The sequence below is a fragment of the Hoplias malabaricus genome, chromosome 18 (genome assembly GCF_029633855.1).
Source record: "Hoplias malabaricus isolate fHopMal1 chromosome 18, fHopMal1.hap1, whole genome shotgun sequence".
NCBI classification, from domain to species: Eukaryota; Metazoa; Chordata; class Actinopteri; order Characiformes; family Erythrinidae; genus Hoplias; species Hoplias malabaricus.
Window position 1 is genome coordinate 17,454,532 of NC_089817.1, and position 288,358 is coordinate 17,742,889.

The 288,358-nt window shown below is 39.3% G+C and overlaps 5 protein-coding genes across 13 annotated transcripts; 3 read left to right on the forward strand and 2 right to left on the reverse strand.

Annotated features, from left to right (window-relative positions):
- The first annotated feature begins 41,149 nt into the window (after positions 1-41,149).
- rxfp2a (relaxin family peptide receptor 2a) lies at positions 41,150-155,371 on the forward strand. Its single transcript, XM_066650913.1, has 19 exons — positions 41,150-41,356; positions 102,628-102,774; positions 107,219-107,299; positions 108,792-108,897; positions 109,303-109,374; positions 113,903-113,974; positions 115,222-115,293; positions 119,217-119,288; positions 122,099-122,173; positions 134,856-134,927; positions 137,813-137,884; positions 138,074-138,145; positions 142,786-142,857; positions 142,966-143,037; positions 143,333-143,562; positions 147,162-147,572; positions 149,290-149,508; positions 153,708-153,963; positions 154,190-155,371. Exons 1-19 carry the CDS (start codon positions 41,260-41,262, stop codon positions 154,230-154,232), a joined length of 2,313 nt encoding a protein of 770 aa, XP_066507010.1. The 5' UTR covers positions 41,150-41,259; the 3' UTR covers positions 154,233-155,371.
- Positions 155,372-159,819: 4,448 nt separating this feature from the next.
- fryb (furry homolog b (Drosophila)) lies at positions 159,820-234,450 on the forward strand. Of its 9 annotated transcripts, none has more exons than XM_066650261.1 (62): positions 159,820-159,955; positions 184,614-184,804; positions 191,259-191,312; positions 192,788-192,927; positions 193,133-193,223; positions 193,359-193,438; positions 193,566-193,646; positions 196,144-196,312; positions 196,495-196,587; positions 196,743-196,841; positions 198,378-198,479; positions 199,952-200,055; positions 200,249-200,357; positions 200,619-200,705; positions 201,587-201,758; positions 202,042-202,174; positions 202,688-202,795; positions 203,245-203,479; positions 204,392-204,559; positions 204,699-204,785; positions 204,988-205,247; positions 205,470-205,659; positions 205,882-206,009; positions 207,123-207,180; positions 207,275-207,366; positions 207,680-207,852; positions 208,298-208,458; positions 209,571-209,681; positions 209,790-209,944; positions 210,675-210,774; positions 210,950-211,121; positions 211,349-211,605; positions 211,941-212,087; positions 212,618-212,786; positions 213,007-213,097; positions 213,304-213,386; positions 214,360-214,510; positions 215,020-215,123; positions 215,848-216,033; positions 217,384-217,585; positions 218,208-218,359; positions 218,683-218,870; positions 218,980-219,074; positions 219,989-220,605; positions 220,923-221,020; positions 221,154-221,330; positions 221,796-221,936; positions 222,046-222,228; positions 223,928-224,092; positions 225,063-225,137; positions 225,862-226,029; positions 227,064-227,261; positions 227,560-227,706; positions 227,814-227,974; positions 228,303-228,513; positions 228,956-229,105; positions 229,973-230,071; positions 230,167-230,250; positions 230,741-230,758; positions 230,977-231,087; positions 231,346-231,548; positions 232,798-234,450. In XM_066650261.1, exons 2-62 carry the CDS (start codon positions 184,688-184,690, stop codon positions 233,054-233,056), a joined length of 8,919 nt encoding a protein of 2,972 aa, XP_066506358.1. In that variant the 5' UTR covers positions 159,820-159,955; positions 184,614-184,687; the 3' UTR covers positions 233,057-234,450. The 9 variants fall into 9 exon arrangements, with proteins under 9 accessions (XP_066506358.1, XP_066506351.1, XP_066506354.1 ...); XM_066650254.1 differs by lacking the exon at positions 159,820-159,955 and adding an exon at positions 166,591-167,102; XM_066650257.1 differs by lacking the exon at positions 159,820-159,955 and adding an exon at positions 166,591-167,102 and having other exon boundaries at positions 218,238-218,359.
- Positions 234,451-235,312: 862 nt separating this feature from the next.
- Positions 235,313-237,239, reverse strand: zar1l (zygote arrest 1-like). Its single transcript, XM_066651467.1, has 4 exons — positions 236,596-237,239; positions 235,884-235,976; positions 235,735-235,809; positions 235,313-235,581 (listed from the first exon to the last, which is right to left on the reverse strand). The coding sequence occupies exons 1-4, from the start codon at positions 237,208-237,210 to the stop codon at positions 235,438-235,440; spliced, it is 927 nt and encodes a 308-aa protein (XP_066507564.1). The 5' UTR covers positions 237,211-237,239; the 3' UTR covers positions 235,313-235,437.
- A 10,008-nt stretch (positions 237,240-247,247) lies between these two features.
- Positions 247,248-257,816, forward strand: kl (klotho). The gene is made up of 6 exons (XM_066650982.1): positions 247,248-247,973; positions 248,684-248,907; positions 249,833-250,119; positions 251,152-251,420; positions 254,619-255,741; positions 257,095-257,816. Exons 1-6 carry the CDS (start codon positions 247,248-247,250, stop codon positions 257,418-257,420), a joined length of 2,955 nt encoding a protein of 984 aa, XP_066507079.1. The 3' UTR covers positions 257,421-257,816.
- Positions 257,817-258,074: 258 nt separating this feature from the next.
- On the reverse strand, positions 258,075-263,395 carry rfc3 (replication factor C (activator 1) 3). The gene is made up of 9 exons (XM_066651296.1): positions 263,151-263,395; positions 262,282-262,419; positions 262,077-262,144; positions 261,878-261,975; positions 261,042-261,223; positions 260,765-260,901; positions 260,240-260,338; positions 259,128-259,197; positions 258,075-258,990 (listed from the first exon to the last, which is right to left on the reverse strand). Exons 1-9 carry the CDS (start codon positions 263,235-263,237, stop codon positions 258,799-258,801), a joined length of 1,071 nt encoding a protein of 356 aa, XP_066507393.1. The 5' UTR covers positions 263,238-263,395; the 3' UTR covers positions 258,075-258,798.
- Positions 263,396-288,358: the final 24,963 nt, after the last annotated feature.

Here is a 288,358-nt window from a genome sequence, read left to right on the forward strand (position 1 = left end):
TCGACTGACGCAAAGTGGAAAAGTGTCCTGTGGTCTGATGAGTACACATTTCAAATTGTTTCTGGAAATCATGGATGTCGTGTCCTCCGGGCCAAAGAGGAAATGGACTGACCCGGTTGTTATCAGTGCTAAGTTTAAAAGCCAGCATCTCTGATGGTAAGGGGGTGTGTTAGTGCCCATGGCATGGGTAACTCGCACATCTGTGAAGGCACCATTATTGCTGAAAGGTACATACAGGTTTTGGAGCAACATATGCTGCCATCCAAGCAACGTCTTTTTCAGGGATGTCCCTGCTTATGTCAGCAAGACAATGCCAGGCCACATTCTGCGTGTGTTACATCAGTGTGGCTTCATAGTAAAAGAGTGCAGGTACTAGACTGGCCTCTCTGCAGTCCAGACCTGTCTCCCATTGAAAATGTGTGGCACATTATGAAGTGCAAAATTTGACAACAAAGACCCCGGACTGTTGAGCAACTGAAGTTGTACATCAAGCAAGAATGGGAAAGAATTCCACCTACAAAACTTCAACAATTAGTGTCTTAGTGAGTGTTGTTAAAAGGAAAGGTGATGTAACACAGTAGTAAACATGCCCCTGTCCCATATTTTTTGGAACATGCTGCAGGCCTCAAATTCAAAATGAATGAATATTATTCTAAAAAAACCAAGTTATCTCTTTGAACATGAAATATCTTGACTTTGTAGTGTATTCAATTGAATATATGTTGAAAAGGATTTGCAAATCATTGTTTTCTTTTTTATTTATGTTTTACACAATGTCCCAACTTCATTGGAATTTGTGTGGAAATTCTGAACAGATTATTTTGCAGTGCATGTGCAAATTGTATAATGTCCATAAAGGCAGGTATGCAGCAGCTACATGTACATGTTTGGTAACCATGCTCAATGCCTAACATTGACTAGGGTTTAAAAAGCCTCCCATTCTTGGGCTATGGAACTGTGGAGTGATGGACTCTCTGGAGTGATGAAGCACCATCCATCACTTTTGGAATGAGGTAGAATGGCTTTTGTGTTCCAGATATAACAATTCAGGTTCGATTCCAGCTCCGGGTGACTGTCTGTGAGGAGTTGGTGTGTTCTCCCCGTGTCCGCGTGGGTTTCCTCTGGGCGCTCCGGTTTCCTCCCACAGTCCAAAAACACACGTTGCAGGTGGATTGGTGACTCGAAAGTGTCCGTAGGTGTGAGTGTGTGAGTGAATGTGTGTGTGTGTGTGTGTGTATGTGTTGCCCTGTGAAGGACTGGCCTCCCCTCCAGGGTGTATTCCCGCCTTGCGCCTGATGATTCCAGGTAGGCTCTGGACCCCCCCGTGACCCTAAATTGGATAAGCGGTTACAGATAATGGATGGATGGATATAACAATTCAATATCACCCATAGCAAAATGGTCTCAAATTCTATCCAAAATATTCCATATGTATAATCCCCAGAGGTACTAAATGATCCTACTCTTTCCCAGGGTGGACCTCAAAGGCCATTTTTATAATCTTGCCTGAGGTTATTGTGTCAGGCCAAACTAAGTTCATGCGCTAGGTGTCATCACAAGCTTTGCCTGCTGTGGCCAGTTGGAGAAGCTAAACTTTGAGCAAGGTTGGCACCTACAGCTGCATGCAAATGTATTGTCCTCTCTATTTCCACTACAGGGAATAAATTGTATATCTCATTTTTCAAATCACGAGAGATCATATTTTGACCAGATTTACCTGAACATCTTTTTGTACAGCTTCCCTCCATCCTTCTGTTTTCTCTTCTGTCCTTAGATTCATGATAATTTGCTTCTTGTCTCCTTGCCCTTCAGTGTTATGGTATCTATTGTTAGGGCTAGTGTATTTTCTCCCATTGGGTCAACTTGAAACTAGAACTCACTCGATTAGAAGTATTTAGTAGACACTCTTATCCAGTGGGATTTGCAGGAGCTCTACTTGAAAAAACAGTGTCTTATCTTTTAATCCTCAGTGTTCTCTAAGATTTAACTTCAGATTTAGAGAGAGAACTCTCAAAAAGTGGAGGCGGTTCTCAAACGTAAATGTTTGGAAAGATAGTATATGTTTTAAGTGGAAGATTTGTATTCATAGAAAGTGCAACATTAGTTTTAATTAAAATGCCAGTCAAAAAAAATGAATCTTCAGCCTGTGTTTAAAGATTCATAGAGGATTCTATGTTTTGTGGTGCAGGTTAACTTGGCAAGCTGCAGGAAGTGGAATGACAGAAGGGAAGAGACCTCTGATCTCAGAGAGACTGAAGGCAAGTGTTACTGCAGCATTCTGGGGCAGGTAGACGTCCACTGAGCCAAAACCACATTTTGAGGATTGGCTTAGGAAAAGACAGTGGTTATCCATTTTAATACCTAATAAATAGGGAATATTTGTTAATTTGGATAACCATTCCATTTACTTAGTGTCAAGATTTATCTGCATTATTCTTAGTCTGTTTCATTGAGTAATGCTGTTGGGGGCTGTCTTATCTCATTTTTCTGCAAGAATGCCCTCTCATGCTTTTCTCTTTTTAAATATTGGTACATAAAATATAAAATGTCGCATAAGTGTGATATTCTGCACTCATTTGTCACGCCTACTTGCTGTTCCTCTAATCAAAGATCAGCTTTTCCAGAATACTAGACCTGACACCTCCCAGGGACACACACACCTAGACTTCACCTTCCAATTATCAAGCCCTTGATAATATATATTTATATATATATATATATATATATATATATACACACCTGCCTCTTTGCTAGGTATTGCCACTCTCTAGCTCTGTCATTTGTGTATTCATTCCAGTTTCTTGTCCTCGTTCTTCACCTAATTTTGTTCATGAACTGGAATGTAAAATATGGCTGAACTAACAACAGACTATGTAGTAGTGCCACCTTAAATTCTCTCTGTGAAATATGGCTGAACTAGCAGTTCCAACTTGTGCATGCGTGTTTCAACATTAGGAGTCATTTGGTCAGTCAGTAAGCGAAAATGTCTCTAGGCTGGCCCAGGAGGTGGACAAGCAAAAAAAAAATAAATAAATAAAAATAAAAAAACCAATGGTTTTTGATAAAATAAAAATAATAGACTATGAATTATTTAAAAATGTGCCATGAAAATGCCTTTTATAAACAATGCAAAAATAGCATATGGACAGATTCATATATTTAATTCAGTCCCATTGTCACAGGTGGCAAAATCATGCACCTAGTCAAAATGTCTGTGTTTACAAATACTTGTGAATGGGTCATTCAAGAGCTTACTGAAATAGAGTGGTACTGTAACAGGATGCAACTGATGACAAATTCATTTGTTAAATTCCTTTCCTTCTAGATTTTAATATGATAAATATGAGAGATGAGTAATATTGAAATGTGGAAGCATTTTGACACCATAGTCACTCAGCCACAAAGTGGCAGGCCAGACTTTACAGAATGGAGTAACTAAGTACTGAGGCATACAATGCGTAAAAGTCAACACTCTGCTGACAGAAAGATCCAAACCTTCTCTGGCATTAACATCAGCACAAAAACTGCAGTGGGAGCTTTTTCCATGGCGGGCAGCTATATGCAAGCTTTACATCAGTCAATGAAATCTTAATGCTTCAGCACACCAAGACATTTTGGACAAGTCTACACTTCCAAGATTGTGGGAACATTTTGGGGAAGGCCCATTTCTGTTCCAGAATGACTATGTCCCTGTACACAAAGCAAGGTCCATAAATGCATGGTTGGGTGAGTTTTGTGTGGAAGAAGCTGAATAGCCTGCACCGTGCTCTGGCTTTAACCTCATCAAATGCCTTTGGGATGAATTAGAATGGAGACTGTAAGCCAGGCCCTCTCATCCAATATCAGTGACCTCACAAATGCCCTTGGATGAATGGGCCAATATTCTCACAGATACACTCCAAAATCTTGTAGAAAGCCTTCTCGGAATTGTGGAAACTGTTATAGTTGCAGAGTTATAAAAATGTCCTGTATTTTTTCCAAGTAGCTAATATTACACTAAGTGTGTATCAGACACAGCAGTGCAGCAAGAGTTTGTAAAAATCTTAGTGTCACTACTGGATTGAAAATAGTCCACCAACCAAAATATCCAGCTGATGATGAAGGACAAGAGGAAAACTAACACAAACTGTGCACAAAACATTAGTCTCCAATTTTGCTTTTTCAAAGTGCACCTACAAGGAATGTGCAGAGTTAGTATTTCAGAATTGCCATTGAATTTGGCTTTGATTTTCAAAGCTGAATCAATATTGATACTTGTTTAAAAGTTGAAACAACCACTAACATTATTTCAACCAAATTTAAAATATTGATGGTTGGTCAGATGCCAGGAGGTCATGTCTAATGAAGAAGACACTGAGTGAGTGTTTGTCTAAAGAAAATTATTGTAGAAGGAAAGATGTTGTTTTAATGGCTTGACTAATATGTATGTATGTACGGTGACCATATTTAGGTTTTCAAAAAAGGGGACACATAGGGCAGGTTCACAGCACAAATGCTTCCATAACAATGCAGCTACACTGCTGAACTTTAATACATGAACAGATACTCTCTAACAAGATAAATAACAAATGCCTTTTGGACAGATTCCTTTCTATTCAACATCCTCCCTAAACAAAAATAATAAAATAATATTTTTGTCATTTCTTGACAGTTTATTATTATAGAAAGCCTGTTGTTTTCTGTTCATACCAAACTATAAAACTGAAGCCCTGTATTAAAGCATGACAGACACTGACGACTTTTTACCAATGTTTATTAAACGTTACTAAAAGGAACCAGCAAATTTTATCCACCAGAAGTAATATAGACTTGGTAAATGATCAGAGCATCACCGCGATCCTGACATTTATGTAAAAATACTTCTATTTCATATTTCATAAGGCCTGGCTGATAAAACGTGCTGTATGTGATATAGCACTAATTCAGTCTCGCCCCCGTTGTGGCTTTAATAATCTGGAGATTTGGTCTGTTTTCGTGTTAAGTTAATGATAAACAGAAAAGCTGCGCAGATGTAACTTTATTGTGTAGCTAGCTGTCAGGATCACGGGGCGGACTGACGGTTAAGGACGCATACGCTAAAACACAGAAACTTCATTTACAAAAAGGAATAACTAAACAGAGACTGGGACTGGGGCAAAAACTAAAATGAGGGAAAGTAGAAACAGACAGACGCGAGACTCAGTGACGACAGGGAAACAAAACAATGACAGGAAACGAAGCGAGGCACGGACGAGACAAAACGAAGAACAGACAAACTGGCGGGAGCGATATGACTTAGAAATGAAACAACTGGGTACGAGACACAACCAAGGTGAAATGTCCGACAAGAGGAAGAGAGGGAAGGGGACTTAAATACAAAACACAGACGAGACTCACCTGAGACAGATAACGAGGGGGCAGGGTAACAAATGAGACACAACAAAGGCGGGACTAGGGCAATAACAAACAGAGCCATGTGCTGAGAGCGAGCACATGGCCGGGAAAACAGACATAACAGGACGAGGGCGTGACACTAGCTCGTCAGAATGTCAGTAACGGTCAGGTCTGTCCGTTTATTCGAGTCGTTATAGGGACATAAGAGACGACTTTCAGTTTTGTAAAATATAGAGCAGAAAGTGAAAGGGTCGTGACACAGAAATGCATCAAAAAAATAAATAAATAAAAAACCAACACGAGACTACCTTAACTTTCAGCACATTACTGTTTGAGGCTCGAGTAAAACATTGATGTTGAGTGGAGCTCAACTGCTTTTAAATCGTAGTGATGTAAACAAAAGAAGGGGCGCGCGGAGATGTGTCCCATTTCTGCTCTCAGCTCCGACCCCTTGTGCCCCTTTTATTCCCCTAAAACAAAATGTTGGGCTTATTGTAGGAGTTGGGACAGGGGAAAGACTGTGGACGGCAAAATCCCGGACATATTTGGCGATTTCCCGGACGTATATCTGCCAGACCGCCTACTGGGCCAGCCTAGAAGAGGCATTTGCGCTTATTGACTGACTGACTGACTATAACTCCTACTGTTGAATCGCGCATGCGAGAGAAGGAACTTTTAATTCAGCCGTATTTCACAGAGAGAACGTCAGGTGGCGCTACTACACCGTCTGTTGTTATTTAAGCCATATTTCCCATTCCAGTTCGTGAACTAAATTTGGAACAGTTCGGCAGTGACCAGAGGTCCTCTTTTCCCTGGACAAGTACTCTTTTTGAGACCTAAAAACGCGTCTTCAAGGGGTCAGAGAGTTGAGAGCTGAATTGTGACACTCAACAGAAATGTGTTTAACATTGTTGAGGTAATATTTAGCATAGTCTCTTCTTTATGTTTGGAGAATGTTTGTGACCTAGCTTTTGTTTTCTACTATATATTTAACAAACACAAAGTCGTCTTGTCTGTGCCTATAACGACACGCTCAAGGTTTTTCAGGTTAATTGGTTGAGACTTGAGGAATGCTGTTTTCAAACAGTGGCACGGATTCTTAAATGGTTTGAGAAGTAGACTTTGATTAGCTTTTGTGGAACATTCACCCTTTTTTGCTGTGCTCAAATTCTGTGTTGTATTAGTCTTGCACCTGAGAAAAGGGAAGTTCCTTTAAGGTTAATCTTTAACAGACTGAAGGATCTTGAAGTATCACAGTAAATTTTGCACCATTCCTGTTGATATAAAGCATCACTACAATGATGCCCCCTTATACAGGCCATTCGTATACTGAGCTTATACACTGACTGTTGCACGTCCACCCATCCATTGAGCTCTGTACCTCCTCTAAACTGATTGCCTTTCTATGACTTTCCTGACCATATCTAGGCAGTGCTTTGCCATTTTCTACATTCTACTGTTTACTGCTAAATTCTCAGCTCCGCTTAGCTATCACTAATGCTTCGGTTGTCACATTTTGGTCAAAATCCCATGAGCATGCAGGCATTTTTAATAGCCAGATGAGTTCCTGTGTCTGGATGCTTCAAGTCAGGTATCATTTACCTTCAAAGGTAAAAAAAAGTAATAATAATAATAAAAAACCTAATAATATTTTGAAAATAATCAAAATTTGCCACCTGTCGCTACTGGGGACTTAATTTATTTTACTTGCAAATTAATTTTTGTGGACACAATTATGACCATTTTAGTCACAGACTGGAGCCCTGCATGGTAGCAGAATATATTTGCATGACTATGTATGGTTATGTGTATGTACGGAAATATTGACTGGATCTAAACACTTTGCTGATGAATGGCGATATGATTCTGGTACTCTTATGTATATCTATTTTAATGTGAAGCTACATTCTTACACTGTTGCTCATATGTGATGTTTCATTTCAGATATGCACATCTGAGCCAGAGTGACCAGTTTTGCCTGGATTAGTTATTAATCCTTTGACATTTTTGAGGTATAGATTTGTATTATTAAGATTTTCAAAGCTCTAAAATTCTCCTAAGTCAGTGCTTATAACTGTAATAATAAAGCTGATGCTCTGGAGTGATATAGAGCTAAACTGTAAATGTGCATATTGTTTATGTAAGTGATTTCCATTCCCAATATCAAGGGCTGGCTAGAGGGGTATAAAGTGCATGCTTTGGAATGCCTTCTATGGAAGTAGCAAAGTCTCCACTACCTTTGGGACCTTACCATCCAACATCAGTGCCTGACCTCTATAATGTTCTTTTGGTTAAACGCTATTAAATATTATATGCACAAAAAATGTTCCAATGTCTAATCTAACTTCTTCCTCGTAGAGTATATATTATTTCTGTACAGTAATATGTATTATTACTATTACTGTACAGGAACAATCTACTTTTTAATACCCTTGATTTAATAGGAAATATTTTCCCATTGTCTGCTGACTGGAAAGCAGGCCATTTAGATGCTGGTTTTAGTTGTACTTTTTAGTGTATAACTTGTAGTTCTGGATTTATTTTATTTATTTATTTATTTATTTATTTATTTATTTTTTTTTTTATTTTTTTTTTGAGAATGTTTCCTCTTCCCCCTGTGGTCTGGCTTTTTTTATTGGACTTGACCAGATTTAGGGCTGGTCCAGAGTTGGAGTCCTGCTGCTCTGCCTGTTTATTATCAGCCCTGCAGTTGGCAGTCAGGGGCTTCTCGCAGCGGGTGTGTTTTGAGTCATACTTTGTCACACAGAATATGCAAAATATTCAGCTGCCAATTAAGCAGAAATTACTTTGGCTGCCTCCTCTGTTCCATTCCTGTCAATCTGACAGTCCAAATCTCCCCTGCACAGTTCAGCTTCTGCATTTGCTAAACATGAAATTTGCAAATCATTGTTGTATAAAATAAGAAAAAAAGACAAAAAACATTATTTATGTTTAGCAGGGGTGTTTCCAAAAAGCAGGATTTCTCAGTTACCCAGATAAGCCCAAGTTTGAGGACTGTCCTAAAGAAATGTCCCTCAGCTCTTTTCAAATTGGGCAGGCTTGATTTTGCTTATTTTATTGGGCAAAACTGAGAATTCCTGTTTTGTGGAATACACCAGCACTCTTTTACATTGTAAAATTTCATATAAATCTGACCAAAAGAAATGGCCTCAAAGTCAGATGAAATTAAAGTAAAATGTAAAACACTTACCCTTTAATTATAAAGTGATGATTGTGGAGATGCAACACTGCTTTTGTCCAAAACCCATTCAAAACCCATTTTGTCCAAATTCCATTCTTAATGATTTTTATGGTTTGGACATTCATTTGGAACAAATATCTGCTGAAGCATGAGCAACATTTATAATCTGCCAATTTGTCAATTTTAGGAAATGCTGGGAGAAATGTAGTCCACTATTTGGTTTTACTTATGCTTGTACAGAGTCTATGCTGTCTTTGTTTCTTCTCCCACTGAGAAAGAAGAATAGGCAATTCAACAGGACCGGGCAATGTTCAGCACAGTACCATGAGCAGGCAAGTGTACCTATTAGAGTTTGTGGTGGTATTGTTTGCAGCCTTCCCAATTAGCCGCAATTAGGCAAAGTCTATGATTTTGGGCAACTGCAGTTCTCTCTGGTTTGTTTATGTTCAGAAGCTCCAAGTTTTTTAAGGCTGAATGGTATGTTTTACTTATTTTTTATGTAGATGAAACTTCATTAAACTTCAGCCACGTACAAACAACCCTTTAAAACATACTGTTTCACCTTAAAAAGACATGGAGCTTCTGAACATAAACAAACCAGAGAATGTTTCCCCACAGTTGTAGACATTCCCTTTAAATCATGAATGCTTGCAGAATAGCATTGACAGAATTGGGCTACTCTGAAGCAGCTGCACATGAGCTTAAGGCCAACATGCTCTGTTCCAAGTAGCAGCTAAAAGGGACATGTTCTTTGCAGTGATGGAAATGTCCTTTGCAGTACATTTGGGATGAGTTGGACATATTTACTGTCTCAATTTTAAATGTTGTCGAATTTTTTTCTGTGCTTGATTGTTGTCAGTTCTCAACATCCTCACACTACATGATCCACCTTCAATGAAACACCACATACTTTCAGATTGCTCATGCCTGACAGACAAGTCTTCAGAAACATGTGAGAGCTTCTCGTTCAGCTTCATCATTCAGCTCTCATTGGTTTACAGTGTTTTAAGCATGGCATGTATATCACAGTTCGCACCTGAGACTTGCCATCCACCCCACATTACAGGATTGTAAGTCATAAATATTCCTTTTTTTCCAAAAGTATACCTTTTATACTAAACATTCACAACTGGTGTAGCCCCGACTGCACTGAGATCAGAGGAGTAAAGATTGGATTATGGACTCCCCACACTGCAATCTGGGAAGATAATTGTTTGAGATCACCGTAAAATCGGAGGACGTTATGCTGCAATCAAGAGCAAATCAACTTCAAAATCTGCCCGATTATATTGTAATGTGGGCCAGGCAGAAGAAACACTCTACTCAGGAGAAATGTTAGATGTGCATGTGGTACAATGTTTTTATTAAAAAAAAAAAAATCAAGTTAACAGTTACTGAGTAATTCATTGTAGTTTGACAGTCAGTCATTAATTTTGGCAACAGTAAATAACATCACCTAGTTTTTTTTTTTTTAATGTATATTAGGAATCTTTGAATATAATATTTGACTTGAAACATATTTAAGAAGCAGTCTGGAATAAAGGCCTTTTTGGAAAAACTCCTCTTTTGGGGATTATTAAATGGCATAAGTTTAAAAAAAAAAAAAAAAAAAAAAACACATTCTCAGAACTGCATTGGCACTAAAAGTTTGTGTTGCACTGGTATACACACTAGCTGGTTAACTGCCAGTTCATTCATTCATTGTCTGTAGCCTCTTGTGCAGTTCAGGGTCAGAATCACTGGAAGCAAGGTGGGAACACACCCTGGAAGGGGCGCCAGTCCTTCACAGGGTGACACACATTCACTTACACACTTGCACCTAGGGACACTTAAGTCAGCAGTCCACCAACGTGTGTTTTTGGACCCTGGGAGGAAACCAACACAGACACAGGGAGAACACACAAAACTCCTCACAGACAGTCGCTTAGAGTGGGATTTGAACCAACAACCTCTAGGTCCCTGGAGCTGTGTGACAGTGCCACCATGCCACCTCTTAATACCACACAAGCTAATTAATCTGTAGCTTTCTACTTTAGCTTAACTACAAGACTTTATATTATCCAATTACTGAGTTTTCCTACCAGTGGTTTGTGTCCATTTGTCCTCTTCAGAAATTTTTTTTTTTTTGCTTTTCAGCACTTGACCTGAATGTGCCCTTCAGCATCGTTATTCATGGAAACATTTTGCTTCCTTCATGCTTCTCAAGCACCAGAATGCCCCCAAAAACCTGATTAATGGTAACTGCCATGGCCATGGGCTCATCCTCCTACAGCCATATAAATTGATGGGATTAAAAAAAAAAAAAGTTTTCTTATAAGGCTCCTTGGTTGCTCAGAGGACCTAAGCAGCTGCTTGTAACTAGAAACGGCAATGATTGTTTCCATTCTTGCTGACTTTTACTAGCAGATTAATGGCACTTTAAAATGAAAGCAGTCTTGATAGGCTTATTGGAATTTATCATGATGAAAGAGTATTCTCTCTTCTCTCTGCAAAATTGAAAACTGAATTGAATATGAATGAGTTAGCTGAATAGAGCCCAGAAATACAGCGAATGGTTTGGGCAGTAAGAGATAAAACCCAATCTAACAGAAGCTGCACAGTCCAGACTCTTAAAAAGGTCCAGATAACTATCATTTCCTCAATGGCCAAAAATGTTGCAGGTGTTAGTAGAATATTGCAGTACTGCTTCCTGACCGAATCATAAGAGACCATTCCAAGTCATTAATTTCCATTATCTTGTGGGAACCATGTACACATTCCACTGAACCTAAATCTCCCAGAGCAATGTACATTCTTATTCATTATTCATGCATTTTGAGAAACTTACTATGAACACACTGAAGTATTTATGATATAAAGTTTCCATTTTTTTTGTTCCACCAGAAATTTGCTTATAAATATTCAGTGGTTGTCTATTCTGTTTGTATTACATTATTCTTCAATAAAGTGTGCAGTAACATTTAAAAATATATATTCCATTTTTCCTTGCGCATTTTGAAACTTGTTTTTCACCATTAATTAATCACACAGTGCCACAAATGGCAGAGCAAGGGACAGGAAGACTAATAACACACTGTCGCAGAATATTTCAGCATGCTTACAGTATGCTGTTACCAAATTTCTTATAGAAAGTTATCTATATTTATAATGCTGCCAGGCAGTAACTTCTGCTCATTCTAGACTAGACTCTTATCTATTACATGGAGAAAGACCTAAATAGTCAAATCTAAAAAGTCATAGTATCCATATTTTCAATCACTGGTAAAACTGGACAAACATCGTATTCATGTTTTGTACCATTTGCAAAATAATAATAAAAAAAATTTCAACTCTATTTGCTACTGTGCACATGCATGTCTTCACAAAAAACTATGCCAGCTTGCTCTTTTCATTGGATGGAAATTCTCCCAAAATGTGCCATGCTGAGCTTTCAGTTTCATTTTTCAACTAGTTAGCTTGCTTCTCCCTTACAATTTCTGTACTCTTATGTCAGCTAGCACACCCACATTGGCTGAGTGATGGGTAAGGGAACATCCAACCCACGCAGAGAACGCAAGGCATACTTGGACTCCCAGCAGCGGATGTCTGTGTTATCACAAGGGATGACAAAGGCAGAAAGAGCCTGACCTCTACTGTGTGTATGTGTGTGTGTAGACTGTTCTGAAACAGCATGAGAATGAAAAAATAAGTTAAAACTAAAAGAAGGCATTTAAGGACATAAATTATCTTAAGCAATGAAGGTGCCATTTATTGTCATATCATCCACAATCAAAGTACTTATTACTACAGAGTCCTCAAATTTTCAGATGAAAACCTTCACAAGCAGAATTTACAGTATTCCAATTGATTTTTAAATACAAGTACAAAAACACAAACTTTATAAAGTGTTCTTGTGGTTACTTAGGACACTCCGATCTCATCATCCAAACAGATGTACTAATGATGCTGAGCCTCAACAGTTACCTTTTATGTTAGGACCTTGTTTACCAGTTTTTGATGAAACCAAGAAGCATGAAGGAACAGCATACTGTATTAACAGGTATAGAATAATTGATATGAATTAAGTTAAGTTTGCTAAACTCATGATTAAGTGCAAACTCATGATTGAACATGTTTTAAAGGACAGTTGTCATTTATCAAATTATTTTAAAAATCTCAAAAATGGAGGTACAAGAAAAACAGTAGGGTAGATGTACATTATTGGTCACTAAATGTAACTAAAATCTGGAAAGGCTTAATACTAGATGCTTAAACATTTAAGTTTGGATTTGGTGATATTCAGCCATGAGAATCTTAGTGAGGTCATGTGCAGATGTTGGATGATTAGGGTTGGATCACAAATGCCTTTCCAACTCCAAAAGTACTGAATGGTGCTTAACCACTGCATGTTTATCACGACATTATTTTTTTTTGTGTTATATATTAGGGTTCAAGTGAAATGTTACCAAACAATCTTAGACGCACTGCAGAAAATCCAATTAAAGACACACTTTGAAGTTTCACAGCCTTCACATATTTGGTCATAATTCCTAAGATTTGAGATGGAAATATCTGATTTAAGGTAGTCGGCTGGGAACCCATTTCCTCAATTCTTATTCTTAGTTTAACAATTCTTGTTTTTACTTAATATGCTTCTAGTGCATATACCCATTTCAAATGAACTTCAGTATCCACTTCAAATGTTCAAGCAGAAACAAAGTTGTGTTTAAGACACAAAACTGTACGCAGACAATACAATTATATTGCATTCGTATTTTTGGTCACACTTTCTATGAAGCCCATATTGATAAGCCTAAAAGTGCAGTTAATGAGTAATGGGATGGCAATAATGTTTTATAATCTTACTTATTTGGAATCTTACACTCCAATAATGCCATGTACTGCTCTTATGAGCTATAATGGATTATATTGTAACTTATAAACATATACATATGTCACTATTCATTATAATGCCTTCTAAATGGATAATAACTTTGCATTATTATAGTATTATAAGGCATATTATAAAGCAATATAATATATACTGAGGATTTCAAAACACTATAGTATGGCTCATTTTTATTTATAATAAATAATGTAAACCATCACCCAGTTTATTTTAATCAGTTAGTGAAAGCATTTTAAACATTTATAATATAATCCAATGAGGGTTTTTTTTTTTTTTGTTAGTAGAGTTATTAGTAGAGTCAGCCTTATAAACCACTTCAGAATGTGACTTGATTCTTCATGACATGTAGTACTTTGGAAGCTAAACTCACAATAACTTGATAAATATCAGCTAAAATATACAACCTAATTGTAATGTGGCAGCTCACCCAGGGGTGGATTGAAATAGGGCAAGCCACCAACAGAGCACTAGAGAAATAGGCCTCAAGTGCAAAGACACACAAACAACCCCTCTGGAAGTTAGGAACACCGAGACAAAATGAAACACGAGAGGAAAACTTAAGATGTCAGGGGAAAACTGATCAGCTCAAAATTGAGCAAAACAAGACAAAAGGCAAGAGAGCTTCCCAAAACAAAAGGGAGGGAAAACATGAGACAAAAGAAATTAAAGATAGAACACAACTTATTTCTAATTATTTTTTTATACTAAAAAATGGTAAAGAAAAGAAAATATTGAATCCCAAGAGAAAAACCAGAGGGAAAGCTCTGGTGGAGAAGAAGAAAGAGTGACCCAGGAGAAAACTCAAGAGCCTTTACTAAATTACTGGCCAGACTTGCACGGCACTCTGAAAAGAGAAACCCAAGATTGAGCACTGAGGTGTGTGTTGGCTTCCCATAAGTAGGAGTAGCCCAGGTGGAACCAATTGCCCCAAATTAAGAGTGTCTCTGTCTCCCGCTAGTGACTGGGGGTGGCTTAGCAGGCAGCCTCGCCTCAGCCCCAGGCAGACCTCTTACAGGACCCCCTCTCCTAGGAACGGCACCTTACATTCCCAAACCTGCAGCACGATCATGTCTGAAGTCCCGGATGAGCTCGGGGTCCAGGATGTGACGAGCCAGAACCCACGAGCGTTCTTCCGGTCCATATCCCTCCCAGTCCACAAGGTACTGGGTGGAGCCTTGGACCCGACGCGAATCCAGAATGCGTCGGACAGTGTACGCCGGTGAATCAGCTACCAGGCGTGGAGCCGGGGGATTAGAGGTAGAGGCAAGGGTACTGCAAAGTACAGGCTTCAAGCGTGAAACATGGAATGTGGGGTTGATACGCATGGAACGAGGGAGGAGCAAACGATAAGAGACTGGGTTCACTCTGTGGAGGATCTTGAAAGGACCCACATAACGCGGAGCCAGCTTCCGGGATTCAACACGGAGGGGTAAATCTTTGGTGGATAACCAGACCTGCTGGCCTGGCCGGAAGGTGGGCCCCAAGTTGTCTTCTCTTGTCTGCTGCTTTCTTTTGGACATGCCCGACGGCATTGTCGAACAAATTACTCAGCAGCTGGGACTCCTGCATCAACCTCCTGCTCTGGAAACATTGGAGAGTCATAACCAAACTGGCACTCAAGGAGACATACGCAGGGAAGATTGCCATAAAGTGTTGGGTGCGTACTCCGCCCAAATCAGGTGATCAGCCCAGGAAGACAGATTGGAGGAGACAATGCACCGGAGGGTATGTTCTAGGTCTTGATTGACCCTTTCTGTTTGGCCATTAGACTGCGGATGAAAACCCGATGATAGACTCACCGAGGCTCCTAGTAGTTGGCAAAATGCCTTCCAAAACCTGCTAGCACACTGGGGGCCCCGATCAGAGACCAAATCAGTGGGGAACCTATGGACCCTGACCACGTGCTGTAGCAGCAGTTTGGCAGTTTCCTTGGCTGATGGGAGCTTGGGGAGTGCCACAAATTTACAGGCCTTAGAGAACTATGACTAATATCACAGTGTTGCCCTGGGATTTGGGCAAACCAGTGATAAAGTCCAAGGAGAGGTGGGACCATGGACGTGACAGTATAGGAAGTGGGTGGAGTAAGCCTGTTGTCCATCTGGCCTGACGGGAATTCAGACGCTTGGCTTGTTGGATGTAGGCTAAGTTGTGATCTGTCCAGACTAGAAATTGATGCTTTGCTCCCTCCAGCCAATACCTCCATTCCTCCAAGGCCAACTTCACAGCCAAGAGTTCCCTGTCACCCACAGCATAATCCCACTCAGCAGGCATAAGGCGATGAGAAAAGAATGCGCATGGGTGCAGTTTTTGGTCAGCTCCAGAACGCTATGATAACACTGCCCCAACTCCTAGATCAGAAGCATCTACTTCAACCAAAAAAGGGAGTTCAGGATCTGGTAGTTGTAATACTGGAGCAGTGACCAGGCGATGTTTAAGCTCCTCAAAAGCCTTCTGTGCTGCTTCAGTCCATAGATACCTCCCTATGACTTTTCTTGTTAGGAAGGTTAATGGAGCAGCCACAGTGCTAAAATTTCTGATGAAGTGGCGAAAGAAATGAGTGAAGCCCAGAAAGCGATGAACTTGTTTGAGAGAAGTGGGGCGTGGCCATTCAGCAACTGCTTTGATCTTATCTGGCCCATTGGATACAACAAATCCAAGAAGGACACAGATGAAGCATGGAACAGAGACTTCGAGTTTTATGTAGAGATGGTTCTCTAGGAGTAGCTGAAGGACTCTTCTCACATGAAGTATGTGTTTTTCCATAGATTGGCTATAGATGAGAATGTCATCCAGGTACACAAGCATAGTGGTCTAATGCCTCCCTCAAGACCATTGTAGCATTGGAAGACAGCCGGAGCATTCATCAATCCAAACGGCATAACAAGGTACTAGTAGTGGCCTGAGAAAGATGAAAGCCGTTTTCCACTCATCATCTTCTCTAATGCGGATGAGGTTGTAGGCACTGCGCAAATCCAGTTTAGTAAAAACTGAGGCTTGTTGAAGTGCTTCAAAAGCGGAGGTAAAGAGGGGCAAGGGGTAGCGGACTTTCACCGTAATTTTGTTCAGACCCCGGTAGTCTTTACAGGGACAAAGACCCCCATCTTTCTTTGCCACAAAGAAGAACCCAGCCCCTGCTGGGGAGGTGGAAGGCCGGATGAAGCCTAAAGCTAATGCCTCGGATATATTCCTCCATAGCTTTCCGCTCAGGGCCAGAGAGAGAAAACAATCTTCCGAGGAAGAGGTTAACCCCCTGAGGTCGGCTATGCCAGCAGCGGCATATAACTGAAATTCCACCTAAACACGTATATAACTCTGCGAGATTTTATCCTAGAAAAAAAATACAACATACCTCGGAAACCTTGAAGGGTCTACTTTCCAACTATATATATTTATATTCTTGTGAGAGAAGCATAAACAACAACCGGCACATTTTTGAGGCACAAGCTTTTTTGTTCTGTCCATAGACGCGTTCTGCCATTCATATGTTAACACTATGGTAATTCGGCAGCTGCTAGTGGAGGATTATTGGCTGATAATTTGCATGAAAACGCCCATTCGCTTGTTATAAACACAGAGCACATGTAGGGGAATTGTAGTCGTGAAGCTTTGTCATGGCGCACTCACGGAAGCTGCGGAGGCACTTCTACACATCCAGGAGAGCTTTGCTCTGGAAAGTGAAGAGGATTTCCGCTCATCTGACGAAAGCGGGGAGGACAGTGACGATGAAAGACTATTTTGAGAAGCAGATTGATCCCAAGGAGGATTTTTGTGATAGGTAAGTGAAATATTTTCTTTCAAATGAAACAAACCCATGCTTCGCGCTTACTGTGTACACTCCGAATTCCGGGTAAATTAAAATAAAGAATAAATTAAATAAGTATTACTTTGTATATGAAAGCATAAATGAATGTAAACAAAAACATGTAAGATGTATAATTATACAAGAATGAGTTCATTCATGCTTATGTAAATACACTGAATGCTGCTGTTATGTAAACGGCGCATTCAAGTGTAGCCTGTTGCTAATCTGAGTGTGAATGGCATGTTGTACATTAGCATGTGAGGCTCCAGTACCATAAGTGTGGCTTATGTGTAAATGGCTGTATATGTTTAGCCTAGTGTGGTAATGTGTAAATGGCCTGTGTGAATGTAATAGTGTCATCCTATGTAGCTTATGCTATGTACTGCTATACATAGGTCATATGCAAGTACTGCATTTGAAATACAAGTAATTAGTTGTAGTGATTGTTGGCATGTATAGATAATCTTTGTAACTGCCCAGAAGACGGTTGCTCACATTTCTTATTATTTTTCTTTCAGAAATGTGGAAAATATTCCACCTCCAGGCAAAAGACAATGCTGTCGGCCCAGTCTGCAATCACCAACATGTAGGGCAGAAACACATGGTCCTTCCACATCTGCAGTGTAAGTTTAGCATTTTGCTATACATAGGTTGTGTAAATACTGTATTTGAAATATTAGTAAATATTTGTAAGAACTGCTGGAATTTATACTGATATGTAAATCTTTGTTACTGCTCAGATTTCTTATTATTTTTCTTTCAGAAATGTGGAAAATATTCCACCTCCAGGCAAAAGACAATGCTGTCGGCCCAGTCTGCAACCACCAACATGTAGGGCAGAAACACATGGTCTGTGGTGAAGTGGTACAGAAAACTGTTTCTTCACTTCTTGGACATTGCTGCTACCAATGCCTACATTCTCCCCAAACAACTTATGCAACTGGACAGCCTTCATTCATGGAAGAGCTTGTTGAACAGCTGTGTGGTATGGAAAATGAGCCCCCTGCAAAAACAGCCAGTGGTCTTCATTTGCCGATTCCTGGGAGTGATGTCACTAACCAAAGTATGAAAGCTACTGCTGGCCGAAAGACCTGTGCATACTGCAGGAAGCACAGGGAAAAGCAAACAAAAACCTCATGGAATTGTGAACAGTGATGCCTACCTTTGCATGCAGCCAGACAAACTGTTTTAGAGACTGGCATCTTTTGTTGATCTGACTCATACATACACAAAAGGATATACAGTATGACTATCTTTAGTATATTATCACTCTTAACATGTGAACACATGTTTCCATTTATTTTAATTCATGCCAGTTATTTTTTGTTTTTATTGCTTGTTTAGTTCTTTTTTTGCAATAAACTGTGACCATCTGCCTCTGGTCTCTTCTTTTGACAGCTGTGGCGGTGACAGCTAATGGGCCATTCATTAGGCAGTGGGGAGGGGACCTCGCACCTATCTTCATGCATATTCAATGTAGGAACCAGTGACTGAGAAAAACAGTGTCACCTCACATTTGTTATGCCCCAAGTATAAAATTACATACAATTTATGAAAAGTAGAATCAGTGTGTTGCCAAGACCCATGTTCACAAAGTTTTGACCTCAAAAGGTCCCGGCGAGAAATGGTTAGAAATGTGTTTTTTCTCAATATATCAGCACTTCTGAAAATAGGTTTTTGGAAAGTCTAAGTTGAGTAAATTTAATCAAAATATAGATGTATGACACTCTTACTGATTCAACATTGTTGTTGCAGAGATAGTTCTGAAAAATGCATGTGTAACACAAAGACTACACCAGAGTGTCTGAAAACCCCTCAGACTCCAGGGGGTTAATAGCACAATCATACGACAGATGAGCGGGCAGAATCTGGGCCTTTTGTTTGCTAAATACTTCCTTTAAGTTGAGATACTCAAGGAACTCAAGATAGACCTGGAATGTCCGAGAGTGATGAAGTGAATCCAGGACAAGTGGGGTGCTTTTGCAAACAGGACCCCTGGCACTGAGGTCCCCAGGCTGTTACCGACTGAGTTACCCAGTCAATGCGAGGGTTATGACGCTGCAGCCAGGGAAACCCCAGTACCAGCTGCAGATGGGGGGCACTGATTAAGAACAAAGTGATCAGTTCAATGTGTTGGCCAATTTGCAAAGAGAGTGATCGTGACCGCTCATCAATTGCTGAAATGGGTAGAGGATGTTCTAAAGATACCAGTGGCCCCGGAATCTATAAATGCTCTAAGGTGTTTCTCATGGTTCTGTCCCCAGGACACTGTTGCATTAACAAACACCCCAGAGATAACAGGAGAAGGATTTTGGCCCATCACAGATCTCCTGTCCTGAAAGAAACACGAGAGGAAAACTTAAGATGTCAGGGGAAAACTGATCAGCTCAAAATTGAGCAAAAGAAAACAAAAGGCAAGAAAGCTTCCCAAAACAAAAGGGAGGGACAAGATGAGACAAAAGAAATTAAAGATAGAACACAACTTATTTCTAATTATTTATTTATACTAAAAAAATGGTAAAGAAAAGAAAATATTGAATCCTAAGAGAAAAACCCAAGGGAAAGCTCTGGTGGAGAAGGAGAAAACTCAAGAGCCTTTACCAAATTACCGGCCAGACTTGCACAGCATTCTGAAAAGAGAAACCCAAGACTGAGCACTGAGGTGTGTGTTGGCTTCCCATAAGTAGGAGTAGCCCAGGTGGAACCAATTGCCCCAAATTAAGAGTGTCTCTGTCTCCCTCTAGTGACTGGGGGTGGCTTAGCAGGCAGCCTCACCCCAACCCCAGGCAGACCTCTTACACTAATGTTGTCAGGTGCTTCATCTAGGTGCAACATGTCACCTTTCTAGAACAATGAAACCGTAATCCCTTCTCTAATCTATAGAATCAGCCCTGGATCACATTTACATGGTGTCCCTGGAGTAAATTCCTCTAATTTATAATCCTCTGTGATTTTACTGAGTTGCAGCTGAACACTGAAGAGGACACTGTTATGGACTGTTGCTGGTTTATTCAAGCCTTTTTGTGTTCAATTAAGTTGACGGTTTAAAATAACATATTATGTAAAGTACATTTTTGTCTGTAAAACTTTATTTTTGGAAATTTATTTCTACCAACTCTGGTGGCCTTCTAACTACCTGTTGTTGGCAATGTATCACAGTATACCATTGCTCTGAGACTCCTGTATCTGTTCATCACGGTCTCCATGATGTTTTCACCAGGGCAGCATTTCAGGCTCAAACTTTCCTTGTGCAATCTGCCTTGATGCCTGGCCCTGATATTAAGTGTTTCCATAGCTGGGTCGTTACTGCTTACCTTCTGTGTTGGAAGGTTCGCCCTTGTACCTCACATCCAGGGCTAACAAAACGACAGCCCTAACACTCCATGACTGGATGTTGAATTAGTTTATTAATATGCAAACAAGCTGATAACATTTTAAAATTAGACTCCTCCATTGTACATATCAGTTATTAAAAACTTGGACACCTTCAATGGCCTTGAGCTACTAGAGAATGTTTGTGTTTTCCTGGTTTGGTCATGCCATTCCATATTCCTGTTCAGCTGTGTGCAATGCCACTGACCTGGATTTGCCCTTTTACCCCTGCTTGAGTTGACATCCTTTGAATGCTTGGCATTAAATATAAACCTCATTTTCCTGTGACAATCCTTCTCATTTACCCATTTTTCAGCTTTAAGATGTAGAACCCTCTCTCAATGTTTTGTAACACAATACTGGGGTATGAACATCCAGGTCAACATCCACCTCCTTTTAATCTCAAACAACTTGGCGTCCCCACACACACCAGGGGGTAGTGGTCTTTTTTTTGGTCATTACTAACTCCACACTTTTCAGAAATATATTTGTAGGAAACTCAGTGATTTCCGATCATATGGTCGTCTTTATGGAGTATTACGACCCAGTCTAGGGTTGAGCCGTAACAGAATGAGGTGATGTGTTGAAATTAATATATGTGAAGGGAATAACTGTAACAGATGTAAATGGTGAAACAAAAGGACACAAACGGAAACACAGAATGGATAATGAATAGAATATATATTGTGGTTGGGATATTTACAATGAAACCAAACACCAGTGAACTTCAGGATGGCCTTTAGCCGACAAAAACAACAAACAAACACCCGTCCTAACTGACCCACAAACAACTCTAACTTACCTAAGTGTAAAAAAAAAAGGAAACAAAAGACAACACCTTACCTTCCTCCCTGTCTATCCACAAAAACACACACAAAACCCACTCCCAAAACAAACGGCAGCCAACCCTACTCTGGTGAAATATATACACAGTGTTACAATAATTTACAAAAGATAGATCTAGCATCAGTATTCAAAAGGGCAAAAACAAACTCGTAGTCGAAATAGGATTGGATCAAAGTCAAAACCAGGCAAACAGAATTCAATATACACAATACAAATCACAGCACAAAACAAAGCTTTCTAACAGTGTACACAGAGACGTATTTATGATTCCCGCCGGGATGACATAGACGGAAATGGTGACAGACAACACATGGACTGGATGGTGGACCGGACTCAGGACAACAAACAAATACATGAACTGGAATATGGAATGAACTCTAGACGGGCGAACAAACATGGACTGGAACAGATTGCAGAACCTATACATTTACAGAGATAGTGAGAGAGAGAGAAAACACACATATATACAGCGCAGCGTAACACACCCTCCCACAAATACAAACCCATAGTAGGAACAGAACATTAACACCTAGACAGAGCATCTGCAACAACATTACCTAAGAACACGCTGATACGTTTACGAATGCCGAGATGTCCAGAACAGGGATGGTCATGAGCTAGGGACAAAACTTGTGATCTAAAGGGCTGGGGAACAACTATTTGATACACATCAGCACAACCATCCAACGATGAAGGGGGAGACCATTTTCTCATTAAGACATCATTGTCAACATAATAGGGACTAAAGGGTTTATCAGGACAAACATCAAGTGCAGAATCAAAACAGCGTTTAAATGTGGGATCTGATTTCTGAGCAGCAGCAAGCTCCGTACGTGTAATTCGCGTATCGGTGTAATTAATGTTACAAATATCTGTCCCTTTATCACCACTAGTAGGAACAGAAGCATCACAGAATGGGTCATCTTTACTTAAAAATGAGTCTGATAACCCTACTACATCCTCAAACTTTCTCTTTTGAGCCCGAGTGAGAACACAGGATGGAAAAATAGACGAGTTCTCCACAGCAGAGAGGGGTTCAGAAACCACCTCAGGTAGTGCAAACAATTTATCACCAGCTAGGCCATTACCTAAAATAAACGATACTCCTTTTACTGGAAGTTGTGAACGAACTGCAACTTTAACGACACCTGAAAACTCAGGCGTTACTAAATAAACTCTATGGAGCGGCACACGGACAACTCCTAACTCAATCCCTTGGATTAAAACGTCACTACCACAATAACTAGAGCCAGAAAAAGGTAACACGCTGTCTAAAATAAGAGACTGTGCAGCACCAGTGTCTCTTAAAATCCGAATAGACTGTTTATCTCCCGTATCACCAAAAGAAACAAATCCAGAAAATGTAAACGGTTTAAACAGTGCTTCTACTGAGGGTTGTTCAGACGAACTGTCACTATCAATCAATCAATCAATCAAATTTTATTTATATAGCGCTTTTCACAACAAAAAGTCGTCACAAAGCAGCTTTACAGAGATCCGGGTCCAAGCCTCCTATGAGCAAGCCAGGGGCAACAGTGGCAAGGAAAAACTCCCTTAGCACACGAGGAAGAAACCTTGGAAGGAACCAAGACTCATACGGGGAACCCATCCTCCTCGGGTCGACACCGGAGACACAACAGAGAACAGAAGTAAAAGTGAAATGACCGATGAAGGGGTTATAGTAATATAAATGTAGTATATTAGTGATGATGGAGAAGCAGAAATGAAAATGGTGAGGATGATGATATTAGTGATGTATGAGTCTGATGAAGGAGGAGGTGATCAGGGATTCAGTGTGAGTTAAAATTAGGTGCAGAGTTAATCTGAGATAAAACAGCATGGCCAAGCATGATAGTGTAGATGAGACAAGGCCGGGATCTTGTACAGGACACGGGCTGGATCAGGGCAACACCTGGAGAGCAGCAGAACATCTCAAAGCATGAGAGAGAGACGGGAGAAAGAAAGCCAGACAAAGGGAACAAATAAAAATACAGAGGTTAGTAGGGTCATGGTAAAGAACGGGGAAATTTGTCCTGCGAAAAAAGCTTCCACTGGTCAGGCAAGAGAACCCAGCGACAGACAGCGTGTTGGCGGTTACTACAAAGCTAACTAAGAATGCTGTAGCTATGGTGATATGACAGGGTTAACACAGAACAGTGATAATATGAAAACCAGCCCGAACACCAATATAGAAGGAGTAACCTGAAGGTGAGTGATTAACCAAAAGCTTGTTTGAAAAGGTAGGTTTTTAATCTAGATTTAAAAATTGAGAGTGTGTCTGAGCCCCGAACAGTAACCGGAAGGCTATTCCAGAGTTGAGGAGCTTTGTGAGAAAAGGCTCTTCCTCCTGCTGTGTTTTTCTTAATGCGAGGAACAAAGAGTAGATGGGCATCCTGTGAACGAAGTGTACGTGACGGGCGATAAGGTATGAGAAGTTCAGTAAGATACTGCGGGCCTAAACCATTTAGAGATTTATAAGCTAAGAGGAGTATTTTATAGTCAATGCGAAATTTTACAGGTAGCCAGTGTAGGGACGAGAGAACTGGGGTGATATGTTCGAATTTTCTAGCTCTAGTGAGCACCCTGGCTGCTGCATTTTGAACTAACTGAAGCTTGTGTAACGCTTTGCACGAGCTCCCTGCCAGGAGCGCATTGCAGTAGTCTAGACGTGAAGTTATAAAAGCATGCACTAGTTTCTCTGCATCTTTTAATGATAAAATATGCCGAATTTTGGCAATATTGCGTAGGTGGAAGAAGGCGGTTTTGACTGTATTGGATATGTGGGTATCAAATTTGAGAGTCGAATCAAAGGCTACCCCTAAGTTTTTAATGATGGCATTGTGTTTTACTGTTGAATTATCAATAGCAGCATTTCTGAGTGAATGTATCTGAGTATCTTTACCTAGTAACAAGACCTCAGTTTTATCAGAATTTAACATGAGAAAGTTTTGCATCATCCAGTCTTTAATTTCAGTTAGACATTCTGTTATTTTATGTAGACAAGCAACATCATTGGGTTTGGCTGATATATACAGTTGTGTGCCATCAGCATAACAGTGGAATTGAATCCCATGCTTACGGATTAGTCGACCCAGTGGCAGCATGTAGAGTGTGAACAATACAGGGCCAAGCACTGATCCTTGTGGAACACCATATTTAACTAAAGTATGATTAGAGGATTTATTATTCAGATAAACAAATTGGTAACGATCGGATAAATAAGATCTGAACCAAGAGAGGGCAGATCCTTTTATTCCTACCAGATTTTCCAGCCTATCAAGAAGCATCACATGATCTATGGTATCAAATGCTGCACTAAGGTCAAGCAGCACCAGAATAGAGATATAGCCCTTATCATGTGAAAGGAGTAAGTCATTAGTTACTCTTGTTAGAGCCGTTTCTGTGCTGTGATTTGGTCTAAATCCAGACTGAAAAATGTCATGAATGTCATTGTTTTGTAGATAAGAGCACAACTGCTGTGACACGACTTTTTCTAGAATCTTAGCAATAAAAGGGAGGTTTGATATTGGCCTGTAGTTTGCGAGTACGAGAGGGTCAAGATTAGGTTTTTTAATAATTGGTTTGATTACCGCTAGTTTCAGAGGTTTTGGTACATATCCAATGTTGAGGGATGAGTTTATTATTGTGAGCAATGGTCTAATGACTTTAGGTAAAATTTGTTTAAATAATTGTGTTGGTACAGGATCCAGTAAGCATGTAGTTGATTTAGATGAGCTACTTAAACTAAGCAAGTCATTTTCATCGACAGAATTCAAGTAGTCTAAGTGCACCTCAGAGCTGGCGGGGGGTTCATCTACGGGAGCCGATGTGACTTTGGACTGATTTTGGATTTTGAGGCGAATGCAATCAATTTTATCATTAAAAAACATCATAAAGTCATTGCTACAGAAATCAGAGGGAACAATGGGGTTGATTTCCTTTTTGTTTCCAATTAGATTTGATACAGTGCTAAAAAGGAATCTAGGGTTGTCTTTGTTGTTTTCTATAAGGGAAGAGATGTACTGTGGTTTGGCTTTAGATAAGGCATGTTTGTAGTCGGTGAGGCTGTGCTGCCATGCAATTCGGAAACATTCTAGTTTTGTGTGTCTCCATTTACGTTCATGGTTACGAGCAGCCAGTTTTAATGCACGCGTGCTGTCACTGTACCATGGAGCAAGCCTTTTCTCTCTAAATTGTTTGGTCTTGACTGGTGCAACACTATCTAGGTTTGTACACAATAAGTGTTGTAGGTTGTTTGTAATGAGCTCAAGGTCATTTGGGTGAGTTGGAGAAGAAATGGTGGTAAGGTCTGGAAGGTTATTGATAAAATCACTAACTGTTGAGGATGTTATAGTGCGCTTTCTAATATAGCGTGGTTGTGGACAAATATCAAAGTTTAACGCAATTTCATATGTGATTAGATGGTGATCAGAGATGGTCTCATGTAGCGAGAGATTGGATAGATTCTTTATCTCAATGCCCCGTGTTAACACTAGGTCCAATGTGTGTTTGCATTGATGAGTGGGCCCAGTAACATTCTGAGTGAACCCTAGCGCATCCAAAATTGATTCAAATGCAATTTTAAGTGGATCATGGTCCTTCTCAAAGTGAATATTGAAATCACCAACAATTAAGGCCTTTTCTGATACGATAACTACACTTGAGAGAAAATCAGCAAATTCACAAAGAAATTCTGTATAAGGGCCAGGAGGACGATAGATTGTGATGAGCATAAATGAGTGCTGCCTTTTTGATGCAGTGACTTTAAGAGTAAGTACTTCAAAGGATTTAGTATCATAACTAGATTTTTGTGTTGTGTCAATGGTAGGGTCATAGATTGTGGCTACACCACCACCACGACCAGATGTTCGTGGGCAACTGTAATAGCTGAAGCCAGGGGGAGTGGACTCATTTAGGGCAATGTATTCATTGGCTTTAGCCCATGTTTCCCAGAGACATAATGCATTGAGTTTGTTATCAGTAATAATATCACAGACAGTGAGTGCTTTGGATGTGCTTTGGAGATCGTATATTTAAAAGCCCCAATTTAATGCTGGAAGTGCTGAAATATTGCGTTCGCTGCAGTGCCTTGGTGTTAATTCTAATTAGGTTGTTAAAACTGATTTTTGGGCGTTTGTGATAAGCTTTGCGGGGAACAGACACAGTCTCTATCAGGGGTCTTATGCAACGAACTAACAGCGTTAACTTTCTTTGGGGCTAAATTGCGGGCTTCTTTACGTTTTAAAACGTGACAAGCAGCAATTAAATGACCAACAGCTTGGCAATAGAAACATTCTCTATTTTCAGAAACATTAGACTGAGAGGAACTAACAGCAGGTTGTGAAGTGGGGGTGCGGCGAGACATGTCATGCTGAGAACTCGGGACAAAGTTTGTTTTATGTGTGAGAACGAATTCATCAGATAAAGTAGCTGCAACAGACAGATTAGTGACTTTTTGTTCATTTATGTATAATACAATTTTATCTGGGAGATTGTTTTTAAAATCCTCCAGGAGCACCAACTCCTTAAACTGCTCGAATGTCGTGACATTACTAGCCGCACACCATCGATCAAACAGACTTTTCTCTGGCAAATTCCACATACGTCTGGCTGGGGGTTTTTGTAAGACGTCTAAAATTCTGCCTGTAGGCTTTTGGAACTAACTCATACGCCCGAAGAGTAGTACTTTTCACGACATCATAATCCAAGCTCTGCTCCAGCGACAGAGAGGAACAAACCTCCTGAGCCTTGCCCACTAACTTACACTGAAGCAGCAGAGACCACAAGCCTTTAGGCCAACTAAGAGTGGTAGCGATCCGCTCAAAAATCTGAAAATAAGCGTCCACCTCATTTTCCCTGAAAGCAGGAACCAGGCCGGTCTGCCGACTCACATCAAAATCCCGCGCTGTACTTACGGCCGATGAGCGAGCTGGAGAGCGGGGCTTGGGAACCGGTGGCGTGGCCGGTGCCTGAACGCTATCAGGAGTAGGAGAGTGCGCCGTGGGAGAGGCCGGACTGCGAGGGAGAGGGACAGGCTTATAATCCCCCAGACTCATTCTTTTTAATGCAAGCTCCTTCTCAGATTCAACTTGCACTGCCTTAAACCGGAGTAACTCTGCCTCCTGCTCCTGAATCTTTATTTCCAGCTCTAGCTCTTTAAGCCGAATGGCCAAGCGCGGATCTAACACAGGAGAGAGGGAAACACCGGGATCTATGCGCAGCAGAAACTCAGAGTCGTTCACGGCCTCCGCCTCGTCCATACTTCGAGCTGGACTCAAAGCCCTCCTCTCAGGCAAAATTCCCCTTCTAACTAACTGGGTCTCCAAGGGCTCTTTAATCTCTCGTTTTGGAGCAGAGCGAGGGACACAAACAGAAAATAAATCCGCTATCAAAAGCAGATCGACAACACGACATGAATCAAACACTTCCAAAGTGGGGCAAAGAGCAAACGCGGACAAATCAAAACTAGTCATCTTCACCCCCCCACAAAAAAGAAAACCACCAGCCAGAAAAAAATAACAAAAAACAACCAGAAAAATGAAAATAGGACAAGCCCCCAAATTCTGTTACGACCCAGTCTAGGGTTGAGCCGTAACAGAATGAGGGATGGGTTGAAATTAATATATGTGAAGGGAATAACTGTAACAGATGTAAATGGTGAAACAAAAGGACACAAACGGAAACACAGAATGGACAATGAATAGAATATATATTGTGGTTGGGATATTTACAATGAAACCAAACACCAGTGAACTTCAGGATGGCCTTTAGCCGACAAAAACAACAAACAAACACCCCTCCTAACTGACCCACAAACAACTCTAACTTACCTAAGTGTAAACAAAAGGAAACAAAAGACAACACCTTACCTTCCTCCCTGTCTATCCACAAAAACACACACAAAACCCACTCCCAAAACAAACGGCAGCCAACCCTACTCTGGTGAAATATATACACAGTGTTACAATAATTTACAAAAGATAGATCTAGCATCAGTATTCAAAAGGGCAAAAACAAACTCGTAGTCGAAATAGGAATGGATCAAAGTCAAAACCAGGCAAACAGAATTCAATATACACAATACAAATCACAGCACAAAACAAAGCTTTCTAACAGTGTACACAGAGACGTATTTATGATTCCCGCCGGGATGACGTAGACGGAAATGGTGACAGACACAACACATGGACTGGATGGTGGACCGGACTCAGGACGACGAACAAATACACGAACTGGAATATGGAATGAACTCTAGACGGGCGAACAAACATGGACTGGAACAGATTGCAGAACCTATACATTTACAGAGATAGTGAGAGAGAGAGAAAACACACATATATACAGCGCAGCGTAACAGGAGTTAATGTTTGTCTCACCTCATCAAGCCCAAACATCATATGTAAAACATTAAAAAACATGATGGATGACTTATAACTTCTCCTTCATGGAAACTTTTCATCAGTAAATGGTGCAGTGCATTTTTACGATGAAACTTTGAGAAGCGTTTTGGACCTTGCGCCTGTCAAAACCAGAACAAGCACTTTCTCTCACCCAGCCCCCTGGTTCAGTGAGTTACAGAAAATGAAGGCAGCTGAGTGTTCCCTCCAGCATTGTTTCAAATCTTCTGGCCTCACTGTTCATAAATTTAGCTTATCAGGAACACCAAAAGGCCCACTCAAAGTCCCTTAGTGAGGCAATCAAACATATATATAAATAAAACAGTACCGAAAATTAAAAGCTGTTTTTCATTACCATCAAATCATCTCCTTACACCACAAACTCCCTTGCCTCCTGAAACTACAGAAGAGTGCTGTAATAATTTTCTGACCTTTTTCAAAACAAAAATTGACTCATTCTGTCCTTTCTAGTTCCTCCACTCTACCTGTGCACACTATCTCTTCACAGTATGAGGTCTCTTAGACCCTTTACTGTTTCCCAGAAGTCTCACAGCAAGAGGTTGCCGACATCATCGGAAGGATGAAACCCTCCACCTGTGCCATAGACTGCTTCCCTTTGGTCCTAGTGAAATTGAAAATCTTTGCCTTACAGTCTGATCACAACTGTAATAATCCACTCTCTTCAGGCTGGCCATGTTTCATGTGCTATAAAAACAGCTATAATCTGACCACTTTTCAAAAACCTAATTACTTTAACAATTTATCTCTAATTGTCCCTTACCTTCCAAATTATTGGTAAAAATTATTTGATGCCTACCTTCAGGATTTTGAATAAAATAAAATTCTTTGAAAATTTTCAGTCTGGATTCCATTCCACTCACAGCACAGAATCAGTATAGTGTCACAAATTACCTACTGATGACTTTGTCTGCTGCATTCAAAGCCATTAACTATGGTATACTCAAGTGGTTAAATAACACCACTGAACTCACAATCTCCCCCTTTCAACCATGATTTCAACCTTGTCTTACTGACAAAACAGAGTACGTATAAAGTTAGATACATATACAGAACAAAGTTCATGTACAGACAGACACACATGCACTTACCTGTGGAGTTCCTCAGAGAAAAATCTTTGGCTCCATCCTTTTCATTTTACCTTGTAACACTGTTTCAGATGTGAACTGTTCTTCATTCTTATTAATAATAATGCGGTCTGGATCAGATATGTGTGTTTGTGTCTCTATTTCCCTAAATGGCTGAATTGCTACTCTTTTTTCAGAGCTCACCTGTGCAAAGGTTATTTTTGTCATGCGTGGATATACACAATGTCACGGTGGCACAACAGTTCAGTTCAACAGTTCAGTCATATTCACACAGCTCCAGGGTCCTGGGGCTGCACATTTGAGCCCTGCTCTAGGTGACTGTCTGTGAGGAGTTTGGTGTGTTCTCACTGTGTCTGTGTGGGTTTCCTCCAGTTGCTCCAGTTTCCTCCCATGGTCCATGGTAGGTGAATTTGCTGCTCAAATATGTCCATAGGTGTGAATATGTGAGAGTGTGTTGCCCCGCAATGGATTGGCACCCCCTTCAGTGTGTCTTCCTGCCTTGCATCCACTGATTTCGGGTAGGCTCTGGACACATCGTAACACTGAACTGGATAAGTAGTTACACAAAAGGATGAATGGATACACATGTCCATGTTTTTCCAGGCAGAAAAATTGACCACTCTAAAAAATAATTTGTGCAGTCACCTCATTAGGTTTCCTAGCACATATATCTGAGACCATTCCCAGATAAACACTTTCAGAGCTTGTAAAAAAAGATGCATTTATGGAATCGGTCATTTACTTGGCCTGGATGGTACAGCTCTACCTGAAGACACATATAAAAGAGGAGAAAATAAAAAATTTAGAAGAGCAAAATCTCACAGGCTAGGTAAATAAGGAAATATAAAAGCAGCTGCATGTATAAAGCAGATTTTTTTTTTATTTATTGTATAAGACCATGTGATACAATCTTCTGAGATCATAAGTTCCTAGGAACATCAGAGAGATATATGAGGCACTTTTTGTAACTTCGTTTTGACAGGTCATTTGGGCCAATCAGAGCGTGCCACGTCATCAAGCCCCGCCCCCTTCTGGAAGGGAAGTCCCGCCCCCTTGTCCAATCAGAAGCGTGTATTTGACAGGAAGTCCCGCCCTCTCGTCCAATCAGAAGCGTTTATTTGCTCGGAAGTCCCGCCCTGTCATCGACCAATCATAAGCGTGTATTTTCCCGCCCTTGTTCAAAAGTCCCGCCCTCGCTTCGTCCAATCACAAGCGTGTATTTTACCCCCGGATTTCCCGCCCTCCCCTCAACCAATCATAAACGTGTATTTTAACCGTAATTCCCGCCCTTCGCTCTGTTTTATTATAGATATCTACGACCCCCCACGATGAACCCCTTTATCGCGCGCGCACATACGCGAACCCCCCACCCCTTTATCGCGCACACACGCGCGCACAGGCTCTGTTTCATCACAGGTGTCAAGTCACGAGCTACGCTTTATCAGACGCACACTCGCTACCGTAATCGCTAACGATCAACCACCCCACCCCTTTATCGCGCACAGACATTAGCGAACCCCCCAACCCTTTTATCGCGCGCACACACATAAGTGAACCCCACCACTTTATCGCGCACACACATTGGAATTACAGGAATCGTCCAACGGTCTCAACCCCAACCCCGCCCCCTCCCCCCATCAAACGGTTATGACACACGCACGTACCCCCACACACACATACAGGGTATACATAAGTAAATTTTTAATTTCTAACTCCAAGTTCTAAATGATTAATGGTGTTTTAGTGATTAAAGATTGTTTTAAAATCGTTCATCATACTGTTTTCATACGATAAAAATGACATTTGAAGCTGTCTTAACGCTGCCCCTCCTAAACCCTCCTCCTCGCTGTACGTCAGAAAAGTTTACGATAAGTGACTCAGTATATCTAGGAGCTCAAAAATCTACGCATTACACGCTGACATTCAACTTTGGATGATATACTGCTCGGACTGGAACCAAAAGGTAAGAACTGACATTTATAACGTAAAATAAGATTAATTTAAGAATATTACTTTATATTTCATTTTAAAAATGTTATATATTTATTTATTTATTTTATTTTTATTTTTTAGATTAAGAACAAAGAAGAACAGACGTGATGGCTAATATTTTACAAGCTCCAAGAAAGTTACCCTCATCTCTTAGCCGTACATCTTCACGGATCTCTGAATCAGACAAGGTTAAAACATTTCAATTAAGAAATGGATTGTACTTGGGATTTAATTTTGATCATGAGAGAGACAGCGTATCATTTTTCAACAGCTCAACAGAGAGTTGTAAAGATGCCACAGAAGTTTTTACGCTACATCGAAACGATTGGGGCCGTTTCACTAACCATTGCTACGAGCTCAACACTAAACTTATGTCTGGTAATTTGTATTCTCCGCAACAATTCTCCATTATGTAGCACAGCCCGGTGAAAGGATTGATTACTATGATTTCACGTCCCTCTATCCTTATGTAAATAAAACAAAGAGGTACCCCGTGGGTCACCCCACTATCATCTTTCGTGATTTCCAACCGTTGGAAAAATATTTCGGGCTTATTAGAGCAAAAGTTCTCCCCCCTAAGGGCTTGTGGGCCCCTGTTCTCCCTTATAGAGTGAAAAGCAAACTCTTGTTTCCTTTGTGTCGGACATGTGCTGAACAACAAATGCAAAACTGTAAACACTCGGATGAGGAGAGGGCCCTGACAGGTAGTTGGTGTAGCGTTGAGGTGATGAAAGCCATTGAGAAGGGGTACAGAGTGTTGAAGGTGTTTGAAATATGGCACTTCCCTAATCATTCGAAATATTTGTTTACAGAATACATCGACAGGTTTCTGCAGACAAAACAGGAGAGTTCAGGTTATCCCTCCTGGGTGGTGAATGAGGCCGATAAAAAAGAGTACATTCAAAAGTATGAGGAGAATGAAGGGATCAAACTAGAACAATCACGCATTGAAGTTAATCCTGCGCAGAGATCTGTGGCTAAACTGGCTTTGAATTCTTTATGGGGAAAAATGTGTCAGAGAACAGACAGGACAAACACTACACTGATCAAAGACCCTAGTGAGTTTTTACAATTCATATTCTCGGATATGTATAACGTAAGTCATTTCTCCTTTCTGAATCAGGAGGTGGCATTGGTGCAGTGGCGTTACGCAGACGATAGATGTCTCAAACCGGGTAACGCTAATGTATTTATAGGTATTTTCACCACAGCCTATGCTAGACTTGAATTATACAATGTGATAGATCAACTACAGCAGAGATGCTTATACACGGATACTGACAGCGTCATTTTCAAAAGTAAAGAAGGTGACTGGATGCCTCCTCTAAGTGATTACTTAGGAGGCCTTACGAGCGAATTGGACACAGGTGATCAAATAGTAGAATTTGTCAGTGGGGGTCCGAAAACCTATGGTTACCGCACTCTCAAAGGGAAGACTACGATGAAAGTTAAGGGTATTACTCTAAACTACACCAATGTTGAAATTGTTAACTTGAAATCCTTGACAGAACTGGTTAATGAACATGTGAAAAATCCTAATTCTAACGCTGAAATTATGACTACCCACAATCAAATTGTGAGAGATAAAAGAGGCTTTCACTTAAAAAACAAATCACTGATGAAAAGGTTCAGAGTTGTGTACGATAAACGTGTTCTCTTACCCGATTTCACAACATTACCATACGGATATTAAATAACTAACTAAAAATGATGAATCCAAGGGGATTTGATTCTAGACTTCAGCTTCCTTTTTCTTGTATAGTGTGTGGACCAAGCAATAGTGGAAAATCTTTTTTTATCAAAATGTTGTTGGAAAATTGTAAGGATTCCATGTCAAAAACCCCGGATCAAATTGTATGGTGTTATACGTGCTGGCAACCTCTCTATGATGAACTGCTGAACAAAATAAACATACGTTTTGTTCAAGGAATACCCGACTCTTTGTGTGATGATGAACTCTTTCCACCGCACAAAACAAATTTATTGGTAATCGATGATCTGATGGAAACAGCTAGCAAGAACGAGGAGGTAGAGAAGGCTTTTACAAAATATACACACCACAGAAACCTGAGCGTCATCTACTTGGTTCAAAATCTGTTTTTTCAAGGAAAAAGTAGCAGAACCATCAACTTAAACACCAACTATATGGTGCTTTTTAAAAATCCTAGAGATAAACTACAGATAAGCATACTGGCACGTCAAATGTATCCGGGAAACAACAAATACTTTTTAGAATGTTACCAAGAAGCAACTGCTAGACCTTATGGGTATTTATTTGTAGATTTAAAAGCATCAACGCCAGATGAACTTCGTCTCAGGTCAGGATTGTTTGCGTGGGAGAATCCTGCAGTGTATATTCCAAAGAAAAAATTTGTAAAGTACTGAAAAATGTCTGCGCGTCTAAAGAGAAATGTTCAGATGTTGACATCTCTATTTCATGCTACCCCTGGAGAAAGGAAGGTTATATTACGTAAAGCTTCCTCAGATCTCATATTAGCCATCTGCGAATTAGCCCTAAATCTATTGAGAGGAAACATACCTTTAACGTCTCGTCAATATCATCAGTTTAAAAGACAGAAAAAATTAATTCAACTATTTGCTAATAAAAAAACATCTGTGGAGACTAAAAGAAAATCTGTTAACCAATCCGGAGGATTTCTTCTCCCTTTATTAAGTGTCGCAATCCCCTTCATCAGCAGTTTAATAACATCTGGTCAGAGATAACTCATCACTAGCAAAAACACCCTGCAAAGCCATTCCAGCCGGATTTTCAAAACGGGAATGTGGTCCGTGAGTTTCATTCCTTAATTTTAGCTTCAGGAAAACAACTTAAAGATCAGGGGTTGTCTATAAACAGACAAGACTACACCCAAGGTTACACTCTGGTCGCATTCAACCTGACACCCGATGATGACTGTGGGCAGCATCTATCTTTAATAAAGTCGGGTAATATGAGACTGGAACTCAGATTTCGAAACCCTCTTCCGAGGACTGTGAATCTAATTGTGTATGCCAGTTTTGATTCAATTTTGGAAATCAATAGTCGTCGAAACGTTCTCATAGATTATCAATAACCATGGATACCGAAGAACTTACAGAGTTGATGAGAAGTTGTCCGTCTCTAAGAAAAGTCTTTTACGGTGTTTTTGCTAGTGATGAGTTACCCGAGAACAGATTGACGCAGTTTCCTGCTTTGTTCATCGTAAATACCGACCCGAGCCACATGCCAGGGGGTCACTGGCTGGCTTTATATATAATCAATGAAACCACAGGATATTTTTTCGATTCATACGGAAATCGACCAAATTCCCCCATCTTTCCTGAATCTATTTATTATTTTTTAAAAAGGAACTGTCTGGAAATAATACATAACTCTAAACAAGTGCAGAGGTTCGAATCTGTTTGTTGCGGACAACATTGTGTATTCTTTTTATATCATAAAGCTAAAGGTTATACTTTAAATGAAATTATGTCTATGTATAGTGATGATTTAAAAAGAAATGATGATATGGTTGTAGCTTTTGTTAAAAAAATGTACCCTAGAAAAAATAACACACACGTTAAGAATTGTATTCAATGTGTTAACTCTGGTGAAAGATTTACATTGTATTTGAAATAAAATAATAACGATGACACATGTAAAATCATTGAAATTGCATTTTATTTAAATAAAGATAAACATTACATGATTAATTGTTACAAAGATTCATCATTTATGAAATAAAATTACAATATGAATATTAAAAATTCAACCAGTTTGAAGCGGTAAATCTAGGAGATTTAAAAGCAGGTTCAAGATTAGAGGAATCATAACTTGTAGGGGAGGAAGCAGGGGTAGAATACAACGTTTTGGATTTTTTAACATCAGATATTTTTCGTCTAACCCCTGCATTAGGAATGGTTGAAAATGGAATGTTTAAGTTAGCGACAGTTTGTAACAGTTCACCCCAGCCTAAAGGTCTCCGGTCATCAGATACTTTTTGAGGAGCTGTGAGATTTTTAATCAAATCCAACATGTGTGATCCTTTTACTGTTTGACCATTGAAAATAAATTCACCTTCATCATTCCATGAAGCTACATCATCAGACTTTAATATTTTCTCCATGATGTAAGAAGCATTTTTTCTGGTTCTGGCTGGAACATTTGCTATAACCTCTTTAATAATTTCATCTTTGGTTGTTTGTAAATCCTCCGTCAAAGGTTTATTTTCAGTCGCCTCCGTCGACGGCTTATTTTCAGTAGGTAGGGAAAGGGTTATTTGAGACGTTTCCTCTTCCCCCTGTTTGACGATGTTTAAAAATCGTTGCAAGGCTGATGCATAAAGTTTAGCCTTTTCATAAGGAATCAAATCAGATCTGTTCAATATATGACGCATCACATCGTCTATATCATTTTCCACCATTTTTCTAACAGTTTCTTTTCCACTCGTCATGTTTTTAAGTTTATCTAACTGGTGTTGAGGCACCAAATACATCTTATCAGCGGTTTCCATGTTATCTCTGACCAGATGTTATTAAACTGCTGATGAAGGGGATTGCGACACTTAATAAAGGGAGAAGAAATCCTCCGGATTGGTTAACAGATTTTCTTTTAGTCTCCACAGATGTTTTTTTATTAGCAAATAGTTGAATTAATTTTTTCTGTCTTTTAAACTGATGATATTGACGAGACGTTAAAGGTATGTTTCCTCTCAATAGATTTAGGGCTAATTCGCAGATGGCTAATATGAGATCTGAGGAAGCTTTACGTAATATAACCTTCCTTTCTCCAGGGGTAGCATGAAATAGAGATGTCAACATCTGAACATTTCTCTTTAGACGCGCAGACATTTTTCAGTACTTTACAAATTTTTTCTTTGGAATATACACTGCAGGATTCTCCCACGCAAACAATCCTGACCTGAGACGAAGTTCATCTGGCGTTGATGCTTTTAAATCTACAAATAAATACCCATAAGGTCTAGCAGTTGCTTCTTGGTAACATTCTAAAAAGTATTTGTTGTTTCCCGGATACATTTGACGTGCCAGTATGCTTATCTGTAGTTTATCTCTAGGATTTTTAAAAAGCACCATATAGTTGGTGTTTAAGTTGATGGTTCTGCTACTTTTTCCTTGAAAAAACAGATTTTGAACCAAGTAGATGACGCTCAGGTTTCTGTGGTGTGTATATTTTGTAAAAGCCTTCTCTACCTCCTCGTTCTTGCTAGCTGTTTCCATCAGATCATCGATTACCAATAAATTTGTTTTGTGCGGTGGAAAGAGTTCATCATCACACAAAGAGTCGGGTATTCCTTGAACAAAACGTATGTTTATTTTGTTCAGCAGTTCATCATAGAGAGGTTGCCAGCACGTATAACACCATACAATTTGATCCGGGGTTTTTGACATGGAATCCTTACAATTTTCCAACAACATTTTGATAAAAAAAGATTTTCCACTATTGCTTGGTCCACACACTATACAAGAAAAAGGAAGCTGAAGTCTAGAATCAAATCCCCTTGGATTCATCATTTTTAGTTAGTTATTTAATATCCGTATGGTAATGTTGTGAAATCGGGTAAGAGAACACGTTTATCGTACACAACTCTGAACCTTTTCATCAGTGATTTGTTTTTTAAGTGAAAGCCTCTTTTATCTCTCACAATTTGATTGTGGGTAGTCATAATTTCAGCGTTAGAATTAGGATTTTTCACATGTTCATTAACCAGTTCTGTCAAGGATTTCAAGTTAACAATTTCAACATTGGTGTAGTTTAGAGTAATACCCTTAACTTTCATCGTAGTCTTCCCTTTGAGAGTGCGGTAACCATAGGTTTTCGGACCCCCACTGACAAATTCTACTATTTGATCACCTGTGTCCAATTCGCTCGTAAGGCCTCCTAAGTAATCACTTAGAGGAGGCATCCAGTCACCTTCTTTACTTTTGAAAATGACGCTGTCAGTATCCGTGTATAAGCATCTCTGCTGTAGTTGATCTATCACATTGTATAATTCAAGTCTAGCATAGGCTGTGGTGAAAATACCTATAAATACATTAGCGTTACCCGGTTTGAGACATCTATCGTCTGCGTAACGCCACTGCACCAATGCCACCTCCTGATTCAGAAAGGAGAAATGACTTACGTTATACATATCCGAGAATATGAATTGTAAAAACTCACTAGGGTCTTTGATCAGTGTAGTGTTTGTCCTGTCTGTTCTCTGACACATTTTTCCCCATAAAGAATTCAAAGCCAGTTTAGCCACAGATCTCTGCGCAGGATTAACTTCAATGCGTGATTGTTCTAGTTTGATCCCTTCATTCTCCTCATACTTTTGAATGTACTCTTTTTTATCGGCCTCATTCACCACCCAGGAGGGATAACCTGAACTCTCCTGTTTTGTCTGCAGAAACCTGTCGATGTATTCTGTAAACAAATATTTCGAATGATTAGGGAAGTGCCATATTTCAAACACCTTCAACACTCTGTACCCCTTCTCAATGGCTTTCATCACCTCAACGCTACACCAACTACCTGTCAGGGCCCTCTCCTCATCCGAGTGTTTACAGTTTTGCATTTGTTGTTCAGCACATGTCCGACACAAAGGAAACAAGAGTTTGCTTTTCACTCTATAAGGGAGAACAGGGGCCCACAAGCCCTTAGGGGGGAGAACTTTTGCTCTAATAAGCCCGAAATATTTTTCCAACGGTTGGAAATCACGAAAGATGATAGTGGGGTGACCCACGGGGTACCTCTTTGTTTTATTTACATAAGGATAGAGGGACGTGAAATCATAGTAATCAATCCTTTCACCGGGCTGTGCTACATAATGGAGAATTGTTGCGGAGAATACAAATTACCAGACATAAGTTTAGTGTTGAGCTCGTAGCAATGGTTAGTGAAACGGCCCCAATCGTTTCGATGTAGCGTAAAAACTTCTGTGGCATCTTTACAACTCTCTGTTGAGCTGTTGAAAAATGATACGCTGTCTCTCTCATGATCAAAATTAAATCCCAAGTACAATCCATTTCTTAATTGAAATGTTTTAACCTTGTCTGATTCAGAGATCCGTGAAGATGTACGGCTAAGAGATGAGGGTAACTTTCTTGGAGCTTGTAAAATATTAGCCATCACGTCTGTTCTTCTTTGTTCTTAATCTAAAAAATAAAAATAAAATAAATAAATAAATATATAACATTTTTAAAATGAAATATAAAGTAATATTCTTAAATTAATCTTATTTTACGTTATAAATGTCAGTTCTTACCTTTTGGTTCCAGTCCGAGCAGTATATCATCCAAAGTTGAATGTCAGCGTGTAATGCGTAGATTTTTGAGCTCCTAGATATACTGAGTCACTTATCGTAAACTTTTCTGACGTACAGCGAGGAGGAGGGTTTAGGAGGGGCAGCGTTAAGACAGCTTCAAATGTCATTTTTATCGTATGAAAACAGTATGATGAACGATTTTAAAACAATCTTTAATCACTAAAACACCATTAATCATTTAGAACTTGGAGTTAGAAATTAAAAATTTACTTATGTATACCCTGTATGTGTGTGTGGGGGTACGTGCGTGTGTCATAACCGTTTGATGGGGGGAGGGGGCGGGGGCGGGGTTGGGGTTGAGACCGTTGGACGATTCCTGTAATTCCAATGTGTGTGCGCGATAAAGTGGTGGGGTTCACTTATGTGTGTGTGCGCGCGATAAAAGGGGTGGGGGGTTCGCTAATGTCTGTGCGCGATAAAGGGGTGGGGTGGTTGATCGTTAGCGATTACGGTAGCGAGTGTGCGTCTGATAAAGCGTAGCTCGTGACTTGACACCTGTGATGAAACAGAGCCTGTGCGCGCGTGTGTGCGCGATAAAGGGGTGGGGGGTTCGCGTATGTGCGCGCGCGATAAAGGGGTTCATCGTGGGGGGTCGTAGATATCTATAATAAAACAGAGCGAAGGGCGGGAATTACGGTTAAAATACACGTTTATGATTGGTTGAGGGGAGGGCGGGAAATCCGGGGGTAAAATACACGCTTGTGATTGGACGAAGCGAGGGCGGGACTTTTGAACAAGGGCGGGAAAATACACGCTTATGATTGGTCGATGACAGGGCGGGACTTCCGAGCAAATAAACGCTTCTGATTGGACGAGAGGGCGGGACTTCCTGTCAAATACACGCTTCTGATTGGACAAGGGGGCGGGACTTCCCTTCCAAAAGGGGGCGGGGCTTGATGACGTGGCACGCTCTGATTGGCCCAAATGACCTGTCAAAACGAAGTTACAAAAAGTGCCTCATATATCTCTCTAACATCTGTCCTGTGGTAATTAAGTTGTTGCTCACATCCAAGAGTTTTGTCACAGAAGAGACATTTAAAATTGTTTACAGATGTTCTCCTGAAAACATATCTAACCTAAACAGGGCTTTTATGTACAAATGATTTGACTGTATTAAAAGAGGAAGTGTATTACATGAGTGAATAAGCCGAAGGTTGTGGAAATGATGAAGCAAATGTCAACTCTGATTTATTCATTTATTTATATTTAAATGTATTAAATACCCCCTCCAGTGACAATCTAATTTTTAAACTGGATAAAATGTGGTTAACTCTACCTTGGCTATTTATAAACTGTATCATGAAGAAATAAGCAGTCAGTGCTGTGGCTGATGCAGTGTTGGACAGATATTTAGGGAACCAAAGTAATCAATCCTGTCGATTTGTAGGTCAGGGCTTTTGAGTTGAAAGTAACAGGAGTAGGGGTAAGTGGAATAATTAAAAAAATGCTACTTTTTTAAAACAACTTTAAAAAAATAAAGATGAGTTTATAGTGGTTTAGTCGATGGTCAAGATGAAATATTTTAAACTTAAAACGTATAATTAATTTTGAATAGTAATAATAATAAACGAAATCTAAACATATTTAACATTTCAAACCAATTTCAAAATTATTGTCTGATCGTTAGTTTCTTGGCTGATTGTGGCTTAAATATTTTAGCACAATACAGGCAAATTTACTAAACTGTAGGGCTAAGCCACAATCAGCAGAGAGACACACACACCCATATATATATATGTGTGTGAAAGACTGGGTGAGGTAGCTGAGTGTTGTTGTAGGTGACTCTTCCTCTCTCACTCAGTCTGCGGTTTGAGGCGGCGAGAGAGAGACCGAGAAAAGCATGTCCCCGCTGTTTAAACGGAGGAGTGTGCTTTACTGACCACTTCATCGCCTGAGTCCAGTCCGAACCCCGGGGAAATGAGCTTTGAGTTTCCTGAGAGGAGCGCGAAAGCGTGAGGTGACGGAGCGCGCACAATGAGCTACGGGAGCGCGCGGCCACTCACTTCTCCGGACCCGAACCTCACAGTGTTTATGCTTCTCCTTCTTCATCTGTGTGTGACCAACAGCGACGGTAAAATGTTACCTCTTTCCCCTTTTTCTCTAAACAGTACTTTGAGTTCAGAAGGAGGTTTGGTTTTAATTAAGGCGAATTTCTATACAATTCAAACCGCTCCCTCGAAGCAGCGGCTTGACCGTTACACTACACTTCCTCCGTTTTTGGAGAAAGCGTCTATATAATTTAATTCCATATAATATTTTGAAAAACGCACATTTATTCAATGAGAAACGCGCAGACTTACCCCAGGGCCAATTTCTCAAACGGTTCCTCGCCAGTTGCTCGTGTGTGACGGCTTAAAGTGATGGTTGAGTTTTCGGCGACTAGTCAGTCATTAAAGGTCAGACTTATCAGGTACTTATTTTACACAACTGTTTTACAGTAGCCTCTATGTTTACAGCGTTTTTAATGTTTTGTCATGACCTTTGCTCATGTGTGTAGTCATGTAAGTGCGATGGAAAGCTCTGGACTCAGGACGTTCTGTCCTCATTTGAAGCAGCCAAGTCCACATCAAACACATCTTATCAGCCAAAAAACTCAGAGGAGTTTTTTCCTTCACAGCAGTTGTGATCTCCTTCACAGCAAATGAGCAGTCTGCTTATTAAGATTAGAGATCTGAAGCTGCATTCGCAGCTGTTCGCAGGTGTTGCATAGTCAGAAGATATCTGATAGCCATTTGGATTTCTGAGTATATATCTTAAATACCTAAGATATATATCTTGTTCCTGAGCCTTGTTTTTATGCTTTAAAATATTTTGAAAATATGTCATCCACCGGAGCTCCAAAGGTATGAAAACAAGGGTTTGGGGTGAGGGGACAACAATTACCAGCAAAGGTAAATAATGTAAGTCTTTGTTTAGCCTTGGCATGTACGTTAAAGATGTCATAATCATAAACACTTTGATCAAATGCTGATAATTCACCCATTCACCACTTAGATGTATTTCTGTGGAGAGCAGATACATTTGGTTTTAGCAGATGGACACTGAACATAACTGCTGTACAATTTATGTTGGCATGGAAGATTCCTGAAAGAAATTCACTGTTAATAATAAATAGTTCAAGGTTCCTTAGGTGTATGATGTAAGAAATCCTAGCTGTCTGAATCTGCCCATTTGAGGTCCATTTCTTGTTTATTGCAGTTTCAAGGCAGACATCACCAGCCATGTCAATATCTTGCTCATAGCACATAGATGACACGACATGGACATGTTCACAATTTGAAAAACTTGATTTGCCTTGGAGGGCATCTTTTACAGGGACATTAATGACTGTGAAATATTTGCTGATTTACCTTTAAAAAGAAGTTTGAATATGAAGTGTCATGCTAATTCTCATTGGCTAAACAAGATGTGGCTACACAGTGGTGGATTTATCAGACACTTTGTTTCATACTGACTTTAATATAGGGAAAAAAAGCTTTCCCGCTGAAAATAGTAATATTATATTTTTCAGAACTGGAATCTAATCCCACTCGTGTTTTTACTTGTGTAACATTTCCAGCTCATTTCCATCCCTGAGAAAAACTATTAACACTGAACCAAATAAATAAAACAGATTTTTTCAGAGTTTTCAGCCCACCCATTGATATGCTCTATGTGGATTAACAAACAGATTCAGGAGACTTTCAGACTGCTAGAAATATGTATAATGGTACTTTATTGTGTAAAGGTGGTGTACCTTATCTAATATAAAGGCTATACCTTATTCATTATTGCTCATTTGAGCCCATTTGTATTGCTTGGTGTTTATTATTATTATGTACGGTTGTATAAAGAATTAAAACTGGCTACGTATTGGGAAGCCTATAGTAAGGAACATAATTGTACAAGCTCTGTGTTTAAATTCTTTTTTGTAAGAAAAATTATAAAAATGTACACATTTCCTCTGCAAATGTGAATGTGGTGTACCATGTAAACTCAACTGAATTGTTGTAAGTTTGAGGGTACATTCTTTTCCATATATGTTCAAAATATTTTAGACACTTCTTTAAATTGAGTTAAATTTCACACACACTGTAGACCCAGACATTCAGTTGTGCAAATACAGCTAATACAATCTCCACTGAAAAGCACAAAATGAGATGTGACATTTTAGAACAGCTGCACATAAGCTTAACGGGACCATGTCTAATGACACGCTTGGGCTAGAGAGGTATAAAGTTATAAGGCCCCATGGTGCTGTTCTTTAGAGCTGTGGAACTGCATTCTCTAAGGAGTGATGGAGCGCCATGAAATACTGTTAGACTGACAGTGCAGAACTAATCATCCATATCAGTACCTGACTACACTAATGTTCTCATGGCTGAATGGCATTAAATCTTCAGAGTAATGTCCTAACACAAGGTGTAAAGCCTTCCAGGAATAAAATCTTTTACTGCAGCAAAGAGAAACAAACTCCCTCCCAATACCAAAATTTCAGAGGAAATTTTGGATGAGCAGGTGTCCACAAACATTGGGCCAGATAGTGTTGTTTATACTTTGATGAACATAAATGAACTTGTACTGTGCCCTTTTCTCTGACAGTGGATAGTAACAGCCCTAGCAGAGTTAGATGACTACATTAGGGCAGCGCATAGATGCATTATAGCCATCCGGTGACTTCGCTGTAAGAGAACACTGTTATTAACTGTTAATTCTATTGAAGATTTGAAAACTTATTATTTATAGTTTGGGTTTTGATATGTTTCTGTTAACTTTGTATTTGTGCCTGAACAAATCCAAGATTGTTGTGTGTTTATTTGCTTTATAAGGGTGCACATGTCAAAGCCTGGTTGTTTTGGGACATGACTGTGTGACAGATGCTTGTGTTTCCTCTACATTCTGCACACTTGATTTAAGGAGACTGTGTTAACACCCTGGTCCATAGCTGAGGCACAGAGAGACTGATGAGGTTGCAGCAACCCTCTGCTGTTCTTTGATAGAGTGCTGGAGATGCGTCAGATGCTTCAGTTGCTCAGCTGCTGGAAAATGCTGATCAAATGAGCAATTCTCTCACAGAACCATTCATATTCCCTGTGTGCTTTCTCCTCCCGCGTCTGCTCTGTGTGTCCTTGCTTGCCTGCTTTTGGTAGCACTGTTTTTCTTGCCCTTCTGCCAAAGGAATTTGCCATTTATATTCAGCCAAACAACATCTCAAGTCATTTTTGTGTCGGAGACAAACCTTCAGAGTCTGAATGAAATCATCAGAGTTTTGCTAGAGTTTCTGGCATGTTCCTGTCATCTTGGGTGTTTGGGTGTGAGGTGGTCAGGATCTTAAAGTCAGACTTTCCGACATTCTTGTCTTGATGTTCCAATAAAATCAATCTGGTTTTAATATTATTTTTAATTTTCTTCTTGGCTCAGACGTCTCCAGCGCCAGCCCACACTCCAGAACAATTTTTCTTCACTTAAAGTTCTGTGGTAGGGGGAAAAAATCACCTACACTCAAAAGAAAAATGAAATTTATTTGAGTGCTCAGGGTTCTATATAGAACCAATTTCTTTACTAAAGAACCCTTGTAGAACCACCATTTTTATGAGTGTAGGGATACATATTTTGACTTTGCTTTAAACTATTTTTAAATTACGTCAGGGCAGCATGATGGCGCAGCAGGTAGTGTCACGGTCACATAGCCCCAGGTCTTTAAGGAGTTTGGTGTGTTCTAACTGTGTCCGCGTGGGTTTCCACCAGGCGGTCCGTTTTCTTCCCACGGTCCAAAAACGCAGGTTGGTAGATGGATTGGTGACTCAAAACAGATAATGAATGAATGAATAAATTATGTGACTAAAGTTACTGTAAGATTTATTAAACAGACACTTCAAATACAAAGGATGGAAAAACAACCCCACAAACAAAACTGTGTTAAGAAAAAGCAACAAAAAATATGTTGTTGCAGACTTAACTAATTTGCAGGACACTTGAAATTTTAGATATTAAAAAAAATTGTTCTGAGTAACAGAGCAATGATAAGACAAAACTTTGCCCTACACAAAGGAAATAATTTGACGACATGTTTTATTATTCAGAAATAGCCCAGGGAATCTGTAGGTTTTCATGTCAGATGAGTAATGTAGGCTGGCTCTTTAGAAGAACTAATGAGCTGGATGTGAATGAGGACTTGTTGTTTTCTAAACAAAGTCTTCTCTCCTGTTTGAAGTTAGTTTGTCAAATAGATTGATTTGACTGCTCCAGGAGCTCTATAGAGTCTAGACATCCTGTATATACACTCTAGCAGTATAACCCAATAGTTTTTTTTTTTTCCCCCTACCATGTGAGACAGTGGTGCAGGCTAAATTACAAAAGCCATCATACATCGCCACCAAGTTCTTTATTAAGAGTAAAGTAATACTGGTGAATAAAGATCTTGTCCTAATTGCAGCATCTACCAACACATTTAAAGACATATTTGTAATATTTAGTTCACAGTTTCTATGGATTTACTGAATTTATCTTATATTGTTGCTGTCCAAAGTAGAACATGCATCTCCAAAATTAGGAGAAGGAAAAACATTCTTAACAAAAATATTTAATTCCAAGTACATTTGTAGTGGTTTTATTGGTCTGTACATCATAAAAGGACAGCTGTTGTTTTCAAATGATGAAAAAAAATAAACAAAACAAGAAAATAGAGATACACCATATCAGAAAAAAATAATTTGGGATAACATTTGCCTGTGTCACACATTTTATTATTTTTTCCCCAATATGTAAAGCAGTAATTTAGAAATGAAAATGTGCAGAAATCCCTTGGCAAATACATGATATTTCACCATAGGACGTTTTTGCATATTTTCGCTGTTCATTTTCATTTTCTGAATGTTTTGTGTGTTTTTTTTCTATCCATGTGCTCCTCATGTTCTCTTGCCACATCTTTTTCTGTGCCATGTGACAATAGCCCACAGGTGTCTCTGGTTTCCCTGTTAGTTTTAAAGATGATCCCTTTGTCTGAGGGTTTGTTGGTCACTCATGATTTTGCTTGTTTCTGTCTGGGATTTGTACTCTGCCTGTCTCAAGTTATTGTTCCACTTTCTGTCTGTGTTTGATTCTGTCTAGGGCTTGGCGATCTGGCCAAAATGTATATCACAATATACAGGATTTCCTCATTTTGGTTGATAGTATATAATTATGAAATCGATATGAACAATATATAAACCACAGAACAAGTGACAAGAACAAACTAGAAACATGCCATTCACCATCAAGCATAAACCTTCTGGCTTTGTCGATATATTATACACTAAATTAAAAATTAAGTGAAATGAGCTGAGAGCAGCACCCTGTAATGAACATCAGTCAGTGTACAATTATGTACAATATACAATTATGTATATTTGAATATTGAAAATGTGTTTAAAAATCAGCGTTATTGAAATTTTTATATTGTGATTATATATTGAGCAATAGCCTGTCCCTAGGTATAAATTTTTAAAACTTATCTGTACACCTAATACTTTCTTTATATTTGCATTTGCTTTCTTGCACTTGGTCCCTTGAACCCCTTGTTACAACGAGTCTTCGCAGGGCATATTTATTCTGCAAGAATTTGGTTCAAATCTATTTGACACCTGTCCTAGAATTCAACATTTTATGTACAAAATATACAGAAATAACATTTGTAAACACTTTTTTTGTTGCTCAGATATTACTATTAATATTATACTATTAATTATACTATTAATTACTATTAACTGTAATATAATTGTGAACCTTTTGAAATACCAGGTTACTAGTTACAATATTTGCAGTATCACCAAAGATTTCTTAGAAATGCTGAGCAGCTCTGCTTTCTCAGACTCCCACAGTGCCGTTATGCTCTAATCACATATTACAGTGCCTCTTTTTAGTGGATCAGTGTTGCAGACACTGCACACACAGCTACACAAGGAGGGGACGTAGGATGTTTGGGTCTCTCAAAAAGTTGAAATCTGTCATATTTAAGACCTGTTATAATTATTACATAATTTTCTACTATCAAATATTTGAGTATATCACAGCTAATTTCTACATGTCACGTGAGGGACGTGATGAGTGGATATACAGAAGGCGGACACACTCGCTATAACACAGACAGTTTTAATAAAGAGATAACAAAACAAACGAACTTGACAAGAAACACGAAATAGCATGACTAATAAACATAGGGAAGAGCAGGAAACAGGGCAAGCCAGAGATCAAAGGCGAAATGAGAAACGAGAAAACAAGCTAGAGAAACACAAACGAACTCTACGAGAAAGACGAATGGGGCATGAAAGGAGCAAGAGAGACGGGTAAGTGTGAGGACGAAAATATAACATGACAAACGACAAAACATGAACAGCGCAAAACTACAAATGACAAACAACGAAACAAAGAAAACAAAATGACCGATACCAGGAAGTGAGGGAAGAGGGCTTAAATACCAGAACAAACTAGACACACCTGACACGGATAACGAGGGAAAAGAAGGCGGGACAAAGGCGGAGAATGAACATAAACAAAGCCATGTGCGGAGATAGGAAAACAACAAACAGACAGAGCCACATGGAAGGGAAAAACAAACAAGAAAATGTCAAGATGTGACACTACAGCTATTAGCATGTACAAACAGAATGTTTGTGTATTAGTTTGGATGGAATCAAATAAATAAAAGGAAAGCAGAAAACATTTATTCAAAGATAACAGAACTTGAACTGGCAGCTCCATGTGGTTGGAAGAGACCACTACCCATTCTGTTATGTTAGCTGTCTACACAAATGCAGAGTCATCCACCTGTAGAAACTGAGGACAGTTGTGCACTCTTGGACTCATGTTTATGGTTGGCAGAGGTGTCATCAGTGTCAAAGATGCAGTCTTCCAGAAGTTGTGCTAGCATTCAGACCGCTGACCATCTAATATTTATTTTAACTCTAGCTATGTCTTGCTCAGTCTTGGAGACAAAACATCTACGTGTCTACAGTAAGGACACAAGCTTGATCTTAGAGATTTAACCACAGATTTTGCCAGTAGAAATACACAGCAGCAAGTGTGTGGGGACTAGTAGATGAAACAGATTATGCCTTAATAAGAATATTACTGCTGTTTATGGTTTTAGGTGAATGTGTCACTATATTACTGTTTTTTATGGCCTTGCAGTGTCGCTGGCGGTGGGGTTGGTTACCTCTTGTTATTTTTATTTATTTATTGATTTATTTATTTTTAGTGAGTGATGGCCAATGGCAGGGAAAAAAACTGGACAGTGGTCCAGTCCATTGCAGTACTCCTCTTGTACTTAAAAAAATTCTGTGACTTGTGCTACATTCACCTATCTGTCTGGACCAGACCAGAGACTGTGTTGCCTCAGTGAGCATTTGGCACACTGTTACTGGTGGGTGGTTTGTCCCTTCACGGACCATTGTACTTTGCTGACCAGTACCACACCACAAGCCTCACTGATTAGGACCAAATTGTTTAGCCCTTGTGAAAGTAGTTCATATCCTTCTGAAATTGCATTTTTTCAGGCATCAAGACAATGACTATGAGAACTGACTGCCCACTTACTGTCTAATAAATAAATAAATGTTTGCTTAATATGCGAGTGGTTTTAATGTTTTGTTTAATAAGAAATAATATTCTTATTAAGGCATAATCCATTTCATCTACTAGTCCCCACACACTTGCTGCTGGGTATTTCTTCTAACAAAATCTGTGGTTAAATCTTTAAGATCAAGCTTTCTTGCCAGCTGATTGTCAATGGGCTGCATAATTTACTGAAGGCTCTATCTTATTAGAGTAACAGACAATGTACAAAATATGTGTAAAGAAACTCAGTTTTAAAATGTTCTGAAGTTTTAGAATTTGACTTCAAAAGCTCAAGAGTGGGACAAGTTTGTGGGAAAATGGCAGCATATACAGCATCAAAAGGAAATACTGTACTCCTTTTCCTCAGGTTTCACACAGTGTTCTGGGGCCTTAATAAAATGTCTGCAGCATGTTTTGGTCAAACAACACACCACTTTCCTTACACTTAAACTGGAAGAACTGGGTTATTCTTCCTACCTAACTGCTGGGAGAACTGAGTTATGTACAAACTGGATTCCAAAAAAGTTGGGACACTAAACAAATTGTGAATAAAAACTGAATGCAATGATGTGAAGGTGCCAACATCTAATATTTTATTCAGAATAGAACACAAATCACAGATCAAAAGTTTAAACTGAGAGAATGTATCATTTTAAGGGAAAAATGTTTCAAAATTTCATGGCATCAACAAATCCCAAAAAAGTTGGGACAAGGCCATTTTTTACCACTGTGTGGCATCCCCCCTTCTTCTTACAACACTCAACAGACGTCTGGGGACAGAGGAGACCAGTTTCTCAAGTTTAGAAATAGGAATGCTCTCCCATTCATGTCTAATACAGGCCTCTAACTGTTTAATCGTCTTGGGCCTTCTTTGTCGCACCTTCCTCTTTATGATGCACCAAATGTTCTCTATAGGTGAAGATCTGGACTGCAGGCTGGCCATTTCGGTACACGCATCCTTCTCCTACTTAGCCACGATGTTGTGATTGATGCAGAATGTGGTCTGGCATTATCTTGTTGAAAAATGCAGGGACTTTGCTGAAAGAGATTACGTCTAGAGGGAAGCATATGTTGTTCTAGAACCTGAACATAGTTCTCTGCATTAGTGGTGTCTTTCCAGACATGCAAGCTGCCCATGCAACAAGCACTCATGCAACCCCATACCATCAGTGATGCAGGCTTCTGAACGGAGCATTGATAACAACTTGGGTTATCCTTGTCCTCTCTGGTCCGGATGACATGGCGTCCCAGTGTTCCATAAAGAACTTCAAATCGTGACTCATCTGACCACAGAACAGTCTTCCATTTTGCCACACTCCATTTTAAAAAACCCCTGGCCCAGTGCAAACATCTGAGCTTGTGGAGCTTTGCACTGCAGAGTTTCAGCTGGCAACGGCGGATGGCACGGTGAATTGTGTTCATTGACAATGCTTTCTGGAAGTATTCCTGAGCCCATTCTGTTATTTCCTTGACAGTGGCATTCCTGTTTGAGGTGCAGTGACGTTTAAGGGCCTGGAGATCAGGAGCATCCAGTAGAGTTTTACGGCCTTGACCCTTACGCACAGCAATTGTTCCAGATTCTCTGAATCTTTTGATGATGTTATGCACGGTTGATGATGATAACTTAAAAGTCTTAGCTATTTTACTCTGGGTAACACCATTCTGGTATTGCTGTACTATGTTTCTGCGCAACAATAGTGGAATTGGTGATCCTCTTACCATTTTGGCTTCCGAGAGACACTGACACTCTGAGAAGCTCTTTTTATACCCAATCATTTTGTCAGTTGACCTAATTAGTGTTAATTGGTCTTCCTTTTTCCAGCCACTTATTGCTACTTGTCCCAACTTTTTTGGGATTTGTTGACACTGTGAAATTTTGAATCAACATATTTTTCCTTTAAAATGTAACATTTACTCAGGTTAAACTTTTGATCTGTCATCTATGTTCTATTACGGATAAAATATTGACATTTGCCATCTCCACATCATTGCATTCAGTTTTTATTCACAATTTGTTTAGTGTCCCAACTTTTTTGGAATCCGGTTTGTAGGTTTATTTCTTTCTTTCCGTATCTGTACTATTGAGCATGTTGGTTACTTCTGGCTCAGTCCTGCCCTTCATCTCGGTTTTCATTTGAACAGCAGAGGATAGTGGACAGAGTGATTGTGTTCCAGATTTAAGGTGAGTTTTTCTAATTTATTGTGATAAATGAATGTTTATTGAGATATTTTAGAATAACAGTTGTCATAGTCTCTTAACGGTTCATTTTGGTGCTGCACTCTAACCAAACAATCAAATTATAGTGTAAATGCAAGCAATTGTTATTTAGCTCAGCTCACATAACCACATTTATAACTGAAACGTTTATTGGGGATGCAGGGGGAGGTGGTACATGAACCCACAAAACACTAAAAATTGTTCAGTTGTGCTGTCAAAGGTTTAGTCATTAGTAAACTAACGTGTGTGAGAATGAGGAGGGTAGTCGATTTCTAGTGAGGGACATTCGTCCCCCTTTGATGTGCAGTAGTATTAACAAGCCCAAAAAATCATGCAGTTCTTTGTGTCATTGTTGAACCTACTATTAAACTAGGTTTTCTGTCTGATTTTATTAGTCTTTTTGAAATGGTAATTTGACATTCTGTTTTGAGTTTGAACAATGTTATAAAATTGTAAAGTAACTCTCCCGTTAATTATGATTTGTTTACTGTTGCATACATAGACATTGTAGTAGCTTCCCAGGTTATCTTTTAAACTTGAAGATGTATAGTTGACAGGTAAAAAAAAAAAAAAAACTTGCATTAGATTTTAACCAAATCTGTGTCTACATTCAAAACTAAATGCATTAACTGCTTACAGATTAACTACACAGACATAATGGCCACAAATATTTTTCTCTGATATCTGATCTCTATTTCTCTTTTTCATTTTTAATCTAGGACGGTATGGAGTGGTATTTGAGTACAGAGGAAACAGAGGAAGCTCTTCAGCGCTGTACAGGAGTGTGGCACTGTGAACTAGCCTTCTTTCTTTTTTTCCTTTTTATTTATTTGTTTGTTGGTTTAATTACATAACCAGCATTGGAAAGCCAATTGTCATCAAGGCTGCTTAAAGATACATTTAAAAATAATGTTTATGATAGATTTGAAAGCCAAATGTGTATGTTTACCATTGTCTTTACAACTTTTAACGAACAATGTTTTTTGTTGGCTGAGTTTAAGAAAAAATAAAAATAATGACTGTCATAACATTTAAACAGATTAAAAGCTTTTAAAAATATATTTTTATGTGTCATAATCTTCCTTCTCCTTGTGTTTTATCATATGTTGTACTGTGTTTCGTTTGTAATGTTCTCATTGACAGAATATATAAACTGGACCCAGTGATCCTACTGTTTTCGGTGGGGAAACCTGTGGTCAGTCATGTCATTTCCTGATGGGCTTCTTGTGCAGTTAATTTCCCGGAAAGTGAGAGACTGTGCAGGTGCCTGCATGATGCATATCTCCAGCGTGTCATTCATATTTACTGTCTGTAAAAACTACACTGCAAAAAATTGATATAATTTGGCTTTGATGCACAGGCATAAAAATAGACTAAAGTTAGCAAGAGTCTGTTGTGCTCAGTTTGGCATTAGATCACCATTACTGGAGAATATTGCTCTTCTGTTAATTAACTGTCTATATGATATGCATATAATATTAAACTCTATATGTGATAATGCAAGCTATATATTTAATCATAAATTATTATTATCATATTTCATATTTCATATTTCTTATTCTCACAATGGCATTTTCTTCTCACTGCATTTGGCAAGTTTCTTTTATCATTTTCTTAAGCCAGACATTGACTGTCCTTGTTTAAAAATTAATAGTGGGTATGATTTTACACAGGCATGAAATGAAATATTAATAATATATAAAATTATATAATAACAACAAACAAATGGTGTTCAATGAAGAACCAGATGGATTTAAAGGTTTGGATATCACAAGAGGCATGATTACAAGTCAATCAATGATAAGTGTTCTTTGTTTTCCCTGACTATATATGCCTCATTTAACTAGCCATGTTTTGTCAGTCATTCTTATCTTGTCAGTGACTCTTATCTTGGATATGGTTATAATAGTCTGGGGTATTTTTGTAATGGGGTGTTCTGATATATTAATTAAATTACCACTTACGCACATACATCAGATACTTGATATTTACTGAAATTTTTATCTGCCCTGAAAAATGCATATTTTTCAACCCTTAATATACAGTAAAGTTAAGTTATTTTTTTAAAAAAGTAAAATGTTATAAGTATGTTTAAGACACACGAGTTTAAACTTTATCAAACCTATCTACTCGTAATGCAGCATTTAGCCTGTCCCAACTGTAGTGAATGTTGGGTTTTTGATCATACACCGTGATACCTATGTAAATATATATTTGAAATATATATTTATATATTGTGTTTATAGCGTTGACCTTATTCAAACTCTTATAATTACTGATATTTGACTAATAATAGCAATTAAAGTTTATAATTGGCTTAAACAATTAAAACGTTACTAATTAGTTTTAGAATGAATAATAGTCAAGCTAAGTGAGTTCTTCAGGATTTGCAGAGATTTTAATGAACAGACTGTACAATGAGATTACAAATAATGAAGATGTTTATTAACAAAAGAAGAAGGATATTTACTTAACATAGCGTAATCTTGAAATCTCACGGCATCAACGCAGGGGAAGCCGATTCGACTTTAAAGATAGCTAGGCACTATGGCTTGTGATTAAAATGTGGCTAACTGAGGTTTGATTAAGTGTAAATTTATAAAGGGACTTAATTAGGCATCAGCTCATGGAGAATGTGAGAGTTCAGCTTGCTTACTCGTTCGCCGTTTTTCCACCGAGCCGTCGGGTCCCAAGGTTCGATTTCCGTGCTTCGGTTTCGCCTTTCGTCCACGCAGCGCCGTTAAAAGGGAATTCCTCCCGTGGTCAGTTAGAAGCTCTCGGCCTCAGGCGTAATGGCGTCGGACGGGTTGAGTTTTCACGGAGAACCGCGGGCCTGGCTGGTTTCCTTGAGAAAGGGAAGGCGTCTTCCGAGTGGTTGCCTCGTGCTCGTTTCTCCAGAGACTGTGCCCTCAGAAGTCGGTTTATAACGCTAATATATATCCGCTTTCAACTAATCTAAAAGGGTGATATCTTATTCTGACCACGAATAAGTTTCACCTGCTTTGATTGCTCGTGAGATCAAACTTCGATGGGCAATAAAACAAAAACACAATTAAAAGAAAAGAAAGTATTCAAATTATTCGACGTACTCGTAGACTTTCTCACACTAGCTAACTCAAGACGTCTCCTGGGAGCTTAGTGAAATTTCTTCAGAAGTCTTTTGTTCGTCGTTGTGAAGAGGAGAAAACTTCTCGCTTGGAGAGGTTGGAGCTTGAAGAGATGAAACAAAGAGAACGCGTGCAGGCGTTCAGAGCGGAAACGAAGTTAAGAGTCAGAGAGAAAGAGCGGGTTGAGCTGAGTTGAGCTTCTGATCTTCTGAGCTGCTGTTGTGTTTCTTGAGCTGAACCGCTGAACTGCTCTGCACTGGCGAACTGCACTAATGTGCCGAGCTGAACTTCTTTTCGAAGCCAGCGCGGTCACGCCCTATTGGGAGGTGTCTTTTCTTCGATTGGGTGGCGAGTCCGAGGCTCACGTGACTCTCCCGAAAGAGGGAAGAGGGGGAAGGTTTGAATCAGAGATTCACACAGAAGGAGTAGAAATTTCGCGTATCGAAATTTCTTATACATGTTAGTAATATACAACAATGAGCGTCCTGGATTATTAATATCAAACATTTACATAAGATTTCATCTTGGGTACGTTGTGTTTACGTCCCATTTACAATATTGTTTTTAGAAGGTATTAATCCGTTTTTCTAATCAGAGACAGAAACTTCCTTTCATGATAAAAACAGTAATACACATCATTTCATTAGAAGGTGGACGTTCATCTGAGAACACAGAGAGTGACATTTATACATATTGCATAGACATACTTATTAAAATTTCATTAAGTCCATCATGTATTTAGACGGCCTTAGGCGAGATGTGATTTCGCAAACGTCCACCTGGGGTCGCTGTTGGTCCATGCCGGTGGTTCGGTGTGGATGAGTCAACGGGAGTTCAAACCGAGGTCACTCCTGTTAACCATTTGTTGGTCCCTGCAGGCGATAATGACGAGACCCTTAGGGGCCACTGTCGTAAAGAGGAGGCAGTATAACTCCCCTCTCTGTTTGATGTCCTTTTCCTTGAGAGCATCATAAAGTTTGTTATCTTTAAATTTCCGAAGAGAGGAAGGGGTGTCGGGGCCAGGTGTCCTGGTCCATCTTTTGATGTTAGATCTTATGTGCGTGCGTGTGTGTGGGGGGCTGCAGGGTATTTGCACCCCTGCGGTTTGTGGAATGTGGACTCGGTCGCAGACGAAGGTCCTGGTCAGAGTGAAAAAGTTTTAATTCAAAACTTTTCATTTCTTTATTTCTTCTTTTGATTTTTTTCATCTCGTTATCCGGTCCATACTCCACTACACAACTCACTATTTCAACACTCAACCTTAAAATGTAATAAGTAAAATAAAATAATTTCTTTATAAATATGCAAAAATATTTACCTGCTCATGTATGAAACTGCCTTTTACATACCTTACAATATATTACTATACATTTAGTTTTGTTTCTTTTGCTGATTCTGACTAATTCGTTCCTGTGGAACATGAGTTGTTACACTTTTTATATATTCTAACATTCTGAATTTACTGTAGGTAATAGAAGATTTTTTTTTCTCTTTTTGTTTGTTTATTTCCATTGAGGCTGTGATATTAACTTAAAAGCCCACCTCCAAAAAAGGTCAATCCTTAGCCTGATTTTGGATTGAAAGAATAATATTACTTAGTTTATTCTTAAAATGCCCTTTGGTTTTCATGCCATTAGCATAGATGCTATTCACTAAAATGTAAATATTTGCCCATTCCAAAATAAATAAATTAATGAATTAAAATTAAATTAAACCACTGTCAATAAAGAAAACTTTAGATCCACTAACTGAAATATATAAACACATATAAAGTTAATAATTTTGTAGATTTTGTATTAAAGAATTAATTAAATGGGACATATCTTTCACTGGGTGCAACAGTGCCTGTGTCACACAGATCCAGAGTCCTGGGGTCACTGTCTGCAAGGAGTTTGTTGTATTCTCCTTGTGCCTTTGTGGGCAAATTCAATAAGCTCTCTCTTTTCCAAAATCAATTTGAGACTATAACTTTGGTGAAGAAACTAGGGCTGCAACAACTAATCGATTAAAATCGAGTGTTAAAATAGTTTGCAACTAATTTAATAATTAGTTGGGTCTAAGTTATTATACACATAGGTACAGTTGCTACACGTGACGAACTTAAACTTAAACCTTAAATGTCAGCTCGACCAGCAGTTCCAAAACAAGCCATAGTTTTAGTCAAGCTAACGTTAGTGACAAGTTCTATTTTTTCTCTCACTCAATGTCACTAGAGCCTGCTAGAGTAGTTAAACAAGATGTCTCATTTTTAGTAAATCTATATCACTCTTGTATTTAGTGAGTTTTCCGTTCTACCTTAATTGTGGCGGCAGTTACATTCAGAGTTAAAAAAATAAATCCAAACATTTTTTAAAATAATATATTTAAAGCCTTTTTCAAGGTCTTTTCTGACTGGCATTGCATGTTAGTGTTTGAGTATCACAGCCAAGTGTATATTACATTATAAGTGTTTATTACATTACATACACTGTGTTAAATATTGATAAAATAAAATTAATGTAACGGTTGTGTAGTGGATGTTGGTCATACACCCCGACACATATATATATAATTTTATAATTTGTTTTATAGCCTTGACCTTATTCAAACTCCTCCAACCTCTGATATTTGACTTAATGATATTAATTAAGATTTATAATTGGTTTAAGCAATTAAAACATTAATAATTAGTTTGAGAATGAATAATAATCATGCTAAATGAGTTCTTCAGGATTTTCAGAAATTCTAATGAATAAATTGCAAACACTGTGACTTCAAATGAGAGTTTTATTAATAAAAAGAAGATATTTAGTTAACATAGCACAACCTTGTAATCTCACGGTGTCCGGCAGGGGGAACTGATTTTGACCTTAAGGTGAGCTAGGCACTTCTAACTTGTGACTAAGGTTACTAACTAAGGTTTAATTAAATGGTAAATTATAAAGAGGGTTTGTTTAGACATCAGCTACTGAAAAGGTGTTAAATACGCTAGCTTACTCGTTCGCCGTTTCACCGAGCCGTCGCGTCCTGTTGTTTAATCTCCGTGTCCCGGGGTGTTCTCGTCGTTCCCACGTGGTGAGAAGCAGGCCCGCTTATGGAGGATCTCTTTACAGTCGATTTGAAGACCCTCGATTCCGAGCTGAGCTGCGTCGATCGAGATTTCCCTTCTTCGGTTTTTCACAGGCGTGGCTGGTTTTCCACCGTAGTGGAAAGGCTTTTTCAGAGTATTAGCTAGTCTCGTTGTTCAGCTTTCCAGGATTGATGTCTTCAGGAATCAGCTTATAACGTTAATATATCTGTTATCGATTACTCAAACGGTTGATACCTTACTTTGGCCACAAACAAGTTTCACCCGCCTTGATCACTCGTGAGATCACACTTCGATAGGTAATAAACATAAACAAGATTAAAAGAAAAGAAAGATATTCAAATTATTCGACTTATTAGTTAAACTTCATACTCTTAGCTAATTTCGAGACGTCTCTCGTAAGCTTTTCTGAAGTCTCTGAGAGGGTTCCTTTGTTTCGTTGTCGGCGTGGAAGAGACAGCGTTTTTTTGTTGTTTAAGGTTTCTCTAATCTCCTCGTGGTCCTCTCCTTTTTTAGTGGTCCGTTACTTTGTAGAGTCCTCGCGACTCTTCAAACTTCGAACTCCTTGTCTGTCTTGCTGTTTGTCCTTTTCAAGGCTGGCGCGGTCACGCCCTAATGGGAGGCGTCCTCTTTCTGATTGGACGCGAGTCCAGACTCACGTGACTTTCGTGAGGGAGAGAGAGAGAGAGAGAGTAGGAGGAGGGGGTTTTGACTCTGTGATTCATACATAAGGAATATGAGTTTCTCGTATCAAAATTCTTATACCTGTTATCAACCTATAACAATGAGTACATTGGACTATTAATATCAGACATTTACATAAGGTCCCATCTTGAGTACATTGTTCACGTCCAATTCGTGATGATACGCTGAAAAATAAAACATTAATCCATTTTCTCTCATTCAGAGACAAAACTGATCTTTGTAATAGAAACAATCGGCATTATACATCATTTCATTAGAAGGTAGGCATTCATCTGAGGGTACAGAAAGTGACATTCATACGTTCGTTTATACACAAATAACTCAGAGATCGACTATTTTCGCTATTGTCTTGCGGCGACTCCGAGCGAGGTGTAGTTCCGCCAGTGTCCATTTGGTGTCGTTGTTAATCCGTGTTTCGGTTGGTGATTCACGGGAGTTCACTCGAGGTCACTTTGGTTTGAACATCTGTTGATCTCCGTGAAAGATAAGGGATATTGAGGCGCCATTGTCATAAAAACGGGCCGTAAAAGCTCTCTTCTTTGTTTGAGGTTCCTGTCTCTTTAAGTTAGTTATCTCGACAGTTCCTGTTAGTTAAAAGAGAGAAGGGGGGTGTTGGGGCCATGTGTTACTTAAAAGGGTTCTTTTGATGTCTTTAGATTGGGTGTGTGTGTGGGGGCTGCTATGTTGCAGACGAAAAGTCTTCTGCAGACTGGAAAAGTTTTAATTCAAAACTTTTCATTTCTTGATTGTCCGATATTCATATTTGGCTCATACTCCACTACATTCCCCCCTTTCTTTTCAGTTTTATGGTTCGTCAGGGATCATGGAGCTGAAAAGAACTTTTGCTGTGGAGGAAGGTGAGGTCAGCAAGCATATTCAAACACATTTCCAGAGCTGATGTATTCCTATTAGTGTATGGGTGTATATGGAATGTGTATGTTTGCATGCTGAAGGGATCCTAATTATTTAGGGGTAGGTCTTGTTCAAACGCAACCTCGAGAGCTGATTCTTCGACATGGCCTTCGGCTTCATATCTAAAACTTGGGGGTTCACCTCTCTGGGCTCTTTTATGTCTAATGAATTTGACCATTTTATTAGACCAAGTTTCTAACCTGCTCTGGAGGGCTCGAGTGCGTTTGAAATAGAACCAAGCTATACCAAAGGTCAAAAGATATCCTAATCCTACCAGGGTAACTAGTAAGGTGTCCGGGGTGGACCATGCATAGGTGACAGGCTGAACTGGCCATAGGGGTTGAGACGATAGTTCTCTAAGAGTGTTATCTATGGGGGTGAGGTCAATGACTTGGGTTCCCTCATATTCTAGGCGAGTTAGTGTTTTAGTATCTAGCTCGATGGTGTGTTTGGAGAAGAACTCTGAGATTTCTACGTCGCTCTCATATTGGTCAGGGTTTAGGTGATACAGGGCCAGGTCTCCTACATGTAAGATTGCGTTTACGGGGACGTCTACCCAGAAGGTTTGGCTAGGAAGGAGTACCCTTTCTGAGGTGTCATGTTGATCATAGGTTAGTAGGGCCTCTCTAAAGGGGGTGTTAACCAACCAACGATTTCCAACAATTTCAGCTTGAGTACTGGTTACCAAACGTCGGGGCGTGACGACTACCGGGCATTGAGTATTACTCATCATAGGCTTAAGGCCACAGATCCCATTTGCGGTGTCACGAATGAAAGGTTTGCTAGGGCACAAGTAGTGAATGTCTTTAGTGAGTGTGCACATAAGCAAATTGGGTACCAGATATAGGTCAGGGTTATCGTCTTGGTATGCTACAAGAGATGTTGTTTTCACACGAACGTAGGCAGAATCTTGCCAGAAACCAACGTTGACAACATCTTTCAAACGGTATATGTTTTCAGGCGCCATTATGGGAAGGTTAATAATGAATGCTAATTCTCGGTCTTGAGGATTAACATAAATTGGGATGGCGCTACCTAAGGTATAGGCTAGGTGGGCCTGGAGATCAGTAACTACTTCTCGAGTTGCTGTGGATAAAATCTCCTGTACTAAGGATAGGGGCACCAGGTAGGGAGGGATTCTCCCCATGGCTAGGCTATCTACAGAGGAGCTGATTTCTTGTAGCATATCAGACAATAACATATTCACAAGCTGGATGTGGGCAAGGTCAAGTTGTACTACTGAAAGCATGGAGTTAACCGTCTGGAGCGTTTTGTTCAAAGCGACACTGTGAGCGTTGAGCACTACGACGGTGCCACGTAGGGTTTGCCCAATGGTTTGCAGGTGCTGCTGCTGTTTGTCTAATTGGGTTTTAATGTTCGGAATTTCAGCTTGTAATTCCCCTACTTGACGTTTGACAGTGGCTATATTGACGGCATTGACGGCGGACGTTCCGAGACTCAGTAGTGATCCCACAGTTGCAGCTGCCATTAACAATCCGCCTATGAAGCGTTTAGGTCGTTTATTAAAACCATTTAGTTCTGATTGCGTTACGGTAAACTTTTGTAACTGGCGGAGCATGTGAGTTACGTCGGCTTCAGCATGGCTGATAGCTTCCTCAGTCCATCTAACTCCATTCCGGCCAGTCTGCAGCGTGGTTATCGGTAGGTTTTTGCTACACGCTTCGGCGGGATTCAACCGTACAAATACTCTCTGGGTATGGAGGCGGCAATTAGTGATTAGCAGTCCCGGCTGGTCTTTCAGTATTATTCCTGAGTCAGGACCTGGTTCAATCACTTCAGGGAGCACAGCGGTTCCTAGGGAGCCGACGATCAGGAGAATGAGCAGCGGGGCCATCCTACCGGAAGAGATGCTCATGGTTAGATTTAGGGTATTTACGGCGAGTCGTTTAGATAAATTATAAGAAATTTTCACGATACCCCCCTTTTTGATAAAAATTTCCTAGGGTAAGCACTCTACAATAATTGACGATGAGGGACTAGGGTCTTGCACCCTGAGTGTCCTCAGTCTGGTTAGAAGCTCGTTGCCTGCTAAAGAGTGAGAGAAAAAGGGGAAAGGGATAGGAGAACTAAGGTGTGAGTAGAAGGTTATAGTTGTTTGTTAACTAACACCCTTCCTGCCTTTGGTTCTGTCGTTTATGATCTAACACAAGCGTTAGTATCCCCTACAAGTCCCATGGGGGTTGTGTGTGGTCGGATTTGGTTGCGGTGGACCCATTTGAATTCGGTACTGCCCCGAGCTTTGTTTATTTTGATCCTGTAAACAACGGGGGACAGTTTGTCCGTTATCTTATAGGGACCGGACCATCGGGGTAGGAATTTGCGGGCCAAACTCCCCCCTGTTTTTCGCGACCTTCCAACAGGTTGGACAAAGATGTAGTACCATACTTTGTCCCCTATTTGGAGTTCATCGTGGGATGCTTTGTGATCGTAGTACGCTTTGCGACCTTCTGCACTTTTTTCCAGTTTCTGCTGGGCAAAGGCAAAGGTAGCTTTGAGGTGTTTCTGCAGGTCCTCCATATACTGATGAGTGGTGTAGGCTATGGCTATGCTAGCTTCGCCTGGCTGATATAACAGATGTAGAGGCAGAGTCATTTGTCTCCCTGTCATCAACTCAAAGGGTGAGACCCCGACCGCGTCGTGTGGGGTCGCCCGTATGGCCATCAGTACGAGGGGAAGTTTGACATCCCAGTCTCGTTGGTTTGCTGCTGCGTACTTTTTCAGTATGCTAACAACAGTTCGGTTGGCTCGCTCTACCTGACCTGAGCTTTGAGGATGGTAGCTAATGTGAAGGCTGGTTTTTACTCCTAAGAGTTGCCAGAGCTGCTGCATGACCTCAGCTGTGAAATGTGTCCCTCTGTCAGAGTCGACACGGCTGGGTAGGCCAAACCGTGAGAAGACATGGTTCATCAGTAAGTATGCAGTGGTTAACGCTGTGTCATTCGGTGCGGGGAGGCATTCTACCCATTTAGTGAATGCACACGTGACTGTGAGGAAGTACTTGTTACCTCTTACTGTTCGAGTGAGTGGTCCAACCCAGTCTATCTGGAGGTTTGACCAAGGGAAGGATACTCCTTTCTTTTGCAAGGGGGCTCTATGAAGAGGATTCGAGGGTTGAAATTGGCAACATACCAGACAGCCTTTAATGTAGTCAGCCACATCTTTTACCATGTGGGGCCAATATGCCACCTGCCTGAGCGCATGGTGTGTTGCTTTGACCCCTTTGTGTCCCGCAGATGGGGAGTCATGGGCGTGCATCAGCATCACCCCCCTGTGGCACTGAGGAACCACGAACGTAGGTGAAGTGTGCGAGTCAGTGGCATGAACTAGCAAGCCTTTGACGACTTGGAGGGACGCTTTGGCGCCGTATAGGTCTTTAAGGCCTGGTATGGTGTCAAGGTCTTGTGCTGCGATGGGATTAGTAGATGGGTCAGAGACATGGCTAAGCATTTTAGAAATGGATGGGTCTCGAGCTTGGAGAGTAACTAAGTCAGCGTCCGAAAAAGCAGGGTTAATAGAGACAATGGTAGTTTTGGCATTGTCGGGCGACGCCTTTGTTACAGTTCGAGACCGTGTGACAGCTAGGACTTCGATGTCGGGTGGGTTTGGAAAAAGGGAGGGATCGAATGTCCACGATGTGCCTTCGCGGGCCCCTTGCTTGGCTAAGCTATCTGCTTGATCATTGAATTCTTTGTCATCTCCCGGGACTCGGGAGTGACCCTTCACTTTCTTCCAGTAGATCTGCAGGTCATGTGTGTCTACCAAGTGTTCGCATGCCGCGAAAAGCTCTTTGTGTTTAACTGGCTTTTTGTTTGACGTGGTGTAGTTGTTGGTTTTCCACAGTCTCAAGTGGCATGTGAAGCTTAGGCGCGCGTAGTTGGAGTCTGTGCAGATCACCAACGTTTTTATGCTTTTCTGGACTGCAGACTGGATTGTGATAAGAATTCCTGCTATTTCAGCATATTGGGAGGACTGAGCACCCAATTTGAAACTTAGGGGTTCGTGAGGCCATCCGTTTATTCCGATAATACCCACCCCTGCCATCAGGGTGTGTTCTCGGCGGAACGAACAACCATCTACATACGCAGTGACAAGGTCTTTGCATGTGTTAGGATCGAAATAGTGGTGGTTAGCCACGGTGGGTAAGAGGGTTTCTGGAGTTTGTGGCACTTGGGAAGGAATGTTTCCTTCGCATCGCCTGCAGGAAGCAAGGCCTGTGCCTAGGGGGCTCTTGTAGTTTTGCGCGTAACGCACCTCTAAGTCAAAGCTTTGGAGAGCCATTAGCCATGATGCTACTCGAGCGTTAGTTACTACACCCTCTCGAATTCGTTGGCTGTTTAGGAAAGTGACTGGTTGATGATGAGTTTCAACAATCACCTTCTGACCACCTAGGTAGTTGGAGAAATGTTTGACTGCCCACACTGTTGCTAGTAGTGCTTTTTCGCAGTCACTGTATTTGTTTTCGGCAGCCAGCATAGTTTTACTAGCATAGGCTATGACACGTTTGTCTCTATCGTGTAATTGATACAGACCGGAGCTGAGACAGTGGTTCGAGAACCCTACTTCTAGGTAGAATTCTTTGCTACTGTCAGGATGGGCAAGGCATGGGGCCGTGCACAGTTTCGATTTTAGTGCCTGCATGGCGTGTTCCTGGGCTTCGCCCCAGGTGAACGGAGTGTCCTTTTTCAGGAGGTCATAAAGTGGACGAGCTAGGTCCGCATAGTTCTCTATGAATTGTCGTGAGGAGTTGCATACTCCTAAGAAACTGCGGAGTTCCTTAAGATTGGTGGGTGCTGCGAGGTTTGTTACCCCTTGCACTCGACTCACTTGTGGTTCAACACCATCAGTGCTTACGAGCAGACCGACGTAATTCACCTTTGTTCTGCACCACTGACATTTGGAGAGTGATATTTTCGCACCTGCTGTTGTAAGCTGGTCAAGAACATGATCAATCTCGTCAATGTGTGCCTGTAGGGAGTGGTTACGCATGAGTATGTCGTCCACATATATGAGGGTGCCTCGCTCGCGGGCATCAGGGCATGCTTTGTTTAAGAAAATATTAAACTCCGCGGGTGAGTTGGCATATCCAAAAGGGCACCTAGTGAATGTGTACTGTCGGTTTGCGAAAGTGAAAGCGAGCTTGTGTTGGTCTTCTGCTTGCACCGGGATGGTCCAGAAGCCAGAGGCTACATCGATGGTGGAAAAGTATTTAGCGTTTCGGACCGAGGGAAGCTCTTGCTCCAATTGTGTCATCGGCCATCGAGACAAGGGAACCTGTTGATTTAGTTTCCGATAGTCGATGGTTAAGCGCCATTTACCATTTGGTTTTATGACGGGCCATAATGGTGCCGAGTACGTGCTGTTACAGGGTCGAATTATGCCCTTTTCCAGCAAGTCATCAATGATTTCTTGTACCGGTTCCAACGGAATTTTGTATTGGCGGACAAACGTGGGTGGTGCTCCCGGACGAGTGGGAATACGTACTGAATGAATGTCAGTGAGACCACAGTCCGTTGAATCTTTGGAAAAAGATTTTTGATATTTAAGGAGCACTTCACAGAGTTTCTCACGTTCTTCTTTGCTTTGGAGGGCGTCGGCCTCCTTTAGAACTTGTTCGACTTGGATACGAAATTCGGATTCAGATAGTTCTTTCGAAGTACGCGGATTTGAAGTGTTTTCTCCCGCTTCGGGAAGAAGAGATGGTTCCCGGGAGGATTCCGGGGATGAATCTATGGAAAGGACCGTGATCGTCATTTGACTGTCGTCAGCGAGATCTATCCTGCAAATGGCGTCGTTACTCATGTCCAGAGCTGAGAAGAGGGCAACAGCTCGTGTCGGATGAGTGTAGAACACCTTTGATTCTGCCTGGTCAAGAAGCAGGGATTCAGGCATTGGCCCTATGATCGGAATTCGCAACTCGAAGTCATGGAATTTCGTACTGACTAACCAACCCAGAGGGGATGAGTGAGGGATCGTCAAGGGTTGAGTGGTTTCGTTCCGTACGAATAGATAGGTGGATCTTGCTCGCGTCTCCACCAAAGGTGTGGCTTCGAGGGTGAGGCCTAGTTCGAAGAACTGAGGTGACGGTTGGAAAAGTGCATGCGCGTGGCTTAAGTGTTGGCCAGGTCGCATGACTAAGCGGATGGGTACATTTGCTGCGTTCGCAGGTACCACAAGTGAACCTTGGTTAGTGACCTGACATACCTCGGGAATAGTTTGTCCTGAGCCTAGGTTGCTGAGATCGGAGGACCAGGTTTCCGTTGAAACATCAGTCAAAGACCACAGTACACTATTGAGGGTGTCTACGTGGACGTCGAGGCGCACCAAGAAGTCACTACCAATGTAAACGTCGTGCGGCAAGTTAGGGACGACTAAGAAATCATGGGTGATTACCCTTTTGTTCCACTGGACGGTTAAAGCGCAAATTCCATCAGTGGGTGACATTGCTTTTGATGCCAGGTTAAGAGGAAAGCGACAAGGACTGCTCACCAAAGGAATATTTGGTTGAGTGAGGCGCAGAGTGTTAAAGAGGGTTTGGCTTATGGCGGACTGGTCGGCCCATAGAGCCAGAACTGCATTGTCTACACGATAGTCCTGCATTGTGAGACCATTCACGATGGGAAGGCCTGGAGCGTCTGTTGTGGACGGCTGTGTGAAAGTGCACAGGAATGTGTTCCGTTGTTCTAACATGGCACTAGGGGGCCAGGGAGAGACTGCTGTCTCTGGTGTGGCTGCCATGGGCTCAGTTTCCTCTTCCTCGAAGTGAGGGATCTGACTTGGTGGATCTCCTATTGATTCAGGCCGGATTTCGAGGCGGCAACACTGAGCTTCCCGGTGGTATGGGGTGCAGATGGGTAAAGGCTCACGCACTTGTGCCCAGATCTTTGACCTTTTGAAGTCAATCAGTGGTTCGAAGCGATTAAGGAGATCTTTGCCGATGAGGAAGGGAATTGTTTCGAGAGGAGACACATGGACTGGATGCACTAAGGTCATTGGTCCAATGGCTAAGTGTATTAGTGCCATAGACTGGATAGTGAGGCCTGCATGTGAATACGGCTGAATTTTAAGAGAACAGTTTTGGAGCTGTATCTCGCGATTTTCACGCCGCGCAATGGCTCGAACCTGGTGGAATAAGGCGGAAGACATGAGCGTGACATCTGATGCAGTGTCCAATAGGGCCTCATGTACTAGCCTTCTTTCCACAATGGTGGACAAGTAGAATTTGCGTGCAACCCCTTTCTCAGTTAAGTGTCCCATGAATTGTCGGACGGGTGTGTCGCCTTCAATGACTGAAGGGTCATTTGGCGTTAAACCTTCTTTACCGTCTAACTGAACAACTAAAACAGCACTGGAGGGTGGTTGCGAGTCACCCCCCTGTATCATCGGGTTTTCAGTGTTTGTTTGGGTCACGAGGAGATTGCACGGTGCGCTGCAAGACGGAGCTTCGCTTGTCACTTCTCCTACATAACTTTCTAACATTTCTGGGGTGTTAGAGGATGGCTTTGGGTTAGACCGCGAAGAGGTGATAGAAAGAACGTCAGGTTTTTTCTTTTTCTCTTTGCAAATCATTGCAAGCATTCGGCGGATGTCCTCTAACTCCTTAGAGCTGAGTTCCGTGCCTTTAAGCTTGTCTCTAGCGTGATTTCCTTTATTTTGATACCAGTATTTCTCTTTCTTTTCTCTATAGGAATCAGAAAGCTGGTTCGGAGCTGTTCGCTCATATCCCTTATGGGGATGTGATGGTTTTCCACGGCCCGCACCGCGGTTTTCTACAGGGTAATAGTCACGACCATACCCAGCCCTGTCCCGAGGGTTCCAGAAATCTTTGTCGTGATTTCTGTCTGGCCTGCGAGGAGGGTAGCGCTTGTATTGGTGTGAGGGCGGATGAGGTTTCGGGCCCTCACTGGTCCACGGAGTGGAGGAAGGGTCCAGGGCGGATCTTTGTGGATCGGCCTGGGTGGCACCTTCTAACTCTAAATGTGGGGAACTGGAGTCGACATTGAAGACTTGGGGTGTTTCGGACCGCCTGTTGGGAATTTGTTGGGTTTTGAGGAAACCTCTGAGTGCTAAATCACGCAGCTGCCTGCTAGACAGGGTGCGAGGGCAAGCTGAGACTCCCAACTGGTGACTGGTGTGGGGATGGAGGTTTTGGATAAATAGTGATTTGAAATTTAACTCTTCCTCCATTCCGGAGTCATTTCTAGGTCCGAAGTACGCCTGTCTGAGTCGATTATAATATTGCTGAGGGGATTCCTGGCGTTGCTGTTTTATGTTCAAAGCAGCGGCCAGTCCGGTCTGTGACAGGTGATTGGAGAATTCTTCCTCCAATGCTTGGCACAGCACATCATATCGCGCTTTTACATAGTCTGGCTGACGTTCAATGAAATTGCTGACGTCTCGGTTGGAGGTCAGTTTAATCACATATAGTCTGTCATCTATGGTGATCCCGGGGAACCTTTGGAGGTAGAAGTCAATATCTTTTAGGTAGGAAAAGATATCATTAGAACCGTCAGGTTTGGGATCAAAGCGGGTTATATTACGCGCGATTTTATCTAGGTCCTTGTATGAGGGACCATGAGAGGGTAAAGGTTGAGGGGACCAGACACTGGGTTGCAGTGCTCTGGGTCTAGCAGGGCGTTGTAAGGGACGACTGACAGGAGACACAAGGGAAGGGGAAATACCCGTTGATACCAGAGGAGGTGCTGCAGCAGCTCTAAAGGTTACGGTCCCTGAGTCTGGTTCCTGATCCTCACTATCTTCCTGTTGGCCTTGTCTTTCTGTAGCGGCACTAGGTGGCACATCGGGTGTGACCTGGGGCAGCGTGTTCCCTTCAGCTATTTCGCTTTGAAGTCGACTTAGCTCTGCCTCTACCTTTGCCTGCTGTCGCCTTGATACCTCAAGCTCACGTTCGCTGGCTCTGAGCTGTACTACAGCGAGGAGGGCTATCTGACCTAATGCCTCAGTTAGGGGCTTGCCCTTGAGGATGTCGGTTAAGTGGTTCTCTACCCACTTAGCCACCATGTGGTCACGATGCGCCTGTGAGGTTTTCTGCACAGTTTCTGCGAGTCCCGGCATCACATCACTGGTGATGCTGGTCAGAACAGAGAATGCCTCATCCCACAAACCTTCTATATATACTTCCGAGGAAAAAGTCCCTTCTGCCATGTTAGCTGTGTTTTAACCGCGAGGTGTAACTTACTTCTATTTAGTTAGGATTAATTCCGCTAATCCCTTTTCTTAACTAAATCTGAACTAAATTCACCTGTATCGAGTGCTCTAAGAGTAACTGCTAGTATGTATGGTGTTAGAGTTCACTTGTGAATCTCTAAGGGAAGTCTGTTAGTAGGAGAGGGTGGAGTGAAAGTTGCTATGCGCGAGTGAATAAAAGAAGAGAGAAAGAGAAAAAAAAAAATTTTTTTTCAATAATTAAAATTATTAAAAATTTTGAATTAAAGAATTGTCGAAAAATTTGGATGAAGGAATTTTAATATTAAGTGAGTTTTATTATTAGATATAATTTCCAATTAAGGAATTATGAAAGTAAAAGAATTTTCCGAATTAAAGAATTATTAAGGATAGCAAGATTAAAAGACTCTCTCTTTTAACTGCGTTTGTGATCTGGTATCGAGTTAAAGTGTCAATCTCTAATTACTGCACACTGTCTGCTGTAGTTGTATCAACTTATTATGCTTCCAAGCCTTTACTTGTAATTATTCAGATGTGCAGAGTTTAGAGACAGCCACTAGAGCTGTGATACCAGGTCTTATCAGTGTGAACTGGTCGACAATTTCAATTGTGATAGCAAGTTTTCTCCACCAGAGGGTACTGAAGGTAAGTCTGAATGGCAACAGCGAGCTTCAGTATTTAAGTTGAACTTAAATTGTAATACCAGACTAGGACACCGGAGGGCGACAAGCAAGTTACAATGCAATAGCAGCAATGGACACCAGTCGGCGCTGGTGAGAGTCCCAATAGACACGGTACCAGCAGATACACTAACACAAATGGGAATTTCCACTGTAGCGGGAAGTTTCAACACTAGAGGGTGTTATCAGATTAAAATCTAAAATGGAATAAGGATTTTAAACGCTCAGATACTCTATCAAAAAAAATAAAAATTAAAATTTTAAAAGGGGAACAGAGATTTTACACTAAGGTATTTTAAAAGATTTTCATCTGTAATGACAACTTTTAAACACCAGAGGGCTGCTAAACACTTATGTTGTCTCGGCGGACAACCTCCCAACCACTAGAGGGTGTACGGGAATCAAACGTCAAGGGTAGCACCACTTGACCACAAGGAGGAGCAAGGGAGGACACGCTTCAATAGACGCTAGTTTTGAAGTATTTTTCCCTGCAATTACGCACTTATACCACAAGAGGGAATTTGTCTTCCTCTGTTTTGGGGGCGTTTTGAATTTCCCTCCTTAGTTTCAGCTCCGCCCCTTAAAAGGGGTTCGTTCCTTTCTGAATACGCGTTCAGTTTAACTGGAACAGCTGACAAGAGCAGATAGCTCTTCACACAAGCCGTATTTTCGGCTGTCTAATAACCTCCCAATCGCCTAGCGCGCGATCTCGTTATTAACGCTGGTAGCGACCCAGTTTAAAACGAACGGGGGTATTCGGTTCGGTGGTCTCTCGCCGGGATTCGCGGCCAAGGGGTCGAACCGAAGGCAAAGTCTTAAAAGCGGAGTTTCGCGCTATTTAGACGTGCCTAAGGCCTCAATTTAATGCATGCAAAATGGCGCAGAGCCGCGCTCTTTCAAAAACAACCCAGCTTATTTTCTAACCGGTATATATCACAGAACAGTTTTTCAGCAGTAACAAACACAACACGAAATTACCCACATCAAGCTTTGAATCTCAATCGTTATTCATCAACACACACAGTGGAAAGTATTTCATAAACCCAAGCTGATATTCAGTGTTTTGCAGTTTGCTCATTAAAAAGCCTTTTTCCTGCCTCGCGTGGGCGCCAATAAAATATATATATTTTATATGTAGTGGATGTTGGTCATACACCCCGACACATATATATATAATTTTATAATTTGTTTTATAGCCTTGACCTTATTCAAACTCCTCCAACCTCTGATATTTGACTTAATGATATTAATTAAGATTTATAATTGGTTTAAGCAATTAAAACATTAATAATTAGTTTGAGAATGAATAATAATCATGCTAAATGAGTTCTTCAGGATTTTCAGAAATTCTAATGAATAAATTGCAAACACTGTGACTTCAAATAATGAGAGTTTTATTAATAAAAAGAAGATATTTAGTTAACATAGCACAACCTTGTAATCTCACGGTGTCCGGCAGGGGGAACTGATTTTGACCTTAAGGTGAGCTAGGCACTTCTAACTTGTGACTAAGGTTACTAACTAAGGTTTAATTAAATGGTAAATTATAAAGAGGGTTTGTTTAGACATCAGCTACTGAAAAGGTGTTAAATACGCTAGCTTACTCGTTCGCCGTTTCACCGAGCCGTCGCGTCCTGTTGTTTAATCTCCGTGTCCCGGGGTGTTCTCGTCGTTCCCACGTGGTGAGAAGCAGGCCCGCTTATGGAGGATCTCTTTACAGTCGATTTGAAGACCCTCGATTCCGAGCTGAGCTGCGTCGATCGAGATTTCCCTTCTTCGGTTTTTCACAGGCGTGGCTGGTTTTCCACCGTAGTGGAAAGGCTTTTTCAGAGTATTAGCTAGTCTCGTTGTTCAGCTTTCCAGGATTGATGTCTTCAGGAATCAGCTTATAACGTTAATATATCTGTTATCGATTACTCAAACGGTTGATACCTTACTTTGGCCACAAACAAGTTTCACCCGCCTTGATCACTCGTGAGATCACACTTCGATAGGTAATAAACATAAACAAGATTAAAAGAAAAGAAAGATATTCAAATTATTCGACTTATTAGTTAAACTTCATACTCTTAGCTAATTTCGAGACGTCTCTCGTAAGCTTTTCTGAAGTCTCTGAGAGGGTTCCTTTGTTTCGTTGTCGGCGTGGAAGAGACAGCGTTTTTTTGTTGTTTAAGGTTTCTCTAATCTCCTCGTGGTCCTCTCCTTTTTTAGTGGTCCGTTACTTTGTAGAGTCCTCGCGACTCTTCAAACTTCGAACTCCTTGTCTGTCTTGCTGTTTGTCCTTTTCAAGGCTGGCGCGGTCACGCCCTAATGGGAGGCGTCCTCTTTCTGATTGGACGCGAGTCCAGACTCACGTGACTTTCGTGAGGGAGAGAGAGAGAGAGAGAGTAGGAGGAGGGGGTTTTGACTCTGTGATTCATACATAAGGAATATGAGTTTCTCGTATCAAAATTCTTATACCTGTTATCAACCTATAACAATGAGTACATTGGACTATTAATATCAGACATTTACATAAGGTCCCATCTTGAGTACATTGTTCACGTCCAATTCGTGATGATACGCTGAAAAATAAAACATTAATCCATTTTCTCTCATTCAGAGACAAAACTGATCTTTGTAATAGAAACAATCGGCATTATACATCATTTCATTAGAAGGTAGGCATTCATCTGAGGGTACAGAAAGTGACATTCATACGTTCGTTTATACACAAATAACTCAGAGATCGACTATTTTCGCTATTGTCTTGCGGCGACTCCGAGCGAGGTGTAGTTCCGCCAGTGTCCATTTGGTGTCGTTGTTAATCCGTGTTTCGGTTGGTGATTCACGGGAGTTCACTCGAGGTCACTTTGGTTTGAACATCTGTTGATCTCCGTGAAAGATAAGGGATATTGAGGCGCCATTGTCATAAAAACGGGCCGTAAAAGCTCTCTTCTTTGTTTGAGGTTCCTGTCTCTTTAAGTTAGTTATCTCGACAGTTCCTGTTAGTTAAAAGAGAGAAGGGGGGTGTTGGGGCCATGTGTTACTTAAAAGGGTTCTTTTGATGTCTTTAGATTGGGTGTGTGTGTGGGGGCTGCTATGTTGCAGACGAAAAGTCTTCTGCAGACTGGAAAAGTTTTAATTCAAAACTTTTCATTTCTTGATTGTCCGATATTCATATTTGGCTCATACTCCACTACATTCCCCCCTTTCTTTTCAGTTTTATGGTTCGTCAGGGATCATGGAGCTGAAAAGAACTTTTGCTGTGGAGGAAGGTGAGGTCAGCAAGCATATTCAAACACATTTCCAGAGCTGATGTATTCCTATTAGTGTATGGGTGTATATGGAATGTGTATGTTTGCATGCTGAAGGGATCCTAATTATTTAGGGGTAGGTCTTGTTCAAACGCAACCTCGAGAGCTGATTCTTCGACATGGCCTTCGGCTTCATATCTAAAACTTGGGGGTTCACCTCTCTGGGCTCTTTTATGTCTAATGAATTTGACCATTTTATTAGACCAAGTTTCTAACCTGCTCTGGAGGGCTCGAGTGCGTTTGAAATAGAACCAAGCTATACCAAAGGTCAAAAGATATCCTAATCCTACCAGGGTAACTAGTAAGGTGTCCGGGGTGGACCATGCATAGGTGACAGGCTGAACTGGCCATAGGGGTTGAGACGATAGTTCTCTAAGAGTGTTATCTATGGGGGTGAGGTCAATGACTTGGGTTCCCTCATATTCTAGGCGAGTTAGTGTTTTAGTATCTAGCTCGATGGTGTGTTTGGAGAAGAACTCTGAGATTTCTACGTCGCTCTCATATTGGTCAGGGTTTAGGTGATACAGGGCCAGGTCTCCTACATGTAAGATTGCGTTTACGGGGACGTCTACCCAGAAGGTTTGGCTAGGAAGGAGTACCCTTTCTGAGGTGTCATGTTGATCATAGGTTAGTAGGGCCTCTCTAAAGGGGGTGTTAACCAACCAACGATTTCCAACAATTTCAGCTTGAGTACTGGTTACCAAACGTCGGGGCGTGACGACTACCGGGCATTGAGTATTACTCATCATAGGCTTAAGGCCACAGATCCCATTTGCGCTGTCACGAATGAAAGGTTTGCTAGGGCACAAGTAGTGAATGTCTTTAGTGAGTGTGCACATAAGCAAATTGGGTACCAGATATAGGTCAGGGTTATCGTCTTGGTATGCTACAAGAGATGTTGTTTTCACACGAACGTAGGCAGAATCTTGCCAGAAACCAACGTTGACAACATCTTTCAAACGGTATATGTTTTCAGGCGCCATTATGGGAAGGTTAATAATGAATGCTAATTCTCGGTCTTGAGGATTAACATAAATTGGGATGGCGCTACCTAAGGTATAGGCTAGGTGGGCCTGGAGATCAGTAACTACTTCTCGAGTTGCTGTGGATAAAATCTCCTGTACTAAGGATAGGGGCACCAGGTAGGGAGGGATTCTCCCCATGGCTAGGCTATCTACAGAGGAGCTGATTTCTTGTAGCATATCAGACAATAACATATTCACAAGCTGGATGTGGGCAAGGTCAAGTTGTACTACTGAAAGCATGGAGTTAACCGTCTGGAGCGTTTTGTTCAAAGCGACACTGTGAGCGTTGAGCACTACGACGGTGCCACGTAGGGTTTGCCCAATGGTTTGCAGGTGCTGCTGCTGTTTGTCTAATTGGGTTTTAATGTTCGGAATTTCAGCTTGTAATTCCCCTACTTGACGTTTGACAGTGGCTATATTGACGGCATTGACGGCGGACGTTCCGAGACTCAGTAGTGATCCCACAGTTGCAGCTGCCATTAACAATCCGCCTATGAAGCGTTTAGGTCGTTTATTAAAACCATTTAGTTCTGATTGCGTTACGGTAAACTTTTGTAACTGGCGGAGCATGTGAGTTACGTCGGCTTCAGCATGGCTGATAGCTTCCTCAGTCCATCTAACTCCATTCCGGCCAGTCTGCAGCGTGGTTATCGGTAGGTTTTTGCTACACGCTTCGGCGGGATTCAACCGTACAAATACTCTCTGGGTATGGAGGCGGCAATTAGTGATTAGCAGTCCCGGCTGGTCTTTCAGTATTATTCCTGAGTCAGGACCTGGTTCAATCACTTCAGGGAGCACAGCGGTTCCTAGGGAGCCGACGATCAGGAGAATGAGCAGCGGGGCCATCCTACCGGAAGAGATGCTCATGGTTAGATTTAGGGTATTTACGGCGAGTCGTTTAGATAAATTATAAGAAATTTTCACGATACCCCCCTTTTTGATAAAAATTTCCTAGGGTAAGCACTCTACAATAATTGACGATGAGGGACTAGGGTCTTGCACCCTGAGTGTCCTCAGTCTGGTTAGAAGCTCGTTGCCTGCTAAAGAGTGAGAGAAAAAGGGGAAAGGGATAGGAGAACTAAGGTGTGAGTAGAAGGTTATAGTTGTTTGTTAACTAACACCCTTCCTGCCTTTGGTTCTGTCGTTTATGATCTAACACAAGCGTTAGTATCCCCTACAAGTCCCATGGGGGTTGTGTGTGGTCGGATTTGGTTGCGGTGGACCCATTTGAATTCGGTACTGCCCCGAGCTTTGTTTATTTTGATCCTGTAAACAACGGGGGACAGTTTGTCCGTTATCTTATAGGGACCGGACCATCGGGGTAGGAATTTGCGGGCCAAACTCCCCCCTGTTTTTCGCGACCTTCCAACAGGTTGGACAAAGATGTAGTACCATACTTTGTCCCCTATTTGGAGTTCATCGTGGGATGCTTTGTGATCGTAGTACGCTTTGCGACCTTCTGCACTTTTTTCCAGTTTCTGCTGGGCAAAGGCAAAGGTAGCTTTGAGGTGTTTCTGCAGGTCCTCCATATACTGATGAGTGGTGTAGGCTATGGCTATGCTAGCTTCGCCTGGCTGATATAACAGATGTAGAGGCAGAGTCATTTGTCTCCCTGTCATCAACTCAAAGGGTGAGACCCCGACCGCGTCGTGTGGGGTCGCCCGTATGGCCATCAGTACGAGGGGAAGTTTGACATCCCAGTCTCGTTGGTTTGCTGCTGCGTACTTTTTCAGTATGCTAACAACAGTTCGGTTGGCTCGCTCTACCTGACCTGAGCTTTGAGGATGGTAGCTAATGTGAAGGCTGGTTTTTACTCCTAAGAGTTGCCAGAGCTGCTGCATGACCTCAGCTGTGAAATGTGTCCCTCTGTCAGAGTCGACACGGCTGGGTAGGCCAAACCGTGAGAAGACATGGTTCATCAGTAAGTATGCAGTGGTTAACGCTGTGTCATTCGGTGCGGGGAGGCATTCTACCCATTTAGTGAATGCACACGTGACTGTGAGGAAGTACTTGTTACCTCTTACTGTTCGAGTGAGTGGTCCAACCCAGTCTATCTGGAGGTTTGACCAAGGGAAGGATACTCCTTTCTTTTGCAAGGGGGCTCTATGAAGAGGATTCGAGGGTTGAAATTGGCAACATACCAGACAGCCTTTAATGTAGTCAGCCACATCTTTTACCATGTGGGGCCAATATGCCACCTGCCTGAGCGCATGGTGTGTTGCTTTGACCCCTTTGTGTCCCGCAGATGGGGAGTCATGGGCGTGCATCAGCATCACCCCCCTGTGGCACTGAGGAACCACGAACGTAGGTGAAGTGTGCGAGTCAGTGGCATGAACTAGCAAGCCTTTGACGACTTGGAGGGACGCTTTGGCGCCGTATAGGTCTTTAAGGCCTGGTATGGTGTCAAGGTCTTGTGCTGCGATGGGATTAGTAGATGGGTCAGAGACATGGCTAAGCATTTTAGAAATGGATGGGTCTCGAGCTTGGAGAGTAACTAAGTCAGCGTCCGAAAAAGCAGGGTTAATAGAGACAATGGTAGTTTTGGCATTGTCGGGCGACGCCTTTGTTACAGTTCGAGACCGTGTGACAGCTAGGACTTCGATGTCGGGTGGGTTTGGAAAAAGGGAGGGATCGAATGTCCACGATGTGCCTTCGCGGGCCCCTTGCTTGGCTAAGCTATCTGCTTGATCATTGAATTCTTTGTCATCTCCCGGGACTCGGGAGTGACCCTTCACTTTCTTCCAGTAGATCTGCAGGTCATGTGTGTCTACCAAGTGTTCGCATGCCGCGAAAAGCTCTTTGTGTTTAACTGGCTTTTTGTTTGACGTGGTGTAGTTGTTGGTTTTCCACAGTCTCAAGTGGCATGTGAAGCTTAGGCGCGCGTAGTTGGAGTCTGTGCAGATCACCAACGTTTTTATGCTTTTCTGGACTGCAGACTGGATTGTGATAAGAATTCCTGCTATTTCAGCATATTGGGAGGACTGAGCACCCAATTTGAAACTTAGGGGTTCGTGAGGCCATCCGTTTATTCCGATAATACCCACCCCTGCCATCAGGGTGTGTTCTCGGCGGAACGAACAACCATCTACATACGCAGTGACAAGGTCTTTGCATGTGTTAGGATCGAAATAGTGGTGGTTAGCCACGGTGGGTAAGAGGGTTTCTGGAGTTTGTGGCACTTGGGAAGGAATGTTTCCTTCGCATCGCCTGCAGGAAGCAAGGCCTGTGCCTAGGGGGCTCTTGTAGTTTTGCGCGTAACGCACCTCTAAGTCAAAGCTTTGGAGAGCCATTAGCCATGATGCTACTCGAGCGTTAGTTACTACACCCTCTCGAATTCGTTGGCTGTTTAGGAAAGTGACTGGTTGATGATGAGTTTCAACAATCACCTTCTGACCACCTAGGTAGTTGGAGAAATGTTTGACTGCCCACACTGTTGCTAGTAGTGCTTTTTCGCAGTCACTGTATTTGTTTTCGGCAGCCAGCATAGTTTTACTAGCATAGGCTATGACACGTTTGTCTCTATCGTGTAATTGATACAGACCGGAGCTGAGACAGTGGTTCGAGAACCCTACTTCTAGGTAGAATTCTTTGCTACTGTCAGGATGGGCAAGGCATGGGGCCGTGCACAGTTTCGATTTTAGTGCCTCCATGGCGTGTTCCTGGGCTTCGCCCCAGGTGAACGGAGTGTCCTTTTTCAGGAGGTCATAAAGTGGACGAGCTAGGTCCGCATAGTTCTCTATGAATTGTCGTGAGTAGTTGCATACTCCTAAGAAACTGCGGAGTTCCTTAAGATTGGTGGGTGCTGCGAGGTTTGTTACCCCTTGCACTCGACTCACTTGTGGTTCAACACCATCAGTGCTTACGAGCAGACCGACGTAATTCACCTTTGTTCTGCACCACTGACATTTGGAGAGTGATATTTTCGCACCTGCTGTTGTAAGCTGGTCAAGAACATGATCAATCTCGTCAATGTGTGCCTGTAGGGAGTGGTTACGCATGAGTATGTCGTCCACATATATGAGGGTGCCTCGCTCGCGGGCATCAGGGCATGCTTTGTTTAAGAAAATATTAAACTCCGCGGGTGAGTTGGCATATCCAAAAGGGCACCTAGTGAATGTGTACTGTCGGTTTGCGAAAGTGAAAGCGAGCTTGTGTTGGTCTTCTGCTTGCACCGGGATGGTCCAGAAGCCAGAGGCTACATCGATGGTGGAAAAGTATTTAGCGTTTCGGACCGAGGGAAGCTCTTGCTCCAATTGTGTCATCGGCCATCGAGACAAGGGAACCTGTTGATTTAGTTTCCGATAGTCGATGGTTAAGCGCCATTTACCATTTGGTTTTATGACGGGCCATAATGGTGCCGAGTACGTGCTGTTACAGGGTCGAATTATGCCCTTTTCCAGCAAGTCATCAATGATTTCTTGTACCGGTTCATAGGATGCCAACGGAATTTTGTATTGGCGGACAAACGTGGGTGGTGCTCCCGGACGAGTGGGAATACGTACTGAATGAATGTCAGTGAGACCACAGTCCGTTGAATCTTTGGAAAAAGATTTTTGATATTTAAGGAGCACTTCACAGAGTTTCTCACGTTCTTCTTTGCTTTGGAGGGCGTCGGCCTCCTTTAGAACTTGTTCGACTTGGATACGAAATTCGGATTCAGATAGTTCTTTCGAAGTACGCGGATTTGAAGTGTTTTCTCCCGCTTCGGGAAGAAGAGATGGTTCCCGGGAGGATTCCGGGGATGAATCTATGGAAAGGACCGTGATCGTCATTTGACTGTCGTCAGCGAGATCTATCCTGCAAATGGCGTCGTTACTCATGTCCAGAGCTGAGAAGAGGGCAACAGCTCGTGTCGGATGAGTGTAGAACACCTTTGATTCTGCCTGGTCAAGAAGCAGGGATTCAGGCATTGGCCCTATGATCGGAATTCGCAACTCGAAGTCATGGAATTTCGTACTGACTAACCAACCCAGAGGGGATGAGTGAGGGATCGTCAAGGGTTGAGTGGTTTCGTTCCGTACGAATAGATAGGTGGATCTTGCTCGCGTCTCCACCAAAGGTGTGGCTTCGAGGGTGAGGCCTAGTTCGAAGAACTGAGGTGACGGTTGGAAAAGTGCATGCGCGTGGCTTAAGTGTTGGCCAGGTCGCATGACTAAGCGGATGGGTACATTTGCTGCGTTCGCAGGTACCACAAGTGAACCTTGGTTAGTGACCTGACATACCTCGGGAATAGTTTGTCCTGAGCCTAGGTTGCTGAGATCGGAGGACCAGGTTTCCGTTGAAACATCAGTCAAAGACCACAGTACACTATTGAGGGTGTCTACGTGGACGTCGAGGCGCACCAAGAAGTCACTACCAATGTAAACGTCGTGCGGCAAGTTAGGGACGACTAAGAAATCATGGGTGATTACCCTTTTGTTCCACTGGACGGTTAAAGCGCAAATTCCATCAGTGGGTGACATTGCTTTTGATGCCAGGTTAAGAGGAAAGCGACAAGGACTGCTCACCAAAGGAATATTTGGTTGAGTGAGGCGCAGAGTGTTAAAGAGGGTTTGGCTTATGGCGGACTGGTCGGCCCATAGAGCCAGAACTGCATTGTCTACACGATAGTCCTGCATTGTGAGACCATTCACGATGGGAAGGCCTGGAGCGTCTGTTGTGGACGGCTGTGTGAAAGTGCACAGGAATGTGTTCCGTTGTTCTAACATGGCACTAGGGGGCCAGGGAGAGACTGCTGTCTCTGGTGTGGCTGCCATGGGCTCAGTTTCCTCTTCCTCGAAGTGAGGGATCTGACTTGGTGGATCTCCTATTGATTCAGGCCGGATTTCGAGGCGGCAACACTGAGCTTCCCGGTGGTATGGGGTGCAGATGGGTAAAGGCTCACGCACTTGTGCCCAGATCTTTGACCTTTTGAAGTCAATCAGTGGTTCGAAGCGATTAAGGAGATCTTTGCCGATGAGGAAGGGAATTGTTTCGAGAGGAGACACATGGACTGGATGCACTAAGGTCATTGGTCCAATGGCTAAGTGTATTAGTGCCATAGACTGGATAGTGAGGCCTGCATGTGAATACGGCTGAATTTTAAGAGAACAGTTTTGGAGCTGTATCTCGCGATTTTCACGCCGCGCAATGGCTCGAACCTGGTGGAATAAGGCGGAAGACATGAGCGTGACATCTGATGCAGTGTCCAATAGGGCCTCATGTACTAGCCTTCTTTCCACAATGGTGGACAAGTAGAATTTGCGTGCAACCCCTTTCTCAGTTAAGTGTCCCATGAATTGTCGGACGGGTGTGTCGCCTTCAATGACTGAAGGGTCATTTGGCGTTAAACCTTCTTTACCGTCTAACTGAACAACTAAAACAGCACTGGAGGGTGGTTGCGAGTCACCCCCCTGTATCATCGGGTTTTCAGTGTTTGTTTGGGTCACGAGGAGATTGCACGGTGCGCTGCAAGACGGAGCTTCGCTTGTCACTTCTCCTACATAACTTTCTAACATTTCTGGGGTGTTAGAGGATGGCTTTGGGTTAGACCGCGAAGAGGTGATAGAAAGAACGTCAGGTTTTTTCTTTTTCTCTTTGCAAATCATTGCAAGCATTCGGCGGATGTCCTCTAACTCCTTAGAGCTGAGTTCTGTGCCTTTAAGCTTGTCTCTAGCGTGATTTCCTTTATTTTGATACCAGTATTTCTCTTTCTTTTCTCTATAGGAATCAGAAAGCTGGTTCGGAGCTGTTCGCTCATATCCCTTATGGGGATGTGATGGTTTTCCACGGCCCGCACCGCGGTTTTCTACAGGGTAATAGTCACGACCATACCCAGCCCTGTCCCGAGGGTTCCAGAAATCTTTGTCGTGATTTCTGTCTGGCCTGCGAGGAGGGTAGCGCTTGTATTGGTGTGAGGGCGAACGTCCCTCACTGGTCCACGGAGTGGAGGAAGGGTCCAGGGCGGATCTTTGTGGATCGGCCTGGGTGGCACCTTCTAACTCTAAATGTGGGGAACTGGAGTCGACATTGAAGACTTGGGGTGTTTCGGACCGCCTGTTGGGAATTTGTTGGGTTTTGAGGAAACCTCTGAGTGCTAAATCACGCAGCTGCCTGCTAGACAGGGTGCGAGGGCAAGCTGAGACTCCCAACTGGTGACTGGTGTGGGGATGGAGGTTTTGGATAAATAGTGATTTGAAATTTAACTCTTCCTCCATTCCGGAGTCATTTCTAGGTCCGAAGTACGCCTGTCTGAGTCGATTATAATATTGCTGAGGGGATTCCTGGCGTTGCTGTTTTATGTTCAAAGCAGCGGCCAGTCCGGTCTGTGACAGGTGATTGGAGAATTCTTCCTCCAATGCTTGGCACAGCACATCATATCGCGCTTTTACATAGTCTGGCTGACGTTCAATGAAATTGCTGACGTCTCGGTTGGAGGTCAGTTTAATCACATATAGTCTGTCATCTATGGTGATCCCGGGGAACCTTTGGAGGTAGAAGTCAATATCTTTTAGGTAGGAAAAGATATCATTAGAACCGTCAGGTTTGGGATCAAAGCGGGTTATATTACGCGCGATTTTATCTAGGTCCTTGTATGAGGGACCATGAGAGGGTAAAGGTTGAGGGGACCAGACACTGGGTTGCAGTGCTCTGGGTCTAGCAGGGCGTTGTAAGGGACGACTGACAGGAGACACAAGGGAAGGGGAAATACCCGTTGATACCAGAGGAGGTGCTGCAGCAGCTCTAAAGGTTACGGTCCCTGAGTCTGGTTCCTGATCCTCACTATCTTCCTGTTGGCCTTGTCTTTCTGTAGCGGCACTAGGTGGCACATCGGGTGTGACCTGGGGCAGCGTGTTCCCTTCAGCTATTTCGCTTTGAAGTCGACTTAGCTCTGCCTCTACCTTTGCCTGCTGTCGCCTTGATACCTCAAGCTCACGTTCGCTGGCTCTGAGCTGTACTACAGCGAGGAGGGCTATCTGACCTAATGCCTCAGTTAGGGGCTTGCCCTTGAGGATGTCGGTTAAGTGGTTCTCTACCCACTTAGCCACCATGTGGTCACGATGCGCCTGTGAGGTTTTCTGCACAGTTTCTGCGAGTCCCGGCATCACATCACTGGTGATGCTGGTCAGAACAGAGAATGCCTCATCCCACAAACCTTCTATATATACTTCCGAGGAAAAAGTCCCTTCTGCCATGTTAGCTGTGTTTTAACCGCGAGGTGTAACTTACTTCTATTTAGTTAGGATTAATTCCGCTAATCCCTTTTCTTAACTAAATCTGAACTAAATTCACCTGTATCGAGTGCTCTAAGAGTAACTGCTAGTATGTATGGTGTTAGAGTTCACTTGTGAATCTCTAAGGGAAGTCTGTTAGTAGGAGAGGGTGGAGTGAAAGTTGCTATGCGCGAGTGAATAAAAGAAGAGAGAAAGAGAAAAAAAAAAATTTTTTTTCAATAATTAAAATTATTAAAAATTTTGAATTAAAGAATTGTCGAAAAATTTGGATGAAGGAATTTTAATATTAAGTGAGTTTTATTATTAGATATAATTTCCAATTAAGGAATTATGAAAGTAAAAGAATTTTCCGAATTAAAGAATTATTAAGGATAGCAAGATTAAAAGACTCTCTCTTTTAACTGCGTTTGTGATCTGGTATCGAGTTAAAGTGTCAATCTCTAATTACTGCACACTGTCTGCTGTAGTTGTATCAACTTATTATGCTTCCAAGCCTTTACTTGTAATTATTCAGATGTGCAGAGTTTAGAGACAGCCACTAGAGCTGTGATACCAGGTCTTATCAGTGTGAACTGGTCGACAATTTCAATTGTGATAGCAAGTTTTCTCCACCAGAGGGTACTGAAGGTAAGTCTGAATGGCAACAGCGAGCTTCAGTATTTAAGTTGAACTTAAATTGTAATACCAGACTAGGACACCGGAGGGCGACAAGCAAGTTACAATGCAATAGCAGCAATGGACACCAGTCGGCGCTGGTGAGAGTCCCAATAGACACGGTACCAGCAGATACACTAACACAAATGGGAATTTCCACTGTAGCGGGAAGTTTCAACACTAGAGGGTGTTATCAGATTAAAATCTAAAATGGAATAAGGATTTTAAACGCTCAGATACTCTATCAAAAAAAATAAAAATTAAAATTTTAAAAGGGGAACAGAGATTTTACACTAAGGTATTTTAAAAGATTTTCATCTGTAATGACAACTTTTAAACACCAGAGGGCTGCTAAACACTTATGTTGTCTCGGCGGACAACCTCCCAACCACTAGAGGGTGTACGGGAATCAAACGTCAAGGGTAGCACCACTTGACCACAAGGAGGAGCAAGGGAGGACACGCTTCAATAGACGCTAGTTTTGAAGTATTTTTCCCTGCAATTACGCACTTATACCACAAGAGGGAATTTGTCTTCCTCTGTTTTGGGGGCGTTTTGAATTTCCCTCCTTAGTTTCAGCTCCGCCCCTTAAAAGGGGTTCGTTCCTTTCTGAATACGCGTTCAGTTTAACTGGAACAGCTGACAAGAGCAGATAGCTCTTCACACAAGCCGTATTTTCGGCTGTCTAATAACCTCCCAATCGCCTAGCGCGCGATCTCGTTATTAACGCTGGTAGCGACCCAGTTTAAAACGAACGGGGGTATTCGGTTCGGTGGTCTCTCGCCGGGATTCGCGGCCAAGGGGTCGAACCGAAGGCAAAGTCTTAAAAGCGGAGTTTCGCGCTATTTAGACGTGCCTAAGGCCTCAATTTAATGCATGCAAAATGGCGCAGAGCCGCGCTCTTTCAAAAACAACCCAGCTTATTTTCTAACCGGTATATATCACAGAACAGTTTTTCAGCAGTAACAAACACAACACGAAATTACCCACATCAAGCTTTGAATCTCAATCGTTATTCATCAACACACACAGTGGAAAGTATTTCATAAACCCAAGCTGATATTCAGTGTTTTGCAGTTTGCTCATTAAAAAGCCTTTTTCCTGCCTCGCGTGGGCGCCAATAAAATATATATATTTTATATGTAGTGGATGTTGGTCATACACCCCGACACATATATATATAATTTTATAATTTGTTTTATAGCCTTGACCTTATTCAAACTCCTCCAACCTCTGATATTTGACTTAATGATATTAATTAAGATTTATAATTGGTTTAAGCAATTAAAACATTAATAATTAGTTTGAGAATGAATAATAATCATGCTAAATGAGTTCTTCAGGATTTTCAGAAATTCTAATGAATAAATTGCAAACACTGTGACTTCAAATAATGAGAGTTTTATTAATAAAAAGAAGATATTTAGTTAACATAGCACAACCTTGTAATCTCATGGTGTCCGGCAGGGGGAACTGATTTTGACCTTAAGGTGAGCTAGGCACTTCTAACTTGTGACTAAGGTTACTAACTAAGGTTTAATTAAATGGTAAATTATAAAGAGGGTTTGTTTAGACATCAGCTACTGAAAAGGTGTTAAATACGCTAGCTTACTCGTTCGCCGTTTCACCGAGCCGTCGCGTCCTGTTGTTTAATCTCCGTGTCCCGGGGTGTTCTCGTCGTTCCCACGTGGTGAGAAGCAGGCCCGCTTATGGAGGATCTCTTTACAGTCGATTTGAAGACCCTCGATTCCGAGCTGAGCTGCGTCGATCGAGATTTCCCTTCTTCGGTTTTTCACAGGCGTGGCTGGTTTTCCACCGTAGTGGAAAGGCTTTTTCAGAGTATTAGCTAGTCTCGTTGTTCAGCTTTCCAGGATTGATGTCTTCAGGAATCAGCTTATAACGTTAATATATCTGTTATCGATTACTCAAACGGTTGATACCTTACTTTGGCCACAAACAAGTTTCACCCGCCTTGATCACTCGTGAGATCACACTTCGATAGGTAATAAACATAAACAAGATTAAAAGAAAAGAAAGATATTCAAATTATTCGACTTATTAGTTAAACTTCATACTCTTAGCTAATTTCGAGACGTCTCTCGTAAGCTTTTCTGAAGTCTCTGAGAGGGTTCCTTTGTTTCGTTGTCGGCGTGGAAGAGACAGCGTTTTTTTGTTGTTTAAGGTTTCTCTAATCTCCTCGTGGTCCTCTCCTTTTTTAGTGGTCCGTTACTTTGTAGAGTCCTCGCGACTCTTCAAACTTCGAACTCCTTGTCTGTCTTGCTGTTTGTCCTTTTCAAGGCTGGCGCGGTCACGCCCTAATGGGAGGCGTCCTCTTTCTGATTGGACGCGAGTCCAGACTCACGTGACTTTCGTGAGGGAGAGAGAGAGAGAGAGTAGGAGGAGGGGGTTTTGACTCTGTGATTCATACATAAGGAATATGAGTTTCTCGTATCAAAATTCTTATACCTGTTATCAACCTATAACAATGAGTACATTGGACTATTAATATCAGACATTTACATAAGGTCCCATCTTGAGTACATTGTTCACGTCCAATTCGTGATGATACGCTGAAAAATAAAACATTAATCCATTTTCTCTCATTCAGAGACAAAACTGATCTTTGTAATAGAAACAATCGGCATTATACATCATTTCATTAGAAGGTAGGCATTCATCTGAGGGTACAGAAAGTGACATTCATACGTTCGTTTATACACAAATAACTCAGAGATCGACTATTTTCGCTATTGTCTTGCGGCGACTCCGAGCGAGGTGTAGTTCCGCCAGTGTCCATTTGGTGTCGTTGTTAATCCGTGTTTCGGTTGGTGATTCACGGGAGTTCACTCGAGGTCACTTTGGTTTGAACATCTGTTGATCTCCGTGAAAGATAAGGGATATTGAGGCGCCATTGTCATAAAAACGGGCCGTAAAAGCTCTCTTCTTTGTTTGAGGTTCCTGTCTCTTTAAGTTAGTTATCTCGACAGTTCCTGTTAGTTAAAAGAGAGAAGGGGGGTGTTGGGGCCATGTGTTACTTAAAAGGGTTCTTTTGATGTCTTTAGATTGGGTGTGTGTGTGGGGGCTGCTATGTTGCAGACGAAAAGTCTTCTGCAGACTGGAAAAGTTTTAATTCAAAACTTTTCATTTCTTGATTGTCCGATATTCATATTTGGCTCATACTCCACTACAGTTGGGTTAATTCTTCATGTAAACGCTAATTTTTAATAATGGTAGGTTGTGTGTTCCTTATACAATTACACATGGCAGCATCACCCAATATCCATTTATGTAATTTAAATTTGCCTACATTGTTGTCTGCATTTTAGATCAGTAGTTATTAACCTAAAAAAAGTGTATGTTCATATCTACGCTTTCTCTCTCACCTCAGATAAAAACAGCCCAGCATTGCTGACTGTTTTGAAGAAGATCTGCACACCACAGCAAGCAGCTGTTCTCACTGATGGTATCCTGAATATGCTAGTAACAGACAGGAAACTAAATTTGGCTTGTCTTCCTTGTTATCCGATTAATAATCGATTAATCGAAAAAATAGTCGACAGATTAATCGATTATAAAAATAATCATTAGTTGCAGCCCCAGAAGAAACTATTACGGGCTCAAAGAGACAATCAAAGAGCTCAGTCCAGATACACACACACACACACAGGTGGCTACTTTTCTATAGATACAGTATGATTCAGCAATATAGGGCACACTAGGAATGCGTAATATTGTCATATTATAGGTTTTGCTGATACATGTCTGTGTTTTTTTCAAATTAGTCTGTAATGTACTGATTCATATAATGTAATGTATGAGTCTTGAGGTGCAGAAACACACATTTTTTTTTTTTTTTTTGTTTTGTTTTGTTTTGTTTTTCCCCACTTTCACTTTGTCCTATTAGTTTTCTGTTGTTGTTTGCATCATATTTAAACAGTACACTTACTATTCCATGCTAATTGTGGTCTTCGAGCCCTCACAAAATCCAAATACATCACTTGATCAGAGAGTTTCAGATTGGTCCAAAACTCTGGAGATACTCAGGACAGGAGGCGCGACAACTCTGCAATGCCTGCTCTCTATGTATTATGCAGCATAAAATTAGAATGACTCCATTGACATCCACTGTTTTCAGACTTAGTCAGATAACCAAAAACTAAATGGGTTGTTTTACTTCATAGTTTGTGTTGGTGTCAACTCCAAATGAATGTGCTAATACATAAAAAAATGGGATTTTAAAAAAATAATGTTCCTTTTAATATCCAATCCAGGAACTATCTGCATATTAGTTGTTTCACTAATGTTTATTTTTTACACTAAAACATCATTCTGGACTACTAGAAAACAAATCTCTTTTATGCTAATATACATGTATCCTTATTTAAGTAATTGAATCACATATGTGCACGATTTCCAAATTAATCAAATGCTACAGCAACAATTTTGCACCTCGTAATCACAATTAATTTGATGCAATACTGACAGATTGCTTATTATTAAATAAAATTTTCAAGCAAAGCATAGTTAATTTAGAATTTTCAGAGCACCAGTAGAATGACTAGTCAGTATAATTAATTGCCAGATATTTGGACAATAAATATTCAACATTGAACAGAGTGACTGCAAAAAAGCCTCAACGATCTTAATCTCAGTACCTGCTGATATATATCTGTCCTTCTAAGACAAGGCAACAAAATACTGTTTGTCCTTTATCTACAGCTCAAGAGAAAATTAGTACCAACATGATGTCTGTTGTCCTCTGCTGGGTATACACCAAATAAGGTGTGAATTCCATGCCCACCATAAAGTGACAAAGCATTATGGAGTTCTAAGCAGAAGTGGATAAAACACATCTGACAAACTCAAGGCCTACGGGCCAAATGTGGCCCGCTGTGTCATTTCATGTGGCCCGCAAGAGCTTTAAAGATCTGATTGACTGCAATCTAGCGGCTTAATGCCATCGCTTCACGAGTAACATAATCGGCATGAACTGTGGGAAATGGAGTTTATGGTCAATGCGTGCTTTTAGACTTAATTATTAATTATTCCGCCACTAATTCTAAAGCATGCTTTGACCTTAAACTACATTTCCCACAATGCATGCCAATTATGTTGCCCATCAAGTGATGGCATTCCACCACTAGATTACAGTGTATCCTCTTCAATGTGATTTTTTTCAACAAGTGGAATTAAGAAATAGCTACAAATATTGATCCCAAAATGTCCAGGAAAAGAAAAATGTTTGCAGCAGAATATGGTCATAAGAGCTACGGCCCAAAACGATGCAACTGTGAAAGCTAGCTTTATTGTAGCTGAAGAAATTGCTTGCACATCTAAGTCTTTTTCATAGGGTGCATTTTTGAAGCAGTGTATGCTGAAGGTCTGAGAGCAGGTGTGTCCCGACCGGATACAGACATTTAAAAATGTCAGTTTATCAAGAAACACCATCGCAGACCGAATTAAGGAACTCGCAGGAAACCTGGTAACACAGCTGGCCACAGAAACGCGCAACTAACCTGACAAATTAACAGGTTTTATGTTATGTTAACAAAGCAACAAACAAACATATTTTTACATCTATGCAAATATTTATAAGTTGAATAAGTAATAAATTCAATAAATAAATAAAAGAGTTACTTAACATTAAGGAGTACTTACATTTATTCTACATTACATTTGGTTACATTTAGTTACTTGTATACTGTCTTACAGTTACATCTGGCCTTTTGAGGGCAACCATTATTCTGATGTGGCCCTCTGTGAAAATGAGTATGACACCCCTGGGATAGAGTATCCTAAACCTATACTCAGGTAAAAGCTTTGTTTATGTAGTCGATGAAAATAACTTGGGTAGAAATGTTTTTAAAGTTAGTGATTTTTTTCCCTTGTATTATTATTATTTCACTCCCAATTAAGCCCCTGTCAGCTCTCACTTAGAGACTGTTTCTCTAACACTGTCACCAACCTGGAGGTGAGGGGTTTCACTTCTCAGACTCTTCACCACAGAGAGTTGAGGTGTTGCTGAAGTATGAACTCATGATTTCTTGATTATAGACAGTTAGACAGTTGTAGTTTTTGTGTCCAAGAAAGACTGAAAGGGTGAATTAACTCAGAACAGTGTAAATTGTGCAGTTTCTCTTTACACAGGGTATTTATTTAACAGCTAATTTCAATGTAAAGGTGTAGTGACGTTAAATTTTCCTGAACAGAGAAAGAAGCCACACTTTGCTCTGTTTTGGTATTCCCAAAGCCTTGTTTTCACCTTTGTGAAGGCAGAAAGTTCCTCCCTGTTGAAACTTGGGCCCTCCCCACGTTTGTTTTGCCCTCAACAATGAGCACTGCCCATAAAGCTTTCTATAATCAAGATGGTGGATTCCACTACCAAATATTTGGGGCAAGACAACAATTCAGTTGTTCCTTCACTAAGACAAAATGCATTCTTTCACAAAAACAGCCACTAACACAGAGTGGGAAAAGACCAGAATCAACGCTGGACTGACTTTTCCGTTATGGAAGGCACTATGTTCTGCTGAAAGGCTCCAGCAGAACTCAGAATTCACGGTTATTCTCCTAGAAACACTCTCCTGTGTCAGTGAAGGCTCCTCCTTGCTGTTGTGGTGTGATCAGTGTTCATACGGGTATTAATTAATTTTCCAAGTTTGAAAATTCTCGGCTCACCCAGAAGTGCCGGCTCTTTGGGTTCCTAAAGCTCTTCATTATACCATAGAGGGTAAAATCACCATTAACATTCTGCCTAGAAAGGAAGGAAGGAAGGAAGAAAAGCAAGCAAAGCAAGCAGCCTTCTGCAAAGTCTACAAAAAGCACCTGCAGCTTTTCACAATGGGAGAGTGCGACACTCAAGGTTCAAAGGTACATCATAGTGGAAAATTTTCGAGAACACGTGAATTTGTTTGCTAGCTGTCGAATTTTCCACTGTGTGATACAATTGGGTAATGCTAGTTTTCATGGAATCATTTTCATGTCAATACTAGTTAAAAATGTAAACGTGCACGTTTAAACATTTCACACAAAAAAATTTAACATGTATGTATTTGAATAAATCTGCAATTTACTGCAACTGTAAGGTGCTGGAAAAGCTTGAAAATGGACCTAGAAAGTCCTTGAAAAGTGCTTGAATTAGAACACTGTACGAACCCTGTGTGATGGTGCACTGGTAATTAATGCTTTCTCTTCTCTAACTCTCTTGAGGAAAATTCCTTCTTCTTACTGCTGTGTGGCATGTAGGTGACTGGGAGAGTGGATTTCATGTTCCACTTTAAATGATGTTGCAGTTACACATTGTGTAATACATAAGCATGATATTAACATCTTGTTCACCCGTTCATAATTCAGATTTCCCATTCCTCCTTAAAAGCTTATGTAAATCATACTTCTATAGTTACTTCTGCTCTGTGTTGTTTCTTTACTTACTTGTCACAGTGTTACTTCTCTTTATCGGTGTTAAAACACAATTAATAGAAAGCACTCCCACAATGTACCAACAGGAAGTTGCTGGGTTTCTGGAGAAAAAGGTGCAGTCTCAAATCTGTCTTACATACAAAAGACTGCAGCTCTCCCCTCCCTTGTGTCTCCTTACACACTCACCCTTTGCTTACTGTCTTCTATTTTAGTATCCTGCAGCTGCAGGAAGGGTTTGAGTATGTTAAGATAAAGACATATCCTGAGAAATTTTACTGGCTTTTCTCATACCATATAATATGACTTAAGCCTGAACGATCAAGGAAGATTTCTACTCGCTATATTTTAAACCTAATTGCTAGTTGTGTAGTTGTATATTGTGGTCTTTACTTTATAATTAGAAAACAAAATCCAGGTTTGTATAGGTGAACCAGTAGTGTAATCTTATACAGTGGTTGCCATCTCTTTATGATGAAACTTTCATAAATTAGTGTGAACTGAATTGATCCTAATCTTGTAAAAATATCGGTAGGACACATGGTTCTTTAGTTTATTCTCCTTCATGCAACATCTCTGGGAGAATATGACAATATTCATCTTCATTAGAACATTTGTGCAGTCCTAAGTTGAATAGTACCAGTTTAAACCATGTCAGGAATATTTGATGATTCTCCATCATTCAGAAAACACAGTTTCACTATTCCACAAACTAGTGCCTGACACTGGGCATGGTGACTGCTGTGTTAGTTTTTAAAATGTCAAATATAGTGCCTTTAACTGTGAAGAATCCATTAATGGCCACTGTAAATTGTGGAGACTCAGTACCTAATATAGGCCTTTGTTTGTTCCTGTAGGGAATCTGCAGGTGTTTTATTGCTATACATCTGCTTGTTCAAAGACATGTTTAGCCTCGCTACTAAATTAACTGCATTCCCATAGATAAATAGCCCAAGAATGTCTCTGATCTTGGGTGGCATCCATTATAAAGCTTCATGTCCGGGACACTGTGTAAAGTGTGACAAAGAAAACAGATGGAAACATGCCATGAACTCTGGAAATGACTTGTACTGATCCACCAGAAGTTTACTTGCTCATAACCAACTTTAAATTAGTATAACAGAAGGCATGACCTCAGGACAGCATCTGAGAGCAAAGTTTTTCCAAGCTTCTACTTTCAGATTGTTTTGATGTAAAACAAAAGAAAACAAAAACTACATTATAGAATCACCAGACAAGAATATTTCACAGTGGTATAGATATTTAAAAAAGTTTTACTGCCTCTAAAACAAGCTTCATAGTTATTATAAAAATGGAATGAGAATATGCTGCCTAATGCCTGAAGCTTTCAATCCAGAGCTCACCCAGAATCATTTGGCACAGTCCACCACATAGCACTCATAGCACACATTCAAGTTTATCACAATTGTATGCATATCAGATAAAAAGTAAAAAAAAAACACATTCTATAGGTAGTGTAAATTAGTTAGAGGACATCCACCATTAAGAATAAATATCTGAGGCTTGCTCCCCTAAAGTGTGAGAATGTGAAGGCGATGCAGGTGCTGGTCATGAAATTAGAATATTATGAAAAAGTAAGTTTATTTCAGTAATTCCATTCAAAAAGTGACACTTGTATATTATACTCATTCATTACACACAGACTGATATATTTCAAGTGTTTATTTGTTTTAATTTGATGATTATAACTGACAGCTAATGAAAACCCCAAATTCAGTATCTCAGAAAATTAGAATATTGTGAAAAGGTTAAATATTGAAGACACCTGGTGCCACACACTAATCAGCTAATTAACTCAAAACACCTGCATTGGCCTTTAAATGGTCTCTCAGTCTAGTTGTGTAGGCTCCACAATCATGGGAAAGACTGCTGACTTGACAGTTGTCCAAAAGACGACCCTTGACACCTTTTACAAGTGGGGCAAGACAAAAAAGCTCATTGCTAAAGAGGCTGGCTGTTCACAGTGCTCTGTGTCCAAGCACATTAATAGAGAGGTGAAGGGAAGGAAAAGATGTGGTAGAAAAAAAAGTGCACAAGCGATAGAGATAACTGCACCCTGGAGAAGATTGTGAAACAAAACCCATTCAAAAATGTGGGGGAGATTCACAAAAACTGGACTGCAGCTGGAGTCAGTGCTTTGAGAACCACCACGCACAGACGTATGCAAGATATGGGTTTCAGCTGTCACATTCCTTGTATTGGTCCACTGTGTATTCTGAGGGCCAAGGTCAACGCAGCTGTCTACCAGGAAGTTTTAGAGCACTTCATGCTTCCTGCTGCTGACTTTATGGAGATGCAGATTTCATTTTCCAACAGGACTTGGCACCTGCACACAGTGCCAAAACTACCAGTACTTGGGACCATGGTATCCCTGTTCTTAAATGGCCAGCAAACTCCCCTGACCTTAACCCCATAGAAAATCAATGGGGGTATTGTGAAGAGGAAGATGCAATACATCAAACCCAACAGTGCAGAAGAGCTGAAGGCCACTATCAGAGCAACCTGGGCTCTCATAACACCTGTGCAGTGCCACAGACTGATCGACTCCATGCCACACTGCATTGCTGCAGTAATTCAGACAAAAGGAGCCCCAACTAAGTATTGAATGCTGTACATGCTCATACTTTTCATGTTCATATTTTTCAGTGTGCCAGCATTTCTAAAAATCCTTTTTTTTTTTTTTTGGTATTTGTCTTAAGTAATATTATATTTTTCTGAGATACTGAATTTGGGGTTTTCATTGTCAGTTATAATCATCAAATTAAAAGAAATAAACACTTGAAATATATCAGTCTGTGTGTAATGAATGAGTATAATATACACGTTTCAGTTTTTGAATGGAATTACTGAAATAAATCAACTTTTTCATGATATTCTAATTTTATGACCTGTATAATTGCTCTTGATTTAAAGTGAGAACAAATTCTTTTTTTCTTTTTTTTCCTCATAAGGAATACATTATGTGGAAAAATAGTCCTTTTACATACCACCAACTAAGAAAACATTGTCCAATATAATGTTCTATGTATTACTTTTGAAAGTGCAAAAAACAAAAAAAATAAAACAAAAATAGAGCCCAAAAAGTTGGTTCCAATCATTCATTCATTATCTGTAACCACTTATCCAGTTCAGGGCTGTGGTGTGTCCAAAGCCTACCTGGAATCATTGGGCACAAGGCAGGAATACACCCTGGAGTGGGTGCCAGGGCAACACACACATTCACACCTACGGACACTGAGTCGCCAATCCACCTACCAACGTGTGTTTTTGGACTGTGGAGGGAAACCGGAGCACCCGGATGAAACCCACGCGGACAAAGGGAGAACACACCAGCTCCTCACAGATAGTCACCCGGAGCAGGAATCGAACCCACAACCTCCAGGCCCCTGGAGCTTTATGATTGCGACACTACCTGCTGCACCACCATGCTACCAAGTTAATTTCACATTATCCCAATCATGTTGTTCTAATTAATTTACCATTAAATTTGTGCATATTTTTAGGAAAACACTGAACGCTAAATTCATTCACCTACACATTCAACTACTAGGGAAGAAGGTGGCAGAAGAAAAGCAGAAATGCTGTGTTATATATGCCATATTTTTTATATGAAATGCTTGGCCCAAAATGACAAATGCACACCCGTTTTCACATTATTAAACAAATGACGTGTACAAGCACAGAAGGCCACCTTTGCTCTGACAGTTTTATAGTCACAATGTGCTGGAGTTCCAACCAGGCTTAACATTATTCATTTAAACTCTTCTTCTCCACTTAAATTGTATTGATATTTAGCATAGTCTTCATACATTTCTATTTTCTACTTTTAGTGTTAGATTTTTGTTGCTGGGCTTCATGATTTGAGCATTTTTTGGGCTTGTAAAAATCCTATTTACATTCCTTTTTTTTGTAATTTTAATGATAATAATATTAATAAAATATAACCATTTTGCCCATTTTTATACTTCTGATTTTGCCCAATATACCAAATTAAACAATGTTTACTATGCCCGTATTTCATAATTTTTTCCAGTTAAATTTTTCCCTTCTCATGTCAGTGTCATTGCAGGCCTAAGAATGAGCCAAAACCAAAATCATACCTACCCTGTGGTGGTCCCCTGGGTGTCTTGATCATTAATTAACAGGATGAAAGCTGGTTAAGAATTATATAGGGCAACAGAGAGACTACAGTCTGTAATATTAGAACTACAAAGTGCTCCTAAATTGTCAGTGGAGCTGATGAAATCAGCGAATGTTAAAAAACAGTGATGTCAGTTTGTTTTGGCTGATCTGTGTATGTCTAAATATTTGTAGAAACCCTTTATAGCTGGTGAACTCACCTACCTTAAAGGTACACCTATTACTAACACAGGCGTTTAGTTGTGCACACACAGCTTGTAAATTGTCCACAGAAAATCATGAATAGAAATGTGATAATGGAAGGCAGCTGCATATGAGCTAGAGTGAGAGAGTGTAATACACCTCAGCACATCGCCCGGGGTAATAGTTCCAAATACTGTCTTTTCGGAGCCTACCCGTAATCACTGGGCGCAAGGCGGAACACACCCTGGAGGAGGCGCCAATCTTTCGCAGGGCAACACACACTCACTCATTCACTCACACACTCACACCTATGGACACATTTGAGTTAGCAGTCCACCTACCAACATGTGTTTTTGGACTGTGGGAGGAAACTGGAGCTCCCCGGAGGAAACCCACGTGGACACAGAGAACACACCAAGTCACCCAGAGCAAGGACTTGAACCCACAACCCCAGAGCTGTGTAACAGCGACACTACTTGTTGCGCCACTGTGTCGTCCATTAGTAAGTTTATACTACCTATTTTTTAGTATTTGTTTAAGATTTTATGTGATTTAATAATTAAATCTACTGAAGTTATCTGATTCTGTTAGCAGAAAAGAAATTATGCTTGAAGGGTATTTTTGAGGTCATTGTTCAGAGTTTATCATGCTGTAAACCATTATTTTATTATGCACACAAACATTTACTCTGATTTGCAGTAAGTAGATTAGAAGATTTCAAAAGAAGTCAAGAATTTTACACCCGAACTCCTAATTGAGTAATTGATCATTAAGGTTTTGGGACACTTATCATGGGCTAACATGAAGACACACTCATACTCAAGGATGTGCAAACTGTAAATATTACAACCAAGTATATATTACAATTATAGTGGCCAAATGATATATTGTCAGTTTGCTGATTGCAATTAGTAAGTTAGTGTTAAGTGGTGTGGCCCAGAGGCTGGTAACAGGTAATGTTTTACAGAGTGTATCACGGCTGCCTTATACTCCTGTATCTGCAGATCTGTGAACATGTTTGTGTGTCTTTCGCAGATGTTCACATAGTTGTCTGTCAGCATACTTGTATATAATATGAACATGTGCTTTGCTCTTCTGCCAGATGATCCTTTCACTGCTCTGTTTGCGCTGCTCCTGATTCAGGTGGAGTATTGTTAAGATCTATGTTCACCCCTTTTTGAGGTCTACATCTGGCAAAATATAAATCATTAGATCAGATATTTTAGTATTGCTTACCACTGTCATATATTTAGATATATTTAGATATGTAAAAACATTTGTTAGTAAACACTTCACTGCATTTTAATGCTTCAGCAAATAGAATATACACAGATCCAACATTATTACCACCTTGACCAAATTGTTTAATCAACTAGTCACAGTCTCTAAACAGTTATACAGGGTATGCTCCCCTGTTTGGTTTGGATGAAAACCTGCAGTCACACCAACCCTTTGTGGTTAAGATTAGTGACCCCTGATTTGGGTGGTGCATCGACATCAGCATTGCAGTGACAATGACGTTGTGGTAGTATGTCAATATATGTTGTGGATCAGGCACAGCAGTGCTTCTGGAGTTTTTTAAAACTGTCCATCCACTGTCTAATCTAACCGACTAGCTCATCGGTTGCTGCACAGTTTGTGTTGGTAGTCCTCTAGTCTTTCATCAGTGGACACAGGACTCTGTTGTTTGGATATTTTTTGGTGGACTATTCTCATTCTCAGTCCAGCAGTGACACTGAGGTGTTTAAAAATCCAGCAGCACTGCTGTGTCTGATCTACTCATATCACCAAAACATACCACAACCACAACGTTACTGCAGCTCTAAGAATGATCCACCACCCAAATCATACTTGCTCTGTGGTGGTCCTGTTGAGGCCTAATCATTGAAGAACATGGTAAAAGGGGGAAAACAAAGTGTGCAAAGCAACAAATGGACTACACTCTGTAATTGTAGAACTACAAAATGGTCCTATGTGGTAAGTGGAGCTGTGTCTATGGTCAGTGAGAGTAGAAACAAGAAGGTGGTCATTATGTTATGATTGATCTTTGTATTTAGCAGGTGGACAGTGTGAAATACTTGCAGGGAATTGAGTAGATCCTTTTAATTACAAGCAAATTCATGACAAGTTTTTCCAGGGTTTTTAAATGTCCTTTTATTAGTTATTGCTGTCCAGTTTGGTTATGTGGTTAAACAAAGTAGCCTAGAAAAGGCAAATTTTCAGAAGTTAGACAAAAATAGCTCTCTAAGCAGAATTAGCCAGTGTTCTAATTGAGGCTTGCTCAATATTTAGCTGTGATTCTTTTTTATTTATTATGTTTTGGAAAATGTAATATCTGACTCACAGTTTGGCTGTGCATGACTTAGTTGGTAGTCTCACATTGCCAGGCTCTCTCGGGAGGGTCTAGTACCTTTCACCACTTAATGTGGCCCAGAACCACCTACCACTGCAGGAAAAAAAAAGACTGACACGCAAAAAGGACCAATCACACATCTGATATTTTGGCATGACGTGTAAGGAAGCTTTTTTTTTTTTATGATTCATGTCAGAGCCAGTGCAAAACGATACTCAGAAGTGCATATATACAGATAAACAGAGAGCCAATCAAAATGCAACTGGCAAAATCCAGACAGTGAGGCCAGATTAGTGCACTGAAATCATTAGACTCTGTCTACTTGAGGGCAGAGCGCCTGTGGCTCAGACTAGTACATTGGTAATTTAGTAGATTCTTATCACAATTGGACCAGAATTGATTTATTTATTTTATCATTATTTTTTTAAATAGAAGGTAACCATAAATAAATGAGCTAAATTTTGACCAAACTCAGATATTCCAGTAGTGTTTCTGTGTATATTGGTGTTGATCACTGAATTCTTGTAATTAAAATAAAAATAACAAACAGGGCAGTTTTTAATCATCAGAGGTTCACTAGTGATATTACCACTGTTGGTATTAGGCCATTAAAAGTTTGCATCAGGAGGGAAATTGCCCTTGTATTTGATATGCTGCATCGCTGGAGATTTTTTATCCTGTCAGCCCTTTACCTTTTAATGCTCCATCACCCCCGAGAATTCAGTTTAACTATTCTGCAGTCTTGTACTGGGGACTTATTTTTGTTACTGTAGATGAAATTTGGCATTGGGCATGGGTCTGTTCCAGAGTTTCCCAGTCTAATGGCAATGTCTTTCTTTTGAAATTTTATGCACTATTAAAAGGCAGGCTCACAGATAGGTGCATTACAGAATATATAAAAATGCCATTGTGAAATATGTTTTAATGCTGAAAGTTATCTATATGGGCATCAGAGATTACAGTGTCCAAAATAATATTTTAAAAACTGCTTATTTTGCAGAGGGCATTTTCAATCAAAAATATTAAGGTAGTATAAAAAAAATTATATATAAAATTACATATTATAACATTGTGTTACATACATCAGTGTGGACATTTAATGCATTCTCACTCCCTGCCTTCTGAGGATGGGTGTTGTTTTCACAGTATATTATATATTACAATATAATACATTTTCAACTGAATTGGACAAGTTTATTTATTTCTTCAGTGAGAGCATTACAATAAGATTGAGCTGACTGACAACAATATTGGGAATCTCTGACCGACAACCCACCCCCTTCACTACCAACACAACCATAATAAATATCAGTTTAGACAACTTGAAACTTTTCAGCACTGTTTGCATGTAACTATCCAATGAAAATCCTGTATCTCCATTTTGTGGCTTTTTTGTTTACTGTAAAGTTGCTATTTTGAACATGTGTGTTTTTCATTGGACAGATACAGAATGTTTAATTAATTTCTTTTTTCCTAAGAGTAGTGATTTAATTATTATTATTTACTATTTATTTACACATGATTTAACATAAAACACCATCATTAGCCAAACCAGATGCAAAGAATATTGTGTTGTCATTATGTTTGTGTTTGAATTATTAATATATTTATTTATATTAGGAATTGGAACACAAACATAGTGCCAGCCCAGTATTATTTGTATTCAGTGTCTGACTATCATTGCTATTGATGGTGTGCAGTGTGTTAAATCAGGTGTACTGACAATGCAATAAAACGTAATTAAATAAGAGTTTGAGGCCTTGAACCAGTAACTTTAACCAAACTTTGTTCATCTAAATAGAAAAAAAGAATATTTATGTGCAAACAATGTTAAAAGGTTTCCAATCATGCTAATTGACAGCCATGATGGTGTGTGTGTGGGTGTGTGTGTGTTTGTGTTTTAACTGAATGGAAATGTTTACTAAAGAGATAAGTAAACATCTTGATTCAATTAAAATTAGTGTGAAGCAAGGTTTAATGTCAAGAGAGGACCTACAAATTTACATGAAGACAATATAAAGTAAACATTTCAAAAAAAGAAAGTTGTACAAAAGTAAACAAAAAAGTAAAAATATATATATATAATTATATAAAATATAAAAGCCTAAATGGTTTGGATATGATTAAAATATTTTTGTAATATATCAGCTAGAACTATGAGGTAGAACTGATAATATGAGCTTGTCAGATTGCTGTCATGCTGCAGCAAGGACTCTATAATGATGAATTGCAGATCGATTTGTAGAAGAGATCAGAAGTGCTTGATAAATTAAAGCTCCTGATTGTAGCAGAATAATATGCTGTTATTATTTGCAGAGGGAGTGGGGTGTGTTTGTAAAATTCCTCCCCTTTTTAGATGAAATACATATGACATTAAGTTATGTCTTTCAGTCAGAAAGGAAACATTGACTTGAACATTGTACAATGCAATTGCACTTTGCTCACTTCTGTCTGAGTTTGGGGGCTTTCTGTATGTTTTATGTATAATTTAGGAGCAATTTAGCCTTGAGAAACAGATAAATCACACTAGAGGAGTCATTCTCACTATCTGACATGGGATTAATCCTTTGTAACTGTCACGGGGATGTGAAGGGTGGACTTACGGAGGCGGACACACTCGCTACAACACAGACAGTTTAATAAAGGGATAACACAACAAAACGAACTTGACGAGAAACACGAAATAACATCACTTATAATCATAGGAAAGAGCAGGAAACAACACTACAGGACTGGGGCAGGAAACAGGCAGGAGACCGAACAAGGAACGAGAAACGAGAAACAAACACTAATATAACAACTGGGAAACAGAACGAAACGACACGACTTGACTTGAACCGAGCAAAACTACAAATGACAGATGACAAACACAAACACAAATGAGTAGGAACGACTACGGCTTGAACAGAGCTAAACAACAAGACAACACAAATGACCGATCACAGGAAGTGAGGGAAGAGGACTTAAATATACGAACTAACAAGAAACACCTGACACAGATAACGAAGGACAATGACAAGGAGGCGGAACAAAAGGTGGAGCTAGAGTGGAACGAGGGCGGAGATAGGAAAAACAACAAACAGACAGAGCCACATGGAAGGAGAAAACAAACAAGAAAGTGCCAAGATGTGACAGACGCCCCCTCCCCAAGACGCGCAACTCCCGGAGCACGAAAAACTAGACTCCCCAGGAGCTGGCGCAGGACAGGCCAGAAGAAACAAGACAAAGATGAAACTAAAAGATTCAGGATAAGACAGGAAATGGAACAGGGTGCAAGAAACTAGACTTAAACAGACACTGGACAGAACTAGAAAGAAGAGACGGGGAACGAGAGAAGACAGGAGTAGAGACAGGGGACTGAAACATAGACTGGGCATTTGATTGAACACTAAACGGGGACTGAGATGGAACAGGAGCAGATACACATGACAAGACAGGTGATGGGACTGGGAACTGGACATGGGTCTGGACAGAGGGTCTAACTGATGATTGGACAGGATGTTGGAAATTTGAAGAAGATGGTGACAGGACAGGTGATTGGACAGAGGGTTTAACTGGTGACTGGAGAGGACTAACAGGGAACTGGACATGAGACTGGACAGAGGGTTTAACAGGGTACTGGACTGGGCTTGGCAGGGGTACAGGAACCATGACCTTAACAGGGATAGACACGAATACAGTGACTGGAACAGAAACGAAAACAGACACAGGTACAGGGACAAGGACAGAGACAGGAACCAGGACAGGGACAGACACGGGAATTAAGACAAGTGCAGAGTGCCCAGGACTGGCAAAAGTCTGTGGGACTGTCCAAGGTGCCAGCCTGGGCACAGTTCTGGGGATTGGCCTCGAAGTCCTTGGGGCCGGAGCCACAGTCACGGGTTCAGAAATGACCGGAGCCACAGTCACTGGAGCAGAAATGGCCGTAGCCACAGTCTCAGGGGCAGAAATGGCCGTAGCCACAGTCTCAGGGGCAGAAACGGCCGTAGCCACAGTCTCTAGTTCAAAAGCGGCCGAAGCCAAAGTCACGGGAGTAGAAACGGCCGAAGCCACCTTCACAGGGGCAGAAACGGCCGAAGCCACAGTCCCGGAGACAGGAGCGGCTGAGGGAGCCGCGCTCACGGAGACAGGAGCGGCTGAGGGAGCCGCGCTCACGGAGACAGGAGCGGCTGAGGGAGCCGCGCTCACTGAGACAGGAGCTGAGGGAGCCGCGCTCACTGAGACAGGAGCGGCTGAGGGAGCCGCGCTCACTGAGACAGGAGCGGCTGAGGGAGCCGCGCTCACTGAGACAGGAGCGGCTGAGGGAGCCGCGCTCACTGAGACAGGAGCGGCTGAGGGAGCCGCGCTCACTGAGACAGGAGCGGCTGAGGGAGCCGCGCTCACTGAGACAGGAGGCCCTGCGACAATGTCCACGGAGACAGGGGAACCTGCGACGACGTCCACGGAGGCAGGAGCGGCTGGTAGCGCCGCGCTCACGCAGACAGGAGTGGCCGTAGGCGCCGCTCTTCCAGGAACAGGAGCGGCCGGAGGCGCCGCTCTCACAGGAACCGGAGCGGCCGGAGACGCCGCTCTCACGGGATCAGAAGCGGCCGGAGACGCCGCTCTCACAGGATCAGAAGGGGCCGGAGACGCCGCTCTCACGGGATCAGAAGCGGCCGGAGACGCCACTCTCACGGGATCAGAAGCGGCCGGAGACGCCGCTCTCACGGGATCAGAAGCGGCTGGAGGCGCGTTCTTAAAAGCTTCTAGATATGCCAGGAGGCTTGCAAGCTTCTCCTGGGCGGCAGAAGGGACTGCAGCGCCGTCTTTGGAAACAGAAGGCCCTGCAGCAACGTCCATGGCGGCAGGGGCTCGTGCTGTTCTGTCGTGGACTGGAGCTGTTAAGGGTTTAGGGGGTCTGATGGGCGCACTCTTGAGGGATTCCCCCGGAGGTGCGCCCCTGTTAGCCTCACCTCCGTTGTCCTGAGGTAGGAGGCTAACAGCCCCTACCCTTAACCCACCCCCAAGAATTTCCCCAGACCTGAGGGGATAATCCTCCAGCGAGGGGGAGACTCCAGCCCGCTTTCTCCTCCGTCGATTCCCGCTGGAGCAATTACTCGATTCCTGAATCGAGTCCTTTGGTCGAAGATAAGTACCCGCGCCGGGCATGATCTGGAGCCATCGACTCCATTCCGAGGCCGCTCTTAATGCCTCCTACACGGGATCTTTGGGGCCTGTGCGAAATGGAGTCCGGCGAATAACACATCTCTTAAACGAGTAGTCCGTGCTAGCTGTGTCCTTTTGTTGATCGGTCATTCTGTCACGGGGACGTGAAGGGTGGACTTACGGAGGCTGACACACTCGCTACAACACAGACAGTTTAATAAAGAGATAACACAACAAAACGAACTTGACGAGAAACACGAAATAACATCACTTATAATCATAGGAAAGAGCAGGAAACAACACTACAGGACTGGGGCAGGAAACAGGCAGGAGACCGAACAAGGAACGAGAAACGAGAAACGAGAAACAAACACTAATATAACAACTGGGAAACAGAACGAAACGACACGACTTGACTTGAACCGAGCAAAACTACAAATGACAGACGACAAACACAATCACAAACACAAATGAGTAGGAACGACTACGGCTTGAACAGAGCTAAACAACAAGACAACACAAATGACCGATCACAGGAAGTGAGGGAAGAGGACTTAAATATACGAACTAACAAGAAACACCTGACACAGATAACGAAGGACAATGACAAGGAGGCGGAACAAAAGGTGGAGCTAGAGTGGAACGAGGGCGGAGATAGGAAAAACAACAAACAGACAGAGCCACATGGAAGGAGAAAACAAACAAGAAAGTGCCAAGATGTGACAGCAACATGGCCAGGACTCTCCAATTTTGTCATTGTTTAGTTTACTATATCATTTGAACACAGCAGCTGTCCTTCCCATTTTGTCTGTTCTCTTAAAAAATCCACAAGAACGGGACCAATAGCAATATCCCAGAAATAGTTGGAATACATTTATTTTTACATTGTCTATCATTGAAAGTCAAGGAGATATTTTCCTTCTCCTATAGTGTTACTACTTTTCATCATTGGTTATATTATGAGAACTTAAACATGGTGCAGCACTGTACTTAGCCTTTTTTATGTAGTCTTGGCACGTGCCTTTTACTGATGTGGTTGAAGGAAGCTCACTGATTCTATGTGTGTCTATAAGAAGTTTGATTCTCTGAAGAGATGTAGGAAGCTTTTTCTTTGACTTGTCAAAAGAGGCCTTGCAAAAAGGCCTTTATAGTTCATTTCATTTCAGGGCACGATTTGCTCATAATGCGTAAGGACACAGTCTTCAGGTGCAGATACTAAATAAATGTGCTTTGGTACCAAGGATAGCTATTACCTCAAAGGAATTGCTATTTAACCAAACACATTCAAACAGCTTCTAGTGAAGGTAATACACCTTTATTTGTTTCTTGCATTACCTGTGCACATGTATTTGTCTTTGTTCTGTAGCTAATACATTTGTTTTTTCCTCTTCTCTTTTTTTTGTCTCCATTTCTGGATTATACACCTGCAGCAGTGTCGATACTGGCCAGCCGGGAGGTGGTAGAGGGCTGCCCCCTTGGGCAGTTCCCCTGTGGAAATATGAGTGTGTGTCTGCCACAGGTGCTTCAGTGTAATGGACATAGGGATTGCAAGAACGGAGCAGATGAAGAACATTGTGGTAAGGGCATGCGTATGTGTGTGTTTGTGTGTGTGTGTGTGTGAGAATCAAGTCATATAAGCAGCAAATTTTTTTATACTCGCCATGCTCTACAGTTACTGAAAAAAATATTATTATGCTAGCTAGACAATAATTAGTTAATTATTTGAAACAAATAAATAGTCTAAATGTGAATGGGCTATTAATAGACATATTTCAGCCCCACAAAGCTGTTTTAAGAGCCATCATAGTCCAATTCTTTGTTGTTTTTTATTCATTTTTATGTTCTGTTTTATACATTAATTCACTTCACTGTGAAAAATAATAGTGTTATTTAAATATTAATTTAGGGGTGAAAAGGGGTGGCACAACAGGTAGTGTCGCAATCACACAGCTCCTGGAGAGTCAAGTCCTGCTCCAGGTAACTGTCTGCGAGGAGTTTAGTGTGTTCTCCCTGTGTCTGCTTGTGTTTCCTCTGGGTGCTCCAGTTTCCTCCCACGGTCCAGAAACACACACTGACTCAAAAGTGTCCATAAGTGTAAATATGTGAGTGTGTGTCGCCCTGTAAAGGACTTGCACCTCCTCCGGGGTGTGTTCCTACCTTGTGTCCAACTACCAGACTTTGGAGTTAAGGGTTGGCACGTGTAATGCACATTGTGAGGCACCAAAGTAGTTATGTGAATCAAATGTCAGTCAACAGTTTTGTTTTAGAGAACACTGATTCCACTTTCTTAAGCTCTGAGGCTCTGAAGAAAAGCCTTGTATCCTCTGTAAGGTAGAGTTAACAGAAATATTGCATGAAATATGTTAGATTTTTAATACATTTTGAATCACAGGAGACTAAATTACTCCTAATAAGAAGAATATTATAGACCCACATGCATGACTGCTCCCCTTAACAGAAATTGTGGGGATGGTTTATGCTTCTTTGACAGATGATTTCCAGATGCTGGTAGACTGGAAAAATTGTATTAATATTTATATTTTATATAGTATAAATTCAAGTATGAGAGACATGCTTTCGTTAAATTAGGGTAGCTTTAATACAGACATTTAAGACCTGAAAAACACTCACTAAATTCTAAAAAAAATAATTTGTCGAATTAATTGCCTGCACCATTTTATTCAATATTCAGTAATACGGTATAAACTTTAAACCAGAAACTAAATGTTATTTTGGGATTAATATATTTTTATTTACCAAGCATTAGTCAGTAGTAAATTATCATTACTAATACTAGAATTATAGGTTTAAAGTAATTGCTCATTAATGTGTTCAAATTTGGGGAATTTATTGCTGGCACACAGAAATGTGGATGTGAGTGCTTAAAATGACACAACCTGCCTAACTATTTATATAACAGTATTTCAGAGATGTGTTATACCACATTCCAACAATGTGTAAAAAGAAACATGGGTGAAAGAGAGGCAGAAAAAGTGGAACACAAACATTTCTAAAGTCTTGAGATTAGATGTGTTTCTCTGTTTTTGAACAGGCTTTTCTGTATTTTCCTTATTCACATTAATTCAGTTCATTTGAGTTAAAAAAAAATATATGCACACACAAAAAAATACACGCAGACACACACACTCACTCATATGTCTATCCCCATGGTACATTTGTTTATCACTGAAGGACGTTGGAATAAGATGCTGTGATTCCAGCAGTATCAGTAATTTCTGTAGAAATGCTAGTAATGTAGTAAACAAACTACAGTGGACAGTGCTTACTGAAGAACTTTTATCAAAGCAATGTGTATAAATTTATAAGCAGCAACTGAAAACCTCCAATTCCCATTGAAACAAGATTCATTATTCCATGCATTTGTGTTGGAATAGAAGTTGGAATATGAAGCCACTGTTGCTCTAATGAGAAATTTGTGATGCTTTGCTTTTCTAAATGAGGGGAAAAAGCAGTTATTAAATGATAATTTTTTTGTTGAAATAGTCCACAGCTTCTTCATTCATTCATTCATTCATTATCTGTAACGGCTTATCCAGTTCAGAGTCACTGTGTCCACAGCTTCTTATAAATTAAAAATGATAAATTGAAATTTTGACACTCCTTGGAAATATCCCATTACTACAACAGGTTCCTGTTGAAATAACAAGTCATTTATAAGCACAAGTAATCTGCCTATTCAAAAATGTGCCATGATAAATATTTATAAGTTAGATGTCTCATATCCATAAAACAAACTCAGTCAAGTAATTTTACTGAAGCAAATTATGTTCTTTCAGCTTGTTATGTTGTTCTGTTTAAACCGTTCTGTTTGGCATCACAGTAATTCATTAAAACACATGTAGAAATAGATAGTAGCACTTTTAGTTTTTTTGGCCACCGGGAGCAAAATTAAAAACAAACGGTTCCTTTCATCAAGTTTAAAACAGAGCTCAAGTTCAAAACGGGCTACTTCAGTGTCAGTGGCAGATGCTGGTCTTTCAAGGAGGGGAAGCTCAATTTCAGCCTACATCATAAAATGTGTCTATTTATTTATACGTAAATTCTACCCTCTGTTCTTTTTCAAGAAAATGATCTGTGACCCTATCGTACCAACAAGGCGTCTTTTCCAGGGACTTGACTAGTCTCAATGGCCAGCAGAGCTAGGCTGCTTAAACGGCCTTGGCCCATGTGAAGTGTGTCCGCCTGTGAGTGCTTTGTGACAGTGGAGGGGCTCAGCAGCACCCGCTGGACAGAAACTGCGATAGAAGTCAGAAAGAGTGATAGAAGTCAGTCTCCAAACACAAGCAGCTACAAAAAACCCACCAGAAATAGAAGCTTGCTAAGAGCATTAAGAAAGTCTCTGGTTCAACTCATAACAGAATGAAAATGTAATGCTCCTATGGATCTCTACACCAAAGGATCGCTGATTCGCTCATTTCGCTGTCAATAGAAAAAAGGGATTCAGCCTCAGACAGATCATCCAATCATCATACAGAAGCTGAGCGTCCGATACTGCCCCATAGACCCCCAGAGACGCCCAGCATTTATCCAATGACTCGTCTTGTTTTGCTGCACTTCGCTGCTTCACTGTTGAACTACTGTTTAAAGCACTGTGAATCTGCGGGAATGATTGAGAGGAGAGCCGCGTCTTTACCAGTGATAAGAAGCTGATTCTGAACAAAAGCTGAGCGTGTTGTAGTGCATATTTATTCAATGACATGTACACACAACAGTATATATTTGATCACTTATTTTTTGACATTTTAGGGGAAGCTGAGCTTCCCTTGCAGTCTTAGAGCAATCGCCTCTGTTCAGTGTAAAAAGTTTCTTGAATTTCCCCTGGGGATCAATAAAGTATCTATCTATCTATCTCTCTCTATCTAAAAAATATGTGGTGAGGCCATAGTATGAAAATTCAGTGTCTTAAGTGTATAATTGATTGCTTTAATTACAGCACTGTCAAGGACATAAGACTTAGGATATGTCCAGAATTTGGATAAATTACACAGGCATTATACATTAACAAAGCAAAACTCATTACATATTGCATTATAGGAGCTCCTCTGGTAAAGCTAATCTTACTTAAATAGGGCTTAAATTGGGAGGATAAAAGTCTTTAAAGGCTTGCAGAAGACCCCTTCAGATGAGCCAAGACTGAAAAGGAAAATCCTAGCAGCAGTATAATTTATTTAAGCAAATAAAGAAAGAGATTATTTTAAGAAACAGTCTGCAACACAAGCATGTCAACAAATCTGCTTTTTTAAAATCATTTTGGAAAGTCTTTTTAAGCAATACTTAATCCTGACCTTGACCATGTTCAGCAAATAAAACCTTGCCCAACACACATTGTCCAGCTCATGAAATGCTTGATAATCCATTGTTGTGCTGGAGTCTGCTGAGTTAAAGAAAACTTTACTATATTCTGTCTAATAAAGAAATATGGCCAATCCCTGAGAAGGATTGTGTAAATATTTTACTTGAAAGTAAATCTGTGGAGCTGTCAGACTGCTCTAGTCTCCACGATGCTGTTAGTGATTAGAGCAGGACAGTGAAGCAAAGTAGCTACAAATCAGAGCAAATAGTTGAAAATTGAACAGATGAAAGAAAGCCATTGCAGCAGTGTCATGACTGAATTATTAAAGAAGGGCTGTGCTCAGCTTAAATTGGAAGTGCTTAGGCATGAATTTCTACATGGTTTTGAACCGAGTAATAGTAACTCTTCTTATCTGCTTTGGATTTTCTCTGGCTCATTGTCTACTGTTTCCTAATCAGTGAAAGCCAGACTCTGTACTGTACATATAGTGATGAATAGTTCTTAAATTGTGATAAAGACACAATATAAATGTATAATATTAATATTTTATTTAATTTTCCACTTTGCACTTTACATATCAAAATAAATGATACTGTATAGATAGAGCGAAGTTAAAAAGGCAGAAAGGGCTACAATTCAGTTTGAGAAATTTTTCTTGGGGGAAGTAAATCAAAATACATGCTAATTCTGTATATTTCTTTTTGCAGGTGATAACAGTGGATGGGCTGACATATTTGATCGCACCATTATAAAGAAACCTGAACCACTGGACCTCTCTCATGCCTGCTGTATGTCCCACAATTTTGTAGAAAATCAGGAAATGTTTGTAAACTGTACAAACAACTTGTATTGACCTTGTAATGTGCCTTTTGGGGAGTTCTATGCTAAGTTTTTTATAATACGTGACAGATCTGGACTAGTTCAGCACCTGGAATATTTTAATAAGGTGCCATGCTATTGTAATCCCTGCAGAATGTGGATTAGTCTTGTCTTGCTAAATAAGACTTGTTGCCTTGTATTGCTGAATAAGACACTAATGCACCCGCATATCATCACAAATGCTGGCTTTTGAACTGTATGCTTATCATAAGCCAGATTCTCACTCTCCTCTTTTTATCCCAGTGTATGTGACATCCATAATTTCCAAAAAGAATTTCAAATTTTGATATTTCAGATCACATTTTTCCAATTACCCTCAGTCCATCTTAAATGAGTTCAGGCCTAAAGAAGGTGGCAATTTCCAATTGGGACAGGGCAAAGCAAGACAGGTTCATTTATAGATTACCTTTCATACACAAGGGCAATTCAAAGTGATTTACAGATTGAATGGAAACAGTAAACATCAGTGAACTTAAGAGCAAGAATAAAAAACATAAAAGGCATTTCAAACAATTAAAATGGTGCAATAAAAGATAATATGTGACTTAAATGATTCAAACAGTTCAAATGATACAATAAAGGAAAAAAAAACTGCTAAAGTGCCATTCCAGAATTAAAAGTGAGGAGTATTTAAACTGAGCTGTAAGCTTCCTGGAAAACAGGAATGTTTTTATTCTTGATTTAAAAGTGTCTAAAAGCTGGGCTCTTCTACTGTTCTCAGTCAGCTGGTTCCATTTAAGAGCAGCATAGTAGCTAAGCGTGGCTGGTCCTACACCATTAAGACATTTATAGACCAGTAACAACACCTTAAAGTGTATTCTGTAACAGACTGGTATCCAATTTAAGGACTTAAGGGCACCAACAAAAAATTATTTTTCAAGCTCAACTAATTTGAGTTTTGAAAACAAGAAATTACTGTTTTGATCTTTGATTATTTGAACGTATTGTAAATGCATGTTTTTAGAACAGATACATATTTATTAAGAAGCTAGTTTATTTAACATTATCTGGTTAGGTGCCCTGTGAAGAGTTTGGTGTGTTTTCCCCGTGTCCGCGTGGGTTTCCTCCGGGTGCTCCGGGTTCCTCCCACAGTCCAAAAACACACGTTAGTAGGTGGATTGGCGACTCAAAAGTGTCCGTAGGTGTGAGTGTGTGAGTGAATGTGTGTGTGTCTGTGTTGCCCTGTGAAGGACTGGCGCACCCTCCAGCGTGTATTTCTGCCAATGATTCCAGGTAGGCTCTGGACCCATCATGACCCTGAATTGGATAAGCAGTTACAGAAAATGAATGAATGAATGGTTAGGTGCCTAAGAAGTTCATAGTACTGTATATTCCATCTTATGTCTTCATATAAATATTAATATAAAAAGAAGTGTATGTTTGCCTGTTGGTGTTTTATAGATCTTCAGTATTACGCAGACAACTGTAGATGCACAAAGACAGAAGTGGAGTGTGTTGGGGTGAATTTACGAACTGTGCCTGTCCTTTCCTTTAATGTGACCTGGCTGTAAGTATTCCTCTTGGGGATGGTACATTTCTCTCTGAAATTCAGTACAAGTCCTGTGAGAATTAAAATGCTGCTACATGTGAATATGTGAATGCAAACACCCTGTTTGTACACAAAATTCATAAAAAATCAAATTAATAAAAATCTAAGCAGTCGTGCAAAGTAATTTAATGTGAGAATGTGTAGAATACTGTAGAAAACATTTCTGATTCAGATGTCTTTTATTTGTTTTGACGTGGCTTTTTTATGACTTTGAGTACTGACTTTTTCTTTGTAGCACACTGACACTAAAATAAAATATATATTTTTATAATTAATTGCGTTAAATGTAATTACAGGATTTTTTGAGTGTTGAAAAAGAATTTTCCAAATTGTTTTCACCTATGACACTCTATTCTTACACAGATCCCTGAAAAGCAATGAGCTGAGAGAACTTCCGGATAACGTCTTCTCCAAGTACACTGACCTGCAGAGACTGTGAGTAACAGCAACAGTAAACTTACTTCACAATCATCAAAGCCTTTACTAAAATTGAAACTAAAGGCCAGTGGTCACTGCAAGCCAATGATTAGTCATTATTCCTTTTCTCAGGGGAACTGTGGACCTCTGAAGAAAAGTTGCCAAAAAAGTATTAGAAATTTTCTGATCTTTAGTTTTTTTACAGCCCTTTACAGCCCTTGTCATTTTATTCAGACTCTATGAAATAGTTCAGTACTTTTTATTTGACAGCAGTTGGAAGAGTGATTATTGGACTGATCTTAGGCCAAATGACACTCTGCTGTCTTCTGCCTGCTCTTCTTCACTTTTATGTTGAAAGGAATTTGAGCTCTAGGCAGGCCAGCAAGTTATTCGTGTGTGACAATGTGTGCGTGTGATGGCACCCATTTTGATCAACCACCATCTGAAGAGTGACGTGCAGACATTCTTTCAGAAAGGGATTAGTTTAATCAAGATGAAAAAAAAATGGTACAACCATTTTCAAAGGAACAAAATTTTAAAATAATTGTTAATAGTTCATTCTCTTTTTTAAAATCACACCCTTTTGAAATCTATATGCAATAAGCAGGTGAGTAAGTATAAATGAATATAAAAAAAAGCCTCCAAGGAAGGCACAGGCTTTATAAGCAAAGATAGGTCATGGATCACTACTCTGTGTCAAACCTTGTGAGAGAATTGTCAAAAAAGCACATATCTCAATGCAAGACTGCAAAGAATTTAGGTCATTTCGTACAAAACACTGTGAAAAGATTTTGGAAATCAATAGAAGCCTATATGGAGCAAGGCTTGAAACCACCGTTTAATGGGCATGACCTTCAATCTCTTGAAAGGATTGCAAGAGAAACCATCATGCTACTGTGATAGAGACAGCTAAATGGGCTCTGAACTACTTCAAAAAAAGTTGTCTCTTGACTTGAGTGAGTACATGTTTCAGCTTGTTCTCATGAAAATTGATGTCCAGGTTTCCATGCCAAAGACCAAAGGCATAATCTAGACTGTTATTAACAACAGGTGCAAAAGCCAACATCTGTCAAGGTATGGTGTATGCATCAGTGCCCACGGCATGTTTGAATTGCATATCTGAGAAGTTTCCACTGATGAAGAGGTGTTACAGGGACATATGCTGTCATCAGTTTGACATATCCATAGAAATTCCTTCATGCCCATAGAAATTTCAGCAAGACAATGCCAGGCCTCATTTTGTAATTAGAATAACAGAACAGCTTCCTATACAGATTGCAGGACTGTTCTGTCTGTGCTGGACTGTCTAGATATGTCTCCTCTGGCTCATCATGAACAGAAGAATCAGATAATGGTAACCATGGAGTACTGAGTCTTATATAAAGCAATATTCTGTAAAAGTTCAACATGCAGGATTACAAACCGGATTCCAAAAAAGTTAGGACACTAAACAAATTGTGAATAAAAACTGAATGCAATAATGTGGAGATGCCAACATCTAATATTTTATTCAGAATAGAACACAAATCACAGATCAAAATTTAAACTGAGAGAATGTATCATTTTAAGGGAAAAATGTGTTGTTTCAAAATTTCATGGCGTCAACAAATCCCCAAAAAAGTTAGGACAAGGTCATTTTTTACTACTGTGTGGCATCCCCCCTTTTTCTTACAACACTCAGATGTCTGTGGACAGAGGAGACCAGTTTCTCAAGCTTAGAAATAGGAATGCTCTCCCATTTATGTCTAATACAGGCCTCTAACTGTTCAATCGTCTTGGGCCTTCTTTGTCGCACCTTCCTCTTTATGATGCGCCAAATGTTCTCTATAGGTGAAAGATCTGGACTGCAGTCTGGCCATTTCAGTACACGGATCCTTCTCCTACGTAGCCATGATGTTGTGATTGCTGCAGAATGTGGCATTATCTTGTTGAAAAATGCAGGGTCTTCCCTGAAAGAGATGATGTCTAGAGGGAAGCATATGTTGTTCTAGAACCTGAACATAGTTCTCTGCATTAATGGTGCCTTTCCAGACATGCAAGCTGCCCATGCCACAAGCACTCATGCAACCCCATACCATCAGTGATGCAGGCTTCTGAATGGAGCGTTGTTAACAACTTGGGTTATCCTTGACTTCTCTGGTCCGGATGACATTGCGTCCCAGTGTTCCATAAAGAACTTCAAATCGTGACTCATCTGACCACAGAAGAGACTTCTATTTTGCCACACTCCATTTTAAAAGACCCCTGGCCCAGTGCAAACGTCTGAGCTTGTGGAAATGGCTTCCTCTTTGCATTGTAGAGTTTCAGCTGGCAACGGCATATGGCACGGTGGATTGTGGAAGTATTCCTGAGCCCATTCTGTTATGTCATTGACAGTGGCATTCCTGTTTGAGGGGCGGCACGGTGGCGCAGCAGGTAGTGTCGCAGTCCCACAGCTCCAGGGGCCTGGAGTTTGTGGGTTCGATTCCCGCTCCGGGTGACTGTCTCTAAGGAGTTGGTGTGTTCTCCCCGTGTCCGCGTGGGTTTCCTCCGGGTGCTCCGGTTTCCCCCCACAGTCCAAAAACACACGTTGCAGGTGGATTGGCGACTCGAAAGTGTCCGTAGGTGTGAATGTGTGTGTGTCTGTGTTGCCCTGTGAAGGACTGGCGTCCCCTCCAGGGTGTATTCCCGCCTTGCGCCCAATGATTCCAGGTAGGCTCTGGACCCCCCGCGACCCTAGAATTGGATAAGCGGCTACAGATAATGGATGGATGGATTCCTGTTTGAGGTGCAGTGACATTTAAGGGCCCGGAGATCAGGAGCATCCAGTAGAGCTTTACGGCCTTGACCCTTACGCACAGCAATTGTTCCAGATTCTCTGAATCTTTTGATGATGTTATGCACGGTTGATGATAATAACTTAAAAGTCTTTGCTATTTTAGGCTGGGTAACACAGTTCTGGTATTGCTGCGCAACAATAGTGGAATTGGTGATCCTCTTACCATCTTGGTTTCAGAGAGACACTGACACTCTGAGAAGCTCTTTTTATACCCAATCATGTTGTCAATTGACCTAATTAGTTTTAATTGGTCTTCCAGCTGTTGGTTATATGCTCAATTTCCTTTTTCCAGCCACTTATTGCTACTTGTCCCAACTTTTTGGGGATTTGATGACACTGTGAAATTTTCAACATATTTTTCCTTTAAAATGTTACATTTACTGAGATTAAACTTTTGATCTGTCATCTATGTTCTATTACGAATACAATATTGACATTTGCCATCTCCACATCATTGCATTCAGTTTTTATTCACAATTTGTTTAGTGTCCCAACTTTTTTGGAATCCGATTTGTACAACATTTGTTATAAAGGAAAGGTATGGTAATGCAATGCCTAAACAAGCCTCTGATCCGAGTTTTTGGGAGAAGACAAAATCTAAATTGATTTATATTTGGTATACACATTTGTGTATAAAAATTTACAAAATTCTTCTGTTCTTTTGTCATTTTATGGTAACTGTTGCATATTATTACAAATTACATTGTTATTTTATTTAACTAAACCTAACCTAAAAATTAAGTAGTTTGAAAATGGCAAGCCAGATTTGTTCTGTTCTTGGAGGTAATGTTGTTTCCAAAAGTGCATGTAAGTTTTCATTTAGATGATTTAAAGATCAGCAGCAGGTAGTGTCGCAGCCACACAGCTCCAGGGACCTGGAGGTTGTGGGTTTGATTCCCGCTCCGGGTGACTGTCTCTGAGGAGTTTGGTGTGTTCTCCCCGTGTCCGCGTGGGTTTCCTCCAGGTGCTCCGGTTTCATTAGATTATCACTAATGCAAAAAAAAAGCCTTTTACAGTCATTTGCATATTTCAGAGAAAACGTTTCAGTTATTTAATTTCTAGGCAAAAGTGCTGTTAAGTGAATTAATTTCTTTGTTTCCAAGCAGATATTTCTAAAAGATTAGATATATTCTACTTGTCTCCAGCAGGGTTAAAAGCTTTTAGCTTTGGTGCAAAATGTAGAATATAGAGAACATTGGACTTCTTAAGCATGCAAGACTTAATAGACCACAAATACACTCATTATCAGATAAAAAGTAATTAAAGCTTTCATCTTTGTGAGATAAGTGGAAATAAAGCATCACACATCAAACAGTGAAGTTGCTGGTGCCAGAATAATGGAGTGGCATCCAGCCCAAACCTTAGCACTGAATGTATTTTAGATTATTGGAGTATGAGACGGAGGAAAAAAACCAAATATGAATATGGAATATGTCACAGATATCTAAAAAAAAAAATATATATATATATATATATATATATATATATATACATTAAGAAAAAATAAAAGCAATGGGTATACAAACAAATACTATCCATTTTAATGTTAATTTTTATCAATTTTCTAGAAATTATTTCTATTCTCAGGAAGAATTAATTTCCAATCTTTGGTATTTCTATAATGTTTGCTCACATGGCATATATTTCTGGTGTTTGCATTAAACATGTATATATTGCTCATTACATATTTCCTGGGCACTTATTTTAGTATGATCCTCTCTTCCTTAGGTTTCTTCAGAACAACAGCATCCACTCAGTGTCTAGTCATGCCTTCAGTGGACTGCACAAACTGAGAAAGCTGTGAGTCTTTATTTCATAAATTTATATAATGAAATCTTACATATATTTATTTGTCCACCTGGAAAATGTAATGTAATGTAATGTGTCCTTTAAAACCACTGCTGTACCTTTTCACTGTTTGTACATTTAGGAACAGTAATGTTATCTCATTTTTGGTCATTTAAAATGACCAGAAATTTAATTTACACAATTATTTCAAATGAAGCTGACCTTTTCATGTTAGTATTTTCTTCTTAAGTTTTAAAGAAGCAATCAATATGTTAGGCAATGTAAACCTGTTCCATCTATCGTTACACTTATAGAGCACCTTTCTAGATACCCAAGGACGCTTTACAATCCACACTGCTCAGAACACTCAATCCACACACTGGCGAGAAGCGGCAGCCAAACGTGCACAGCATACTCTCGACCAGGAACGACCGTCCACCTGGAGGACTGCATGGGGCACTAGGATTTTACCCAGGACAGAGTGCCAATCCATATCTGGGCACACACATAGCAGGACAGTTATTAGACAGAAGCCAACTCTCCATGTTTTTGGACTGTGGGAGGAAACTGGAGCCCCCGGAGGAAACCCACGCAGACACAGGGAGAACATGGAAACTCCACCCAGATGGGACTTGAACCCAAGATCCCAGCGCTGGGAGGCGAACGTGCTAACCACTAAGCCACCGTGCCTGTGTTAAAACCAGTTTGGTTGTTGCCAGCTTAACTATAGAATCAAAATGAATTTCATTTTCATAGGCTTATGTTTGATGTGCAGTGTTTGTGGGGAAGCAATATCAGAGGGCATGAGGTCTGATGACATCTTGCAATTTGAGAGTGATGTTGTGATCTGACAAATAGCTGTCTTGTGTGTAGTGAAAATGTAATCCTGCTCCATATCTGCTCATTCAGCATTAACTCTAACTTAATTTTGGTCAATTTTATTTGCTCTTGCTTCTTTGACTTAAAGAGCCTTTCATTAGCAGAGGTTTATCTTTTTTCATGGTTCAGGGCATGAGAGCTTGTTTGTGTGATGACCCCACACTCTAAGTTTATCACTCCAGGTCTGAGCAATGTCTTCTGCCTTCAGGCAGAAAAAAGAAAACCTAATAAAACTGGAGCCTAATGGAAACAACAGGAATCAGGGAAGGTTAAAAAAGAGCTTGCATAAAGCATTGGATATCATCAGTAAAAGACTGAAAACCTTTCCCTTTTTATTCTTTGCCATTTTGAGGTTTTATATTATTTTTTCTTCTGTTTAGATTCCTCAGCCAAAATTGCATTACATCCTTGAGGCCTGGTGTTTTCAGAGATCTCCACAAATTACAGTGGCTGTGAGTACATATCCCACCACACACACATTTGACTTACTTTACTAATTGCACTAACTTAAAGCCAGTGAAGCATTTTGGTGAACAAATATATAAAATATCTGCATTAAAAAAATAAACTGCATTAACAATTTGAAAATGTGTTGTTTAAACAATTTTCATTAAACAAATTTTCAATCAATGAGTTTTAAACAATGTGTATGAATTATTGCACTTTTTAGTAAGGTTGGATGGGTGCAATACTGTGAATTTCATGAATTATTGGCCTTTATATACAGAAGTAGGACATTCATTGAAAAAAAAAGTTTTTTTTCACAGAATGGGGTATTGCAGTATGCATCATTATCCAATAAGAATCATGAAGAATATAAAGTTGAGGGTTGAGACAAGGGTAAGAGAGAACAACATCAAGAGAACATTGGCTCTGGTTGTTTATAGTACTTTAATTTCCAAAATTAGTTTTGAGCCAAAGTAATCTGATTGGCTCTGAATCTAACTTCAATTTTGAGTCTTTCTGCAAGCTGCCATTCCAGTGTAGCATATAATTCTTCCCAGTACTGGCAAAATATCTCAGCAGTGATTTGATGTTGCACAATAATACATGAATTATTCTAATGGCTTTAGTCACACAAGAAGATTAGATCTATTTGGGACTGGACATTGACACACTTCAATATGATACACTGGCTACCTTAAACAGATCACTTTCTGGTAGGTTATGTAATGGAGAAGACTACGCTACATTAAGTCATTTACAAATTCTTTTTTCAGAAATATTGGAACATTGTGTACAATGCAGTAAAAACATGATTTATTTATTCTCTTGAAGCATTATTCAACAGACGATTGTACAATGAAAATATTTCCAATGTTTTGGTTGAAGAACTTGACGTGAATGTGCATAAACACACTAAAAAAAAAAAAAAGGTTTGTAGATGCTCAGTACATCTTCAGGTATCATTCATCTAAATATCTATTAAATACAAATGATCTTGAAGTTGAGCGTGAAATATCCTTTTAAATCTCTCCATAAACCTAACTTAACATTAAGCTCAAGGCAAAACCTACACTTAATGCCTAACCTAATTCTAAGCATAATGTTGTTAAGAATCAACTGTCACCAGAACATTTGTGAATTATATAATTATCTGTAGATTATTTATAGGGGGAAATTTAACCAAGTCATGTTTTCACATTTAAAGTTACATTTTAAAACATTTCATTATAAGCAAGTGAATATAAAATATGTAAAATTGGCATCCACTGAAAATGTCTTTGCAACAAAATGGATCATGGCCACTTTTGTCAAACTGTTTGAGAGATTTAGCAAATAGTTCCAAAAGGACATTTCTCAATGCAAGGTTGCATCGCATATATGTTTTACCCTACGTCCTACTGGGAAATTCAGGAAATCTGGAGAAATTTCAGTCTATGTGGGGCAAGGCCAGAAAATATTGCTGAATGAGAATGAACTTCGAGACCTCAGATTACATTGCATGAGAAACTGTCATGCTGCTCTGATATAAACTGGGCATGGAAGTACTTCGGCAAAAAATGTTGTCTCTAAAAACATTGTGCAGATGCATCAAGACGTGCAGAGCTCTCCGGTCCAGAACTCATCTGAAATAGTCCTGAAGACAGTCTGTGTTTCACCTTGTTTTTAGAAAAAACATTGAGTCTGTGGCAAAGAGGAACAAAGCTTAGATCTGTCACAGTACAACGGATGTGGAAGTGTACATTGCGATTTTAGAGAGACATTTTTGCAAGGCAATGCCAGTCTCATTTTATACATTCTACAACATAACTCCAAAGACTGCTTGTGCTTGATTGCCATGTCAAAGCTGGTATCGTATGGCACATGGAGAAGAAATGAATCAAACAAGAAATGCGAGCAGCTGAAGTATTCTCTTGAGGAAAAAATAGACAAAAATTAAATTTGAAAAACTTTAGCAATTAGCACCCTCATTTCCCAAATATTGAAGCCAGCAACACTTTCCAAAAAAGTTGGGATGGGGGCATCAAAAGGCTGGTAATGTCAGGAAACGCGGACGGCGGACGCATACGCTAAAACACAGATAAACTTTATTTACAAAAAGGAATAACGAAACAGAGACTAGGGCAAAAACCAAAACGAGGGAAAGCAGAAACAGACAGACTTGAGACTCAATGACGACGGAGAAACAAAACAATGACAGAGGAAACGAAGCAAGGCACGAACGAGACAAAACGAGGAACAGACAAACTGAAGGGAGCGATACGACTATGACATTAGAAATGAAACAACTTGATACGAAACACAACCAAGGTGAAATGTCCGACAAAAGGAAGTGAGAGAAGGGGACTTAAATACACACACAAACGAGACACACCTGAAACAGATAACGAGGAATACAGACAAGGAGGCGGGACAAAGGCGGGACAAGGGCGGAGACAAGGACAATACCAAACAGAGCCATGTGCTGAGAGAGCACAAATGGCGGGGAAAACAGACCTGACAGGACGAGGGCGTGACAGGTAAATTTGTGTAAAAATTTAGGTTAACTGTCAACAGGTCAGTGACATGACTGGGTTTAAAAAGAGCATCTCATAGAGGCAGATATTTTTTTAGTAAGTAAATATTGGGAGGAATTCACCACAGTTAAAGGTTGCACTTGCAAATAATACAACAATTTAAGAAAAATTTCAACGAGACTTTCATAAATTATGGTACATAATATTCTTTCAAGATTCAGAGAAAACTGCATTGGCTGACTACCCAAAACAACTGTCTGTGAACACATTTCATAAATGCATCCAAAAATGCAAGTTAAATCTCACAAATGCAAAGAATTACCTATGCATAAACAAGATCCAAAACCTCTGTTACATTTAATGGGCCCAAGTGCATTTAAGATGCACTGAGTGGAAGTTAAAAGCTCCATAGTGCAGTTTATACAATGCAAACCTTAGAGTAGCAAGGTCAGATACTACATTATCCCTGTTACCTGTCAATGGAGCATCAGTGATTGTGAAACTGAAATTGCACGGCAACATAAACTCTACCTTGTTTTTCTTTAAATTATTCACACTTATTGCATTCTATTGTTATTTACATCTTGCACAGCCTCACAACCTTTCTGAAAATTTTATTTTTTTATCATTAAAGAACAAATGATAGATTCTTGTTTTTAATGCATTTTTCAATATGTCCCAGCTTTTTTTGGAAATGGGTTGTAGTTTAAAGGACATTTTCACAAGAAGGAAAAACATTTGTCTATGGGAAAATTTTGTCTCTGTGTTTAACACATTTGTGGGCTTGAACACACACACACACACACAGGTGGAGCAGCGGGCTACTAGCCATGGCACCCTTCACTCCTCACTCCCCATTTTTTCTTGTCAGTCCTGGGGATAGAACCTTCTGTACTTAAGCCCAGTTATTTAACTTTAAGGCCATGGCAGCTCCCCACAATCTCCACAGAATACCAGTGTCAAAAAATATGATTCTCTGGAGCAGCTGTACAACTTCACCATGCCCAAGTCCTTTGGTTAAGTTGGAGCAGTGTTTATGATCCAGAACATCATTTGACCTAGTTAATGACCTTGCTGGCTGTCTGCTGTCAGATTTTCACAGATGTTTAAAGATTTCTCAGAAGAATAGGGTTTGTTACTGCAGCTAGGACAATCTCCTTAAGAAGATTCGTATTTTCAGAAGGCACGTTGGATTAGATATGAGCATATCATTAAAAAATGCTTCATTTTTAAATGAAGCATAATACAGGTCAGAGAAAAGGACATTTATAAACAACAGTTTTGAAGGTACAATACCAATATTCCACACAATATTTATAAATAATAATCATGGAAATAAATATGTGGAATATGCGCTCCTTATAACAGCATATATTACTGCTTGGTAGAATAAAATGCTTTTCCCTCATTTCCAGAGTCCTGGATCACAACCCACTGAGGAGCATCTCGCACGATACCTTCATTGGTCTCAAGTCTCTAATGTTCCTGTAAGTGAGCAGCATCTCCAACTTAATCTTCACCTTTTCTATACAGATAGCTGGTATTAGAAACAATGTGTACTGTTGGAATTGATAGCTGTGGGGATTACTGAGATGTAGCAGTGCAATAGGTAGCACTGTATTGATTTGTATAAACTATTTAAATATGCTGACTGGACCATTTCAGCTGGTTTCTTTAGAGCCTTACCAATATTCCCACACACTAATTGGTTGTAATATATGCTCGAAACCCTAAGCTGTAACCTACTTAATGTGCCATTAGAAATAAATTGGCAATACATGTTCTGTAACCGCTTATTCAGTTCAGGGTCACGGTAGGTCCAGAGCCTACCTGGAATCATTGGGCGCAAGGCAGGAATACACCCTGGAGGGGGCTATTTGCAGAGAATGAACCTGCAAATGTGAAGCACTTATAACATTGTGTTCTCTTTCAAAAGCTGGAGACATTTGCTGTAGTGGGAACTAGAGTACTTGTGACTGTGAACTCAAGGCTTAACCCTTTGTGAAATGTTTGATCTGTGGAATGATTAAAACATACTCTACAATTAAATCAAGAGCTGCAAACCACAAGAATATAAAAATAAATCAATTTGTTTCAAGACTTACTCTGTAAATTTGTGAATATTTTTATTAAAACTGATGTTTAATGTTTAGACTTTTGAACCCCTGATAAGCATATATACACTATTGTGCAAAGGTTTTAAGCATCTGAGAAATTGAGATTTAAAAACTATTTATCTGAGCAGTAAAAGTTAATTTGCTCAAAAAGAAACACACACACAAATAAAAATTATTATATTAGACTAAAAACAAATAAGAGCAAAGAGAAACTATGCAAGCCTAGTTTTACTGGACCACTATTAGCCATATAGCCATTGTCAGAGATGTTTCAAAAACAAGAAAACCCAAAACATGTACGCTTGTCAGTGGAAGGTCTGGAGAAGCTTTGGTACTTCATATTAATGTCTTTGTGTACATGTTGTTTTTGTTATGTGATTGAGTTTTCCAAAAAATATGGAGGGCAGGACTAATAAATGCAGAAATTAAAGAAGCACAAAGTTCAAAAAATGAAATGAAAATTAAAAAAAGACAAAACACAAGGTTTTGTTCATAATATGTAACACTGGGATCAGCGTTTTTCTTGTTAATTTTATTTAAAAATAAAAACTAGATGATCTACCACCAAAGAACAAAGAAGACCAATAACGTTTTGTTGATTTTAAGAATTACCATTACTTATTTATTCCGTATAACTGCTTAGAGTAAAACACGTATAGTTTAATGTGGCTGTGCGCAGCTATATGGAGTTTTATAAACACAGTAACGCCACAAAATGTCTTTCCACCAAAGACACACACTAACATAGAATAGGACAAATTCATCTGTCCTCCTCTCTCTGTGAGATATAATATGTGTGTAAATGTTGCTGAGTTCTGAGCCACCCTTCTGAGCTTCTGAACTAACTAATGCATAGTGTCGCGCCAAACACAGTCCCAGAAACACACACAAACGGAGTGTGTTCCTGTCTTATTTCCTATTATTCAGCCAATGTTCACGCTGAAGAACCTACTGTTCTTTAGTTCCAGCTGGGAACATATTTTTCTGGTTCATGTACCAGGTTATGAATAGTTGAACAGTTCCAAATTTAGTTCACAAACTGGAATGTGAAATATGGCTGAACTAACAACATACGGTGTTGTAGCGCCACTTTAATTTCCCTCTGTGAAATGTGGCTGAACTAACAGTTCCTATTCGCACATGCAGTCAGTCAGTAAGTGAAAATGCCTCTTCTAGGCATTTAGTGCCTCTTCAATAACATTAATACAGTAAATTTGTGATATTTTGTATGTAAATGTGTTGGTTTAAACCTTTCCTCGTAACAGTCTGATATTATTTGACATTATCATCCAATACCTAGTTTTACCAGTTAATAAATACTTCATTTTTATTAAATCAAGTGTGCTGTTGAATTAACAAATCCATATCAAAGAGAATATTTGGAAACAAACTTTGTTCTTCAGATTAGCTCATCTAATTTTTTTTTTGGGAAAAAAAATCTTTTTACACTTTTGCTTTTGCATTTATTGTAATTACATATTTTATACCATCAGCTCAATTAGTGAAAAGATACATTTTGATATAATAGTGATCTTTGCACAGTACTGTATAGATTTTTTGGCCACAGCACTGTGACGAAGCAGGTGTTTCGAAGCAGGTGGGATGGTACATGATGGTACATACTTAAAGCAAGTCAGTCTTTTTTGCAATGGCAAAAGTAAAAATGTGTCTATTTTAACATGTTTTATCAATACATATTTTATTTCTGACATATTAAGACATATTTATATCTGTCTTATTGCTGTACTTTCCAAATGCAGGCCAAAATGCCCTTTATTAAACAGCACACAAACCAGCAACTGAGCACTGAACTTTCTGGATCATCAACAGTCTTTTGGGTGGCAATACATTTTCATGCTTTTATTATAAATTTCTTCCTCTGAATTTAACCCATCTGTATTAGTGAAAACCTTCACCCACATGAATAACTGGTATATTTGATGTTTTTCTCATCTATATTGTCTTACCTTAACAAGAGGAAAACATTTTCTAGTTTTACAGTTATATTTGTTATCCTTTTTAGCCTGTCTGTAAATGCATAAGTAACATCTCTACTAATTGTTTCCAATTGTTTTGCTTCAAATTTCATTTTGAATATTCTTTTAAAATGTCAACATTCAGAATGGATAAATGTATGCAAGTTTTGTACTGAATGTAATGTAAAGTCATGTTCCTTTCAGGTCCATGGTGAACACATCCCTGATACAGCTTTCGAAGCTGAGCCTCTGTCACTACATGCCTGTACTCAGCTGGCTGTGAGTACTACAGTATCCAGAAACCCATTCTACTCTCTGTTTACCAACTTACCCTAAAGATCTTAATAATGCTTTCAGTCACTCTTCATGAATACAAAATCTGAGTAAAATTTACCAGAAGAAACATAATTATAGTTATAAATAAGATTTTTTTTATGAAAAAGTGGAAGACTCCTAAAGTTCCATATTTATACAGTTTTTGTTGTTGACATACACCGATCAGCCATAAAATTATGACCACCTCCTTGTTTACACTCTCAGTTCTGCTGTGTTTGACCCCCGTGTAGCATCACAAATCACACAAACACAGCATCAACATAATCACAAAACAACAGCTTGTCAGTGTCACAGCAGCAATGAGAATTATCCATCACCCAAATCATGATCTGTGGTGATACTAAGTGCTGGCCTTTGAAGAACAGTGAGAAAGGGGAAAAATATATATACACAGTTACAAATGGAATTCAGGCCCCATCCACGTGGGTCCGTTTATTTTTAAAAATGGAGACAAACACGAAAACAGTTTAATTAATATGCCAGTCCAATAGGGAGCCATAGTAAGAGTCTTTAAGAGTGACATCAAAACTATGAAGCATGAGAGAAACACAGTGGTTTAATCCCAAATCACTGTATACTCTCCACTGTATTGCAATGAAATTACTGAATCTAGATCTTAATACTCTTTCAGTACATTTTCTAATACAACATCATTTAAGTTGATTCATATGTAGGAATCTGAAACCTAGTGACATCTGAATGTAAACCTTGTAGGTTTATGACTTATGTAATTCCCTATAAGGGATGAGAAATCATTTGTGTTTCAGCCAGATATAGACATGTTATGTGGTGTCAGCATTTATAAAATCCTCAGTTTTTCTAGTCCACACCTTGGACAGAGTTTTCAAAAACAATGAGGTGGTTATAATGTTTTGGCTGATCAGTGTTTATCCTACAGTTTATCCTTCTGGCAAAAATGTTGTGCCATATTATACCAACTTTTGTTGTTTATAGATTTGTTTCCAATATTCTGCCAAAAGCAACCAAATAACAACTAAATATTTTTCAGTTGTCACTGGGCCATTCCAGCAGGTACTGTTGCAGTGTATGTACCAATAAATACAATAAATGTACCAGTTGCCTATGAACTCCTGCATGAAATTTATGGATTTGATCATGTGAAAATGTTAACTCATTGTTAACTGAAGCATGTTTCTTTGTTGGATGGCTTGCATACAAAACTATATTTTAAATTATATCGAAAATGTATATAAGAAATAGAACAAAGATAATCAAACACTGAAATTAAGAATTTTAAACTTGATGCCAGCAAAAATATGCATTCATGGATTTTTTTCAACTGCATATATGTTTAAGAACGCCATTGCCAAATTATACAGGCTATCATATCTAAACTAAAAAAATAAAATGACTAAAATGCCAAAACCAGGGGCTCACTGTCCATGATTCCTGTATTGAAGCATAGTCTTTCAAAGCAGCCCAGAATATCCAAGTGAGATCTGAAGGCTTCTTTGCCTGGCAAGCTACTGTACCAGATTCAATTTGGCACTGTTATGCCATGTCCAGTGTGGAAGAGTACACCATGTCATTGGGTCTCATTACAAGCAAGTGGCCTGTTAAAATTAAAAGAAGGACTTAGCAATATTACAGTTATGTCCTACTGACTGTAATAGGAAATGAATCAGTAGCGGAGGTGAGTGTATGCCTCTTGGTTCCGTTTCATTTCAGATAGTGAAATAAATAGAAGTGCACCAGTGAATACGCCAGCTGAGCTCTCATTGACCTTGAGACACGATACTCATAAACAGAAACGAGAAGGCCTCTCTACTCTATTGAGCTGGAAACATGTTCATGCTTGTGACTGAACACAAACATGCAGATATTATTTCAGTTAAATACCAGGTTCAGTGAGAATGTTAGAACAGAGAGTGCTGGAATCAAGTCCAGTTTCTATAAACTCCACTGTGTAATGCCTTGGCTGTAGACAATCATTTTGACACCTTTATTTTCAAGGGCACAATTTCTGTGATGATTGGAAAAGCTTGTATATCTCTTGAATAACACTGTGGATGTTGAAATTAATGTCTGGAAACCACACACAGAAGGAAACTTGCATGGACATCTGGTTTCCTCAAGCACTCCAACTTGCTACAGAGTCAGACACAGGAGCCATAGGACTTGAGAAAATATCTGTGCCTAGTTTGGAAAAGGGAATCTCATAATCATGATAAAGTGTGTAGACATCCTGCCTTCAACACCTAAGATCCAAAGGGCTCATATATTGTATGTTAAATAACAGTTACAGCAAAAATCACAGAGCTGTCTATTCTGTAGATAGAAAAGAACAGAAAACACACTGACACAAAACATATTTACAGTACTGCAGTCCATTGCCAGGCCATCACAGAGCATCACTCACTCAGTCGCTCACACATATGGGCACTTCTACACAGCCAGTCTATCTTCCAACACAGGTTTTTAGACTGTGTGAAGAAACCAGAGCACTTAGTAAACCCTGTCACATTTTGTCTTCTTTGAGTTTTCCTTTTCTCCTTCCACATGTCTTCTTTGTTAGGTTTCCCACATTATTGTCCTGGCTCCTAGGTCTTCATTGTAGCCACGCCCCTTTGCCCTCATTATACTCTCTTAGGTCGAATGAGTCAAATGTTTAAAAGCTCTGTGCCTTGTCTCAGTGGGTTTGCTGGTTCTGTTTATATTGTTTATATTTATATCGAGGCTGGCTGACTGTCTACAGGCTCTGCTATTTCTGCAGCACTGTAACGCACAATTCATGTGGTGTCCATGTGTTTGGTTTGTAAAGGTTTAGAATGATTTTAATTCATTGTTGATTGTTTACTTATTTTCTCGTATGTTTATTGTGCCCAGTAGTTATTGGATGATTATTGTATTTATAAATATCATTTATAATAATTTGAGGGATTCTTCTACATGGTTACTCCACTTCACTATGGCCACTCTACGTGTTGACCGCCCACGTACAGCAACATAAGATATTGTGATGGGACCCATGAGTCCCACAGAATCCTACAGGAATGTAGACCGCTAATCTGCAGACCTGTCACACATTGAAAACCTTTTGTGCATTATGATATAAAAATATAACAAAGGAGACCCGAGCTGATAAGTAGTTATAATCTAAAATGAAGGAATAATGGGGAAACAGTTTCACTTTAAAAAAAATGTGGTTGGCCCCCTCAATTCCCAGATGCCTAGTATTTGTTTGTAAAAGATGAGGTGATGAAGCACTTGCTCCTGGTCCAAATTTTTTTAAACTTGTTGCTGTCATCAAATGCAGAATGAGCATATATTAAAAAGAAAGAAAGAAAGAAAGAAAGATTGTTTTTCATTTCAACATTTGCTATGTAGTCTTTTTTCTACAATTTTTATTTAAATGATAATGTGCACAACATTGTATTGATTTTTATATCCACTTGCTTCACACAGCTTCCCACCATTTTTGGGATAATTTTTTGCACCTTCTTTTATGTAAACCCATGTCTCAATTTCATGGCTGCCACGTCATCAGAGGGCATATTTCACATATAACTGAAAAAACATTAACGTCTTCATTTCTGCATCTTAGCTGCATTTCAGTTAAAGCCATCAGCATATCTCTGAGAAGTTTTCTCTATGTCATAAAACTATAGTTGGTTTGTATTTTGGGAAGGTGATAGAGAAGGTATTCTTCATGCTTCCAGAAAGCATAATTAGTTTGCAAATCTGTTGCAGCAGCTTTTATTTGCTATATAATTATCTTAAAGCTTCTTGTCAGAGTGTGCTGTAGAAGCTGATTCAGGCCAACAAATGTGGTCTGTAATGTGATCAGTAAACCACATTATTTTCATGCCTGTTGTTGTGCTTTCTTTCCTTTTCCTTGTCCACAGTAAGAAGCAACAGATGCTGCTTTCACTGCCAAGCATCCATTTCCACTCCACATACACCCCAATATCATTATTGCAACACTTAATGTTGTAGTAAATGTCTTACTCACTTTATGTGAAACTGCAAAAAGATAAACAGGTACATAATTCTCTCTCAGAGTTTATTGTTAGTTCCAGCATTTTCATCTGGGATGCATAAACTTGGACAGAAGTCACCCATCCAATCCCCTCCCAAAACACAGCTCTTCCAAACAACAGTGTTCACACACACACACACACACACACACACACACACACACACACACACACACATTTACTACCACACAATTATATGCTCTGTTTTGTGCAATAAGTTTCTTCAGACATGGATTTAATTGAAGAGCATGCTAGGTAGCACTTTTAGGTTTAAAAGCCCTTCGTTGTAATCTATGTCGGCCATTCAGTTTATATATAATATATAAACCCCCTCCTTGAAAGACCAGCACCCGCCACCGACATGTATATATACACATATATATATATATATATGTATATGTGTGTATGTGTGTGTGTGTGTGTGCGCGTGTGTGTGTGTGTGTGTGTGTGTGTGTATGCCTAGTATTTTCTCACTTGCTAACCTTTCTTCACAGATAATATTTTTTGTTTTTCTTTGCGTGAGAGGTTTGCAGACATCTACTTTCCACTTTTAAAGTTCCTGAAATAGTTCTATTAGTCAAATACCTAGATAGAGTCAATATTTAGATAAACCATAGCATTTAAGATGCGTTCTATAAAAGTAATTTCCCACCTCACATGCACAAATTGTGACATAGCATGAGCAAGAACTGTGTATCAAGACTATATCTATATCTGAAGCTCACTGCCTTTTTTATGTATGATTTGAGTCTTTTTCCATTTTCTGAGTAACACACAACTGAGCTAACATACTAACATCAGGTTTGTTGACAAATGTATCATCATCTCATATGTTACTTTTTTTCACGTGATTTTGGATTGATTTAGCGATTTTTTGGCAAAAGCTTGTTCCCAGATACATTTTGTCAACAGATGTGTATTATTGTTATATGATCAAATTTGGCACTGCAAAATTGACTTGAAATTTGCTAATGAAAGTATCTGGACTTTTATAATTTTTCATCACTTACCAGAGATGGGGAGTCGAGTTTGAGACTCGTACTCGAGTTGCACTTAAGTTCCTCAAATAGTGACTTTAGACCAGACTTGAGACTTCCATGCGCAACGAATCGCATGCGCGCCGCCACAGCTATCAGCACTGACCACGGCAGCGACAGTTCACCCGCTGTAGCTGAGCTTTTTGTCGTTAAATTGGGTTATAAAATATACTTCTTTATTAATAATTATTGTTTAATTTGTATTTATTTATAGTAGTACATAGACTAAGTCTATAGATTTCATATTTATTTGTCATTAAACAAGTAAATATTCAGCTGAGTGCTGTTTATTTTTACTGTGCTCTCTGCAGCACAACCTACCGATTTAAAGATACTATCTTTTTATTCTTGCTTGGTTTTTATTAGAGATAAAACACCCCTTTTAACAATAAAATAATGTCCACTTGCAGAGACGTAGCCCAAACTGGTCCAAGCCCCCCTCAGCATTGTGCTAATTCCCTGCGTGAGAGTTCACGCGCGAAGCACTCCTCAGCGTTCCACGGTTAAGTGAATCAAGCTCGGAGTCAGAGCGCGAGACACACAAGGCAACCGCAACTTTCTTTTCGTTTCCACCGCACTAAACGTAATCTCCTTTATTAATCAGTTTAGCCCGTCGCGTAAAGCGGGATTAAAAATCTGTCCCGCACAGACCTGTACTTACAATAGTTGTATTTTTTCTTCAAACACTGAAGAATGATGAGATGCCTGAGCTACACAGCCAGGTAGTAATGAGTCATAAATGATGCTAAACACGAACAGAAAATAAAAGTTCAAATATTGCAAAACACATTTGTTAAAATAATGTTTTGTGTGGGTTTCTACGCATTCCACTGAAATATACTTTTAAAAGTGATCGTACAGCTGATCAGTTTTGATACTAGTGTGTGCTAATAATGACAGTACTGTACAAGATTTAAAATCATAAGAAATAGCAATGGTGTGGGCCAGGTCCAGGTGGCATTAACGCTTTTCAAGCATAAGACACTCGAGACTCGACTTGGACTCGTGATGAGAGACTTGAGACTTGACTTGGACTTGGAACTCAAAGACTTGAGACTTGAATCGGACTTGCAAAAAATGACTCATGAACATCTCTGTTACTTACACTCACCGTTATGTTTATTTTGTTTGGTAGTGCATACATTTATAGAAACATTTCTTTGTTTCTGTTACATTTCTGATGATAGATGAAGTAAAGCTGAAAGCTAAGCAAAGTGGCTGAATCCTTGGAGTGCTCTGAATGTGTAGAATGTGAAAGTTTATTCTACATAACGTTTTTCTCAGTACTTGGCAATGGAAAGCAGTCTCTTAAATGCAGAATTTCTAATATGAAAATGTTAGATAATGTCCATTATAAGAGTGTTAGAATTTTGTAAGAATTTTTTTTTTTTACAATAGTAAGTAGTATCCATCCATCCATTTTCCACCGCTTATCTGAGTCCGGGTCATGGGGGAAGCAGTCTGAGTAAAGAAACCCAGACCTCCCTCTCCCCAGCCACTGTTTCCAGCTCCTCCGGGGGTATACCGAGGCGTTCCCAGGCCAGTCAAGACATGTAGTCTCTCCAGCGTGTTCTTGGTCTGCCCTGGGGCCTCCTCCCCGTTGGACATGTCCGAAAACACCTCACCAGGAAGGCGTCCAGGAGGCATCCGTACCAGATGCCCGAACCACCTCAACTGGCTCATCTCGACGTGGAGGAGCAGTGGCTCCACTCCGAGTCTCTCCCGGATGTCAGAGCTCCTAACCCTGTCTCTAAAGGAGAGTCCACACACCCAGCCGATTGTACCCGCGATCTCATTCTGTCAGTCACTACCCAAAGCTTGTGACCATAGGTGAGGGTTGGGACGTAGATTGAACGGTAAATCGAGAGCTTTGCTTTTCTGCTCAGCTCTCTATTCACCACAACGGACTGGTACAGAGCCCGCATTACTGCTGACGCTGCACCAAGCCGCCTGTCAATCTCCCGCTCCATCTTTCCCTCACTCATAAACAAGACCCCGAGGTATTTAAACTCCTCCACTGAGGCAGGATCTCACTTCCAACCTGGAGAGAGGAGTACCATGGACTGAGCACTATCAGATTGGAGGTGTTGATCCTCATCCCTGCCGCTTCACACACGGCTGCAAACTGGTCCAGCAAGAGCTGGAGGTCCTGGCTCGATGAAGCCAACAAGACCACATCATCCGCAAAAAGCAGACATAGAATCCTGAGACCACCAAACCGGACACCTTCCGCCACTTGGCTACGCCAAGAAATTCTGTCATAAAAGTTATGAACAGAACCAGTGACAACGGGCAGCCCTGACAGAGTCCAACTCCGACTGGAAACCAATCAGACTCACTGCCAGCCATACAAACCAGACTAGTAAGTAGTACTATTTTTTAAATAGTAAGTAGTACTACAGGAACTACGGTGCTCTACAGGAGGTATATTAAGTAAGTAAGTAAATAAATAAATATATAAAATTTCTAAATGATAAAAAGAACTGCCTTTATGATTGTATTTACCTACATTTTGGAGTAGCTTTCCTAGGCTATGGCATGGGCAAAATTTTCATGAAGAAATTCAGAGAACATCTATTTGAGATTTCAATCTTGAAGTCTTTTTTTAACCACTAGCTGTGAGTGGTATGCCACTAGAAGAATTTTCCCAACACATTCTTACAATATAACAGTTCTTTGCAGATCTTCAGTACAGTGTGAAAAAAGATTAGGCCAATAGAGGCAAGGAAGCTGGGGGTGTAGTCATGTGTGGGCCTGACTGTTCAATGGGTACACACATTTCTTCAGCGATATATATATATATATATATATATGGTGGCACAGCAGGTAGTGTCGCAGTCACAGTGACTGTCTGTCACCCCCCTGTTGTGGTGCCTAGTATTCAAACATACTGCCTATGCAACCTGCCATCTCTGGGTCATACAGTCTAGGATAAAAAATGAAAGTGTTCATTAGTACTGGCTACGCAATACAGTTTTGGTGGTTTTGTGCTGTTGTTATGAGTCTCGTAATATTCACATCTGCTTAAAAAATTAATAACTTACTGGAAATACTGAATTGCTATTTTGACTGGAAATTAAATATACGAAGGGGGGATTCACAGTACTTAAGATTCTGGCACTTGATCATTGCAGCTTTGAAGGAGGGGATTAGTCCAAGTCTTTCTAGCTAATTCTGGTCCCTGTAGTCTGGGTTGCTTTGTTATCAATGGTCAGTGCACAGGTGTAGCCATGTTGTTTGAGACTGCTCAGGTGAACATTATGTCTATTTTTCCTTTCAGCCATTTCACAGCCCTTCAGGGATATGTGTGAGATGGAAAGAAGAAGGGCAAAGCTTCATCTTTTTCCTTATAAAGAGTTCTTTGGGGGAGCTTGTAAAGATATAAGGGTTTTCCTTTTTACGCAGTCTTCGGTCAGAGTGACCTTACTCAAACGAGCTTTCCAGGAGGAGTCAGGTAGCCACTTTTAGCTAATCAGAGCAGTAGTTCTTGAGTGTCCAGCTTGACTAGAGGACTGGGAATAAACCTCATCTTTAGTATGAGTGCTCATTAGATATTTTTAGCTTTAAAAGTGAATTATATTTTTTAAATCTTAAGTTATTTGAAATAAAGTCCAAATTTGACTATAGATTAACCCATTGCAAGGTAGAGTTATTTGTTTATGCTTTATTTTACAAATCATCATTAAAATGTCATTATTAATAATAAACCTAAATACAATTACTGAGCTAAAGTTATGGCCAACTACCTGGTGCAGCAGGTAGTGTCGCAGTCACACAGCTCCAGGGACCTGGAGGTTGTGGGTTCGGTTCCTGCTCCGGGTGACTGTCTGTGTGGAGTTGGTGTGTTCTCCCCGTGTCCGTGTGGGTTTCCTCCGGGTGCTCCGGTTTCCTCCCACAGTCCAAAAACACACGTTGGTAGGTGGATTGGTGACTCAAAAGTGTCCGTAGGTGTGAGTGAATGTGTTTAATTTATGTTTCTATATGGAAAACTTATTTATACTAAAACAAAGCTGAGATATAGAGGACATACAGGTGCTGGTCAAAAAATTAGAATATCAAGAAAATGTTTTATTAAGTAATTTCATTCAAAAAGTGAAACTTTTATATTATACTCATTCATTACACACAGACTGATACATTTCACATGTTTATTTCTTTTAATCTGATGATTATAACTGACAAGTAATGAAAACCCCAAATTCAGTATCTCAGAAAATTAGAATATTACTTAAGACCAATACAAAAAAAGGATTTTTAGAAATGCTGGCCAACTGAAAAGTATGAACATGAAAAGTATGAGCATGTACAGCACTCAATACTTAGTTGAGGCTCCTTTTGCCTGAATTACTGCAGCAAGGCGGCGGGGCATGGAGTTGATCAGTCTGTGGCACTGCTCAGGTGTTATGAGAGCCCAGGTTGCTTTGATAGTAGCCTTCACTTCTTCTGCATTGTTGGGTCTGATGTATTGCATCTTCCTCTTCAGAATACCCCATCGATTTTCTATGGGGTTAAGGTCAGGGGAGTTTGCTGGCCATTTAAGAACAGGGATACCATGGTCCTTAAACCAGGTACTGGTAGCTTTGGCACTGTGTGCAGGTGCCAAGTCCTGTTGGAAAATGAAATCTGCATCTCCATAAAGTTGGTCAGAAGCAGGAAGCATGAAGTGCTCTAAAATTTCCTGGTAGACGGCTGCGTTGATCTTGGACCTCAAACACTGTGGACGAACACCAGCAGATGACATGGCACCCCAAACCATCACTGACTGTGGAAACTTTACACAGGACCTCAAGCAATGTGGATTCTGTGCCTCTCCCCTCTTCCTCCAGAGTCTGGGACCTTGATTTCCAAAGGAAATGCAAAATTGACTTTCATCAGAGAACATAACTTTGGACCACTCCGCAGCAGCCCAGTCCTGTTTGCAAGCGAGACTCTTCTGATGTTGTCTCTTGTTCAAAAGTGGCTTGACACAAGGAATGCAACAGCTGAAACCCATGTCTTACATACATCTGTGCGTGGTGGTTCTTGAAGCACTGACTCCAGCTGCAGTCCAGTCTTTGTGTAATTAGCTGATTAGTGTGTGGCACCAGGTGTCTTCAATATTGAAACTTAGTTGTCATTATAAGATACTGAATTTGGGGTTTTCATTAGTTGTCAGTTATAATCATCAAATCAAAAGAAATAAACACTTGAAATATATCAGTCTGTGTGTAATGAATGAAGATAATATACAACTTTCACATTTTGGAATTACTGAAATAAATAAACTTTTTCATGATATTCTAATTTCATGACTAGCACCTGTATTTCCTTTGACATAAAACAGGCTGATTTTCAACTCGTATTTTCCTTTTTTCTCAATGCTAACAAGAATTTTGTATGGACCTTAAAATCAGAACCCAAAAATTAAGAATACACATTTATTGCCATAACCATCATCCCAGGTTATGAGAGATAAATAGAGTACACAATGGCATGACTGAGGTTAATGAAGTGGCAGAACCTGTTCAGGAACCCATCAGCCCTTCTTCTGCTGGGGTGGATTACGGTGATTCTCCACACTTTCAAATAAATCACAAGTGAGTGGATAGAAAATTATTTTTGTGCCAGCTAGACAGCAGACTGTGAGGAGAAGTTGGCTTTGTGTATGTGTGTGTGTGTGTGTGTGTGCGTGATGCATTTTGGACTGGAGATGCCGTTCCAGTTTCTCTGTCTAAACTTATGGGAATGGAAAACAGGAACGTAGTGTGCCTGTACTCGCTCCTTCCATAAACCCATCTTCCTCCTGGGGCTTCTCTACTGTTGCAAAAGTGAACAGGACTGTGTAAAACCAAATGACCTATCGGCAGAACATCCCCTACTGCTCCTCACCACACAATAAAGTGACCAAAGCACGGAAGAAATGTAATTTTCTTAGGTTTTGAAATAAAATACCTTGATGAAATTAGCAAACACTGTCAAATTCCACTTTAAATTATGAAATCTCTTTCTAAATTCATGTTTGTGTTTCATGAAAATAAATGCATTGTTACATAACTTAACATTAACCATTCAAGCTAAAGTTAAAAGAAGTGTTTTACCACAAGCTGCTTTTTGAATATTTGCACAATACAGGGCAGCCTTTCAAAAAAGTAGTATTGTATATGAAAATGTATTAGAATGTATTTTCAGGATGTGTGTTCAATTAAATATAAATAAAAGCTTAAAAAAAGTGGAATGAGAGAATATAGCTCTGAAAAAATATATGTTAACATGATAAATGTAAAATAGCAATAACATGGGCGTTTTAGTTCAAAACCAATAATTGACATTGAAGGAATACTTTATATATATAAAATATTCCTATCATGTATTATTATAGTTCATACAATAGATGAATGAATTTTCCCTGCTACATTTATATGGTAATGGATATTACTCATTATCTTGATGACAGTAAAGCTATCTGGCTCAGTAAATCTGCTGCAAGCTGCTGTTATGGTCAAGAGGGGCCAGAACTGGAGCTACCAGAGAATAAGCGTCAGCTATTTCATTGTGGCAGCTATCAGCTCTAATGACTGTGACTTGCACCTCCTTCACCCTGCACACCCCCCCCCCCCTCTGCCCTCAACACCACAACACTCTTCACCCTCTCTCTATGACCCTCCTTCTCCCTCACTTTTTCTCCCCCCTCTCTTTAAGTCTTTTCTCTCTTTCTGCTGAATGAAGAATTGCTGTCTCCGTTATAGCTTTATAGAATGTAAAAGCTTGGCCTACTACTTTTCTAAGGAATGGCTTCACCACAAAAAAGCCATTTTATTTTACTTATGCCATCCAACCAAAGAAACATTGTTACCTGGGCAATAAATGTTGTTATGTTATGTTGGCAATAAATTCTAATAACAGAATAAAGGCAATATGACTTTTCTCCCTTACCTATGTATTTATTGGACATTTCACGTGATCAAGTTGTGCATACTGCCAAATATGTTGGCAGTGGAACATTTATATATTTTTTATTGTTATTCATTTTCAAGTATCAAATGCAAACAGAAACTTCAGTTTGAACTTTTTTTTAAATTTATTATTCACTTATTTAGTTTAGAATTTAGCCATCAGTAATTTGTACTTTCTTCATGAAACCATCATTCTGCAGGGAGATATACATCAATTATCACCTGTTTGATAATTGGCAATGAGCATGGCATCCTTAGGGTCATGTGTGGCTACTCCAGAGTGTCCCATATGGTAAGGTGTGTCTACAACTACAACAACAACAATAACAACAAATAGATTTTAATTTAAGTTGACTGCGTGGGAATACAGAAAAAGACAGTTTTGTCACTCTCAAAAAACTAGACTGAAGTGTGTGTGTATATATATATATATATATATGTGTGTGTGTGTGTGTATCTTTATTTTTCTTTATTTTATACCTCAGTAGGGAATTATGTTCTTATCCTGTCAAGATATGTTTGCAATATGAATTGAATATCATCTTTACTCATCAATTGGGTTTAATATTTACACATTTGGGTATTTTTCCTTTTTACTTGGTGAAAAGTTTGTGCTATCTTTTTTTACCCCTCTTTTTTATCTTCTGTGTTTCGGCAGGGATTTTGCAGAGAACCACATTGAAGTGCTGAACTACTCTACACTAATGACATGCAGCGAACTCACAGTACTGTAAGTTAAGTTTCTTGTCTTTTTATACCAGCATCTATATTATGGGTTTTTATGACAGTTATGCAATGTTAATGTAAAATACACTGTGCTGTATTTTGGATCGAACTGTTATCTGCAATGAATGGGCCCTATTTCTATTCATAAATAAGCTATACAAATAGCAGCACTCATGTGCAGGTGTAGCCGATATATATTTTATTTTATAACTGTATGTGTGTTTGGGGTGTTAATACAGTGTAAATATTTTATTTCCATATCCTGATTTGAGGGTAGCGGCACGGTGGCGCAGCAGGTAGTGTCGCAGTCACACAGCTCCAGGGGCCTGGAGGTTGTGGGTTCGATTCCCGCTCCGGGTGACTGTCTCTGAGGAGTTGGTGTGTTCTCCCCGTGTCCGCGTGGGTTTCCTCCGGGTGCTCCGGTTTCCTCCCACAGTCCAAAAACACACGTTGCAGGTGGATTGGCGACTCGAAAGTGTCCGTAGGTGTGAATGTGTGTGTGTCTGTGTTGCCCTGTGAAGGACTGGCGTCCCCTCCAGGGTGTATTCCCGCCTTGCGCCCGATGATTCCAGGTAGGCTCTGGACCCCCTGCAACCCTAAATATTGGATAAGCGGTTACAGATGATGGATGGATTTGAGGGTATAATGGTCTTATTGGGTCAGTAGGCGTTTTTTTGTGTAGCAGATGATCCCTTGCAGGCACCAGAACCCACATACTGAGTAAGCCTCTATGTGTAACCATATGAAAGATCTTCTTCCATTCTTTCACAGGCTTAAAGTTTTTGATATTTATTTATTTTAAAGCAGCACCCATTTACGTTGTGTCTGAGAAATGTGCTTCATGGTAAATTCACACATCAGTAAAACACCCTATTCACTGTTTATGAAGCTTGCTGGTAGAAGCCCAGTATATTGTGAGCTCACATATAATTCATCCGGTTTGGCTTTGATCCCAGCCAGTAACATTCTACTGCAGCTGTTGTGGCCTTCTGAGCACACTTAAAGTCCTCACACTGATGATCCAACAGTGCTATTTATGTCCTGACTGCTACATCAAATAAATCCTTATTGTAGCATTTCCCAGTCTTGTCCTCTGGGACCCACATGACAGTAAAAATGTTTGCTCTATCTCTACTCCCAGCACAACTATACAAGGCATTCAATGTTCTCCATTGCTTGGCTCAGGAATGTTGAAATATAGGAAATAACAAAAATGTAGATAATGCTGGGATCTATATGGACTGGACTGCAGAGTACTGCTGGAGCAAATTATTTCTGATTATGCATACACTGTACCACTGGAGCCCATATTAATCCCAATTTTATGCATTGCTAATTAAACATTTCAAACTTTCAGCTTCACCAACTGTCTAGCTGTTTGTTGAATGTGCATTGTGAGGGGTAGCATTGTACAGCTGGCTGCACCCACACAGAAAGTTTTTAAATGAACTAATAAATGTTGCAAGTAAAACGAATGGTGAAGCTCAAGTCTATCAGAAAAGGAAAAAGACACTATCACCTCTTGAGTAAATAATTTTTAATAACTCTGTTCTACTCAGGAATACGAATTACACAGAATACAAAAGTCTTTTATTCTTAGAATAAAAGGGGAGCTTCCAGGTGCAATCAAATTTTGGAAACAAAGAACCTAAACCAATACCTTGGTAGTTACCCTAAGTCATATATTTAATTTAAAGCTGAAATAAAAATATTTTCCTGTAATAATAATATACAGCAGGCGTGTCTATGAAACAACTCAAACACCAGAGTTCATACTCATTTCTTGAATTACTAATCTTCAGATTAGATTTCTTTAAAGTTGTCTTTTGTTTTATGTTTGTATTAGTGTTAGGGTAGCAGGGTTTAAGAAAATTGTTCCCAAAACAAGGACACAGTGTAATTGATGTACAGCATTGATTAGTGTTAAATGTGAGTGTGACACTACTCATTAATGTGTCACTAATGTGTGAGTGTGAGTGAGTGAGCAAACACACAGTGAAGTCAGTCCTGTGAGTGACCATTACCATAAGTTCACAGAACAATAAATTGTGTGTTATATTTTAAAACTAAATCATAAGGACATCCGATTACCTTCTATTTTAAGTAAGAGTGTTATACTTTCCCCTTGAAAATGTATGTTATTTTTCTATTTGGATGTAATGAAGAGGGCGGCACGGTGGCGCAGCAAGGTAGTGTTGCAGTCACACAGCTCTAGGGGCCTGGAGGTTGTGGGTTCGATTCCCGCTCCGGGTGACTGTCTGTGAGGAGTTGGTGTGTTCTCCCCGTGTCCGCGTGGGTTTCCTCTGGGTGCTCCGGTTTCCTCCCACAGTCCAAAAACACAAGTTGCAGGTGGATTGGCTACTCAAAAAAGTGTCCGTAGGTGTGTGTGTGTGTCTGTGATGCCCTGTGAAGGACTGGCACCCCCTCCAGGGTGTATTCCCGCCTTGCACCCAATGATTCCAGGTAGGCTCTGGACCCACCGCAACCCTGAATTGGATAAGCGGTTACAGATAATGAATGAATGAATGAATGAATGAATGATGTAATGAAGAATTTTCCATGTCTCTAATCTTTTCTGTGCACAAAGAAAAGCTGGCAGAAGCGATAAGACAGCCTGGGCTCTCTACTTGTGCTGAGCGAGGTTAGTTAGTCCGTAGCTTTAGGAAAGAGAGAGGTCCAGTCTGATTGAATAAGATGAAACAGATCTACTTGTTTGCTTTGGCTTATCATCACCCCTGCGAGAAACTAATCTAACACCCACAATATAGTCAAACCCATGCATTCAGTATACCACATTTTTTGGTTTGAAAGGTAAAAAGGCATCATCACAAATATAGCTGCATTCTGATTTGTCACAGGTTACTCTATAATAGGCTTTTCTGTCTTTAGGTCATTACGTAACAATAAGATCAAGATGCTTCCAGAAAACACTTTCCAGTCACTTGGATCACTGGCAGAGCTGTAAGTATTAGAGTCTAGTGGGTATGCACTGTATTTAAAACAACACACCTGGGTTTCACCCATTCAGAAAGGTGATTATTAGCACTCCCCACACCCCCATTTATTTAGGCTTACAGTTTACTCCAAACAGATGCTCCTGTTTTCCTTATTTCCTAACTTTCTGTCCTATTCACTGTTTTTGTGTTGTAGTGACCTGTCTTGTAACAGAATTGCACAACTTCCAAGCAACATTTTCAAGCATCTAAAATCACTGCTCAAACTGTGAGTTGCTATTTTTTTTACTAAATCAACAGTTTAACTCAAAGAAGTGGAGGGTTACTGCCATTTCCCACAAAACTTAGTGACATTCCTTAGGTATGGGGGATTTGGGGATTTAGAGACTTCTTTGGTGAGAATGTGTAATTGGACCAAACCTGTGGAAGATACAGCACTTTTAAAACTTCCCTGGTGGTGCAGTCTCCTTTCAGAGTAGATGAATCTGATGATTAGTCAAAGAGAGAGACTTCAAAGAATGTACAAATATTCGGTACCCTTGCTATACTTATCAGCAAATAAACAGTATGCAATATTTGAACAATTTAAATACATATTGTCACTGTCTACAGATAATATGTGTTTATAGACCATAGTACATTATTTGTTGAAGGTAAAAGTGTTTGCAACTTTTAATGCAATTTAATATAAATATATTCATTCATTCATTAATGGCTTATCCCGTTCAGGGATCCAGTCCGGAGCCTACCCGAAATCACTGGGCACATGGCTGGCACACATCGTGGTTGGGTCCTCAGTCCAACACAGGGCACACACATTAAGTCACACAATTTTGGATTGTCAGTCCACCTACAAGCATGTGGTTTTAGGAGGAAACTGGAGCACACAGAGGAAACACTCAAACCCTTAAACCCACAACCTCAGGTGCCTGGAGCTGTGCAACAACAACACTAAATGTTGTGCCATCCTGTAGTAAATATGTGAAATTGTATTCTGTGTCAGGACTGGCGCCCCCTCCAGGGTGTATTCCTGCCTTTCGCCCAATGATTCCAGGCTCTGGACCCACCACGACCCTGAACTGGATAAGCTGTTACAGATAATGAGTGAATGAATGAATAAATGAATGAATGTAGCTATCTAAGACAGCTAACTGCATTTCTGACAGTGCTACAAAACTAAACATTTTGAGCTGCAAATTAGTTTCTGTGGTAATTCAAACAGTTATTAAAAACTTACAGACAACTTAAACTTCAGCCACCTATAAACAACAGTAAACTTTATTTTCCCTCAAACATACCAGTCCACCTTAAAAGACATGGAGCTTAGAGCTGTGTTTCCCCACAATCGTAAACACCGTATGTTTACTTAAGGTACAAACCGGATTCCAAAAAACTTGGGACACTAAACAAATTGTGAATAGAAACCGAATGCAATGATGTGGAGATGGCAAATGTCAATATTGTATTCGTAATAGAACATAGATGACAGATCAAAAGTTTAATCTGAGTAAATGTAACATTTTAAAGGAAAAATATGTTGATTCACAATTTCACAGTGTCAACAAATCTCAAAAAGGTTGGGACAAGTGGCAATAAGTGGCTGGAAAAAGGAAATTGAGCATATAACGAACAGCTGGAAGACCAATTAACACTAATTAGGTCAGTTGACAACATGATTAGGTATAAAGAGCTTCTCAGAGTGTCACTGTCTCTCTGAAGCCAAGATGGTAAGAGGATCACCAATTCCACTATTGTTGAGCAGAAAGATAGTGCAGCAATACCAGAATGGTGTTACCCAGCGTAAAATAGCAAAGACTTTTAAGTTATCATCATCAACCGTGCATAACATCATTAAAACATTCAGAGAATCTGGAACAATTGCTGTGTGTAAGGGTCAAGACCGTAAAACTCTACTAGATGCTCATGATCTCCGGGCCCTTAAACGTCACTGCACCTCAAACAGGAATGCCACTGTCAAGGAAATAACAGAATGGGCTCAGGAATACTTCCGGAAAGCATTGTCAGTGAACACAATCCACCTTGCCATCCGCCATTGCCAGCTGAAACTACAGTGCAAAGAGGAAGCCATTTCTAAGCAAGTTCCACAAGCTCAGACGTTTGCACTGGGCCAGGGGTGTTTTAAAATGGAGTGTGGCAAAATGGAAGACTGTTCTGTGGTCAGATGAGTCACGATTTGAAGTTCTTTATGGAACACTGGGACGCCATGAAATCCGGACCAGAGAGGACAAGGATAACCCAAGTTGTTATAAACGCTCCGTTCAGAAGCCTGCATCACTGATGGTATGGGGTTGCATGAGTGCTTGTGGCATGGGCAGCTTGCATGTCTGGAAAGGCACCATTAATGCAGAGAACTATGTTCCGGTTCTAGAACAATATATGCTTCCCTCTAGGCGTCATCTCTTTCAGCAAAGACCCTGCATTTTTCAACAAGATAATGCCAGACCACATTCTGCATCAATCACAACATCGTGGCTAAGTAGGAGAAGGATCCGGGTACTGAAATGGCCAGACTGCAGTCCAGATCTTCACCTATAGAGAACATTTGGTGCATCATAAAGAGGAAGGTGCGACAAAGAAGGCCCAAGACGATTGAACAGTTAGAGGCCTGTATTAGACATGAATGGGAGAGCATTCCTATTTCTAAACTTGAGAAACTGGTCTCTTCTCTCCCCAGACGTCTGTTGAGTGTTGTAAGAAGAAGGGGGGATGCCACACAGTGGTAAAAAATGGCCTTGTCCCAACTTTTTTGGGATTTGTTGATGCCATGAAATTTTGAAACAACATATTTTTCCCTTAAAATGATACATTTTCTCAGTTTAAACTTTTGATGTCCAATTAATGTGCTACACTATGTATCACCCCTTTTGATCTACAGCCACCTTAAGGCCTGTGAAGCCTTTACAGCCAATTTCAGTGGGCTTTTCCACCTATTCTTTTTACAGTCCTCTGTGAGCCCAAGATATTTGGTCTTCTTTTGCTCCTCAATATGGTCTTCCCAGGGGACAGTAAGCTGCTTGGATGTGTAGTCTGATGTAAAGACCAAGTCTCACCTGAGTCATGGCCTCAAAATATGTTGTGTGAACTTCAACTGCTTCCCTAGTTCGGTCTCCAGCTGCCAGTCACAAGCTGAGGCTAGCAGCCTGGTTGAGCCACTGGCCTCTGGCTGTCATCTTTCTACGGCTCTGACAGAGGTGATGTTGTGCCTTGTGTGGAGCTGATGTTTACTCAGGTGAATACTGACACAGATTATGCCAGCTACTGCCTTCAGCACCTGTTATTGGCACTACATTTACCTCCCTTCTTCCAAGGCTTTTGGGCAGCAGTTCGAGCAGTGCTCCAAGAAGCATCTTCCCTGGCACAGCGGACATTCTTGTCTGTTGGCAAAACCCAAGCAGTGTAGCTTGGGAGAATATCATACCCTGATTCGATCAGGAATTCGGAACATTTGATCTTGTGGACAGTCGCATGGTCCAAATAGTCCAGTTTACCTGTTTCTACATCTGTCCAAATCTCTCCCTGGATCAGTTGGTGTGCCTCTTTTCACTTGACCTTATCTTAGTGAGGTTCTTCAATTCTGCTAATAAACCATGTGTCAGCCTCGCTTCAGCCTTACCAACAGCCTCCTGTACCTGTCATTTCCTCTCAATTCGCACTGTGATGTCTGCAGTGCAGACTGTACTGGCAGACGAGTCCCTGTAGAGTAGTACCACATTAACTTGTGTGACCTGGGATTCTTCCATTAGCCTAGAGAAAAGGAGCTGCAACATGCTGGTATGCCTATAAAGTGCAGTATTACTGATACTCTATGGAATTAACAGCCACCTGCTCAGAAACTGACTGATACTGCATTTAAGGCCCTCCACCATGGTCACTTGGACCTCATATATTAGCTAATAGATTTAATCATGTTGTGATTTATATTTCTTATTTTTCAAATTTATATTGTTTGTTTAAGGCAGCACCATAGCACAACATGCAGATTCATCGTCACATAGCTCCAGGGTCCTGGGGTTTGGGTTCGAGCCCTGCCATGGATCACTGTCTGTGAGGAGTATGGTATGTTGTCCCTTTGTTAGCGAAGGTTTCCTCAACGTTCCCTTGTTTCTTCTAGAAAAACATGTTGGCAGGTGTATTGGCTATGCAAAAGTGTCCATAGGTGTGAATGTGTGAGTGAGTGTGTTGTCCATCCAGAGTGCCCAGTGATTCCTGGTAGGCTCCAAACCCACCTCAATACTGAATTGAATAAGCAATTACAGACAATGAATTAATTAATATTATTTGTTTATAATTTGTTATATTATTGGTTACATTTTACATTATTATTTGGTTGATGGTGATAGATGGGCAGCAGGATGTTCTCACCATGATTTTTAGAAAGGTGGATGTAAAATGCATACCTGTTAAGTTGTAATCATTCTTTTTAAAATAGAATAAATAAACTTAAGAATTATGCCTGAAGATCCATGTGACTGAAGTAGAAGTGGTACCAGTGTGGAATAGGCATCAGTTACACAAAGCAGTTACAGTTCAGTTACACTGAGCAGTTACAGTGCTTTTACTTTTATTTTATGAACCTTTACTATAATCCAAGAAATAATATATTTATGTATATAGTTTTTTTTTTTTTAATAAATACATATATTTGCGGAAAAAGGCATCTTTATTTGAACATTGCAGACACAAACTGTTTTTTTTTTTACTGTTTTAGGTTTCAGTTAAATGTGTTACTATATTCAATTAATTGAGCTACATTAAAAATAATACTTGTGATATAACTGTTAAGCAAGGTAATTACTCCTTCTTTTAAGGGTTAAATTTGTTAAAAGTTATATGACATCAATGTAATGAAATGTGTGAACAGGGTTTTTTTTCCCCCCTCCTCTTCAGAAATATATCTCACAACACTTTGCTTCACATTCATGCTGGACATTTTGATCACTTGGTTCAGCTGGAGTCCCTGTGAGTAAACAATAATACAAAAAAAGTGCTTTTGGAGAAATATTGTGGCTACATTAACTGCAATAATTACTGTTGCTGTGTTTAATCACAAGTTTTTGTATCTTCCAGTGTACTTGAAGGCATTGCGATTCCAGATATCCAAACTAAAATGTTCCTTCCAATGAGCAAGCTGTCTCATATGTATGTATACAATCGCCTCCTGTTTTGTTCATTTTGGCTTTCATGCTCTTTGTTTCTGTGACTTGGCCTCAGAGATTTACCCACCACACTTTCTAGGACAGTAGATCCCAAAATGGGGCTATAGAGCTTTGGACAGGGAGAGGTTTGGGGCGGTGACATGAATGACATACTTAATGTATGTAACTTATAATAATTGTACTGTAAATGTGACTTTATTTTCAATAAGAAGATTTTCTATGAATTACAATGTTTTGAAAAAGTTCCTGTATTCACCATCACTCCTTCTATTTTCCAGATACTTTAAGGATTTTCAATACTGTTCGTATGTGCCACATGTCAGAAAGTGCAAGCCCAACACGGACGGGATCTCTTCATTTGAGGACCTGCTGGCCAACATGGTGCTGAGGGTATCTGTGTGGGTCATGGCCTTCATCACCTGCTTTGGGAACATCTTTGTTATTGGAATGCGTTCATGTATTCGTGCAGAAAACAACCTTCATGCAGTGTGCATTAAAGTCCTGTGCTGTGAGTTATACCTGAGCCTTTACAACACACACACACACACACACACACACACAACACCCAAAGACAGAGAGACCCATTTACTCACTTATTCTCTCCTACATACACAACGTATTGTCAAGCTGCCACTGTTGCCATCTACTGTTGCCATTACACACAATTAACATGATTAAAATGAGGTAGCATTCTATTTATATCAGTTCATACAAGAAAAGAGAAATTCAAAAGGCTGCCTCATTGGAAATTTGAAACACAATAATAGAGCCAAGAAAACCAAACTGATCAATTTGGTCCAAAGACTTTAAAAAATATATATATTTCTTATAAATTATTATTAATTAAAAATTATGTATTAATGCCCAACATGTGCTATTTTTTAGTTCTTTATATAATACTGGGGGGGAAAAGCTGAATGACAAAGCTGTGTATTTAAAATGTACATCTCAAATTAGGAGTAGTAGTAACCAATCGTAAAAAACAAGTAATAATGTAAGAACAGCCTTTAAACATGGTACAATTATTTTGTTTTACAGATGATAGATAAATCAAAATAAATGCTGTATTTTTAAGATCATGCATATTTCTGAGCACCAGTAATGTTTTTGATACATTGCATGCACAGAAGATACTACAGTGGCAAAAAAGGGACACTTCTAATTTATCATACAAATATTTGAAATTCATTTTGATAATAAGTCAGTGTTACTTTTGTATATAATAACTTATGAAGTAGATATTTAGATATTTTAAACTTAACAACACATTACAGTTTTAGACATTTTAGATTGAGGAGAGTTGATTTGATTAGTTATTGCTCCAGGGGTTTTGGTTTGAGACTATGAGAGTAGTTGATGTTACTGAAAATTGCTCCATCAATCAGGACTTCTAAATAGAAAAAGAAGTGTTGATAGGGTGTTATTTCAGTAAAATGGGGTTTTAAGGGTATGAGAAGCATCGATTGGATCAGATATGCTTCAGCAAACTGGGTTTGTATAAGGAATGAAAGCAGTTCATTTAACTGAATATTGCTGCATATATATATATATATATATATATATATATATATATATATATATATATATATATATATATATATACACACAGCTGGTAAAGGAGTAGTACTTATCAGCAGAAACTTGTGAAACTAATAGAGCAATTTCCACACTGACGTTACACTTCAGCAGCAATATATTTGATTTTTATAGCAATTACAGCAAGGCAGGAGATTTCATTTGTGATCAGGCCAATTACAATATTAAAGCGAATGCAGGGAAACTAAATTTGAGAGAAAAGGAATTTAGGCTTTTAAATATAAAAAGAAATAAAGCCCCTGTAATACTGCAGTTACATAATCATGGCTTATGCTGAGCTGTCACTTTATTATATCATCAGTAGATGTTCCATGAGCAAAATAAGTCTAATCATACCATCTGAGCTCATGAGATTGACATAATATTCCTTAGTAGAAATACCATTGAACAAAAAATTTTGACCTGAGATACTACTGATCCAGGTAAAAAAAATGCAAGATATTTACAGCTTGAGACTGAGAAGGTTGACCGTGTTGGATCAGAAATGTTTGAGTTCCTGTCTTTAGTTGCAGATAAACAAAAGGACTGATATCTCAGGCCTGACACTTGGACAATGTTTACCATTCTGGGGAACTACTGTCCTGATGGTCATTTTTGTTCAGAGGCTCAGCATCTTTTAATGTGGAACAGTATGTTTGAGGGGAAAAAACGGTTGTTATTTGTATGTAGCTGAAATTGATCTTTTCTGTAAGCTATGTCTCAGTTTGTGAATTACCACAGAAATGTTTTTGTAACTTTGGTTCTGTGTTTACTTTCATGCAGTGGGAGGTCTCCCAAATTTGCTCATTTCTCATGGCTCAGATAGCAACACACAGAGAAAAATCCTGAGACATTTAGGACCAAGAACCTTAGTTTTATCCTCATTTAATGACAGGGCTTTGTACAAACATTGGAACTCTTTCCATCATGTAAACAGATCAGAGATCTAGCAGATTTTTGGTGAAAAGTGTTTTTAAAACCTTTAACTGAGATCCCCACTAAAACTGAAAACGGGTAAGATTATCCCAAGTTTTTATCACGGATCAGTTGGAACTAAAGAGGGCAACGAGTGAATCGAGCACTAGGAGGAAGATGGAAGCATGCCAAATATTGTAAATTGCGCTGCACAGTTAACAATACTGAAATGTGTATAATAATCATCATCAGTTTAACAGTGGTAAAATTAATGCCAGGGAAAGCCTTGATTTAATATTGTTTCTTCCTTCGTTGCTCACTGAAATAAGCAGAGACATTCTGTAAAATGCAGAATATAAACTTTCTATCAATACAGATGTATTAGTTGTGTGGCAGTGTATTATTAGGTACTGATTTTTATATCATGCAGTGCAGTTCAGTAGATTTTACTTTGTTCAGGCAGCGGTGGGAAACGTATTCCTACTGGGGGAAAATTAACATTTGCATATTGGGCTGTATTCTGCAGATTGCAGCAAAATTACATACAGTCAACTAATATGGACGTAATACTTCACAAAATCACCTTCACAATATGCCATTAGTGCACTCACTATATGATTCTGCTCTGCCACACTTTTCAGCTCCTTTTTAGGTCACAGGAAAGAAGCTTGCTGTGCAGTCCAGTTATCTCTGAGCACCTTAATTTTCTCTGCTCATACAAGTCACTGCACTGGCATAACTTGTAAGTTTGGTGGTGTGATGTCTTTTAATGTTGCTTTACATGACAACAGCAAGGGTTTCTCTGCAATTGAGGCATATTGGCTTGCCTTTCACTTCAATGAAAACGCAATCTGTTGTCAGTTTTTCTTGGAAGACACTTATCTAATTTTATTTTTTTGCTAAGACATTTTTGAAAACTCTACTTAGTTGTTGCATGAGACACTGCATTCATAGCTCTCACAGCCAATTGGATCATCCAAAGGTATTAATTTTATTTGTGGAACAACTGATGGCTAAAGCCAAAGCATATAGCTAATACAAACCTTGGAAATATGTAGTGGGCCATGTATTGTTGAGAGGATCAGCCATGCATGACCTGCAGACCACTGGTTCCCCATCCCTGGTTTAAGGGAAAACTATATTTTTAAACAATGTAATGGTACACAGTGGAATTTAGTTATATATACATTTAGTAAATGATAAAATGAGGCTTTGTAGAATACATTATATGTCCTTCTCTGCATTTCTCTTGAGGAATTGATACTGAATTTTAGAATGTTAAAGTTACCCTATGTAATATTTTTACCTTAAAATTACAGCTTCAGAATCATTGTGATGCATCAATGACCTGTAATAGAGAGAATAGAGCCTCTGTCATTGATGCTTTGGACCCAGCACTGCAGAAACGCCACTATATACTTTTGTAGGAGGGTAGGAAACCACCCCTCCTCCCTCCCCACTGATTTCAGTACAGCGCTGTAAAAATGAATTATACTTAAAACCCAAACTTTACCTAGTGTTCCTTTAAATCACTGGAAAAGGTGCTTACATCATGCAAGGGCATTTAAATAGCAATTTTTAAAGGTTAAGAGCAATTTAAATCCTTTCCTCCTGTAGGCGCAGACTGTCTGATGGGGGTCTACCTGTTCTTTTTGGGAGTTTTTGATGTGAAGTTCCGTGGCAAATATAACCGGAATGCGCTCCTGTGGATGGAGAGTGTGGAATGCCGCACTATCGGCTTTCTGGCAATGCTGTCCTCCGAGGTGTCTGTGCTTCTGCTGGCTTACCTGACTCTGGAGAAGTTCTTGGTTATCGTCTTCCCCTTCAGCCACCTGAGGCCAGGAAAGCTGCAGACCGGTCTGGTTCTGACCTCCATCTGGCTGCTCGGATTCCTCATAGCTGCCGTGCCTCTGCTCAGTGATGATCTGTTTGGAAACTACTACGGAAGAAATGGAGTCTGCTTTCCTCTACACTCTGATCGGCTGGAGAAGCCGACTGCTAAAGGATACTCCACTGGAATATTCCTAGGTGAGAATTCAACAAAATCAATGCTAATAATATGCAATTATTTGTCACTGTACAAACATACAACAATATGTCTTCCGTATTTAACCCATCTGGGGCAGTGATCACACACACTAGTGCACTAGGGGCTGTGAACACACACCCAGAGTGGTGGGGAGGGCAGGGGGGCAGTCATCCCTGGCACCCGGGGAGCAATTGTGGATTCAGTGCTTTCAGCTGTAGATTGAACTTGTAATCTTCCAGTACCAAGCCCAGTCCTTAAAATTGAAACAGTTCCCTTACATTCTTGAATTACAACCAAAACCATGAAAGAAACCCACAAAAATAAAAAAGGAAAGAAAGAAATTGACTGGAATTGAAATGGCATTGAAATTGAGACAATTTTTTAAATTTTTTTTCCCATTTTGTCATTGACATGTCTGTGGTAGTCATTCCAGTGCATGATCATGAAATATATTTTGTGATAGCACAACATACAATGGACATACATATAAACACCTTATAAAGTACAGAATATATAGTGCACACCTAAAATACAATATAAGAAAAGGTGTATTCAATCATGCTTACATATAAAAAGCAAGATTATCTTTTATTATAGACTCTGATAATATGTGCTACTCTGAAAATGCTTAACATTTGTTGAATAATCTAATCATGGTAGAAAATAGGCTATATACGCATACCTGCCCAATGATTCTTCTGAAATTTAAGGGTACCAGCATACTTCAGAGCATACTTTTACATTTGCTTTTCTGTGGAGATTAAGTAAGCAAGGTCTGAATAAGCACAGTCTGAATTCCTGTGTCAGCAATGGGTGTACCATAAAATAGCAGAAATCCGACAGTAAGAAGTCTCCACAAATATTTAGACATAGTTTTTAAGGATCTCTAAAAGCTCCCAGAAGAAAGTAACTGAAAAAGATGGTTGGCTGAATGAAAGGAATCTGAAACTTTACCAACAGTTCTTGGCAGTTTCTTCGAAATGTGTTTCTTTATACAAAATTATTTAGATGAGATCACAACCATCTCAGCAATGGGCTAACAACATCTAATATCTGACTACTTGAGCTACTACTAAAGTTAATGTTTCTAAAAATGCTGTTGAAAGGCTCTCAAGACTCTTTTAGAAGCTGTATCCTTGACAGATGCATGTTTATTTTTTTTCGGAAGGGTCTTATTTACTTATTTTTCTGCTCAAAACATGATTCGAAATAACATGTTAAGTAGTTGTGCTTGAAGACAAGAGATTCCAATATATCCTGAAGCTGTGTTTCAAGACAGAGAAAATACTTAAGACGTCCACCTTACAAAACACTGCATCCTAAATGATCACTGGTCTAATTTGCTAGTGTTTCAAACATTTCTTAGATTATCTGTTGCTCACTTAATAATATTCTATTACTGCACGATTAATGACTTTTATATAAATTAAGTTGCATTATTAAGAGTGTATGTTTTAGCTTGGATGGTGTGAGCAGTGTGTCACCTTCAAAGTTGAAATGAAAACTACGCCACTGTTCTGTTGCAGTTGCCATTAGATATTTTACCCACATTATTCGGGCTATTTGTTTCTATTGTATAGGACCTCCTGTAGAAACCGATATCTTATACTGTTCAAATATATTTTAAGCAGACAAAACCAACTTTGAATTTAATTATATAGTTGTCTGACGTGTGTATCTCCTTAAAGCTTTATCTGTTTGTCTCTTTATCAACAGGACTGAACCTGCTGGCATTCCTAATCATTGTCTTTTGCTACTCCAGCATGTTCTACTCCATTTATAAGACAGGCATCAATGCAACAGACGTGCGCAGCCGACTGCACAAAGACGTGGCAGTGGCCAATCGCTTCTTCTTTATTGTATTCTCTGATGCCCTCTGCTGGATTCCCATCTTTCTGGTCAAAACACTTTCCCTCATGGAGGTGGAAATTCCAGGTTTGTAAATGAATTTTTTTGTTTATTATTTGGAATACACAGTAATACGCATTTCAACTTTTCTTTTCACTTTTATCTCAATAAGAATTTGCTTCACCAAAGTTGCACCAGTCTGTAAAGTTGTTAGTGAATAGCTTCAGTAACAGTCTCTACTCCTCTGGGAAGTCCTAACATTCGGTAAGATTTATGGCATTCAGCCACAACAGCATTAGTAAGGTCAGGAAATTATATTGGATTGATTAGTTCTGGAATACTACTGTTTCTCCAACATATCCCAAAGGTATCTGCTGGAGGTCTATTACCAGTTACCTTCACAGCCCACTGCCTGCTATTAGGATTTATTCCCTTCTAACATACATTTGGCATTCTGCATGGAGACCATAGGCTCATATGCAGCTCTAGTGGGGCCCAGTTTTTTGGTCAATGCTTAACTGTGTAACTGAATTGTTAAAGTACTTTAATTCACTGATTAGGACTTTGTCCTTTCCTATACGTATGATTATCTCTTTTTAAAAACACTATTGCTCATGCTATTGGTACAATTAGACATGAGTTTCCCTTTTGAGTCTTGGTTCCTCATGCTGTGGGTGTTTTTTCTTACCAAGATTTCCTTGGTCATATTCACTTGGAGCCAGGATCTGAATTCTTTTAAAGGCTCTTTGTTTACAACAGCAGCAGGGAAGTGGGATGTGGGGATGCTGAGGGGGGTGCTGCATCCACTGCTTTTTAGGATTGTTGCAGCTTGTTACAGATCCACTGCATGCCAATTTGTCATCGAAAATCTCTCCCCCTTTCATTTTCAATGGTTAGTAGTAAAAAAAATGTGAGGGATTGTGGGATCATGGGAGGTATGAACATAACTCGTGGAGCGGGAAGAAAAGTTGACCTGGCTTCAAATGCATGCAAATTACACACAGCAGCCACACTATACAATTAGGCAAAAGCAACCTTCCACACAGCTAGTGCACCATCTTTGTTTGAAATCCACAACTTCAAGAGACAAGTTCCTTTGCGTCCTGCATTGTAGACAGACGCATTGTAGAGAGGTACCACCACAACACACATTAACACATCATCACCACCAAGTCAGTGTCACTGCAGTGCTGCTGATCATACCTGCTCTGTTATCCTGTGGAGGCCCTGACCATTGAAGAACAGGGTGAAAGGTGGGAAATAAAGGATAAAAATCCACAAATGGACTATAATCTGTAATTATAAAAGTACAAAGTGCTCCTATATGGTCAGTGGACTTAAGAGAATGGACAGTGGGTGTAGAAACAAAGAGATGGTCATAATTTTATATTTGAGCAGTGTTGATTGTAAAGCGTCCTTGGGTATCTAGAAAGGCACTATATAAGTGTAACGATAGATAGATAGATAGATAGATAGATAGATAGATGATCAGTGAATGACAGCATTTTAGTGCCACATGTTAAAAGTCATAAAATACAAGCTTTCAAGAATACAATCCTAATATTTTGAGATTAAAGTCATACATTTTGAGAATCTAAAGTCACTGTAGGCTAAACAACAGCATCTTGTTCCACTTGCATATATACACAGTGTTTTATACACCGTGCTTTTTAAATATATTTTCAAAATATAAATCATCAAGTCGGTGCAGCAGGTAGTGTCGCAGTCACACAGCTCCAGGACCTGGAGGTTGTGGGTTTGATTCCCGCTCCTGGTGACTGTCTGTGAGGAGTTTGGTGTGTTGTCAATGTGGGTTTCCTCTGGTTTCCTCCGACAGTCCGTTGAGTCAAGAGAGTTTTATTGTCAATTCTGCATATGTACAGGACATACAAAGGATTGAAATTATGTTACTCTCCTCTCCAAGATGCAGTAACATTTAACAAAAAATAGACTAAATTAAACTAAGCTAAGTATATAAATATATGAAAGTGAACAAACAGAAGACAAATGCAGGACATACGATACAAGCAGCTCACTGATAGACATGAGACAATGGGACACTGATTGAAGACAATAACCTGATTTGGAGGTAGGATAATGGATGTACAAGGCAGTGTAAACAATAGTGAAAAAAATTGTAATAGAAGGAGGTAGGATACTGGATGTACAGGGCAAAGTAAACAGTAGTGCAAAATAATCGTAATAGGAGGAGGTAGGATACTGTATGTGCAAGGCAGAGTAGACAATAGTGCAAGATAATCGTATAACAACTAAATAAAGTGAACACGTGCATACTGGTTCTATTGAAAAAGTCACAGTTGGGTCTGATGAGGAGCTTAGATGACAGTACCAATATAAACAGAACTGGTGTCAACAGTAGTGCAAATCCAGGGATATGAAGCCTGGAGGCTGGTTAAAGAGGTTGAGTGCCTGCCTGATTTTCAAAGTCACAGTTGGGTATTGGTGGTAATTGACGAAGTTGCTGAGGAGTGTGTGTGTGTGGGGGGGGGGGCAGAAGTGGGAGGGGGGGCAGAGCAGGGAGAGAGTTCAGCATTCTCACAGCCTGATGGATGGAGCTATCCCTCAGTCTGCTGGTCCTAGCCCTGAGACTACGCAGTCTCCACCCTGATGGCAGCAGACTGAAGAAGCAGAGCCTGCCAAGCAGAGGGCTTTTCGTAGGAGGCAGGAGCTGTATAAGTCCTGAAGGCAGGGGAGAGAGGTACCAATGATCTTCTCAGCAGTTCTCACAATACGCTGGAGGGTTCTGCGGCAGGATGCTGTTCAGGACCCGTACCACGCAGTGAAACAGCTACTCAGGATACTCTCGATGGCCCCCTTGTAGAAGGTGATCATGATGGGGGTGGGAGCTCTTGCTCTTCTTAGCTTGCGGAGAAAGTAGAGCCGTTGGTGAGCCTTCTTGGCTAGTGATGCTGTGTTGATGGTCCAGGAGAGGTCCTCTGTGATGTGCACACCCAGGAACTTGGTGCTGCTCACCCTCTCCACAGCAGCCCCATTGATGGATAGAGGGGCATGTTGTGTTGATGGATAGAGTTCTCCTGAAGTCCACAACAATCTCCTTGGTCTTCTCAGTGTTTATGAGAGAGATTGTTGTGTTTGCACCAAGAGGCCAGCCGGCTCACCTTGCTCCTGCAGTGTGACCCATTATTGTTGCTGATGAGGCCTACCTAACTTGAAGAAGAGCTTGGATAGTGATGGAGAGCAGTCATGGGTTAGCAGAGTGAACAGAAGGGGGCTCAGCACATCCTTTGGGAGCCCCCGTGTTCAGAATGATGGTGCTAGACAAATTACTGCCAACCCATACTGCCTGTGGTCTAGTCAGTCAAGCCAGTTGCACAGTGATGTGTTCAGTCCCAGTCTGTCTAGTTTGGGAATGAACTGTTGGGGGACGATTGTGTTGAATGCAGAACTGAAATCAATAAAAAGCATTCTGACATTAACTGTCTTTCTTGTCCAGATGAGTAAGGGCTGAATGGAGAGCAGTGGAGACAGCATCATCAGTCGAAAGATTTGATCGATATGCAAACTGGTAGGGGTCCAAGGAGGGGAGGGGGGGGTGAGGAAGACCTGATGTGTTGCATGACTAGCCGCTCAAAGCACTTAATGAGGATGGAGGTAAGTGCAACCGGGCGGTAGTCGTTGAAACAGGGGGTGATGACTTCTTTGGGACAGGCATTATAGTGGTGGCTTTGAAGCATACAGGGACTAAAACCTGACTCAGTGAGGTGTTGAAGATGTCAGAATACACCTCTGCAAGTTCGCCAGCGCAGTCCTTCAGCACACGACCAGGTATGTTGTCAGGTACAGGAGCTTTCCGAGCGTTGATCCTGCTGAATACACTCTTCACCTTGTCTGAGGACAGTGTGAGCACCTGGTCTCCAGGAGGGGGGGGTGGATTTATGTGCCAGGGTGTGGTTTAGTGCCTCAAACCGAGCGAAGAACCCATACCAACCCACACGTTGGTAGGTGGATTGGCGAACTGTCCAAACTGTCCGTAGGCGCCCCCTCTAGGGTGTGTTCCCACCTTGCGCCTAATGATTCCAGGTAGGCTCTAGACCCACCGCGACCCTGAACTGGATAAGGGTTACAGATAATGAATGGATGAATGAAAAATATGTTGCTAGCCCAAAACATGGATGTTATATCAATTTCAGCACCCCTTCCCTAAAACACCTTCCCACATCCCTGAAGAGCATTTTTATAAATCACAATACAAATGTAACTAAACAATGTGATTAAATGCTACTGTGTCTTTTCATGTCATGCAGGGACCATAAACTCCTGGGTGGTGATATTGGTCCTGCCCATCAACAGTGCCCTCAACCCTATCCTGTACACCCTGACCACCAGCTTCTTCAGGGAGCAGGTGGAGGTACTGCTGTGCCGCTGGCAGCGTAGCTCATCCTTTATGAAAGACCGCAAGAGCTTGACCAGCACCACCATCTACATGGAGGCTTCCAAACACACCTTGTACCACTCCAAGGTCTACATTCCACGGCTCTCAGGCCCAAACTCGGATTCCAGGTACAGGTGATAGGGACAGGAGTTAAAGAGGTCTTGTCATTATTCCTCATCAGCCCAGGGGAGGAGGCAGTTGTGTGGTGGAACACAAGAGAAGTATGGGCCATGTTTCTTGGCCAGTGAAATAGCCTTCTCCACATTTTTCATGATAGCGTGGCCCCTGGAAGAAGTGTGCAACACACTTCAATCCTCTGACCCTTTCATATGTCCTTCTCATACATATCTGCAGGTTTCTAGAAATGGAGCTTTCCCACATGAGCAGCCAACAATAAAGACCATCAAGTTTGTGGAGAGTTTGTACGACTAAGGAGAAGTTCCTGCAAACATTTTGAAACACTTCTCAGACAGTGGGGTCAAATCAGATGCATCTGTCACCATGGGCTACATGCTATGGGTCCAGATCCTGAAGCAGAAGGTAAAGAAACAGTTAAAGAGGAGGAAAGTTTCTACACTGTGTGCTGCTCATCATGTTACTTCAAACCTTCGAACACTATACATACTCAATGTTTTTTTTTTACTCACCACAGCAAAGTTTACATGCTCTGTAAATATTTTTTAACTCACATTATTTATGAGCTTCATTAGAATTTTTTTTAGATATCTTCCATATAGAATGAACAGATTATTTCATGACTGGTTATGAATGTATATTAATTCAAATGTCTTGTATGTATTCGTAATGCCTCAGACTTCCTTTAAGCTTCAAGATATATTGGAAAATCTTGACCCAGCTGGTATTATATTTAAAATGTATATATAATATTAAATGTAAACACAGGCTTCAGCTGCTGAATACTCATCACATTCACAGATGCTGAGTTTTTCCATGGATTTATTTTAGATGTACAAAATCTGTGTAATATCATCTGATTTACAACTGCCCTGTCACCAGCTTTGTACTGGTGTACACTTTATAGTTCATGGTTTTAAATGTTGTGGCTTCTTAAAAGTTGCAGTTTTATTGCACTAGATGCGCTCTGGCCACTAGATGGCATAGTTTCTTAGGTTTAATCAAGGATTAGTCAGTGGACTCCGAAGTTGTCTACTATTCCATACTGTATACTGATTCTACTCAACTGTAGTTAGCAGTATGTTATCAACATGAAATTCTCCAGTTTGCCACAGATGCTTGGATGATGAACTTTTTAGCAAAATATTCCAGCATGAGTGCTGTTATTGTGAAATATTGGATCCCATAGTGCACAACAGTAAGTTCAGGGGGATATGGTACATTTTTCATACAATATAATTTATTGCAGGCTAACAACATTAGTAACATCCAATATAAATGTGTATATATACAGTATGCAATGTAGATGCATTTTGATTCATTTTAGTGAGGTTTAAGGAAAGATGATTACAGTTGAAACATATTGCTCTCTCTGAACATTTAATTTGTTCTCAGTTTTTAATGGAACCTAATGTAACAAGATTTTTAAAAATTATTTTGGAGCATTTCTTATTAAAATTTTAACGCAAATGGTAACTGGAGTTTTTGAAGTTATATAAAATGTTTAAAAATAAAAAGGATTTTGCACAACAGCAATAATATCTTCTCTTCAAATGTTTTATTGATTTATAAGTGGGAATTTATTAAAATATTAACCCTTAATGATTGGTGTTTAGGCTAATAACCTTATAATAACCACATTAGCACCCCCTTGTGGAGCAGTCCATAAATATAAATCCTTAACCACAGGGTTGTATGTAATTGAGTGAGTGGTGCTTCAAATTTAGAAAGGGAAGTTGTGCTGTGGTACTGTGCATTTTAAGAAAGACATATGCCATGTGACGCATAAAGAAACAGAAGCATTGAAGGAGTAAAGGATAGCTTTTTGAAAATTCACAGGTATTTCTAGTGGGCGGTGATTCCATTCCTGCTGTATAGAATAGTCGATTTAATATTATATGGAGTTATATGGAAAAAAGTTTAAAATTAGTAAAAGCATTCTGCCTAACAACACTTGATAACTGTGAAAAAAAATAGCAGTTCCCACGAATGACTTATTGTTTTATAACATTATAAAATAATACAAAATCAACAAAACAGTATCACTGCTGCACAGCTCCAGGATCCTGACGTTGTGGATTCAAACCCTTCAACCTTGGTGTGTTCTCTCTGTATCTGTGTTGGTTTCCGCCCATTGTCTAAAAACACACGTTGGTAGGTGGATTGACTATTTAAAAGTGTCTGTATGTGTGACGGTGAGTGTTTGAAATTATCCACAGTGTGTGTGTGTGCATGTGACTGGGAGTGTGAGAGAAACCCTGTGACGGACTGGCACCCTGTACAGATTTAAGGCCGATGTATGCTTCTGCCTTGCATCCAAAGATTCTGCATAGGCTATGGACCCATCGGGTTAAAGAAAGAGTATGAATGATAATATAATATAATAAAATATAATATGGGCAGCATGGTGGTGTAACAGGTAGTGTCACAGTCACACATCTCCAGGGTCCTGGGGCTGTGGGTTCGATCCCCTGCTCCCGGTGGCTCTGTGAGGAGTTTGATGTGTTCTCCCTGTGTCTGCATGCCTTTCCTCCAGGTCCCTCCCATGGTCCAAAACCACACATTGATATGTGGATTGGCGACGTGTGAGTGTGTGTCCGGCACCCTCTCCAGGGTGTCTTGGTGTGTCCACTGATTTTGGGTAGGCTCTGGACCCACCACAATGCTGAACTGGATAAACGGTTACAGACACTGAATGAATGCCTGAATTAATAATAAAATATAATCTAGATGCATTGTAATGGACTGGCCTCATGTCCAGGGTATATTCCTGCCTTGTGCCTAATGGTTCTAAGTTGGCTTTGGGCCCACCATGACCCTTAACTAAAAGACATGATTGAAGAAAATTATTTCATTATTATAATATAAATATTTATGCACTGTTGTGAAAATAGAGCATAAATATTTACGTATTTTTTATAGCACAATTTATTTTATTTATTGCTTATTGTAAAAATGCAATAAAACATTTTAAACAGTGAAATATAGCATTATTATGTAAAATTATGACCAAAATCAGAATAAACCGCTGAGTAAATGTCAGAAAGCGGTTCAGAATCACTCACTGTTACTAAAATAATGCTCTACATACTCTGTCAGTCATGCTGTCTCAACAATAAATAATTTGGCCATGGCCATTCTCCATCCAGTACACGATAAAGCAAAACATGATGTAGTAAATAGTGTATGAGTTAATGAGTGAATCATTCTAAACTCAGTGAGAGCAGTAGCCCTATGGGGCAATAAATAAATGATGACTTATTGGTGACTCTCTGCTTGCTCTGTCTGGTCATATAAAAGGTATTAGTTATTCACTACCACAGAGCACTACTGTAACATTTAGTTTTATTTTTTTGTTTTTTTTTTCCTCACAAAAGTCAATTATTAGTTATGAAATATTTAGTACATGTCCTTCAACATTCACTCTACACTGACACATGAACACCTCTTCTATGAACAGGAATTTGAATTATCCAATATTATCTGACAATTGTGGAAAGAAGAAAAGTGTTTTTTCATTTCTTTTTATTTTGCTCATTGTTGATGTGACAATGCATGATGAGGCCATTTTGAAAATTCAAACCCGTTTCAAAAATAATTTATGTCCTTCATGTCCTAGCTGCGGCATGGTGGCACAGCAGGTAGTGTCACAGTCACACAGCTTCAGGGACCTGGAGGTTGTGGGTTCAAGTCTGGCTCTGGGTGTCTGTGAGGAGTTTGGTGTGTTTTCATCGTGTCCACATGGGTTTGCTCCTGTTTCCTCCCACAGTCCAAAAACAGACGTTGGTAGGTGGATTGCTGACTCAAAAGTGTCCGTAGATGTGAGTGTGTGTCACCCTGCGAAGGACTGGCGCCACCTCCAGGGTGTGTTCCTGCCTTGTGCCAAATGATTCCGGGTAGACTCTGGATACACTGCGACACTGAACTGGATTATCAGTTACAGACTATGAATGAAATAATGTCCTAGATGCCATTAGAACGGGTGCTAGTTAATTATGTTTTGTGTGTGCTAATACACAAAAACAATATATACAAGACAAACCATGTGAATGGAATGAACAGGTGAATGATTTAATGTTAAAAAATATTAAATATGGGCTACTGACTTGTGTAATTATATTGACCACATCATCAGGAGATTGTAAGTTCAATTTACTCTTTCTGGGTATTTTTCACCCTTTACTCAGAGAGTGGCTAGCAAATGTAGGCATCTGTTAACTTACAAAGCCTTCTCCCCAAGCGTGTTCTCTAATTCAGTGATGATATTTTAGCATCAATTTCAATTCCAGAGTTCAAGCCATGCTCCTGGTTTGTTATCATTTTGTGATTAGGGGAGAGTGGGTGAACTTTGCAAAAAAATAAATAAATAAATAAATAATGCAACAACTAACAATAAACTCTGAACATGTTACAATATGAATTATCTAATTATATTTATATTACAAAAAAAATATATGTTTTTGGACGATTAGCCCATGCCATTTTTTTCTACCCAACAAAAGAATAACTTCCACTTTAACTCACAAACTAGTCTCTGCCACTCGCATGGAACCCACTACACTATATCACTTTTCACTATAAGGAGAGAAAACATACTCTCAAAACCCAATTTACATCATCCTCATAATATATGAGTGGAATTTACTATAAAAAAAAGTTAGGTAGAGTATTTTGAATGTAAATATAAAAAAGCATTTGTTGAACATAGTTCATTCATTCATTATCTGTAACCGCTTATCCAATTCAGGGTCGAGGTGGGTCCAGAGCCTGGAATCATTGGGCGCAAGGTGGGTATACACCCTGGAGGGGGCGCCAGTCCTTCACAGGGCAACACAGACACACACACACATTCACACCTACGGACACTTTTGAGTCACCAATCCACCTACCAATGTGTGTTTTTGGACTGTGGGAGGAAACTGGAGCCCCCGGAGGAAACCCACACATGGGGAGAACACAACTCCTCACAGACAGTCACCCGGAGCAGGAATCGAACCCACAACCTCCAGGACCCTGGAGCTGTGTGACTGCGACACTATGTTGAATGTAGTTGTATTTCAAAATTCAAACACTCTACTTGTCAGTTCATGGTAACTGTTGTATAGTATTTAAAATAACAATCATATTTTTCAACAAAACATAGCCTAAAAATTAAGTGGTTTGGATATGGCAAGCAAGAAGGATTTATTCATCACTGAATTCATGAGTTCCATCAAGGAAAAATTGCATGCTGCAAAAGCATGTGCATGGATTTGTTTTGTTATTTGGAATAATACTTTATCCAAATGTACTTGTGAGTTTTGGTTTAGACTATTTAAATATGGTGATTTTAATGTTATCGATTGTAATTGTAGCATTGCCATTTTTTAAAATAAAGTTGTCACTTTTAATACAACTTTTTTTAAAACAACGGGTTTCAAACCTAATAAATGTGTACACCTAATAAATTTTATCTCATCTTCCTTCTCTGTGTTGTGGATATAGTATATTGTTAGTGTTTTTTAGTGTGGTTTTGGGATTTTATATGGAGTCATATGTACATATTCTGTTTTATATACAAGTTATAAATTGTAAAATAATGTTATGAATATAGACTGTTAAATATAATCAGACTAAGTAAAAACAGTGCTTTGTATACAGTTATAATTATATACACAAACAGAGAGAGAGAGAGAGAGTCAGTCTGTGGTCATGAATCTGTGCACCTGCGTTCAGCATCCAGCAGCATCCCTAAAGGCGGGGCCAGAAGAAATAACATGATAGACGTGCTGTTTGCCCAATCTAAGCTCTCCTTCGCACAAGTCTTCGCTCAGATTGGTTGCCAAGGGCGGGGCCTCCTGCTCCTCAGTCTCTGCCGCTTACTGACAGTCGATGGAAGAGAACAAACGGACGAAGGCGCAAGACCCGGAGAATACACACTAATAAACCGAATTCGGCGTCGAATGAAGAAATGAGGATTTAAAGAAGCGAACAGGAACACAGAAGGTATGGTTTATTTCAGGGAAGGATTTGAGCGCCTAAAATCCTCTTTTGTACCGCGGTGGTCCTGTCTGTAGCTGTGTGGGCGACCCTCGGAAGGCTACATGAGGCTAACATTGGAACCGTTACAAAACCGGACCGTTAAAGGCGAACAATGCTTCGTATTTTTTGTATCCCTGAGTCAGCTGTGTGCCGCAGCCAATTTCTTATCCATGCTTGCGTAGAAATATCATAGAAAGCGTATTTTAGGCAAAACCATGGCGAAGCATCAAGAAATATCGCTGTAAATATACGACGACGCTGTTGTCAACATTGTACTATTGAGCAGATAGCGGCGGAACGATACTCAAATATCCATACGTCTGGTCTGTTTTTCTGAGAAAATAACCTCATATAAAATTATGAATACTCTGTATTTTCATGGCAGGAATAAAAATTAACCAGTCCTCAAATATGGAAACATATGTAGGTCTTCATTTCAAGCAGCGTTGAATATCCATTTTTATTTACCAAACTCTGTTTGAAAAAAATGTAGCACTATCGAAGCAGAGAAATGTGGGACTACTTTTTCTCCTGCATGGTTTTCACCGATCATTCATATCGCTAAAATGACCTCCTTGTTTCCACATGTTGTGCATTTTATCAGATCCCCTTTTCACCCTGTTTTTCAATGTTTAGGCCCCACACAGTACCACCAAATAACAGGTATTATAAAGCTGATAAACATGCTTTTATTTTACCTGTGGATCTTTCCCAGTGCTGCAGTGGCACTGATGTGGTGGTGTATTATTTTGTGTTGTGCTGATACAAGTGGATCAGATACAGCTGTGTAATTTTATAAACGTCATTTTCACTGCTGGACTTGGTACACCACACAAAAATATCTAGCAAACAGCATCTAGTGACCACTGATGTAAAATACGACTAACACAAACAGTGCTGTAACAGATGAGCTACTTTGTCTGATTTTACATCTACAAGGTGGACCAAAAAGGTAAGTGTATCTAAAAGAGTGGACAGTTATTGGGCACAGTCTTTAAAAACAAGCACAACTCACACTAACATGGCACCACCATGTCAGTGTCTGCTGTGCTGAGAATGCTCCACCACACAAATCTTTAATGGACATGTGGTGGTCCTGTGTCTGTGTATTGTGATACACATGTCTTTGGTTATGTAATATATATATATTTTTTTGCTGTATAAACACCTACAGTAATGCCTGTCAGTTTACGTCCAGATATTGCTTCAACTGTTTTTCTCGACTGTGTGTTGACATTTATTTGGACGAAACATGGACGTTTCATTTCTTATTTCCTTGCATAATCCGGCATCTTTTCTAAGAAAATCCAATAACAAAATCAAGCCACATTCATTCATTCATTCATTGTTTGTAACTGCTTATCCAGTTCAGGGTGGCAGTGGGCACCGAAATCATCGGTGGCAAGGCAGAAACACACCCCAGAGGGGGCGCCAGTCCTTCACAGGGCGACACACACTCACACATTCAATCACACACTCACACTTATGGATACTTTTAAGCAGCCAATCCACCTACCAACGTGTGTTTTTTGATTGTGGGAGGAAACCGTAGCACCCGGAGGAAACCCACACAGACATGAGGAGAACACACCTCACAACTCCTCACAGACAGTCACCTGGAGTGAGACTTGAACCCTTTCTGTACTCATAGTCATGATATTATTGTGGAACATGAGGGATGTGAGGGCTGATGTTCTTTAGACCGAATAATGGAGTACTGTGGGTCACATTTTCAGAAATATAAATCATCCAAACCACGGTTAGTCATTGTTTTCAGTCATCTAGAGGTTGCCTTTCACCAAAAGTCCTCCACCCTCTTGATCCATATCCCACAATTACTCTATCCAGCTGTTGGCGACCCAGATACTCTATTGTTCTGTGTGTTCACGCTACAGCAGGCTTCTGTGGGCGAGGATAACTCTGAGCATTCAGTGAATGTTTCTGAAAGTCTCCCTCTCTCGGTCTGTCACCTCAATGTATGACTCCCCCATTCTCACAGTTGCGCTGTCACTTTCTTTCTCTGTCACCCACTGTTTGCATGTCTTTCTCTATCTATGACGAAGAAATGCAGCCATAAATGTTTACACCCAAGAGCAAAAAAAATAAATAAATAAATATATCTGTGTCACATATCTTACTGGAGGTGGTTTTACTAAGTTGTTGTTAGACTGCTTTGTTTTTGGATAATGGGACAATGCCAGAACATAGCAGTCCTCATTTAGGTTTTAACTGGCTTTTGTGGTAAGGTGAGTGCATGGGTTACAGCACTGTCAGAGCAGTAATTAACTGTCAGCAGCATTTGTCACAATTGACTTGAGAAGATAGTAGTGGCAGTGTTGTTTCCTGTTTTAACAAGGAGACCTCATTTATTTTCACTGTGATTGGCAGTCATGGTGCAAGTCTGTTCTTATGAAATGTCAACAGTCTTGGCCTGGGTGGTAGTCAGTTGTAATGAAATGGTTAGGAGTGAAAGAAGAATCTTTTTTTTTATTGAACATGAAATTTAAGAGTATTATTTTAATTTATAGAAAATCATAACAGTATAAATCACACGCTGCATTCCAATTGCACACTTAATTCTAAATCTAACTAGTATAATTACAAGTGCCAAAGCTGAGAATCCTGAAAAATCCACAATGCATGCTGAGAACCATTTGATGTTTAAGTGGTGATGATGGACCCTGTTGTCCCACAGTCCAGTGGGAATTGGAAAGGGAGGAGCTTCTCACGTCTGGAAAATTTTGACTCTGCTTCGTATAATTTCTTTCACTGTAGACTTTACAGATTATAAAACTAACACTACACACAGACAGTGCACTACATGTTGGACAAAGTGACCTGAAGCTTAAATCGAATATATATGTTTTTATTATCAAACATCCAATGCACTTTTTAGTGCAGAAACCATTATTTTATGACCTACACTGTGCACTATGAAGTGTGGAGGGAGATTTGAATTTCAGCCTCTAAAAAAATACAGCTGCAACTAGCCTGCTAAACTCACACTTTTAAGGTTAGTACATATTGCATAATATTTGTATTTAAAATTGGGACACAGCCACAGTCACACTACTCATAAAAGCACAATGATACATTATCATTGTCATCACAACTCCACAGTCCAATACTTAACAACCTGAAAGCCTGTGCATGGCTCATGATTAGACACTTCAGCCACACTGAGCTCTGATACACTAGGCTTTGCTCTAACCCCCAGGGAAGTTGCATAACTTGGTAGTGTGCGTGCATGGATGTATGTTGGCGAGGGTGTATTTTTTCACTTAGAGCAGTTCACTTTTAGAATTGAATGGCTGTGACCTGTACGGGATCACTCTTTATCTCTGTCTATAGAGATGTGATGGCAAGCTTTTATTGGCTAACCCATTAACAGCGCATCTAGTCGAGATCTGTCAGACTCCCTTGATATATCTATTGGAGTACACAGCTTTTTGATGCACTCTTTCTGTGCCACTATCTTTTCCCATCTAAAAGCCTCAGGGTGGCAGTTTGTTTTTAAAGCAGCAGGAGAATGAACATTAATGTATGAAACTATGAATTTATGTGAATTATTAACCAAGCATGAAGAGCTATGCATTTGTGCTGATCCAGAATGAAAATGAGGGGGGGGGGGTCAGTCATAGCAACACTGCACAGCAGTCCCTCTCTCTTTCTCCCCCCTTCTGTCTGTCTGTCTCTCTCCTAACCCCTGTTCACTCTTTCTTTCTCTCTCCTTGGGTTGGGGAGCTTTGTTTGTGCTGCTGTCTGGCGGTAGCCTGTATGACTTGCCAGCTAGCATCAACATGTCCACCCACACGCTCACAGTCAGTGGGCTTTTCTTCCTAATTACTTGGCACTGTCCTACTGCTTAGCGCTTATGGACATTATTTTTTTCAAAATGAGGATTAATATGAATATCTATAAATTATATTATATTATTTTAATGAATTGAACTTTGTTTAATTCAAATGTCATAACACAATACAGATGTGTTTAATGTATTATTTGCTTAACTGAGATATTTAAACCATGGAAATAATAAGAAGGATTCAATGCAGTTTTTGTTCTCTCTGTTGGCCACTAGAGAGCAGCCTTATACTTTCTTCATTTTAACATGGCCCAGACCAATGAATTGAAAGAGTACTGTGACCGGAGAATATGTCATTTAAGATTTGCAGAACGCATAGACATATGGATTAGGCTTGTTCCACTCACACTGCACATGAGCACACAGCTAATTTAGGTCAATGACTTTGGGATGGCTCTTCTCACAAACTAAAATAGGCAAGCAACCTATATACCAAAATACAAAAACAGTTAAGTAGGATAGGAGTGATTTTCTTAATAGATAATACTTTTTTCTGGGCAAATAATGGATACACAGAGAATGTTAAAGGCACACTAACCTAAAACAACAGCTATTTTGTGTTTTGTTTTGTCTGATAAAGAGTGTTGTCAAGCAGATCATGAATTAAACCTAAGCCATTAAAAAAAATCATGTATAACAGGGGCCCTTTCCACATTTCCCAAATAAGTAAAACTTGTTTTAGGATGAACTTTGCTGCTAGTACTTGTGTCACACACTATTTTGTCTGCCCAAGCCAGTGGTCAGCTTAGGAATGTTAGTATGGGTGTCACTGGTTGTTTGGGTAGTATAATGCGCATAAAGCTTGTTTAAGGCGTCATTGCTGCTGGTGTACGTGAGCAGCAGGCTAATCAATTAAGCTGTTTGCCTGGGTGACAGTGTATATGTTTCTATTCCTGTTGTTTAAACAAAGTGTGAGCAGAGAATGTGCTTACAGAATTTGTGTGGGTGTGATTGTGGGTGGGTGTGTGATTGTGGGTGGGTGGGTGTGTGATTGTGGGTGTATGATTGTGGGTGGGTGGGTGTTTATAGACGAAGGTGGTAATGGTGGGAAAGAATCCCACTCTCATGGTTGTTTACCAGTTAGCACTAATGATCGGGTGTGCCCATGTAATGTTTTTGTGTGTGTGTGTGTGTGTGTGTGTTTTTGAGTGTGTGTGCGCACGCTGTGTGTGTGTGTGTGGTCTAGATTCACTATAGATCATGATGTGTGTACCAAAATATCTTCACACATTTACATTGCAGGACTTATCTACATTATGGGGATAATAATCAACACCCAATGGCATCATTTATTATAATTAATTGTGCAACAATGTTTTAAAGGAAGTAAGGTTAATGTTAGTGTGACATAGGAATGAATGGTTTTAGCTAAACACTTTTTTCCATAAAGGAGGAGATATTTTGTTTTTCCATTATAAATTTGATTACCTGTAAAAATATTCTAATATTAAATTTAAACACATATGCTGCTCAGGTAAATGACTTTAAACTACTAGTGTTGGTGCTAGTGTGGGATAGAAAAATTCTGCAATTTCTTGAATTTTAAATATAATAAAGGTGGAATTTTACAATTGTTTATTTTTATTGATAAGCCTAATTAATATCTTTGAACATGGGTGGGGATATGGGGTGTTGCTAGGGTTATGGGTTTAGGGTTAGGGTTTCCTCTGCACTTTGAATGTTATTTTAAAAAATTATTTTTTTTACATTATCTTACTTTATCTCAAAAATAGTGTAAAATAATATTTCAGACAGTACATTCATAGCCATTTTATGGAATATTTTCATATATGACATATATGCAACGAAGACAAATACATTTCTTCTTCTGTCACCAGTGCTATATAAATCAGACTCTAAAGACTAAGTGTACTTTTTAAGTGTAGTAAAAAGTTATTTTAACATGGTGAACGTTACAGTAGATAATCTGGAATGGTTTTATTTACATTTTAATACTTGAATTATGCAGATATTTCAAAATGAATACAATTCCATTTTACCAGAACAATTTTTCTGAAAGGATCTTATCAGATACCGTTGCAGGGCCTCAGGGTGAGAAGTCAGTGGGTTTCGGATCAGGATCAGAATGTCTTGTTTGTTAGACAGAATTTCGAAGAGAAAGAAATGTTTTGTGTCCTCCTGAGGGAGTGGTCAGCTTCTCTCTCACTATGTTTTTTCTCCCATTGCTCCTTTTCTTTCTCTCAGTCTTTTCAGCTAGGCTTCTGCCAGGGCCCAGGAGATACAGAGAATAAGGTGCCTCTTACTGTGCCTGCTTTCAAAAAGGTTACTACTCAACATTCAGCAACGTCTGAGAGAGAGGGAATAAATAGGTTGTTTGTTAGCTTAATGTCATTAAAAGGTAAGCTCAAATTGTCTTCTCAATGAAGACCTTTCTCAATGAAGACAGTTTCTGGAGAATTAGAGAAAGGGCAAGTACAAAGGATTATGTATGGTTTTGCTGGTGACAACTTGGAAAAAGTGTAAGAAATTTGTGTTTGAAAGTAGTTGTGATGACAACCATTCAATAATCAGCAAAAGCTGAGATATTCAGTGCAGCATAAGGATGTTCTTTGCTTTTTTTTTTATTATAAAATGAAACCTCAACAAATCCACTTTCACCCTGTCTGTCTTCAGCCTGTCCTCCTGCCCCTCCTTTGTGCCTGTGAAAAGAGGCGGGTCTAGCTTTAGTAATTCTAAACCTGCCCCAGTCATTGGCAGTACTGTAACAGGCTAAACAGCCTAGACCAGCAGCAGCACTGACTTCACAACATGTTTATTTGTCTGACAAACCTCCCGGGCTGAGTCAGGCTCGCCCGGGCTGCTTCACTCCTTATCACGGCATATCACTAAGGAAAAGGGAGTGAGTAAAGACAAGAGAAGAGAGAAACTGTTACATATCAGAACAGAAGTACACATTCTTTGAGGATTATCCAAACAGAACCCAAGGAAAACTCAAAGGACAGAGTCTCTTCATCAAGTCCCAAGCTGTGTCAATGCTGTTGAGTCACTGAATGTGACTGCTCACACTCAGCCTGGTATCGGATATGTCTAAGGAAGATGTTGGTAACGTTGGCGACGAGGTGCCAAGCAAGCTGGACTCCTGGGATACCCAGAGCCTGGACAGCTTTGTTCTGGTCCAGATGGCCAGCCTCTCCATGGACATGTACACACCTGGAGATTTCAAAGGGAAATTCCGAAAGATCCAACCGAAGAAAAGACCCACTATCATCCGAGAAAGTTCATCAGGTACTCACAGTTTGTACATTTAAAGAGAAGTAAACCTCAAAGCTTTACAAGTCCTGTAGAAGGCTAACAATCACTTGTCTGTTGATGTGAGTCAGTAGCGCTTTGTCCTGTTCTGACCTGTTTTCTTTTCAAATGTCAAATATACTGAAATCTGTGCTCCGCCTGCAGTGTGGTGTTCACTTCATGCTTTATCACAGAGAAAAAACACATATAGTAAACGTGGGTTTGATTCGTCATCTAGACCTTCTGATTTCAGTGGTTAGGAACTTACTGTGAAACTACAGAATGACACCACAGTGATGTCATGAATGAGCAAAAGGTTTCAGCTGCTACCAAAAAAATAAATATATATATATATATATATATATATATATATCGGTGCCCTTAGAAGATCTAATAGGTGTATAAAAATGTTTTAAAATGTTTTAAAGCATATGACGTATAATTGTAATTCAAAATCCATGTATTCTTTCACAGTTTTGTTATTTTATGGTAACTGGCATAGTATTAAAATGACATTGTCTTTTTTTAAAAAAGGTTTGAAACTAAGTAAAAATTACTCTACATTCACTAAAACATTACCATCAGAAACATGGTTTTGCAGAGCTTTTTAATGCAGAGTATATTGATACATGTACACATCTTTTACTTCCAAGATCCACTGGAATTTAATTATACATTTATACAAAAATGCAACTACTTATAGAAATAAAATAAAATAAAATTATTGTGCTTAACAGTCATTGTTAAACATATTTGCTCCAAATTGTTTCCTGCACAATAAATAAATAAATAAATTATAAAACAGCTTCTTGAGAGAAACAAAACCTAAAACCTGCACATATGTTCTACAAAAATGACACATTTAATCCCCTCATCTCTTCAGTTACTGCTATGAGCTTGCTTTGAGATATGCCTCATCGTAATTTCTTCTTTTCACTTTGGAAGTTGTGGCTTGAGAAAACTCATCATGTGCTGCATGTATAGCTCTCACAAACTTGTCCATCTTTTGCTAGCAGTCTTCAAACAAGCATAGCTCACTTGCCTTACTGCGCCCCCTGCAAAGCCCCCCACTTTGGGAACCACTATTTTAATGGAACTCATAACAAATGCAGTGACAAATACATTTTCTCACCTGCCATTTTCAAACTACTTAATTATTAGGTCTATTTTTGTTGAACAATATTAAAAATGTTATTTTTAACATTATGCAACAGTTACTATAGAATAACAAAAGGACAGAAGAGTGTTTGAATCTTTAATTACAGTTATATGTTTCACAAACAATGCTTTAAAGCTTAATTGTACACATAATATGATATGTTAATACCAAGATACAGAAATAATGTAAGTACAGTTCCAAATGACAAATTAAAGCATGTCTACTAAAACATACATGGGAATATTTTGTTTAGGTTTATCCACATTACATTTAGGAATTTATAAGTTTAAAATGCTTGAGCGGTGAAAGAAACTACATTTTTTGGTGCTTATGTACAAAATAGTGTTTTGCAGTGTATTGGTAGTACACAAGGCAAAGTATATGGTATTTTTGTTATCACTTTATTGTTGGACTTATAACTCAGAACAGTGCAAGTGCATGGGTTTCCTCTGACTATCTTTTCAGAACTCTCCAGAACACCCAAACAGGTGTGAGGAATGCCTGAGCTCATGAGTCCATATAGAAGCCTTACTGTTGGTCCACTGAAGGGTCCCTTTGTCAAATGGAATTCCGTTTGACAGGAATTGCAATGTGTAGGATGGTGATATTTGAGTATATAAAGAAGGGCTATTTCATTTTAAGAAGTTGATTTTAATAATGATAAATGCAGCCTAAGCTGTTATTTTGAATAGTGTTTTGGTCCTGCATGGTTTATGATGTTGGGCTTTTAGTGTACCAACGGTTCAGTATTATTCAGAATTGTTGACATCTTACTAGTAAGGACCCAAACATAGAACAAGTTTGGACCACCAGAGGACAGTTAGTTGATTAGTGACATGGAAAAGGCAGGTATCCTGGTAAGCAGATCCATGTATGTCTAGTGCTATGAGGCTAAGCCCTCAGTCGAACAGCTGGCATGGACAGGCCCACACTCAGAATGTCTGGAATTTCTGGGAGACTCTTGATAGGATTAGTCAAGTGTAAGTGGGCAGAAGCCCAGATTTTAGAGACGAGGAATATATCTTTCACATCTTATTGAGTGATTAAGTATCTTGCCAGCAAATTAGATTACCTATTATTTCAACCAGAAAGCAAACCAGTTGAATTATTTTGTCAGAGCACAGACATATACAAGACATTGATATACCAAGCCTACATAATTCCCAATTCACAGGGAGCAGTTTGGGGTTAGGTTCCTTGCTCAAGGGCACTTCAGGTGTAGACTGAAGGAGGAGGACAGCACTGTTCCTTCACTCCCCCAGGCCCCAACTTTCTGCCTTTAATGGGAATCTCATCTTGCAGTCCCAAGCCTGCTTCTCTGAATTAATGACTGGTTCAAGCCCCACCTCAGGCTGCCCTGCCCTGTGATCTTGTATTTTTATTTGTCAGTATTATGAATTAAGTGACCACTCAGATTTAATATTGTCATTGGTGAGAGTTGCATAATAACATGACCAGTTTGCATTATTTTGGAAAGCCTTTCTATAGTACATGAAGCAGAATCAAGTTCAGAACATGGCAGAATAAGCTTTTTGCTCAGTAAATGGTGGGTGTGGCTGCAGCTGCTGTGGAGATAGATAAAGCTAGTGATTACAGTTGTGGTGTGAGAAACTGAGGCGGCTGGGACAGCTTCAAACCAGCTGTGAACACTCAGCACTAGCAGAGACCCATGAAAAGGAAAAAAAAAATGTTGAATCATTCTGTACACATTGTCTTAGAAAACGTATTTTGGTGTATTGTCTGCTCTTTGTATTCTGTGATATTTGTTGACCCTCTGTTTAAAGCAACACTAGCTAAAGATTTGGTATGTTGGCTCCTGGACCCCCACAACTGTGGTGGTGGTATCCTACCCTCCTCCAAAAGTTACATAGTGCAGTTTGTGCTGTGCTGAGCCAAAAGTAGCAATTCGTTTGAAGCTGTAAGAGTATGGGAAAAATACTACCTAGTGTTTTTTTAAATGCTCATGTTGGTTGTATTACATGCCCTTACTATTTTTTTCTGTGGGCAGGGAATATCAGACTGTTGGATTTACTGGTTTATTATGTATTGATTGTATATTATAAAGTAGCTATTACCAAAATATACCTCTATGAGCTATCATTACCTCGTTTGATTACTTTAAACCTTTACAAATGTCTATTACTCCATGTCAAAAAAAAACAAAACTACACTCTCTCCAATCAAAAGTGTTAGCTGCTCAAGCTCTGTAGTGTTCTGTAGTTCTGCTCATTGATTCAGGATAAAATTTACTTTCTAATGCAGTGGTTTTAGTGGGGCACAGCAACATTTTACTGGGGCATGTACCCCAGTAACCTAGGTCTTATGATGCCCCTGGTTTTCAACACAAAAGCAGTTGTATGTTTACCACTGTGTTACATCACCGTTCCTATCACCGTTCCTTTTAATTACACTCTTTATGGTTTTGGCTGAGGATACTCAGCCATACAGTTAAATCAATTTAGAGGATGCTTATATGATATATCAAGATACTTTCTACAATACTTAAACCACAGTTTTGGCTTTGTTGCTGGTCTGGTAGCTTGAAGGGTTAAGGAGTCTGCAGCCTGACTGTGATAACGTCTGTCTGTACTGCCAGTAAAAGGCCATCATCAAGGCTAATTTAGCTAAATTGGTGCTTTTATCTATTTTGGGTTTTCTTGATACAAGAGACTGGAGGGGAGGGGACCAGACAATCAACAAAAAACAGCAAGAACATTTGGAAAGATACATAGGAGCGAGGAGTGTTGTTGGTCACCTGCCAAGTGCTTTTCAAATAATTGAAATCCCACTGCTTTCACATGGTAGTCATTTGTACTAGAACTTGTAAGTCTGCTTGGCCTTTTTTGCGACTCAGAGAGATAAGTATCACATTCTTCCTGAGCCCTGTAGGAATTCTACAGCTGATAGTTATCAGCATCTAGTGCAAAATTGTTTTTGTTCATTGGTGGCAGCTGACATTTTCAAGCTTTTCTGACTTTTGCCTAATGATCACCCTGATGTTGGTTATCTCCTGCTGTCTGTATCTTCCGCATTGAATGACAACAGCCAAGCTGGCAGAGCGAAAAGAAGAATGTACTTCCTCCTAAGACACATACAACTGACAACATATTTTTCCAAACATTAGCTTGCACAGTATGATGGATAGATGAATTCTTTGCAATCCCTTAAAAATTTTCACTGCCTGTGCCCTATATATTTGAATACATCCATTATAGACATACAACCTTTATATCTACCTACACACGCATGTACTTACAGTATCAACATTCCATATGCAGTACAGATGGGACAAAAAATCATAAAAAAAGGCATTTTTTTAACATGCATGGATGAGTGTGCTGAAAGCCCAGTTCTGTGTCAGACAGCCATGATGGGCCAGATTTATAGATCTGCATGGGATATCTACATTGGGGCGGGGTGGGAGAAATGCTGCCGATTTTTGGCAGGAGCAGGCAGGATCGGGACACTAGCTAGACTTCTAGCCTGAAGTACCCAAGGTAACAGTACGTCAAAGCACTTTAATGCATTTTATACTCAGAGAGCAGAAGGGTCATTTTAACCTCCTGATGGGTATTAATCCGCTTGAATTACTTTTCATGATTTCAATGTGTGAGTGGTTTGTGTATGTCAGTGCAGGGGCATGCTGATAGGGTACAAAACCCTTATCCAACCGGGGACATTTAATTACATAAATATGTTTAGTCTATAAATTACTATTCACAGGCATAGGTTCAAAGGAAAATACTTTAAAACTTTTTCATGTTTATGTTTGTAGTAAGTCTATTTTTGTCATACTTAAACATATTTTTAAAAACATAAAGGGATATTATGCCTGAATTCCCAATCTCGTTTCATCTAAGATCTTCTATTCCCATCTCTATTTCTATTTCACCACCACCCAATTTCATGCCTCATGCTCTGTGTCAATCCTATTAGACAAAAAAGTTTGAGAGGTACTAATATTCCTTAAAATCATGTTTGTAAATTCACCTGCTTTTTGTATAATGTAAAATATTTTTAACAACTTTTGTAGTTAATTAGGATTTCATTTATTTATTTATATATTTATTTTTCTTATTTATATATATTTCTGCAGTTTAAAATTCGAACTAAATGCAGAAGCATCCTGAGTCCTTTAACTTCTCTCCCATCCTTTTAAATAAAGTATTTGATCATACTACCACCATATTTTGAATGAATTGGCTAAACTCACAAGATTACCTTGGAATAAAGACAAATAACGTGATTTCAAATTTTATAATTAAATTATTTACCTCACCTAATATACAGCCTACATTTCTCAATTGTCTTATTGTCCTTTTAAATCCCAGCAGTTGAATAACCTAGCAATACTTCCGACAGTTAAAGCTAAACAAATCCCATAGAAGGGTATGCTTTGTAAGGAGTATGAACATGCAGTAGGATGGTGATGTCATGGAGGAAGCAAAATCTTGTGCAGGTGCCAAATAGAAAGTTTACTGCTGTTTTGGCATCCACTGCAGCACCTGGTTTTTGACACAATATGTAAAAGGATATTTTGTTAAAATGCTAAGTATATGTATAATTACATGCACAAAGAGATTTTTAAGGGCATGGAAATATACTATTGTCCAAATGTTTGTAGACATCTTTGAAAATTTGTGAATTAACCTGTTATAATTTGCACCCACTGTTGACATGTCCTTGGCCCCAGTGTTGCTTACAACGCATGAATAATTTCCATCAGAAATCAAATCATTCTTAATATAATTGGATGATCTTGAGCAGCACACGTGTTTTAGCTCAACATGCACAATACCAAGCATCAGCCAGAGGGTTATAATACCCCCAAGCTTTCGACTGCAGAGCAGTGTTCTCTGGAGTGATGGAGCACCATCCAGTTCCTTTGGCATGATCTGGAGAGGAGTTTGGTATCCAGCCTTATTGCCTTATTATGCTTTTGTGGCTGAATTCCATCAAATCCTCATAGGTGTTCCAACATATTCTGTAAATTTGGATGTGTGTGTGTATATTTGTATATATGTTTTTGGGGAGTGGAGGGGTGGGGGTTAAGGTGAAATTGTTAGATTATTCATGCTGAACACAATGTCCTCTTTCTTCGTTATTCTACAGCACACACACTTTATCATCCATTTGTGCTGTGCTGTGTCAGCCAGTAGAGGGTGTGATGATGTAATCCCTATCCCCACAAGCTCAGATCCACTTTTCCTGCTTAGAGCAGAGCGTGGGACATGTGATCTCACAGTCACAGTGCTGAAATACAAACATCCCTGCATGGGAATAAAATTGTGCTTCTACAGATGCTATGCTTAGTTAACATAAGCTGACAATATATTGTAAATCAGGGTTGTGGTACCCCATTTCTATTGTTAAGACTGTGATTTGGATAGGACAAGCTAATAGCAAAGCACTCTTGGTTTCAGCAAATTCAGTTGCTGCATGATTTACCCTTGATGCAAGTATTTTTTTTTATTACTCAGACTTCTCAAGAATGGCTAGAGGGCTTTAAAACTTTCAGATCATGGCAGTAGAGGAGCATTTTGATGAACTGGAGTAGTTTTTGTAATACAGAACTAGTCGTCCAAAATAAGTACCTGGTCTCACCAATGACCTTGTGGCTGGAAGCAGTCATGTACTCAAATGTCTAACGTCTAGTGTAAAGACTTCACAGAAGAATAGAAGCTGTTAGAAGGAAAGATGGGACAAACTCCCTATTAATACTTTTGGTTTCAGATGACAACTTGATTGCGCTCTAGAGGTGGGCAGTATTGCCCTAAAATAATATAATAATGATTGAGCTTACTTTGTGAAAATATTTTGGGCAATATTACAAAACACTGAAAAAAAATTACAAATGTCAAGAACGTTCTACTGCAACTAAATAAATATTAAAGTTTTATTTTAATATAAATGTAACCATTTTAAACATTCAGCAGAAACAACAAAAAGTCTGAAAGCATTTAGTTAATCGCAAACAAAAGAAACTAACCAGATTCAAATTTTGTATAAAATAATTAATGCAGCAAATACATATACTGCAAAAATATATTTCAGACCTTTTAGTGCATGCATGCAAACAGCAAACATAAATAAGTATATAAAAATTACTTAAAAAGCTTCACAGTAAATTATAAAAAGTACAGAATAGATGTCAGTGTAGTCTGACTGCTTGGGTTAGAGCTCATGTTGGCTGTTGAGCTCTCCTCACCTCATTTTTAACTTTCCTAAAGCTCAAGTGTTCTTCTGCTTGAGGTGATGAAACAAATCAGTTGTGTTTCAACATTTTGTTGTTATAGACTTCTTGCATATCTTACACATTACCATGATTTATACATCTGATATTTTGTAGCCAAACCATGTGATATCATTATGCAAACAAGACAGAATGTCACTACTATCATGGTAAGTATTTTTTCTATTGTATGAAAAAGTATAAAGATATTATTGCAAACTATTCAATATTGCACAGCCCTATGAGCCACATCCACAAGCATTTGAACACAAGGTTTTTACATTATGCTTGATTCTTATCTAAGCTTGGTTCAGCCTGATTGTTTGTTTGACTTGGGCAGCCCAAGGTCACAATGCCCTTCAGTTTGGATTCCCAGCAACACATTCTCTGCCACCACTGGGAAGCAAACACGTAGCAAGGACATGGCTCATTGCAGAGCATTAATGGTGTGTTTACTTCAAAATCCAGTACATTACTCCCTACTCACATTGCTCTGTGCAAAGCTGTCAAACTAAAATTTCAGGTTCAGGTCTGTGCATTTTCTCTGTATTTCATAAGATGTTTTCTGCTTGACTGTGTATGGGGGCATTAACGTGTAGTGTAATTATGGTTTATGACTAAGTGAATGAAATGCAGTCTGGTATCCAGACTGAAATCTGACGATGTGTACAGGATGTAGGAAGATGATTGTTAGCATGATGCTGCAGAGTGCTCACTCATTCTGCCCGCTCGATGTCTCCATTACTGACCGCTCAGCAATTAGCCCCGCCTCCTCCCATTTCTTCCTGCTCTCATTACATCCCTTTCCCTCTCTCTCTCTCTCTCTCTCTCTCTCTCTCTCTCTCTCTCCCTCTCTCTCTCTCACTTTTATTCTCTCTCTCACTCTCTCCCTCTCCATCCCTCTGTGTCACATCTACGCAGATGCTAGGAGAACCAATCATCTTAAAGTAAAAGCAAGGAGAGAGAGGGGGGGGAAGTGGGAGGGGAATGAAAGAGGGTAAGAGTATGCGTGATTGGAAAAAAGAGGGAGGGGGGAGAGAAGGAGAGCTGTTGATGCTCAGCTGCAGACACAGGATGAGACAGAGAGAGCTTTGCATGTGTCTGTTCAAGGAAGCCGCTCTCTTCCTCCACCTCTCGGCTGACTCTCTTTCATCCCTCCATCACTGTGTCGCTACGGCGACGGAACAGACATGACTAGTCAGCAGGACTCAGGCTTTTTTGAGATCAGCATCAAGTCTCTTCTTAAGTCCTGGAGCAGCCGTGAGTACATAATACGGCTTTTAATGCTTAGAAACTAAAGCCTGGTTTGGGACCCTGTGGGGCAGAGAATTGTTGTTAAAGGATAAAGTCATAATTCCTAAATAAAGGATTATTTTAACCTAAAGATGTGTAAACTAGATTTCTGCTAATCAGCTGCATACTACAGATGTGGCCCAAAGAGGTTGTTTTGGAAAAAGTACAACTTACTGTATTTGCAAATCTCTTTCGCAGTTAATAAAATCATTTCTGTCCTTTCTGGACCTGTTCAGGTTAGCATCCCAGAAATTAGAGGATAGGAAAAAGAGGTGTGCTGTCAGTTTAAAGTCACGTGCACTAGAGCAGGAGCTGTTTGTGCTCTTTCTTTAGTTTTCCTGCACTGTTCCAGGTTGTTTACCTCCCTCTGTACAAACCGTTCTGTCCATGAAACACTAGGGGAACTGAGGGATGACTGAGCTTTTCTCACCCTCAAAAAATGTCATGTATTCACATGCATATAAGCATACTTATGCTTTCTCATAAAGCATATTAAAAATGATTTCCTTACATGTAGTTGTCCAGTGCGTCATTGTGCAGCTAAAGATCTGTTATGTAATAGCTGCAGGCAGACAGATGTTACAATACTGTGAGGATTTGTGTTGTTTTGATTTTTTCACATGCAATGAGTAAGACAGGCATTAATAGCACTTAGCACATCCGTTCACTCTACTGAATCACGGCTTGTATGTAAGTTCTTGTGCATATTTTGATCTGTGTGGTAGTTGTCGTTCTTTGTGAAGGTTATTTGAAACTCCTGATAGTTATGACATTTGTGTGTCCTTAAAGGTATTTTAAAGAAGCAGAGGAGTGTGTTAGAGTTTACATGAACAGCCATTAAAAAATATAGATTGTTTGGCATTCTTGTATTAAGAAGATATACTAATAGACTAGTAGGGATATTGAAGAGACATGTCTGATATTTGGTCTATTTCTATAATATATATGTAAAATATATTCTGTGTATAAATTAAAGTACTTTATTTATATAAATCAAATACAACAACATCAGCAAGTAGGGCCTTACTAATATATATATATAGTGAATTTTAGTAAGGCCCTACTAGCTGATGGCTATAGGGAGCAGATGCATTCACACAAGTACACAAGTAAAGGGCATTTACTCTGCAGTGAGTGAGTGTGTGTGTGTGTGTGTGTGTGTGTGTGTGTGTGTGTGTTTGTTTATCTTAGATTATTTTATATGTTTCTTAGATTAACCATTAACTGACAAATACACAACGTTTTGACCATTGCTGTCAGATAGAGATGTGGCAGACACTGGTGGCATAGTCCCTGTAGTGGTATTTATATTTATATTAATTACTGTGCACTAGTCATGAAAGGAAACATAACTTCTATAGCATATTGAATCCCATTGTTTCTTTCAGTTGTTTCATCAACAATCCAAGGACCTTAGTTATTAATAAAAACAGTTTTTTCATCAAGTACACCACTAAAAATAATCTCTGTTCACCTTAAGAAAGTGTTTAGAAATTATACCCATAAAGCCCTTTAAATGGCATAGATGTAAATCTACATCTTCGCTTCATCTATGAATAACAATTAATACCCAACCACTTGCTTGTAGTTTGAGTTTACCTTATTGAATTAATTCCTTATGTTTGTGATTTGAGAAACTGAATCTCTGAATCCATGTTTTTGAAACTGTCATTGGTGCACTGCAGTTTCAGAGCAGACATATGCAGCCTTGGTGTTTTGCTTCTTATATGACTTCCAACATATATATTTAAAAAACAACACTAAATGGACATATTAACAAGGTAGAAGGTAAATAACTTGATTTTCACAAGAGGGGAGTTTAAAACCCACTCTCTGACATGATCACTGGGTGAGCAGAACAGGTTTTCTGAGAACAGTTTTTGTGAGCCACTCAGTAAATCTCTCTCTCTCTCTCTCTCTCTCTCTCTCTCTCTCTCTCTCTCTCTCTCTCTCTCTCTCTCCTCTCTCTCTATCTTGACACTTGACATGATTCCCAGGCATTACCTTAGCCTCACTGACATAAACATTTTTGCTAATGTCTTTGTTATTAAGGCTAAATATAGGCCGAAATGTTCAGGGGGTGCAAGCATTGTGAGGTATACTTTGTTGATATTAGTTCAAAGTTTGTCAAAATCATTCATGTCCCACAGTTGTTCTTGATTTAGAAACACAAGTGGATGTAAAAGAATGTTTGAGACACGTTCCCCTGGGTTATTGTAGTGTTTTAAAATCTACGTGTACAGTCATGTGCAGTTTATTAACTGCATACTGTATCATCAGTCATTTCTCTCATTGATGTCACTAACTTACACACTGTCTGTTAACACCTGTGGTGGCAGTGATGATGTCATTGATGTAGTCTGAAACCGCCAGATGACACCTTTTTTGCTCTCTTGAGCATAGCTGACCACACGTATATACACACACACCCTCATGCATAAAGCAGGCAATTCTGTGGAACATATCCATGTACACTTCTTACTCTGTCTTCCAGAAATGTGCTTAGTTGAGGAGAGAGACAAAAAGAGAGACACAGATTGTGTCTCTTTTCTCTCTATGTAAAATATGGCTGGGTATACTCTTTCTTTCCCCAATCAGTAAAGTTGATTTCACCCCACCACAGTGAGACTGATTGAGAGAATAAAAAATCACATTTTTTTTTTATCCTGTGAATGTCCTGCACAATCTCTTCATCCCTTATTGTGTGTACTGTGGGTGTTTTGTTGAATAAAAAGGTTCATATAATCCAACAAAACAGAGTTAAATCATTCTGCTCAAAATAAAGCAGGTCATCCCTAAATCATACCATAAGTGCTAGGAGCAATATAATCACAATGTGGTGATTTGTTCTTTTCATGAAGCACTTATCCTTATTTTGTGTGCCCTGTTCTCTGGACCAGTCTTCAGTGGACCACACTGGAGGCTTTAAAGCAAAAGGTTTTGATTGTAAGTATTAAGAAAAAAGATATAGAATATATCTTCTAATATATAGAATTAAAAAAATAGATGCCACAACAAAAAAAAAAGCTGTACAATATTTTTCCTGTATTTATTTGCCCACACTTTGTTATAATCAACACTTCCATTCTTTTAGGATGACTTGCTTCAGACACCTTTGATTGCATTATCTGCTTCTTTCAATCCAAGTGATGTCAAACAAACTGATATTGACATCTGAGCACTGAGATTGCAAGCTTATTTTCAAATCACTTATTTGGATTATATCTTCTTAAAAATAATGAATAAAATAATTCCTAAAATATAATAGTAAAAATAATTAATCTATCTTTACACTTATATAGCGCCTTTCTAGACACCCAAGGACACTTTACAATCAACACGGCTCAGAACGCTCAATCCACACACACACTGGCAAGAAGCGGCAGCCAAACGCGCACAGCGTACTCTCAACCAGAAACGACCGTCCACCTGGAGGACTACATCGGGCACTAGGATTTCACCCAGGACAGAGCGCCAATCCATATCTGGGCACACACACATTCACTCACAAACAGACATTCATTCACATACACACTCATTCACCAGGACATTTATTAGAGAAGCCAATTCACCTACCCTCCATTTTTTTGGACTGTGGGAGGAAACCGGAGGCCCCAGAGGAAACCCACGCAGACACGGGGAGAACATGGAAACTCCACCCAGATGGGACTTGAACCCAAGATCCCAGCGCTGAGAGGCGAACATGCTCACCACTAAGCCAAATAATAATGTGTGGGCTTTGAACTTAACACAATGTTATACATAGGTCAGACCAAAACCTAGAAGTAGTCAATTCCAAGGGGTAAAGAATGAGTAGTGTTTTTTTTTATTGCTTTTCAGTTCACTTACACAGCAGTTAGTCTTTGTTATGAACAGTCAGAAAATAAAATGCATTATGGCAAGAGAGAGAAGATTATGACAAGAACGAGGGGAAAGGAGATGAGATTCAAAAGAAAAAGACATAAAGACAGTATGCCAAAAAGCAATGAGAGAAAGAGAATAGTAACTGAAGGAGAGAGAAAAGAGCAAAACAATCTGACCTTACCGTAAAGAATTCTGCTGATTAAGTGCAGTTTTCAAAGTGATAAATAATAGCACATGGTGGTACAGGTTGGCTGTGTACTGTAAATCCTGCTGACTCATACCTAGCATTCCTTGCTGACTCATGCTGTGGAGATGTCTCTCCTGGGGGGTTGTAGCTGGTTAACTTACAGCTGAGGGCTGAGTCTGTGAAACAAATACACTTGATTGGCCCTAAATGCCCGCTCAATCTTCCTTGTTTATTGTGTGTAAACAAAACTACAGACAATGTCCTTTTAAATGCCATTAATGTAAGATAGTAATTAGTAGGTAGTAGTAGATAGTAATATATTTCTTCTCATAACTGTCATTTTCACTGACAAATGGCATTTCTATGCATTGTGTACCAGTTCCTATTTATAAAGCAGATTAAGTTATGTACCTGTATATGTTTGGCCTACAGCAATGGTTAGGGTTTTGCTGTTGTTTTCTGGTTATCATTCTGTGTTGCAGTGTTGGAATTCAGATCATCATGGTTGTGGACTCACTGTGTATGGAATGGTTAACTTATGAACTCATTTACTATTCAGCACATAACCTTTGCTAACTATTGAATGACCACAAAAGACTTTTAGTTTAAACAACACTACATTATGACTGACACGTGATACAGTACATTATTCCTGTAAAGGGACCAATCCGAAAATAGCTTGAGAATGGCTATTAGCACTTGTTAACCCTTAACTTGTGCAGTTGTGCTTTGGAGAAAACTTTAAATATATTTATATGCTTAGTGTAGTATAAGTCTATTTCTACCTGATAAGTACAGTAAATTGGTAATACTATATATATCACTGTATTCTGTGTTACTCAATCATTTGTATTAGTGATGTTATTTAACATCATATTTGTTTTAGGTAATTCAAGGCATTTTTGTAACAAAATATTACTATTAAAATTTCCATGGCTAATTACATGGAATAATTTATTATATATTCAAAAACTAAAAATGTTTTACACCTGTTTATTATGCATTATGGCTCTCATGGACAAAATGCTTCAAGTCGACTCTTTGGCGGTGACACTTTGTTGGACATATATCTACTCAAAAAAAAGAGTGAACTTTTAAGGTTGTTTAATTTCTGCTCTATCAAGTTATTAATGTTCCTTGCACCATCTTTGTTAAAAAGATGTGGAGTCAAGGAGTTAACCCCATCAGTTCTAGTCGCAAGTTGTCTCATGATTTGTGCATCACTACTCTACTGACAATGTACATTATGTACAGTATTTATAATACATTATTTTACACTTTAAAAATGTAGACTAAAACTGGCTGTAAAGTGCATTAGACATGGTTTGCAGAGGTTTTTATAAACATAGTATTCATGGAAAATTTTTTTTTGTTGAAATAGAATGTGAGGCAAAAGTGACCATGCTCAGTTTGTCTGACATTGTAGTATGTGTGCATGCATGTATGTTTACAGTAAAGAGAAAAGTGTGGGTGTGTGGATATATGTATATACTTTTGCTAAAAAGAGTGTAGAGTGTGGATATGTGTGATGAGAGAGAGAGAGAGAGAGAGAGAGAGAGAGAGAGAGAGTGTGTGTGTGTGTGTGTGTGTGTGTGTGTGTGTGTGTGTGTGTGTGTGTGTGTGTGTGAGGGTGTGTGTGTGAAGGCTGAGGTTAAATATAGCCTCATATTGGCCCTCCCTCCTCTCTCTTTGGGCTTTGCTGAAATTCCAGCCTGACCTTCTCCTCCGAGAGGGCTCGTTGCTATCATACGGCTGTGAGGAGCTACAGAGGAAGACTGTGTGTATGTGTGCATGTGTGTGTGTGTATGTGTGTGTATGTATGTGTGTGTGTGTGTGTGTTGCCTTCAGCTCACATTAATCCACGACCAAAAGGAGACCAAGTTCCTTCAACTTTCTCACCCAAACACTTACTTTCAGCCTAGGCTTCCAGTCCAGAGTGGGTTCCCGGAAGACGGCAACATGGATGCAAAGGAGTATGTGGAATATGGTGACAGTGTGGAGTTTATAGGCTAGTTTTTGTTTTGTTTTGTTTTGTTATGGGATAATTACAACAGACCCATTTCTGTTATGGATATGATATGGAAATAGTTTTCTAGTTTTTGTGGGACAACTGGAAAAGGCTTAGTCCCAGTATGGAGGTGACACCAGTGCGCTGGAGCCGGGCAAGCGTGATCAGCTTCATCAAGGGCCTAGGTAGGTGATGCCGGTTGTATTGTCCTGGCTGGACAGTTTGTTTTTCAGGCTAACGGTTAAATGCAATGCAAAGAACTTTGTGGGTGTGTTTGTGTGTGTGTTTTGTTGGCAGCATTGAGGGAAGTTGCACATGGGTGGGGGGAATGTTAGGGTGTGTGTGTGTGTGTGTGTGTGTTGTTTTTGTAGCCTATCTTGAGGGAGGATGCATTCTGAAAATTCCATGTTTCATATCCCAGACGGGTGAAGCAGGCAAAACATTTCACAATTCTTCTCCTGCTGCACCCTGCTATTTAGTGCTCCTCCTATCTGCTTTCCATGGGCCTCTGGCCTGTGCTACTTACGCAGTCGATCACATGAAGGAAGAGCAAAGCTTTTATAGTTAAGGCCTGGGTATACTCCTGACAGCACACTGTTTTGGTCAATCTGAACTTAAAGGAGTTTCTTCTATTAAGTACTGTATATCAGTTCTGGATATGGTTTCTCAAAATCATCCTGTCTTCTATTTGGGTCTTTAGGCTTCTTAATGGCTTGCTCTTGGCAATTCTTCTGATTGTCTCCATCCATCTTGTGACCAGCTGATCAAATATTGTCCCATTTTTGTATTTAAGGAAATGAGAATGTCAAGCCTTCTCAAATGCATAAATTAAAGATAAATTTATCTAAAATGTTATTGAAATCTGTGCCACCCAACTATATTCTTTATATATATATATATATATATATATATATATATATATATATATATATATATATATATATATAAAGGGGTTGTTGATGTGGTCACGCCCCTCGCTGCCGTTGTATGCTTAGCTGAACCTATGTGTGTTTTTAGGTCCTTTACCCCTTTATTTTCTACACAAAACATGAGAATTTCTTTTTTAATTCATTCGAGAACTTACATTTATGTTTTGGCATAGCTGCTCGAGATGAGGGTGGGTACATGAGTTTTGCCTGACGTAAACAAGGACTACTGATGTGCAGACTGACCAATTAAATGTTTACAGAGAAGGTTATCGACCAATAACGGTAGCTCTACAGACCGTGCAATCCGAAGATTCTAGGCTACTTCACCACTCCCCCTTCTCACTCAAGCGAACCAAACGGAGTAGGGGAGGGCGGGACTAGTTTGTGAATGAAACGCTTCTCGAAGTTCTATTGAGGTTTCTATTGATGAAGAATGGCCCCACTATCTTTGTACCCCATATACAACACCATAACATCAAGATGTGCAACATTGTTTTTCTTGTGAAATTCCCAATAAGTTTGATGTGTCACATGACCCTCTTCCCATTGAAAAAACAAAAGTTGGATGCAAAATGACCAACTTCAAAATGGCTGCCCTGGTCACCACCCATCTTGAAAAGTTTCCATCCTCCCATATACTAATGTGCCACAAACAGGAACTTAATATGACCAACCATTCCCATTTTATTAAGGTGTAGCAATATAAATGGCCCACCCTGTATATATACATATATATATATATATATATATTAATACACAAACACACAATTTTGGCTTTATAGCTCCACTGCCAGTCTAAAGAAGGATGCTTCAGAATCTAAGCCAATGCACGTACCATAACAAGTCCTAGAGGTGTGCAAATAGTAAAAATCTAATTTCTGCGCAATATACCACATATAAACGCAACACACACAATGACTGTGTACTCAGTAATAATACAGATGTTCTGCCATGTAATTATGGTAATTTATCATAGTAACAATATCTTGTGGTCATATTATTCACCCCTACATCCATTTATAACACCTACCAACTCTACACCTCACAAATCACTACAGTAAACCATGTCACGTTTGCCTGACTAGAGTCTCTTTTTCCATTTGGAGAAAGCTTGGATTTGATCTGTGTCTTATGACGTGTGAAGTGGCCAAGATCTATTCTAAGTGTCTAAAGTCACAAGGGTCTGCAGCCACATGAGTGGGGTCCCTCGACTACAACCTTCCAGCAGCCTTACCCTTTCCTTCACCCGCCCCACTGCTAAGCGCCCAAGTGGTGACACGGTCATCTCTAAAATGAAAACACCAGCTGCTGTCTGTGCCTGCTCGCAAGTTCCTATAGGTTTTATATATCCTAGAACAGATCGCCAGCATTTTACATATTGACTTATTAGCAGCTAATCTTTTTTAAAGCCGTTGACACTTGTGGTTTCAATTGAAGCAGCACTGGCTTGTAAGACTGTATGGGTTAGAGTTGGGTATTTCAGTCAGATTTGATACTTGATTTTTCATGGCATTATTTGATGGCTTTATAGGTAAAGGTTTGAAGGTAACAAGCAAAATAAGGATTATTAATCCATTCATCTATTGGTTACTCTATTATTATTCACATAATATTACGGCAGAAGCTCTGAAGCCCTAATAATGGTATTGGGCACAGCCCTAGTATTATCACAGTTTGTTAAAATGTGTATACACCAGATATAAACCAAGTTGGTTTACTGAATAAAGCTCAAACATGCATAATGCAAAAAATATTCTCTTCTGTATTTTAGAAAACAAATTCATTATGAAGCTTGAAATTTACAGTTTCTCATTTTGTGTGTTTTTGTGTGCCCAGCATCCCCCTTAGGAAAGCCCCCTCTCCCTCCAGTGGTCAGCAGTCAGGGCGAGAGGAAAGGACCAGTTGCAATCATGCCTGTCACTGTGGACCCCGAAAGTAAACCGGGCGAGTATGTCCTTAAAAGCCTTTTTGCAAACTTCACCACGCTGTCAGAGCGCAAGATACGCATCATCATGGCGGAACCTCTGGTAAGCAATTTTGAGTTTTCGCTGATTATGTTTGTAGGAATTAGACCCTGAACATTATAAGCTGTGTATAAGTGTATAAGTGAATGTTATTACATAGATTTTATTTAATGCCAACACTAACCAATTATGATTTCTGACTAAACTTAGTACTTATTCACGTGTCTACAGCAGAATTCAATGAGAAGCTAAATTGTGTCTGTATGCTGCTAGTTCGTTATTTATAATAGAGAAAGAGTGGTTTTCAATTTGGTTTTTCATGGGTTATTATGAATTGCATCCACAATACAATGGGTATAATGTTTTCAATTAGCGAATTTCAAGAGTTTCTCCTTATCCAACGTAAATATCGCCTTTCCCAAAACCAAGGATGCTTTACATACAGGTGCTGGTCATAAAATTAGAATATCATGAAAACGTTGATTGATTTCAGTAATTGCATTCATAAAGTGAAACTTATATTATTATTATACCCATTTATTACACACAGAAAGATATATTTCAAGTGTTTATTTCTTTTAATTTGATGATTATAGCTGACAGTTAATGAAAACCCCAAATTCAGTATCTCAGAAAATTAGAAGACTACTGCGTGGTGGTTCTTGAAGCACTGACTCTAGCTGTAGTCCAGTCTTTGTAAATCTCCCCCACATTTTTGAATGGGTTTTGTTTCACAATCCTCTCCAGGATTTATACCACATCTTTTCCTTCCCTTCACCTCTCTATTAATTTGCTTGGATACAGAGCTCTGTGAACAGCCAACCTCTTTAGCAATGAGCTTTTGTGTCTTGCCCTGCTTGTGTAAGGTGTCAATGGTCATCTTTTGGACAACTGTCAAGTCAGCAGTCTTCCCCATGATTGTGGAGCCTACAGAACTAGACTGAGTTAATTAGCTGATTAGAGTGTGGCACCAGGTGTCTTCAATATTCTACCTTTTCACAATATTCAAATTTTTCTGAGATACTGAATTTGGGGTTTTCATTAGTTGTCAATTTTAAATTAAAAGAAATAAACACTTGAAATATATCAATCTGTGTGTAATGAATGAAGTTAATATACAACTTTCACATTTTGGAATGGAGTCACTGTAATAAATCAACATCTTTTTTATGATATTCTGATATTCAAATTTTATGACCAGCACCTGTATACATACACTGGGAACTTGGCAAACTATTTTGAAATCTCTGGTACATATCCTGTTGGTCAACATTAAAACTCTCACTATTTTAAAAAAAGTTGTTGGAGAAAATCACAATGGGTATGATAATAGGACTATAAAAATTATGATATTTCTCTGCTTTAATAATTTTTAACAACAGTTGAACACAGACAAGCCACTTCTATTTCACTGTAGTTTGACTGATGAACAATATTCAGGCAAAGAAGCTGAAAGTGTATGCATATGTATGAAATATTAACACTCTGACTTACCAAAACACAACTACCACACCTGTACAGCAACTGTAAAGGCTTCTTCAAAAACTTTTATCAAGGTGAGAAATGATTAAGCCAACATAAAGACAGTAGTGTTTTACAGGGACTCACAGACTGAAGCTGCTGCAGTTTAATGGTAAGAGGTGGACTGGAATGTAGATTGGTGGTGTGTTACGTTATGTTATGCTATCACAGCTGGTTTATTGTCCAGTACTCATTTGAGAAACATATTAAAGATTTCATGGTGTTGCCTCCAAATTCTCCAGATTTCAAACTGATTTGGCATAGTATGTGTTTATCTAAAACAACAAATCTGATCCCCATTGGCACCTTACACAACTTAAATGATCTACTGTAAACAACTTTATGTTAGGTACCACATGACTTCTTTAGAGGTCTTGCAGAATCCATGATCCCTCAGTGCAGCTCAGCAGTGTATGTATGTAATAGTGTATGTAAATAGGGATCGGTGGGATCTACATTTTTCATACAGTCTTAATATTAGCATGGTATACGGTATTACCCTGAGGTGTGGGTGTGCACTCTCGGGCTGCATGAGCATCATAAGTAAAGGGTTTATGGCACTGTGCCGCTTCAGCTCAGCGCAGCCCAACAGTGCACACTGACACACGTTTTGATGATAAAAACCCATTTCTGAGAGAGCAAATTTCAGTGACTGTTGTTGGAGAAACAGAAAAGTTAGAAAAGAAGTGAAATAAGACAAGCTCTACACTGTTTAGAAGCACAGCTGCCCAGCAAACAGGAACATGTTGTTTAGCACACCTCAGCAGATGATTTTCCAGCAAAATGAGGCTCAAAACACACACATTTAGATCCTAAAGACTCATACCTGTGGGCACAAAATCAAGTGAAGTCTTTTGAGTATTTTGTCTGTTTTCAGCTTTTTTCCTCTCTCTTTTAAACCAAACTCAATGTTAAACTCACAACTGCAGTTGTGGTCTTGTGATTTTTCCCCACCCATTTTTGGAGTGTGACATCAAAAGTCAGTGAGCTCCCACAACACGCCCTCTCTGTGGCTCATGTAAATGCACACAGATTAATTTTTTGGGCCTGTACTTAAAGACACAGAACAGAAATTTGACACACCACACACAAGTCATAAATACTGTCCTCATTTTGAGATACCATCCATATTTTTAAGTCCAGTGGTATACAGTATTATCGTTATACTGCTCATTCCTAATGGTAATGTTTTGTTTTTTGTACTACCCCAAGAAACATCTTACTTTACCATGCATTACTAAGATTAAAAAAAGCTTATACATGGTTATCATTTTGAAATTAAACTTTTAAATTAAATGTATTTTTATAACAACAGCATCATTTACTTTATACTTTACTCTGCTAAAGGTGTATGATAGAACTGCCAAACAATCCATAGGTAGAAAAAGAGTTTAGCGGAGTAGGACAGTGAGAAAAGGCTGTTATAGGCTGGGGATACAATAAATGGGTGTATAACATATTCAGCTCACCAGTAATGTATTAAAGGGCACAGTTTTATACTGTATGTATTATACATTTTTTCCACAATTTAATTCAGTTGTCTTACTTAAATGCGTTTGACATGCTATGGTCAGAATATCACAAGGATCAAACAACACAGCAACATTCTCCCCCTGTAATCAGCCCTGTTCAGAATGACCAGTTTCACCCCGTTTTTTTAAAAAGAAAATGAGCCACAGCTGAATTCAGAGCAAGAGCCCAGGGGTAAGGAGCAAGGAGCAGAGTCTCTAGGTTTTTAATCACTTTTACTTTGTTTGTGTTGATTTTTAATCTCAGTTTAAACTCATTTTGGGCTGTTGCTTAATTGTTGGTCCAGCGCTATAATTGGACAATTCTAAACTATCTGCTATCTACATAAGATAAAGAACAAACTCAGAAGAATTCCTTTTATTTCAGGATTTCCAACCAAGGCAGACCACAGAAAACTCTCTGGGCTTTTTATTTCACAGTTTGTGGGTTGATATGTACTCCAGAGCCCCAGATTAATGAGTTATTTTCAAAGTTTGTACCTTTTAAGCAAATAGAAGAACATAATCTACACTATACACAGCAGATGTGGCTAGTAGTAAAGGAAGGCTGGCTTGTACCTATAAAACAATCACAAGTAAATGCAAAGCTGGAATCTGGACACAACAGGAAATAATGAACATAATAATAATTTTACAAAAAATTAACAAATAACACCTAACCTAGCTAACCAGGACCTGTTTTCTTACAAAGTACAGCAGGTGGCTCTTGTGATTATGTAATTATGTAATTATTTTATTACATTTACATTTATGCATTTGGCAGACGCTTTTATCCAAAGCGACTTACAAAAGAGGATCTAACATTCGAACTACAGCACAAATTATACAAAATACCTTACATTAAGTGCAATATGCCAGGAAGTAATAAGTGCATTAAAGAAAGACATTCAGTGCAAAAGATACTCTCGGAAGAGCTGGGTTTTCAATGATTTCTTGAATTATTATATTTACTTGTGCGTTAAGTACTAAAACACTTTCACCTTCTAAAGGTTAATAAAGTTGGACATTTTTGTTTTTATTGTTACATATTGTGTAGTCTGGAAAAACAGGTAGTACTTGTCATGACTAAACTAGACAGGTAGGAAAACTTGACAGCGGTAGCACCACGCTTAGTGGCTATGTATCCTTTAATTAAAACGTCAACTCTCATGCCCTATAACATCTCAAGGAAGAAATCTGTTTCTGGCGACAGGTTTCGTTTGTGATTACTTTCCTTTTGGCATGCACACATAAACTTCTAGCCAAGAGGAATGTAGGCCAGGGAAAGTACATATACCTAAGACGCAATAGCAATTAAGTGATTAAGTACCAATGATTTAATTGATAAACAGAAAAAAAGCAATGTAAAAAACCTAATAGGGACATGAGCAGAGACAAATTTGAGTGAGACAGCTGTGTTCTAAAGTTAGACTGGTTAGAAAGGTGGGTTCTCTATAATGACAATAACATATTTTTATTCGTATGACACAATGCAGAACCAAAACCATGTTGTCTGTTCACTTAAAAAATATGATCCAGAGAATCATAGGAGGCTGACAAGAAATCCATTAATGGAACTAATGTAATGTTGCATTCGAAGCATACATTTATTTGTTACTAAATTATATCTTTTAAATTGTTCACATCACTGAATGCAAGTACACTTCATTTCATGTATTAATTATATACACTTTGGTAAATACATACATAACAAATAAATATTGTACTATATAATACAATATTGATTATTATAATTAACATCATGTTTACATTCTGAATGATAACCACTGGGAATGATACTTTAATAAACAAATAGTCATCTAATGACTACAAACTACAACTGCTAAACAATTAACTGTAGTAATAATAAAGTAGTAGTACGCTATAAACTTTGGTAAAGTGTTACCTTTTAAGTTACAACTTCTTTTGTTCAATAAAAAGCTTTTTTTGTTGTTGTTGTTTTTTGTTTTATACATGAGATGAGCTGACACTGTGAGAATCACATCAACTTTTGAAAATGTGACATGTTTTATTTAGGTCTGCATTTCTCTGGAACCACTAGCCCTATGCATGATGAGCTTCTTTAATTAAACTGCACTTCCATTGTGCATGACATGTAGTAGACTGTATTCATGCTCAGCATATAAGCCAGGAAGCTGGTAAAATTACCTGGAAACTATTAACACAGCCATTAAGATGGTGTCCCGGTAATCTTGTACAGCTTTTTTGCAGCTTTTTTGCTTTTCTTTTTTTCTTATTTTATATGTTTTTTGTTGTATTTTGTTATATATTATTTCATGTTTTTTGAAATATGTGCAAAGAGGAGATAGCAGAGGGGGAGACCAATTATTACAAGATACTAAAAAGAAGAAAAAGACATAGAGTTTCTCTCAAGTGTCTACCTGTCATGAAAACTGGTGACACGCTTGATAGCATATCTCAAAATGTCTCCAAAGCATACCTGAGCTGTACAGACTTTCACTTGACCGTAAACCTTTTAAGTTTTTGCCCCACATAGTCATCATTTTTACCCAGATTATTTTCATTGTCAGCACAGCCACTGGCTGAGGAGCATAGTTTAGTAAACTGGCTCAAGGCAGGCAACAAAGCTTGTAGTTGTACCGGTTTACTCAGCTAACGTACCAACTTGCGGTGAAAAGTTAACAGTTGGCAAATTCGGAGTTAATGTATTTAGTTCTGTGTTCTATAAAATGGGCAAAGTTAAAGTATTTGTTTTGTTTTTAAGGTGTATAAATATAAATGTATGGAAATTAAGCTGGTCTGGTGATTTGGTCAAAAAATCTCCAAACTTGACTTGTGGCACCCCAAGCAAAAGACTTTCTAATGGCCAAGATGGGAAATGCCAAGGCTGTGTGTGTGTGTGTGTGTGTGTGTGTGTGTGTGTGTGTGTGTGTGTGTGTGTGTGTGAAAGAGGGAGGGAGAGTGAGAGAGACTGTGAAGCAGGGTTAATGACTCACTTTGACCCTGGCTACACCACTTAGCCTCATTCTCTCACCCCTGGGCCTGGTGTGTACTTTGTACCAAAAATATATTTAAGAGAATTCATTCTGTTCTTACTCCCTATAGGATAGTGATTGTCTTATTCTTAATATTTTTATAAAAGACAAGAGTGCCCCTGAAAGCTATCATGACCTGTTCTTTTTAATGTTTGACAAATATCATAAACATCTCAGTTTAATAATGATAATGTGATAATGTGCAATTATTTGTCATTGTGCAACATACAACAAAATGTTAATCGATCTATGGCAGTGAACACACACACACACACACACACACTAGTGCACTAGGGGCTGTGAACACACACCCAGAGAGGGAGGAAGCCATCCTGGCACTTGGGGAGCAGTTGGGTTCAGCGCCAGTCTTGAACTGGCAAACTTCCGGTACCAAGCCTGATCCTCTAACCTTAGCTCTTAAATGGAAAACTGTATATCATCAGATCATCATATTTTTTTCTCTTTTTACAGGAGAAACCACTTACAAAATCTTTACAAAGGGGGGAAGACCATCAGTTTGATCAGGTATGGATTTGTGGATTTAATGCTATAAATATTTCTTACACTGGTAAGTTAATATTAAAGATATTCTCGGTTAGACGTGTTTGCCCCTTATGACATCAACATATTTAGACTTCCGTGTCAGGTATAGAATATAAGTTACTTACCTAATGTCTCTCTGGAGTGATCCTATATTTCTGTGATAAGGCGAAATTCAGTGGTCTAGAACTTAACTTACAACATTGGAACTTGACCTCACTTATGCTTTTGTGGTTAAATGCAGTAAAAATCCTTATAGCAGTAGTCTAGTGTATAGTGTAATACCTTTCCAGAGGAGTACAGATGGCTACTTCAGTAAAGGAGGGTGGTAAGTGGGGTATGTTTTTAAAGTGAAGATTATGTTAACGAATGTAAAACAACAGACTGAAGCTTTGAAACTATTGCATAATAAATTATATAATTACTGTCACTGTCCTCCAAAGCTCCTCATCTCTCTCATTTTTATGAAGTAAGGGAATGTGTGAAAGAATAAATTATTTAGTTTGCCCTCTTTAAACCCATGCCTTTTCTTCTCAGTCTGTCAGTGCTTAGAATAGCTTATTCTGCAGAGGTTGTTTTCTTGGGCAGCCTTAAAATTCTAGTCTGTCCCTACCCAACCCATCAGAACAGTGTCCTTAAGGCGTATGCTTGCAAGTGTGTGTGTGTGTGTGTGTGTGTGTGTGTGTGTGTGTGTACATGTGGTGGTACAGTGCTTTCCATGTTCACAAGCATGAAGGGGAATACCAAGCCTTCCACATACAGACACACTCCCTTCTGATGTTTGGTTTAGCACATACACATCCCTTATTCTGGACCTTAATCTCACCATTTTAGCACAAACTCCAGACCAAAATCATCATCTTCTGAATAGTTTTATCATTCTCTCAGAGAAGGCAGCCTGTTTTCACACTGATTTCCCACACCTTCCCCATTCCTTATGACTAGCTCATTCAAAGCTATCTAGCTCTCTTATGACTAGCTCATTCATAGAGTCAGCTCATGTTTACAAATGTAATTAAGATGAATAATTCACTGACTTCACTGTAAAACATACATTGACATTTGTCCAAATGTCTTTGAACTTTTCTGAAAATGTCTAAAATAAAAATGAATTTTATGACTTTCAAATGTGTAATGAAACTCCATTTGTCTAAATTAAAACACAATGTCAAACTCTTACCAAAAAGAAGTTTATTTGATAAATTGTGGAACACTAATCTGTAGAGTGAAGAATAATATAATGTGAATGCAAATGTTTGTGTAAGGAGTATAAAAGTATGAACAAAATGGACATACTGATATTGCTAAATATAATGTAACAGTTATCATCATACCATAAAAACTCAGCACAACACAATCTCACTATTATGTCCCGTGTGCACTGAGATCTTTGTATAAAACTGCATCCTAATTACAGTATAACTAATTAGGAAATTTTTGTCTTCTCTCTTTTTTTTTAGTTGATTAGTACGATGAGTTCCTTGGCTGAATACTGCCTGCCCTCCATTCTGCGTACACTCTTTGACTGGTATAAGCGGCAGAATGGCCTGGAGGATGAGTCTCATGAGTATAGGCCTCGAGCTAACACTAAGTCCAAAAAGTAAGCATTTATTGTGCTGTTCATTGTGATCTATTACTACAGTAACTGAATCATTGATTTCAAAAACGGGGGATGATATTTTTTAACTTGTGCAATATACTGCATAGAAAAGATGCTGAAATGTTGACGCTTTTATAAACTTCTAGTAATATGTTTGAATGGGTGCACTCAAATTGTATGGTCTGTTATTCTTTCTTTGCTCCAGTGATGAACAACAGAAGGACTATCTAATGGAGAGAAGAGATTTGGCTATAGATTTCATATTTTCTCTAGTACTCATTGAGGTATTAAAACAGGTAAGTGGCAAATAATTGAAATTAAAATTAAATAGCAAGGTATTTGATGTAGAACTATAGCTGTCTGTAGCTATTTAATGAGTATATTTAATAATTGTCTCTTACCCAATTGTTTCTCTGTCATTTTGGCACTAGATCCCTCTCCACCCTCTTCTGGATGGCCTTATTCAGGAAGTCATTAACCTAGCCTTTAAGCACTTCAAATACAAAGAAGGGTAAAGATGTAGTTCACTGCTCCCCTAGATCCCATGACATGCATAGTGAAATCATCATAACATTATTTTGGGTATATTACACTATATAAAATCGAGTGTAAATATTTTAGTATTTATTGTCTCTCAGGTATCTGGGGCCAAACACAGCCAACATGCACATTGTTGCTGACCTTTATGCTGAGGTGGTTGGAGTAGTGGCTCAATCCAGGTAAACTGCTATAATGGAGATGAAAGTTTTATTGTTTTATTGTTTGCTTTTAAGTTGTGAAGCAGTGTTAACAAACCTATGTGCTCCAGTTATTATTGTTCAGATGTTATTTTTCATCTTAGTATTATATATGGTAAAATATGGGTTGTAAGCTTATTATCTGTTTAGGTTAACATAATAACTTAATGATGTAATAAATAATAAAAATTAGTTTTTAGATTTTTTCTTAAGAATGTAACATTGCTTCTAACATAAAATAATGTCATGATAACATTGACAGCTGTTAAGATGACACATTCTCATGACAAATCTGACAGCACAATGGAAATCAGTGATATTTATTTTTATTGAAACAGCAGCTTTTTACAATCACAATTATATTTAAAATTCTGGACTATTTCTAGATCATTCCTCAAATGTAAGCAGATTTGCCACAGTTATTATATTAATACCCAAAATTCCTGATTTAATTTTAATCAAGTTGTTCTCTTTCAACTTTGAACTTATTTTTTTATTTGTCTGCTGGGTACTGTGTTCCTTTTTCACTCTTGACCCTGATTACCAGTTCAACCTGACCTGGTTTTGAGCTGATACTGATGGGGATATTTTTTTATTCCGTGTGACTGAGTATGTGATGTGAGATGGAGCTTAATGGAACCCATTACCTTGATGGAGGACGTGTCTCCTTATATTCAGAGTATCTTCCATCAGTGTCATCCTGATATGGAATCTGATCCTATTTTGTCAGAGATGCTAGATTTTGATGTTAATAATGCTTCTTTGTATTTAGTGATATTAATGAGCTGTATTTTTCAGAATTAATACAACAAGTAGGAGAGGTTTGTGTCTGTGTGTGTGTGTGTGTGTGTGTGTGTGTGTGTGTGTGTGTGTGTGTGTGTGTGTGTGTGTGTGTGTGTGTTCTAATAACATAACATAACACAGAATTACGACATTTCCACCAGATACTTATGACTTAGAGCACGTTCATATTCTACTGGAACCTGTTAACAGTACGTAGAGCCATGTAAAACGAGGGAGAAACCAGACTGAACAGATAGAACAAAATATTCTGCACCAGAAAAGAGAGAGAGCGCGCGAGAGATCTCTCTCGCTTCTTTCTCCCATTCCAGATGCCATTCTAAATATAGAGCTAAAAAGCTCTCCCTGTCTCAACCAAATCAGAGTTCACCCAAAACACCCACACATGCACTCACACACACATGCTCTGAAAAAAAAAAGTTTTAAAGACCACTTCAGGATTTGCTGATTTGCTTAACTACTAAGCAAATATTTTGACGCTAGATTACTGCTCTCCTGTTTCACAACTGATCTCATGTCTTTGAGCTTTGGTCTCTATGTAGGACAAGTGTGACAAGTGGTTGCTCTGGTGTCACTGGGATTCAGCTTAATTTGGGAGAGTGTTTTAATAATTCCACCTCCCTTTGCCAGTTGGGCATACCTACCAACAGCACACTCTGCAGACTGTCAGTCTAACTACATTCTGAGGCAAATACTTTAGAGGGTTTAGAGCCAAATGTTTATAAGAAAATCCCAGTAATTGCTTCAAAATCACTGCTGTTAAAGGGGCTCTAGTATTTGATACAGAGTTGTGAGTGGAAATGGGCAATATTGTTTAATAAAAGCTTAATTTCATAATGATTATTTTAAGGGGCTTTCCACACTGAAACCATATTTTAGAAAATAGTGCTGTCACATTTTCTTAAAATATTTTCAGGATTTTACTATGGTTGTATATATACTATGATTGTATCAGTACACATGAGCTTAACAGCAGACCTATATGATGCAACATTTTCATGTCTTTACTGGAATTCTGTGAAGCTGCTTTGTGACAACATCAGTTGTAAAAAGCGCTATACAAATAAATTTAATTTGATTTGATTTGATTTGATACTGTTCATCACTATATCAAATTGATCAGGATCATTAATTGAGGGACAAAGCTTAAGCTCTTTTTAATGAAACATGCAGTTGGTCAGACTTTAAGTTCTGACAATATCCACAGTGCTCTCAGAAAGTGTATCATGATGTCATTTATCCCATTTAAAATCGTTAATGGTCTCCCTCCTTGTTAAAGGTGATATTCACGATTGTAATCAAAAAACACTTTTTTATAAATTTCAGATGTTTCTTCACCATTTGCTAGCTCTCCAGTCTGCTTTCACAATGACAACTGGTCTAAATTGGAACCCAATCTAATTTCGGGAGACTACTAAGTGCATGATAGTAAACCAAAGTGCTACAGAACTAAACAACTCGAGTTAGAAACAAGTTTTTGTAGTAATCCAAACAGTGAACAAATACTTAGAGACAAATTCAAATCCAGCCATGTTCAAACAACAGCTGTTTTTCTCCTCAAAGATATTATTCCACACTAAAAAAAGCACAGCTTCTGAACGTAAACAAACAACAGAGAACTGTAGCTCCCTACAATCATAGACATTCCCTTTAACTTGTCTTGTATTTTTTTGCTCAGGTTTCCAGCAGTGAGGAAGAAGTTTATTTCAGAGCTAAAGGAGCTCAGGCAGAAAGAGCAGAGCCCTTATGTGGTCCAGAGCATCATAAGCCTGATCATGGGAGTTAAGTTCTTTCGCATAAAGATGTACCCTGTGGAAGACTTTGAGGCTTCTTTCCAGTTCATGCAGGTACTCTGAACATCATACCAGTTTATAGATAGGGAGAGTAAATGACATACTAAAATATCTCAAATGGTGCTATTTGATGAGAGTGAGTCTAAGGTTAGATCATGTTTATTTTAGGGTGAAAGGCACAGGGTATTGTGGGTGTGCAGTCTAATTAATTGGCCTATATGCTCTCTCTTTCAAAGGAATGTGCCCAGTACTTCTTAGAGGTGAAGGATAAAGACATTAAGCACTCTCTGGCTGGCCTTTTTGTGGAGATATTGGTCCCGGTGGCAGCTGTGAGTCCTCAATCCTGTCACTCAGACCTCTCAATGAGACCTGTTTTTTTCAGCATTTTGGCACTAAGTCTTCATACTGAAAAGAAATGTGATAATGTCAGACACTGATTACATGTTTGTAAGATGAGCATGTAGTTCTCTTTAATCTCTTTCAGACTGTGAAGAATGAGGTTAATGTACCATGTCTGAGGAACTTTGTAGAAAGCCTCTATGACACGACTTTGGACCTTTCTTCCAGGAAGAAGCATTCCCTGGTGAGTGATTTCACATGCTGCCCTCATCAGCTATCCTTGGCCGGTAGAAGAGGGTAGAGAGGGCCGGTATTGCCTTACATGTTCCAATGAAGCCTATCTGTTTAGAACATGCACTGATCTTTTCACAGTCTTGTCCTGCATGACATATGTGTCAAGCTGTAGCTTGTATGTTTGTCAATTTTAGCAACCAAAAATAGTATGTATATTTTGATGTAAACTATTAAAATTATGCCCTATACATTTTTTTCTTCCAGTAAATCTGGCTGATAGATGACAGCCTGGACAGCACTGTGAGAGTTGAGATTTGTTTCATTACAGTCAAGCAGTGTGGTGGTTGCTCTTAAGTGTCCATTAATTGATTCTTCAGATTCTGCCAGTAAAAAGATCTTCTGTGGTTTTCTTTTCATCCGCTGAGTCACTCTGTTTAATTGTTGCTAATAGTAAGCTGTCCATATAAATAAAGTTTAGAAGAGGCATTCTCAGTGGATGCTGTGTTTTCTCAAATCAGCCCAGTCAATAGATGTTGCCAAGTTTTACACCCCAACACATTAGGCTATGGCAAATATTGAAATTAAATTCAATTAAAATTGAAATTAGATGATTGAAACATCTAATAGACCCCAAATGCTTGATTGAGAAAGATTGATCTAAATTCACAAGGACTGCTTATATTATGGCATGGTACAGTGGTGCAACAGGTAGTATCACTGTCTCACAGCTCTGGGATAGGTTCAAGCCCTGCTTCAGATGACTCTGTGTAAGGAGTTAGGCATGTTCTCCCTGTGTCTGCATGGGTTTCCACACCCAGTCTAAAAACATATGTTGGTAGATGGATTGGCTGTGCTCAAAGTCCCCTTAAATGTGATTGAATATGTGAGTGTGTGGTGCCATTTGATGGACAGGTGCCCCATCCAGGGTGTATTCCTGCCTTGAACCCAGTGATTCCATGCAAACTTTAGACCCACTGAAACCATGAATTGGATAAATTATTGCCGACAATGAACGAATGAATGTTTATATAATCATTACGTACAATGAGTCTAGCCAAAACTGACTTTAATTGAAACTATGTTGTTCCTTTTAATTTGTAGCTTACTCAAAGCTAGTGTTAAGCAACACTTAGTAGTATTTTTACCTTAAATCAGAGCTTTCAAATCATTGTGATGTTCCAGGTGTCTAGAATAAGGAGAACAGAGCCTCTATGCACTGCATAAACTGCAATATGTAGTTTTGGACCTGGGCTGCCCTTTTAACAACTCTTGAAACAGCGTTTCAGTTGTTCATGTTGTTTTTATAATATATTTTTTATTAATAAATCCCATGAGTGCCTTAGCAAATATTAATAAGAACCTAAACCCAGCTGATAAAAATACACCCTATTTACCTATGCATCCAGTTATTTGAATCCTAAACAAATGATGTGAAACGATGTAACAGCTGCTGTTAATTACAGTTAGCTCAGATCAAGCAGTTACATAAATGTTTGATGGTACTGGTTTATGATTAATCTGTTTTTATACATGTTTATGTATGCAGGCTTTGTATCCATTGGTGACCTGTTTACTATGTGTCAGTCAGAAGCAGATCTTCCTCAACAGGTGGCATGTCTTCCTCAACAACTGCCTGTCCAATCTCAAGGTGAAACTTTCTTCGTAAATCATAAACCCCATTTAAATTCTTTGCATTGCTAATGCAGAGGCTGAAAATTCTTCGTTAGATACAGCGTTTTAGCCTCGCATCTTCAGTGTATAACTAAAGAAGCACATTTCAGACATCTAACAGATCTTGAAAGATCATGTACATTTGAGGCAAAATCAAGAATATTTTGGAGTAAATGTTGTACATTTTACTTGAAATTGTACACTCACTTTACGGACACTGATGAGTTGAATCAGGTGTGTTCAGGGAATCCATTCTCGGGGAAAGGTGTTACTATACACAGGGAGAGGGAGAGAAAGAAAAAGAAAGGACACAGACGATCATGCTAATTTTAATGTGCAAGTTTACAGCAATTCTGACAGATAGCTATAGATGTTTAGTGTGAAGTTATTGAGGTTTTTCACTTTCTGATGTTATCTCATTTGGTACCATGCATTGCTCTCTCTCTCTCTCTCTAATTATCTGTCAGCCAACAGTTTTGACATTGTCAGATTTTTTCTCTCTTCCTCTTTTCCTTTTTGTTTTCATGGTAGGATATAAGTGCATGTATGGCTATTTGGGAGGCATTTGCAAGCTTCAATTTCACAAGAACATAGAGCAATACAATGGTTTGACAAAACTATACTTGGTGAAACTGTAATCCTAAACAAGGAAATGGACAAACCAGAGTCACAACACGGAAACAGATAAGGGAACAAGAAACAACCAGGAAATTTTCAGTAGTCATTTTCACATAGCCTATTTACATATAAACCTATAAGTCCAGTGGGTGATTAGAGATGGATTAGTGGTAACAGAATGCAGCCAGAGTCAGAGTGAGACAAACAACGGTGATATGCTTGTGGCATAATGACCCAGCCATGGGCTCAAATAGAGAGTTACATCCATTGATTCCTACCAGACTGTTCCCTCTTTTCCTTTGTAGTTAGTCCTGAAGAATACAGATTATGTGATGTAACCAGTGTTATGACTGGGTGATATATGATAATATTGATCATTATTGTTATAAATTATGCTATGTCATGTAAAAATATGCCTCTATGAGCATGTCAGCTGTCAGTGTGTCTCAGCAAAAGAGAACTTAAACTCTGTGCAGCTCAGTATATAAAACCACTGTATGTTGATAGACTGTTTTATGTTTAGCCCAGCTGGTTCTTTTTCTAATATTCAATATATCAAATCTCAGAAAAACTTAATAATACAATGGACAATGTTTATCAGGAAAGGAGATCAAGTTTCATAAAATTATATGATACCTAAACTAATAATAAGATTTTATTTTAACATTGAAATGTTGGCATGCTTATCACCAGACACAATACATAATATGACATATTATTTCTGAAAATATCTAGTTGATGAAAAGTTAAATACTTTTTATACATTAGTGCATTGTGTGTTTTAATTCTGAATGATGTATACTAATACAACATGATTATCTGATGATTCAGAACAAGGACCACAAAATGGCCCGGGTGGCGCTGGAGTCATTGTATCGGCTGCTGTGGGTCTACATGATCCGGATCAAGTGTGAGAGCAACACAGCAACACAAAGGTACCGACCACTTCTAACAATTAATCTGCTGAACATGCACATGATATGTGGGAGAGGATTTAGAATAGTGTCGTAACATGTACATCTTCATATACTGCTACTATGATATACTGTGATAATAATAGAAACATAGGTGGTGATGATGATAACGTTGATGATTTGTTCTCTCCTTTCTTCTCTGTTTGCTCTTTAGCCGTCTGACCTCCATCATTTCCACCCTGTTCCCTAAAGGGTCCAGAAGTGTAGTCCCACGTGACATGCCTTTAAACATCTTCGTCAAGATAATCCAGTTTATTGCACAGGTGTGATTTGACCTTTGCACACACTAACAAGAACATATACATGCCTGTTAAATTTGTGATGATATACATGTATGAAATGAATGTACTATTTATGTCAAAACATTCTAGGAAAATTGAGTTCTTTCTGAAATCCATGTCCTGCATTTTGCTTTGCAATGGACACATGATTTTCTAGGAAGAGTACTGACATCTGATTGTTCTGTTCACATATCCTTATCTATGAAACATAATATCTGCCTACTCCATCTCTCCCGACTACAGGAAAGACTTGATTTCGCTATGAAAGAGATCATCTGTGACCTGCTCAGTGTTGGCAAATCAGCTAAAGCATTTAGCCTTAATCCAGAGGTAGTTTCATTTCTGAATACTTTACTAGGAGTTGTTCTTCATGTTTAAAGTTTAAAGTTGGCATGTCTTTTCTTTATATAAATAAACAAGGTCATAATCACCTATAATCTATAATAATTACATTTTGTATGATAATGATTTGTGATAACAATAATGCTATCAAACATGTATATTAGTCACTTTTTCTAAATTACATTACATTTCATTACAGATAAGAAATGATTTTCAAATTGTATTTGTGTAAAGGTTTTGGTACCACTTTAAAATAAAACTACACATATAAAGGTTTATGAATGGTTTACAATCTGTTTATTTATGGTTATTAATTAGGTTGTAAACACATTAAAGATCATTAATATTCATATATGATACATAGATATAAAGAGTAACAGTGACCTGATGTTTGCTAAACCCTGACCTTACTTTGTCTTTCCATCAGTCGACATTAAGCCTGTCCTCTTCAGCACATATTGGTTAATACATCTAGCCACCAACTTTAAACAATTAACCGATAGAGTATATTTTTTAGACATTGCTGATAATGTGGTGCACTTTAAGATATGAAATGACTAAATTCACTTTCTTGGGTCGACATTTTCAGTAAGCTATCTTTCAGTATTAGACAGAAAAGAGGTCACTGTTGCCCTTTCTGTTTCTGTGTTTAAAAATTATTATTAGGGACCTTTAATGTGTTTAATTAACCACCATTTAATAAACAGATTTTTTTAACTATTTACATACCTTTATATGTGTAGTCTTATTTTAAAGTGGTAGATTCTTTTCCAGAATGTTAAAGTTAATATTTAGCAAATTGGCCAGATTTTTACCCAGAATTTTGCTGTATTCTTAGCTGAATGTTATTTGCTATATTTGTTACACAGAGAATGAACATTGCGCTGAGGGCGTTTCTGGTCATAGCTGATAACCTGCAGCAAAAAGATGGGGAGCCACCCATGCCAAACACAGGGGCTACTTTGCCATCAGGAAACACCTTAAAGAAGAAGAAAACCTACCTGAGCAAAACTCTAACAGAAGAGGAGGCCAAGCTCATTGGTGAGCATTCAGTTCACATACCAGTATTGGTAGTATAAGTATTAGTATCTATGTTTCCGTCTGTCTATCTGTCTGTCCGTCTGTCTGTCCATTTGTGATATATGGGCTATAATATATATGTATGGTTGAATATGCAAGTTAAGGTTGTTGAACTGATACCATAAAATAATTTTTTACATTAATACAGAGCTAATTGGAACTGTATGTTTTTGTATATTCTCTTTGTGTTTATATTATATATATATATAAATCATAATATATTCACTCTGGATTCCTGTCTCAGGTATGGCCCTATACTACTCCCAGGTGAGGAAGGCCATTGATAACATCTTGAGGCACTTGGATAAGGAAGTGGGCCGTTGTATGATGCTCACCAATGTGCAGATGCTCAACAAAGAACCAGAGGACATGATCACGTAGGTGGAACCACATCACATGTAGGCCCAGTACATTTCATAATGGCATTTCTGGAATAGGAGTGTCAGCCATACTGCACAACTTAAACTAATTTAACTCATTTTAGCCAGTCATCCCCGTACCCCTAGGATTAACTATACAACCAGGATTACACATGGCAAAGTAAATAGCTCACATTTGTTCTTTGTGATTTTATCTTAAGACAATGTCTTTAACAAAGTGATCTTTCAGAACAACTCGCAATTGTGTGGGGGTTTTGAGTGATGTACTTCTTCAACAGCCAACAATGACTCCAACAATGACTGGAATCAGCTGTGTTGGATAGCTCTTAAAAGTCAGACGATCACCTTTCACTGCCTGGTATTTACCTGAGCCTGATTGTGTGCAAAAGAAGGAAACTCACAGCAAGACGTCATGAGTCACCCACAGCCCACACAGTCTCACTCTCTCTCTCTCTCTCTCTCTCTCTCTCTCTCTCTCTCTCTCTCTCTCTCTCTCTCATGCACTCTCAGTGGTGAGAGGAAGCCAAAAATTGACCTGTTTAGGACATGTGTGGCAGCCATTCCCCGGATCCTCCCAGATGGCATGTCCAAGCCTGAACTCATTGACCTGCTAGCCAGGTGAGAGGCCAGTGAGGCGCTCTGTCTCTAATAGCATTCCTCAGAGATACTCCACAAGAAAACAGAAACTCACATTCAGTTCAATCCCTCCAGACATTAAACAGACATATCAGACATTTGACAAATATTAAAGTTTTGGATCAAAACTCTAAAACTCTGGTGGCATTTTAGCAATGTATTAGAAGGTGTGCATATATTAAATAATAGTTATGCAGTAGCCATCTTGAATTAATAGCATATTAAATAAAGGGAGAAAGTGGTGTTGTGGGAAGAGAGATGTAATAAGAAAAGTTTAACAAAAATGCAGCTTGAAGAGCAGTTTGACAATTAATTAGAGAGGTAATATGTATATTTGGACACATATTTGGAGCATCCAATATGTGCTTGCAATGTAACTGTTTATTTTGGTATAATGTATCTCCTTCTTCATATCTGTCTTTACATTTTAGGCTGACTGTCCACATGGACATTGAGCTCCGTCTCATTGCCCAGAATTCCCTGCAGAGTCTTTTGCTAGATTTCTCAGATTGGCGGGAGGATGTTTTGTTTGGATACACAAACTTCCTGCTGCGGGAGGTGCAGGACACACAGCAGGGCCTGCAGGACACATCAGTCAAACTGCTACTGCAGTTGCTCACACAGTGGAGACTGGCCCTGCAGGCACCAGGCAAACGCTCAGCAGAGGTAATACTGCACTGCACTTGGTGGAATAGAAACCTGATCTTGATTGTGCCTAAATTGCTTAAGAGATTTATTAGTAGACAAAAAGGAGATGACTCATAAAATCAATAACCATTATTCATATCTCCAGAACGTAAATCATTCTGTCTTGGATGAAGCAGACATTGAGTTTCTGTTTTTCAGTTGCAGAAATTAACATATCTGAGCACAGTGTGATATTTACTGAGATCTTAAATGAGATTCCAGGACTCTGATCTCATTGTTGTCTAGGAGAAGCTATGCAGATAATTTGGAAATCACTTGCTTGTTTTTGATTTAACAGACACTCTTCCAGCTACATGTGCAACAGCATGTTACAACAAAATGTTTCATATTCTTCATATAGTATACCATACACTACTCACTTTCAAAATACTAGCCATTCTTGTATATTACAGGAAACACTCACTAGCCCAGCCCATTAAGGAAACCATCTCCCTGTCAGTTCATTACTGTAAATTCACTTGTCCACACACAGTCAGCCATCTAATTATTCTAGACTGGCAACACATTCCAGCTAAGCATGCAACACTAAAACACACTATACAATAAACACTATGCAGTTTTTCCCACAGTGATATATGTCTGACTCTTACGTATATTACATGCATAGAGATTTTAAGGGGCTTAAAGTTTGGAATAATAAAAATACTGCATGAAGCACTTACATATTGCAATGTTATATGTTATACGTAATTACATAATATCACAAAACAACAGAAACCTAGCCTCAAATTCTTTGATATTAGGTTTTTTCCTTAATGCTGGCCTAATAATGCTGGCCAACAATGCAATAGTCAGGTTCAAAATTGTATGATAATACTTTCAGATTACGCGTAAAAACAAAACCTTGTATATTTGTTCCCTGTGCCACAGCTGGGGTCCAGGCTGCCTTTGGAACGCAGCCCTCACTCCACGGTGCTGCATGCTGTGGAAGGCCTTGCTCTGCTGCTGCTTTGCTCCTGCCAGACCAGCACCCGTAAACTCGCTGTTGCTGTGCTCCGTGAGATTCGATGTCTCTTTTCTGCCATTGGCCAGGCTGAGGTGAACCGCTGTAAACATTGAGATATCTGGATCTCCACATTTAGACATACAGTGGATGTTTTATGATACATTTTTACATTTTTACTAGTCCTAAATCATTTGAATGTAAAACTAAATTTGTCCCATTTCTCTGCTGCAGGATGATGATAAACCCATGATTGAGGTGATGGACCAGCTCAGCCCCATAGTCCTGGACAGCTTTGTGCATGTGGCTGTGTCTGACTCAGTAAGCACATTGATGTGATTTTACTGTGATTAATTGTGTTTACAGCTTTTTACTTTAACTCAGAGCGTGAACGCTTCAGAGAAAGTAAAATATCCAAAAATATTTGCTGATTTGTACTATTAGTTTAAGTTTTCATCATCTATTTTTGTATAATAAATCCATGTGTGTGTGTGTGTGTGTGTGTGTGTGTGTGTGTCTGCAGGCCACTCTGCCTCTGAGCCATCATGTGGACCTTCAGTGGCTGGTAGAGTGGAATGCACGTCTGGTCAACAGCCATTACGATGTTAAGAGCCCCTCTCATGTGTGGATCTTCGCCCAATCCGTGAAAGATCCGTGGGTGTTGTGCCTCTATAGCTTCCTCCGACAAGAGCACCTCCCTAAACACTGCCCTATGGCACTGAGCTATGCCTGGCCTTATGCATTTACACGCTTGCAGCTACTTATGCCTTTGGTCGACCCTAAGTAAGTTAAGATAAGCACCTACCTGTGCCTTTATTTATTTCATCTGAGTTTTTTTTTTACTCTTTTTCATTGCTGTATTTAATTTCAGATTACTGTTATTTATTATGCAATAATATAAAAATGTATAAATGCATGTAAGCATTGTTTTCATCTGTTTATGCTTGGGATAGTACCATGAGAACAAACGTGTTGACCCATAACTCCATCTTTGTATACTTACAGCAGTCCAGTATATGCCAAAAAGACCAGCACACAGGGGCCATCAGATGGTTATGTGACTCTGTGGAGAAACTACTTAATTCTGTGTCTGGGTGTAGCTAAGCCGAGCATCATGAGCCCAGGTCACCTTAGGGCTTCCACTCCTGAGATAATGGCTACCACACCAGATGGCAGCATTACCTATGACAACAAGGTAAATTTCTTCTCCTGCAGTTTTTTTTTTTTTTTATTAGCCATCATTTGATGGGTAATGTACCATAAAAGGCCATGTAACGTACAACAAATAAATATACACTTGATTTATATATTTGTATGAAAACCTGAAGTTAAGATAAGGATAGCTGTGGAGATAAATTTTTCAAAGTGTGCCTTTACTGTCCAGTAAAACTGTGGACATTGTGTGTCTGTGTATAAGCAGGTAATTGGAACCCCTTCAGTTGCTTGGCTCCTGAAGCAACTTGTTCCTCTGATGCGGCTTGAAAGCATTGAGATCACAGAGTCTCTTGTGCTAGGCTTTGGTCGGACCAACTCTCTCGTCTTCAGGTGAGAAAGAAACCTTCAGAAAGCTTGAAGGATTTGGAGGTCGATCAAAAGATTTTTAAAATCTCAGAGTTATCTTATGATGTACATCATAGCAGATTTTTTTTTCAAATGTTCAAATGTTTCAATATTTTGTCTAATTTCCAGTCAGATTTTCAAATGCCATTAATACTATTAAAAAGATTCAGAGAAAATGGTAAGATTTGGTAGACACCCAAAGTTGTCAGATATTCTCAGACAATTAGACCTAAATTAATTGGATCAGAAAGGATGTAAGGCTCTCAAGATATTGCTGCTGAGAATGAAATCTTTAAAATAAATAAATTAATAAAGACACATTCTTTCCGATTTGGATCTCAGCATTTGCTACATTTGTAAATATGTTTAGAATTTTAGAATCTAGTCAAACTCAGTGACTGACCTCTGGATGTATGTAAAGCTATACCTACAGATTTCTTAGAAATACTGAAAGCAGGTCTGAGAGTATTATATCCAAAACAGAGACTGTGTGTATGTGAGTGCATGTTTTAAACAATACAGATGATTCATAAAAATTTTAGAAAGTTTAAATATTATTTCACAGTGAAAAAAATTTGTTCAAGTAGCTTCAGTGCCTTTGTGCTAACCTTTGCTCAGTATTGTGAAACATATACTTTAAAATGTTATGTGGCTGAACTACTTGTACACCTTGTGTTCAGAGAGTTTTTTTTAAAGATGGTCATTGTGCTCATAGCATACATTGCTGTCATACCACTGTCATAACCGTGGTTTGAGTCAGTCCCTTTAAGTGAGTATGGACTAACTGTGACACCATAGGCATTTTTCCGAGCACAAATATTTCCTAGATGTACAGGTCTTTGATTAGGAGAGTGCTTGACATTTTAGGTAGGAATCCTAATGATTAAATATCAAAGCATGTTAAAGCACTCATGGTCTTCTTTCTGTCAGAACTTTTGTCAGATAAGAATTGAAAAAATGTGAAGAATGTAATGACATCAAGGTCACTTGAAATGAATGAGGAAGGTCATCATGAGTTTTCAACCTATATATCAGAGTATTCAATTCATTTTATATATTGTGCTGTGGTATCTAATTAGATTTGTATGTGTTTTCTAGGGAGCTAGTGGAGGAGCTCCATCCACTTATGAAAGAAGCTTTGGAGCGAAGACCAGAGGTGAGTGAGCAAATGATTGCATCTTTAAATCAGCTTTTCATAATGTTTATACCTTAATAAATGATGGAAACTTTGTCTTTATTACTCACTGAAGAATAAGAAACGTAGGGAGAGGAGGGATCTGTTGAGGTTGCAGTTGCTGCGTATCTTTGAGCTGCTGGCTGACTCAGGGGTCATCAGTGACAGGTGGGTCACAAATGTTGGATTTCTGCAGCTGTCAGAGTGTTAATACAGTCTGTAGCAGAAAACAGGCCTTATCTGTGGTCTGATTAAGGAATATTCTTTTGATATCTACAACAAAGAGCATCGCTAGTAATATAATGTATTAGACACAGATAGGAATTCTACTTAACTGCTGACTGTAATTGTATTTTGATGTGCTGTATTATATTACTTTGTATTTGTTGTATTGTCATAGTGATCCTTTCAAGTTGGAACCATACTTAATATATACTTGTATTTGTTGTTTTCATCTCTCTTCCTTTCCCTCTGCCTGCAGCACTAATGGGGCATTAGAGCGAGATTCCTTGGCTTTGGGAGCTCTCTTTCTGGAGTATGTGGATCTGACACGCATGCTACTGGAAGCTGAAAATGATAAAGATCTGGAGATTCTGAAGGACATTCGAGCTCATTTCAGCGGAATGGTGGCCAACCTCATCCAGTGTGTTCCAGGTATCCAGAGTGACTTCGATTATTTTTGTTGTCTCTATTCCAAAGACACTTTTTCACTGGAAAAACTGGAATATAGATTAATGTTGCATTTTTTAAACATCAGTGCTTGCTTTTAGTAGCATGCTCCTAATATTCTGGCTTTACAGACACTGATTGTAACTGTTATCACACTAATATATTCAACAGCATAGCTCAAAATGTTACTGCAGACTTACTGGAATAAATAAATTCAAATTTGTGATATTGTTTTATTTGTTTTTGAATATTAAATATTTGTGAACCTTTGGACATTGAAAGTTTACAAATAACTGTAAAATAAATGTTTACAAAGGTGGGGTGTTTTAAGAGGCTATTGAATTACTCTCATTCTCAATGACCTCAGTTTATTTATATCTGTGCTTGTTCTCAATCAGAAAATATTTTCTCTCTGTCTCTCTCTCTGTAGTGCACCACAGGAGATTCCTCTTCCCACAGCAAAGTCTGCGCCATCACCTCTTCATCCTGTTCAGCCAGTGGGCCGGGCCTTTCAGTGTCATGTTTACACCTCTGGACCGCTATAGTGACCGCAACCACCAGATTACACGTTACCAATACTGTGCTTTAAAGGTACAGTCAACTACCAAATCATATCCTGCTACCAATCAACCAGCTACCAGACCATTAATATATAGAGAACTCTCAAATCACATCTAGGGCTGTCCCGAATGCCATTTTTAGGGCTTGAGAGCTTTGGTCACATAGTTTGGTGAATATTCGAATATTCGGTGTGTCTGTGCATGTTGTGGGGGTGTTTGTTGTTCAGAACAAACGCCTGCTTACAATCTAGACTCTGTGCTGAGCTAACTCTCTCCCTAACTCACACATACACTTTGTGGCTAAGGGCACAGAGTATATGAGTTAACCAGAGTTTCGTGGAGGTGGTTGGTCTAATTTGAGGTATAAAACTGATTAAATGAACTGTAGCTTCTCCACACATCGTTGTAAGTAGATTGTTATAGGGTGTTAGGCTTATTTAGGCTTCATTCTGGACTTTTATGTTGAAAAGGGACATGGGTGGAGTTTTGGGGGAGCAGCGCGTTTTTGTTTTTGTTTTTTTCCGCTGTAGAGCTTGAATACAGATGGAGTGGAGTGTTGCCTTTATCGATAGCCAGACTTATCCAAAAGAACAAATACCTGAATCTCAAAATTAAAAAACGAATACATACCCAATGAACGAATATCCAAACAGCTGAATATTTGGAGCGAGCCCTAATCACATCCAATACTGTGCATTCTTCAACCTTGGTTGGCCCCAGAGCTACTATGATTGTGAACAGGACAAAGTGATTACAGAAAGTAAATAAATAAGTAAATAAGTGAATGTGTTACTCTACTCTGGATAGTAATCAACCTGTTTAGATGGGTTGGTCTGTAAACCTTTTGGTTGTGTTTGAGCATCTATATTTACATAGTACATATACAGAAAAAAACTTTTTTTGGCTTTACATTCAATTTTAGTTGTCACTCTTACCTGTGTATACATTTTGAACATTTACTTTCCTCTGAGACTGAGATTGATGAGTTTGGTTTCATCGATTATTAACAAACATGCCTTTTCAATTTTGTAACATGTCAACAGGACATTGATTGTGTGTGCTTTGTAATTAAGTGTGTGCTAAAGTGAATGCAGAAACACAATATTTCTGTCTAAGTGAATGTTTGTGTGTCTTGTGCTCCAGGCTATGTCAGCAGTGTTGTGTTGCGGGCCTGTATTTGATAACGTGGGTCTCTCTTCCGACGGCTATCTGTACAAATGGCTTGACAATATACTTGGCTGCCACGACTTGAGAGTAAGACTCATCTCAATGTAGTAATCATCTCACCATAGAAGATTTCATTGGTAAAGGCATGCATGTATATTTTGTAGGTTTAATTTTTGCCAACATCCCATGTTGCAGGTGCATCAGCTGGGTTGTGAGGTTGTAATACTGTTGCTGGAACTGAACCCAGATCAGGTGAATCTGTTCAACTGGGCAGTGGACCGTTGCTTCACAGGCTCCTACCAGCTGGCCTCAGGCTGCTTCAAAGCTATTGCTACAGTGTGTGGGAGCAGGTAGGGATATCACATTCTCAAGCATACTAATAGGAAGCACACAAATATGGGCCTGTATTCCTGAGGTTTATCAGAGGAGAAATACTGATCTATATAGGATCTGTTACCTCCAGGAACATCCTAAGTTAAAATAAATAATTGTAATATAATTAATAAATAATTGCTGCTGGAGTTTTTTAACCCTGTTTCCATTCACTGTCCACTCTGTTAGACACACCTACACCTTGTCGATGTAAAATCAGAGACAGTAGCTTAACTGTTGCTCCACAGTTTGTGTTGGTCATCCTCAAGTCCTTAATCAGTGACCACAAGATGCTGCTCTCAGGATACTCTTTTTGGTTGGTGGACTATTCTATGTCCAGCAGTGACATTGAGGGGTTTTAAACCTCCACCAACACTGCTGTATCTGATCCACTCATATCAGCAAAACAAACACTAACACATCACCACCATGTCAGTGTCACTGTAGCTCTGAGAATGATCCACCACCCTAATCATACCTGCTCAGTGGGGGTCTTGTGGGGTCCTGACATGCAGAGTAACATATGGACTACAGTGTCTGATTGCAGAGTTAGTTGGCCTGAGAGAATGGACAGTGAGTGTAGAATCAAAGAAGCCGTCATAATAATATTATGGCTGATCGGTGTATGTGTTACTTTTAGCTATACATTTTGAATATCTACTATGTACAAGCACACAAGATTCAATTGATTTTATTGTTTTGCTTCAGAAACTATCCTTGTGATCTTGTGACACTGCTGAACCTGGTGCTCTTTAAATCATCTGACACCAGCAGAGAGATCTATGAAATCTCTATGCAGCTCATGCAGGTAAGAGACTTTGTCTATTTCTTACCATCTTATTTTGTCCCGTATTTAAGTATTGCATATTATATCATATTACAGGGACTTTTCTGTAAGATGTAGGTGGTAGGTTATATCTCTTGTATAATCAAATTTTTACTTATTTTCCATTGTTTTGTTTATTTTGCTGGCTGTTGTGCAGGTTCTGGAGGCAAAGCTATCAGTGTACTCTAAGAGGATTGTAGGGCAGAAGTCAGGAAATATCTTATATGGCACCCATGGCCCCCTGCCTCCTCTTTACAGTGTCTCTCTCTCACAACTCTCCAACCAGCTCGCATGCATGTACCCAGAGCTCACTCTGCCCCTCTTCTCAGGTAGGTTTGTTTTTTATGAGTCTACCCTCTTAAAACCCATTTATTTTATGTAGTAGATGTCTTATTAGCAGTAGTGCTTGTAAGTCAGAAAACCACAGAGTAAGCAAGTAGCTCAATGTGAGAGAAGATAGTCCCAGCTCACTGCGCACTTTTACACTTCTCTATGGGAACTGGCACTGATTCTGTTTACATCTCCTTATTTTTTCCCACACATATTTTGTGCACAGAGGTCAGCCAGAGGTTCCCCACCACTCACCCAAACGGCAGGCAGATTATGCTCACCTACCTGCTGCCATGGCTGAATAACATTGAGCTAGTGGACACTGGACTATTACCCCCAGCGTCCAGCCCCTGCACTCCAGAAGATGAGGCCAGAGAGCAGACAGATGGCATTGGCCTCACACACTGGCTCAAAGGCAATGGCTGGGGCTCCCTGCAGGCCACGTCTCTTGTTCTTAACAACCTAATGTACATGACTGCAAAGGTATATATATATATATATGGGTTGTTGACGGGTGACATGGGTGGTGTAGTACATTGTATTTCTTTTCAGCCTGTGGTAATGCATGCTTTTAAAAACAACAGCAAACATTGCCTCAAAATTTGTTTAAAGACAGTTGTTTGTTTAAAGACAGTTAACACTGTATTTAACCTATGAATTGATATCAGTACAACATATACATAATGTGTAACAACATTAAATGACACAATTTGGGATTAAATGTTGTTTTCCTTGGTTAAAGCTTTGTATTTCCTTTGTATTAGGTGGTCTAATTTATAAACAGTATATTTTCAGTGCTATTTGTATGTTCTCTTCAGTATGGTGATGAGCTTCCAGGCCCAGAGATGGAGAATGCATGGAACGCTTTGGTGACCAACGACAAATGGAGCAACAATCTGCGAATCACACTGCAGTTTCTTATCAGTCTGTGTGGGGTCAGCAGTGACACCACACTACTGCCTTATGTAAGGGCACACACCACATACAGTATTATTGTCTTCATGGAGGAGATGTAATATATTACATAATAGTATATAATATATAATATTATCATTATCATGTGTATGTCGTTGGAATGATTTTGTTTTCTTATTGCTGGGGAAACTATGTACAAATTTTTGTGCACATTTACACTGGCATTTAACACAAGCCTGTTTTTAACACCAAAGACCACCAAAGAAGTTCATTCATTCATTCATTCATTGTCATAAACCGCTTATCCAGTTCAGGGTTGTGGTGGGTCCAGAGCCTACCCGGAATCACTGGGCACAAGGCAGGAACACATCCTGAAAGAGGCTCCAGTCCATCGCAGGGCAACCCACACTCACACATTCACTCACACCCATGGACACTTTTTGAGTAGCCAGTCCACATACAGAGGACAGTGGGGGAAACAGGAGCCCCCCAGAGACCATAACATTTAAAAAAAAACATGAAACATTCCAAAAAGCTTTTTTTGTCTACATAAAGGCTTATGTTTTTTCTGTACCTCCAGATTAAGAAAGTGGTGATCTACCTGTGTAGAAACAACACCATTCAGACCATGGAAGAGCTGTTGTTTGAACTGCAGCAGACTGATCCAGTCAACCCTGTAGTTCTGCACTGCGACAACCCACCTTTCTACCGCTTCGCTGCCAGCAGCAAAATCTCAGCTGTGGCCTCAGGTGACATACTCAGAATATTAGAGAACTTCATTTTACAGTTTATATTGAATAAATACATTCAATTCTGCATTTTTGGTTAAGAAAGGGGTTATTTGGAGCTGTTGCAGTTCCTACCTTTGAAAGTGTTTAGGTCTGCTTGCTTGCTTATTTATTTATTTATTTATTTATTGTCTGTCTGTCTGTCTGTCTGTTTGTTTGTTTGTTTGTTTGTTTTATAAAGGTACAACATCCAGCAGCAACACGGTAGTGGCAGGCCAAGAGAACTTCCAGGAGACAGATGAAGCAAAGATAGTCAGAGAGAATGAAGAACGGTCAGTGTCAAATTTAAATGATCTGTTCTGTCTTATTCTGGTTCTCGTTTTTGAAACTTATCTAAGTGTATTTTAGTATTCCTAAATACCTGACTGCTTATTACAATAAAATGTTTTAGCAATTTACCACTGCTCTTTGTGTGTGTGTGTGTGTGTGTGTGTGTGTGTGTGTGTGTGTGTGTGTGTGTGTGTATGTGTTTGTCTAGGTTAAGCAATGCTGCTCGGGCCCATAACCGGTTAGAGTCACGTTACAGCAACAGCTCTGGAGGATCCTATGATGAGGAGAAAAGTAAGTACATTGTCATCATTAATTTTTGACCATCTGAACTCCAGAGTCTTACACTATTACACTTACACCAGAGTCTTACATTATCTACAACACTATTGATTAAGTAACCACTCCATATTATTGGTAAATAATAATAATTATAATAATAATAATCTCCAGATTAACTTAAGTTCATGTGCGTGAGTATGGGAATGAATAATTTGTAGATTAACATAACTAATATAACTAACTAACATAACTAATAACAAATATTTTACTAACAATTTTTGTAACTAGCACAAATTACATGTTCTAAAAATTCAGCTGTTCAGGCAGATATCACTGCTGCAGGCAAGTGTCATGCCTGTTCAAAAGGTCACTTTGTTTTGTTGCACATTTTAAAACCTTAAAATATTAAAATCACAGAATTTGGGTTTTGGTGTTAGTAAAAGATTGTTAGTCAGCTCTTTGACTATAAGCTATCAGGTGAAAAGGCCTTGGATAAAAGCAGACACTTAAACCATACCATTGAATAGTAAATATAAATCCACTCATAAAATTGTGTAAATATTTTTGGAAAATAATAAATAATAAAATAAAATACTGTAAATTTACCCATAAACCGTATTTAATTGTTTGCCCTGATTATTTTCCACAATATTCTCAAATAAGAAATTTCTGTTACAAGCACAAGCCTGTGTGTGTGTGCAGTCTGGGTGTGGGAATCATGGGTTTGCTAGGCCTGCATACTTGGCATGACTGCTTTGAGACAGGCACATGAGCACTTAGTCAAGATTAATGATACGCTTCTGTGACACACATTCATCAGATGGAAATGTGCTGTTGAACTTACGTCATACTGGATGAAGAGACAGATAACTTCCCTGTTTTAATAGGGCTTAACTCCTAATCAAACATCGGAATAAGTGTAACATCCACAAAGAGTTAGGGTAATATATTTTTGATGACCGCTTATTTGCAATTATGTTGGCAGATGAACCTCTTCCACCATATGCTGGCTGGCTACTCAGCGTGTTGGAAACTAATCGGCCCCATCCTCTGCCTATGCCAGTTAACGGAGGCTGCTGGGCTCCACTAGTGGACTACCTACCAGAGACTGTTACACCACGAGGGCCTCTCCACAGGTGGGGAAGCTTGTTTACTCTGTTATTTTATAGAAATATGCTGGAACACACACTTATATATTTACATAGGTATAAACATGCCCTATACACACAATCATTTAATATCAACTCATAATATATGAACCTTGTGTCTTTATTTGTGAGATAAAGTATTTTATTTGTGAGATAAAGCATTTTATCATATGAACAGATATTCCTAAACCATATGCATATTCAAACAGAGACTTTATGTACAACAGCATGGTATACCACTGACATTCCTTTAATTCTTATGTATAAGTTTTGATTCATTCACGCTTGCAGCCTTTAAACAACATTTTATCAAGATGCACAAATTGACATTAGTCTTGAAAGCCATGGCTTCATCAAACTTACATCTCTAACTCATAGTGACTGCTATGTGTGGTGACCTGTACAAACCCAGACATTATGGAACTCAAAATCATAGGTGTAAAATGAGATTTGATTGTACTATGTGAACTCAAGTGAGTGCTGATGCTTGTTGGCAGGTGCAACATTGCAGTGATATTCATGACTGAGATGGTGGTAGATCACAGCGTGCGAGAGGACTGGGCTCTGCACCTGCCACTTCTGCTGCACGCGCTCTTTCTCGGTAACAAAATATATGTGTTTAACACGTTTATATATTATTATTATAATTATTATTATTATTATTATTTATCTTTCTGTTCCTCCTTGATTTTTCCTTTCTAAATAAGAAAGCAATAGTATTTTTATATAATAATGTTTTTATACAAATACACTTTATTTAACTATATTATTTACCAAAATAATGTTTTTATATGACCAATAGTAACATTATTGCTGTTTGCCTATGCGTATTTAAGGGTGTGTGCCTCAATTCATGGATCTCTTTGCCAATACTACTCATGTCAAAGACCTTTCTAGTCACCAACACATTCCCAGCTGTAATTGAGACTTCCAGGCAGAATGAATAACATGGCCCACCTATGTCAAATATGTTAAAAATTCTACTGATTACAAAGGGGGACAACAGCAGGGATGGGAAAGGAATACCTTCCACCCTTGGCTTATCTCTCTCAGACTCTTTGTGTCGTCATCACCTGTTGTCCTCCCTTTTTTGTCTCTGACATTTGATGTTGAACTGTTGTCATGATATTTATCTACAGCTAAAGCTATTGCAGGAATGCTCAGATTAATGTTTTACATTATTTATTAAATAGGTTTTTGGTATCAGCAGACAACCAGTCATTATATATCATGTTTGTTTTTTTTTGTTTGTTTTTCTTTTCACTGTCTACCATTCAGTTTATTAATTTTGCTGTGGGTTTTTTTTATTATGTTTTCATACTCAGGTTTAGACCACTACAGGCCAGAGGTGTTTGAACACAGCAAGCGGCTGCTCCTGCACCTGCTCATCGCCCTCTCCTGCAACAACAACTTTCAAGTTATTGCTTCCGTGCTACTGCTCACCAGAGAGATCAGCGACAACAAAACTCTCACTGTCAAGTCTAGCTTTCAACCTGAGTACTTGCACACAGGTAGAGTGTGAAATATGAAGTCCTGGAAATGTTTCACCTTAGTGGAATGAATGTGCAAATACAAACCACACGCAATTCATCCAACAAGTCCAGTCTACGCACACGAGGGTGGAAACAACCCAGCACACTGCCATGGCTGCAGCTAAAACATTTCAAAAACATCTTCATATGACATAACAACTGATGCTATCAGATTTTATGCTTGATGTGTGGCATAAAGATATTTATGGTGTCAAGTCTTAGAGTGATGAACTATGTCTTATCTACATATATAAAAACAAACAGAGCCAGTCTTTGCAAAAAACTTACAACTAACCACCAACTGAGTGTAAATGACAGGCATTACAGAGTGAAATTGAAAATATGTCTTTCAGCTCTGCATGTTAACAGTAAAAGACAGAAGAGCGAGGCAGACAAGTGTGTTTCAAAGGAAACATCAAATGAGTTGGACTAGTTGTCATACCAAATCAGGTTATTAGTTTTGGTATGCTGTCTAGCATTTCATTCAAGTGTCAGATTTTATCACATTAATTACACACTTCCATGTCTTCAGGGGCTTTTTCACTTGACCACTAATAAGACTGGGACATAGTGACACATGATGTGTAAAAAGATAAAATTATTGCTGTAATTCCTACAAAATGAACCCTGATTTTGACAGATGCTAAACATTAGACAAATATAAGATATGACAGATATGTCATTGTATTGTATGATAGAGGACATGTAGAATTAATTAGAAAATTAATACAACACCATACTTGTATTAAATGTGATTTGTAGCACAAAATAAGCATTGTTTTATTTACCCTGTTTGTTTTTTGCAGGCTTTCAGGCAGCATAATTCAGTCAATAAAGCTGGCAACAACTAACATGAATCCAGCCTAACTATTTGACAGATGTCCTTTGTTTCATCGGGGGTGGTGCTAGAAGATGCAAACTGCTATGTGCAATTATTAGTGATGCACAATATATTGGATTAAGTAATCAGTTGCTGCACTAATTAACGCCCCTCTAGAAACCATTCATGGGGAACCAGCTGGAAATCTTTGATAAAAATATAAATGAACGACTTAAACAAATAAAATTAAAAAGTTAAGAACTGTACAAATACTTAAGAAAAGGCTCACCCTACGATTTGCTTTGCTTTTATCAAATGTGAATTTGCTTTAATTACAAAAAGATAAACTTATTGGTTATGAATGTCTGTATTGGCTACTCCAAGGTGCTAATTATCGGTTATTGTATCGACCCAGAAAATTAAATATCTGTGCATCCCTAATTATGATTATATTCATATCTTGTAGTACACTGCTCTGATGGTCTCTCTATGTTCTTGTCTTCATTCAGGAGGGCTGGACTTCCTGCGGGAGTGGCAGGCATCTCCTGTGGCAGATTCAGGTCTCAGCTCTTCCTCTACCTCCTCCAGCGTAAGTCTGGGTGGCAGCATAGGAAACCTCCCTCAAATCACTGCTGATCTAGAGGACCTGGAGGAGTCTTCCACTGAGTCTGAGGAGAAAACCAACAAACTCATTGAGTTTCTCACCACCAGGTATATGACATGAACATAATAACCACTCATCTGGTCTATGATGAGATCTGATCTATGACGAGTGACATGCACGTAATGAACATTTATTTACCTTGAAATGGCCAAGATATATATATTATTGCCAAGGTCCAGAGAAATATATTTATCTCTATTTTTATGGATTTTTTGTTTACTACATCATTTGAATACAGCAGTTGTCCTTCCCATTTTGTGATGAAAGGACAAATAGAAATGAAATAGATATGAAAGAGAATTTCTTGGAATAATATCTTTTTACATTGACTTAACTGAAAATTAAGAAGGTTTTGTTTTTCTTCTGTAAAGTTACTGTATTGGCAATACATGTTTTTCTTTGACCAGCAGCGATATGGCAATCAACAAAGAATTCAGTGTCAAGCATAAGTGTTCTTGTTACTTGAACCAGTTAAGTGGTGCATCAAATTCTTGTGCAAATCAATCAATTACAAAGGCAAAACACCAGGCTATAATAATGATTTAATATTAGAAGCAGATGCAAGATTATGCTGCAGGCTAGTGTCTAGAACAGGGCCCTGGGCAGGACTATATGCTAGCCTTGCCGTTAACCTTCTTTGGTCTTGGTGGTGGTTCTGTGGTGGTGCAGTGCCTGGAGTACTGTCCTGTCGTTACTTAGGGCCTTTGGACCACTGTGGTGCCATGAAGACATCACTCCGAAAAACCCCAACTCCAAGAGTGCCGAACAGCTCAGCAACTTCCTGCGCCATGTGATGTCTGTGTTCAAAGAGTCTAAGTCAGGTACTTTTTTACAATTGCTAAAACTCATGAGTGTCTTATACATTTTAGGAGTGGTTTCCTAAACAGGGATTAAACCTAGTCCTGGACTTCACAGCATTTTGAATTGTGATTGTCCATTGAAAGGAGGACATAGGAAAGGGAGGACACCCCACAAAGTTTAATCAATTTTATGTCATTATAAGAGTGAGGAACTGAAAGGTTGGCCCTTGTATGGGCTCTTAATTGTAAGAGGTCAGCACATGTCAGATAAAAACATACTTAATTAATCTCAATATATGATTGGTAATCTGGTTTACATTAACCATAGTTTTTGTTTGTTGCAGACTTTCATCTGGAGCAGCAGCTGAGTGATGTGGCTCTGCAGACAGCCTTATGTAGCTCATCCCGACACTATGCCGGGCGCTCTTTTCAGATCTTCAGAGCCCTCAGGCAGCCACTTTCTGCCCACGCTATCTCCGACCTGCTGTCACGACTGGTGGAGGTGGTGGGAGAGCATGGTGATGAGGTGCAGGTGTGTGCACATCTGTCTGTGTGTGTATGTGAATAGCTGTGTGTATGTGAATAGCTCTGTGTATGTGAAAATATTGTTTTCTGTATTCATATGTGATTATCATTCTCAGGGTTATGTAATGGAGATATTGCTTACTCTGGAGTCTGTAGTGGATAATTTGGCTGAATGTCTGAAAAACAGTGACCTGATGGCAGCATTGACTAGGTGAGGCTTTAGTGTTACTTAATACATTTTGTTTTTTAAATGGGACATGTTATTTAAAAAAAAAACATTTGTGTATTTGCACTGAGTAACTGAGTGCCTACCAAACCAAAACTGAAAAAGGCAACCAGACTGTTTTGTGGGCTGTCTAAATAAAATTGGATTAAATAAACCTTTCTGATTTTGCTTAGCTTCTTACAGCAAGTGTTGAGAATTCAGAATTGTACCGTTCCCTCATCTGAATATCTCCAGTAACAGCACTGGATAGCGTGAAAGAGTACAAGAGTATAAACATGCAGGGGGAAAAAAGAGTACTGAAAAGAAAAATGTGAAAAACTAGAATGGAGAAGAAAAAATAGCTTAGCAAAATGGACTAAACAGACAAGCTTCTGCACACATGTTGCTCCTGGGCTCTTGTCTAAGGGTAAACAGTGTATTATTATCATTTAAAGGCACATTTCACGATTGTAAAAACACTTTTTATAAAATTTACAAAATGTTTCCTCACCATTTGTTAGCTCTCCAGTCTGTTTTCATGCTGGAAACCAATCTGATGTGTTTACAAAGCCCCAGTGTCTTTAAATGAGTGAAAAGACAGACTAGTTTGGTCTGTCACAGACATATAATTAAGACCTCAGGAAATGTTGTTAACATGTGAAAATGTAGTATAGTATGTCCCTTTTAATATACAATAATATACAGTGTTTGTAATTATGACTTATTTCATAAATGTTATCATTTTTCAAACGACCAATATTTCAGCACTGGACACATAAAAAATTCACATTTCTGTGAAACTGTATAAAACTGTGTTATAACACACAACTAGTATAGACAGATAATATATTTATTTTCAATATATTTTAATATATTTATCATCAACTCAAAATATGACATGAACACTTCTCTTCCCACAGAGCCTCATCTCCAGACTTTCTGGTCAGTGGCAAGTTGAATTGCAACCGCAAGAGCACAGGTCAGTTGAACCTCCTCCAGGAGGGCGGCACGGGAGAACGCAGCCGGCACCAGCGGAGCTACTCCGTCCCCAAGAAGTTTGGAGAGAGTGGAGAGCGCTCATCTTCAGACCCTCCTCGTAGTGCCACACTCGACCGAATCCAGGCCTGCACTCAGCAGGCCCTTGCTCGCTCAGCACGCAGCGCTTCATCCTCTTCATCCAACCGTGCCGACGGCAGCGCAGTCACTGACCTGTCCCATGCCAGCCACCCCTCCAACCTGCTGGCCACTATATTCTGGGTTGCTGTCTCACTAATGGAGTCAGATTTCGAGTTTGAGTATCAGATGTCCTTGAGGCTTGTGCATAAGCTGCTGGCACGGGTTCCTCTGGAGCTGCCCGAGAATCGAGAGCGTCTGGAGAAACTCCAGGCTCAGCTGAAGTGGAGCGGTTTTGCTGGGCTGCAGCAATTGATGCTCAAGGGTTTCACCTCACCAGCGACAAGTGACCTCACCCTGCAGCTTTTCTGCCAGCTTACACCTGTGTCCAGAGTACCAGTGGTGGACACATCTCAGGCTATAGGTACTCATATTCTGCAGTACTCATATTCTGCAAACACATTTTGGTCTCTGTGGGACTTATGTTCTGTCATGTGTATTGTTACTAAACAATATGAACCATAATTCGGGCAGTATAAAGCTACTGATTTAGGATCAGTGTCAGGCATGGTTCAAGTCCAAAAGGATTGAGTTATGAAGATTAGAATGCTGATTCTAGATTAGTACTTTTAATTGGACAATGGATATTGCCACTGGCTTTGTAGCCTCGTTAGATTTTAACTTTTTCTTCATGTTCTGTGCTTCATCGCTTCTTTTTCTCTTATTTTTGTCCACATTCAGGCTTTCCTCTGAATGTGCTATGTCTTCTTCCTCACCTGGTGCAGCACTTTGACTCCCCAACCCAGTTCTGCAAGGAAAGTGCCGAAAGGATAGCACAGGTCTCGTATAACATGCTCTATTATGAAATGTAAAACTATTCTGTTTTTCTCATACCCAGACTTAATGGAATCCTGCCATGTAGTTCACCAGTCAAAATAAATTAGACTGAGTATATGTGATCTTGTGCTGCAGGTTTGTCTGGAAGAGAAAGAGAGGAACACAAAGCTATCTCATCTGGCTCATGTCATGACCCTGTATAAAACCCGATCCTACACCAGAGACCCCTTCTCCTGGGTCAGCGTGGTCTGCCGCTACCTACATGAGGCCTTCTCTGACATCACACTCAGCATGGTCACTTACATGGCTGAAGTGAGTGGCTTCCCTGGATATACTTTCTGCTCAAGAAAAGCAAAACTTGGAAAAAATTAGGAATCATTTGTGACATTAATTATTGTTGTGGTTTTACATTCAGTAATAAAACATGAACGGCATTGTAGAATAAATTTTTTTTTATCTAAAATATATCAGCTGATCTACATTCATCATTGTGGGCATATCAAACAGTTTTATTAAGTGTAATCAAGAAATGATTTGAAAAATGCAAAATTGCACAGGATTAGAATATCACAGTCATGCAAAATCTGAAACCAAATAGGGTATGTTTTTGTGAAAATAATTATATTGGATTGTATATTTACATATTTACTTATATATTTATATATTCAAAGAAAAATAACATGCATAAATAATACAGCTACATTTTTATTCTCTCTCTCTCTCTCTCTCTCTCTCTCTCTCTATCTATCTATCTCCCCTCCCCCCCCAATCATATAGTTATTGGAGAAGGGTTTACCCAGCATGCAACAGCCTCTGCTGCAAATCATCTACAGTCTTTTGAGTCACATGGACCTGGCAGGCATTCAGGTCAAACCCTTCAACGTAGAGGTGCTTAAAACTATCGAGAAGTTTGTACAGGTATAAGGCATCTTTAAAATATTCAGAAATGTAATCTGTTAGTCTGTTTTGAAACACACAAAAACATGGAGCAAAACTACCCATATGTGTGGATGTTTGAATTTTGCAGACTGTCCACTGGAAGGAGGCTCTAAACGTGCTGAAGCTAGTAGTGTCTCGCTCAGCCAGTCTATCCCTGCCTTCCTATGCTCATGGGGATCTGGCCAATCTGGAGGTCAGCCGCATGATGTGGGATGGCTCCTCAAAAGCCCTGCCTGGCAAAACACTGGACTTCCACTTTGACATCTCTGAGGTAAAAATAAATTAATTCATTAAGTACAATTTTTTTAAATCATAGTTTTTAAGCTTAGTCCTGGACTATATCTTTAAATAGAAAATCACAATTGAAAAAGCTCTTTCCTCCAGGTCTAGGTTGAATCCCTGTCTGGAAAAACACCCCAATGTGTTTAATGTAGTCTGTAACCAGTGATACAGCAACTTCAGCTGACCCTCTTAAGATAGATATTTACTGCAATTGCATTTTTAATTAATTCCGAATTTCACATGTGCTAACACATGACCATGTTGCATCACTTTTAACCATTTTTTTTCCTGTGCACACACTTTTTCCATGTTAATGGAGTACTCTGAGTAAACAATATTCTGATGTGTAATGTGTTTTTACTCCTCAGGGCATGGATTCATTGTTTCTGAACCACCATTCTGACAGTCATTTTGTACAGTACACAGGTTTTTCTGAAGTTTTGCAAAGAAAAACACTATTTTAAAATGTTTAGACTTCTTTTAAAGAATTATATATTGACTGATAATTCTGTTAATGAGATATGGCATAAGTAGTTTGGGTGTTCTTCATACAGACAAATTCAAATCAGCTGCCAAACCCCAGCTACAAATTGAATGGATTACCTGTGAATTTGCAAATGTATCTTGTGTTTCTCATTGCACTCATGACAAGGCAAGCCTGGGTGGAGTTCTGGAGGCTAATGTGGTCCAATATGTGTGGGTGTGAGAACCAACAGATTTTGGGAAAACCTCCTGAATTCCAGGAAATTGTTTCTGACTTGAAAGGGCCAAGGACAAATTTCTGGCTTGTTCTTCTCCCAGCACAGTATGAGACTTCTTCAGACCTGAGGATATTTAGGGCAGTATTTAATTTGCTAGCTTTTGTGTTGGTCCAGGAACTGTTTTCTTGGAATTTAACAGGATGAAAATATTGATCTACACTATAAACAGTACACAAGAAAAAAACAGTGGAAAGAAATGATCACTTGCTCTTGTTCTCTTGTTATCCTGTCCCTTGTAAAGACACTTGAAGGTTTGTGTTTTATATCTAAGTGAGTCCAGTATGATGTTGCAGTGGGCAGTGCAGTTCTTCAGGCCTAGAACTAGAAAACACTTGTATGCTGCATTTCCCAGTCTCAGGCTCTTATGTGACCTGATGAAAGCAGCGATATCCTGTCCAGATGGAGTGAGCCTAAACTGATAAAGACCTCAGTAATTAGTCTGTGTTTCCACATGAAATTGTCGTGCTTATCTACAGGAAGGCTAGGTTGTTTAATGCTGTGTGCCTGTGAGTCACAGCTTCTGGAGAGATTAGGTCTAGTGGTCTGTTGTGTATTTAATATCTGGATGCACGGTTGCTGTGTGGGAGAATGTTTGCGTATCCGTGCTGGTGAGCATATGTTGATACTTGTTTTTGGATATTTATTTATTATTAATATTTATTATTATGCTTGTTTGATTTTTTGGTGGACACATGAGAGAAACTAATATTTTGATGTTTTGAAAGCACACCTTGTGTATAGTATATTTTACTGCTTTGAGAGTAAAATGATTTTAGCTAAAAGCTTATCAAAATGATTTCTTGCTGAACCAACACTTTGAGAAGGGATTTTTCTCCATTTTGACAGTAAACTCAACATAATTCTTTATATTATTCTTATACATTTAATATTGCGTCTATGGTAAAGAGTGTGTGCTTTTGTGTACAGACACCAGTAATTGGACGTAGATATGATGAGCTGCAGGGCTCAGCTGGTAGAGACGGGAAAGCTCGGGCCATTGCAGTGACACGCAGTGCCTCCTCCACATCATCCGGTTCCAGCTCCAACCCTGTCCTTGTTCCTGTCAGCTGGAAGAGGCCTCAGTCATCACAGGTAATGCACAATACACACTGGCTCATTACCTTTAGACAGGCTGTCATGAGTGCATGCACAACACTATGTGTAAAAAAGCCTATACAACAATTGAAAATGATCACCAAGTTGATTAAAAAAATCATATTTTTATGTAATGTGATTTTGCAAAAAACAAAAATGTTTTGTGTATGTTCATGTCTTTGTACATGTTCAAGGTCTTTGTTAAACTTCAAATTCTGAATTAACTGATTTTAGAGGGTTGTGTATATTAGAGGGTGTTTATCATTCAGACATTTTCAGGCCAGCCAAATTAAGGTCAAATGCCAAACGCAGTTAGATAAAGTTTTAAGCAATTTAAACAGTCATTTTTAGAAACTGCTGTGCGCAAAATACATTTAATGTTATCTGTATTTCTTCATGTTTGGATTTTAAATGCATATATTATTATAATAATTATTATTATTACTTATATGTTTTGTGCTTGTCATTAATAAATGCAGCTCAATGCATTTAGACAGTATTTTAAAAGAAAACAGTGTACTGACAAAATTAAAACAGGTAATGTAAACACAGTGTTGATAATATTTCCATAAAAATAACACTGGGAGAAAAAATGAAAATGAATGCAAGTGAAAATAAAAATGCAAAAGATTATGGCTAAAAAACAATAAAATCATACAAAATGTAGTAACATTAAAACAATGATAATGTTAGCTGTAAAATCTAAATCAGAATTAAAATAAAAGTAATGTCACATAAAAAATAAATATTAATACTAAATATACAAAATAATTTTTGATAGCTAATAATAATTGTATGACTGAAACATATTACATTAAATATGATTAATTAATAAAAGCAAGTAAAATTTGAGAAATAATTTTAAAACTGTTTATAATGTGTTTTTAAAATTTACATTGACATTACACATTTTAAGTACTTGAGCTTCACCCAGAACTAACACCAGCATTTTCTTTTCTTTTCCTAGAAGCGAACACGAGAAAAGTTGGTGAATGTGCTTACTCTGTGTGGCCAGGAGGTTGGACTCACCAAAAACCCATCTGTAAGTGAACACTTCAAAGTGCGTTTGTGCATATGATTTTTAATGTAATCAGTTTAACATCCATGTATCCACTCATCAGGCTATTTTGACAAAGATGAAGTTAATTACTCTGTTCAGGGTTTTCACAAGTATCTATCCAACATCACATGAAATTATGAAACTGTAATTCATTTACAAAATAGGGAGGACCACTCAAGAGTAACTGCCTGCATCCTAGACTTCAGTACACAAAAGCCCTTTTGGTCAGGTGATTTTTTTTTGACTCAGATGATTAAACATTGAGTGTGAACTGCCTCTAGAATATTTGGTATGAAGTTAAATTGTAGACTTCCGAATGCTTGATGAAATAATTAACATTTGGTCTAACAGACTTGCTAATACTTTACTGAGTAAAGTACATTGGTCTAAGAAAGTTCAAAAGTTCATATACCTAATATCTAACAGAGACAACATTGAAGATACAGGTTAGGGAGTAATTGCTATGACTAATAAAGCATACACACCATTTTAACATTACTGTAAACAAAGAGCAAGATTGATATTAAAGAAAAAAAAAAAAATATATATATATATATATATATATATATATATATATATAAATATAGGAACCATGACATAAGGCTAGGGCTTGCAATGAAACTTGTACTGGTCCACTGTACATCAGGCTCATGATTTGTTAAATAATAATGCTGAGTCCAAAGTCATGCATTGCCCCATTTCCTAGGTGATCTTCTCATCTTGTGGTGATCTGGAGCTAATGGAGCGTCAGCCCAGCCAGGTGTCATCGGAGGATGGCACACGAGAAGACACGCTGGATGACACAGCCTCAGAACAGCAGTTCCGCGTCTTCAGAGACTTTGACTTCCTGGATGTGGAGTTAGAGGATGGAGAGGTGAGTGAGCAGGAAGACTTGGGTTGGACTGCACTTGTACCTTACCGTACTTGACCATATTAGAAGGAGTTCTTTTTTTTTTTTTTTTTTTGCTCACTTTCTTTTTAATTTCACACATAAGTCTACAATTGCTGTGCTATTAATTTAGGAGAATGCTAACACATGCATCCTCTGAGACATGTAAAGCCAGCCACTGAGTCTTCTGAAATAATACATCATTGGACTTTTTAATAAGTGCTGTACAAAATAATCCCTGGCAAAAACCTGGTTCTGTTATCTGTTATTGTTAAAGTAGATTGTATACTTTTTAGGTAGCATGTGGATATTTTTCCCCAGGATATTCACAACATATATACATAAATAAACACAACATAATTTTTCTGCAGTTAAACCTTTATCCTTCTGTTTCAGACACAAGGTTGAATTTTATGCTGTTTTATCCTTATTCTACTGTCTAACCAGATACCATTATTGTAGTGTCTCTTTCCTTCTCTTTCTCCTTTCATAACACTGGTGCTGCATTAACAGTCTTCACTCTCAGTCTTTATATCTTGGTTTGCTTTCTTGCTCGTCTTTCTCACTGTGTGGATAACTCTCTTTCTCTTTCTCTCCTGTGCTGCTCAGGAACTGCAGGTAAGCATGCTTGTGTTCGTGCTTGTTGTAGAGATTGCTATAGGTCTTGCTGTTCTAGAGGCACTCTGTGCATGTGTGTGTGTGTGTGTGTGTGCGGTACTCATCTAGACTGTTTCTGTTCCTTAAGGGTTTATTACATCCATGTCATGAATCACAGAAATGCATGTTAACTGCATTTAAGTTATATAGACAATTCATTGTAGATATGAGATATGTGTTAGTAAATAGGGTTTTTTTTTAATGTTTTTTGAACATCTTCACCAATAAATCTTCAACTGGTATGATTGCTTGTGTTCACTTCTTTAGCATTTTGTGTTGAAATAAATAGAGACATTTATCTTATTAGGTACATGAGTGTGTATTGTCTAGATAACTCAGATGTGAATGTATATGTGTTGCAGGGTGAGATCATGGACAGTTTTAACTGGGGAGTGCGGCGGCGATCCTTAGACAGCACAGACTTGACAGAGCTGCTGGAGGAGAGCCAACACTCAGACAGCACACCCAGCCTCGGACCTCATGACCCTCATCATGACTCGGACGACTCATCTGAGGAGGAGTCCAACTCCACCAGCCAAAGCCTATCCCACTCTCAACTCGTACGGGCCAATTTAGAGACCTTCTACAGGCCAAAATAGATAATATTAACAATTATTTTTTTACTATAGTAATAACATTTACTGACAAACTTTTATCATTACATGCATCAAAGAGTAAATTATGTAAGATAATACAGTTGTATAAAAAGTAACCATATAGTTGCAATATTGAGTATATTTTGCCAGTATAATTATACACATAGACACCTTATTATCTATGTATAATTACGTATTATTCCTTTATAAATTGAGAATATTCAAAGTCATTATCGCTATTATTATCTTTTCTCCAATTTAGACAATGAACCTGTCTCCTTCAGAGGACACCAATCACACCGATTCTCTGTCCACATCATATGACACCACATCTGCTGACCCAAACTCTCTGAATGCAACCACACCTTGCCTGGGGACATCCCTGCCAGACGATACTGTCATTCCACCTGTAAGTTAAATGCATATGTAAATGCTGGGCAAGAAAAAAAAACACTGATTGAACACTTTCAAGATAATTGTGAGGAAAAAATGAAAGACTGGGTTGTGTTTTTGCAGCCATTTCCAGAAGATGAAGACAGTAATATGCAGGAAGACAATCTTTCATTCTATGTCAGTGAGTTGCCGCCGGGGTTTGACTGTGGCTCTAGCTTCACTCTGGATCTTCCACCAGAACCTGAGCGATCAGAGCTGGACATAGACCCAAACTGTCTGCCTATGTATGTCCTGAAATGCTTCACTACACAATTTACCAGCTTCTGTAATTTTTATAGTGGCTTATCAGTTATATTAAGTGGTGTTAGGGAAACACATATTAGCTGGCTTATATGTCTCAATCTCTGTAGAATGGTAGTTCTTGTTGTTGATGTTGTTGTTATTGAAAACACTGTTCCCTTGTGGATAAGAACTTTAAAAAATATATTTCCCTGCATTTTGGTTATTATACTCTGAAGGGCAGATATAGAAAATAATATATTCTCTTGCCATAGATACCAGTTACATGCACAGCTAAAAGTGACTCCTCTCCCTTCCTCTTGTTTGTCATAGCTACCATTTAGGGGATGACAGGGATGATCTGGATGAGTTAGGTTTTCCTCCACCACCCTCGCCATTCTTTTCTGCCATCTTAGCTGCCTTTCAGCCAACAGTGTGTGATGACGCTGAGGAGGCATGGCACACACACATCAACCAGCTGGTGTGTGACTCAGATGGCTCTTGTGCCGTTTACACCTTCCGCATTTTCTACACTTTGTTCCAGGTATGTGCTTATACTGACCACTTTAAACACATAAACCCTGAAACCATGTCAGTGAGTGTGAGTATATGGTGCATAGAAATACCTCTGCCTAGACAGCATTGCTACAGTAAAGTAAAGCACAAACAACTGAATTGTCTTTTATTATTATTATTATTTGATGTCAGAAAAGAAATGTGGCATTTTCATATTTTGTTCAAGAATGTTACCTTTCCCATTCACACTTAAATAAGGTGCAATAAAGAAACCCAAACAGGATAGAGATTATTTACATAGATCAGTCTTAATGGCCAACTAATTAAAACTATGTGTTAAATGATGAGAAGAACAGAAAACTATATATAAGAAAAATGTTAGGGCCCTTATATTATTTTTTGAAAAAAAAACTTTTAGATTCAACAATGACTCATCACTAATGTAGAATACAATGTATTTCTCTCTGTAGAACATCCAGAATAAGTTTTGTTCACTGACCTCTGATGCTGCTGGTTTTCTCGGAGACAGTCTGAGGGGAATTGGCACAAAGTTTCTGAGGTCATCTCAGATGCTGAGGGCATGTTCAGACTGCCCAACATTGTTTGTGGATCCTGATACGGTGAGTGGGAAAAGAGAGGATAAAAAAGGTTACTTGCTTATAGAATGTGATGAGCATGTTTTGCATGTCTTTCTATTATTAGAACTATTCATGTTCAGTGAGCTTATGAATTCTTCATAACATTTGACACAGATAAAGCTGATCTTTTTTGTTCACTGTTGACAACCCCAGATAATCTGCTTTGGGGAAATCCTCTGAAAAAAAAACTATAAAAAAAAGAATAATACATAATAAAAGAGAATTTAAAGAAATAAACTGGTTCTATTAAGTCTATTTACCTTGAAGATCAGATGAAGATGCTGGCAGAGGTGGAGGAGATTTGCAGAGGAGGTTGGAGGAGGTTCTTTCGCTTAGAGACTCTTGCGCGGCAGATAACCAAGTAAACTGAACGATTGCTGGGCTACCCAAAGGCGGGTGGTGTAAGCTCGCTCGCTCATAACTCAGATATCAGCTCGCATCTTAAAGCCTTAAAGCAAAAAATTGACTGAGCCACGGCTCGTATCTCGGAAAATTCAGAAGTTGTAAAAGGTGGCTTTTACATAGTCAACGCCTCCTTTTTAGAGGAAAAGGCCTGGGAGCAGTGCGAGAGGCACTTTTCTCCCTGTTACAGGTCCAAGGAGCCTCACAATTTTTTGAAGCTGTCATTTTTTTAGGTCAAAATAATACATAGTGTTCCCTTCACGCTACAGCCTATTATGGTTTTACCTTGTGAATTCTACATCCAAATATCAGTTTTATCCACAGATCTCTCATGTCATCTGACTCCCAGAATAATAGAACAAACAATCTATAGAACTGTATCTTAGTTTTTATGTGCTTGTTTATATACTTCTTTAACCTGTCCATCTCTACTTCTTTGCTTTGTAGATCACATCCTATGGGCTATTGGAGAAGATAAAGTTTTGTGTATTGGAGTTGCAGGAGTATCTGGACACATACAACAGTAGAGAGGAAGCAGCAGTCTCAGTAAGTAACATCTCTCACACAGCCTGTTTAAATGTGCTAATGGCAAAATACAAAAATAAATATCCCTCTGACATGAATATATCTGCCCTGTTCAGTGGCTGCAAAACTGCAAGGCCACATTTCCTAGATGCCCTGACGATGGAGTAATCACCTGTCAACCAGGAGACACAGAGGAGAAGGTCTGCAGAAATACCTCATCACATTGTTCCTAGCTTCAAACTTTCTCAAAACTAAACTACACGTGTGCAAATGCAGCTAGTCACAAACATAGAATTAGTATTAGCGCCAGGACAAGGATTTGTTACATTAAATGTTTATTTTCCAGTTTATTTATAATTATAAGCAGCCAAAAATATACTACACTGCAATGAAATATACTGTAAGAAAATATAACCTGTAGGAAGCAGCTCAAACACATTCCCTCTTTCTTCTCTTGTGTGTAATATGTGCTCTCACTCTCCCTCATCCTGTCCTCACTTTGGGTTTGTTGGTCTTCTGCCTGATATGTAATCAAACCCCTGAACGTAATCTGATTGCTGGTGATCTGGCTTTAATGGCAGGAACTGTGCTGAGCTGCTGGGATGGGTGCGGTCTTTGCATGCTATTTTATTAACTCTACATTTTTCCTCTCTCAACTCTCTCTTGTTTTGTGACATGCTTGCGATGCAGCAAATGGAATCACTGGCTGTAAGTTTGAAACAAGAAAGTTCTCCCATATGCAGCAGAAACATAAAACTGTGAGACAGTGTAGAATGCAAACAGAACAATAAGTTATATTTGTAGTATTTTGTCCAGAATACATGGACCGATTATGTTTTTGCCTATAATTAATTTGTCTGTATGCCTGGCTATTAAGGTGTGTATTTATCATCACCTCACGTCTGCTGTTTCTCTGTTCTCCACAGCAACTGGAGCTGTGTCAGCGGCTGTACAAACTGCACTTCCAGCTCCTGCTGCTTTTTCAGTGCTACTGTAAAATGATCACAAAAGTCGGCAGCATAAACTCAGTACCAGAGGTTTGTAAAATTACTTGAATAAAATAAAAAATACCTTAAACTACAATGTATAAAATATTAGAATGCTTTTTACAGTTTAGAATAAATGTCTAAGTTTGATTACTGACAGATTTCCACACAGTTGCTTAAGTGTACTTGAAGTATAAAAATGAAAACATGTTAAGATGTATTGATCATTAATGAGCAGTTCATTGCTCATAATTATTAACAACGCTCTGTTATTATACTCATTTTGTTTATACATTTGTTGTATTGCAGTTGTTGAATATGTCTCGTGAACTGGGAGAGCTGAAGGTCAATCTGCAACTGGCTGCATCAGGAGAAGCCATAGACCAGAATCCACAGCAACGACCTGGCAACCAGCCCAGCTTCTCCACCTCAGAGGCAGCAGTACAGGCCATTCTTGAATGCCTGAAGAGCGGTCAATATGCCACAGCCATCCGCCACATCCAACAGTGCAGGTCAGACACATTATAGTTGCATTAAAATGGAAACATCCAGGACAGAGCTTCCCTGATAAAGTGCTGTTGATATGTCCGTCATGAGGCAAAGTCTTTGGAGTTAATAAGCACATATTTTATATGGCCACAAGAGGGAGACAAAGTACTGTGATTTAGGTCGAGTTTGTGCAGACAATTGTTTTTTTCCTACGAGGCTTTTCATGTACCTTTTGACCATTTGATTTACTTTATTAAAAATGTGGAAATGGAAAAAGCGATACTGCTCTATCAGGTTTTTTTAATAAGAGAGAGGAAAAAAATCCATTATTCCATTTTCATTATGATACAATTTAATTGGGATATGACTTATAATTTCAATCTGATTTTGATACATTTGAATGGGGAAATTACTTGCAGTTTAGAACAGTAAATCATGTGCAGATGAAAACAGGACAGTGCTTCCTCTTTACATTTTGAAAGTTTAGTGTTGCACTCAAGACAGGTCTGGAACCATATTTTGTAATAATTTTAGACAATGGCAAAATGCAATATCTGCCACTATAGCAGAGGATTTTAGGAGTTTTAGGAGATTTTAAAAGTCTAAAGTGGCTTGAGTTGACTCTTTAGTTCAATCTTAAAAAGAATCTTTTTTTCTGACAGTCATGTACAATGGTGCAGCTATTGCTGTCAAACGTACAAAATTATTGTATTGAGTTTGGATCCAAAGCCATCCTCTAGACCCGTGTGTCTGGCTTTATTCCTCCCGTTCTCACTGTGTACAATGTAAATGGAGTTAAGGAAGAGGAGTTGACTCTGAAAGAATCCATCCTTCGAGCGCTGACTCACTTTGCAAACTTTACACGTGTACCATATATCACTATGATCTGAACCTGCTTTAAACAGTGGATAAACTCTGTTGCTCGGGTGTTATAAAATATTAGGCTGTGAACAGTGAGAGCAAATGAAACGCACATTGAATGACCCTGAGAGTAGGCCCTGAAAAAATAAAAATGGGGTATTGCCCTGTTTTTATTTCCTTGTGATTTTCTGTTCTGTTTTTGAATCACAAATGTGATGATGGGTCAGTCCCCCTTTTTGATTTTCTTATATTGGAACAACAATTGGATTCCAGTTTTCCATTGTCACGTTTCAAAATTAAAAAACTTTAATCGTTTTTTCAAGAGATTAGTGTATATCAGCAAGGTTTTTTTCGTGTTTTATTAAATATTTAGACTTTAACACGTGGCTTTTTTCTCAATTGCACCTATAGACGGCTGTGGCCAAATGATATCTTTGGTGGGAATCCAGAGGATGAAGTGCAGACTCTACTAAACATCTCCTTCAGACACCAGTCTCTGGGTCAGACAGGCACTTTTGCCTTGGTGGGCTCCAGCCAGGACCCCTCGCAGATCTGCACCAAACTCATGGAGCTGAACGGAGAGATTCGGGACATGATCCGCCGCGCTCAGGGGTACCGGGTGGTCTCATCCAGCCTCCTAGACTCCAGCGCGTCCGCTGTAAGTCTCTGACAGGAGGCCTGCAGCCCCCCGGACCAGCCCTGGCCTGGGCCCCCCGATCACTGGATCCCCCCTTAGACACCCAGCCCCTTCTTTTTCAGCCCAAACCCTACACTCCCCCTTTCCTGCCCCCTGCTCCAGGCCATAACCAGTGTACTGTCTGGGAGTGCTGCTGCCCTTTCAAGGCTGTAACTCACAAACTTTTGCCCTACTTAGGGAAACTCGGAGTGTCCTTGACTTTGTTGAATAGAAAGGAGCTCCTGAAAATGAGCATGTCTTCAGGTTCTCAGATGTGCAGCAATACTGGAGAAACAGAACTGCTACTGTGCGACACGTCGGATTAAGTCACTCAGTCACTTTTTTTTTCTTTTTTTTAATCTGTATAATTGCACTACATTGAGTTTTCTAGATCAAACATCACAAAGGAGGAAGTCCTGTTTGCTACTGAGAATAATGCTGCATTTTTTTTCTTGCTTTTTGGTAAGGAAATGCCAAAGCTGGTAGGAACTTCTACTAAAGGTGTCTGTTCTATATATTGTCGACTGGGAAACGTGCAATGAAGGATCACTGAACTGGATGCCTCTCTGTTGTACTGCTCAAGAATGTTCTGAATGAACTCAACTTCTGTGACTAAGACACTACGGAGATCATTGCTTTTTTGTGACTCTTATTTGGTTGAAAAGCTAAAAGCTTTTGCGTTAATGAGCCTATACTTCACTGGTCCAGTACTCAACACTGAACTGAAACATATCAGATTGTGCACTTACAGGCACACACACAAACACACGCTGACATTTAGCTCCCATATATTCAACACAAACTTAATAAGCTGAGCTGGTAAATGTCAATGTACTCGTGTTGATTAATGTCAGTGAGACCGTTAGGCCCTTTACTTTTTGAGATGTTTCGCTTTCTACTGTATACCGACTTGCCTCTACTTCATTTGAATTGTCAAGATGCAACAACATGCATCTAGTTTTTATTTAAGAAACTGTCCTGTGTTGGTCAAAACTGCCAAGCATGCATTGTTGTATTTACAGTTAATTAGAACTATTTATTAACAAAAGATTTTAAGACAAACATGCATTTGTATAAAGTTTGAAAGGGAGCTCCTCTCATGCGGTCCGTCGTTTTGTCTTCAGAAACGTGTGCATGCCAGGAGAGATTGCAGTTTTCCTTAGGGAAAAGTCTTAGTGTAGAGTTTTTCACAATGCAAATACTTTTATGGCTTTTGTGAAGTGATTTTGTTCGGTGCTCTGTCAAGTGTCTCGTCAAAATAAAGACTTATGAAGAATTCACTACAAGAATCAGAACAAGTTGATTGCTGAGTGATGCATAATCAGCAATAGTGTAAATAACTGTGGGGCTAGTTATGGTCAGCCATTTTGCTTACAAATAAAATTGAAACGTGCATGAAGTCCTGGTTTTATTGGGAACTGGTTATAAATCTTTAAGATCGACAAACAGTAAAGTTTCTTATTCCCATAGCAAGTCTGCTTGCAAAAATATTGTAAAAGCTAGACATGAAGTCTGACCCCTGGTGGCACTACAAACTATAGTAACATTCATTATCTGTAAGCGCTTATCCAGTTCAGGGTCACGGTGGGTCCAGAGCCTACCTGGAATTGGGCGCAAGGCAGGAATACACCCTGGAGGGGGCGCTAGTCCTTCACAGGGCAACACAGACACACACACCCCTACGGACACTTGAGTCACCAATCCACCTACAAATGTGTGTTTTTGGACTGTGGGAGGAAACAATTTTACTAGCATGGACCGAGAGGGATTTATAAGTTGTACATAGCTTTGCTGTTATGTTACACCACAGCTAAACAGCTAATCTTCACTTGTGTACCATTAGAGATACAACTAGCTACCCCTATGGTCTAGATTCACTTTACTTCTGCTTAGGGTCAAAAATAGATTAAATACAGATTAAGAAATGCCTTTACATCCAAAACCTTTTCTAGAAGCTTAACTGAGCTATATCCTAAAGCAGGATCCTAGGCAGAACACCTAGAAGGCTAAAAAATTTCACATTTCTGCTTTGATGTTCAGAAGGTTTTGAGCATCCTTTCATCACATCTACATGGACTCCAAACAACTCAACTACCAGCTTGGACCAAGAGGGGATCATTTATAGCAGTTTACCAACATAAGTGTTGGCATTCATCACCAAGCTGTCAACATGCAACTTGCGGCACTGGTCAAAATCCAGGACTTGGAATGGGAACGTGGGGGCAGGGGAAAAAACACATGGGAGCAAAATAATGCTGCAGTACCTTTTATTCAGAATTTAATACAATCAAGTCATGGTCATACAAAAATATACATCTCAGTTCAGTGTTTTGATACACATAAAAAGAAAAGGCAGAGAAGTCAAATAAGGCACGTCACACAATGTACTTGAAGCTGTAAGTGGTGTCACAGGAGAGTCTCTTCCCCCTGCAGCGGCCACACAGGTCCTGACGATGAGGACGCCTCAAGTCAATGTGCCTCTGCTTCTGCACACAGTTGCAACGAGTCTGCGCACATGTCTACGAATTGCACACGAGTGTTAGCAGGAATGTCAGGGAAAATTCTCTATTAAAATGTAAACTAAATTTAACATCATTAAGGTAAGCATTTCACAAACCCCTGAGGGAGTGGAGTTACACAGTTGGTAGAAATAAGAGTTGATTGTATCAAACCTGGCACTGAATGGATTCCACTCTGTACGGATTCAGTCCAGCCTGGCACTTCCTGCAGTGCTGCTTAAAGTAAACCTTTCAAATAAGATATAGCACATTGTTAGATATGGGAATGTGAACAGATGTTTATTATGTGCAAGTTACATTACCTTGCAAGATCCTGTGATACACCACACATATGCACTCTCCCAACGAATATTGCACTTATTGCAGTGGTAAAATCCATATTTCTGCTCCAGAAACTAGACAAGACACAATAACAAAATTTAATTTAAATGATACACTGAAGTAAAATAATCACTTTGCAACAGACAATGACAGGTTTATTATAAGACTGGGTGGGAAATTTTGCTGGAGACATTCCTCACACTAACACTTGATGCTGAATTCTAATAAAACCAGGAAAGGGCTGTACAAAAACCATCAACCCTGTGTAAGGCATTGGCAGTAGTGATTGGTAATCCATCACTTCAGTGAATCAGCCACCTCAAGACCCCATAGGAGCACTGGATAGAGAGCATGTAATTTAAAATACATTAATAAAGTTTTACTCTAGTTTTGGCACCTAATTCTGATGTGATGTACAGGTTAGAGGTGGGAGGGAAGGGAAGCTACAACTTTGCCTTCATTCAAATCTATACAACAAAATGCAATTAGCGATTGGCCCTCTCCACTTCAGCCACGCACACCCAACATGACAAAGCTTTTGTTCCTTGTTTATACATCTGTTTTACAGATGTAAAACCCTACTACTACACCACTTAAATATTAAAGTGGGGTTGAGGAAGATTTGTGTATAAACGCTCAGAGGCTCTGCGCCGAATCAACGCAGAGTAGTCTCTTGCCAACATTTTCACCGACCTGGAAGCTGAGATTTTTGGGACCGGGATTATGCAAGGGCTTTCTTAGTGGACGCCGCTTTCCTTCGGGACTTTTGGCCTCGACCTCACTCTCATCCTCGACATTTTCTTCGTCTTCCTCATCTCCAGTTTCGAGGCCCTCAGAGCCGTGCGGCCCCGCGTCTTCGGGGACGGAGAAGAACCTGCGCTCGAACACGGGCGAGTAGATGGCGACGGGGCGCGAGAAGCGCACACTACTGACTGGCGAGCTGAGCGCATTCTGCGGGAAAGCAGCTCCGCTGCGCGCGGGAGACCCGAAGCTATCATCCCGGTAAAAGAGAGTCTTGGGACCCAGCGAGCACTGGACCGAGGCGTCAGCTCTAGGGTTCACTTGCACCCCGAATTCGCGAGTGTTGGCTCTGCGCAGGCGCGGGTTCAGGTTGGGATTCACCTGGGAGAGGATGGCTTTGAGTTGGGTACGCTTACAGAGCTCAAGATAATCGGGGATTTCGGGCATTTGGAAGCCGCCCTTCCTCCAGCTCTGATATTTAAATTTGGCGTTTCCATGGTAGAAGGGCAGGAAGCCCGGATAGCCGCCGTAATTGTAGCCGGGAAACGGCAGACCAAACTCTTCCATTGCGAGTGGGTGAGAAACACTGGGGCACTGTCGTGTTTATCTCCTCTCGCCGCCATTAACGAGCTTTGGGATTGGATACAGCTGGATAACTTTTTCCCGCCTTTACATCAGTACAATCCCCGCCCCCAGGCTCTGGGATATTCTAATCATGCACTAGAAGACTTTTAAAAGACTCAAGTGTGACATCCTATCACATCTAAAGACAATATAGCAGCATTTTCAGAACACTTTATTGCCTTCAGTAAATTATTTAATTGAAGATGTTAGATTGTTCAGTTTTACCGTTCCACCTTAAATGCTGCAGTGGTGACACAGGTTTCAGGCTGAAGATGAGTTTTTAGGCGCTTTGAACGTAACTCCGTCGGCTTTTAAGGTGGAACAGGACATTCAGATAAAACTATGATTTTTAATTAAATGCTTATTAAATGCACAGTATTCCCTGACCAATCACAAGGCTACCATAGCCACGCCTCCTGTCTGAGTTGAAGAGACTGCGCTAAACCTAAGACGTCAAGACTGGAACACCATGACTACCAAAAGAGTAAGATCAGCTAACAACGAACTAGGTGTGTATTTAAGGGTGTAATTTTTAATTCTGGAGACACAAGAAACCTAGCCACCAGTCTGTCACAAACCATGAGCACAAGTTATTTTTAAGAACGGTTGTATAATGCCAATTCTACTTACCTGTGCCATTTTATTGTGTAGCTTGTGTAAAATGACAACCACAGTTCAGATTAAAAACCCAGTGACTGCTCTGTTTGATGCTGTGTGTTGCCATGGTAATGTAAACAACATTCTGTTCTCACCTACCAACATGTGTTTTTAGACCATGTGCGGACACGGGGAGACACACCAAACTCCTCACAGACAGTCACCAGGAGCAGGACTTGAACCCACAACCTCCAGGTACCTGGAGCTGTGTGACTGCACCACCGTGCCGCTCTATACAGTAATACAGTGAGTGCATATTGTAAACAAGTGAATCTTTACCATGTATATCACCAAATGGGAATGCAGAAACTTCAATCAACATGTGAACATATTGCCAGTAAAACAATAACAATTTTTGGCTAACCAACATAGAAATATGTGGTACAGATTTGCTTAAAGACATGAGGTGATAATGGCTGGCCCAATGTACAATAAAATCATTCTAAATTTGGTGGTCATTTTCCACACTCTTAACAGCAAAGGTACTAGAATAAAGGGTTCTTTGAGCGATGCTATACTAAAACCACTTTTGGTTCCATAAAGAACTATGTTTGTTTAAGAAATGTGTGAATGTGAAAACCTATTGAAGATTTAAAAATACATCTCTTAATTTTAAGGTTCTTTAACCTATTAAATGTATTAGAATAACCGTTTGTTATGGAACCAAATCACTCACAGAACCTTTTGTAGCAGCTAAGAGTGACATTATCCCGTTAATAATCAAAGATTTTCATGTACTCCTGGATATATTTCCCCAAATCATTCAGTCAGATATTCTGTTCACAATGTTGATTGGAAAAATGAATTTCAATGAGCCCGTTAACCATTTTCAGATAGAATTTGTGGTTGTAAAAGGTTTTTTAACAATAAACATTTGAAGAACCTTTTGCATGATTAAAGGGTTCTTTGCATTGTGAAGGGATTCTTCATATTGATGGAAAACTTGATAAAGATGGTTCTATATAGCACCTTTTCTGTAGGGCACCAAAAATAGATCTTTTATTGTTACGATGTCAAGTTTGTTACAAAAGAAGGACCCTTTTTCTTAAATAATTAATAGCTTTATTGCTACTCGCAAACAAAGTAAATGAGTCAAAACGAAACTGAGACCTCAGGCCAGTACCAGAACTATAAAATGCACTTGGGCCATGATGTTGTTCTTCATCATATCTCTGTGACATCTACAACTCTGTTATGGCTGTAGTTTGTTCAAAGGAATGTAATTTATTAAATTTATGTGTGGCCTTTGTAGCAGACATTTTTCACACCCATTATATCCATTGTTAGAGACTTGATATTCTCCACAAATGCCCTGGCAGGTGCAGTATTAGAGAATCTTATTGTTGCCGATGCTACTTTTACTTTGAAAATGAGCCACTGACATTAACACGTTTTGGCAGCGTGTCAGACAAGGTGGGTCTTCTTTAAGCCTACTTTAAGGCGCCTGTTCAAATATAAAGCTGCTCCAATCATCAGCTTCACTGGCCTCCAATATACCATCAGAGTCTGGATAATAAAGTTAGTTTTTACCAGCTCTGGGCTTGAGGTCAGTAATGAGAGCACAACAGATAACAATGACGGATAATTACAGTTATGAAAGCGGCTTGTGTATAACTCTTAAGAGGAGGAGGATCTGAGAGTTAGTTAACGTTAATATTGGTTGTGAGAAAGCACTCACTCTGGCTGTGTCCCAAACTGCACACTGCTACATTGAATAGTATATATATACCACTCTTAGCAGTGTTTCTGTAGTGTAGCATGTAAAGTTCAGTAGTGTGTTGTTTGGGACACAGCCTCACTCTCTAACGTTAATGTTAATCAAATGCTGTTCCACGTCGTTATAAATGTAGTATTTAACTGAACATTGGTGTTAATGTTGTATCTGGTGTTAGAATGTTAAGCTACTGATTTAGAGATAGAGGTTGATAGTACTTAAATAAATTAAAAAATTGTAAACTTGTATTTTATTACCATTTTTGGGGCAATATGGCACAAGTAATACACCCCCCTTCTTCTGAGGCGGGGAATGATAGAAAAAGTTTGAGAACCACTGCACTAACACAAGAACAGTTTAGCACTTGCTTACAATAGAACAGTGTAGTGCTGGCTTAAAATAGCATCAGAATGATGTAGGATTGGTTTGAAATAGACAACAAGAAAGTAAAACAAAAGAAAAGCAAAGCGAGAGAGAAATCTTGATTACAGCATTGGTCTGGTGTCCTCTATCATTGATAGCAATTGCCTGCAAAACAAACAAACAAAAAATAAAAAAGAATGAGCAACAAAATGTCACTGGTAAAATATAAATATATGAGTAGGTTTGTAGCATGAGCAGCTAGCAGGGCTAGGGGAAGGAATAAATAGATTTTCAAAAGACGTTTCTTCAGCTTGAAAGGTTGTTGAAAGATAGCAAGGAGCAAGATTTGACAAATTTAAAATGGTGTTTAAATTGTTTTTCCTACTTTCATTGTTTTGGTTTTGTTTCCGAATCCATCTCCCTTTTGGTTTTATGTTTAGTTATTCATTCAATATCTGTAACCGCTTATCCAATTCAGGGTCGCGGTATGTTTAGTTATGCATATGTTTTCTGTGTTTTTAAGTTTTCTCTTCTACATTCACACAGCAGGTAAAAGTGGCACATGCAATTTTGATTTTACATTAAATAATCATTTACCAAGTTGGCCATATATTCCTGCCCTAATTTACACTTTACAAAGTCTAGTGACATACTAGTGGTTTTATTAATGATGTAAACACACAGTTGCTACTGTTGAGTTCAAAGGGTAAATATAAATATAACTAACTCTATCTATCCTTCTTCCTCCTTCTCCTCTCAAAAAGCTCCTGTTTCGGTGTCTCTTCTCCCATTAAGTGTTGGTTCTCAGGATTTGTCTCTCTTATTTGTTTTATGTTCTAGCCCTGGTTTCTCTTTGTCTTTGTTTTTTAAAGATATTCTTTTTTTAATCATCTTTAATTCCTCTGTCTATCGTTATGTTTGTTTAGAAGATGGAAATTAAAATTTTATTCATGCTTTCTTCACTCACTGCTATCTCTATACTGATACACATTGCGCAGTGTGGGGCTTTAGGTGAGTACAAATCTGTTCATTGTGTTGTGAATATGTGATTACTATGAATGGACATGTGGGCAAATGTTGTAAAAGATGAGCTTTAAATTAGTTTTACAGGGTAAACAGAAGAAGCCGCACCAATGCTGTGTTATCTGTTATATAACCTTCCAGGCTTATGAAACAGTTATGGCCTCGTTCGACAGATGTCACCTTTGCTTCTGTGCTCGTTAAAAATTGGGCTACACTGATGGCTAAAAAACACATTTCTCCCTGCAGTGGTGGGTTGCTTGAGGGAATAGAAAACTTTGGACCAGAGACATGTGACTTTGCAGTGGTGTTTTTCTGACAGAACGTGACTGTTAGTAAGGTGCTGAACTCTGCTACTGTTATCACTATTACAGCTGGTCCCTTCAATGATTATTCCATGGCAAAGAAAAAGCAATTTCAAATAATGAAATTATATTTTATTAATAATTCTGGGTAATAGTCAAGGTTTCACAAGATTTTATGGCACTGTAATAAGTCTCAATGGGCATGATGCATTGATGAATCATGGCAATGTTCTCAATGAAAGCCATAAATACATAATATGAAACATATCAGTAATCCTAAACAATAAGATATAAATAATGTAAAGAAGAAATTTACAATTTTTATTTTAAAAAATCCTCCATTTCTCTATTTCAAATTAAAGACATCTTTTAGAACAGTGTATTATAGAGACAGCTAAGATACTGGGGATTTCTTCTTGAAAATACCTTAAATATAAACATAAATATGTAATTCTGATAAACTTAGAAAGGTTTTTAGGGGGTTTATTATTTTATTTTAATTAGGCTTGGATCTTGTATTTTTAGAACATAGTTTAATTTAAATTGGAGGTGTAAAATTGGTCTAAAAAAGTAATTTAAATATTTTACTCATATTGTTCAGTCCTCTTTTCCATACACTATTTATTAAAGTTGAGTGCACCTTAAATTTTTAATTAACATTCTTCCCTGTTACCTTTAACAAATATAAATTAATAACACTTTGGGCTGGTTTCCCAGACAGGGATTAAGCTTAGTCCTGGACTATATCCTCCTTTCAAATGAAAAAAAAGCACAATTAAAAAAGTGTAGTCCAGGACGTATCTTAATTCATGTTTTGGAAACCATCCCTTCATGTTTAATTTGCAACAAATTTATGTTCAAGTTTTTTTCCTGGTGTGAAAAGTAGCCTTTACCTAAATTATGACATTATGTTTTTCCAAAAAGTTGCACATATTTGAAATCTTTTGGCATAAACATGAGCTGAAATGTATTTGAATGAAATGTGCAAAAAAATCAAATGCATTTAGTATTATTCCCAGGCTACAACTGGCTTAAAAACTGGCATTGAAATTAGCTTGAGTGCTACTGTTTTGCTCAAAATTATTGTATGTTGTTTTGATTGTGTTAACGTTCTCCAGTTCTACAGTTAAAGATAGCCATCTATTTTAAAGGAGAAGTCTGCAATTTTCGCCTTTCTTTCTTCTTCAATTTATGGAACATTCATTACACTCACACCTAGTAATCTGAAGGTATCAGAGATTCTGTACTAAACATATATTAATAATGGCCACTCTCATGTGGGGGACCCGCTCTCTGGAGTATGAAATTGTTAATTCAGAGACTGTAAAGTCAGAGTACATAGAAAAAGAAACAAAAAAAATATTATAATAATATTTAACTTTTTACAAGTTGTTATATTTTGTATATAAAATATAATGATTGCTTCTTTAAAACATATATTTGCCTGTAGACACAGTGTGGAGTATATCCTATTATACTACCTTTTATGGCAGTGCTACTCCAAATGCCACGTACTGGCACCTAAACGATTCTGGGTAATTGACTTGAATGCTGTGGCTTATCATGTTCTTGATGACATGACTGACCCATCAATGAACCGTGAGAGCTGTCCAGAAGCCTAATAATCCCTTACCTGTGAGGCAGATGGGACTGCTTTTAGGCCTGTTTCATTTATTTGTAATGGCACATTCACTACAGTATATCAATTGTTTAATTCATTCTAAGTTTAGACACAGGAACATAAGTGTAAACAGGAAAGAAAGACAGAAAAAAACAGTTTAGTCACCTTTTAGTAGCAGAAATCCCTTACCAGTAATAACCAAACACATATACCACCCTCTATCAGATTATACCCACAGATGTGTCAGCCCTCTGTAATATTGATGTCTATCCTAATGTCAGATAAGCTTCCTTCTATCAGCAGTCTAATAGAATTATGACCAGGAACATGATGTTGCCGACATATACATATTTCACTGTTGATTTTGCCTGTTTGGTTTAGTCTTAAAACACAAAAGCTGCTCAGGGTTGCTAGCCAACTAAATGAAGCCAAATAAAAGAAGCTTTTAGTGACATAGACCATGGCATATTTCCCTCTCATCGCACTCATTAAATCTGATTTCCCCCTGTTCGCTGTGCAAGTGCTTGAGTAATAAAAAAAACCTATAAAATGCAATAGCTGTTTTTTGCCTAACACAATTTCAGCATACTTTTTTTGGGCAATGACTATATTTTAATTGTTCTTCGAGCATCCATTTATTTATTCAATTTCTGTAAGTGCTTTATCCTGATCAGGGTTGAGATGGGTCCAGAGCATACGTGGAAATATTGGGCACAAAGCTGTTGTTGGAACATCAGTATAATAAACTGTGTAACTGCATAATTGCATGGTACATTTCTTGGTAAAACACTGCATTATCTAACAAAGAAAACCTAAAATAACCATGTAGACATGTATGAAAAAACATATTCAGGTTATATATGTTATATTATGAATTATACCACAGGAAGTAAGAAAAGAGTTCATAGTCAAAGCTTGTGGAAGTAATTAAAGTGTTACATATGTACAAAGAGGTTCAAGAAGAAAAACACACTACAGACCTAAAAATCCAATCACATTTGGAGGCTGTTTTTTCTGTATTTTCATCACTCCCAAAAAAGTGTTTATATTTTAATGCCAATTGCATGTATACAAAATTAATCAGATTTTTAAGTTCCTACTGGTTAATGTAAAATCAAATCTCTTTAATTGTTTTCTTGACAATTAAAACAGAAGACAATTGAGCAGGGTCAGAAAAGGTACCAGAGGTGCTCCCGAGTGGTGAGGTGGTCTTAGCATTGGCTCTATCACCAGCCATCCAAGGCCAGAGTTCCAAGACAGCACAGCTGGCCTCGCTCTATGGGTGGGAAGAATGACTCAAACATTTCTTATTACTAATTATACCATCTACCAGAAATGACAAAATGACAAGGATTATAGATTTATAAAATTTAGTTTTGTCCTAAACGACAATGTTACATTATTCATTTTTAAAGGAACACTAGATTAAGAATTTTTTAAGTAAACCAATGAAGAGGTGGAGGAAATGGGGTGGTTTCCTACCCTACTCCAAAAGTTACATAATGCAGTTTCTGCAGTGCCAAGCCTGGAGAAGCAGCAACATAGACCCTGTTCTTCCTACTACAGGTCAGTGGAGCATAGCAATTATTTTGAAGCTGTAATTTTAATGTTACAAATATTACATAGCGTGCCTTTGTATTGTGTATACACGTGTTGTGTATTGTTTTATGTTCTATGTCTTTTGCACTTTAATGTGTGTGCACTGTTTTATGTTTGCACTAGTTGCACTTTAATGTTTTGTATTGTCTTATGTAGCACCTTGGTCCTGGAGGAACGCTATTTCGTTTCACTGTGTACTGTAAACACTGTATACTGCTGAAATGACAAACTTCTTGAACTTGAACTTGAACATATTAATATGAGAGTGAACACATATTAAACATTAAGGATGTTACCTTTCATAGAATGTGAGTTAACCTGGCTTGATGGGACAATCTGAAGAACACTTCTAAAGTCAGTAGAACAGAATCATGGGGTCTGACCATGTTAATGTGAAATATGGCTTATTTGCTGTTTGTGCTCTGGCGTTTTATATAATATTCCCCTCATGTCACAGCCTCTGGCAGCTTGCCCCAGGTGGCAGCTCCTTTAAATGGATTTGTAAAGGGGTTGATTTGTGTTAGAGAAGGTATGACCAGACATGAATCTTCATTAGCCATTAGTTCCCAGTACAGTGGGCTGTTTGGCACTGGGTGAGCAGCATGGGATATGGGGAATTTATCTGCTTGGTGGTGAGGCAGATGAGATAAAAATAGCCCTTTTTGTTGGTTTTTGGAGGTAATTGTGCTGAGAAACGTGTTTAACAGCAACTCTGGAGGCCATTAGGTTCAGCAGCACTTGGAAACTGAGTCAGTGCTGAGTTTAATGATTGACAGAACTAAAAATACACTTGTGGCCAGCTGGAGTAGAATTAATATTGTGGCATAAATCAACTAGTGGTCATTTTGAAATGAGTTATATGCAAATATAAAAGATGTTGGTTGATTAGTTTTGGATTGATGCTATTCTAGTTTATCCCAAATGTACAGGTTGGAGTTTTATATTTCTTCTGTTCCACAGCCCAAAGCTGAGGGCTTAGTACCCTTTTAACCAAAACTTTGCATTAGGCATGGTCCCATTTATATCCAGAGCATCCAATTTAATTTCTGCAATTTTGCAAGCTGTGTGTGCACAACTGAAATCCGTGTCTTCACTCATTCAAAGGATGTCTATAAAGCTGTTGAACTTATATCGCAGGCATATCTGCAGAGAACAAAACCCTGGAAAATTTCAATTGCTGGGAAAAATTAAGGCACAATATTTATGGTACATTTTATATATATATATATTTTTTTATTTTTGTTCACTAGCTGGTAATCTTCACTGTCAGAGTGGTGGCACTATCAAAGTAGGTCTACAGTCCCTTTTGTTAGGTAACATATCTGTACCATATTCTTTACTTTTACTGTAGATTTTTTTTTTCCTGCTCAACCAGAAATGTTGCTGCCACATACCTCCCATGTCTCTGGGTCCTGGATTTGATCTTTACTTCTGGTAACTCTCTGTGAGGAGTTTGGTGTATTCTCCCCATGTCTGTGTTTGTATCCTCTGAGTATTCCTCATACAGTCCAAAATCACATTAGTAGGTGTGAGGTCTTGTGATGGACTGCCCACCATGCCCTAGTAAAATTTTGCTGTGTCCCACTAAAATCACTGTGTTAAAAGTCAATATTATCCTGGACTGCAAAACTACATGGCACACCATGCTAATTCATTACAGACACAACATTTCCCATAATGCCCCAGCATTTCCCCAAATTTTCAGCAACTAAAGGTGCCACTTTACTTTTTTTTTATTTTCTTCTTTTTTTTTCAGGAATAAAGATGTAAATATTTAAAAGAAAATCAGCCACACAATAGATAGTGTAATGATAGCTAATGTCATGTTTTTGTTACAGCCACTTATAATCATATAACCAACAATACACCATTCATTTAAAAGTAATAATTTAACTAGAAAAGGCATAGAATTTATGTATGCTGTTTCGTAAAAGGAGCACTGATAATACAAGCTGATTTAAAAAAAAAATGTAATGCACATAATCAAAATTAATACAGTTTTTAATTGTTTATTTGTTCTTCAGTTCTCATCTATGGCAGATTAAGGCCCACCTTAGTGTTAAATCAAGTAATCTATGCCTCTACAATTTATTAGCAAAGACGGATACAACTGTGCCCCTCTAAAGTCTGTGCCCCCAGTACAATTCTAGAAGCACACCTGCTAAGTTTCATTCATTTCTTGCATCCATTTTGTTCCTCATTAAACGAGTAATATTGTGAAAATTTATAAATATTAAACTTTCCTTTAGAAAAAGCAATGTAAAAGCTTTAATCTACACAGCTGGACAATAAGAACACTGGTGTACCTTGTGAAGCTATATTTACTCTGTACTTTGAGTGAACAAACATGTACCTGCACATGACCTTGTTTTCAGACAGTGTGTGTTAACCTCTGCACTTTCCATATTTAAGTTCACTACTTATTTTTTTGGCAACTTAGGTAAACAAAACGCGTCATTAGTCCAGTAGTGTCCAACACAAACAGTGTCTTTTAGTGTAATGTGATGTCATTGTTGTGTGATATTACAGACGCTGTCTCCAAAAATGTTTCTGAGTGACAGCAGCTGTATTTGCGAGGAGGGTGGAGGACACACCCCCTCCTCTTTGCGCTCTGTGTTTAATGATTTGCAGATCCAGACCTGAGGAGACCCTGTGCTGATCGCGCTGTGACCAGTCTATCCGCTGCTCCTCTTGCACGAGCATGAGGCTTCTCCTCTGCGCTCTGTGCTGCGCGCTCCCGTGGGCTGCGTCTCCGGAGCCCGGCGCGGGGTTGCGCACGTGGACGCGTTTCGCTCGCCTGCCCTACCCGGCGGACAAAGCGTTCCTGTACGACACGTTCCCGACTGGGTTTGCCTGGGCCGTGGGCACAGCCGCCTACCAGGTGGAGGGCGCGTGGCAAAAGGACGGCAAAGGCGCGTCCGTGTGGGACACCTTCACGCGCGGTGGGGCACGCACGCTGATGGGCGACGTGGGTAGCGACAGCTACCACAACGTGCACGCAGACGTGCGAGCGCTACGCCAGCTCGGCGTCACGCACTACCGTTTTTCGCTCTCGTGGTCGCGCATCTTCCCCGACGGCGAGGCCGGCGAAGGGGGAGCGCACAACGAGGCGGGAGTTCGCTACTACCGCGAGCTGCTCAGCGCGCTCCGGGGCGCGGGCGTGAAGCCCGTGGTGACGCTGTATCACTGGGACTTGCCGGAGAAACTTCAGCGCCGCTACGGAGGCTGGAGCAGCGATGTCCTCGTGCGCATTTTCGCCCGGTACGCGGATTTCTGCTTCCGCACGTTCGGAAATGACGTCAAGCTGTGGATAACAATGGACAACCCGTTTGTGGTCGCGTGGCACGGGTACGGAACCGGGGTCGTAGCGCCCGGAGTCAGAGGAGAACCCGACCTACCTTTCAGAGTGGGACACAATCTATTAAAGGTGGGCTATAATATACTACAGTCACTGGAATTAAAGATGTGTATACACATATACACACTAACGCACCAAGACCACTTTAGTGTCACTGCAGCGCTCAGAATAGTCTACCACCCACATCACACCTGCTCTGTGGTGGTCCTGGTCATTGAAGAACAGGGTAAATGTGGGCAAACAAAGTATACAAGGTGGTCATTATATCCTTATATGACTGTGTATATAAATGCCTTAATTAAGCTATTTGTATGCTATTGTTTATTTAAAAGGGCTGCACAGTGGTGCAACAGATAGTGTCACTGTTGTGCAGCTTCAGTGTCCTGGGGTTGTGCATTTGAGCCCTTATCTGGGTGACGGTCTGAGAGGAGTTTGGTGAGTTTTCCCAGTGTCAGTTTCATCTGGGTGTCCCGATTTACTCAAAAAAAAAAAAACACATTTGTAGGTGGATTGGCGACTCAGAAGTGTCCCTAGGTGTGAGTGTGCGAGGGAATGTGTGAGTGTGTGTCGCCCTATGAAGGTGTAGCATCCCCACCATAACCCTGAACTGGATACGGGGTGTCAAACAGTGAATTAATTAATGAATATTTATTTAAAACAAATTTTGAAAATCATGGAAGATTATTTTAGACTGAGGCACGAATAAAGGCAGACAATCTAAAGAGAGGTCATTTACATATTTCATGAAACTGTTTGAACTTCTCATTATTTGGTCTCAGGCGCATGCCAAAGCGTGGCATATTTATAACGAACTCTATCGAGCTCAGCAGGGGGGACAAGTGTCCATAGCTCTTGCCTCACACTGGATCAAGCCTAGCAGCACCAGGCTGGAGAGTCAGCAGGCCTGTCAGTGCTCTCTGGACTTTGTACTGGGCTGGTTCGCTCGGCCGATCTTTGTGGATGGAGACTATCCTCCATGCATGAAGCGCAATCTGACACACAGGTAAGAGTAAGAGGTGAACAAAGATAAATTCTGAACACCAGCATGATATGAATTTTACACTTTTGTGAATAAGGTAAAAAATGTTTCCACAGCATGTATAAGGACACGAAGAAGCCTTTAAAAATGATGGTTATACCATAGTATAAACATATATGGTTCCCTAAAACACTTTTTTAAAATATTCTCATCCAAATGTGCTGAGTTTTGACGAATGCTGCTTTAGCTTCATCTTCATTCATTCATTCATTATCTATAACCGCTTATCCATAGCTTCATCTTGTAGATTTATTAATGTTATATCATTTGTTTGGAATTATTATTAGGGGTAAAACTATACACTTAGGGCAAATATTACCCCTACCATTTGCGAGTGTTATCTTGCCCCTTGGAACTGAGTTACAGTGTAGTGCTAAAAGTCTTCTCCTAATAAATGGGATGACCCTTCAAGAGCCTGTTTAGAACACACAAAAGCAGCATCTCAAGAGCACTCTGCTGCCAGTCTGCAGTAATAACAGAGCTTTTGGACTTTAACATAGTTAAATTTAGGGTGTCATTCCTTCAAAAGGCCTCCACTATCATATTATCACCAATCCTAACTTTCTGTGACATGAAGTTGAATTCAGCCACTTATTCAGTGGCTTTTTGTTCGAAACTACCATGGTCCAAGGCTCACGATTTAAATTAATAAAAAAAAAAAACACTTTTTTTTGTTTTTTTGCAATTCTGAGGATGTTTCCTCTCCATTTGATAGCACTGCAGTAGGGCTGTGCCATATAATATCATTCGCAATAATGTCGCCGTCATTTTGAAAACAATTAAAAAAAGCTAAGAGCTAAGTGGTTGAAATGGATTCACTCTTAGGCTATAATTGGACTTACAATCCTGGGCTCATGAACCAGTAATGTAATTTTTCCACTCTTCACAGGCTACCATCATTCACAAATGAGGAGAAGGCACATATTAAAGGAACAGCAGATTTCTTTGCCCTGTCTCATGGACCCGCTCTCAGTTTCCAGCTCATTAATGACAGCTTGCGCTTTGGACAGACAGAGGATCTGGACCTGCGCATGCTGCTGTACTGGGTCCACACCGAGTACAACAACCCGCAAATCTTCATAGTGGAGAGCGGCTGGTTCGTCAATGGCAACACCAAGACCAAGGACGCCAAGCACATGTACTACCTTAAACGCTTCATAATGGAAACATTAAAAGGTTGGTGCAAGTTTTACAGTGGAGCATGTTTAGAACTAAAGCTTATAGCACATGAAATTCTGTGTATTCAGCACTGGAAAAGTCCAACACGGTTTGGTGATGTACACATTACAACAATATTTAGAATGAAATGTTATCACTCAAAGGTTGCTTCTTGATGCCTCAGGAAATGTAGTGTTAATTATCCTAAAATTCTTTAGAATAAATATGATTACACAACAATGAGACACAAGACACTTCTGATCCAGGTAAAAGTGACAACACTAATTCTCTTAGATGAGAAATGTTTTCGCTGTATCAGTAGCAGATAAACATCAGTGTTATCTCAGCAAATCTGAATCCAATATGAGAAATCTCCACTAAAACTCAAGAAAAGAAACTTGAGATGTCTGGGCTCTTTACAGGAGAAATATCTGAGCAGCAGGAGACATATTAAGTTTGATTCCATTGCAGGAGATGTAAGGAATATATTACTTGTTTTTCTTTCCTGTGGGTATTTAAACTTCTGAAAATAAAATTAAATTGGTTCTCCACTGGGATGGTTATAGAAAAAAACTAAAATTAATACATTTGGATGATTCTGACTAACATACAACAGTTCATTCAATTTTTTAAGGTTATTAATAGGTAGTTCATGACTTTTAATTTGTGCAGCAGTCCCTACTCTGGTAGAATGATTTTATACTAGGTGTATACTAGACTGTTATGTGAGGATTTGGTGGCATTCGGCTAGAGAGGTCAGGTTAATAGAGGGCATGGGGCATGGCGAATAATAGCTTTAGTGGAGCTGGTATAGAACATCCCCTTTAATTTCCAGCTTTTCTATGGAGAATGTACAAGTTGTGTATGTGCACAATTAAACATGTCTTGTCTCACTTGTCTCAACTGAAAGTAGTAGAAGCCATTAATTAAAAATTGTGTCTATAAATTTCATGTTGACTTACATTTCACTAATGCTAATAACTTGCAAACACATTCTGATGAAAACTATATTTGAAAGGTTTTTTGTGTGTTTCTCCCCCCCCTCCCCAGCCATCCGCTTTGACAAAGTGAATGTGATTGGCTACACTGCATGGTCACTGTTAGATGGCTTTGAATGGTATCGTGAGTATGGAATACGCCGTGGTCTATTTTACGTGGACTTTAATTCTGAGCACCTGACCAGAGAGCTGAAGACCTCAGCCTTGTTCTACAGTAAACTCATTGAGAAGAACGGCTTCCCAGAGCTTTCAGAGAACAGACCTGCTGTAGGAGTCTTTCCCTGTGACTTTTCTTGGGGAGTGGCTGCAAACTCTATACTGGTACAAAAAACTTTCACAGACACTGGTATTTCTCAAATTAGACCAAATTAGAGGCAGCTAAAAGACAAGTTCATTATAATTCATACTAAATCATAAATATATTTCATGATTCATCAAAATTCATATAGATTCTTATTGTATAACTTACTTTTCTTACCTCTCTTCATGACCTACTTATCATGAGGTTAGTTGACCTCTTCTAGAATTATTTACTGGAATTATTTAGCTTTTCATAAAGATTTTACTCACAACATTAAGCATTAAAACTATTATATAATCATAAACATACACTTTTTTGTTTTTGTAACATAAGGCAAAGGCTGTCCTGAAAATAGACGTTAATAATCTTTTGATATAGTTAAGGGAATTAGTAACTTCAAGTCAAATGTGTGTGTGTGTGTGAAAGTCTGTTTGAAATACACATTAACCCCAATTTCCGCACACTTTGATCCTGGCTGAAGTTGAAAAATAACTCTTGAATGCGTTAACTTTTCACATAAAAAAATGTAACAGGTGGATTAAATACCAACCTGGTTTTCAGAAATTTGGGATTTTCTATAAAATACATGAAAATTACAAGATCTGTGTTTTGTTCATTCTCCTGAAAAATGTTTAAAATGACAATCGAACAAAGAAAAAAAATCAAATGTTTTCAGTGATGAATTGGATTGTATTTAGTAAATATAAAAAATCTTGATCCCTGCAACAGACTTAAAAAAATAATATATGAGACAGGGCAAAATATGAGTGAAAAAGTTTAAAGAAAACTCAACTTACATCATTTTGGCACATTCCACACTTTATTTGTAGAGTGATTCTGTACAGCTGTTTTGTGACTGGCACTGTCACAAAACAGCTGTACAGAATTCTGTGTCCTAGCCCCATGTGGGCAAGCCAAAGTGCAAAACTGACCTAGAACATGAAGAAGGAACCTTGACAGGAATCAATAATTAGTAGGGGGACCATCTTCTTTTGGTTGGCACTGGCATGCCCAATGAGAACAGCATAACTAAAGGAACAACCAGAAAGGAACCAGAAACAGGTGGGTTCCCTGGGATATCAGCTTCCTAACTGCTATACCATCAACAAACATGAGCGAAGGTGTGGGAACACAGCACAAACGTCTCATATGACAAAAATCCTCAAGGGTCATGAACCATGAGCTGCAAACAGGACTCAAATTACCAAAAATTGATTTTGGTAATCAACCTAACATCAACCTAAAACGCTGTCTTAATCCTACACATTATTCCAAATCTTGGTGGATTTGTATGAATTATATTGCAGTATAATGCCTAAAATAGCATAGTTTATTGCAGTGGTTCCCAAACATTTTCTTCAATACCCTCCTGTTGTGAAGTGCGCACCTTTTGGCACAAGTGGACAGACACAGAAATCCTGCTGGAGCTTTTTTAGAGCCCTCAGTGTCACAACTGGACTGAGAATAGTCCACCAACCAATGATGAAGGACTAGAGGATCACCAACACAAACTGCTGCGACAGATGACCTACTGTTTCTGACTTAACATCTACAAGACGAACAATCATGTAGGTGTGTCTAGCACAGTGGACAGTGAGTGGACACAGTGTTAAAAGACGCCAGCAGCACTGCTGTTTCAGATCCACTAGTACCAGCACAACACATACTTACACACCACCACCACCACGTCAGTGTCACTGCAGCACTGAGAATGATCCACCACCCAAATTATACCTGCTCTGTGGTGGCCTTGTGAGGGTCCTGACTGTTGAAGAGCAGAGTGTGTAAGAGCAGAGTTAAATGGGGATAAGGAAGAATGCAGATAAATAGGTGTATGGTCATTGGAGCTGATAAAATGGACAAGGAGTGTAGATACAAAGTAGGTTTTCCTAATCCAGTGATTGTTGTGTATTTTAAACATTGTCATTCACACAAAGCTGCTTAGTGAACCAATAATATTTCCTTTATTCGAAAATTATTACAAGTGACATGCATTATATATTTCATTCATGCATTCATTTGCCTTAGGGGGTGTTTTAGTTTTTAGTTTAGGGGGTTAGGTTTTTATGACCTTAATAGAGCTATATTACAAAATTGTTTTCAGCTTTAAATATTCTGGCCTGGTGTAACATGCTGTTGCATCATTGGGCCTGTTTGTCTTACAGCTCAGCATGAGTAGGACACAAAGGTCATGAAAGAGAACCCACGTCCTTTGCCTGATCATGTAGTAATCCCCAAATATGAAATTGATGTGTTTGTATGCAGTGATTAATACCTACCAAAAGTGGTTCAAGAAAGGACAAATGGTAAATTGGGCAACAAGGTCATATTCAACTGTTCCATTGTTGCAAAACTGCAACAATTATCCTCAGTTTCCAAATTATAAAAACGGGTAATTACCAGGGACAGAAATGTAATACAGTGGTAAATGTACCTGTCTCAGTCTTTTTTAAGTGCTACACGACCACATTCCCATTGGAAAAACTTGCCCTTGATCCAATATGGCGGCCATGTTCCGGACCTAGCCTAAAAGATAGACTCCCCATTACTTGCTGGGGTATTCAGATATGTCATTTTCCTTTTTGTGTAAATATGCCAAATACAATTAAGTAGTTCAGTGTGAACATTGGAAATCATCTGTCATCTATTCACAAGTTGTTCTTCCTTGGAGAATATTTTTAGGTATTTACTACTGCTTACCAGGAACACCCTGTAAGTGCTGCCATTTTGGAGATGCTCTGACTATCTAGCCATCACACAGATTGCTCAATTACTTACACATGGCTACTTTTCCTCTTTCCAACACATCCAAGAAATGACTGTTCACATGCTACCTGATACCCATTTTAATGGGACAATCCATGTTATTCCCTCACCTTTCAGTGAATTTTATATTGTAGCAAATCTATGTACACTCACTAACTGTTGACCACTAATGAATAGTGTAAAATTGGAGAAGGTGGACTACAAAGCACGTACATATATTTATTTGTTAGGAAATACTGAATATAATGCAAAATAACATGTTATTACATATTATATTTATTCATTTAGCTTTTTTGTGTTTCTTAGCCCTGCTTCTGGGGACCCACTGCTCAGTACAGTTTCTACTATTTTCTGCCTAAAGCTAGAACTGATCAGCTGAGTGTCTTGAAGCATAGTAATGCTGAGTAGTGGGTCTCCAACAGTTATTAATTTATCTATCATCTAATGTCCAGGTGGAGACCACACCTACGCAGTTTGTTGACCCAAGTGTGTACATCTGGAACATCTCAGATAATGGAAAGCTGAAGAGGCTGGAAGCAGTGCAGGTCCCTGTACGCAGAATGCGACACTGTACTGACTATGCTGCTATTCGACAACAAGTAACGGAGATCCAAGCCATCCACGTTACTCATTTTCATTTCTCCCTTAACTGGTCATCTGTTCTCCCTACAGGCCAAATATCAGAAGTTAACCACACACTGCTGAGCTATTACCAATGCTTTGTTAGTGAGCTACAAAGAGCTAACATCACCCCGGTGGTGACTCTTTGGCATCACATGGGTAAGCTCTCCAGTTTGCCTGCTCCACTGGAGGCCAATGGGGGCTGGCAGAGTGAGGAGACAGTGCAAGCGTTTGCAGATTATGCCAGACTGTGCTTCCGAAGGCTTGGGAAACATGTCAAGCTGTGGATTACACTGAATGAGCCCAATGAGGAAGGGCTCAGCTATGCAATTGGTCACCAGTTGCTACGTGCCCATGCTTTAGCCTGGAGGGTGTATGACAGAGAGTTCCGTCAATCTCAAGGTGGTCAAGCATCTCTGGTGCTGCATATGGACTGGGTTGAGCCTGCCTTCTCCTTCAACCGAGAGGACGTAGAACCTGCCAACCGAGTCCTGGACCACAGAGTGGGCTGGTTCTCAGAGCCAATTTTTGGCAGTGGTGACTACCCCTCAGTGATGCGCAGTTGGCTCCAGCAGAGAAACCCCATAGACCTCTTCAACTATCACTTACCGTCCTTCAGTGAGGAAGATCGCCAGCTAGTCAAAGGCACTTATGACTTCTTTGCCGTCAGCCACTTCACCACGTCCATGGTTTATGATGGAGTTGAGGATAAGTATTTATACAAGGACAACCTAGAAGTACAGATGATTTCTGATGTTACTTGGATAATGTCTCCAAGACGCAACTCACCTGTTGTTCCCTGGGGTCTGCGCAAAGCCCTCAACTGGGTCAATTCCCATTATAAAGGTGTGCCAATCTACGTCATGGCCAATGGTGTTCAGGAAGACACAGCCAGATTCAAAGACAGTCTCCGTGTTTACTATGTGTATAATTACATCAACGAGGCACTTAAAGGTAAGGCCATTCATAGAGTGATCCTTGAATTATATTCAGAGTATAATAATTCTTAGTTAATTACAAATAATTTGCAACAGTGTGTGAAATGCTAAGACAAACCTAAATATTGATTTATTAAATTCTGTATCAAATTATAAATGTGCAAGGCAGCACAGCACCACAGCAGGCAGTGTCAATACAACAAAGCTCCAGATTCCTGGGACTCTGATGTCCAGGTTTCCATCCTTCACCATCTATCACTCTGGCTGTCCATCTGTCCACTGAGTGTGAGTGACTGTGAATGTATGATATCCTGTGATGGACTGGTGCACTGTCCAGACCCACCATGACATTAAACAGTGTGAAGTGATTAAAGAAGATGAATGAATATCTGCAAAAATACTAAATTTTATTTCTACCTCAGGTACTTAAAGCATTAATATGGAGTTGGTTCCACTTTTACAGCTATAGCATATTTACATCTTCTACAGAATTTTGGAGTGTCTCTGTGGGAATTTTTGCCCATTCTTCCAGAAGATTGGATTGCACTGTATACCTCAGCACTCGGCGACCCTGCTCCATAATTTATGTGGCCTACTATTTTGTGGTCGAGTTGCTGTGGTTCCTAAATGCTTTCACTTTCAATATCACTAATAGTTCAGTTTTATATATCTAAGAAGGAAGAAATTTCATGAACTGACTTGCTGCAAAGGTGGCATCCTGTTACATTACCACTTTATAATTCAGTAAGCTCTTTAGTGCGACACATTCTTTAAAAGGCATACATGGATAGGCTCTTGATTGTATACACCTGTGATAATGGGACTAAATCAAACATGGATAATCAAGGACTTGGAGGTTTCTCAACACATTTGTCCACATATAGTGTATATTAATGTACTTTTATGGAAAGAAATGATCATACAAAACATTAAATTATTTGTTTTTTTCATTTTAGAAATATTTATAAAATATTTTAGAATAAAATGTGATGCTGGGTTTTAATACAGCATGTTTATTTGACAGTGTTTGGTGTAAAATATGATGATGCAGTTTATTTTAATCAAGCGCACAAGGCCCACAACAGAACACAAACATGACCAAAGCTACTTAATCATTAAACAATTTGCTAGGGGCTCAGTTCACTAACCTCCAGGTAACCAAAGGGCATCTTCATCAAATCACACCCACACACATTTCACAGAGCTATAAACTTATTTTAGGATAGCATTTGTTTACACCTCAGGTAGGCACTCATCTTGGTCAAATAATGATTGACATTTGTCACCACGCCAAAGGTAATTCAGCTTTTTAATTGTTTATTTTATCATTATAAAAATGCTAATCGTTGTTTCTGCTTTGCTTTTAAAGCTTACTTGCTGGATGGGGTCAATCTTCAAGGCTACTTTGCCTATGCATTTAATGACCAGAATGATCCTGGCTTTGGCATGTATGGCAATGTTCAGGAGGAGGTCATAGTGAAAGACTCGCTGAACCATTACAGAAACATCATTGACCACAACGGATTCCCTTCCCCAGACAGTCCTACACAGCAGTGTCTCCACAATTCAGACCATTGTTCGGTGTGTGAAATCCTGGCAAAACAGCATGTGGTGGGCTTCATCTCTCTGGTGGGCTCTTCTGTGCTTATAACTATGGTGCTTGTAATATACTATGGGACTAAGAAACACAAATAGTTGTTTATATTTTCCTCGCAGTTTCTCTGTATATCCTTTGCATTTTTCTCTCCATCTCAGAAATTCCTAACAGATAACGTTAAGTTCATCCTACATTGCACTGCACACCGGTGCACAGAGCCAAATGGAGGAGGTGTTTCATATTATTGGGCCAGCCCTGTGTCAATCAGGCCACTGATCTGCTGGTTATATGGGTCAGTCAAATATAAAAAAAAATTGAATTAAAAAAAAGTGTTGTAACTGTCGGCCCACCGGGAAAATGCCTAGTCCCAACATGAGTTCTCGTTTGGCTGCTGTATTAAAAATGCAGTAAAACATAATTATTTTACCTCAGATGGAAACGTGAATACCATTTCATTAATGGTATTAATTTAAGAAAATATTGTGGGCAATTATGTAATTATGTTATTCACAGATCTCTTAATTTATTGATATTGTAAATATTTTCTATGACCTGAGTCTAGTATTTTTAAGTGATGCTTATATATATATATATATATATTAAAAAAAAATAAAAAAATAAAAAATAAACACTATTTTTGGGAATACACTGAGAATGAGTAACAATATAGTTTTTAATAGTAGTTTATAGTAGTCACAATTAGTAAAAATAATATCAAAACTGTCGTGTCAGCATTTACTCTATCCTAGAACTAAGGAAAGTACCAGGGCCTGCAGTTTTTCTGAGAAATAGTAGTTATATCATTGGGAAGTATAAAAACGGGCTCTCTTAGTAGTTGAACAAAAGTTCTCAGTGCACTAATCAGTTAGATGTCCTGGAAAGGACTTGATACATGTTAAATCATTCCCAAAGGTTAAAAAGAAAAACAATGCATTTTAGTTGTTTTCATTTTACCTTTTACCTAATAATAAAACAAATATGGTTTTACATGAAACTATCGTAGTTGTGTGCTAAATAGTGCATTTTTAAAGCTTAACTGAATAAATGTAAAAAAATTAACATGATAAAGGTGGTTTGCACTCCACTATACATGGGCAATCATTATGCGAACAGTACCGGCATCCAGAAAACCTGGATTCTGCATTGCATACTGAATCCTGGAAAATGTGACACCATCTCATAGCGTGTGTTAGTAGGTGTCTCAGATGTATAGTAAGTGTGACTGGCCTAAAGAGTTTTAGAAGTGGGTTTTCAAGCCGATGTTATTATAACATCAGTCTCTCCAGTCCTATACTCCTGTTGTCACGTACACCACTCCACAAGGAAGAGAATAAAATAGCATTTCTACTATTATACTTTACACATAAAAATACAGTATCGAAGATAAAAATCATCAATTTTATGACTGTTAAGTTTATTACAAAGAAACTAATTTTCATCAAAAATAAATCATACATAAGTGGGTAATGGGGAGAGTTAGAACATGAAATTGTCAAGGCCATCTTCCATAAACTTCTTGTAAATGGCCATGAATTTGGCCACAAAGGCCTCCAGGTGGTAAACAGCTTTGTTGCCTAGCTGTAGTCTGTGTTCATAGTAGGCAGCCATCTGAGCAACCTCGGCCTTTAGATGTCCATCACAGTTATTCAGCAGCTCAGATACCAGGCCCTACACATCCAAAGAATATAAAAAAAATATATATATATAAATATATATATATATATATCTTATTCTAAATACCTTAAAATTGATTACATTTGTAAAGTAGTGAGTTTAATGTTAATGATCAGAACTGTCCACTGTACCTTCATGATGATTTCTGGTGGAATGCAGTGTGTTAATAGTTCATAAAGTCTTGCCCGAACTTCCAAAAGTCTAAAAATAAATTGTGCTAGAAATTAGGCATTTCATTTACAATTCTAAGCGCAACCAACCATAAAAAAAGACACCAGGAAAATGTTAACCAATTACACACCATATCCAAAATGCCCATTAAATAACAGAATTAAAGAATGTTTAGTTTTGGCAACTCAATTAAATAAAATAGCTTTTTAGACATTTTGAATCACATAAGGCCTGTGATAATTCAACACAACCATTGCTGAACAATAAGTAGAATTTCTCATTCTGTGGCAATATATGTATAGGTTCATCTCAACCAATAAGAATATCATCAAAAAGTTAATTTCAGTTATTCAATTAATTGATATTGATTTATATATAAATGTAGATTTATTACAAACAGAGTGATCTATTTCAAGCATTTTTTTAATGTTGATGATTATGGCTTACAACCAATGAAAACTCAAAATTCATTATCTCAGAAAATTATAATAATCAATCTACCAGGATATTTTAGAGCACTCAATGCTTCCCTCTGCTGGCAAGCTTTATGGAGATGCAGATTTCATTTCCCAGCAGGACCTAGCACCTGTCCACACTGCCAAAAGTACCCATACCTGGTTTAATAACCACAGTATCATTGTGCTCGATTGGCCAGCAAAGTTGCCTGATCTAAACCCCATAGAGAATCTATGGGGTATTGTCAAGTGGATGATGATGCAGTAATTCATGCAAAAGGAGCCCTGACCAAGTATTGAGTGCATACACTGTACATAATTTTCAGTAGGAAAACGTTTCTGTATTAACATTTTTTTGAACTGGTCTTGTATAATATTCAATTTTTCTGAAATAATGACTTTTGGGTTTTCACTGGCTGTAAGCCATAATCATCAACATTAAAAGAAATAAACACTTGAAATAGATCACTGTTTGTAAGGAATTCATGAGTTTCACTTTTTGAATTGAATTACTGAAATAAATTAATTTTTTGTTAATATTCTAATTTACTGAGATGCATCTGTATATTGGGAATAAAGTTCAAGTACGACTAAGAGACCAAAGCTTGTTTACTGACCTTTGGGGGCTCTGCTGGCTGACAATAGCATTTGCAGTTTCTCTGAGGTACACTTCCCAGTCTGTTTCAGGAATGTCTTGATCCGCAGAGAAAGGGTACCTGAGGGGGGGGGGGGGCAATGCATAGAAAATCAGTGGTGTTCTTATTCATCTGACATAAACTCAGTTCAACATTTTGATAAGCATATGTACTTTAGGCTCATTCAGGTTCCATAAAGTTTAATAAACAGTACAGTACAGTATATAAAGTTGCTGTTAAATCAAAACCCTCACATTTCATTTCATAATATTTTATTATTTTTTCTTCCTAAAACCATTTGGAAGATGCCATTAATTCTTTTTAAACATTTCATTGAACGGACCCAAGAAAAGGGACATGGATCTCAATTACTTGGCAAAACATTATAATGTAAATATACTTTAAATATGTGAAGGTCTATTTCACTTTATGAGGTAAATATTTTTACGATATTTCACTTCCACAAAGAACAAAATACACTTGTCTATCACATTTCTCCTCACTTACTGTTGCACCCGACAAGCCTCACACATCAGCAGAGCTTTGCGAAGATTGCGGCCACTCTTCTCGGCAATCTTCTTGGCCAGTTCCACTGGCAGAAGCAGCCCTTCCTTCTTGCACACATTTGTCAGAACACTGCACACCTGAAGTACCAAGGCATAGAGTTAAGGAATTTGTGTGCCCAAGGACATCAAGCTGCTCTTACACTTGATCTTATTATTTTTATTAACAGAATATCAGTAAATAATATCAGTTTTGGACTAATGCAAAAAGATAACTGTACCTCCTCTGTGCTGGGTAGTGGCACTCTCACAGCCAGGCACCTGCTTCTGATGGGTGAGATCACTTTAGACGTAGAGTTACAGCAGAGAATCAGGCGACAAGTGGACATGTATTTCTCCATGGTGCGGCGCAGGGCATGCTGCGCGTCCTTAGTGAGACGGTCCACTTCTGTCAGGAGTACAACTGCAGCCAGGGTATGTAAAGGAGCTTGATTATACTGGATATATGCATTATAAACATAAAACATTTATAGATAGATACAAACACACACACAGATCAACCATAACATTATGACCATCTCCTTGTTTCTACACTTACTCTCAGCTCCACTGACCATACAGGAGCACTGTGTAGTTCTACCATTACAGACTTTATGCAGACTTGTTGTACTGCTTTTTTTCCCCCCACCCTGTCCCTTAATGGTCAGGACAACCACAGGACACAATATTTGTGTCATGGATCATTCTCAGCACCACAGTGACACTGACGTGGTGGTGTGTGCTAGTGTGTGTAGTGCTGGTACAACTGGATCAGACACAGCAGTGCTGTTGGAAATTTTAAACCCCCAGTGCAGCCAACAGCATTCTGTGTCCACTGATGAAGGACTAGAGGACAACCTACACAAACTGTGCAGCAATAGGGTCAGTGAAGCTGAGACAAAAATGGACACAGAGCGCAGAAAAAGGAAGTGGTAATATTCTGGTATCACTGTTTAGAACTTCTATACACGTTGGGCGTAATGCTGATTTTAAAAAGGGCACTTTGATAATGCAAGTACAAGTACAAGAACTGATAATTGTGTTTCTGAATATGCATGAAGCAGGAAGAGATTCTGACCTTTAAACTCTCTCTGTGTGCTGGACTGGATCTGCTGAGACTGGGCCACTGTTTTAATCAGCTCTTGAATGACGACACGGTCACTGTTCCCTGCATCACTACAAAAAAAAGGCGAAGTAATAGTTCAATCAGTGAGAAAAATGATTCTGTTGACACAGAGCTAAAACAGTGCTTAATGTCACCCTGAATCACACCTTACCTTGGATTTACCTCCAAATGATAGTTGCTGGCAATTGTGTTGATTTCAATTTTCTTTTTAGATGGTGCCTACAGGCAGAGAAAATATAATTTGTGAAACAGTCTGATATTTTCATTATGAAACTGTTTAATCTTTAGTTACTAACAATTTTACAAGCATTAAACACTTTCAAAATCTGTGTTCTCAAATCAAAGACAACACTTACTACGATGGATTGGTGTTCAATGCGTAGCTTCTCCACACCAGCACCATACAGCTCACGGAGGAGACACATGATTCGAGTCTTCTTCCCAGCACCAGAAGGACCATAGACAAGCAGATGAGGGAAGTCTCCACATTGTACCTAAACGAGAAAACAAAATACAGACCAATTAAAAGAGAATTTAAACGGGAATCAAGTTCACAAACACCTTTTAGATTTTTTTAATATACGACCATATCAAAATTGAGTCAAATATTTTAAGGGTTATTTCCTTAAAACCAGCTGTCTATGTTAGCAGAGAACGTTCCCCCAACGTTGCCTAACATTCCCTACAAATTCAAATGTTTCAGTCTACAGAATGTTATAAGGACATTATATTGAATGTTATATCATTTCAGATACCGTTGTGTTAAATGTGACCCAAGACAACCTTTAACTGCAACACTCCGAGGATGTTAGCTAGAGAATCTAACTTAAATTCGCTGGGTAGGAAACTGTTTGATTTCAGCTTAAACTGTCAGCTATCGGCTAAATTTACATATCGCAGTGTCAACAGAATAACGAAGGTGTTCACATTACCAGGGACACACTGTTGGAAACGGACACTTCACTAAGCTGAAATGAGAAGATTTATAAACTATGACACTAGCAAATGGAGAAGTTAGCTAGTTGTTTACACCAGGAACACGTAGCACTGTTTCGCCGTACGTAACACCGTAGCTATACGCTGTTCTTGGTATATAAGGTGATATTTTTAGTATTCTTACGTACAAAATAAATCTAACAAACTGGAAAGTGTGAAATGGTGTTACGTGTGAACGAACATTAGGAGGTTTGCCTCCTCAGCCGCTGTTTAATTAGCTGTTTCTCACCAGGTTTCTCAGCTGGCTCGCCTGCTCTTTGTGATAGTCCAGTTTCCCCAGAGTGGCCGGTCTGTATTTATCGACCCACAAACTCATTGTGAAATATTATTTCTTTAGTATTATGTTTCCGCGAACCGAGACTGAGCTGAGAAAGCGCTCTCCCGCGAATTGTAATAAACCCGCCTTTCGGTCCAACTACGGCAAGCAGTGAGGGAAGAAAATCTCGCAACGCATTCTATTACTGTGGTACTCTCTGGCCAAATGTTTGTGGACGCACAGGTATTCACAGTGGGCACACAACGTTGCTGTGACGCCTTTTTTTTGTTGGACTCTGGTCGCTTCGTCACATAACCCAAATACAACCAATTTTTAACATTAAAAACTTATGCGAGATTTTGGTTGTGTTTATCACGACAACTGCGACTTGAAGTTGTAGACAAATTTAAGCAGTATGTTGATTTTTTTTTTGCAACTAAAGTTTTGCTTAAAGTTTAGATTCAACTCTTATCTACAGCTTATTCATTAACAGCCATTGTTTATTAAACTAATCAAATACGTCACTTAAAACCAAAGTGGCAGATTATGGAAGCAAATCTGTCTCATCAGACTTTGAAATATTACCACCTTTGAATTTGTAGCACTTTTTTTGCACTGAAATTATGCCTCTGAATTTTGTTGCTTTTGAATTTAAGTCTTCAGGTTTCCACCTCTGAATATTTTGGTTCGCAGTTATGTATCTGAATATAATTGCTCTTGAATTGAACTCGTGAATTTTCAAGAACACGTTTTCACTGTTATTATTCAAGGTTAATAAATTCAGACAAAAACAATTCAAGCTTAAATAACAAATACAATGGGGTTCTGCGCTTGAAAACTAAAAAATTCAAACAATATAGTTCGAAGATGCTCAAATTCGATAGGCCAAATTCAAGTGGGAGGGGCGTAGGCAGCAAGTGGGCAGAAACCAGCAAGTGGGCGATCTATGTTTTGTGGGAAGGCGAATGTAGGAGCAGCCTTTGTGATTTGAAAAAAAGGACATAGTTTCTCTCCAGCAGAACTAGGTACGCTCTACTAGTTATAATTTAAAATATTAGGTTTCAGTGAAAACGAAATAGCACTCCTGATATTTTAATTATATAACTATTCTCATTTGATTATGGGGTGAACTGCAAACTTATGAAATCCATTAGGTCTCTCATGTTTACAATCATTATTCTAATTTGATTACAGAATATTATATGTATATACTATATGTAGTATATTGGATTATAATCAGTTTAAATGTGTAAACCCTTAAGTAACACTATAGAAAATGGCCCACTATTCAAATAAATATTTAAAGCAGATCCTTTCCATTAATGGGCATGATAGAAATGGTGCTAATAAATTGCAAATAATCATAATATTCAGCAAACCTACCATGAGCACTCAGTCATAGTGGGTGTATATGACAATAGAGTCAGTGCATATAGCTAGAAGTTAGGTAAACTTAATAAGATGGAAATTCCCTGTAATATAGTTATGGTTTAATGAATTCCAAGATCATGGTGCAACTTTTCAGGAAATGTGGCTCAACTTAAAACTAAGAATATAAACAGACGTTCAGAGAAGGTCACTGTACTTCATCTAGTTCCTTTGCATGGTTTTAAATGATTCTTTATAGAAGTATGTCCTTGTTGTAGAGTATTATGTATTACTCTTTGCGTTCAGATGATCACATATGCTTTGATTTGGCATCAGAACCAGGTCCTGGTACACCCTACTAACAAAATTAGTTGAATCAAGTTTGTTTGAACAGGTAGAATAGGATCAAAATTGGATAACACTGGCTTAGACTGTCAGAAAGCCTCCTTTATTATTACCTGGATTGTGCATGTGAATTTGTAGAAGGACTATCATTCATTCATTCATTCATTCATTGTCTGAAACTGCTAATCCAATTCAGGGTAACGTTGGGTCTGGAGCCTAACCGGAATCACTGGGTGCAAGGCAGGAACACACCCTGGAGGGAGTGCCAGTCCTTCACAGGGCGACACACACACACACACACACATACATTCACTCACACTGAGTCGCCAATTCACCTACCAACTCCTCACAGAGGAGTTTAAGCCAACTCTTTATGGAGTGTGGCTTAAACCCACAACCTCCAGGTCCCTGGAGCTGTGTGACTGCAACACTACCTGCCGCACTACCGTGCCACCCGAAGGGCTATCAATTTATTTTTATGTAGTTCATTCATTCAGTTTCATTTATTTCAGAAATACACCATATGTATAAATATTTGATGACAAATGTGTAATGAGTTTATTCTACGTTAAGTTGCACCCATTACTAACACAAATGTGCAGATGTGTACACACTGCCTCTCTAATCCCTGTAGAGAAATACTGACAATAGAATTGGATTCTCTGGAGTAGAGAAACATGAACCTAATGCCAGGCGAAGAATATATAGCACCCCAGCACTGAGCTGTGCTGATGAACCCATATTTACTGCCATGTCTCTTGTTAGGAAGTGAGTAGTAGCCTATATGTAAACAAACATCATCATTCTCAGTTTAATGGTTATTCTCTTTATTTATTGCAAGAATTTCACATATTAATCCAACCACAAAAAAGTCTGTAAATCACATAATGCTGAAAATGTACTCTATATAATGTACTCAGTGTTTACAAGGTACAATATTAACACTGAAAACAACAGTTATTACATGGTCACCAGGCATACAGCTGTATTACAAAATACCCAATAATCTAACACAATGTCCCAAAGAACACACTGACATTCTCTTAAACTTCCAAACAATGCTCAAACAGAGCAATCTGAGCTGCATTAGCTATATAAAATTGTTAGAAAAAGGAAAATAACTAGGATACCTATTTTGTGCAGGGCATTTCATGCAAAGCAGGACATCACAGTTAACCTGACAGTCTAGGTTTCTAAAAGTATCAAACTATACACACTGTCTGAACTGTGGTGTATAAGGTGCCCTGCAGTCTAGTATCTGTGCCTTAAGAATTGAGGTGAGGGGCCCTACAGTCCAGTTTCCATGCCTTAAAAAATCTGGGGTGAGGGGCATGGCGTAACCACAAACATCGCATTGACCCTTAAAATTGTATATAATTTAGTTGTTTTTTTTTTGGGTTTTTTTGCTTTGTTTTGATCATTTGACTGGTTTAGTACACAGTCTCAGATACATGCAGAGCACCAGGTGTCAGAGGACCCTATGAGAATTTTGTGAAAATGGCAGATAAATATAGATGTAATAAGGATATTAGATTTGCTCATTGATTTTATCATACATTTCCCCTTATTAAAAGTTAAAAAATAAATTACAAATCTGCCACTACACGTTGAGCAGGGAGCATCACGATCATGACATCAGAGCCAGGTGCTACATGTGAAAGGCCTGAGGTAAGGATGCTTCACATTTCAGCATATCTAAAAGGTATTAGGAAAGCATAGTAAATGACCTAGATGAAAGAAAACCTGCTGGAACCTATTGATTCCTCGAAGTGGTAGTATGTGCAGGCACTAGACCTGCTGGTGCCTGAACTACCTGCAGGAATACGATTTACATTATGACCAGGGGCCATGCATAGAAGTGAAAGACCTTCTGCTCCTCTGGAATTTAACTTGGTGTTTGCACACATTGCAAATTGTGGTCTTAAATGTTTTGACAATGTCAAGAAAGAAAAATCATCCGTGTGGTTTGAAATGCAAACATTACTCATAGTGCATGCTATACCATGCTGACATTTAGATGAATTTTTGCCATTTCATTTGCAACCATGGTTAAAGAAAAGTCAGATTGCATGATTGCAAGACTCACAGACTGTCTGTGAGGAGTTTGGTGTGTTCTTCCCATGTCTGCGTGGGTTTCCTCTGGGTGCTCCGGTTTCCTCCCACAGTCTAAAAAAACATGTTGGTAGGTGGATTGGCGACTCAAATGTGTGTGTGTTGCCCTGTGAAGGACTGGCGCCCCCTCCAGGGTGTATTCCCACCTTGCGCCCAATGATTCCAGGTAGACTCTGGACCTACCACGACCCTGAACTGGATAAGTGGTTACAGATAATGAATGAATTCACCATTATACACTCATGAAAGCTTCTTTCATGTTTATCTGTGTTTGAAATGAGCTGGTGACCTGTCATCACCGTATTACTCACCTGTTGCTCTCTCAGTGGGAGGCCTGCTGAAATCACTCTGTTTCTGCTCTGTTTTTCAGGGTCACATGTTGTAGCAGAACTGTATGCTCCAGGTGTGTGGTGATGACTGTTCAGCTCTAAACACCTGGGCATGAGCTCAGCAAGGGTCTTAGAGTCTGGTGAAGTGGGTTGCTATGCACAGATCACACTTTATCTCAAACTGAGCTTAATATGCTTTTTCACAGCTTAACACTGTCTGCTGGAATCAGTCAAAACAAGACTAATGCACATCACATTCCTGTGTGGTTTGGAAAACTAATCTTCTATACAACTTACCTTTGTAGACATACCTCATAATTAGTGAGCTCAGCTACTTTAAGAGGCAACCACTGTGGACACAGATATTGAGTTGTGCAAACACTGATTGTGTAACCTTCATAGATGTAAATCAAATGGAATGATATGAGGCAGCTCCATATGAGCTTAAATCACCAGGCCCAGTGAGATGGAACAGTGTGATGCACAACTAATAATCAAATATCAATGTGTGACTTCACTAATGCTCTCATGTCTAAATGCCACCAAATATCTAATGTAAAGCCTTGCCAGAAGGGCAGAAGCTGTTACTGCTGTAAATGAAGGCAAAATACGCGTACTTTTATAAGCAATGTTGAATTATCAAGATTCCATAATGTACAATATAAAAATCAATATTCAGAACTTCTAATTGACATAATTTTGCTTGTCTTTATTAAATCAATTATTCTTAAAATTCTGTTCATCCTTTTTCAGTTAATTTGTTAATATGGCCTACTGTGTTCATGTACTGTGCCTTTAAAACCATACTACCTTGAACATAGTCACATGATTCTGCCCCATCCAGTCTGCCACATGGACCTAAACGCAGAGGCCAAATAAGCAACAATGAAAAATACTGTGTCTCTCGTTTGGGCATGTTTTGACTTTACTGAAAACGACACATAAACATGAACATAAAGACATCAAATGTATTCACAGGCAAAAAATAAACTCAGTGCTCAAATTTCACACCATCAGTCTGTTTCAAGAATTGAAGCACAATCAAATCACAAAATTTGAACAGTGCATATCTCAAAGAAGAGACATAAAACCAAAAACAAAAACATCCTAGCTTCAATACACATACTTTAGTACACATTACATAGAGTACAAAACTTGACAATGAACTTTGTAATCAAGGTAAAATGTTAAATTAATTGTGATACTGATTTGCAGTCATATTTCCCAGCACTAATTTACAATGTGCATCATGCATTAGGAGGGAAAATTCACACTAGGTGTTTATACTTTCATGTTGCGTTTTTCTTTAGACTTGTCTGTATTTTGTTTTGCCATCTGATAATTTGGTGTTCCAAATCTGTAAAGCTTTAAGTTGGGAATTTATCCTGTTATTGGGATCCTCAAAGTCCCTACATCACTGTTACAATGCATTAGTCATTCATAAGTTTTTGGGCACCTGCTTGTCCAGATTTTCCTCTGTAATGAAAAGAGCCTTTACACATTTGCAAAAGATTTAACTAGACACTGGAACACTGCTGGGAGGATTTGAGGGTATTTTACTGCTTCACAACAATATGGTAGGGGGATTTACACCCCTCATGCATAACATAACCCCGCATAACTGAATGACTGTCCACAATAGGTGCACCACAAAGTAGCTGAATTCACTAATTAGAAGGTAACATTGTTGGACATGGGTGTAAATGAGTTTGGAGAGAAGGTATTTCATTGAATAGATAAATATTTCAATAATTTTTTTTACAGTTAACTGCATTTTTCCTATTGTCCCTGTGCTGAATATTGTTTGACATGCTATACTCAATCTCTGCAACTTTACTATAGAAACCCTCGTGGTTTCATTTAAGGGACTCTAAACAGCAGCTAATGTGGCTCATATCTCATTTGATGCATGTTACAGCAGGTTGAAATAGCCTGTAGAATGTAATTCCGAATATTTGCAGAACAGTGTGTGTGTGTGTGTTTCTATGTAACATTGATGTGTATGTAGGGGGTGTGTGAATGGAAGAAGCATAGTAAATACTATTTATACTGCTTAGAAAGGCTCCATATAGGCTACAATATGTTTCTGGATGAGACACAGTAAACAAGACTTTTTAAATATATTTGAAATGGCTTACTACTTGCACATTCCATACATTACAAATGGATTCATTCCCATAATTAGGAGCTTTACCTGTTTCTTTTTTGTTGTAGTCACACAGCACCAGGTCCCTGAGGTTGTGGGTTTGAGCTTAGCTCCATGTGACTATGGTGTGTTCTCTGTGTCCACATAGGTTTCCTCTGGGTGCTCGGGTTTAATCCCACGGTCCAAGACACACATTTGTAGGTGGACCTAGGGACTACTCAAAAATGTCTTAGGTGTGTGTGAGAGTGAATGTTTGAGTGGGTGTCGGTCAACGAAGGATTGACACCCATTTCAAGGTGTGTTCCTGCCGTGCACCTTGTGATTTTGGCAAAGTACTTACTCTGTAGTCAACAATTCACAATAATTAAACATCATGTGGCCCGATTCCGTCATTACTAATGGTATTACAGATGATTCTCTCCAAACAAGTAAGATCCATCACATTACAAGCTTATAATATTAAGTAACATAGGTGTCAATACAGGTACAAGCTTATACATTTTCATTGAATACTTTTCACTATTGCTGATTGCCGCACACTGCAGTAGTAATTAGTTGAAATATTGCTGTATGTTTACTCACACATTTGTGTATTTAGAAATGCACTAGGACTGGGTGAATACTGACCACTCCACACTACTCAAATCCTCAAGGTATTATTAATTTACAGTCTTGGTCCGCTTAGACGGGTGCAACACAGAATATTTTTGCAAAACATTTTTTATATTATTATTATTATTATTATTATTATTATATATTTAGTCTCAGTAAGCTCTTCAAATTCAGTTTTTCATAGCATTTTTTAATGCTATGAAAACAGCTTGATAATGCCATATATTTGTATCTTTTTAAACCAGAAACATGCTTACCTGCTTATTTGTAAAGAGACATAATATATTTTAAATGTTGTTTTTTTCTGTATACTGTTATCTGTAGATTTATAGTTTTACAGAAACTGAGAATTGAAAAAACAAAAATCGAAATTAATATCCCCAGGTGAACAAGCCAAAGACGATAGTGGCAAGGAAAAACTCCCTCGAAGCCAGAGAAAGCAACCTTGGAAGGAACCAAGACTCACTCTTGTCAGACAAATTATAAACAATAGGGATTTAATTTAAAACTGCAGGTAGAAACAGCCTGGGAGTCTCTGTAGATCATGCAGGTCTTTAGTAATGGTCTGTGCTAAAGTCCCATCAAATATCCAGGAGCTGCTACATGAGGACAACAGGTACCGCATATGTGATGTGAAAGTATGGATGTTGTCATCAATGTCATCAAAATTTTTTTTATTAAATTTGTTTGCCAGTAATATCTTGTCCAGAATTTTCTTTCCTTTTTGCACATTTTTTCTTGTCCTTCGTTTCCTCTTGCTGCTCCTTTACTCTGTTCTTCTCTTGAATCTCCTTTCTTTTGAGCTCTTCTTTTTCCTCCTTGTTCTGCATCTTCTACAATTTTCTTTGCTTCAGTTTCCTTATGGCCGCCATAAGAAGTACTGCTAGGATCCTCTACCACACCACGCACCATTCCTCTCTTGTGCTTCAAGTCATCCATCTTCTGTATCATTATTGCATTACCTGCAATACCTGCGATTTTTGGTGTGGATCTTATTCCAGCACTTCCAGACAGTTTTTTAACACTTCCCATCTGGTTACTATTGATTATTTTGCACCATTTATCTTTTTCTGCTGTCTTAATGTTCAATATCCTCTCTGCCTTTTCTATGTCCACTTCATCCCATGCCATTTTCTAGATTGCTACACATGCCTTTCCTTGATTTTTAGGTCTGCTTTTAGTCTCTACACCTGTGCCACCAGGCATATCTCCTTGGACACCCACTGGCCTTGTTCGAGCATGTATTCTCTGCGTATCTGCATAGGTTTCCTTCAGGTGCTTGGGTTTCCTCCCATAGGCCAAAAACACCTAACCCCTTCAATCAGGTTTTGTTCTTTCATATTGTTTATCTACTTTTTTTTATACCAACAAATGCCTTGTGTGAAGAATTAGTTCATGAATCCTCTGTCATACAGCATTTCATTATTCTCACTGCCAATTTACAAGAGTTTATGATTCAAGTAATATATATATCTGTTGATATTGAGAGACTGTGTAATGTGTATGTTATATTTGCCTGTATACTTACCTGTAGTCCCTCTGCTAGCCAATTGAGTAAAGGGAGGTTGATTATAGAGAGCCCACCTAAAAGGCGTACCGTAGGGCCCACGGCTAGCTTATAGGGAGGGGGAGTCTTGGACACACACCGTAAAGATATACACTGTCAACGTGCACAACTTTCTAACTGGTTAAGTTTTTTTAAAGCCTTGTGTTATCTTTGTGTTTTGTTTCTATTGGTTTTAATGGTATTTGTGAATAACTGTGTAGCCTATTCTTATATGTTGGACACACCCCATGGATTCCATGGTTCAGTCCGGTGGCGGGGCCAACAATATAAGAAGAAGGGGAAACAGGTATTAACAGAGAGAGACTAGCTAGAAAACACTTACCAAGAGGGAGCTAGCTTAGAGAAGGAGTCCCATGGTCTTGCGACCTGGAACCATACTTATCTGTACTGCATCAGAGGCAAGTTTACTGTTTTAAATTCTGTTTATTTTCATTTCAGTTCTTTTTTGTTTCTCCATCCATCCATTATCCACCGCTTATCCGGGTCCGGGTCGTGGGAGAAGCAGTCGAAGCAAAGAAACCCAGACCTCCCTCTCCCCAGCCACCGACTCTAGCTCCTCCGGGGGTATACTGAGGCGTTCCCAGGCCAGTCGAGACATATAGTCTCTCCAGCGTGTTCTTGGTCTGCCCCTGGGCCTCCTCCCCGTTGGGCATGCCCGGAACACCTCTCCAGGAAGGCGTCCAGGAGGCATCCGAACCAGATGCCCGAACCACCTCAACTGGCTCCTCTCGACGTGGAGGAGTAGCGGCTCCACTTCGAGTCTCTCCCGGATGTCCGAGCTCCTAACCCTGTCTCTAAGGGAGAGTCCAGACATCCTGCGGAGAAAACTCATTTCAGCCGCTTGTACCCGCGATCCCCAAAGCTCGTGACCATAGGTGAGGGTTGGGACGTAGATTGAACGGTAAATCGAGAGCTTTGCTTTTTTGCTCAGCTCTCTCTTCACCACAACGGACCGGTACAGAACCCGCATTACTGCTGACGCTGCACCGATCTGCCTGTCAATCTCACGCTCCATCTTTCCCTCACTCGTGAACAAGACCCCGAGGTATTTAAACTCCTCCATTTGAGGCAGGATCTCACTTCCAACCTGGAGAGAGCACTCCACCCTTTTCCGGCTGAGTACCATGGACTCGGACTTGGAGGTGTTGATCCTCATCCCTACCGCTTCACACTCGGCTGCAAACTGGTCCAGCAAGAGCTGGTGGTCCTGGCTCGATGAAGCCAACAAGACCACATCATCTGCAAAAAGCAGACATGGAATCCTGAGACCACCAAACCGGACACCCTCCGCCACTTGGCTACGCCGAGAAATTCTGTCCATAAAAATTGTGAACAGAACCGGTGACAATGGGCAGCCCTGACGGAGTCCAACTGGAAACCAGTCGGACTTACTGCCAGCCATACGAACCAGACTCCTGCTCTGTTTGTACAGGGACTGGATAGCTCGTAACAAAGAGCCCAGTACCCCATACTCCCTGAGCACCCCCCACAGAATAACCCTAGGGACACGGTCGAATGCCTTCTCCAGATCCACAAAACACATGTAGACTGGTTGAGCAAACTCCCATGCACCCTCCAGGATCCTAGCGAGGGTAAAGAGCTGGTCCTGTGTTTCACGACCAGGGCGGAATCCGCATTGTTCCTCCTGGATCCGAGGTTCAACTATCAGTCGGATTCTCTTCTCCAGTACCCCCGCATAGACCTTACCGGGGAGGCTGAGGAGTGTGATCCCCCTATAGTTGGAACACACCCTCCGATCCCCCTTTTGAACCCCTTGAACCACATCCACCCCCGGGGCCCTACCGCCAAGGAGTTTCCCTACCACCTTGGACACTTCAGCCCCAGTGATAGACGAGCCCCCCCCCCCGGGGTCCCCAAGCTCTGCTTCCTCTGCGGGAGACGTGCTGGTGGGATTGAGAAGATCCTCGAAGTATTCCTTCCACCGTCTGGTGACGTCCCCAGTCGAGGTCAACAGTTCCCCACCCCCACCATATACAGTGATGGTGGAAAACTGCTTTCCCCTCCTGAGTCGCCTGACGATTTGCCAGAAACTTCTTGGAGCCGACCGAAAGTCATTTTCCATGTTCTCACCGAGCTCCTCCCACACCCGAGTTTTTGCCTCAGCGACTGCCGAGGCCGCAAGCTGCTTGGCTCCTCGGTACCTGTCGGCTGCCTCCGGAGTCCCCTGAGCCAACCAGGCTTGATAGGACTCTTTCTTCAGCTTGACAGCCCCCCTCACCCGGGATGTCCACCACCGAGTGCGGGGATTGCCACCCTGACAGGCACCGACAACCTTGCAGCCACAGCTCCGTTCAGGCGCCTCAACAATGGAGGTCCGGAACATGGCCCACTCGGACTCAATGTCACCAGCCTCCCCCCGGGATGCAGTCGAAGCTCTGCCGGATGTGGGAGTTGAAGATCTTTCTGACAGGTTCCTCTGCCAAACGTTCCCAACAAACCCTCAGCACACGTTTGGGCCTGCCAGGTCTGTCCGGCATCCTCCCCCGCCATCTGATCCAACTCACCACAAGGTGGTGATCAGTAGACAGCTCAGCGCCTCTCTTCACCCGAGGGTCCAGAACATATGGCCGCAGGTCAGATGATACGACTATAAAGTCGATCATCGAAATGCGGCCTAGGGTATCCTGATGCCAGGTGTACTTGTGGACACCCTTATGTTCGAACATGGTGTTCGTAATGGACAAACTGTGACGAGCACAGAAATCCAATAACTGAACACCACTCAGGTTCAGATTAGCGGGGCCGTTCCTCCCAATCACGCCCCTCCAGGTCTCACTGTCATTACCCACGTGAGCATTGAAGTCCCCCAGCAGAACAATGGAGTCCCCAGAATGAGTGTTCTCCAGCACTCCCTCTAGGGTCCCCAAGAAGGCATGGTACTCTGAACTGCTGTTCGGTGCATAAGCACAAACAACAGTCAGAGCCCTTTCCCCAACCCGAAGGCGCAGGGAAATTACCCTCTCGTCCACTGGGGTAAACCCCAATGTACAGGCGCTAAGCCGGGGGGCTATGAGTAAGCCCACACCTGCCTTACCTCTCTCACCCTGGGCAACTCCAGAGTGAAAGAGCATCCAGCCCCTCTCAAGGAGATTGGTTCCAGAGCCCATACTGTGTGTCGAGGTGAGCCCAACTATATCTAGCCGGTACCTCTCAACCTCGCGCACCAGCTCAGGCTCTTTTCCCACCAGAGAGGTTACGTTCCATGTTCCAAAAGCCAGTTTCAGTAACCGAGGATCAGAATGCCAGGGCCCCCGACCCCGATCGCCACCCGATCCACAATGCATCAGACCCAGATTACTACCTCTCCCACAGGTGGTGGGCCCATGGGAGAGTGGACTCATGTATCTCCTTCGGGCTAAGCCCGGCCGGACTTGTTTGTTTCTGTTCGGTTTCATTTCAATAAAACTGCTCACCATGCACCAGATCACACTTGATCACAACCTACCCGATGACTTTGTATCTCCTCATTGGGAATTCGGCAAAGCATCATCACATTGCAGATGACATGCCTTATTTATCTCATTGAATTGCCTTGCTATACCATCCCTGCAATAGCCCCGTTCTCTGTTCAATAGCACTAAGGGGCCCACCCCCCAATTTTGTGAATCACTGCCATAGAGGAAGAGTAATTATTTTCCTCATAAATGTACTTGAGTAAGCACACATGGTAGATTCTGAAAATGTACTACTTTGAAAATAAAGCAAAGTGCAAAGCCTTCAAAACTATACATACTTTTTGTCTGAATTCCTAGTTGGCTGTCTTATTAGTCATTTCCTACCTTGTAGCTAAGTTGTCAGTGTTTCCAAATGACATTCAGCCTTAAAAGACTGCTCTAAATCTGCTTTAATAAGATAGTAGTTATTTCACCGCTTGTTCCTTTTAATTCAAGCAACTGGTGTCTGTTCCCTTCAGGTGCCACAGTCTTATTTCATGGCTGTTTAAACATATTTATTCTGTTGGATCCAAGAAATGGACAGGTGTTTAGATATGCTGTGGTCAGAAACAGTAATTCTCCTGTCTTAAACAGAGCTTCACTAAGGTAAAATTTCCTTTATACACTGAGGGGATAAACAACAATGTCATCCTCTTGCCTTAACATTGTGTCCTATTAAGGTACCTTAGTAAGCATCATTTCCAAGGTAACTAATAATTTGGACACCCTATGCAAAGCTTGCAAAATTGCTTATTATTATTATTCTAGATTATTAGATTTTGGGACGTTTTGGGAACTGAGTAAAATGAGTAGAGCATAAGAGTAACTCTAGGTGTAGTAGTACTGGTCTTGGATTGTGCTAAAAATGTAAACAATAAATTGGTCAGAAATTACATCGCAAACATCAGTTTAATCATGGTAAATATGGTCAATATATTGTTTTGATTTCTGTTAGTTTATAGCCTCTTTGAAAAGTGGTGGTTGTCTTGGAGAGCCAGTGGGTTTGTTTATGAATGAGTGAGTAATGTGTAGTGTGTGTGTAACCTGGCTGTGACTGCATTTTTGTATGCAGGGCACAAACGGTTTCCCTCACAAAGGCCCAATGTCATTCCATTAACACTCCACATCACAACATAGCAACATCATGAATACCCAGCAACTGTGGGAGTGTTATTTTCACATATTTCACTTTGTTTGTCTGTCAGCTTTGCCATTTCAATGTGTGTGTGTGTGTGTGCGTGTGTGTGTGTGTGTGTGTGTGTGTGCATGCATACGTTTATGATGTGTGTGTGGGCATGCACAGACGAAGAGAAACTGTCTTATGCTGAGAGAATATTAACCCTTACTCTTATGCTTTCTCTGAAATGTAGTGTGTGGAAATATATCTTCATATGACTTGTGTGTGATGTCCACCTCTCACTATGAACTAACCCCTAGGGCTGAAATATCTCAGTGGAGGTCTTTATTTATTAATGAAGGTCACTTATTTATCAAATTAAAAGACTGGTCCAGATGTTACAGTACAGCACAGTATACAACTTGATATTACAGTATATTCCCGATTGACCTTCTGGATGAGTTGTGTAATGTAAGGACTTTTGCCGTCAAAACATATTTTGCAAAAATTGATGCAGAGTATATACAAAAGTCATTTCCAGAAAAGTTAAGACATTTTGTAAAATGCAGTAAAATTATTTGGTTAATTCCCTTGAAGCTTTGTTCAACAGCTGTGTCCACATAGAATAGATGTATGGTTTGCTTGTTTCCTTGTGTAATAGATTTTCAGGATGTCTTTCGTGATGTAGCAGCAGACTGTGTTATATGACAAGGTATTTTCCAAAGCCCATTTGACTGTCTTTATCACAGTATCATAACAACTTCCCATGCCATTCCATCTGCGGCCTCAGAGACTTTCTTTGGATTTCCTCAAACTTTTTAATATATTATGTACAGAACATTGTGAATTATAATGAAATCTCTCTACTATTATATAGTGGCTTGGATGCATCAGAGGTTTTTTGCTAAACATATATAATAGATTATGATAAAACAATTGCTTTTTTGTCTGTTATTTTGAGTAGTACTGTACCAACAAGCCTATGAGTATCAGGAAAGCCAATAAGCCACGTGTGAAAGGCACCAGGTGCTCTAATTTCCACACCCCTCCCCTCACACGTTCTCTCTCTCTCTCTCTCTCTCTCTCTCTCTCTCTCTCTCTCTCTCTCTCTCTCTCTCTCTCTCCTCTCTCTGTGTGTCTCCCCCTCCCTGAATGTAAACAATGTGTACATGCTGATGTCTTTACAGCTTGCATAGCACAAGTCTTTTGAACAGCAGAGCACACTATAAAGACACTCGGTACATTTTTGCATATAGTAAGGTCTAGGCTTTCTGTGTGGGAAAATCTTTTTTTTATTATTATTATTGTTATTTTTTCTTTTTTTATTGCCTCCTTGGATCACTGAACATTTAAGAAATCTCATCTCCTCAGTAAGTGCTTGTCTCATTTTTATATTCTCTTTGAATGGGGCTTGGATGTGGGTTAAATAATAATCTATTCATTCAAGTAAATGTAACTGTGCAAGTTAAGTAACTGCTACTGGTTCTGATTGTTCGCAACTAAAGTAAAGTTGTAAAAACTAAAAATTGAGTATTACAGATGAAGAGATTTTTCACTGATTCAATAGCATACACTCACTGGGAATTTCATTTTAAAATTTCTTTTATTTTTTTTTCTTTTTCCTTTTCCTAAAATGTATGTCATCCATCATGGAGAACTTTATTAAAATTAATTTCTGACCACAGAGCTGCTAGTGCCTGAAAATTTTGAGAGATGGATCATTTTCAAGCTAGCAATGATACTGATAAAGGCTAGATACTTAAATCTTATCATATATAAAGGGTGAAAATACAGATTGCAATATAAACATCCAACATAATATAATGTCTTAAAAAGTCTTAATGAAAATGTTATGAAACAAAGCATGTAAACTGGCAGTCTAACACTATATTCAGTGTTCTTAAATCTGAGAAAATGGATGTTTAAGATGTTGTGGGGGTGTGGGATGTTAGATCCTGCAACCTATGTAATTTAGGAATATATATAAAATAAAGTAATAAAATATTTCTAAAAATATTTACCTTTCACTCACAATATATTTAGCTCAAAACTTTCAAGCATATACCAGACATTGTCTGTAACTGCTTATCCAGTCCAGGATTGTGGTGGGTCCAGAGACCAACCAGAACCCTTGTGGGGTTGCCAGTCCTCTGCAGGGTGACACACACTCACTTCCACACTCACACCTATGGGTACATTTGCGTAGCCAATCCACCTACCATTGTGTGTTTTTAGACCATGGGAGGAAACCGGAGTACCCAGAGAAAACCCATGCAGACACGGGGATAACACGGACACGGGTCTTCCTGAGCCCATGCAGTGATTTCCACAAATAAGCGTTTGTTTTTAATGCTGTGCCACCTGAGAGCAGTCTGGATTTGGATCGGTTTCTGAAGTCTGAATCTTTTAATGATATGTTTATCTTCTGTTATGTTCAGATTTATGTTCTGTAGATGACGAAATCCCCACACATTTAGCAGACCCATTTGAGCCTAAACTTTGCCTCTTTTGGCACATACAGCTCAGTTTAGCACTGGCAAGTGCTGTGTGGGCCAGATGTAGGCCAACTGCCATGACAAGAGATGGATAACTTAATTATAAAAAAAACCCAAAAAACTATTGTTTGTACTTGGCTGAAGTTCAACTTGTCTGTAAGTTTTTATTCGTTATCACAGAAACTAATTTGCTACTCAAGTTTTGTTTTGTAGCAATTTCGCACTGTGTTTACTTTTCCCTAATTTAGACTGCATCAGTTCCAGGAAAAATAAGTCAATATTACCCACATACAGAGTGGGAATAGAGCAATATCCTCATCTCTGTTTCAGCATTTGGTGGTCTATATTAGTTGTCTAAAAACATCCAGATAGTATGAGCATAGAGAGAAAGCATAGTATACCCATAGAAAAGAGAAAGCATAGTTTTTACCCATTTACAGACACCAGGGCTTCAAAAAACAAATTCATTCAGTTTCTAGCACACAAACCAATTGTAGAGCTAGCAGATGGTAAGGACATTTCCTCAGAATTCTATAAAAAATTTATAAAGTTGTGAATGTCGCCTTTTGAGGCATATAGAGAATATGAATATTTTCAGAAATGCTATATTAAAAATATTTTCAGATTTTTGATTATATCAGTGAGCACCGGTAGAAGTATATCCTATAGAGATAAATATAATATTAACCAGTCCTTCTTGTCTTTGTTTTAGGTTCATGACTGCAATATAACTCAGTTTGTGATAGAACTGAACTTCCAAGAAGGATAATTATGTTTGGCTTTAGTGGTCCTGTAGTGACCCTTCCAGTTCACCAGATTTCTTGAATGCTGCCGAGGTCATCATCCAGCCCTAGAAACCACCTGGAAAGGGAAGCTTCTCTCTTGTCCATTCCACTCAGTTTCCAGACTGTGGGCTCCAGACCTTTCAGGATGGAGTGTACCTGGACCTGCTGCTGCCCAGCAGCACAGCCGTTGTGTCCAGGCCTTGGTCAATGTGTGGTCCAGGTGCAGGCTTCACGACCACTGCCCCGTGTTATTAAACACAAGCCAAGTGCAATTGTATTTTCTGACCAGATTGAATCAGCACAGCACTTTGATCTTACCACATCTGAACACAGACACTTCAACAAAGAGAATTCAGGTGATGAAGCATCTTTGAGACAATGGGACAGTGAAGACAGTGGAGATAATGACAAAATTTATGACAGTGTTGGTGTTTCTCTTGGACTGCTCAAAAATTTCGAATTCAGCCACAGACGGAGGGAAATGAACAAATCCAGGTTAAAATTAACTGGATCAAAATTAGAGAGTTCACACAGCCGAATGAAATCAGTCCAGGAGGCCACCAGCAGTTCTGCAGACAAGGAGGATTTTTTCATATTCTGTAGAGAGAAGGTGAGAATTTGGTTTATTTGCATTTGCATAAACATTTTATTTCACTTTCATTTGCTTGGTGTTTATTGCAATAATGAATTCCTACTCTTAAAAACAATGTCTTTCTTTTTACCTGGTCGTTTTAGGGGACTAATATGCGAATAGCATCCTAATAAAACTTTAATAAAATGCATTTGATGCAAATGGTTACTTTGAAATCTGACGTGCTTTATGTGTAATATGCAAATCAGCTCTTAGTTTTGGCCGCAACCTTCTGTGTGCTTCTTCCATGTTTAGCTTCTTCATGGCCATGGATCACGTGTGTTTTGAGAGGCTGTACTGGGTGCATCTTTGTTGTTAAATGTGGCTTGAAGAAGCAAATTAATTTACACTTTTATATTATCTGGTGTCATTGAACTCTTCATGAACTGGTTTGAGCAAATTTGCGTTAAAGAAACAGCTTGTGTGCGACATCACTACACAATATATTTCTGGAGGCAGCATTGCCTTTGGGGCAGAAAGAATGTAACTGGTTACCAATCAATTGGCAAGGATGAACCTCATTGGTTAAAACTGATTGGGTGGAGATTTTCAAATACTGCGCAATATGCTGATAAAACTATGCCAAGACCCTCATAGTATCCCTGTCCTGACTGCCAGAAATGACGTTGGAAGAAATAAATGTGCAATATAATTTCTTTTATTGTACTCTTTCATCATTTGTTAAAAGTGTTGCAAAAATTCCACTATTTGGTTTTGCTGGAGCATAATGAAACTGCCTGAGGAAGCTGCAGAATGTTATATATTTTTAAGAAGTACATACATTGGTGCCTCTGAAGGAGCTATAAAATGTTATATAATGAGGCTCTGCTTCCTCAGAGGCAGCAATTATATGCTATTCCACTTTGTCTTAGCTTAAGCCTCAAAGGAAGCAGAACATTATTGTATAATTTTCTGCAGATTCCTCTGAGCCAGTAACCATAATCAACATATGCAGGATAGTACTTCCACAGAATCAACAGAGAATTATAACTTTATGCAGCTTCCTCAGAGGCAGGAACATGCACAGTGGTGTGGGAAAATGTTTGCCCCCTTCATTATTTCTTATTTTTTTGCATGTTTGTCATTCTTAAATGTTTCAGATCATCAAACAAATTTAAATATTAGTCAAAGACAACACAAGTAAACACAAAATGCAGTTTTTAAATGAAGGTTATATTTATTAAAGGAGAAAAAAAATCCAATCCTACATGGCCCTGTGTGATAAAGTGTTTGCCCCTAAGCTTAATATCTGGTTTGGCCATCCTTAGCAGCAACAACAGCAGTCATCCATTTGTGGTAACTTGCAGTGAGTCTTTCACAGCACTGTGGAGGAATTTTGGCCCACTCATCTTTGCAGAATTGTTGTAATTCAGCCACATTAGAGGGTTTTCGAGCATCTCAATAGGTTTAAGGTCAGGACTTTGACTACGCCACTCCAGAGTCTTCACTTTGTGTCTCTACAGCCATTCAGAGGTGGACTTGCTGGTGTGTTTTGGATCATTGTCCTGCTGCAGAACCCAAGTTCATTTCAGCTTGAGGTCACGAACAGATGGCCGGACATTCTCCTTCAGGATTTTTTTGGTAGACAGCGGAATTCATGGTTCATTCATGGTACATTTATTACAGCAAATCTTCCAGGTCCTGAAGCAGCAAAACAGCTCCAGACCATCACACTGCCACCACCATATTTTACTGTAGGTATGATGTTCTTTTTCTGAAATGTGGTGTTAGTTTTACACCAGATGTAATGGGCCACACACCTTCCCAAAAGTTCAACTTTTGTCTTATCAGTCCACAGAGTATTTTCCCAAAACTCTTGGGGATCATTAAGATGTTTTCTGGCAAAATTGAGATGAGGTTTAATGTCCTTTTTGTTGAGCAGTGGTTTTTGATTTGGCACTCCGCCATGCAGGCCATTTTTGCCCAGTGTCTTTATGGTGGAGTCATGAATGCTGGATGTTGTTGTGGGTTCTTTTGTGACCTCTTGTATGAGTCGTCACTGCGCACTTGGGCTAATTATATATATATATACCCTAGAGGTAAGGGCAGTCCTTCGCAGGGCAACACACACTCACATATTCACTCACACCTATGGATAATTTTTTTATTTTTCTGCCTCCAGAACCATACGGAGTAGTGATTTTGCATACGAGCAAAGGAACACTAGGATTTGGGATTTTTGCTCCTGGGGCTTCATTCCCAGTAGCAGAATCTAATTCATTTATACAGCAATGTACTGAAATCAAGGGGGAGAGGAAGCGAGGCAGGGTAGTTTTCTGCGCTCCTCCAAAATTTCATAGTGCAGTTTCTCAGATTTACAATGGCAGAGGTTATTTTCTTCCTATTACAGATCAGTGGAGCATCACAATAGTTTTGAAGCTGTAATTTGAAAGTAAAAATATTAAGTAGTGCTTCCTGGACTTGGGTGCTTCTTAATTTTTCTTAAGGGGATAATGTATACTCAAATATAATTCTGGATATATAATTCTATAATTCTTGTCGTTCAGAAAGCAGGGTGTTAGATTGAAGAGTGATATGCTTATTTTGTTAATATCTGTAAATGAGTGATTGGCAACTATATTTGCTTAGTATTTAATGACGTTGCCTAATTGAATGGGTAAACTGGGTAAACATGATTATAGGTTTTCAATGTCCTGTATACATTTACTGTGTCTTATATGCATCTTTGGGGTCAGTTGAGCAGAGGCTCTTTAAACTGTATAAATATTACCATTTTACACACATTTGTTTTGATGTTGTGGATGAGACTGAGGACACTATGGCATGCAGTTTTATAATCTCCACAAACTTACCTCTGCTTTAGAGCCCTATCTTGTTTGATTTAAGGTCTGTTTAAGTCATCAACAAAGAATCATATGGGGGTGGTTTCCCAGACAGGGATTAATCCTAGTCCTGAAATGCACAACAATTTGTATAGTGATGTTGCATTGGAAGGAGGATATAGTCAAGGACTAGACTTAATACCTGTCTGGGAAACCACAACAAACTATTTAACAGTATTAAATATTAAGATAGAGTAACAATATTAGTTCTATTAGTTTTATGGACCTTTATATTTTTCCCAAGGTTTTAATGGTGCACCATGATGGCACAACAGGTAATGTTACTCTCACATAGCTTCAGTGGTCTGAGGTTGTGAGTCCAAACCGGGAAGAGACTAAGGGTGTTTTCACACATGTAGTTCATTTGTTCAGCTCCGAATCAGTAAGAAGCTCGTAATCTTGGAGCATTTCCCCCTAGGTTTGTTTTGTTTTCACACAATAAAAAAAACGAAGAACACCAAAATGCATCACCGCAAACCACATGAGAATGTTCTCACTGCTAATTGGTCAGACATGACCTGAGGCGGGAGCAACAATGTAAACACAGGAAGAAGGTCCTGTGTTCTGGACTAGTACATTTCTTACTCACAGAAACCAGGATTCTTTTAGGACTGGTTGTTTTGGTCTGCATCCAAGTGTGAATACTTCTTTCACACCTGCCCCAGCGAGTTCAATTTAACTGGATTAAAAATTGCAGATGTAAAAACACCCAAAGAGACTTACTTAAGAAAGACTTCTGCTTTGTACTCTGAAGCTAAACATGACTTGGCCTGGTCAGCCCTTGGATAGGAGACTACCAAGGGATCCTAGGTCCTCTTTCTTTTGACTGTGATTTTGAATAGAGTAACCCTAGAATCTATGAAGCAAAGAAAAAAAAAAAAACTAAAAAGCAAATAAATTAAAAATAATATCTTATCATTTCAGTACTTTAAAGTTTACTGGAGTTTCGGGAAGAGACCAAATTCAGCAGGTGGCACTGTCTGTCATACCTCTTTCAGAATGACTCATCTGCTTTGGGCTCTGAAGCTAAGTGTGACTTGGCTTATCAGCCATTGGATGGGAGACTACTTAGGGAACCCTGGTAAATGTTCCCTTAGATTGTGATTTTAAATAGAGTAACCATAGAAGTCTATGAAGCAAAGAAGAAAAAAGCTTAAAAAGCCTGGGAAAAGCATGTCTTTTTAGTACTTTAAAGTTTACTAGAGCCCGGAAAGAGACGTGACTGACGTTGCATTTACACTGCTCCAGCACGTTGACGCATACTAGCTAAACATGTTAACAAATGCACGTTAACATTTATTATTAACATTTTGCACGTTAAAGCGTAAAATTTTATGGAAGGCCGTTAGGCTCAAAATCTGTTGACACATGCATGTTAACACGTAATTTAAATTTTGTCAAGATAACATGACCAAAAATGACACGTTTACACACTTCTTAAGGTTTTTGCAAATGGGAGGCCTCAAATCCGGGCATACTTACATATTCATAATAAGACTTACATATTGTAGCTGACAACAAAACATAAATCCTCTGTGAACATAGCCCCTATGTTTCATCTTAATTATTCACAACACAATGAGTTAAGCGCTGACCTATGGCTACGTCGAGCCCTACGTGAGCAGTGTGAAGACAGCAACTGGAAGTTTATTTTTCACAATAAAAGACTGTTCAATACTTTTAAAATTTGTAAACATGCATATAATTATATAACTTCTCAAAATGTTCTAAAGCTTTTTATAGTTTTATATCAAACATGCATCACTATTCTCTCATACTATGTGTGTGATACATACTGAGGCATAATTCATTCACATTGATAAATTATGTACATTCTTGTATTTATGTTTATACAAAATCTCCCAAAAGACATTGTTCAGAATATTAAACACTGGAATGTTTTCATTATTTGGTAAGTTAAGGCTTTATGTTGTTCCAGCAATAATGCCATACACCAGTAGGTGACAGTAAAGCATCATGATATACGAACATCGTGATTCCCCACAGTGAAAAAATTCAAATACACATTTTGAGCCCAACGGCATTCCATAAAATTTTGTAGTGCTAACATGAGCAAAAAGAATATGTTTACATGCTTTTTACAATCTTCGCCAATGGGAGGCCTCAAATCCAGGCATACTCATAATAAGACTTACATCACACATTATAGCTGAGAATGAAATATAAAGCCTATGTGAACCTACCGTAGTGTGAGAGAATAGTGATGCTTGTTTGATTCAAATCTATGAAATGCTTTAGAACATTTTGTGAATGTAAATATATGCATGTTTACACATTTTAATGTATTAAATGCCAGAATCTTTTATTGTGAAAAACAAACTTACAGTTGTCAAGAGAATCAGCTCACTAGTTTTGCAAGACTTTTTTAACATTAAGTCGCTTTCGTCTGACTGTCTATAATTAAATACTGGACTTTTCTTTCATTTAACATATCTAGAATTTAATTTTAGATATCTACAATTTAGTTTCAGGGAATTTAATTTAAGGAGGGAATTTAAGATATCTAATGGGAATTATGACTAGTCAGAACTAAAGGTAAGATATCTCTAGCTTACTTTTTGACTAGTCATAATTTTCATATCTTAAATGAAAGCCAATAATTAATTTCAGATATCTTGAATTGGAGCTTCCATTTACACTAGTCAAAATGTAATTTAAGATATCTCAAATTGTTATTTTACATAGTCAAAATATAATTAGATATATCTTAATTTACAATTATGCCTAGTCATATTATTTGCAGATATCTGTAATGTAAATCCAGCTACACAATTTAATGTTAAAATGGCTTGCCATAGTGTTGCTGTCTTCACACTGCTCACGTAGAACTTGACATAGCCATAGGTCAGCGCTTAGCTCACTATTTTATGAATAATTAAGGAGAAATGCTTTATGTTTCGTTGTCAGCTGTAATGTGTGACATGTGACAACGGCTGACTGTAAGTCTCTTCCAGTAACTAAAGTAAATTTTAAAATGCTGAAAAGACATGGTTCTTTCAGGCTTCTTAAAAGCTTTCTTCTTGTTTGTTTCATAGACTTCTATGGTTACACTATTTAAAATCACAGTCTAAGAGAAATAGGACCTAGGGTACCTAGGCAGTCTTCCATCCAAGTTCTGACCAGGCCCATACCTGCATAATCTTAGTAGTAGTAGACTGTATTTCATGCAGTCTGCGAAATGTACGGACAACTATTTCACCTGCTGATTCTCTAAGACTCTTAGTCTCCTCCAGAGGCTCCAGTAAACTTTAAAGAACAGAAAAGACTTGGTTATCGCAGGATTTTTAAATTTTCTTCCTCTTTGCTCCATAGAATTCTATGGTTACTCTATTCACAATCACAGTCTAAGGGAAAGAGGACCTAGGGTCTCTAAGTAGTCTCCCATCCAAGGACTGACTAGTTCTAACCCTGATTAGTCTACATAATCCAGACGATATCAGGTAGTCTGAGAAAGATGTGGACAAGTGTGCCATCTGCTGACTGTTAAATTTTCTTGTTATTTTCTTCACAGACCTCTGTGGATACTTTAATCAAAACCACATTCTAACGGAAAGGCCTTGAGGATGGAAACACGACTAATCCGACCTGTGCCCATTAGTGGTGTCATGTTTAAAGGCCACCAATAGAGGGCACTGTTTGTACACTGTATGTGTCTCTCTTTGACGTCATAACCTGCACTGTGAACATAATTCATAAAGGACTTCTATACGAAACATTAGCTCTATTCTGGTGTTAAGTAATCAGATGAGAATTTGTGAAGTGTGGTAAAGTGAGTATAATGCTGTATAGGATTTTGTGAAGGAGTACGAAAGTGTCCAAATACGCTCTACTTCTAGTTATTCCCTTTGAGAAAGCCCAGGCTTTGACTTCTCCCAGCATGCACTGCAGCTGTGTGCACTGTGTTATGAATTTTGTATGATTCTCTCTCCCTTACTCACCCACTGCCTTTCGTTCTTTGCCACAGATCAGCTCACAGATGCTGGCATGCCCCTAAAGGTCTTTATTTATAACTCACAATGTATGTGTCTAAGCGTGCTTCAGTGCAAGTTTGGCACTTAACATGAATTACTAAGTTTGTCATCCATCTTGCCCTTGAACTGCAAGTTCAGTCAGATCAGAGGAACTCAAGAAATGTGTGCATTAATCAGGGAAACCGTTAATTATTAACTGATTCTCATGTTTTAAGGTTTTTCATTTGTTGTTGCTCCATTCATCTCATACTAGATTCATTGGGCATCAATACGTGGACCATCTGTAAGTCTTCAAAAGATGATTTTACAAATGAATATTTTGTGCTGGAGGTCTGCATTTTGCCACAATTAACAAGTCTCTCTGGCCAATCAGTAATCATTTTTAATCCCTACTCACTTCACATTGACCGCCAATTTTGAGAACATCTAGATAAAGATATCAAGATAATAAGAAACATACTGTGATTGTCTGTTAGCTGTAATTCTTTAATAATTTAATACTTAATAATCCTATTTTCTGCCCTGACAATTAAGCTTTTTATTTTTGTATTATTATTTTTAGTTAATTAATTAATTAATTTATTTATTTTTTACTAGTGAATGGAAATCTGAGAATTGCATAAATTAGTAGCAACGTTTTCTGGGTGGCATGGTGGTGCAACAGCTAATGTTAGTGTCTTACAGCTCCAGGGTCCTGTCTGTGAGGAGTTTGTTGTATCTTCCCTGTGTCACCTGGGATTCCTCCGGGTGCTCCGGTTTCTTCCCACAGTCGAATAACCTTTGTTTTTAGGTGGATTGGTTATTCAAAAGTGTTGATATTTGTGAATATGTGAGGGAAGGAGAAGGAATGGGGCCCCCTCAAGAGTGTGTTCCTGCCTTGTGCCCAGTGATTCCGGTTACACCCCAGACCCACCGTGACCCTGAAATGAAGCGGTTACAGATAATTAATTAATATAATACTTTTCTTTATATATTATCCACAAAATGGCTCCATATTATTCATGAAAAACATTCCATGCTTTTGTCAAGTCAAGTGGATTTTTTTGGTCTTTCCTCAGCATAATGTGTATATAGACTGGGATATTTTAGGTATGGTTATGGCAAACTTTTGAAAAATTATGTAACTCATCGTTCATCATTCATACATGATGCCTACGCAACATGAAAGTTTTTTGACATAGACAGACATAAACCTACATTAACATCAATAAAATCCAATTCTGAAAATTCTGCTTTATTCAATTTCACTCTAGAAAGTTTGTAACAAGTGACACTAAATAGATATTTATGTTGGTTTATGACAGTTGCCATAAAAGGCTTTGTAGTTGTCATGTAGGAAAAATTGTATTGTGATAGTACAGTACAAATATTTAAAAAAGTTTCA

Bases quoted from the DNA above. Each gene is read 5' to 3' on its own strand.
- rxfp2a (XM_066650913.1), top strand. From the start codon at position 41,260: ATGAGCTACGGGAGCGCGCGGCCACTCACTTCTCCGGACCCGAACCTC. The intron at 113,975-115,221 runs GTGAGTCTTTAT...TCTTCTGTTTAG, and splicing joins CTGCACAAACTGAGAAAGCT to ATTCCTCAGCCAAAATTGCA. The intron at 142,858-142,965 runs GTGAGTAAACAA...TGTATCTTCCAG, and splicing joins TTGGTTCAGCTGGAGTCCCT to TGTACTTGAAGGCATTGCGA.
- fryb (XM_066650254.1), top strand. From the start codon at position 166,901: ATGTCTAAGGAAGATGTTGGTAACGTTGGCGACGAGGTGCCAAGCAAG. The intron at 213,387-214,359 runs GTAAGTACATTG...TTATGTTGGCAG, and splicing joins ATCCTATGATGAGGAGAAAA to ATGAACCTCTTCCACCATAT. The intron at 227,975-228,302 runs GTATGTCCTGAA...TGTTTGTCATAG, and splicing joins GACCCAAACTGTCTGCCTAT to CTACCATTTAGGGGATGACA.
- zar1l (XM_066651467.1), bottom strand. From the start codon at position 237,210: ATGGAAGAGTTTGGTCTGCCGTTTCCCGGCTACAATTACGGCGGCTAT. The intron at 235,977-236,595 runs GTCGGTGAAAAT...TGTCTTGTCTAG, and splicing joins CCAAAAATCTCAGCTTCCAG to TTTCTGGAGCAGAAATATGG. The intron at 235,810-235,883 runs GTAATGTAACTT...CTTATTTGAAAG, and splicing joins GTATCACAGGATCTTGCAAG to GTTTACTTTAAGCAGCACTG.
- kl (XM_066650982.1), top strand. From the start codon at position 247,248: ATGAGGCTTCTCCTCTGCGCTCTGTGCTGCGCGCTCCCGTGGGCTGCG. The intron at 248,908-249,832 runs GTAAGAGTAAGA...CACTCTTCACAG, and splicing joins AAGCGCAATCTGACACACAG to GCTACCATCATTCACAAATG. The intron at 255,742-257,094 runs GTAAGGCCATTC...TTGCTTTTAAAG, and splicing joins CATCAACGAGGCACTTAAAG to CTTACTTGCTGGATGGGGTC.
- rfc3 (XM_066651296.1), bottom strand. From the start codon at position 263,237: ATGAGTTTGTGGGTCGATAAATACAGACCGGCCACTCTGGGGAAACTG. The intron at 261,976-262,076 runs GTAAGGTGTGAT...TTTTTTTTGTAG, and splicing joins CATTTGGAGGTAAATCCAAG to TGATGCAGGGAACAGTGACC. The intron at 259,198-260,239 runs GTCAGTAAACAA...ATTTATTTTTAG, and splicing joins AGCCAGCAGAGCCCCCAAAG to ACTTTTGGAAGTTCGGGCAA.